Here is a 219,783-nt window from a genome sequence, read left to right as displayed (position 1 = left end):
GGACAAGTGGAGTTCAAATTCTTCCCAACAGACTAATTAGGCAAAATATTTAGAAATGCTGTAATTCCATTCATGCTTTTGCCATAACATTTAGGGAAACAACAATGCTTTTCATATACCAGGAGCCTCTGACAGCATCTACACTGGAAAAACAGTGCACACACGCTTATACCCAGGCCTTCACAGTTTTTATGACAGAAATACCTGCTGTGCCAATGCACAGGCACCTCAGCATCCAAAATTTGCTTATATGGGCACACCTGAGAAGCCTTTAATTGGATTCAGAAGGGCTTGTATCTGTTCCATAAAAGGGCAATATTGTTTACAGCAGTAGCAGAAAGATAACCAGACAGGTTTATTCGCTGCCAAAATGGGCAATGTATATTTACAAAGCTTTTCTAGTTCCTTTGTTGTGCATTCTTTCCACACACCATTACAGAAAGATCATGTTAACAGCAGTGGCTGCTGCGTGGTATCATATTGCCTTTTTATTTTTCCAAATAATTAAAAAAAAAAAAAAAAGGAAAGAAAAGAAAGGAAATCCTATAAATGTTAAACAAACTATTCTATTTTAATTAGGCTAATACAAAATTATTAAAAACCTACTCATCTGGAGGGGGGGGGAACGACAACACACACAATACAAATAGTCTCCTGCTTTTTCTTTTTTTTTCATTAGAGCGTGTCATGATGAAACCATCACTGCGTCATGATCAGCGTGCCTAAGAGTGCAGCCAGCCAGTTCCAAAAGGGTATAAAAGCTAATGCCCAAGAGTTTATAGAGTGACAGAGCCAATTCTAGTGCTGATTTATTGAAACTCAAATTGGAGCACTTAGATTTCATTTCTGCCAAATGATGTCGTTGGAATGCCTAGTTATTTTCTCATGCGAATAACTGAAATAAAAAAAAAACAGCAAGCCCTGGAACTCTTAAAATTAAAGGCCTTCTCTCTTTCTGTCAGGCTGCAACAAAACCAGCACATTTCCTGGTGCTTCTCTTTTGCCAGTGCTTTATAAACCATTAAGGTGTTGTTTGTTTGCTTTTTTTTAACATAAAACCTGAATGGATCTTCTGGGTCCAGGTACGTGATGCAGTGATCCAGGGAGGCCTGGGCTCCTCCCGTGCCCTACTCCACTCCCGTCCTCTGGTGTGTGCCTAGTCCCGTAAACACCTTAAACGAGAGCTGGCTTCGGGTTCTACTATTTGTGCTATCAAGTGGGAAGGCATTTTATTTTTCTGAAATGAAAGAGCCAATTTATGCCCTTTTATGGACCATTTGAGAACTCGCTGCAGTGGAAACTTTTCTGCAATAAAGGTCCCCTTGTTTATAAGCCCTTTGTGTTTCAAGTTGCAGTACCACTTGTTACACTTAGGGAGCATCCTGCAGGCTCTGGTAAGGAAATCAGACCACCTCATTCCTTCTCCTCAGGATTCAGTATAGGTTTTCCAACGCAGTCTTTAGCCTGCCATCAACTATGACAAAGCCAGTGAAAAATACTCTATCTAAAACTAGTTTGTTCCAGACGGGGCATGAGGCAGTCTTCATGAGACAGTCTTCCTCAATATGAATAAGTGCATATTTATGAAGTAAACAACACCAGGGTATTCAATACAGTAAAAAAAAATCTTATTTAAAATACAAAACTTTCTGTCACCCAAAGCTTGATCATGCTCAGTTGAGAACCACTTACCCCAGCCCTGTCCTGTTCATATGGTCCCCCATTTGTTCCCCAAAGCTCTGAGATAAACTAAAAAAGCTAGCATTAACAGGAGTAATTCTGCTTTGTGATAAAACCAGTTTCATCAGTATTGACGCTGCAGTAAAAAAGCAGTCTTTATGCATAAATTGGTCCTGCCAGAGGTATTCTTGTTGCTTTTTCAGTTTTGAAACAGTGGTTTTGTTCCAATTTACAAAAAGCTTCCTTCACTGCTGAGTGAAAGACCAACCTGACAACCAGGGAAAAAAGAAATTTAGCTAACAGGCTCTAGCAGGGTTATAATAAAACTGTAGAACATGTTTGTATCTCCATTTAAAAATGAATGAGGGGGGGAAAAGAGACAAAATATCTATGTCTGTCTGTCTGTCTGTCTATCTATCTATCTATCTACCTAATTTTTAAATCTCAAATACTAGTTAACACAGTAGTATATGGTAGGTGTTATTTTTGAAATGAGAACATAAAATTTCAGTCAGTAATATTCTTCTGACAGCATTATTTAACCACAAATGACAGATAATAATCAACTGGAGGAGCTGAGGGTCTCGTAATACCATTAAGCTATGAAGTTGTAGAAATGACAGCAAAATAATTACTGTTGTGCTTGTTGAGTCATAGGAGATGATAAGCTCCATGTTTCCATGGATATAGAGTTTCCGGGTTACGGTTTGGTCTTTTCCTATTTAAAGATCAATACTGTGCTAAGGAGAATGCAGGATTCAATTCAACATTTCTTTTGGTGTCTAAACATCAAGTGCCAGGCAGCCTGAGCATGCACATACAACCCAGGCTCAACGCAGACCCCCCATTCACGTGATGCAAGGTGACAGAAAAACCATCTTAGCTACCTGTCAGAAGAGCCCTCTCATGTTCACAAACATCTTGTCCCCAGTAGTAAACCTCCAGGACATCTTTATTCCACCTCCAGAACTATGGTATAGCAAGAGGTAGAGGTAGCTGGGACAGGGCCCCTTGGCCTTTGTGACTTCTAAGAAGATGTGTGGATTCGTGCGCCATCAGCTGTATGTCCAAGTGCCTCCGTGATCACCAATGAGTCAACCTTTTCCCTCTGGTGCATACTCCTGCCTTTTCTTTCCCCACATCCATATTCACTGTTGATGTTTCCCTCTGCCTTGATATCCTCGTGGTCATGCTAGTGACTGTATGACCACATGAGCACTAGTGTGACCATGAGTATATCAAGGCAGAGGGGAAAATCAACAGGGAATACGCATGGAGAGGAAGGTGGTTTCATGGACTGAGATCAGCACAAAACTCTGCACCAGGTGGTATCATGAGTGCTTTGGCTTACCCAACCAGCCAAAAAGATGGAGTTAACGAAGAGCCCAATGTTCACTTCTCCTCCATGCCTATCCCACACTGGCCTTGTAAAATGGAGAGGCTCATACCAGGCAAGCTAATACCAACCTATTGCTGGGGTATCAATTCTAGGCTTACAAAAATCGGCTGGCGTTTAGTCAACAAAGTTATTATTTATTAGTGTGTTTCACATTCAGAGCAAAGCTCTGCTATTCAGTGTAGAGGTGCCACCCCTACTAAGTCAACAGGGTGCGGGAGAGCAATGTCTGCACAAAACCAATCACACCTCAGAAATACATGTGTCCCAGACTGAGAAGCATCCAGGGCTGCAACCATGACACCAGCAAAGGCAAACAAGTCAGGCAAGAGATAATGATAAATCATAGTGGAAGATGAAAATGGTGAGAATTTATGGAGTAGGTGGGCAAAACACACTTTCAGACTGGCCACTTGATCTGCAGAAAATGGGAACAAAAGCTGTTTGACACTTAATGGTGCAATTAACATGTGGGGGCAGAAGGTAGCTGTAGCTTGCACATTCTTAACTGACCTAACTCCAGACTGTCGACAGTGCCATTGGTGGGGTATGGAAAGGCTGTCCGATGCCAGCATCTATGAGCATGAAGAAGGATTCGGGTGTTTCCCAACCACTCCTGGCAGCCTGTCTGGGCTGTCTGTGTCCCTTCCTGGTCGGTGCCCTCTGTGCAGTGCTGCCTTCCTTTCCCTGCTACATTCCAGGACAGAGGGAGTCGGGAAAAACAGAAGCTTTGAAGCAGTAAGTCAGCCAGCTGGACTGGAAGTCCTCACTAAAAGAGGCAGTTTAGATGAAGAGGAGCTGGCAGAGGAGGAATAACATTATCAGTAGCCATCACTTAATCAAGGACATGAGAGTGAAAGAGAGAAATGGCTTTAGCATTGTGGAAGGGGCTGAACTTCAGCTGTTTAATAGAAAAAGCTCAGAAATACCGTGCTTGGAAACTCTGCAGGTGGGGTGACTAGACAGAGGTATTGCCAGACTAATTTGCCTCCCACTCTTGACCAGAATACACAAGCCTCTAGGATAGCAATGGTTTCACTTCAAGCTGCAATGCTGTTTTTTTGAATCCCATTATCACCCATTCCTACATTTTTGAGCAATTCTCTGCTCAAGCTGAAGTTTCCCCGCTTTGTGTCAGAAAAGATTTCGTTGGATCCTTTCAGTCACGGCTGAATTTTGCAAGAACAAAAACTACATCTGCAAGATGTGCAGGACCTGAGACAGCCCTTCCCAGCTCCTCATCACACCAAGGAGCGCAGCCCTTCACAGTGGTCTTCAGCAAGGCTGAGCGCCTGCATTTTCCCCCTCCCCTCATCTCGGTAGGATGTGCGTGGTGCTCAGCCACTTTGGAAAAAAACAGGCTATTTCCACAGAAATTAAGTCATCTCTTGGCTAAATCCTATCATGTGCTGTTCAGCAGATGTAGGGGGCCTCTTTTTCCGGCCCATGTAGCTGATCAGGTTCTCCGCGCTCAAGAAAGCACTAGCACAGAGGACCAGCTCACCATGTGGGCAAGCTCATGCAAGAGCTTACCACGGCTTGTGGTTTTGGGGGGTGGCTAGTTTATTAGGCTTGCTAGCACGACAGCTGCCTTTGGAGGAAGGCCCGGGTGTGTTTTCGTTTCTAGAACGTACTGCCTCAACCATCCTAAGGAATCTTGGTTTGGCCAGGAGGAGCCCTGCGACTCAGGGCCTTTCAGCACCATTTTCTCCTCCCTAATTTGGGCAGGATTTAGCTCTGCAAGAGCAGCATGGCTGAACCGTAAGACCATTCTTCTTTTTAATTTTTTCTTCCTTTTTTTTTTTTTATTTTTAAATAAGGTATAATTACACACAGCACACAGACTCATGAATCAACCTGATTCTGTTGTGACAAGTTTAGCTCTGGGTGTGTGATCTGTCCTAAGAGATCGCACAGTTTTTCCTTCTTGTCCCTTTTAATAGCAAAGTATTCTTGCCTGCCCTCTCTTTCTGATTATTTAATCATCAGCTATTAAAATGACATGGAGAATAACACCTCTGTTTGCTCAAACTGTTCAGCCTGTCATTTGACATCTTTCTCTCACTATCACAAAACAGTTTCCCTGTTTACTTTCCACTCTGGCATGGACCTTCTGGTTCCTTCTTTGCTTCTTCCTTTCTGTGAATGTCTAAAACCAACTTGCCTACTGCTGTCCTGCTCTTGTGGGGAAAAGTGAAGGAAAAGAAGACAACTAAAAGCTGTATCAAAAGAATTTCTGTAAAAAAACAGGTGGCTGAACAACTGCTTATGTCTACAAATCATCTAACAAGGGGCAGGTAGACAATATGTTGACATTTGTGATCAGATCTTTCCAACCTGCTCTTTTTGTCCTATAAGTAGATGGCCACCATAAGGTCTTTGCAAAGGGGAGTCCTTCTGTTTGTGGCTGTGGTGGCCAGAGAAACAGGATTCTTAAAATGTAAGCAATAAAATGTACTAATTTATATCACCCTGAGAGATGTTACATGCAGGTCAATTATAATTATACTCTGGATCTAAGATTTACCTTCACTCATAGGACTTGACCTCTCCAGTACTGATGTACGCCGCACAATTCAGAAGGCTATAATTGTCTTATGACCTTGTACTTCTCTTTAAAAGATCAATAGAGTTCTCTTAAAAGATTTTATGACAGCAGAAATAAACACTGCAAGTTACCAGCTGTCTTCATCAGGCAGAATGAAAACCAATCCCATCATCACAAATACTAAAAGATCAGACAGCAAAGGAGTAGGACACTACTAGAAGAGAGAGTAATGGCATCTGAACAGCCCTGTCAGTGACCTTTACAGCTCCTTGAAGCAAAAACACCAGCCTGGAGGATATGTACCTTGAAGAAAAAAGGCCACATTCCTGAACTGAAGCAAAAGCAAGTAGGCTTCTTAAGCACTTTCCAAGGTGGAGCTGAAGTATGCCCTGCTGTCCCTGCTAGGCTGCAGCCTGTGCTAGTCTGCTACCTAGAAGCTGCAGAGGGTGGAAAATCACCAGGTCCAGAAGCTGTCCCACCATTGATTTATTTTGAGGCATTCATTATTGAGCTAATCTCCGCTCTACAGAGAGACTGTCAATAATGCCCTTGGAAACAGACCTCTGCCTGTGAAACAGGCACAACCTTGTCCCTTCCCCAGGTTGCTGGGAAGCAGACTTGGGACTGTCTCACCTCCAATCACTGCAGACAGTGCCCCATCTCACTGCCACCAAAAGGGGCAGGGGTCTTGCTCCTTCTCCTCCACTGCTTTCTTCCCTGCTCCAAACCATGCCTTAATGTTCACTTGAACCCTCAACAAACCAGTGCGACTCACTACACCATCAGAAAAATCTTTGCTGGGTTTGTGACTCACTACCGCCTCTTGATGAGGATGGGTGAGCAGCCCTGACCTGCAGACTGGGTGGTGGGAGCAGAGGAAAGGGAAGAGGCCAGCACAACTGCTGTGCCAGCCTGCTGGGAGTCAGCCAACTCAGCCCATCTTGATGAACAACACCCTCAGACTGTGGAACAGGCCTGCCATGCAACCCCTTCGTACAGCTGCACCTCTCACACCTCTCCAGCCTCTTGCTCCACCTTGCACCCTACTTTGCGATATCCTGACAATCCCACTGGCAGCTTCCAGTAAGAAACCCTCCACACAATGCCAGTACACAACCAGGCCCAAAAACCTATGTGGCCGTGCTCTCATGGGAGAGGGTGTGAAAAGCAGTTGGCGTACCATGGGTCAGTACTTGCAGCTGGGGGGCTTCCTCATCTGCAAAGCTGACAGCTGGCTCCCACTGCCTGGTCTGTGGCCTGTCTTTGTGCCTTGACGTACTTTGTTCTGGCCACCAATATAAATGACAAATTGCTGCAGTAAATCTTCATCATTGCCCTCCTGTTGCCTGTAGGTTGTTAATTGTACATGACTGAAGTTACAAATTGCTGCAATAAATTGACATCATCGAATTATCACCTTTGAATTGTTCATCAGATAACAGCATCCAAAGGATAGCCACAGTGACAGGAAGCAGGTTTTATGAGTCCTCTGTTTATGGCTACAGAGCAGGCAGCATCTCCTCCACCACACACACAGGCTTATCTGAACACAGGGCCACCCAAGCTACCCCACAAAGGACAACTAGAGGGAGGAGCAGCAGCAGTGCTGCGCAGCAGAGGGAAATAGCATAGCTATTTCTGCATAGCTATGGACTGCACCTTTCCTTGCACTGCATTGACTCGGTGCCACCTACAGATTTCATGGGATCCTCTCTTGTTTCACAAGACCTGCTCTCGTTTAATGACTGCACAGCTGCTGGACCAGTGAAGATGGCCAGGCCTCGCCTCTCCGTTCACCACTGCTATAGTCAGCGGTCCTCTGCTCTCCAGAGGAAGGAACCATCTCCTGCCCAGGGAAGCACTGCTGGGTTTCCCTGTTGCGTGGAACAGAATGGCTGCCCTCTGGCCAGGGCTGAGCTTTAAAAATAAGAGCTACACTACCACAAACTATCATGAGGCAAATAAACAAGTCATCCAGACATCAAAAATTGCCAAGGAGCTAGTCTCCTGCTGCTTCTCCAGCACTGAAATAAAGTCCTGCTACTCTGGATTTATACTAGTTATATTTGAAGCGAGTTTTAGCCTCAGGTTTCCAAATCCTTTTATTGAATTAAGGGCAGAATTCCTGTTTCCAGAGTTTCACATCAACATGACAACACTGGAGCAAACAAGAATAGTCTATTTAAAAGCAGGCAAACATTTTGCAGATGAAAGACAAACACTGTAGGTATTTATTAAGGCCCTAATCCAACCAAATCTCTAATCCACTTAGCAAAAGAAAAAAGATTCAAACAACCATTTTCAAGATTCTTAAGAATCTCCAAGGCATCTGAATTGCTTCATCTCTTTGCTCAAAGGTATCCCCTCAATTAAAACTTATTGGTTTTTCTGGAAACTGCTGTGATGAAGGCCCACAGGACCTTTCTGTGGTTTTACAGCATCACAGACTTTGAGACCTGCTTTGTGGGCCTCTCACTGCATTGCTTTTTTCTTTCCTTCTCAAACCTAGGCTGGTCTTGAAAACTCCCTAAGTGGTTCAACACTATATTTTGGAGTACTCCTGCCTCAATTTTTTCCCTCCATGGCTTTATCATACAAAAGACCTGGAAGTTGGTGGCTGAGAATACCTAGATAACTTCTGTCCCAACAGAGCAGTGTTTTTGAAGACTTCAGTCATCAGCACTGCAAAATATTTTCACATGCAGGATGCTCCCTGCATACAGGTAACATATCTGGAGATTCCTCTGCCTTTCCCTTTCTTCCTTGGGCTCTTTTTGCTACTGCTGTTAGCTGCCACTTCTCTTCTGGCACAAAATGGCAGCTAAGGTGGCTTAGGTATGTGTTCCCATCTGACACTTTATCATTCTTGGTCTAGCTTCCTCCAGGTGTCTTCAGTTCTGTCTTCTTCAGGCCAGGTCAGAGTGATTGTCATGACATCCAAGTTCTCTTTCCGTGACAAAACACAGCAAGTATATTCGTCTGGTGCCTATTCTGAGAGCCTAGAGAACAGTTCTTCTCAACATGTCTGGCATGGTAAAGGAACTTATATACAATTCAAATTTTTTTCATTCCAATGGTTTTCCTCCTTACAAATAAAGAAATTTAAGTTTTAGGAGAAGAGCTGTTTGAAGAGCTGCCTAAAATATGAAGTTTTCCGGAATTGCCTTGTTTCCAAGAAGAAAAAGAACATTTGCCTGGTTTTAGATTAGCAGAGGAATAAATACCGATGATTAAATATATCATGAGTCTGAATTTATTTTTATTTTTCTGATGATCAAATGCTGTGCAACTGGCTTTGTTGTGCAAGGTTTTTCCCATTAGTTATTTTTAGGGGTTTTAGATTGTATTTTCCCCTAACTGGTGACATAATGTCTTGTTAAGACAATTGACCCAGATAAGACTATGCCAACTTCATCAGAATTGGTCTTATGCATCTGGATTTTTGATATTTTGGTGGGTCACAGACCAATAGTCTCTGTGGCATGGAAAATATTTAATTTTTTTTTAGACTGCCAGCTTCAGCAAGACTCCTCCAAGTTGACACTAGTTAACAGTGACCTAATTCAAGCTTGATTGGACAAAGATGCCTGGCCCTAAGGGAGACAGTGCAAGGCAACCCACAAAATTCAAGGGTGAGACAGAAAAGCCTCGTCTTATGGGTCAGCAAGCAACCTGAGGGAATTTTGCTGCTTCAGAATATCAACAGCTATCATTTGGGGAAAAGCAAGTCATTGCATCAACATTTTTAAAGCTCCTTCAGTAGCTGACTAATCAATCATCTTCTTTCTCCAGACTAAAAAAAAGCTCTCCTGGTGGAAAGCAGTATGCCAGCAAAACAGTGCCACATCTGCTCTGCACTTCCAGCACCTAATACGCAAGCATGCAGGAGACTCTGAGAACCGAAGAGCTTGCACTGCCCTCCGTATTTTTAGCATCTTCTTTCTTACTGCTCCTTACTCTGGTTTACTCTGGTTTCCCAAGGGCACAAAGCTAAGTGATTACGTTGTTCACCCAACTATTAGTTCCCACAATAATATTGCAAACCAGTGGTCTGGTTCTGCTAAAACTGACTGAGAAGGGGAGATTTCAAAGAATTGAGATGTGAAGTTTCTATGCCTTCCTTTTAACCTGGCAAGGGAGACATGTGGGACCAGTGCCCCCATGAGTTGGGGCAGTCAGGACACCTACAGCTAGATGGTTGCTCAGCCAAACAGGAAGAGAATTTAGGAAACTGATGGTTGAGAGAGAGAGGGCACAAACCCACAGGAAGCAAAGGTTCTTCCTTGTGGAACAACTTCCTCACATCTTTTGTTTTAATCAGTTGTATGTGTGACATAATCTCTTTCTTTATTTTAAAGGTACAAAAGTAAAAATGTAGCAGTGTGCTTGTCCTGTGTACAACTGTAACACAGATTTTAAAAATAAAGTCTTCTTCAAAAAAAATGGGCACCCGAAATAACCCTTTGAACTAAGTATGAAACAACCAACAGGTTCAGATCATTAAGTGTTCAATACAATAACGTAGGTGAGATTTATAGCTGAACTGTGTATTCCACTTTCTAGAGTTGAGCTCAGGATTGCTTAGAGCTGGTATTCATTTGGTGACTTAATTCTTACTCAGTATTAAGATTGATTTGCTTTTTATTTAATAAAGTATTTTAATCCTGGATCGGTGTAGTTTTACTAATAATTGCTTCATACTGATCATGTGTCTCTTGGTTTTATTTTGCTTTTAAAAAGTGTTTTAATAGCATTTCTAAAATAAAAGCTGGCACTGAGTCACTTTTCTTTCAGATTATTTAACACGGGCCCAGAATATTACAGGGCCTGTTATGGAGACCAGGTTTCCGTCTGACTAGGTCTCTCTAGGGAGCTAAGGGGTTTATACTGTTGTTATATTTCGCTCCTACATTTAGAGTTGGCAATACATTTTGGGGGTCCTGGTCCCCTCCCTCCTGCCACTGACTCACTGAATGACTTGCATTGCTATCCAATCTCAGCCTGTCCCCACTCCCAGCCTTATTTCTCACCCCTAAACCCAGGTTGGTATCTAGTCATCCTTTTATTAGTGGGATTACATGATCATTCTTCAAGCAACGACTGCAGTTAGGGGGAACACAAAGCCACTTTGATCCTGACAAGCAACAGCCCCATTAACTTGATCACTGCAATTCAGTCCCAAAGTAATAGAAGTTGTTGAACTCTTTGGCTTAAAGTTTAGCTACAGAGCAAATCAGAGGAATTTTTATGTACTGAGCCTCTAGAATGCTGGCAAAGCCCTTTCCAAACTTTCCAAATCTATCTCGACGAGTGTGCTTTACAACTTGACTGGTACAAGGGTACGATACACTGTACCCTTTTACAAATTAATGGCAATGAAGTGTTTGAAATCTGAAGTATATTTGGACCTTGACAATGCAGAATCTGACTGTAGCTACTGAAGGAAATCTGGGCAGGGCTAGCGAGTCGTTATAGGTAAGTTGCATGTGTCCAATTACTCTAGCAACCGTAATGTTTACTCTAACAGAAGCAGTGTCTCCAGGTATAAAATCCAACCTACTTCTTTTCTGCAGTCAGGAATAACAATGCATGTAAACTAACTCCTTGGATATCAATTGTCCCAAGAGATAAGACTGTTGCTGACTGACCACTACAACTAAGATCATGATGCAGAGTATAACCCAAAACCCTCTCAGCAGAGAATGAAACATTCAAAATGAGAAAAATGAAACTGCATAAGCAACCTATTTGCAAGACCTTCAACCAGAGCAAGTCAGCGGTGCTCCACTAATATCTATAGCTCAGTTCCAGCATGGTGGTATGAGTACGTTTTGCAACAGGCAACCCTATTTATGGAACTGTGGTGATGAGTCTCTAGCTGATCCTGAAAAGATCACTGTCACTGCACCTTCCTGGTTAAGGATGACTGTGCCACAGTAGGCATCTGTGCTTTAAGCACCCTTTGTCACCATATGTCAGCCAAAATGCTGCTGCAGAGGTTGACGTGTCCTTTGCCTTAAGCTCTTTTCCTGCTCATGTGTGCACTATTACTGCTCTAAAGCCCTCTGCCCTGAACAGATACTTTGGCTTTAAATCATATAGGTTCAATTTCAGTTGCCTTCAACTTGACAGTCTTTTTCCAAGTGTTTTTTACGATGGCTTATGTTGACCACTGGAGCCCAAAATCACAGATTAAAAGCTAGTCCACTAAGGAAAAGCTGTTTCTGGGGATTCAGAACTCATTTTTTTTCTCAAAGGGAAGAAATAACAAGAAGACATTACTGACATGTAACAACAATACAATGCTATCTTCAGCTGGTGAAGGGGTATCACAGGAAAGGGGAAAACAATGTATTTGTTTCAAATTCCACTCATTGCACCACTGTTTCAGTACAGCTAAAGAAAAGAACACGAGAATTTTTCTAAATGCCTTGTTGGTATGTCATGAAAATAACTGAAGCTAAGTACTCAGGAATGTACTAGATTAAAGACACGGACTAATTAGAAAATTTGTGTCTCCTTGAAAAAGGCAAAAGCTCTAGAGCATCAGAAAGATCCTTCAAACTCAAAACCAAGAAGAAATGCTATGAAGGCTCAGCAGCAACTTTCCAACATTGTTTTCAAGGTTTTTCTTTCTATATTACAACTCTGTAGTGCACTATCATTCCCATACTGTTAACCTTCATGGTAATACATCTTTTACACAACCCTGGGAAGAGTTGTTTATAGAATATTAGAATCATTTAGTTTGCAAAAGACCTTCAAGATCATTGAGTCCAACCATTAACCTAGCACTGCCAAGTCCACCACTAAACCATGTCCCTAAGTGCCACATCTACATGTCTTTTAAATACCTCTAGGGATAGTGCCTCAGCCACTTCCCTGGCCAGCCTGTTCCAGTGCTTGACAACCTTTCGTTGGAGAAATTTTACCTAACATCCAATCTAAACCTCCCCTGGTGCAACTGGAGGCTGTTTCCTTTTGTCCTATCACTTGTTACTTGGGAAAAGAGACCAATACTCACCTCACTACCTGCCCCTTCTTCCAAAGGTCATAAACTCTCCTTTTTTTCCTGATTTCTAGCCAAAGCTCTCTGTTCAGCCAGGACAGTCTTCCTCCCCACTGGCTCATCTTTTTGCACATGGGGACGGCCTGCTCCTTTAAGATTTCCTTCTTGAAGAATGTCCAGCCTTCCTGGGCTCCTTTACCCTTCTGAACTGCCTGCCAAGGGACTCGTGAACCAGCCTCCTAAATAGTCTGCTCTCTGGAAGTCTAAGGTAGCAGTTCTGCTGACTCCCCTCCTTACCTCTCTGAAAATCAAAAACCCTATCATTTCGTGATCACTGTACCCAAGATGGCCTCCAATCATCACATCACCCACAAGTCCTTCTCTCTTCACAAATAACAGGTCCATCAGGGTGCCTTCCCTAGTTGACTCACTCACCAGCTGTGTCGGGAAGTTATCTTCCACACATTCCAGGAACCTCCTAGACTGTTTCCTCTCTACTGTAAATTTAGAGTCCCCCACAAGAACAAGTGCTAGCAACTGTGAGAATTCTCCCAGCTGCTTTCAAATATTTTGTCTCCCTTTCATCCTGGTTGGGTGGTCTATAACAGACTGCCTCCAGAGATATATGCCTTGTATCTTCCTGGTTGGCCATCCTCTTGATTCTCACCTATAAACACTCAACCCTATCATTACCATCATTAAGCTCTAGACAATCAAAACACTCCCTAACATATAAGGCTACCCCACCGCCTCTCCTTCCTTCCCTCTCACCTCTGAAGAGTTTATAGCCATCCATTGCTGCACTCCAGTTGTGTGAATCATCCCACCATGTTTGGCAACTACATCATAATTTTCCTGCTGTGCAATGGCTTCCAGCTCTTCCTGTTTGTTGCCCATGCTGCATGCATTGGTGTAGATGCACTTCAGCTGGGCTATTGATCCCACCACCTTTTTGAAGGGAGAAGCCCTAATTCCTATGTGACCATTCTCAGGCACTTTCATGGTTTTAACACACCAATAACCCTTGCAGCTTTGCTGCCACATGGATCTCCATCCCCTCCATCGAGACATCAGACCGAAGGACCTTGCTAGCAGAATGTGCTAATGGTAGCTGGTAATGCAGATAATTCTCAGGCACTAAGTGGGGTACTGTCACCACAAGAAGTGATTTTTGTTGTAGTATAACTGCATTACTATTAATGACTATACCTTTATTACAACAGTAACGAACCATAAAAACCCACACTTCTAACTGAGACAGTTATATTAGCAAAAAAATGTAGATGTAGGCCAGTCCTTAGCAATGATAATGTTGAAACACTGGCAACTTTATGAACAGATGAATGCTCTGTTGAAAAAACTGTGACTAAGAAGACTGAAGATTGAGAGTATGGCTCAGTGGGATCTGGCTAGCACTCCATAAAACAACATCACACTTCCCTTATAAAAACCCTGCCACTGAAATACCACCCAAACATTAGAGTGCTTGGGAATGAGCAATGAAGGAATCAAACTGCTTCCCTCCTGCTGAACATAATCCTTCATCACTCACTCCCACCTCATTATCTCAGTCACTCATGGCCATGCAAGAACTGCTCTATCTTAGACCACAGTTAAGTCTTCCAGTACCCTCTGGTTCTTGGGATGTTATATATTTGCTGTTCAATGCTGCTGCTCCTCCACTACCTGTCACATCTAGGACCTCCTCCTCAATTCCCCACTGTTATCTCCTCCGTGCTCTTTTTGCCTGAATGCTCTTCACGAATATCACCAGTACATCCATGCTTTCCCACCAGGGCATTCAAGCCCACACAAGCCCATGAGCTTCTCCTAACTATCACTCCTGTCTGTGGTAAAGGATTCTGGGGCACTCACACATGTAGCAAAAGTTCTGCTTTGGGAGATATGACACATTTGCTGAAACATTAATGAAATGCTTAGAAACATAAAAGCATCTGCCAAACATTGATTAAAAATTTAACGTAGTTGCTTATGAAAAACATAAATGCTTGTTTGAGGCAATGCTATACACTGTTGAGAAATGTCACCATTTTATTGACTGAGTTAATTTACCAAGTCTTTTTCAAGCAATGAGGTAAGGCACTACTTCTTGTTTTAAATTATGAAAATAGGAAAACCTATTTTCAATTTCATTCTAAAGCCTATTTCTTATGGTTTTATATTCTGATGATAGGGAAGATCTAATTAACCCTTTACATGATCTCCACTAGGCCCATTCCTGCATACCTGCTTATCTTAATGTGAGCAAATAAATTCCAAAGATGACACAGAAGCATTCACACGACTCAGGTTACTAAGTCCAGAAAGCTCCTGTTGTTTCCAGGACTGAAACCCCAGTGTGAAGATTACTGCATAGTAAATCCATTTGAATATATGCGTACTAGACTTTTAGCTAACATTTTGAAATTACTCAGAAATAAGCTATTCTTAGCATAAAAACTGACAGTATAAGATCAGGATAATCTACATTTATGTAGACTTTACAGCCCCGAGTCAGCCTGTGCTCAGCCCAAGACAAAGCTAAGGACCCCAGGATTTACACACACACATACACAGAGTTCTTCCAGATCTGTTGAATTTAATCCAATCTTTCCAAAGCTCTTGTCTGCTACTTTATACACTCCCCACTATGTTAAACAAAATCCTCTTCTCTGTATCATTCCACATAGGCCATTAGTCTTTGCAACTCCTTGTAAGGAGTATGCGATTAAAAGAATGCAGAGCTGATCAAAATTATCACTGTCTAAATGCCTCTCTCTTCCCCATGAGTTCTTGGCTGGTCGCTGCTTCCATCCCAATTCCCTGAGATCCTCCACTCCTGGGCCCAGCAGAGGAGATACAAGGGGAAGAACAAAGGTTCTTTGTTCTTTCGTGTCTCATAACCCAAGCCACTTTCGTGTCTCATAACCCATGCCAGCAGGCCTGCTTATGCTGTGCTGGCTTGCAGGCAGCCCCCTGGGGGCTCTGATGTCAGCCCAGAGTAACCACTTGCAACACATTCAGGTTCTTCCCCGCCAGCTCCCGTTGGCTCCGCTCCCATGCCAGGGGCTGCAGGAGGGGGTTGCAGCGAATCCCTCCAGCAGCCCAGGAGCCTTCCCTGCTGGTGCCCCCACCCTGAAGGCTGAGAGCAGCCAGGCTTCCTGCCCCTCCACTCACCGGCATGAGGCAGAGGGGCCAGCCCCTAGCAAAGGCTGAGGGTGCTGCGTGGCTGGGAAGCAGAAGGGACGGAACAAGGTAGCAAGCCTTGTTTTCCAGAGAAATTTTCCTCTAAATACTCATCCGAGGCAGTTAAAAATCCTGTTTCCATGATTTAAAACATCACTATCCCTTAACAGGACACACAGTATTGTAAAATGATTTCCAGGGCTAATAAATTGGAAGAATCACCGGAATGAGATAAGAGCAGCACTGTTAGTTTCACTGGTCCCCATATGTAAGCCACTCCGTTGCTCCAGCATCAATTCCAAGTATAGCTTGGACTAACGTAGAAGCCTTGTTCTCTCCAAGAACTTGAAACATCAAAAAATGTTGAAATACAGTTTCTTCTCCCTGCCCTTTTCCTACCTCTATTTGTTTACTTGGTAATGATTACTTCAGCCACTTGTGTTGCAAAAAGTCACCAATTCGGCCTTTACAAAAAATAAATCATTGTTTTGTTTGAAGTCATGCAATCCACCCTCCTGCTCTAGCCTGGTGCTTGGAGACTCATGTTCAGTTCCCTGTTCTGCCACAGACCGCCTGCTTTGACTTGTCCATTTTCACTGTGTGTGGCAACAGAAGGAAGCTAGTTGCATTTCCTCAGGGGAAAGAGAACATAAACCAAGAAAGTAAATCCAATAAAGAAACCAAGATGTTCCAATACCTCAGACAGATAGAATACATGTAAATGTAATGCAATCATTAATTTTCTAGTCACTGGATTAGCACTCTGAATAGGCAGTGATAACATTTGCTACAGCACCCCATTACCTGTATAATCTGTACTGGAACAGGAGGATTACAAAACCTGCAACCACGATTAGAAAGACTTCTAATTTCTGGAAGCTTTAAACGTCATTGATATCACAAATCTTGGTTAAGCCTTTCTGGTTTATGTGGTGATGGTGTCAGTGGGGAGAAGAAGAGGGAGACAAGAAGCCGGGGCAGGGGAAGTGGGGAGGAAGGGAGTGGTGAGGTAGTAAAGTGAGTGTAAGTCTCCTTTCAATGTTGGTACACAGCCCGATCAGAGTTCATTGGAATAAATGGAAAGACTCTCACTGATTTCAGTGGACTTTGGACACAACCCCAGAAGCTTCAAAATGTAAACAGACAGATATGGGTATGCGCCTGCCAGTGTAATTTCCCCTAAATAAAACCACTCCAGCATGAGAAGAGCCTCTCAAACACATGTTTGCAGGAGGCAAGCTTGGGGAAGAAGAGCTCACCAGCCTGCTGCCACGTGTCATTAACAAAGGATTGCTAGAGACGCTGGGCCACCCCACTCTGAACAGGGACATTGGCACTCAAGGATGCTGTGGCCAGTGCTCCCATATGCTGCCAGAGCTGTCACATACTCCCCAGAGGGGTCTGGCTCTCCAGGAGGCATGTACCGCCTTGGATGTGGCCATTAGTCTTAGCTCCTGCACAGTCTTCCCCCTGGCTGCTGCTGATGAGCAGTTCTTCCACTGAACATCAGCACAGCCTTGAGCCAAGCAGAGGGGAAGCTCAGTAGGTGGGCTGGCTTGGCTCCAAGTTATCATAAGATACCCAAAAAGGACTTACAACATGAGCTGTTTGATCAGAGGAGGCCAATGCAGATGGGCCACAGACAAGGAAAGAGTCGGTGGAAGTGGAATACCAGGATCAGGCTGAAGTTTCCAATTCCCTCCAAGCCATAAGAGCAGTCAGTAGTGCAGTTCCAAAGTGCAGGCTGCTGCTGGAGAGCATCGCAATGTGTCCTGCTGTTTTCTTTGAGCTAGTTCTAGCTTTCACAAGGCCAAGCAAGAGGCAAATCAGGGAACTGAAATTGCTGAGTATTAGCCCTGTGAAACAGCTGAGACAACTCCTGATCACACAAAATACTGGTGCCAGCATGGGGAAAGGCAGCATAAACTGGCCAGAGTCAGGGCCTAGAGCAGAAGATACATCCAGGGGTGGTGGCATTATGCTTTCAGATGCAAGGAGAGCACAAGTCAGGAGACTGATGTTGGGTAAAGGTTTCTATGACTGGCCTCACAGCACGTCCTCCAGATAGGGAAGAGAGACAGAGGTAAATTAGGAGTTTGATCCTGCTCCTGGTGAGACTAGCAGTTGTGGCACTGACTGCAAGAGCAGCAGGATGGGCTTCAGAAAGGATTGTCCAAGGACGCACACAAGGACGTAGGAGCTCTGGGCAGAAAAGCCAGGCACTGGGCTCCTAGTCGGTATAGCTTACCGAAGGACACGCCACTGCAGTCATCAGGATTGCACCCATTCATCCAGGGTCCAAATTGTCCTTCATAGAGAAAGTATGACTCTGAGAATTTAATTCCACACCTTGACTACAAAAGAGATTGTGAAATCAGTGTCAACACACCTCATGCTGTTTGTTGCTCCTCAGCCATTTTGCAACCATGCCTTGTGAAAAGTAAGTAGCAATGGAGACTACACAAACATTTTGAGAGGTCTGAGACTTTCTATGCAACTCTGGCTTCAACTGCACAATTTCTTTAGGAACTTTACACTTCTCTCATTCAGTCTATTAACTCTAACTATTATAATAATGAGTAGAATATTTGCAGCAGGAAAATAGTTTTGACCTGGCATTACAGACATAATGATTAATGTCCATATTTAGCTGTTCATAGTAAACATTTTTCTCCTACTTTCAGAACAGGAAAGCATTTCAACACATGCCAGGATTCATTGTAACATCATTAATCATGATGAATTACCCTAGTATTCATGTGGATGCAAAATATATTTCCTTGGGAATTTCCCTGTAGCTTAGCATTAATTTGTATTTACTCTATTACAAACTCCCATTCCCTTTCAATCCTTCTTTTTTGCACTTCCCCCAGGTTTTCTTGCATAGTCACATACTTTAACATTTCATTTATTTAATATTGCTTTAAGTTTGTATTATTTATTTGTTATTCTTTGCTGCTTTCACCCACTCAGCTATTCATTCATTCCTGTTAGAAATTAACAGGCTATGGCAAAAGTAATTTGTCCTCAGTGAGAGTCATAAATTCAGCACTGCACTTCACTAAGGATACATGACAATACAACACCATAGTCTCCTCTCCCTTTCCCAGCTTCCCTACTCAAGATTTTCAGTCCTCAGCCCTGCAAGTCTACGTTGCACTTCTGCATCTAAAGCTCTGTCTCCAGTGGATTCTTAAAGCATCCTGCCCTTCTTAAATTTAAGCACTACAAGTTACAAATCTTAACAAATTAGATCTTAAAGTGAGGGAATTCCACAGTCTGGGATGAAACAGTATCTCATCTTCACTGGGAATATTCACAACAACAAAGCAAGTCTCTCTTTCTTCAGTTTTAATAGGAAAATCAGTATAAAACCCCTTGGAATTCACAAAAGAGCATGAGCCCTACATAAGTTTATGCTTAAACAAGCTGTCCTGAGGGCAACTACTGAAGTAATCTGGCTGGAAAGACCAAAGAGCAGATTTGTTTGAATTAGTGCAAGGAAAAAAGAAAGAAAATTTCCACTGCCCCAGAAAAAGAGGACTGCAAATACATCCCAACAATTTGTCCTCCAATGATAGCTATAATGTTTAACATGAAAAAAATGTTTATTCATAGCAGGCTTAGATAATATACCTCAAAATATTTCCTTGGTACATAGATGTGCATTTTGAACATCTGATTAAGACATTCTTAGCCACGGGCACAGTATATTTTTCTTCATACGTCATCTTTTTTACGCAATTATGTTGCGTGTTGTACATATTTGATGCATGGAATATTTATGTGAGAAGATGCTAGGAGAAACATAGGCTCTGCCACAACAGATGAGGTAGCTTGTCCATCAAGCCCCAACACCCAGCCTGTAAGGAAAAAATTCCCTATTGGTACAATAGGAAAAAATTACCATTCAAGAGAGGTCAGAACCCGAATTCTGGATCTGAAAATACTCAGATTTTGAGAAACATAAGACCCACCTCCAAAGCACTCATCTGGAACCCTTCTCAAAAGGCTCCAAATTTTCGTTACAAGTCCCTCTACTGTACTCCCTTAAATATCAAGAAAGACTGAATACAGATTCAGGAAACTACCTTAAGATGAGCTTCTTGAAGCCCTTAATTAAATCATTGTATTATAAAAATTAAACACAGAGAAGGAAAACATCACAAGGGAAAATTCCACACATTATTGTACAGCCAGTGGTATGAATAAAGCCAGGTTGTCTGCCTTTTGTCGCTCTTTATCTCCTACCTAAACTATCTCTCTGCACCTTTCTCCATGAGATTCCTATCAAGGAAGAAACAGCATGCAATGCAGCTAGTCCAGGGCTGTGTGTGGGCTGTTCAGTCTGCAAAACGCTCACCGTCAGACTAGTGCCTGAATTCTGCCTGCCCACCCCTCAGTGGTGATGTTGAGTTGACCCTCTCTCCCTCTCCAGATTCTGATTTTCATGAAACCGGTAGGAATTTAATACCTTTGAAAACCCAGACCCTCTGGGGTTTTCACGTAGCTGAAACCAGCCAAGAGGGTCTGAAGCATTGGGGAGGGAAGAAGAGATTGACCGTAATTACATAAACGTCAGTTCCTCGGGAAGCTAAGTTACAGCTATTGAGGACCAGTGTCGCTTCTGACTCATACGGGTTTTGGCTTAACCAGAATGGGGTAAGGGGCCTTTACCCTCACCTTTTGTCTTCCTAGAACAGTCCTTTGTCTCCCTTGGCACATGACATTGACGTGTATCTTTACTGGCTGCCTTGTTAGGCAAGAGTTTCTCTCGCCTCGCATATACAAACTATATCATCTAATGGCATTAGATTGCTCCTTGCTATCAAATAGTAGATCTTCAGTTATCCATAAATCTTTGGTTACCACTTTTATTACACAAAACAGTGAGCAATTACTTAAATTTACCTTATGACTCATTACAGATTAATTCATTGAGTAACCCCTCCTCACTCATTATGAGATAAAAATTCACTCACATACAGCGTTTCATTTTAGCTATACCCATCTCCTACTTCACACATGCATTAATATTTATATATGTGAGAGAACCTGTGGCATTCATCTACACACAACTTGTGAAATATCAAGTTGTTGTGAGATACTGTTGCTTAGCTCTGGAATTCACCATTTGCTGGCAAGGATTATATCACTTACTGCGAGACACAGGAGCAAGGCTGGTAAATAAATCCTAATGGTTTCTCACAGTATCACAGAAGGGTTGAGGTTGGAAGGCAGCTCTGGACTGCATCTGGTCCAACATCCCTGCTCAAGCAGGGCCACCTACAGCAGGTTGCCCAGGACTGTGTCCAGACTTCTTTTGAGTATCTCCAAGGATGGAGATTCCACAACCTCCCTGGTCAACCTGTGCCAGTACTTGGTCACCCTCACACATCACAATCCTGATGTTCAGATGGCACCTTCTGTGTTTCACTTTGTTCCCATTGACTCTGGTCCTACGACTGGGCACCACTGAAGAGAGCTTGGCTGCATCCGCTTTGCACCCTCCCCTCAGGTTTTAATAGACATTGATGAGATCTCCCTGAGCCTTCTCTTCTCCAGGTGGACAGTTCCAGCTCTCCCAGCCCTTCGTCATAGGAGAGATGCTCCAGTCCCTTCATCATCTTTGTGGCCCTTCAATGGGCTCTCTCCAACACTTCAATGTCTCTCTTACCCTGTGGAGCCCAGAACTGGACACAGCACTCCGGGTGTGCCTTCACCAATGCAGAGCAGAAGGGAAGGATCACCTCCCTCCACCTGCTGGTAATGCTTTGCCTAATGCAGCCCAGGGTACCATTCATCCTCTTTGCTACAAGGGCACTTCACTGCCTTAAGTTCAACTTGGTGTCCACCAAGACATTGGACAAGATTGGACCTGATATTGTCTCCTGGTGTACACTACTAGTTGTTGACCTCCAACTAGACTATGTACCACTGATCACCACCCTCTGGGCCCAACCATTCAGCCAGTTTTCAATCCACCTCAGTCTTTGTCTACTCAGATAAGGGCTATGTGAAGCAAGTTTTCCCCTATTTTAGGCTGGCAAATGCTCTAAGACATAGCAAGGGAAGCAAGATACTGACACTAGCTTTCAGGCCTCTAAGGGAAGGTAAGTGGGGAGACTCCCATATCCACTGGAAGAAGACAGAAACAAATAGTCAGTGCTCTCACAGTTGGGTGGTGTTCAGGGTACTTTAGGCTGTCCAAAGTTAGAAAAAAGCTGACCAAGATGAGCTGGACAGTGCTGAGAAAAAGCACAAAGCTGCAGCAGAAGAATCATAGGAACCCACAAGTAAAAAACTCCCTCAGAATACTGAGGCAGGAAAAATAAATAGCATTTTATGCTTTATTTGGCAGGGGAGAGGGAGGGAGGGTTAGTAGGTCAGTGCTATCAAAGTGACATTAGGCCCTTAGAGAGTCTGACTAAAGTCAGGTATATCTAATATGTACTGCAGCTAACACACGACCCCGAGAAACTGCAATGTAACCATACCACAGGTATATTGCTGCTCTGGAGGAACATGTGTGTGTGGTACCAGGTGTGGGAGGCATTGACACAAACTCTATAAAGAGGTGAAAAAGAGGGAGCCTCTGTGCTGAAAAAGGGCAAGAGGACTTAAGCCAAGCTGTTAATGTTATCATGGAACATGGAGTGGAAACAAAGTGAAAGTATCCTACTCCCTTGACAATTTGTCAATTGAGTAAGGATGATTTGTGAGGTTTAAAATCGGTCTAATCTTCAAAGTCCACTGAGGACCTAGCAAGAAACACAGCTCAGATTGTAGGCTTCCTCTCTGGTCAAAACCAACAAGGCCAAGGCCCATCTCTGCTGTCATCAGGCAAGTGAAAGCCAAGATAAAGGCACATGCCATACCACTCTGCTAAACTTTGAGCTTCCACATCTCCAGATGAAGGGCATCACGAGGCCCCAGTCTGATATCACAATATTGACAGGAGGTGAACGTTCTCACAGCAACAGCCGCCAAAGGGCAAAGTCTTCCTCCTTGAAGATAACATCACCCAAAACAGGCCCGCTTTTTTTAAAATAGAGTAAGAAGCCACTGCATCTGGGTGGATCGCACAGTTGCTGCATGAGTCAGACCTTGAGATTTACTCAATTATCACTCCATTAAGACAAACTGTCAATGAAGTCAGTGGGAGTTTAACCTGAAAAGGGGAATGGGGAGTGGAACAAGGGAAACATTTACGTCCTGGCCATGTAGCTCTTATTTCAATCTTATTATATGGCTAAAAAGCACTTCAGGTGGTCTGTAAGGCTGAAATGTGCTCTTCTTAACAGCAGTCCATTTCTGTGAATGCAGAAGATTCTGCCAAATTCTGCACATGTTTTCATACATGTTTAATTTTACATGTGAGTATCCCAAAATAACCACGATCGAGTTTAAGAGATATATGATGATCTGGCCAAATGTCAGCATTTTATATTTGGGCCTATTTTGGCACTGCTTGTTTGGATCTAAAACACAGTTTAAATCTATGTCACCTTTAGTCTTTAATTTTTTAAGTAATCTTCTCTTGCAGTTGTAAAACAAGTATATCCTTTAAAAGGTCCAGTTTTGCTTGCACAACAGTGGAGGGCTTTACTTCGCTATGAGAGGAGAAACTGACCTTAATGCTCCACTTGATCAAAAGTGATTGTATTGTAAAGTAAGTTTTAAAGGTCAGATGAACTAAGGAGCTTCAAATAATTGCATAGGCAGTTCGCATAATAAATAGTCAATTCGCTATATGATTTCTCCTGTGCAGTTAAACTGATCAAACTGGCAGGATGCTTATAAGCTACACGTCTTCAATAACGGTGTCCAAAACAAGCAAACCCTGCATCGTTTGGTTTGTACTATTCTTGTTTAATCTGGAGCAATCTTGTTTAAAAATGAATTGATTGGTGCCCAGCAAGATTTTGTGATTAAAACCAAAACAAAACGTGTTAGGTCAACTTTCCTCCTGATGTCATTTTACTCATTTCAATAAAACAACATCAGAAATGCCTGTGATCTGTGCTACATACTTGCCAACTAACTCTGATCAATGTACTACTAAGATAATAAAAATAATAACAAAAAAGCAGAGTGTGAAACTGGGAGCTGGAAAGCCTCTTTCCAGCTCCCAGTGAAAGCAAAGACCTGCCATTTGCTTGGAACAGCCAGCATGAATAATAGGAATATGACTGCTAATTAAACCAACCAATTGTTTCCTCATTTTTGTAGTTTGATGATACAAATGGCCACTTTTATCTTTCGTCAACAAAACATTCCCTTATTTTCACTTGAAAAGCAGTGTGGGCTGGATTGTACTGCCTCTCGCCAATTTTACAGTGGTTAACAGTGAAATTTTCCTGTATTTACACTGGCAGAAATGTCAGTAAATCCCTACCTTTAAAGATACACGCTGACACTCATTCAATAGTGGACGTGTAAAAGCTAGTAAAAGCATACACCAGTACGGCAGCTATGCTGCCAGCCTCCTTGGAACTGCTTTTGTGCATCTCTGCCATCCCACCTAGTGTGAGGAAGAGGGGAGCAATGACTGGGACATTGCAGACCACTCCTGAGATCAAGCTCCCAGCTCTCCTGTGGACTTTGGGCAAGACCTTTATCTTAGTTCTCATCTTCTGTAAAACATCCCCTAAAAAGTGCTTTGAGAACTACAAAAGAAAGCCTTGATATAAGAAGAACTGTCTCAGGAAAGTATTAATCTGAATAATTTAAACAGCTACATTCTCAAACAGTCATAGCTGCTTTCGGGGAGGACAAGAACCAGATACACTTGAGTCAGCTGTGATTTGCTGACGTTGGAGGAGGAACTAAAAGTGATTCTCCTCTATCTGTTGGCATTTATGAAAGATGTTCTACCATATATAAGAAGGGGAGGAAATGAAAGAAAGTGAAGCACTCATGTCATGATTTAAGATTGACTAGGCTCAAATTGGATAGTTTATTTCAGTGTGATTCAAAGTGGCTCATCCATTTTGAAAAACCAAAGGTCTGTTGCATTGTCTTTCAAGAAACCAGGGAACAGCTCAGGTGCAAGGCATTTGCAGGGATTAGGGACCAGCTGGGAGGAGCTGATGACCTGAGAAACATTGGAAACCCATTAGACCTAGTTAGCCATTACTTACAGAAAATTCCCTACACAGAGGTTGCTATTGCTATTGCAGTATGAAATTAAGGAGAACAAAGAAATAAATAAGAAAGAAAGATAGGGGGTGAGTTTTGAGGTGATGGCACTTCAGTTGGTGTTTACTGAGCCACCCCTCTGAATCCTTTGAATGATTTCTCACTGTTCTCTCTCTGTTTCACACAAAAAATACATAGGCAGGAAAGTAACAGAGGTGCATTTTGAGGTATATGTACATATATGTAAATAAATAAATACACATATGTAAGTATAGATATGCGTATATATGTTTGTATATATACCTATATATGTGTGCTTATACATACTTCTAAGTATATATGCATACATGTAGGTATCTGAATTACCAATGGCATACATACTTATATACATAAATCTCTTCTGAGTAAACAGAAAACAGTATCAAACAACATCAAATTATGCCAAAATCCAAATTCTATAAACAGGCACTGCAAAGTCTGCTACCTTGGTTCACTCCAGCATTTTACACTTAAACCCAATTCTACCTAACCTATATTTTCAGGTTTCCCAGTTTTCACCCCTAGAAAATTTCCAGTGGAGCTGCAGATCCCTCTGTAGTGATTAGTTTCCCATGCCAGTGGGCTCTCTCTCTTTAAATACCTTTCAATAACTGCATAGGAACAGTCACAGACCAACAAGATGATCATAAACTGCAGGCTGACAGCTGCTGTGTGCATATATGGCCATGCAGTGGTGATTTTTTCACCTGTGTGTCACCCAGGCTTCTGAGAAGACCCATATAGTCTTTTCTTCTATTCTTTTTTCACATCCACTTCAGGCTCCCATTCTTCCATCTGGGAAATCTCACTACAACAAGACGATGCAGTGCTGTAACTGCTCTGGACTTAGTGTGGGCACATGGATCAACCCTGCAGACTGAGAGCAGGGTTCTGGACCTGTCACACATACTTTGCACTGTTAGTCTACACAGGCCCAGTGGCTGTCTCTATGAGAGCTGGGACATCTGCCTGGCAGCTGGAAGTTCAAGGTGGATGCTTACCTTCTTCCTTTTGAGACAGTGCAGTTTCTGGGTAGAAGAAGGTACTTCTGGATGTGTGACAATCATGCTCTCAGAAGAGATGTTTCACACGCAGAAACAGTGGCAGATTTTAACTGTTAGGTTCCTGTTGAAAATAAACAGATTCTCTTAAAATCCTGTTTAAATCTTAAAAAATCTGCCCTATATTTCGTTGTTTTGACCATTATGTTAGCAGACATTCTTTAGTCCTTTTTCTCTATATCATTTTACATCTAGTTAGCACTTGAACCATTCCAGTCGTTAACCACCAGCACCGTTCCAATATTTTCTACAATTCTGCAGCTGTAGAATTTGTTTATACAAAGTCTTTGAAGGATGAAAGAAAAAGGATAAGGAAACTCAGAGAATATTTTCTCCCTCTGAATAGTTAATTATAACTACAAATCTGAAATTTGCAAGCTTTCTTCTGTCCAGTCCAGCAAACACCAGTACCACAAAATATATGACAAGATTTGGATTCTGAAAAGATTTATTTCTAGACTTAACTTTCAGCAAATGATTACTTGCATCCTTAAATCCAGGGTTAGTTTTGTGTGGAAAGAGGTGTCAGAATGCCAGTACATATGGCCAGGGACATTTTAGCTGATTGAGAAATACATGCCTTTTTCTTTTTTTTTTTTTTTCCCTTGGAAACAGATATGTCCAATCTAGAACTTTCTGTTCCCAAATTAACCCCATTTAAATTTAAATACTGGAAAAATTTCTCCCAGAAATGCCATCTTTATCTCCCTTCTTTGCATCCAAAGTTATTCCGAACCTCTGGCCAGCCACTTTACATGTTCTATATCAATTTTCCTTTGCTGGCACCTTTCAACAAGTCAGAAAAGCCCAGAGACGGATAGCTGAGCTCAAGAGTATTTGCAGCATTTACTGCAATAGACACCCCCCTTCAACGAGATCCCACAAGGGAATGTTTAATCTGGCCAGTAACAACAGGCCAGTTAAACATCAGCTGGAAAGAGCACTTGACAATATCCTGTGGAGAAGCAGCGAAGCACTGACAGGGGCTTATGAGCAAATAGATTTTCTCAACCCTGTTTCCTGTGACTTGTCCGTCAGAACTGTTTAGTGCATTACACTATGTAACTCACCAATATTAATTTTTATTTTACGTTTATACTATCACAATAGTTTGAAAGGCATTTTAAAGATAAATAAGATTCCTCTGAGGAGGTCACTATTCATCAAATACAACCTGAAGCTATAGAAGAAGATGAAAACACCTGGGAGAAAGGACTGAATGGCTATGTGACAAATGACATGAATAGCTCTTGAAGATGAACAGAAATGCCTCTGACCTGCAGCTAGAATTTAACATGAATTTTAATAGACTGTCAAGGCTGCAAACAGGATCACAAAGGTCATGGAGGGGAAGGCAGTGTGACAAGAAGCCAGCAACAGCTATTAGGCTGTGTATGCAACAGGGAGCCTGGGCAAGGAGTTGGAAACTTCTGTCCTCCTGTCTGTCCTCCCTCTGTCCTCCTAACACTGACAAAGTGAATAGACTTACAAGAGAAGGACTGCTGTGTAAATTAAACCATGGGTTAATTCTTCAAGCCCTTCTCCAATTGTAGAGCAATCCAGTTCCAATGTTTCAAACTAAATTACCAGTGATCTTCACGGGGCATCTCAGCCCCATGACCCTCATGTGCCCATGAGATCAGAATCGAACTCTCTCTTCTTCTGAACTAAAAAGCTAAAAAAAAAAGCATTGACATTAACATATATGACAAGAATGTACAGTTTTCTGGAGTAAGGAGCACAATGACATGCTGGCTAAAGCATAGGTTGGCATCACTTTCATTGACACACTGTCAACAATGAGTTCACGTTACACCTGAGCACAAATGTTACTGTGCAGAACAACAGTGTAATATCAAAAGCTAGATCACATTACTCACACAGACTGAAACAACAGATTTATTGACAGAGAGTAAGCTGGCTGTGGTAGTGCTGTTATTACCCCTAATCAGTACAGTTACATTCATGAATCAGAGAGGTTTCTGTAACTGTTTTCAACAACTGAGTTTTTTCCATGAATTCTTAGTTCGTAGCAACAGCATAGTTCTATACTGTGAGATGCCAGCAGCATTAACATGATTTTAAGGAACAAACAAAATGCCCCCAACATCTATAAACTAGCAATCAGCAGCCTCCTGTGTATTGGAAAAATATCCAGGAGGGTGTTACTGTCACTGATCCAGGACAAGGGCAAAAAAATGCATGCTTAGATATTTCTGTAATGCATGTTCATCTTCCAAACCAGCTTTTAGGAGTCTTGTATTAAAAATGACTGAGTAAAAGAAGGAGTTATCCTATTTTTATTTTATTTTTCCCCTCATTTAAAAAAGGAAAAACATCTTGAAATGTCTACATCTACAAAAATCCTCATTTCTTTTTCTTCTCTGCTTAGGAGAAGTCTTCCTTCAAGCAAAAAATAAAACCAACAAACCAAAGAACTCATAATTTTTTGTTCATTTTTCAATTCACTGCAGTTTAAAATATAAACATGAATAAATGTTTAAATAAAAAGTAAATATAAATAAAACTAAACATTTAAAAATCATAAATTGCCTCTAGCAATACAACTTTGCATACAAAGCCTTTGTGCATATCTTTGTAAGCAAACGTGGGCTGGCTACTCTGCAACATCAAATCAAAAGTGCAAGGCAAAATGCAAGTAAAGCATTTAAAATAGGCATCTAAAGAATATGATCACAGCGCTGTTACATATATTATAGCTCAAACAGTAGTCAGAGGAACTGTAGTTTAAGGATCAATGGCCTGAATTTTGCAGAAATTATGATGAGATGATCATGATAGTCCAAATAGGTTTAACAAGCCTTTGAGTGCGTTCGAATTATTATATCCTTTTATTACAAGATCAGATCTAAGAACACCTACACCTACTACACCAACTGACAGTACTGGGCTGAAGAATAAGCTAACTTTTTCATCTTCACTATTTGGCTTGTGACTTCTGCATTATATTCTGCATGTATGCTTCCAGTCCTTCACTGGGAGGTTTCTTGAAGGCATTTCTAGACGCTGACAAAAAGGGGTCTGAAAATATTATTCAGCGTTCGCCACCTGCTTTGAGTCGATGAGGCAGGTATTCTATGAACAAGTAGCAGATGACTAACTAAAAGCTTGTCCTAAAGCAGACATGCAGAGGGGGCAAATGACCAGGCTAGTCTCCTTCTTTCATTTATCCATTCTCCGGAGTTTGTCTCAAACTTTAATACTGTTTTTTAAAGTATCAGAGAAAGTCAGGGAGACTGATACCCGCCACAGACACATCCCACATCCCATCGGATTGCACTTACTTTTTATTAAGTGCTAGTTTTCACTTTTTTCATAACTCTATTCATTTCAAGAGTTCTTCCAGGTGAAGTATGTGACATGTAACCTCTCTGACATACCATGTTTGTCCACATTCTATAGAAGAGCTCTTTTGCTTCTGAACATAACTACATGTCACTTATCCACACATACTAGAAGAAGGAAAGGGAAACATGCAAATAATTTTTGGAGGAGACCAGCACTGGATTCAGCTCTTCTGGGCTTATCTGTGAAAAGTTTGTTCTGTTAGAGTTGTTCTTCAGATTACGTTGACCTCGAGTCATTTGGAAAAAGACTCTGACACCTCTTGTAGCATGAAACAAAAAAACATTATTTCTTGCAAATAACTAGAAGAAGGCAGGGAAAGGATATGAAGCTGTGAAGACAAATTTAAGGAAGTAGAAGAGAAATATTGCCTTTTCTTTTAAAAAGTAATTGCAGTTTCCCAGTAACTATAGTAGAGTTTGTAGCAGCCTCCTCCCTTACTTTCTCACAGCAGATGCCTACAAAACGAGATTAATGGATCCTTTCTTCAAGCCAGGTGGTAATGAAATGATGATACAATATTTCCAGCTCTTAGCACAACCTCCAACTTGTAAAATGCTGAGGCACGCCCATAAAACACAGAGAAAAGTAGGTGGACTGCTTCTTAATAAGAAGATATTAATGATACCGAAAACTGAGTGGTATTTACCATGAAACTCACAGAGAGAAAAAGTCCTTCGGCTATTTTCTTTTCCAATTTCATTAGAGATTAGCTTGTTTCTTTTTTTACTCCTGCCCAACATAACACTATTCTGCCTTCTGCACAGACTTAGACGCTCGCATGTGTTGTATTTGGCACCATTTTGTGGTAAGGTGTAATTTATCTTTTAGATTTTGCTGCGATGACTCTCAGCCCTCAGGAAGGCTGAGATTGTCATTTGTACTAAGATTCTGCAGAGGTCTTGCAGCAGGTGTAAATAACATTTGCACTCATAGCAAAGTACCTTTTTCCTCTAAAGTCCTCGTGTTGGCAGGAACAAGGCATGGTACTCTGGCTGTCCTAGACACGCGCTGGGTCTGGCATTCCTCTTCCACCCTTCCACTCACAGACATTCTTCTGTCCTCCTGGAGTAATCCATGCCTCTTCTTGAATAACAAGGGGAAGTAATTCCTTGAGACATCAGTGAATGTGCACAGTTTGTTGGGGTTTTTTTGTTTGGTCTTCATTCACCAGAAGTAGAGCAGCTCTGTCCATGTTCAAGTGGTCAGTGCTGAGAGGCTTTGTGAAGTGGCAGAAAGATTTGCAAATGTATGGTGAAATTCTGCAAATTTTTCATACACCTTAAATTCCACTGTTACTGCTGTCAGTATTTGTTGAAGCTTTTTATGGGAGAAACAGCTTGCTGAAAATCTAGCATTAAAACTGGGCTTTAAATCATTAAAGCATTTAAATCATAAAGCATTAAAATCATTCCAATTAAAGTCCTTCAGGTTAAAAAAAAAAAAGACAAATTGTATTCTTTTTTATCTCATGCAACAAAAATGGCTGCAAAAGCAGGACAGGCTTGTAGATTACACTTGTGCCTGAAGCACAGGTACAAGAGGGATGATATTTTACTTGTCTGTAGCAGTAGTTTTCATTCCAAAGTGTATACACACATTGGACGTATACTACTCTCAGTGCAAATTCTGAACATCTTCTTCTAGGATTAAATTGGCCTTACATGCAAACAAAGATTGAGGAGCCTGATGGAGGAGCCGAGCCTTGGGCACTGACTTCACTTCAGTCTGCCGCAATTTGGTGACAAACATGAAATGGAAGTTCTCTCGCTGCCTTTGTTCTGCTGTTGGACAAATGCCATTAAACACCATGAGAACAGTTTCTGTATCAAACGGCAGTTGCTGTACTCCTCCAGGATCCGTAATACGAAGACATACCCCTCTGTTGTAGAAAAGTCTGATTCTTCTGGTGCCACCATACATCCCAAGATGTGCCTACAATAGGATGGGTTAAGCTAAAACTGAATTCCTGATCCCTTCAAAAATAATTGTCGTACAAACCACAGTTTTGCTGACTCCATCAGTGCTGCCATATCTGCAAGTGTAAACGAAGAGTAATGCAGCTGTTCATCTCACAAACCGTTGTGTATTTTGACAGTGTGGTTTTCCCCTCTTGCTTCCCTCTTTGCTTGGCTCAAACAATGAGTCTGTCCGCTGATGTGTAGAATTAAAACACAGTGTTCAGATGCCAGAAACTATCTGCTGCCTTTTATCAGCTCTTTTGCACCCCTCCCTTCTAGCCACCTGCTGACAGTAACAATATGTTCAAAAAAATTAACATTTTAGGTGCAGAGATTTCAGAACTATTCAAATCTTGCCCTGTATAGAACCTTTCCAGGGGTCTATTTTGCTCTTGGACAAGAGAGCTCCTAGTTCTGGGTCCACACACCTGAAGTGAGCTGCAGGTGCCATCTTCTCCATAGCTCTGGGGACCAGGCTCTCTGCTGTTTGCCTTCTGTAATAACACCTCAGCTTCTTATAGAATAGGATTGGTTTTCTCTTTTTGTGTGTGTGCGCATGCAAAAGCTGGTTATGCAATCATTTCGGGGAGGGGGCTTGGCAGGCAGACTCCACTGACATCACACTCATCAGTCTAAAAAACCACTACTGGTGTTTGTTCGATGTGTCTCATCTGACAATGCTGTGGTGTGGATGAGCCTCAGAATTATCCCAGAATGCCGAGTAAATGTCCCTCTTTTTGTGTACACAAACACACGGTCCTCACACCAGGATTTGCTTATGCTAGTCAAAGAAAAAAAGTGTAGGAGGGGTGTATGTTACATGTATTATTCTGTCTGTCACATCACCTTCGCTGCCTCATTATTTATTTATTTATGCTAAAGCCAACCTGTATTCCATCTCAGGCATGGCAAGTGTTTATATCTCGGGAATCACGCCCACATTTTACATACCTGGAGCTCAGCTCAACCTGGGGCTGCTTGTGATTCCCATTACAGTCGCCAGGAGCTGCACATGTCCACCTGGGAGGCAGCATCCCTCAACCTCCTTGGTGCCGCATCTGCTGGTGAGCAGAAAATGAATATTTTATAGCAGAGAAAAATAACTGGCAGCCGCCCTGCCACACCATAGTAGCCAGCGCGGTGCGTGATGTATAGCATGCTGCCTAGCAATGTTGCTAAGCAACGCAGCACCATCCAAGAAAATCCTGCATTAGCTTGTAGTGGCTGGTGGGGTGGGTTAGACGTGACACTTTGCACACAGAGCGATGCGGAGAGAGGTGTGCTTTGCTCAAGACTATTACGAGTGTCTCCGATCGCTGATACGTCTCCCCTATTATTCTCCCTGCTCTGCTGAACTGCATCACGATGCACCGTGCGCCGCAATAATTTTCAGCTAAAAAAATACCTCCCCCCCAACCCCCACGCTTCCTGTTTCTTAATGCTCTTCAAACCTGATTTAGAGAGTAGCGAGTAGTGGAATTTTACAGCTACATCCCATGATGCTCTCGCTCTCAATCCCATGGCCTGGCTCATACCTCAAACTAACCGTAAAGTCAGATCACAATGATGTGACTCACTATTATAACTAAAGATAGATCTTGTCAAAAGCAGTCATGAGCCCTGGATGCTAGAGATTGTTTATTCAGCGTTGTGTTTTGGGGTGGGTTCTTTTTCTCCCTCTCCTGACACCCTAACTTTTGGCATTCGGAGGTCTATCTATTCCATGTTAGTGAGCATGTGGGTGAGCAGGCAGGTATGGGCACACACTTTTGGTGATCTGGAGGAAACCCTAGACTGCACAGCAGTCTAGCTGTGGGTGTGAGTTCAGTCTCACACAGGTCCGAGGTCAGAGCTTCACAGTGGCACAGGCTGGGGACTCCCAAACACTGTGTGGGCATGGGGCAGGACAGCCACAGGAAGGAGGTAGAAATATTTTTAAGAGGGGTTTCTTCTAAGCCTAAAAATCTTTTTCTTTTTTTTTTTTTTTAATATTTACATACCAGCTGTTTCCAAGTGTGAGCATTTGTCTGGAGCATTTAATACCCACATAGAATAAAGCAGCGCTGCTGCAGGAGACAAAGAGAAGCACCCTAGACACCAACCAAGACAAGAGGGGCTCTCTCCCCAAGATCAGCAGCTCCTCCTAAGGCCACATAATGGCTCGGCATTGGACAGGAGCAGGTAAGTGGCAGAACAGTTGTTCGCCACCCTGACCTCCCCCTGTGGCATTGACCATGACCAGGCAACAGGGAATACAGGCTCTAGTGAAGCTCCATGGGCATAACATCTCTGCAGGGCAAACACACGTGGGAACTGGGAGATACTGTCTTGGAGGAAAGCAGCTCCTGCAGGTGCAAAGTGATCTGAATTCCCCCCCAGCCTCAGCCACCCAAGCACAAGGAAAGGAGGACTGAATTTTATTACTCTATAAACATAGACATGGAAACTGGCAGGTGAGGGAGCTGGAGATAGTTCTTTGTTTGGACATACTGGATCCATTTCAGCTCTGCATAATTCCACTAGTGTCAAAGGCATTACATCACGGACAAAACCATACCATTATTTTTAACCTGGCCATTTCCTTTTGTGCCCTTCATTCAGGAGACCCCTATGCAAGTGCATGATTTTAGTCATGTGAATATTCTCACTGGAGGCAGTGTGACTGCTCATGTACTTAAACGCATGCATATACACACGCAGGACTGGGGCCTAAAACAGCATTGGAGGGCAAGAAGAAAGAAAAGTAGTGTGGCAATAGAATCATAGAATGGTTTGGGTTGGAATAGGTTCAGGAATACCTGAACAACAATGTACCGTGAGGGTCTGTGAAAAGTGTCCCTCCACTTGGGCAGCAGTAATGTTTCTGGCTATATTTCCCCATTTAAGCTCGACAGTTTCTCTGAGACCAGCAGGATCTTTAGGAAAGCACTTTAACGTATGACTGCTGTAAAGGGAGGGGGTGGGGGTGGTGAGGAGAACAAAATACCCAAAATGCTCCTAAATATTAAAAAAAACAAAAACAAAACCCAGAAAAAGAACCCCAAAGAAGCCAGTTATGCAAATGTCCTTTGGGACTGCAATCTATGTCTGTGGCTTTCATAACCTTGCCCTAATTTTCTCTCCTGCGCTTGCAGGGAACACCCTAAGGTCTTTATGGAAGCCTCAACATACGTAGTTTTCTGCACTGCTTCTGGCTTCACATTTCTGCTGTTCCTCAAAAACCATGACTTCCAAACACCAAGAATTATGATCTCTAATCAGTGCCTTGTGTCAGCAATGCTCTACAGAAATCTTCTGAACAGCAACTCTCATATATTTATATCTTGGAGCAATGTAGAACACAGGAAAACATCAACCAAAGAAATTTGGTTGATGAATCCCCATTCAGTGTTACACCCAGACTATTTTAAAAATCCCTGTTTGCAAAAGCACTGCTTTCACAACTTTACAAAAACCTTTTTCAATGTCCAGCTGCAAAATTAAATGTAATGCCAAATCTTGTCCTATCAGGTTGAAGTCTTCAGCATGCGATTTGAACAAGGGTGACTCTCACAAATACCATACCACATGATAAGTGACTCAATGGAGCTCCTGAAATCAGCAAAGTTACTCTGGTTTGCAGCAGAGTAAATGAGACCAGGTTTGCCATAAAAATGAATCCATAAAGAAGATGCTCACATACGTTGTGAAACAGGCTAACAAGTGTCAGAAGACTTGCTGAATTAATTTGTCATTACTATGGGGCAAGAACTACTAGAAATAGCTATGTCTATGACTCCTAGAATAGTCTTCAATTTCTCATGCTCATCCAAATGAGGGAAAACACCATCTTTATTTTTTCAAGTGCCATGCCCACCAAACTTCCCCTTCCTTGCATGTGGACTGCTTAAATTCACTAAGAAAGCAACCAGCTCAGTTCTGTCCCAACTTTCTGTTTCACCTTTATGTATTTGCCATTCAAACAAGATAGGCAAATCCATGAAATTCATTTCACAGAACATTGAGCAAACGGAATGTGGAATAATGTTCTTCAGTTTCTGACATATGATCAAATGCAAGTTTGCTACAAGGAAACAGGAGACGTGCAACAGCCTTGAAATGGATAAAAACCTTGTCACAATAACCATAGGTAATGCATGCAGAAAGTTATAATATTAGTATTGGCTTCCCTCTTGTGGTAATGAGTAAGCTGTAGCCCTAATATGTAACCAGAATCTGCTGAGGCATCTGTCTAACACAAAATGCTACAATATGCTCATTGGGCAAGATGCTTGCATCAATGCAAAAGACAGGTTAATTTCAGTTTGAGGGAGATACAAAGATCTACATGTGGTGAGTGGATGGCAGGCTGGGGTCTCAGCTCTGCAGAAATACCTCTGACTTGAGTATTTCAGAGATCTACTGCGCTATGAACCGGGCAGGTACTGGCCCAAGTTTAAACTGAAGGAAGAGAGGTCTTCCACTTGAAAGGGCACTTTCAGTCCTGGATGAAAAGGTGGTTCATGTTCCAAATCTATTCAGTCAATGATCTCTGCTGATTCTGCCACGTCAGTGGACATTTCTGTGACAGACCTCAAGAACATGGACCAGCACCTCTAATTCACCATGTATGTTGCCATTATGACTCCAGAGGTGAGTCTATGTCAACATCTCATTTTCCACAGCAGTGCTGGAGCAGGCATGATGATCCTTCTCTTCTTTATTTTCTCCATAGCCACTTGCACATTACCACAGTCTGACTGACATTTGTGGATTTAAAGTATTTTTTTATGACAGCATGTGTGAGAAGGTATCATTGCTATTAATAAAGTGTGCTGCATCAACATAATTTAAAGCTGTTTATAAACGATGTTGGTCTCATTCTTGCTTTTTTACAGATGGGGGAACTGAGGCGCAGAATAATTAGAAGCCAATCAGCAGGCCCAAAGCGGAGATGAAAATAGATCCCAAATCTCCCTAGTCTCAGTGCAGTGTTCTAACCGCTCCTCTGCCATTGTGTGAAAGGATAACGCTCAGCTACTAGTACTACCTACACCAAAGCATGTCTATTATTCACATATTTTCCCAAACCAGTTCTTTTTACCCTTGATATTTCATGGGCAACCTCTAAAACAGTCAAATGTCCATGTGAGCCCACACCACTTTTTCTAGCATAAAGCCTTGCAGATCAGTGCTTATTTCACCAACCTATAAAAATCATGTCATAGCTTACCCCTAAATTATTTTTTCAAGCTTTCTAGGTTATCTAGAGTGTAGATTTTTTTTAAGTCTACACTTAAAAAGTGTAGATATTTTGCCAAGGAAACTACAAACACCTACTTATGTTTTTCTTCCCTTTTATAACAGATTACTATGGCACCATGGAAAATAAACTAGAACACCATGAGAACCCTAGAAGTATCACAATAATATCATAACAATTAATCATTTTATCATGTAAGAATGCTAGATTTAAACCTCCTTGGAGGGCAAGAAAATGTAGGCATAGGTGCTTAGTTTTGCAAATAGGAGAGTGTTCTGATGCCAAGGTCAGTGAGTTCAGTTGCCTAACTTGATTAATACTGCTCCTGCTCCTATTTTGAACCAGCCTAACCATTTTTTGTGGGTTTACAATCATTCTTCCCCATTTGGAGGGGGAGAAAATAAAAAAAAGAAACGAAACGTTTACCGTCCCTTGTCACTGAATGGAAAACCTTTTTCTTAACGGGAAAAGAGTCAGGTCTTCCCCAGGCAGCAAGATTTTAGTGGGTGGGTCACTGTGTGAAAAGGCTTAGTCCCCAGGGAGTCAACATGACAGAGCACTTGAACTTACCTGCCAGAGCGGAACTGCTTGTGGAGCAGAGGTATGGAAAACAACCAGGTGAATTAGATTCAGCAGGAGAACCAACTGTTCCTGTGGAAGATAAAGGGCAGTCCCTGGGAGACTGGGGAAAAAAAAAAAAAAAAACAAAACAAAACCAACCTTCCCTCAGCAGCTGCAGGAACAAAAACAGAGTAGCAGTGGGGAGGTGAGTTTGGTCATAACTTTTCTGTGTGACATTCTCTGAGCTCAACTTGAGAGCAGGAGAGGAAAACTGCTCCACTTCTTGTAAATAACATAAACTTGCTACAGAGGAACTTGTTTGCAGCTACACCCTGGCTCCTCTGGGACTCTCCCATGCCGAATCCCAGGCTCAGCCAAAGGGAAACAGCCGGGTGCAATTACTGACTAGCAGGTGCACAACAGCATTCAAAACAGGCCAAAAGCTCATGTTTTAGGTGAGTTGCAAGGTAAGGGAGAAAAGCATTCAGTGTTTTCAGCATTGCTTAAAAATTTTAGGTCACTAGTACAATTATCAGAGGGTTTTATGAGCAGTGGTTTTTGGTTTGATTTTTTTAAAGGAGCTGACCATAGTCTGGTAGTAAGTTTGGCATGTTTTATGGCACTGAGTTGGTATGCTCACATCACTGTGAGGACCCCAGATGGCTTGTTACAAACCTCATCTCCTTTTTACCTCTACATGCTGCAAATTATTTGTGCAATGGTCTAAGTCCTGCTGCAAGTTCTATGGCATCTCATGCAGCTGGGCCCTGATCAAAACACATCCCACCACTACCACACTTGAAGGATCATCACATTCTTTCTAGAGATATAAAAGTGCTGATTACACTGAACTCTGCAGCTGTTATGCCTGAGTGAAGTCCATGTATCTTCAATATAAGCACAAGAACGCATCTAAAAGTATCTAAACTCAAACCATTTTCAAAATTTCTCAATAAAAGGAAAATAAAATGTTTTGTATGATTTCAGTTGTAGTCTGTCTCAACAGGAGAAAAATATGACATTTAAAATATCACCACATTTATTAAGAATGAATAACATTACAATCCTTCAAGCACTGAAGTGGCAGACCCACAAGTGAATATTCTTCCAGGTGTTTCTCACGGAAGAACTTGTAAATGTTCAAGTGCTCACTAGGTGACCAAATTGAAACCAGAAACAGAGGTAAATGTCAAATAATTAGTGACTGGCAGTATGGGGAGTTTAATTGCTTTCTAGAAGAACAATAACTCCTAAAAACACCCATATAATGATGATGGAGGAATCCATTATTATAACAGGAATCCAAATACAAGAACAGGCTTTATTAGGATCTAAATTTTCCTTCCAGTATAAGGCATAAAGGTACAAACTGTTTATCACCTGTGGGATTTTACTTGCATAAAATTAACCTGTGAGAGGTGCTCTGATTTTAATTCTTGAAAGCGCTGCCAGGATTTGACCCAATCCCTGGTTCATTAAAGTATGCTCAGCATTCAGTGGTGTGACTGGCCTCAATAAGTCAGATTCCCACTGTATTAAAATGCTACAAGATCACAGAGTGTTTCAGAATTACACTAACAAAATTTTGGATATGAAACCCCACTTCAGATAAATCCATTCTCTGCACCATTCCAAAACTTCAGTGCCTGCACATTATCACAAATAAAAAATAGGTAAGTTTGATTTTTTGCTAAAGAAAAACATTTTTCTACATTTGATATATGCTTTTCTTAGTACTGTAGTTATTAAAACTATTGAGAAGAATGGTGTTCCGTCAGGCTTAAACCTATCATGGACTATACTTGTGCCTTTGAACGCCACCACAGCAAATACAGCCAGGGATAGAAGAGGGAACTAAATTCCGACATCCAGAATAAAGCCTGTTGGTGATAGTGTCTTATTTCTGGTGGGACGGTAAACTGTATTTCCTAAAGAGCTTTACTCTAATTCTCTGGTTTTGAGGTAGCTGAAGCGATCACTTCGCTTTCAATTTGTAGCAACAGCAACATCTAGTGTTTAAAGTCGTCCGTGTTTTTCACTAATGCCATGCTTTGTATTTCAATAGCTGCGCCCGTCTGAGCTACTCACGCCACGGAAAATAATTACTTAAACTTGGTAACAGCTCCACGAAGCAGGTTGTTTTATCTTCTCTTACGGAAAAGATAGAAGAATTAGGGAGAGAAAGAGTTTAACCATTCAAGAAAGTTCATTAGTGGGCAGGATCTGAGTTGCTCAAGGTCACACAGAGAGACTGACAAAGTCAAGCTGCTTATCCTGTGCTTTACCTGGAATATTGTGTCTTTGCCCCAGGAGACGTTTGGATCTAGTTTATCCGAGGGGAGGAAATAGCTCATTGCATTTCAGAGGTAGTTTCACTGTGTTGGACGGCTGCAGAAATGTCTGTGAGGAGATAGCACAGCTGACACTCTTTCCATTGAAAGTGTCACTAGTGGTGTCCCTCGGGGTGTGGTGTTAGGGCCAGTGTTGTTTAATATCTTCATTGATGATCTGGATGACAGGATCAAGTGCACCCTCAGTAAGATTGCAGACAACACCAAGTTGGGCGGGAGTGTTGATCTGCTGGAGGGTAGGAAGGCTCTGCAGGGGGATCTGGACAGGCTGGATTGATGGGCTGTGGCCAGTGGTGTGAGATTCAACAGGGCAAAGTGCCAGGTCCTGCATTTGGGCCACAACAACCCCATGAAATGCTCCAGGCTTGGGGAAGAGTGGCTGGAAAACTGCTCGGTGGAAAAGGACCTGGGGTTGCTGATTGACGGAGCTGAACATGAGCTGGCTTGTGCCCAGGTAGCCAAGAAGGCCAACAGCATCCTGCCTGTATCAGCAACAGTGTGGCCAGCAGGGGCCAGGGCAATGATCATCCCCCTGTGCTGGGCACTGGTGAGGCTACACCTCTAATCCTGTGTTCAGTTCTGGGCCCCTCACTACAAGAGAGACATTGAGGTGCTGGAGCGGGGCCAGAGAAGGGTAACAAAGCTGGTGAAGGGTCTGGAGAACAAGTCTCATGAGGATCAGCTGAGGGACCTGGGGGTGTTTAGTCTGGAGAAGAGAAGGCTCAAGGGGGGACCTTAACGCTCTCTACAACTACCTGAAAGGAGCTTGTAGCGAGGGGGGGTTGGTCTCTTCTCCCAAGTAACGAGTGATAGGACAAGACAGCCTCGAGCTGCACCAGGGGAGGTTTAGATTGGATGTTAGGAAAAATTTCTTCACAGAGAGGGTGCTCAGGCATTGGAACAGGCTGCCCAGGGAAGTGGTGGAACCAGCGTTCCTGGAAGCATTCACAAACTGTGTAGCTGAGGTGCTCAGTAACATGGTTTAGTGGTGGACTTGGCAGTGCTGGGGTAAAGGTTGGACTTGATGATCTTAAAGGTCTTTTCCAACCTAGATGATTCGATGATTCTGTAAAGAACTCGTGTGATGCTTGCTCTCTCGTCGTGCATCTGAACAGAGGGATGTGCATGGGTGTATGAGTTACAGAACCCTTACAGGAACATGAGAAAGGGCGGTGGGCCACCGCACCCTGCAAGGCCCTTAAGATCGCCTGGACCTCTCTTCCCATCCCATAGCCCCTCCACCTGCAAAGCCACAGTCACAGGCATGGCCAGCTGAGGGACTGGGTGTAACTGCATGTGCCTTGGTCACTCTAGTCGCCCCCACACCCCCCGCCTGAAGACAGCCACCTTCAGCACCAGGGTGTGAGAACAGGCAACGAGGGCAACGTTCTAACTGGAGCTGGGAGGGCGCCGGGGAGAGGGACAGCGGGCAGCGCGGGAGCGGGGCCGGCGCGACGAACCGCCCGCCCTCGGGAACTACAGCTCCCGGCAGGCACCGCGGTAGAAGAGGCCGGCGGGTAGAGCCGGGCTGGGGCGATGGCCGCCGCTGCCCATGCGCAGTGCCTCGCCGCGGGGCCGGGAGCAGCGGTGACCTCGAGCGGTGGCGGGGGAAGATGGCGGCGGCGGCGGGGTTCTCCCTGAAGGTGAAGTTGGGGGCCGGGCAGGGAAGGCGCGGCGCGCCTGTTCCCATACCCATTTCCCAGTCCGGTCCCTGAGGCGCGTATCGACGCCGTCCGTTTTGCGCCCCACAGGTGCGGCAGCTGAGCACGTCGGCGGCGAGGCCGGTCTCCAAGCTGGTGAAGGTGAGGGGAGCAGGAGGGTCGCCGGCGGCGCGGGGAGGGGCGGGCAGCAGCCGGGTCCCCAGCTCGGGGCCGGTCTCAGCTCCCGCCCGGTCTCTCGCCCGCAGCCCCCCATCCAGGTGTACGGGCTGGAAGGGCGCTATGCCACCGCGCTGTACTCCGCCGCCACCAAGCAGAAGAAGCTGGAGCAGGTGGAGAAGGAGCTGAGCCGAGTGTGGGTAAGGGATTCCACAGGCTGCGTTCGCCGAAGCTCGCACGGGGGGTGGGGGCAGAGGGGCTGCTGCTGCTTGCTAGGAGGGAGGTGGAGGCGGCTCTTGCACCTTGAGACTCCCCCTCGGAGCTGGCCAGGCGTGCGTGCTGCTTGCGCTGCACACCCACTGATAAGGAGCTTGGAAGAGATGCAGGAGGAGCATCAGCTCTAAAAGAAACATGCTGTAAATGAGCTACACCTGGAGCTGCCATTTCACTTCCCATCAGCTTCAGACCTCTTCATTCTTCCTCAAGGAGTGACCGTGTTGCTTGCTTTGGGTAGTCCAGTTGGGCCTTGTAATGCCTGGAAACTCCTGGCCTTCATTACATTGGTTGTGTATCTTATTAGAGCCTCTTGAAGGACCCCAAGCTATCCAGTGTTGTTATGAACCCTCACACCAAGAGTGCAGTTAAACAGAAAGCTGTGAACGATGCCTTAGCAAAAGAGAAGATGTCCCCTATTACTGTCAACCTGATGAGTGAGTAACCATTTGACTTCAAAAAAACATGTAAGGCTACTTGTTATTACGGTTAGCTAGGCAAAACCGCTTCTAGTGGCTGCTTTAAACCCTTCCGATGCATCTGCCTCTTCCAGATTTGCTGGCTGAAAACGGTCGCTTGCGTTACACACCAGACATTGTCTCTGCATTTGGGAAGATCATGAGTGCATACCGAGGAGAAGTGCTGTGCACAGTCACCACTGCACAGGTGAGTTAGGAACCTCTAGGTTGAGCTTCTGTGGTGATGGAGAGAGGTGTACTTAGCCGGGAGCACTCTGCAAGCCTGCAGCACTCTGCAGGCCTGCAGCAGGGCTGGAGCTCGCTGTCAAGTCCTCAGTCACTGCCCAGTGCTTTACATGGAATCCTGTTTCTTTTCAAGCCCATGATCTCAATTGCTAGAAGCAGGAAAATTAGACCTGTCTTGTACAACCTGAATGCTGTTGTGAGGCAGATCAGGATTTTCCATCAGGTCCTTACTTTGGCAGGTACAGATTCCTGACACTATCTGAAGATGTCAGCATCAGAAGTTTGCACAAAGAACACAATGTTAATGAAATTAAGGGGACACAAAGTGACTGCTGTGTTTCTGTGCTGTCCTGCAGTTTTTCCTGTTCAAGAAGGCTGCTTAATTTCCCTCCCTGGTGCAAATGTCTGTCTTTAGAAGAATCTGAAGAGAAAATTTGGGTTCTCGTTATATCACTTGGATATTTTCAAGTCCTTCATTTTCCTTGTCTTCTGTTCTTATTTTTCAGCCCTTGGATGATGCCAACCTTACTGAGCTGAAAAGTGCTCTGAATGGATTCTTGGCTAAGGGAGAGGTCTTGAAGCTGGAGACCAAGGTCTGAGTTTTTGATTTGTAAATAAATCTCAGCAAGTTCATGTTAAGCTGGGCTTCTGTCTCTCTGATCTTAAAATAATAATTTCACTGAATCCGGTTGCTGTATTACATAGATCTGTACTTTCCTGTAGACCTGATGATGCTTTAGTTACTAAAATCTGAACTTTGGAATACAGTGACTGCAAAGTTATTTAAGGCTCTTTTAAAAGCTTTTTTTTTTTTTTTTTTTTCTTACCAGTGTTAAAAATTGCATGCTGAGCTTAGAAAGTTTTGCTAAAAGACTTTCTGTTCAATGTTTCTCCTTTAGACTGACCCGGCCATCCTTGGTGGCATGATTGTCAACATTGGGGAGAAGTATGTGGACATGTCAACAAGGACAAAGATCCAGAAACTCACCAAAATCATGAGAGAGACTGCCTAGCTCACTGTCCTTGTCACTCACACTGAAACCTGTCACATGGAAACAATAAAATTATTTCTTCTTGAACAGACGTTGTGAAGTATTTTGATTCAGGAAGCACAGCACTGAGGGAGAGAGGTGAAGCTGCAGTGGGTTTCACTCAGTTCTCGCTGAACATTTCATGGCATAGCTTGAAAATGTAGCTCGCCCTGAATGCGGGTGGACAGCGCTCTGAAGGAAATGGAGAGCAGCACTGTAGGAGCTGGTAGGTGGGGTCACTGGTGCTGTGAGGTTCTGTCAGTCACCAGAGAAAACTTGCTCAGGATATTGTCAGGCCAGCAGAGCAACAGTCCTGCTGCACAAGCTCTTTTCGGTTGCATTATTGAAACGTGTTCACCAGCTACATTTAATTTTGTTGTTGTTTTAGAAAATTTTTAATGAAAAGAAACAGTCCTGCAGGGGAGGGACTGTTCGGCCCTGGGCTTTCGCTAGTGCTTCACGCTGGAAGTACATTTCCTTAGGAGGGCCAGCCTGGGGTTGCTGGCTACACATCCTGCCTGGAGGGGTAAAGGCTGCCCTCTGCTTCTGGGCTGGGAGTGGAAAGGCCCTGAGGCAGAAGGAAATGCTGGTTCTGGAGGCAGTGGGAGCGGCGGGGCGGGCTTGTGCTAGGTTGGGTGAGGGAATGCTGAAGCTCCATGGGTCAGTGATAAGGGTGGGGGGTGCTTGGGAACCCCAGGAGGCTGAAAGGCAGGGCAGAGGTGGCTCCAGCACCCCACTTTCCACTCCTGGTGCTGCTCCATAGCAGTGGTGGGGTGCATCAAGCTGTGCCTGAGGCAATGCAGCTTTCCAGAGCTCAGCACTGTGCAGCTGAGATGCTGGCCCTGGCCTGGATAAAGCAGCCCTAAACAGCTGGTGACCTTCCTGATCTGTCCCACCTCACCTACCACTGCAGCAGCTGTGATTTGCCAACCGGACTTTGGCTACGGCACTGTCCTGTTGTGCCAACACAGCCCCAAAACTGCTGTAAAAGAAAAAGTACATCCTCAAGGTGCAGGTGTGGCAGGTGCTGAACTAGACAAAGGCACCCACTGCTTAACAGGGTACCCAGGGTATTGTCCTCAGGGCAGCTGGCCAAATCCAGTAATTATTAACAAAAATTAGGGGGGAGATCAGTATGGGACTTCCTATGTTCTCAGCACCAGAGCCACAAGCATAAAAATTGCTGCTGGCATGCCCGGCCACAGAGCAGGGCCTCTGTAAAGTCCCGTTATCAGAAAGTAATGGCACCTGGCCTGTAAAGCAAGTGCCTTTAGTTGTTTTGGGGGGGTTTGGGGTAGCTAGCTTTTTAATTATTTTTTAGTAATTTACTTTTGCTATCTTACTACAGATTTGGCCAACTCTCACCTTTCAAATCTGAAGAAAAAATGCAAACAATGCAATACAGAGATGAAAAGTGGCACATGTGGGACAACATTAAATGCTGCAAGTTATTTCCCTGAAATAATAACTATTACTTCGCTTATACCTGTGTAGTCCTTTTGTCAATAATGCTCACCTGAAGATCTCCTTCATGTGTCTGACACATCACTCTTCTTCAGCTCTTCTCAAGAATGTAACAGTACACAGTTAAACTTAAAAAACCAGGATTTATTCTTGCATAATTTCACTCACACAACTACAGTCTCATCCGAGCCAAACAAATTGCACAGCCTAAAACCGTATTGGCAGTTTTCACCTTGGTGACTGCAGTCTCAGAAGCAGCACAATTCCTCAAGCAGGTGAACACATTTTAAGAGCTTTTGCTTAAGAGGACCTTTGTCTGAAAATAGATTTATTTAACCAGATGTGGCTGAGGAAATGTGACACTCACAGCAAGCAAAGTACAGTTGGAATTGTCTTACGAGAAACAGTGCTGCCTGATTCATAATTATTCATTACGCCTATTATGAATGCTTAGAAAACCAAAAGAAGACAACTTCACAGTATGAGTGTTTTACTGTAGAACAGTTAGATGTGACGTAGATGAACAATACAAATTAATTTCATTTTCTCTGGGGAAAAAGAAAAAAAAAGAAGTACCTTTTTCTCCTGTTTGGCCAGATCTTATTTTATAATGCCTTTGTAATTTTTAGGGTCACATGAATGCTACAGACCCCAGGCCTGGTCGCTCCAAAAGCAGCCCATCCCAGGGTGACTGTGGTGGCGCAAACCTAGGAGAGCCTGAAAGATGTGGGGAAGGAGGGAGTAAGAATAAGGGCAGCGAGTTGGCCAAGCACCCGGACCAGCGCTATGGTCCCACACCCAACCTTCCCTCTTCCTCCTGGCAAGAGCAGGTTACACCATGAGGCCATTCCTGTGGAGCAGCCACCACAGCTGGGAGGGATTTCCCTTCCAATCCATCACCCGATGGACACCCTCCCAGATTTTCGGGCGGGGCAGAGATCCTACTGCTCACCAAGCTCTTCTTAACTCTGTCCCTATTTTTTCCCATTGTCCCTTACTCCTCTGCATGCCAGCCCTCTCCTTCCACATGTGCTCCCTGTGGAGGGCAGGAGCTGCTGCCTGCAGGTCTGACACGGGGCTCAGAGAAAGCACCAGCTCACTTCACTTGCACAACACTTGAACATCCCAGAACCGACTGCTAAATCCAGGGTTAGTGACACTTTGCAGGTTTATAAGCAGCACAAGGAATTCATCTATGGTCACAGCAGAGCCTTTGACAACTATATCAAGCAACTAGGCTAGTTTAACATATTCTTGCTGCAGTTCTTTATTCTCTTAAATTAGGTCCTAAATATATCCTCCTATGTACAGAAAAATAATTTCCCAAGGACAGTCCTTATTTTAAAATATTTAAATGAACAAACAAAACTGGGTTCCTATAAACTCTTTTCTGTTAGATTTACTCAGTATTTTGACAACGACAACATAGCTGTGTTTTTTTAGTATATATACAAATAATCACATATATATATAAGCATGTACTTAACTATAGATACATCAATATGCATGTAGGACAAGAGTGTCGGGGCTAAAAAAACACCAGGATACATGTGGTATGTACGTACAGAGCACACCCCTCAAAGCTAAGGTGATATAACCTGATTCCCAGCTTTTCTGCTATTCCAGGGTTCTGACTGCTGGATTTGAATACGCTGAAGTACCACAGTGGCAAGCAGAGCAGTATGAAACATGATACTGCTGTTGCAGTAGAAGTCTGGACTTGTCACATCTTAGTTTTGAAAGTGTATTTAACAATATTACAAAAACTGCATTATCCACAATGTCGCCCCCCCCCCCCACTCACATGTAACAAAAAGTGATTTATTTCTTTTTAAAGGGTAAAAAAATCGTAAAATGAACATTTAAAAAGTCCCCTCATAAAAACTCATGTTGAGAAAATACACAATAATTAAGTGCATCTAGAAAAAGCTTCAGTAATTTACCAGTTATTTGGCTTAGTGTCAGCTCAGTGACATGCTGTGTCTTTCAAAGTGCCCAAGTCACCTCACTGGCTGCATGCAACCTCTCAGGGCTTTACAGTCTGGCTTTCTACCAGCACTGTACTTGTCAAGGTACTCGCTATTTTCAAGGCTGAGGACAGCCTTAGTGGCTTTTTATTTTACAGTGCTTCCAAGTGTGTCACAATCTGTAAGTATAAGAATTATGATTTGCCCAGTAAATACAGTTCTGGTGAGTTTAGTGGCTAAAACTTTCAGAAAGATAAGGAAGAAAACAGATCCAGCTGCGAAGACTATGAACTACTTTTGCATTTTACCTTGATCTTGATTTTTTGCTTGACGCTCTACTGCAATCTCCCAACCCTTACAGTGCTTGAACCAAGTTCATAATGTAGATTCTACATTATCCAAGCCTTCTGAATTCCTCCATGCATCCCCACCAAAGCATGTAGGCCACCGGCTGTCTTTATGTTGCCTTTGCACTAAATTGGGGCACGAATTAAAGTTAAGCATCTGCTGAAGTGCTTTGTCGAGCCAGGGGCTGTGCCAGAGATGGAAGCTGCCAGATGAGCTGTGAGGGAGAAGCCTGGAAAGGAGTCCCTAAAACAGCACTGTTTCACACAGCTGAGCTTTGGGGGTTGAGGTTAAAGAGAAGGAAAGAGCGATGCTTTCCAAAGGACTTAATTGATTACAGGACAGAAGCACCAGTTTACTCACAAGATGTACACAGCAGACAAACCCAGAGGGAATGCAGCAGAGCAGGGCAGTGAGATGAGGTGAGATGTGTCTTCCAGTCACCCACTGTGCTCGTTTGTGCAACACAGCTGGTGTTTGGCTTGGAGGGAGGCGACAGGCTCAGCAGGTGGGGAAAATAATGTCTGGGAGGGGACCTGGGTGATCTCAAACATGAGCCTCAACACTAATAGCAGTGAACCAGAGGCTATGGGTTTAGCTCACAGCTTGGCACGGTGGGGAAGGACAGCAGGGATGTTTACTCAGGTGGGAGGCTGGACCAAGGAAAAGGGGGGAGCTGAAGCTGCCCTGGACAAAATGGCTCCCAGCTGCACCTGAGGAAAATGAGCTCAGGTGGTTTTCCTGAGAGGCATCTCTGATGGGCTGCCTCCTGTCCACAGGGAGGAAAAGCTCTCAAGGTGGATCAACAAGACCAGGCTGATTCTTAGAGCAATCACAGCAGTGATGGAGAGGATACAAGTGAAAGGACAAATATCTGCCCTGCTGATGTATAATGGCACTGCTGGCAACTACCTCATATGACTGTATGCTGGGAGGACAAGTCCTTTGAGAGACAGAAAACTGGCACATTGACGGTGGCGCAGCTGATTCCCTGTATGGAAAGGGCATGGACCCATGTGCCTCCAGATGGTTCTTGAGAGCTGCCTGGGTGGCACCAGGAAAGCAAAGAGCCAGATAGCAATGTTAACAAGTGTATGAAGTCCTTGTGAAAGCATCTTGAAAAAACACAGTGCCAAAGCACTTCAGATCTGTATCTCAGAAGGGAATTCCTGGAAAGAGGCATACGAGGGTGTTACAAACACCGAAAAGCTCCACTTCTATAAAAGGGTGCATCCAAACTCCCCCATAAATACAGAGCTGCACTAAATCCAGTGTGGCTCTCCGAGGCTGAGGACAAACACAGGGTTTGTTATTAATCACTGTTGTTGTATTATGGATGTTTGGGGTCCTGGATGATTGAAGTTCTGCTGTGAGACTGTGGATCTCATCTTAAACTATCTATCCACACCTACCCATCCCCACCCCCCCCAAAAAAAAAAAAGAAGATTCTTTCCTTCCTCTTCAGCATCCTGTCCTGTCCGTAGCCACCACAACGCTGATATCCTGCCCATTCCCAGCTACCAGCATTTTTCACAAGTCATTAGAATAATTTCTAAAACTGGTGTTGTTCCCTTCCAGTTTCTGACCCATTAACTCAGTTCTATTACAAGACTTAAAACCAGGGAAGCACTAAGGAGAAACACTATTCTTCTCCTTGTTAAAATTAATGAACCTAAGGGAAAAATACAGGTTGGAAACCAAACTACCAGTGCAACTTTTCCATTGCATGTTTTCTCACAGCTGCAGGTTTTGCTCTTTCTTCTCTTAGGACTTTTTTCTCCTAGTTTATCCAAAGCAAGACCACTTGAATGCATTAAGAAGTCACAGTAGTATTTTTAGAAAGGCTTGAATGCCAGCCAAGGAGTTTGATGATGAAGAATTACTTCTAAGCAAAACATCTTCTCCAAAAAAGTAGAGCCTGCTAAAAGGTAGAAACAAAACCTCAGCCCCAGAACTCCACAATATACAAGCTCTGTATTGTAGTGGGGATGCTCATCTACATGAATCTGCACTTTTAATCCAAAATGCGATCCAAATATTATCTGGGCTTCAATTTTGTTGTTACGGTTATTTTGCATAACATTAGGAAAAGTTTACACACATCTTGATGGGGCTGGAGAAGGGACCTGTGAGCTGAGGTGTGCTAATTTAGGAAGATATTCAGAGATATCAACAACTAGCATCTGAAAAATAGCGTCTACATAAATATAGGTATTAAATACTGTCAGCACAGACTAGCAGAGTTTGGCCTGACTGCCAGCATGTGGCACTGATAAGAGGATGGCTCAACCTTCATACGTTGTGGTAATGCCAGTTGGCTTTCTAAAGATAGGAAGAGATACCTGACTTCCTAGGTATTGCTGTGTGCCTCTCCCTTCCTCAAACTCTTCAGAATACAGGTGGTATTTAAACAAGCCTATGGAGAGATTGCAGTTTGCTCTATGAAAACACTACGAGGAATACAGTGAACAAGTCTCTTTTCTCTTTCAGTAAAGAGCATGAAGTCCTTTGCAGCAGTAAGTCCTGGATGAGCAGGAGGTCTGTGCAGCTATGGTGTATAAAAAAGCAAAAAGCTGTAGCTCACGCAGCCATGAAGTTAATGCAAAGCAATGTGCAAGACTATAGCATTCCTGAACAGGGAAAACCAGGCTGGAGTCAATGGGTTTCTAAGAACCTTTGGCTAACACTAGTGAAAAGTAGTTCCATCTGGGAAGCCAGCAGTGCCAATATGCTACAGAGCTCTGAGTGCGAGCAACGAGAAAACAGGGACATCCCGATGCACAGTCGGCTGGCTCTAAGGGCATATATACATTCTGTCCTCGATGCACAGGGATTAGGACAAGTTTTCTTTTTAGGATTAGACCTATTATGAGGGATTCATTAAATATTGGTGAGCCAAACCCCAGCCTTTCTTCATCATCCTATCTGCGTAACTCCTACTGACATTAATGGGAGTTAAACATTGCTGTGCATCAAGGGTCAGTGGAAATCACAAGTGATGGTGCTTGGGAAGGTGCTCAGTTCTGTGACAATTCCTCAAAATGGTGCAACTGTACGTGCCCATGACAAGGGTCACAGTCAGAGGAGCCCCTGCAGCTAAGGGTTCCCCACTTTCAGCACCAGTTAAGTCTCAGTGGACGGTGCAGCTCCTTGAGGCTCCCTTTGAAAACATGGCGAGGATTTCTGCATTACATACACTGCCTTTTTTTGTCCTGTTAGGCCTATCTAGTTGTTACTGTAATTCATGCTGGTGAAATGAGACCATAAAAAAGTGATGCTACTTTTTAAATACTGAAATGAACAGTCACCATATTTACAGTTACGGAGTAAAATTAGGACAGCGATTAAAGGTTAGACAATGACATTTAATGTTACTCCATTAATAGATTTTTATCACTTTTTTTATCCTACCACAACAATGTGTATTTTCATATACATTATATTTAATAAAATGTATTGATATGGAATTAGGAAAGCATGGGTTTAGTACTATTTACATATTTTAATTGAAACCATTTTCTTAACAACATTGAAAAATAGAAACTTAAAGTTCTCTTAATCGTGTTTTCAGCCAGCTAGTGGTAAACAAATGCATGCCTAGGAAGTTACACTCCCTCTAAAATGTGGTCAGTCAAAAGTTTCCAACTAAAGTGTGTATCTCTGTTTTGTTTCAAAAAATACATAAGTATGTCTGTCATTTCTGATACAAAATTCTACACTATCTTCAATAAATAAATAATAAAGCGATTCTGAAAAGTATGAAATGTAAACTTTGTTGTCCCTCCAACATACATTTTTTTTTCCCATTGCTTGAAACATTACAGTGGTCTTTTAGGAAATTATAATACACAGACACTTCCCAGCACAGTTTACACTTATTGTCATACTGTATCTACCTATCCGTTATGAATATATCCTAATTTCCTAATGGAAATCAATAAGACTTGTAGTGCTAGAGAACACCGCCAATACAGGAAAGGTGGAAACCAGTACTGAAAGGACATGCAAGGAACACCAAAACCTAACAACAGGCTCCACGAGAACGTTCACATGCTAATGAAACAGGCTGACACCTCCCATTCAGAAAGAAAGTCCTTACAAAAATACCAGTGTATGCATGATAGTCATGAACAAAATGAATCCAAGCAGAACAAAGAGGAATTTTACTCTTAGGGGTCTACTCTCTCTCGAGTCCAGACTCAGCAAAGCACTTACGCATGTGCTTAAAGGAAACAAGACATAAGTGCACGCTTAAAGCTGGGTGCTTTGCCAAACAGGGAAAGTTTGCTGGTTGTGGGCCTATACATGTGTATTTGTAGAGTTAAATGGATATATGAGCCCTGGCATTCCCCCATATGACAAGGCTTTTACTTTGGGGTCACCCACTCTGCACCATCACAAGCACTCTGTTTCTGTTTGCATCCAGTATTGCTTCCACCAACCCTGGCTTCCCACAAACACTTTCGTGAGCTACAGAATGCTGCTGCCCTGAATTCAGTGACACCATGTCAAACACAGTTAGGCACGGTACAATTTAATAACTGGTCACCACTGATTGCTTTGCAGACTAGACTCTGTGGGGTAGAAATTAGCTTCCTGAGCTAGAGCTGTGATTTTTTTCCTTCCCCCACTGCAGGTGACAGATCATCCATCTGCAGTCACACAGTGAAGCAGCAGTAGGAAAGGAGCATCAAAGTGGTACAGCACAACATACAGCAGGGCTCTACAGTTAATCCTTTGCTTACTGTTCAAACATTTACAGTCCTATAGAAAACAGCAACTTCCAAAGGTACCGAGTGAGTAGACTCTTCTGGAGTGCAATTCACCTCTGTGCAGAAGACCTGTACATAATTTATTTTCAGGGGCAATGTGCATCATGAAGTGGTATGTTAATAGAATCTCCTCTGTTTATAGATATAGACTATTTATTTTCTAAGTCTTTTCAGTACCATCATGAAGATCTCCAAAGATCTTCTTACTGCGTAACCGCTCCTTCCACTCACATTACATTTACACACCACTTTGCTGAGCAATAGGCACAGAATTCCTTAAGGAGGAAAACCCTGCAGAAAGCCTCCAAAACATACCAACGTTGCCTTCTTCATATAAATTAAAGAGTAGGGTAACTGGAGCAAGCACAGCAACCTATGTGGTTTGCCAGCCTTTCAGACTGGAGCACAACGAACATCTAGGTTATTTCATAAACCCAGGAAACTAACATCAAGTTCCACATAGAGAAATTGAGGGAGGTCTCCTCACTAAACTGGGATTCATTTCTCAGTGAGAATTATCAAGGCACAAAGATGCTCCTGTTTGCTTTGATAACCCTCTTATGCGTGAAGGGCAAGCAGTAGTTTCATACCACACCAGCAAGGGTTTTGCGACAGCTTCTGCAGACACCTATTGCAGTGAACTCAGGCTGAAATAAAACATTGGTCCCTTTCCTCCTAAGGCTCATCAAATAATTGCAGGTCTAGTCGGACGACTATTTCTCCTGTTGGAACTTCATGTAGAAGGAGACACTTTGTAACTGGTCCCTTTGAACCCTGATCCTTCTTAATGTCTGCCACACGGATTTCTGTTCTGCCCAAAAAGTCTGAAATACAAAAAGACAGCATGCTCAGAAATGACACGACTGGTTTACGTTGCAATAAAATGCTAATTTGCAGAAAGAACTAAGATTCCATCTACATATAACAAGAGGAGAAAACAAGTATTCAGTCCAACTATATTTTTTGCAGTTGAAGGCAGCCAAAGGCCGCCAATGTGCAGCAAACTGGATTTTAGCTAGACTGTATTAGACAGCAGCCGCATTAAAAGCAAATGGTCTCATGATCAGAAAAATCCACTATGTAATTGACAGCTGCCTCAATTCAATAGCTTATTTATTTTATGATATGTTAGAAAAAAGGCCAAAGGCTGCTGCACATTCAAACTGAGTGTGAAGCCCTTTGGAGATGATGGAGGCAAGTGGCGCGTCACACTAGCAACAAGGTCAATGGGCCAACTGGCCCGGCCACGTGAATAACAGTCCTATCCAAATACCTCTTGAGAGATTATGAATCCAAATGCACTCTTCAATGCTCCATATGTTTATCCCAGGTTATGAAATACGAATGAGTTAGGAATCCTGGGTTAATTTCTGCCACTGTTATCGCATATTACAGTAACTTGAAGACATTTCTCTCCCTCCTGCATGAACCCAGCCTTCTGCAAACAGCATCCAGAGTTTTTTAAAGATATAGCAGAACTGCAAACCATACTTTAGTTGTTGTCAAGTTGCACAAGAAAAGAAACCCCCCAAAAAGTCCCCAGAGAAAGCTTGATTCTTTTTGTGCTGATACTAGCATGACTCCACTGAGGAGGGAGCAAGGGTGAGTAGGCTCTCAGTATGCAAAGGAGTTCAATACTGGGGTTGGAACTAGATGATCTTTAAAGGTCCCTTCCAACCCAAACCATTCTCTGGTTCTGTGATTTACCTCAGCAGGCATGCATCTCTTCAGAACGGGAGAATTGAAAAATGCCCTTGGAAGGACGGCAGCCCCCTACGTACCATCTGGGGAGAACTGGTCCCTTTCGAACACCGTAATGCAGAGCACATCCTGCTCGAGGTCTTTGATAAAGAACTGGCAGTTGGAGTTCCACTTGGGGTTGAGGGTGTCCTGTATCGTCTTGGTAATGTGGCACTGAGAGCCCATTGTCACCTCACAGTATGGGTTACTCTTTCCTGGGAAAATGGAAACAGACAGAAGAGAATAATCAGGTTTCTAGGTTTGTGATCTTCTCCCGAAATAACTTTTTACTCCTACAGCCAACGAGCAGGGGAAAGATTGTGGCCTCACTGCCACTATAATGAACAGGGACACAGTTCTGAAAGGTGCTGAGTGCCTTCCACTCTTCATTTCAGGACCTTGTGGCTTATGATCTCTTATGATATGGCTTATGTGGTGGAAACTAAGTTTATCTGAAGCGAATGCTTAATGTAGGACAACTGCATGACTTCTACTTCACTGCACAAAATCACTTGGGCATATTTTAAGTTCATTAAAACTGCTTCATTAAAATAAACCATGTTTTGGACAGAACCTCCTTCAAAGTTGTTCTGACATACAGAAATGTCATCTTCATAGAGCATATTATGAAAAACCCAAAGCACTTACCATGGGACCTACAAGGTTTTAGTTCAATGCCTTCAACAATATTCACCATCAACCTCCCAATGCCTGTTGCTCTTTGTGAGCGAACTGTGGTGAAACAGAAGACAAGAGAGAAATTATTTAGTGTATTTTCCTGCCTATGGACTTTTCCACAAAAGATGTGACCCCCTCAACCCATGCTGTACCTAAGTAGGCCTTTTCCCTCTTCTTCTTTTCAGTCTCTATGTAAAGTTCTGAAGCAGCTTTGATCTTCTGAACCCAGGCAGTCCTTCAGAAGGAAAGGGAAAAAAAAGTTGTAAACCACCATTTCCGTTTTTCATCCCTGGAGCACAGCAGACAAAATTAAAGCGGTCCCTCCTTCCCAACCAAGGCTTTGGCCCCATCATGGGCTCTATGACACTGAAGCTGTCTGCCTGATAGAGATCTTATTGGAATTTACAGCTCTTGCAGAAATTTAACCATCCCAAGCTAGCAGATCCCACCACACAAAGAAAGCTCAAGAGAATCACAAGCAGGAGGGACTTGGTTGGAAACAAAAGGTGTAGATAGCAGGTTTGGTTTCACCAAGCCTTTTTCTTTATTGTAATAAACTAATGTCTTGAAGCCAGTAATACAAGAAGTATCAAGCATAGCAAGCCTGTGCATCTCACTGAAGTTCCTCCAGCTAGGTAGGATGAATGCTGTGCAGAGTTTAGATGTTTCTGATTACTGCTGTGAGTGCTCTGACACAGAACAGATACAAGCTATGTTGCAGAGGTGGCCACTTTTCTCAATCCTTGAGGTTTCATACCAAAATCCTTCTGAGCCATGGGACACATCATGGAGGACGCAGATGATGAATGTTCTTGGTTCCCTACGGGCCTTTCTGGGAAATAACTTCATACTTAAGAGACTGAGTAGAAAGACTGACAGAGAAAAATCATGGAAGAAGGTGTACCAAGGGACCTCAAGGGTGTAGAAGAATTCCTGTGACATACAAGGGAGCTTGAGACCTGAGTCAAGGAAAAATGAGAGAATCTAGAAGCTGTGAATCCATTTCTGATCCCAAAATGAGAGCTGCTGCTCTGCAGGGCATTGCAGCTACTTACACTGGTCTGGATTTGGGTCTGACCACTCACCTGTATTCTGCACAGAGAGCTGTTCAAGAAAACAAAACACTTAAGGACAATTTTGTCTTTCAGCTCAGCCCTAAATGGTAAATGGCAGCTTCAGAAGTATACCAAAGATCACAAAGGTCTTTTAAGATTAAATGGGCAAATCAATCACTCATTGATGCTAATGTTCTTTTCCTGTTGCTGTTAGTTAAAAGCAAGTGAATAATGAAAACCTGGAGGTATCTCACCTAAACGCTGCATTCATTAGCAATTCTGGCATAAAAGAAAGTCAAAGGTGGATAAAAGAAAGCCAAAGGCTGTACGTATAAGTAAAAGCATTTGACAAGAGCGCCCATATTCATATAGCAGTTCTCAAGGGTTCTCTCTACAGTGAATGGAGAGGCAGGCACCTCCAGAGGGCGTTCAGTATGTGAAGATCTGGCTCTTTCCACTGATGATTTAGTGTAGGGTGCCTAAGCATCTCGCTCAAGTGTCTCCTGCTGGGTAGGATGAATGCGGTGCAGAGTTTAGATGTTTCTGACTACTGCTGCAAGTGTTCTGACATAGAACAGATGATTATTGCTATTGTCTGATTTCTGGAACAGATCCTAAGTTGAAAAGGCTGTGTCAATTTTCATCACCAAGGGTCTAACAATGATGCTTGTTCATTCTGTGTCGTAGAGGGACAGACAGTATACTACAGGACAAAAGATATCCATAAAAGTACCATCTTTTGCAAGAAAAGCTATGCGTATAAATAATAATGAATAACACTGTCAGGCAGGCAGGGAGCAAAGACGTTTTATACATTCTTACACCTCAGAATTTTTAGGGGCCATACATTTGCAAGATGGCATAACACAATGTCTATACCGTGGGGAAGGGATTTGCTGCACTTTTAGCTTTCATTTTTTAACAAAAGTTATCTTTCAAGACCTTACATTTGTGTAGAGAAACCTTTTCAGTCTAAATCAGTGTAGTCACTCTCCGTAAGCTTGCCACAGAAAAAAATCACCAGCTGAGGTTTTGAGGTTGCCATTCCTTTGACTGTTTCAGTCTGAACTGAACCAGATTAAAACTAACTGGGCTTAGTTCAGCAGGGTTTTGCTTCAAATTCTAATTCCGACCTGTTCCTCAATCTCACTGAACATACAGCCATACAAACACTTGCACTGGCACAAACGAACGTTAACAGAAGAAGATAAGATTGCATCTTTTGGCTTCCTTTTGCTATCACAAAATGCTGTGAAATATGGCCCATATATCAGCCCTCCTAGCCGTTTCACTGTTGGTCTCATTGGAATTCAGGAAGCATCATTATTTCTGCCTCCTTTTAATATATTGAGTATCTCTGTATTCTCAAGCAAAAGGAATTCTCCAGTCTTGTAAGATAAACTGTTTGGAGGCTGCTATGCATGTGTACACCATATACATTTGCACTAGACTTTTCAAATTCAGTACTAACATGGCCTATGCAGGTACTTACCTTTCATTAATGCTTTCAGCTCGGAGGGTATAGACTCTATCAATGTGGGAGATATGGAAGATGGGTTCATCTCCAGAAGGGTCTGTGGGTAATTTTACTAGTACCTCATTTAGAAAAATGGGCTGTAAAACATCAGGAAAAGCTAGAGTTCTACTGCACAATATCTGAACAGATGCATTAAACACAGCTATTTAGAACAGATTTATCTTGTGCCTGCAGTATCTTTCCCCTTCTGCCTCCCTCCCATCTTTCTTCAGTTATGTCATTTTAAAAAATTTTCTTATTTTTGAAGATATAGGTGCCTCCATTGTCTGGGAACACTTCTCCTGAAGTAAGCAAGCACCCTCATGAAGCATAGCAATCTCTCTTTTCCCAGAAAGACAACAAACACTACCCCCATTACTCCTTGGTACACATGACCTCTTATGAAGACAGGCTGAGGAAGTTGGGGCTGTTCAGCCTGGAGAAGAGAAGGCTGCGTGGTGACCTCATAGCAGCCTTCCAGTATCTGAAGGGGGTCTACAAGGATGCTGGGGAGGGACTCTTCCTTAGGGACTGTAGTGGTAGGACAAGGGGTAATGGGTTCAAACTTAAACAGAGGAAGTTTAGATTAGATATAAGGAAGAAGTTCTTTACAGTGAGGGTGGTGAAGCACTGGAATGGGTTGCCCAGGGAGGTTGTGGATGCTTCATTCCTGGCAGTGTTCAAGGCCAGGTTGGACAGAGCCTTGAGCCACATGGTTTAGGGCAAGGTGTCCCTGCCCATGGCAGGGGGGTTGGAACTAGATGATCTTAAGGTCCTTTCCAACCCTTACGATTCTATGATTCTATGATTCTATGATTCTATTGAAGAGGTTGTTTTAGCAAAACTTCAAAGTCGTTTATTCTTATCTCACTAAAGCAAACAACCAGCTTTCTCATCATCAGTCCCTGGAATCCCCAGCAAATGCCAAAGCTTTCATGCCTCTTTATATAAAAGTTATTGCCCGCACACCCAGTATGGGAGCTGCTGCCTGCTATCCACACTGTTAGCGTGTAACCATCTTAGCCGCCGTTTAAGAGTGGTACTTACAGTTTTGTACATTTTGTATTGCAGATTAGACTTGGGGCTGAAGACCTTGTCTGTGCCAGAAGAGCCAAGAGGTTTTATGATCTGAGTCAGGAGGAGGAAATCGTTGAACAGAAAGCCATATAGTTCCTTGTTACTCTTGGCTTTGTAGAGTTTCCCACTGTGCAGAAACTTGCGTGGTCCCAAGCAATTTGTAACAGAATTAAATACGAGTTGCTGCGAAAAGTAGAAGAAGAACAACAACGCACTGTATAAAGTAAAACAATCGAGGTTCCCCTGAAAGAGATCAAATATAATTTTGAGTCCTGACATTGGTTTCAGTTTGTGTCACAGGGATGACGAGCAATGTCTCTGCCTTGCGCATGATAAGCGGTGCAAGTCACAGAAAGATTACATGAAAATTAACTTTAAGGCAGCCCATCAGTTGCACAAGGGATGGCCTGGACAGTCAGAGAGAAGCCAAATGCATTTGTGCCTCCTTTCGAGTTTCTCTGCCACATGCATGCATCTCTGTGAGTGGAACCGAGCTGATGACCTGTCCTGGATTAGCAGTAGCTATGCAAATGGCCTCTCCAGATGCTGAGCTTTCTTAACAAGGCCTGGATTTCTGATTTGTGTTTGATTTTCACCCATTAAAACATACCAAAGGAATTCCAGATAGCCTGTCTCTGTGTAACCACAATACGTGGAGTTAGAGGACAGCTGCTGACCACTGGCTGGAAGTGGCAGTATTTAAGACTTACCTGGAGGTTATTTCCAGGTGAGCCAAGGTTTGCCCTTTCCTAAAGTGTCATTTTCAGGCTTATTTTCACTAGGTGACGGTACAGTTCTTTCCTGTACCAGTTCTTTTCCTTTCCATCCTAGCTGGATGGGCAGCTAGATCTGGATTTACAGATTAGAAACATCTCAGATAGAAACCCAGGGGAAGGCTGGATTGCTCCTTGCCACAGACTCAAGGCTGCTGCTACTGGCATAATGTGTCAGCAAGCAGTCAGCTGATGTTTCAGGTAGTATTTTAGTGTTCTAGGGCCAGACATGATGTACAGGAGTAGTTGCAGGCAGTAGTTGTAAGACAGCTGAATGTGTCTTCGACCCTTTTGACATTGTGATACGTATTCTTCCCCTTAAACAGATTTCATAAGCTGAAATGTAATTTTTTCAAGATAATAAGACAACCAGATCTTTTTTTTTATCTTCTAGAACTGAAAACAACTCAATGTATACTTTGAAAATCAAGTTGTGATCAGTCTGCCTCTATTACCTTCACCAATAATAGGGAGAACATCAAAATACCCTCCCATCCTTTTGCAGGACATATGGACATAATATTTTTATTGTAGTTTCATTAGAGAAACTTAGCATGTTACCTTAAAAAAATAATATGCAATGGGAGGCAGTGATTCTCTCTGTAAAGTCTTGAGAGAGACTTGTCCAGCATGCTTGAGTTTTCAAAACGTATACAAAGTTTTATCACAAAAAATAGTTCCTGTGATGAGTTTTAAAGCCCTCCAGAATGGTCACGATGAGATACAGTAGTACAATAACCACTGTGTTATTAAGAGCTATGAAGCCAGAAAGTTGTGGATGAAAACTGCAGCACTGAACCTGGTACTAGTCCAGAGCCAGGCAACAAAAGCAGCATTTATCACATAGAAGGCAATAACACGAGCAGCGAAAAGATCACGTGCAGGAGTGAAAGGGAGCAAAAGAAAGATGAAAACAAAGGACTGAAGATTATTTGACTTGATTAATTACACTGTTTGTCCCCTGATGCAGTGCCGTAAGTGAGCCATGGTTTCTTCCCGACTGGTGGAGAAGTGCACCCGCATGTGCATTACTCTAGATAGCACTTTGTTTACCTCTGACAGGCCTTCACACTGAACATGAGCCTGGATCCACTCCAGCCTATCTGAATTTTCCTTCTCCCGCACGCCTTCATTTACTTGAGAACATAATTCTTCTGCTTTCTCAAGAGCATGCTTCAAGTGACTGTGGTCAGGGTGGTTTTCCGGAGTGTTTTCTATTATCTACAGATAAATAAAATGCATTAGCTTTTTCTGGTATCTGCAGTTAAAATGTATTCATATTGCCAGCCCTATACTTCTGTTTTATTTCTTTATTTTCATCAGAGCCAGCCAGTATGTTCCAAACTTCTTTTCCTCCTTGGCAAACATGAAAAATAGGAGACAAACTCACAGTCTGTTTGTGAACAACTTAAATGAATGCCTGCCGGCAGAGCCTTTACATCAGCGCCCTGCTCACTCTTCTGACATAAGTACGCAAATGCCAGCCATACACAGAATTATATCCATGACTGTTTAAGGAAACTCTTAAATGCCAACATCCAATTTATAACTCTTCTCTGCAAAAGTCTTGGGCCAAGTTCAGTAGCATTATTCGAGATGGTGTTAGGCAACAAATGAAAGTTAGGAAAGGGTTGTAAGTTATCCAGCAATATAAGCTGTGCAGGAAGGTAACTTGCAATAATTTGGATTCAGGCTTGCACACTGAATATCATTTACCAGACTATGGGGAGGGAAAGACACTGTGGAAAAAGGCAAAGATGAGCATAAGATCAACCTGTTACTCCTGTTATCTAAATTTTTAAGTTTTCATTCAGCATTTAGTGCCTTCTGGTTCTTTGTGTGCAAGTTTCACCTCTTTCTAATGGAAGTATCAAGTAATTTCACTGAAACCAAATGAGTTACCTGATTTTCTCTGGTATGATCAAATATAAAAGGATAGCCCATGTTCCCTAGCACATCAGATGTCTAACAGTGACAAATCCTGACATAAATAGGGAAACTACCCTGTAATTACGCTATGAGCAAAGCAGCATCAAAAACATCATCTTTGCAGAAGAACGTACATTTTTAATTATTAGTGGGTATCTTGTTACCCGTTGCATAGGCTTTAGTAGAAAACTTGATAGTGGCATTCCTTTACAGCGAGGATCCATTGCTAACCTCTGAAACATTAGAGAGGTAAAATGTTGTTAGTCAGTTTGTTTAAAACCCTACAAAATGAGCTCCTCCAAGAAAGGAAAAGCTAAGGCAACAAATAAACACCATGCCTCAGCTAAATCTGTTCTTAGATCACAGTGGCAGTGCAGTAGAATGTCTTATATTTTTTACAACATTATTTTTCAGCTGTCTTGCCTGCGAAAGAAAAGACCTTCTTACTGTTTCAGCACTTTACAGCAAAACCATTATTAAACAAAGTATTCTATGGCTCTATAGTTGCCTGAAAAAAATGTATTCCTTCAACAAAAAAAATTTATTCCTTCAATGAGTGCTTAAGTCAGAAGACTCTTCATTCTAGCCCAATATGGAGCACTATTTGAGATTATGTTTTGCAAATTAATAAAATGATGAGCTAAATATACAGTGTGCAAAATTCATGGTGATTGCTTTGTCTCTTACTTTAACAAAGTCCTTGAACTCAGGGACTTCATCTGTCTTCTGCTGGATGAGCGCTGCCCCATTGAGCTGGCAGCTACAGAACCGAATGTAAGGCTGCATGTGTGGCAGCTGAGCTGTCAGTATGTCACCAATCATTTTCACTGGCATCTTCTCTCCAGACATCTTCTTACGCACACGCAAAGCCCTAAACATTAAAATGTCATGTGTGTTTTATAAGTAGACTTCTAAAGAATGATTCCTCATTTATGAAATAAATGGTTTGATTCTTATTCATTATGGATACACAGAACCCCCTGAATAATAAAATAGATCAGTCTCAAGGTTTATTGCACATTGTAAGAACACAATAATCAAGATTGCACTTTCAGCCAACATTTTTCCCACTTGTGGTAACCAAGCTGTCATTTAACTTAATGCAACACCAGATCAGATATAATATGAAAAGAAATGTAATTTCCTTTTGTAGTAGTTTAGAAAGAGAATAACAGATATGCTCATGAATGAGGGATAAAAACCTTACCGCTACTTTAAGCTCAAAACTACTTCTAGTTTTTAGCCTGGTTTCCTAAGGAAAGGAGATTTATTGTCATTGAGCTGCCTGCATTTGTCCTATCACTGCCACAATTTTTCAACTTGTGGGCCATTTTCAGATACATTTTACAAAAAAGGAGATATCTTAAAGCTATAAAACCCCATGGGTTCAATGAAAATTAGCAGCTCAGTAGGCAAAAAAGGAACTTTATTAATCCTCTTGCTTATGAAGATGCAGGTTTAACCCACTCAATCCTCACTCAGTTTCTCTGTCAATGACTAGATGAGCAACCTGTGTGCAAGTGCCTTTGAACAAGGAACAGCACTTAGTGCGTCTTGATAAAGCAGTAGGGATGGGCGAGAAGGATGTGAGTGAGTAGGAAGGAATCGAATCCATCAGCCGCCTCAGAGAATGAAGGGACAAGTAAGGGCACTTGCACAGCCTGGAGTTTCATGGTAGAGAGTTGGGGTTGCAGTAGCTGGAGACTTTGGAAGGAAGGGCACAGACTACAGGGGACACAAATCCTTAGGAAACCAGGCTTTGTTGGTGCCTCTCCTCACAAAACAGCCCATTCAGGTGCTATAAGCCTACAACAACTAAAGGAACACATCAGCTAACTCAGAATAAGGGATGCAAAGATTGTTGTGCCTTATTTTGCATTCATGGATGGCAGGACTGGAAATGGGTATGGGCTGTGACAGCAAAGAACTGCTGGATTTTTCTCAACAACAACAGTAAGTCATAGCAAATGTTGCTAATAATTTGCTTTTTCCAAGAAGAAAAAACATATGGCCCGTTTTGGTTACTACTTGTTTAAGTGGCAAATATTTTCATGTAGATAAAAGGAGAAGCAGGGGGAGAGGCCCATGATTTTGTTATTGCTAAGTATGGGGGAAAAATACTTACTTCAGTAGTTTTATATTGCACATAATCAGCTCCTTCCAATTAACAAAAATCATAGCAACTTCTTTTTCTGTTAGCAGCTCAGACTCCATTAGTGGTTTCTGGAAGATCTATAGATTCAGAAAATTAAAGCAATTTAGAAAGTATATGGTAAGTATAATCAAACTGACTATGACTGATGACTCATTTCATTAGCCTGAAGGTGAAAAAACTTCACATCAGGGTAGCACTTGGCACTCAGTGGAACAGACTTCCAACATGCACTGTGTCCTGGAGATGCATAAAGTTCCCTGGTAATAGGTTTGTTTGTGAATAAGGAATGGCTTTAAAAGAGAATACTCTGAATTTATGTTGATGGTGTTAATTATGACCTGGATAATCTGTTTAAAAGTTGGGAAATTTAGTCAAGAGGTCTCTGCAGAATATGTCAGGCAGGATTACAACTGAAAACACATTTTACTTTGGACTCCTTTATGGAAGTTCTGATTTATCTCATACTGTCTCAGGTTTGCATATCTTGACCTCTTTTTCAAAAAAGGGCTTCCCTTCTCTGTCCAAAGAATTGTCTAAGTAAGTCAGCTGCCTGTACTGATTCCCTTTTTTCCACATAAGAGATGCACCTTGTAACATTTAAAGAAAATCACAGTAAGTGATAACTTACTGAGTGCCACTGTGAATGTGGTTTAAGAACGTACACATGAGAAATAAACATTCAAAATCAGGAGCAAAAAGGATTTACCAGAATGATACTTTGAACATCACTGTTTTGGTGATGGTAACACAAGCGCTTAACATTACTTGCACCCACATCCATACACATCCACATACATCTATATAGATGTATAGAGAGATATAAAAATTTAATACAGATCATCCCTGGGAAGTCAAACACAGCAGTGATATGAAACAAGTTTGCACAGTGAAATTATTCATTTACTTTAACAAGACGAGTGATTAAAACCTGCTCCTAAAGCTGCTGTGCCGTCTTACCTCCGTGACCAACTGCAGATCATTTACATAGTTCTCTTCTGTGACAATGAGCTCATGGATGTATCCCTGCCTTTTTCTTTCAGTGGGTGTCAACATATCCAGAAGATGCAAGTCTGCACACCCTGGAAAACACAAAAATATCCTAGATCTTACTCACAGTTGTTTGCAAATTGATTCAGATCTGTAGCAGTTCAAGTAATGCTTAATGAACAGTAACTACTGCCTGTTCCGTTCACTTAATTGTTATTCATATGTAAGAGCACAATGCTAATAATGCTTCAGCTCTTAGTAACTCAAAACATAGTATTTAATACATTATTCTTATTCTTCTTATTAAGGCCATTTCTAAGTGCTAAATTTTCTCTGGCGACAAAGCTTAAAAGTCCCCCTTACCACTACCTGCCCATTTCCAACCTGACTCTGCAGTTCACTGTCCCATTTAGTTGTGTTGTTCAACTGGAACCACGCTGTAAAACAAATCCCCAAATGGATGGCAGTTAATTAAAAAAGGGGGCAAAGACTTCATCTGGTATTACTGCCAAAGAAGATTTAGAGATATCCTAAAAGGGAACAGAATTAGGAAAGACTGCTATAGTGACCCTAAAGGGCACTTTGGAATTATATATAAGCCCTTAGCTTATTGATACTCTAATTTCAAGGTTCACCTTTACCCTTCCAGTCAAAGTAAGCATCCTAATCAAGAAGGTACTGCAGAGCTTATCTACTTCTTCATGCTTCAATTAAAAATTGCTTCTAAATATTTGAAGGACTTTAGCAGGAACACATGAAGTTCAGTGGACATCATAGATTTCACTCATTTATAGGCCAAGCCAAAGGGATTGATTGTTGTTCTCCTTTATCTTTAAAAGCATGGGAAAAGTTTATAACCAAGAACTCATCTTCCATCAGTTTTGTCCTTTATTTTTTGGAAACCACCTGCCTTGTGTTTATTCTGTGTAGATGCTAGAGTTTTTCTATAAATTCTAAAATTCTCAAATGTTATTTTCTATTCTGAATTAGACAGAACATTAATTTTTTTTTTCTCTAAGCCAGTATTTTTCAGCTGACATTAATTAAATTCTTCTGAAACTGGCAAGCAGAATGTTTCCTTCCAGCTTTATTTTTAAAACTATTTTTATTACTTTTCTGCAATAAAATGCATTTCAAAAAGCAACAGTGATTTGAAACAGGTTGAAAACATTTTGCTTTAAAAATGCATTATTTACAACTATTCCTACATGATCAAAATTCTTCAGTTCAATTCTTTCCCCCACCCCTCAGCAAAGCATGGGCAAGTGAAAGCCAATGGTATCCTGGGCTGCATCAAAAGAAGCATGACCAGCAGGTCAAAAGGGGTGATCCTGGCCCTCTATGTGCTCTTGTGAGACCTCACTTGGAGTACTGTGTACAGTTCTGGTGTCCTCAGCATAAGAAGGACATGGAGCTGTTGGAGCAAGTCCAGAGGAGGGCCACGAGGATGCTAAGAGGGCTGGAGCACCTTCCATGCAAAGACAGGCTGAGAACGTTGGGGCTGTTCAGCCTGGAGAAGAGAAGGCTGTGTGGAGACCTCATAGCAGCCTTCCAGTATCTGAAAGGGGCCTATAAGGATGCTGGAGAGGGGCTCTTCACCAGGGACTGTAGTGATAGGACAAGGGGTAATGGGTTTAAACTTAAACAGGGGAGATTTAGGCTGGATATAAGGAAGAAGTTCTTTACGGTGAGGGTGGTGAGGCACTGGAACAGGTTGCCCAAGGAAGTTGTGAATGCTCCACCCCTGGCAGTGTTCAAGGCCAGGTTGGATGGGGCTTTGGTCTAGTGGAAGGTGTCCCTTCCCATGGCAGGGGGGTTAGAAGTAGATGATCTAATGTTCTTTCCAACCCTGACCATTCTGTGATTCTACGATTCTGTAAGTTTAGTATACTCCCCATTGAAACAAGCTTTTCTTATGGAAGAAGTTCTGACTGAAAAATATTCAAGGGGACCTTCACTTCAGGGGTTTAAAATAGTCAAGGCTTTTTTTTATATTGTTCACCAGCATCAACAATGACACCAATCTACTGAGATCTGACATGAATGTTTTTAGATCAGATGTTTGCATACGCTTTCACAAAGTGAACCACTACTGCTCCTGGAGCATCCTGCTCATCACACCCTGGAGAACTCCTTCAGTTCTTTGTATATAAAGTTAATATTCAGATAGTATTTACTGCATTTTTAGCTTCCTGAATGTAACTTAGGAGGTGGTTCACCACTATGCCACTAGCAAGATCCACATGCATTACCATTAAGTTTTTCATGAAATGCCTTCAACTGCTGATTCAACTAATCTGTGCTCCTGAAAAGGTAATCAGAGATTTGACTTAAAAATTTAAAAGGAAAAAAAAAGTCAATACAGATAGTCAAGGTAGTCCTTCTATGACTAAGAAGCTGAGAACAGGTCAGGTTGGAAGCCTAAGCATATTGACAGTGCTCCTTGGAGGTACAGTACTTTAGAAGATGCAATTGAAACTTGAAATAAAAAGTAGGTTTTCAGAATTGTCAGCTTTATGCCAAAATAATCAAAGCACTGGGCATATTTCCAAAGCCAAAAGTTTCATTTCTGTTTAATAAATGGCTGCTTCCAGAGCGTTTTCTTAGTTATCATGTAAATCAGAAGTCTAATAAGCAGAACTAGTTCTCCCCATGCACTGTCAGCTTCATTAAACTGAACAAAGTGTTTAATTATTTTTCTCCAGAGACCGGGGAAGTTTCTGTTCAGAGATGCTGATGACCTTGGTTTGAAGTGTGGTTTCCAACCATCAGCCTTTTAGAGGAAGCATTTAACATTTTGAATCATAATATAACTTAGCGGCTAGCTTGACAGCCAGCCAGCTGGGATGTAAATGGGCTACTCTGAACTTCAACAAATGGTCTACTTTTGAACACTAAATATTTGGGAAAATAGCCTGTTTCTATCTGAGCAGAACATGCAGGAGACACTTTTCTGATTAGGGATTTTCTTCATGAGGTGCACAAGTACAAGGATTTTTCTCATCTTTGTTTTAAAAACACCAAAGAAGAACTGGGTTCCTTTCCAAGTGCAGATGTCAGGCCTCTAGCTAGTTTTTCATGGATGCCAAAGTGCCATGCAAAGTACTTTTATGAATATCTAAATTCCACTTGCAGCTGTAATAATATCATTCATGAATACAAATCACTAAAAGAGACCCCTGCTAGGGTCTAGAAAGCACCCTTGATATCAGACATTTCGAGCGACAGATGGGAAAGCTCTGCTATGGTTAGGTGCAGGACCTTACCTCAGTGTAGAACTGGTTAATGTTTCTAATTCAAAGCACACAGATAGACCCTCATGCATACAGCCATTCAGGTACTTAAAATCATGCACTGCCATTTGTCTTTTCAGTTACTAAGTGCCCCATTCTTTCACATTTTCTCTCTGAGAAAGCAGAGCACTGAATCCCATCTGGAAGGTGCTGAATTTGAATCCTTAGCTACAAGCTAGCAAACTCAGAAAAGAAATGAAGAAATTACAATAGCTAACTTGGTATGTTCACAGTACTGTGAATACCCAGTTGTCTGCCCTTTGACTGAGTCACCAGTATGACGCTGAGCAGAGGCATTTGCACACTCACCAGACTGGCTACTCTGTCTGGATTTACAGAACTGACATACAAATGCTGTAACTAGAAATCTGTGCTTTGACCTCCTACCACCATAGGACCTGTAGGATTAAGGGATTCTAGAAATGAAAAAATAATTTTAAATATCATTCTAAGAGGAAACATGTTCCTTTTCCTTACAAAGTCAGCCCTAAATTATGGGTCTTATAAGCCAACCACTAAGCTTGAAAGTAATACACAAGAGCTGCTGCTTTTTCAGAAGGAAGGTTCTGCTGTGGAACTTTCTGATCTATGATACGGGCACAACTTCTAATTTAGTCTAATTTGGGGAGATTTTTTTTTAAACAATTTAACTGACAGATTTCCCTGTAAACCTTGTGCTGGCCCAGTGCATAATGACAAGATCACAGTGGACAGGAATCTGTTCTAGTATAGGGAACCAGAAGCAGTAAAATATTACGCCACAGTTATCCTCCAAATCCTTAAGCAGGAGGGAATAGCACACCATGATAGCATTCCTTCACTCTGGCAAATTAGAGCATTTCACCATTCAGTCTTATCAACTAGCTTAAGGCACAACCACCAATTTCCCATAAATATCTTTTGGGATGGACCCTCAACTGAGAGATCATCTCAAGCTTTTGCTGAGGACGGCAGAGTCTGGTGATCAAACAGATCTCTCCATCTGAAGCTTCTGTGATGCAAAATCCCACTTCACAGCTAATTTCAACAATTTCAGCATGATTAGAATTTCTCAAATGGACCAGTATGTCCATTTATTGTTAAAGCAGACATTACCTTCTGGATGGACGCAGGATCTAGAAACAAGAAACAAGTCTGGAAAGTCCCACTTGCAAAATATTAGGCATTACTTTGTTTTTGCCAAGATCAGTCACACCAGCACATGTGCCTCTTCCTCCTGTTCGCACCAGTCAGCTATTATCAGGTGGAGGGATTGCCACTGCCAATTCACACAGGCCAAGCAACAGACTCAAGGATCTTTAATAACAATTTCCATTTTCCTTTTTTTTAAATTCTGGAACATGCATGACTGCAGTCCTCAACGACACACACTTGTGATACACTACCACCATCTTCATTTTGCAATAGCAAAAGCTTTCTGCAGTGTTTTAGGCTAATATCTTATTTTCTATGAATAAAAATAGTATTTTAGTATTCAGTCAAGGGAATGAAGGGAAGGCAACAAGTGAGACAGTTGGGAAAAAACCTACTAAATCCTTTCAGAAAAAAACAGAACATGCCTACCACTCCCTTTCCAGAATCTGCTTGCGGAGAATAAAATCCTACATGTGAGGGCATGGATGCATTTAAAAATACAAATTGGCAGAGTTAACCGATTCCTGGTCTGGTTTATATCACATCAGTTAACTTTCAATCTCACTTTGGAATTATGACCCACACTTATCTTGAGCCCCTGACCACTTACTGTACAGTAACAGCAAATCAGTAAAGAGCATCAGCCACGGATCCAAGCAGAAGGAACTGCACAGTCCAATTTTACATTGTCTTCCACAAAAATAAAGATGCCGTACAAGCCCTTCACTTGGAATCAGAAATGTGGTAACTAAACATAGTATTCTAGAAGTTAAGACCTCTTAACAAACAACATTTTATACTTTTTTCACTTTCTCGGGCAGACCACAAGTCATCATCTTTCCTGACTTCAGGTCTTACCCTCACACCTCCCTGAAAAAAACTGAAGTGAAGAAATCAAACAAGATTGATTGTAACGCTCATCTGGATCTGGAATTACTCCAACAAATGAAACAACTCAACAGAGAAAACTGCACTTGGCAGAGATGAATGTGATGGAAAAGCCCCTGAATCCAGTTTCAGCCATCCAGGCTGGGGCATAGAAAACCTTCATCTGTGACACTGATTTGAGTCCAGTTCAGACTAGCATTCTGCTGGCACTGTCACCAGTTCACAGTTCTCCACTGGTAGGTGGTTCAGCTGAGCCAGCAACATTGGATCAGCACTCTGGGGGTGAAAGCTGCCATGTGGACAGACCAAACACAGAAGTCAGGAACTGAATGGCGTATAGGCACAGAGCTTCCTTCTTGCTGCTAGAGCCAGCTGCTGATGAGGGGTCAGACTCAAAAAGGTAGGCAGGGCACAACAAAATGAATGAGAAGCTTGTGCTAGAAAACGGAGCAAAATCCTGTGATCAAGCGCGGCCACAAGGCCACAAGGAATCCAACACCTTCTAAAAGCTCTGTGTCCACTTGCTGTAAGACAGCTACCATGGGTATAAACATCTTTCCCCCTTTAGACACTAATGACTATCTTTTCCATGAAATGCTTAATTAAAACTATTCCACAAGATAGAGCTTGTTCTAAAATTTGACTTCTTATTCTATGTTGCTCCACAGGATTCATAACAGTTGCAGAAGTAGAGTAACAGGTTTGATTCAAATTAGTTTCTGGCCCTATGCAGACATTGCAATCTGAATGTTTGTGCTGAGGAGGAGCACTACAGGGGTTCTTCTTGGGTTTTGGTTTATTTTTTTAAAGAAGTTACCAAATTAAGATGTATGGGAAGGGGAGGGGAACAAAATAGCTGTGAAACTTGCTGTAACAAGCTATAAAAACTTGTTGCATATATCAGAATTATGTTTACACGTACTATTAACATTACCAGGTTACGCCAGATAGTTAAGATAACCCTCACGATTTCTCCTCACACAGGCAATAACTCAAATTGAATCCTTATTCATGGTTAAGTACTCCTTTGCAAGCTATCAAACAACAAGTACAAAAGCCCATAAAGTCTACAAGCAGGAAATGAAGTCTTTGTGAAAATAATTCACGTTTTTAACTGCATCCAGGACAACCTTCTGAAAACATTCTTTCAGGATTTAGAACCAAAAGGTCACTGGAGTGCTCTCTATTTAGCTCAGCAGCAGCTTGTTATCCAGTTGTCTGTGTGCACGCACATAGCTTGCAATTCAGCTGATTAAATAATATTTGAGATGTGTTGTCCCTGGATTTACTGAAGTTGTCTAAAAAAAAAGAAGTTAAAAATAAGCCATTTCTTGTGATCAGAAGAGGACTGCATGTAAGGAGCTATTAGAACAAGAAGTTAAATAGTTGGAGTCAATAATCACAAGGAACTAAAAAGAACTGCTTTAAAACCAGAGAACAAAACCGGAACATGCAGTTATTTTGCTGCCTTATGGGAAGGTTATGGAATAGGCCATTTTCAAATGTGTTCAGTGAGCTCACAGGGACTGGAAGAGACACCACCGAAGCTCCAAAAGAATTGAGGTTTAAATAAATCTGGTTCTGAGTATAAAGCCAAGTGTTCTTGATAAACCCACTATGTCCAGACTTACAGTTGTCTTGGACAGATTTCAAGTATTGGAATTGATACTAACAAATTCCCTGAAAGAACATTCATGGGAATTCTTCCTCAGCAGCTGAATACAGAGGAAATTCTTTTCAAGGTAAACAGAAATACCGTGAACAAAAAACCCACCACAGCTTGGAGTGGTCTCTAAATCCAGTCACCTCTACATCCCTCAAGTGACAGCTCCTACGCAAAGGGAAAAGGTACTTGGCACATGAAAGTTAATGTAAAGAATGAGTTCAGTTGCCTAGGCAGCAGAGACTGCTCTTTTTCTGTTAACTTAAAATACAAATTAAATAAAAAAAGTAATCTGAATGGTTTCTTATTTTTGCCTATATAAGTCTTGTTTCAGCCTTGACTGGAATTCTTGTTGGCTTTACAGCCACAAATTTAAGGATCGAAGAAACAAGAGCGCGGGCACATTTCCCTCACAGGAGGCAAGTGTTCTTTTGGAAATAGGTTTGCTTGCAGCAGTCCGGATCTGCGGCTTTGGGAAGGGACTTGTGCCTTAAGAGGTTAAAGATCTTTTCAGATGAGCCAGGAAGGAAGGGAGAGGGTCGAAACTGGATTGAGACACAATCCTGGAAAACTCTTCTTTTTGACGGAAATAATCAATTTTCTTTATTAATTGCTTTCATACTCCCTTTCTCATAAATATATATAAACAAAAATCCAAACAGGTAGGAAAGAGCAAGTGCAATGTCTTGTTCCCTGCTACTCAAGGGAAATGACTAATTATGAGGAAGATTAAACACTACCATGCCAAGCTATAGTAGTACACTTAAGAACTTTAATAATTGAGTAAATAAACATTATAGGTATTTCAACAATGTATGTCAATAAAAGCCACAATGGTTTGAATCTGTTTGTCCAGGACATTTTAAATGTGTTTTGAAGTTTCTGTCAGTTCACTGTTCTCAACAATCGATTGATAAAGATGTTGCTATGTCGAGTAGCACACAGCGCTTTTCTGTCTGTGGAGTCCTGGCACAACATACACCTCTGTTTGTGTTTGTGTGAGTATGTGTCTACAGAGAGCTGTAGACTTCAGGCTGTTCTTTTCACTTCAGTGGAAGGCTGACCCCAGGAAGTTTTAGGGCACTGTGATTTTGAAAATCTTTTAGGAAACATCACTCAGCATTTTTAAGCAGCATGTTAGAAAACATGTAGCCTGCAGATCATCATAATAGCTTTATTTTTCTTCTCACTTGAAGCAATGGTGGAGAAAAAGCAGCATCTGAATCCCTATATCCAAAGTATTGCCAATATTTCAATAGCGAGAGAAAGTACGCTTCTGGCCCAAAGTCATAAAAAACATGTCCTTTAGGACAAACACTTTTAGTCAAGTTATAAATCTTTCAACACAACAGCTCGTTATGGGAAAATAGAGAGATCCTTTCATTAAAATAACATTTTAATGCACAAAATCCTGAAATAGTGGAGTAAAATCTGGGTACATCATCCTCAGGCACTGACGTTCTGTTCAATTTCTGTCATACCAGGCAGCATATTTTTCAGCAAGTGGCTATGATGAAGACGACTTTTTTTTTTTTTTTTTTTTTTTTTTAATGGCAGAGTGGTAAAGGAAAAAACTGTTCATGTTAAATACTATCCTAAAGAGAAAGAAAACCTGTGCAATTGTGCATGTTTTAAGACTAGAGCTTCTGGCATAAAACACAGAGCCTAAGTCAATGTAAACCCATGGTAAAACAACAAAGAATACTTAATTCATCTACTAGTATAGTGTCAAAAAAATCAGCTGATTTGTAACATGTAGAAACCAATGAGTAGAGAAAGAAAGGTGCAAAAGGTTGCAGATAATCATGATGAATCTGAGTAATTATATTGAAATAATATTCAAAGAAACAAGACAAGAGTCATTCTGAAATTGAACAGGTTGGCTTCAGACTATTCTGGTGGCAAATTCATTACATGCACTAATGCCACTTGGTGAATTCTGTGTGCACACAGCAACGAGACAATAAACACATTTTAGTCTATCTTTTATATGAAGAATTTAATTATCTATACATGTAACTAATTTTAAAGGCTGTATTACAGTTGTTAAAGCTGCAGGTTTTTATATATTTATATAATTTACATTCATATTGATGAAATACTGAAGTGCAATTGAATAAGGAGCTTCACTTTTTCTTTGCACCGCATGACGGGTCAGAAGGAGGGAGATGGGGAGGATTAGAAACGCTACAACGCTGCCAGCAGGAAATTTAAAAATAATGAAATACACAAACCAGAACATAACTAAATGGTAAAGTAATTAGTAAAACGGCTACATTGTGCTTGAGGCATTGGGAGGAGAGGGTTTCTGCACTGACAGCACCAGGCATTTCATCAAGAGTTTGTAACTAATGCTGGAAAGACAAACATGGCTTAGCTACAGCACATCTACTACATAAACTTGACTGTAAGCTCCATTTAATATTAATTTGTATAAATTCCACAGTCTAGTTTAAAAAATGTAAACATTGGAAATTAATTGCAGGGAGATATTTCTATACATTCTTTCTTGTCAGGAAAATTACTTGTTCAAAATGTGTTGTTCCATACTCAGAAGAAAGTAAAAATGAGAAATCAAACTTCATGTAACCAAGATGAAAATAAAGAAGTTAATTCTCAAATCCCACATGAATGTAGCATTCTATTGATTTCTGATAAGAAAATGCAAAAATTGGAACATCTGAGACAAACAGAAACCAGGGTTTTTTCTAATTGTACGCAGCTAAAAGTAATGTGCAAAATAAAATTAATGTAAGTGGGATAACAACATTATGCAAGGTTAATATCTCTTGCATTGGAAGGAAGTTAATTTCTTCTCTCCACAATGTATTACACACTCAACAAGGAACACCTGATACATACAGTACAATAACTACAAAAAAATACCTTATCTGTAATTGGGCACATTTAAAGTTCCTTAAACTGATTTAACTCCTTCTGTTCTTTTGTAATTAAAAAAAAAAGAAAAAAAAAAAGACATATTGACAACACTGGACAAGTGAACAATATAAAAGAAAGATACATAAAGTCTCAAATTTATGGACATTTGGAACAATTTTAATAGCACATGCAGCATTCCTTGATAGTGGGTCTTTTTGCACATACAAAATTGCAATGAAGAAATTTAATTTATATTTTTCCTTTAAAAGGCTAAAATATATATTTAAAAATAATTTTAAAACTATTGAAAGCACCTGTGCAAAGGTGGAAAAATTAGTTTGGTAACTGTGAAAGCCACAAAAGGACCCACTATCCTCTGATTTTTTTGTGTTTTTTGTTTCATTTTAATTTTGCGTCTATATCTGTAGGTAATTAACTCAAACATTGTGATTACATGCAACTAATGTAAAATGAGGTAAACTGCTCTGCAGTGTGTTCTTCTACTCAGAAGGCAGTAGATGATCATGCTGGAAGCCACATGATCAAGGCTGCATCTCCCATCATCCCTCTGGGCAGTGATATGGGATAGTGGGTCTCTTTGAGGACTTTCAAGCCTGAGTGGGGGATGGACAACATATGATTCCTAGAAAAAGGAGGAAAACAACACATAAGCAAAACAAAACAATGAGCAAATTCAAGCTAGGAAAATGAGTCAGGCATGTAACAGCATGGTGCAAAAATGATAAAGGGTAACATGCTACAAAGGGGATGGGAACTAAAAATAAAACAAACATAAAATAAGGTTTGCATTACAGAAGGTCTTCAAAGAGACTTTGACAAGTGCAGCAGTGGTGAAGCTTTGAGTTCTGCAAACCACAGCAGAATCACAGCAATGCTGCATGTTTCATCTTAAAAGTACTACACAAATCATCACAGCACGGCAGCAGAGAGGGTCACTTACATTGCTGGCTTGGGTCCATGTCTGTTGTCAGCTTCACATAGTTGGATGGAAAGAGACCCACTTGTCCATTCACCTCCCCTTTCCACCAGTCTGGGTCTTCCTTGTTAAGGACGTTTATAATCTGGCCTTTATTGAACGCTAGCTCATCGTCATTCTGTGCAGTGTAGTCATACATGCCAATTACTTGGCACACTGTAAGATAAAGGAAGAGGTCTATTGCACTGGTAATGTTTCAGCAAAACACAAGCTATGTATAAACCAACTGTGAACACTACAGGTGTCACACTGATCTGAACCAGTCCTGCCATGGTCCTGCTGCTCTCTTCTGTGCCCTTGTACTGGTCGTTAGCTGAGCCCTCAACAAATTGGCTCAAGTGATTTACAAAAAACAAAGTTTCCTAACAGCACTGCTCTCTCAATCAGCTTACTGAGGGGTCAGGACCACAGAATGGTTTGGGTTGGAAGGGACCTTAAAGATCATCAGGTTCCAACCCCCTGCCATAGGCAGGGACATCTTCCACTAGACCAGGTTGCTCAAAGAACCATCCAACCTGGCCTTGAACACTTCCAGGGATGGGGCACCCACAATTTCTCTGGGCAACCTGTTCCAGTGTCTCACCATCCTCACAGTAAAGAACTTCTTCTTAATGTCTAATCTAAATCTACCTCCTTTCAGTTTAAAGGCAAAGGATCACTCTAGGAAGGGCAGAGCAAACAGGACAGTGTAACCTGCCTGAAACGATACTCAAGATGCTTTTGTTTGGAAGTGCTCAACAGTAGGAGAAGATTGGAAAAACTTAAAAGTTTAGCAAGAAGTCAGACACTTCAAGGATGTTAGCTTTCTATTCACACTTCTCTTTTGCTTTTTTTATATTTATACATATATATATTTGCCCACAAAAGCACCAAATTTGTTGTACATTCATAAAAATTGTATTAGCATCCTCACCAACCTGTTCTGAAAAGCATCCTTTCCACCAGAACTGGTCAATGGACAGAAAAATCTGGGAAACATGTTAAGTTCCACTACCTGAAGCCTGAAAAAGGCACTTTCTTTTCTAATTAAGCACTGTACATGCTCATCGCAGCTCTATAATTCAAGAGAAAGGCAATGGTGCTATCCTTACAGTACCACTGAGGTGTTATGAATACAAAGGTCTGCGAAAAGATGAGAAAAATAAAAAGCATCCTAGGTGATTTAGGCTGCCCTTCTGGCACCACAGGGCTGCTTCCAGCAGCCTACTTTCTGTTTGCTTATTATGAAACTCATCAAATCTGACTAGTTCTCAGAATACAGCTGCTTCTGTTCAATTATAATAGCGCAGGTTTTGTAATTCTCTAAAACAAGAGGACTGTTTATTTAAATACTTCCTCTATATCGCTGATGTTTTCTCTGTGCCAAGTCACACGGCTTCCGGTATTTTGCCTTGAGACACAAGACTTCTAATTAGCCTTGCTGCCAGGTTCTCTCCATTATATTAACCCTAAAACTTACTTTTATTTTCATTCTTCATTTCATTCAGCCAGCAACTTAAATTTGCCAAATAGCTCCTCTCTTTTTTAATTAATATTATTCAACTGCTTTTAGTTAATACTTTGTACCTGTTCACAGAGATCATAATCAAATTAACTCCATCTTTAACAGGACTCTGCATATGTCTCAATGTTTAGCTTTGATACTTGCAAAAGGGGTGGGGAGAAAAACAAAACTGAAAATCAAGAGGCACTCTCTGTCATTTGTAACACCTGGCACATCAGCCAACTAAAGTGTCCATTTCCCTGGCATACTGGAGATAAACTAGCATTTCTAAAGGAATGTATATTATGGTATACTCCTGTATACTCCTCGTTTGTACTAACACAAGTTTGACTGTAAACACCATTGATGTTCACATTTCACTTTAAAGACCTGTGAATCTCTTTTACAGCATTCTTGTTACAGGTTTACAGGTTATTACTAATATTAAGAACAACAAAAAATTTAAGCTGGACCATACCTGAATACAAAAGTTACATTAACAGATTTGTAACCTGTTCTATAGTTAATTTCTTTGAAGAATTTTTTATTCAGATCATTCTCTTCTACTTCAAAGAATTTTATGAAATTTGGTACTGTCCAGTAATACCATCAGAATATCTAAATAATTCAGTGGGGCCCCAGGAATCATCTTAAAACTTGGGTAGGCCATTTAAGGGAATTCTTGAAGAGATAGGACTCCTCAATTGAACCTGAAGCAGTGACTTCATCTCGATCTTATTCACGCTTGGTCACAAAACTTAGAATTCACCTTAGTCCTATATAGGAAGCTCTTACAGTAGTCCCAGCAAGGAAGTTCTTCACTTACTTGAACTCCAAAGCCATTGCTAAGTACAGAAGCAAGCTATAGCCTGCCTTCTCTGAGCTGCATTGCTTTTCAGCCTGACAGTTTCCTTGTAGAAAGACTGTCTATTGATTAACACTACTCCTGCTGCAACAGCAGAGGGAATCCAGGTTATCATATAACACTCACAACCAGTACAGTCTATAATGTTGTCTTTCTTTAAACAAGCAGAACGGGTGATACTCATTCCCCACTATTCTGATACTGTGAAATTTCCTGTGCCTGACTAACTGCAAGTAGCAGTAAAACAGTTAATTTATCAACATCAGGAAAAACACATTCATGGCACAAGTTTAGAAAGGAACACATACAAAACAGTAGGAAATTAAGGAAACCTCAAAGTATAAAGCAAAAGCATCCATGCAACAGAATTTAAAAAAAGAGTTGTTAAAGTCATGCAGTCTGCATTACAGTATGGCAGATGGACAGCATATACATCAAAGCAAAATGACAAAAGAAACAGAGGTTTTTATACTAGTTTCTGATGGATCTGCTACCTTTAAAACCCAGACAGTAATGGTATACTCTCAGACCCTTCATAACATACCACCTTGGCGATTATTCAACCCTTGTAGATCGTTTTCTTCAGGCTTTCCATGTCTTTTGCTATAGTAAGCCTCCCCACTAACATAATTCCATTATAAAGATGCTTCTCAAGCATTAACATCTTAACCTCTTACATTAACCACAGAGTTAGTGAGGCCATCTATCATAATGGAAAGACGAGATTCTTCTTATCCTCCAAAATGAAAGGTCTATAACAAAGTTTGATAAAACTGAATGTCATTCAGATTTTGATGTTCTGTAAGCAATGAGAAAAGCGCTAAAAAGTTTATTCTGTAAAAGTTTATTCTGTAAAGGTTTTACTAGCATGTGTGAAAAACCCCAGACTGTCAAACCTGAAATAATTAAAAAATTAAAAAAAAATCCATCATATTGCCTTGTGAAAGTATGTGTCTCAATACTGAGTTACCATTTTGACTGCAGGACCCAAACTCATGAGTCTTTATAGAAGTCAGATCTTCCACATCTTTATGACCACCATCAAAGGAGCAAATTAGCACCATTTATAACATTTGCCTTCTCTGACATGGTACTTTCATTTATCGCAATGACACGTAAAACTAATACCTCAGTATTTGATTCTGGTTTCATAACTGCATAATAATTTTTCATACATATTTAAAGGAGAAAATTATGCTCGCTACCATTTTCCATTATGAAACATTTGTTTCATTTTAATGATAGACAGTCAAAACTCAGCCTTGGGAAGCAGCAAGCTTTTGCCTCCTGCAACTCCCAACTAAATCCAAACAGATGACAGACAACCACGTCAAGTCTTTTGGGTGGCTTATGGAAGAAAATACATCCAACCTACAGGTTGACTGACAAGAATTCTCTTTACTTAGTTTACTCACAAACCCAAAATTGTTCAAGACTGAAACAGTGACAAGGAATGAACTTTTTGTTCTCAGTCTTCTGCCTGCCTTTATACCTTGCAGTAGACTGACAGGACTGTTTGATATTGCCTGTGGTGGAGCTGTAACAAATACCTTTAAAAATATAATCGTTTATCCCTCTTAAGTCCTTTCATAAACCTTAAAATAGGTAGCTATACAGGACAAAAAGCTACATCTTCATTTGAGTGGTTTTTTTACACTTCACTTTAGGAAAAATAAAAGGTTCTGAAAGAGAAAGGCCTCACCTGCTAAGCCCACATATCATCCTGAACCTTTAAGAACTTCTTTACTACAATTAGTGCAAAGAAATAGGACTGATAATTTGAATGCTCTACTCTAAGACGTAATGTCACAGATGGCTTTTTAGCACTCAACAGTTTATACCTGAGGAACCACCACTATAAATACACAGACCAATCGTGTGTTTTTCTCACTTAAAAATAAAAAGAGTTTAACCAAAGTGACTAGTATAACAGATACTAAATATCCTTCTGACTACCCATAATTATTTTTAGAAGTCCTATTGTAAATGACACACATGACAAAAGCAAATTTGTTACTGCAACCATACTGCTTACCTGAAGGTAATGCTGTTGATTTAGGTAGGTCGGTTGGTGTAGTTTTACTGGTACCAGGGCTCAGAAGTTTAACATAATTAGCAGGGAACCATCCTATCTGCCGTTTTTTCCCTCGTGCCTAGTGAAAAAACAATTCTTTTAAGAGGATTAAGCATATCAATAGGTCCTTAGACAAGGTAATTCAGCCAATATTTTAGCTACTTGCACTCACAATCACTATTTTAGAATAAAAAAAATGTATTTTATACAGAAAAAGCCAGCTATTTTTGTGGCAATTGTTTTAATTATATGATACTTCTGTTCATTAAATAACCTTTCATACTATATAAATAAAAAATCATATCTAAACAGTAGTTATTTTCTACTAATTTGAGTGATTTTTCACTTAAGTGTTCCTGCTTTGTGTGCTTTAAAATGAATACTACAACCCTGATTCTTTTGAAAGATTTTTACCAATTCTGTTTAAACCAAAATTCTAGAATATTAGGCTAGCTATTGCATTCAGTGGCAGCAGTTAAATGCCTTTTTATTATTCAAAAAATTGCATTTAAACAGATACCTAGTTTGTCACAGTTTAAGTAGAGATTAAGAAATGAAATCACCTCTTTCCTTTAAAAAAAAACACTATCTAAACTTTTGAATAGTCTCTCCTGCCCAAACAACAGACAAGAGCATAAACACACATCTCATTAATCAAGCATTAGAAGAACATCAAAACATTATGGCAAGGAAAAAAAGGGAAAAGTTTGGATTCAAATACAAAATCCCAAAGCCAGATTCCAGTCAAACAAAACTTAAGCTTTGGTCACTACAAATACAGATGGATAGACACTGTCCAAATGATCCTAATTAACAGATGTTAAGGTTTTGGAAAATACACCAGATGTTCTCATGCCTATCTAATCAGAGAACATCAGTATGAACATGTGGTGCACACATGTATCAGTGTGTGTGTGGTCCATGTGTGCACTGAGAGAGCAGTAGGTTACCACACACCTGGCCTACAGCAGCGCTCTACACTGTGTAAGGCAGCTGCAATTTGTCACTGTCAGAGACAGGATGTTGGGACAGATGAACTGCAGGTCTGATCCAGTGTGGAAAAGCTTGTGTCAACAAAGCAGGATAGGAATTTGACAGAAACTGCATCCTGTTATTTCACCAACTGCACTGTTCATTGCAAATAAAATCAGAAGAAAAATCCTTACCGTAAGCAAGGTCATTCTAAAACTCTGAATCAAACCCCAGCTTTTAAATCTATTAAATCTGTGTTAAGAATTACTTTATTTGTTCTCTTTTTTGTGTTGTTAGAATAAGGTTGGAATTTTGGACATGTAGAATTTTGCCTTTAAAAATAAAATAGATAGTAATTTTAGTGAAAAAGTAATCTAACATATACTATTCTTTAACAACTTCCCTCTCTTTGTCTTTACTGAAAAAGAAAGCACTCGATCTGAAGTCTGTCTAGATCATTCATTTCAAGACATTCTGGATGATTGCATTAAACCTGGCAATGTAACGCTTAACACTTTTGCCTTATTTTACCTTCACTCTAACATGTAAGACAAGTATCACCAAAATTTACTTGAGGCTGAAAGTGACCTGTACATACACTTCTAAAAAAACCTGTCACTTTAAAATATTTTGTTATTTACTATGTTCTAACACAACACTAAAGCTCTCTCCTATCTGATGCTTGCAACAGACACCATTCTTTTCACTCTTCTACATTAAATGGAGCTGTAAATGGAGCTGTTGCTGAGATGAGGCCATTAGACTGGTATTCTATGCTGTCACATGCATTAAGCAACCTGAAAAAGTGGTGGCCATCTTACAAAACCACTGCTGTAAAATACTTCTTAACCTCTCAGCAAAAGGGATAGCCAAACTTCTGGCGGCAGCAATTTAGAAAGCTTCTTAGGAAGACATTCAGGACTGTGCACCCAGTATTTCTTTCACTTTAACAGTGCACACAGGTATCAGCTGATCCAAATGCACATGATATGCATGGGCACTATCGGAAGAGGACAAACAAGTAGAGCCTGACACTTAACCCAACCGTCCCATACGCTCCTGTTGCCTAGCCGGCTTTCCCCACCACCTGACAAGGCAGCTGCTTTTTTGCTCTGGACTACTGACACAAGACTGGCAGGATTCAAACGCAGCCAAAAATATGCTCTAAAATCCCCTTATTTCTAATTTCTGAAGGACCTTCAAGAAAACGTACAAGGGAGTGGACTACAGGCCGGGTCTGATTCGTGAGATGGGTGTCCTTGACTTACAATGAGGCACAATGGCTTCCTCCTGCTGCCCCCCAAAGTTATTTCAAGTTCAAGGAATTGGAATGTATGCATATTTTTGTAAAGGCATTTTATTTGCAAATGCTTACTTGCAGAACTTTTAAAAAATTATTTATCATTGATGCATTCATCATTTTGAACTACTAAAAAAATACCAAATTTTTTACATGGAAGTTTATTTCATAAAACAGTAACTAACTTGGAGCTCTCCTTCCCACCAGCCACCTGGGTTCTTCTTTCTGATAAGAATCAACTGGCCAGGAGCAAGAGTAAGCTGTTCTGGACCTGTTGCTGTGTAAGAGGCAATAACTTGGGCAATTTCTGTTGAAGCAGGAGGAAAAAGAAAAAAGTTAATTTGGAGAAACATGAACACATCTATATGACATTAACTCTGCTATTATCACTTGCACAGTATATCCATTTTGCATTTCTTTCAATTAAATTGTTATGTATGTATGTAGTTGAATGAAAATATATGGTAATTATACAACAGGTCAGAAGTTCACAGCACTACAGGAATAAAATGTACGTGCAGCTCTATAGGTAGGATATACAAAATATTTTAAATACAGAAGAAGAATAATGACCATCATTTAGAGTTATATGGCTCTTAAAATCAAGTGTCATAATACTCTTTTCAAATAAATACATTTTTGTAGCATCAGTTTGGACCAAGCTCCCTAAAAAGAGGAGATACATGTGTATGACAATATAATGGTGAAGTTGCAGTAACAGAGATGCAAACTAATGAAGGACTACAGAAGATCTTTCACCACCAGATTAGACAAAAACATGAAAGTTTTCAGAATGTAACAAACAGGATTTATTTTGAAGTCTTTATTCTGTGAACATTAATATAATACTGGTGCCTTATTTGATCACCTACCAGAACAAATCAGATGCAGAGTAACCATGAGCTCACAATTATCTCTCCATTAAATTAGACGAAGTAGACAATGCAGCTTACTCCATTTTAAAGTGGTTGAGGAAAGACAGGTGATAACTTAAGTCACCACAAAGTCTGGCAGTGTTCACCAATTTTTGAACCAATTTGAACTGACAGGACCTTATAAGTGGCTGTAGGCATTTTGATTCCTACTGATAGCTTTGAAGTAAGTTTTAGCATGTTATCAGAACATGTTTAGGGTGATGGAGAACATGTTTAATACTATGATAATTGGGAATGTTTCATAAACAAAAGACGGCAGATTTGAGAACTTTTTAGCTTTTGAGAAGCTAAACCTTTTAGACTGTCATATTTACATAGTTCCTCTCTAGTCATGAGTTAAAGGGAATCTGAGAGGAAGATTTTTGCCTTCACTTAGTTGTAAAGGGTCTCAGACATCCAAAGCAGCACAAAAGTAGTGTTGTTACTGCTGAAAATGCCACTTTAGGATACCAGTATACAGTCATTCATCACAGAAGTATTCTCCTTAACAGAATGATCTATGGGCTGGAATGGGGTTTTTTTAGTTGATTGGTTGGTTGGTGGTTGTCGTCTTTTTTTTTTGATTGTTTGGGGGTTTTTTTTTGGAGGGGGAGGAGGAGGAGGGAGGGAGAGAGAGAATTTGGGTTTTTTCATTTGGGGTTTTTTATGGGGGGAAAAAAAACCCCAAACAAAACCCCAAAACTTTCCTGGAAGGGTAAATTCTGACCCTATGTTTAAGACAAAGAAGGTTTTTATTTGGCAGCACATCACATAAAATTGGGGACCACCAAACAGCCAGTGTGGGCACTGGGTTTGATTGGTTATGGTTGTGGTCTAAGACTATCCTAGAAAACCCCACAGCAGAGCTAGTAGTTCAAGATCACAGAAATGTGTCTCAACTGCTTCAGCGCAAAGGCAGACAGCTTAACTTAAAAGCTCAGCAATTATCTGACCACAGATCAATACACTGCTTGAGATCTTAGTTTTTATTTTAAAATTTTGGTTAAAAAAAAAATCAAATCTGTATCAGTTATTTTCACTTATGGTTACTGTTTGTATATATTTTCAACCTAGTCTATCCTAAAGAACTGGCATTGGAAGACTAAGCAGAAAAAGGTCAAACCTTCCTTCAGTTTGTCCCTTTATAAAGCAGCAGAAAGCAGTGTGACAGCTAGTGTCAGGTGGACTAGCAGTCAACACAGCAACAGCAGCAAAAGGGGCTAAGGCTGAAGGCAGCAAGTACACAGAAGTGGTCTCCAGCTTTCTCATGGGCAGCTGTACTGACGAAGTAACAGTGCTGGGCACCGTCCTACTTGGCCAAACTTCCTGTGGCCAAGAGAAACAGCAAAGGCTCAGTAACAACATATCACCCACAGACTGGGAGAGGATGGGGGAGTCTGCTGGTAAGGCAGAGAAAGGGAGCTATCATTGAAAATGCAGTTGTAGGCAGAAAAAACCACAAAGCCAACTCCCTTGAAACAGAGGGAGGTTTTGTTTCAGGGAAGAAACAACAAAGTGATTTGAAGACTGCCAAGAAAACGATACGATAGTTTACTTAAAATTTAGATGACAAGGATGATTAAGAAAATTAAAAATGGTCAGAGAAGCCTTCAAGATGTAAATTGACAACATAAGGAGGAAGCAGAGAGATGACAAACAATTTGAGGTCACCACAAATGACGCATGCAGAATTAACTATGGCAGAACTTCCCTCATGATAGCTCGAAGAGGGCAGAGGGCAGGCACACAGAGGCGGAGTCAAACAGGTGATAAGAAGCTAGTAACTGAGAGTTAGAAAAAATACTTTAAACCTGTCCCTGGAACTTAGCATACAAAGCATGAAAGCAGGAGATAAAAGAAAGAATTTCTAAGTAAAATATAGTAGGTGATGATAGGAGAGTGGAAAGGTTTACACAGAGAAAAGCCAGCAGCAGCAGCAGTTTGTCCTGTACCAAGACAAAGCAAGCAAGCTATTTGGCAGGAAACATGGCTATACTGCTAGAAAGTCTGCAAGCTCCCTGTATTCACAGAATCACATTAATTTGTCCACCCTAGAGGCATTCAGGAGGCAAAATCAACACAAGCAAACAAATTAACTGTGGGAATTTGTCTATATACATATATATATGTTTGGGTTTTTTTTTTTAATCAGGCAAAAACCTCTCTCACTACCGTGGCAATAATAATATTCAGTATATCATACTGAAAGAACAAAAATCTTGTATTTTGCATCTTATAACAAATGAGATTTGTTATAATCTTATAATCTTATAATCTTATATGTTTTTATCCACAAAAAGGTGATTTACAAGGTTCCAGGTATCAGACATCCACTTTCACCAACCACCAGCACAAAGAATTTTTACTGTGGACTATGTGTTAAATAAGTTACAATACGAATTTAAAGTTTAACGTTCAGCCCTTGCGTGTTACAGAGAAGCAGAAAGTCAGAGAAAACAACTCAGCAAAAAAGTTGGGTTTTTTTAAAAACAAAACAACAAAAAAAAAAACCCAAAAGAGAAACAGCTTTTCTTCCAGGAAAGCCTTTTTAATTTTGATTTATCCAAGTATTGAATTACTGAGAAGAGATCCAACTCAATTACAGTCCAGTCTACTAAACAGGTACATTTAGAAAAAAAACCATAAATGCCTTCTCACAGAGGTGATTGTCCTCATACTGCTGCTTAAATTCACACAGAGCAGTTTCTTTTCCCTTGCCCTTCAAACAGAGTCTTACCAACTCCCACCCACTCATCCTGATGCTTCTAGAATAAACAGGAATATTTCAACTCATTCATCAGCATTTCATTGTACTTACAAGCTCATTTATAGTAAAAACATCCATGAATCTGCTTGCTGAAAAATAGGCAGGATTGTTCTGAACACAGCTTTTGCCAACATCCCCCCAGCCTCCACTGGTTCGAATCCAGAAGACTAGTGATTATAAGGCTGGTACTCTGGGCTGAAGTCTTGCTATTCACCATTCTCCCACACGGAAAAAGCAGCCATCTCTATCACTGTCTTCTCACTATTCCTACCAGGTATCACTTCCAGAGTTTCCAGATCTCTCTTCTTGTCTGCTTCTTTTGAGTTTTGTATCTATTAACATAACTATTTTTAATCATGTAAATGAAAGTTAGATAGGGCAGGAGTTGTTTACTTCCAAGCCCTTCTTTCCACAGATGGATCAGTAAGATTTGACAAGAGCTGCCCATTGCTCATATGTCAAAGTAAAAGCAGCCAAATGAATCTGGGGCTGCTCTCCCCTCCTCCTCTTACACAGTCAACCAGTTCAGGGAGACAAAGCAAAACCTCCTCCCCACAAAACAAAATATGCATATGTGTGTGTGAAAATAAGGCAAGACTTGGTAGATCACATCCTTGAAGCACCTCACTGCAACTGAGCAAGGCTCAGAGAAAAGGACAACATAGAAGCATGATGCACCCCCGCTCTAGTTTGATTCAGCTCACTGGACAAGTCGTCATTGCGGTACAAATGCAAATAAATACAATAAGGGAAAAAAAGAGGTGTCTTCTGGAAAGTTTACAGATGCCTGCCAGTGACACAGAATGCCTTTTTTTAACAATCTTTGGAAATACAATGGTGGTTTGGATTGACAGGCCTCACCACCCCAAGAGCCAGGGGACTTCTTTCTAGCCAAAAAGTAACCTCCAACATGATCATTTGCAGTATGACCAGGCTGGACAGGCAATAAGCTACATAGCATGGATTCAAGGTATGTGCTCTTGAAAATGAGAAGCAGGCACAAGAGTTCACAGTGTCTATGTGTACCATATTGTGTATTATTCTACACAAATGCTGTAAAACCACAGGATAAGAGCGCATGTTTTCACTTTCAGAGGCAAACTTGGGCTTTTTCTAAGCTTCCACTGTTCTGTATCACCAAGTTTACATTCATTTTTGAGCAAGCAGATTTTTATTCTCTAGCTACATGCTATCTAGTGATTGATAGAATTGATTGACAGGTTATGCAACAGTTTTCAGCAGCGCAGATTAATACAAAATGACCAAGAGCAAACATATTTTATTTTCATGGAAAAGATTTTGTTGCCATTGAACTTGAGTACTTAAGAACAAATATAAGGTGCTGTCACAATATATGACTTACCAGGTTTCTTCCCTAAACTTCCTGTTTTTCCAGCTGCTCCAGGAGCCTTGAAATAGAAAGTAAAACGTAAGTTTAGCACTCATATTTATGTCTCCAGTATATGAATATTATTTACAATGCTTCAGTTTAACACACTAAACAAGCATGTAAAAACTCTCACAGAAAGATTCTGTTCTTACAGAAACCCTTAATATTTTAGACGGCAACTTATATCTGGGAATAGATACCAAGCAGTGTATGGAAGGGGATGATCAACTATATAAATGTGTAGACTTCTTTCCTGAACTTTTCTTCCTTTCATGGACTGCAAGTACCAATGTAATTCCAAATTACATAGCATCTGAATTGTGAATCTGCATATCTACAGAATATGAATTCTGTCAAGTTCTGTTAAGATAACAATAGTAGTTTTCAACTCTACAAATAGTCGGATTGTAAATATGCTTAAAAAACTAACTGGATATACTTATTTCAATACTGTCCATATTACAGTTCTAAAAATTCTCATATGGCACATTAGCACTGTCATTGTCATCACTGCATCTTTAGGACAAGTCATCTGAACTTTGTAGGTGGTGTGGGCTTGCAGTAGTAAAAGCCCCACCACCATTTCTGTGCCCAAGTGAGAGCAAAAATAGCTATTTATCTGTAGCTATTTCCTTTGAACCTAGATGGGGTGACTTGAGGGATGAACATCATTATCATCAAACATCATTATCATCAAGGCCAAGAGATTTGCAAGAAAAGCCTTTGAACAGCCTTCCCTTGAGGCAACTGTTATTTGGGAAGAGTTCTATTTATTTATTTATTTATTTTAATGCATTCACAGGTCTACTTATATACATGCAATTTGAGTATTCAAAACAGCTCGAGGTCTCAACTCTGTCCCTTCCATGCTTCCCTTCCTCAGTCATTTTCAACCCTCAGCCACCACCCCTGTCTAGGACAGCTTTGCCCTGCCCCCTAAATAATTACTTCAGTTTCTTCCCAGACATTGTCAGTCTTACCTTCTGCAATAAAAAGGTTTGATATGGAAAACAGCAACATAACAAATCTAAACTGTACTTTGGCCAGGAATTCTGAATAACCATAACTACCCTCTTGCCTTCAAGCAAGGCTCACAACACTTCCACCTCCCCTGAACTTCCCCTTTAGGATCTCCCTTACAAACTGGGAGCCTACATCAAATGACCTGAAAGTTTTCACAGAATCCTAAATCCTATATGGAAAGGAACAGCTTTATCCTCAATATTCTCCATATTAACTTGATGTTTTGAAAACTTTGGGATTCTGGCAGAAACTAATGTAAGGAGTAACTAAAAAACTAGTTAAATAACGGAAAAAACAGGGCCATTTAAAAAACATATATTGTTTTTTTAATGCCGCCATAAATTATTAGATAGATCTTCAATCTGTCTTGAAGATTACACAGCTGCTCTGAGACATCCATATTTTGAACATCTTGCAGAAAAACTACTGCAGAAGCCTGATCTTTCAGACTGAACCGTATCACCTCACAATGCTGAATTAGTCAAGCCAACCCCATCTAATAAGAGCAGAAAACCCAGCAGAGTTGGGCATTACCTACCTCAGAAGCTGTAACTGGTATTGGAAGGTAAGAGTGGGGATGAAAAGAATCTATTTATTCATTTATTTATTTATAATTTGGCACCAAAGCACCTTACATACATCTAGCATACCACACTTTTTGACATCATGCAACTTAAATTTTGAGAAGGGTTGTGGAAATGCAATGGTTTAAGTTAAACAATATTTGGATACTGCTGCCTTGGTGCTGCTGTCTTGTCATTGTAAAAGACTGATTCTAGTTACTTTCTATGAAGCCAGCAGGTCTTCCTCTCTCCCCTACATTTGTTTCTTTCTCTTCAGTTCTCCACATTTCCCTACAATCCCTGTAACCTATATAACAAAAAAAAAAAAGTGAAATAGGAAAGCAGCATCATGGAGAGATCAGGTACAAAGTCTAAGTTTAGCTCTGGGGACAAAGAGAAGATGATCCAGACAAAATGACTGTATGGAACCAAAGGTGACAACTGGCACTGATATGGTAATATGAGGAATTAATTCTGCTTTGGAAAATGTTTCTGGCAGAGAAACACCCTCCCCCTCCTCAATAAAGAGCAAGTGTTTGGACCTTCAGAGAACACACTCCTTCAAAATATCACTTAGTCAACATCCATGTTGCCAAATTAGGAGCGTATGGACAGATGAAACAGGCTGTGACACTCTATCTTTACAGTTAACTGGTAAACACATAGAGATTATTTTAACAGAGAAGCTTCAAAATCACCCTTACCAACCGAGTCTGAATTCTATTTGAGGATTCTCTGAATCCTTGGTAAAAATATAGAAGAAATACATAGAGAATTCCTGCAGTACTTCAATAAATAAATAATTCGTAAATAATGCATTTAAGATGGACCCAACTCCTGGCCCACTCAGTAGATGGATAAGTATTTTCTATTCTTTCTTTTGAAAGAACCCAGTGGAGAGGACATAAGTCATTCTATTTCCCTTTTACACACCTGAGACTAACTGCATTTGATGATATTTTGTTACAAGTGATAAAGTCTCTTGGAACAGTAAAGCAGAACTTGCTTTGTTAATTTAATAAGACACAGAAGTACACTTGCCAATTGTGTTGTACAGTAAGACCTTCAGAATCCAGAATAAATACATTCAGACTGTTACTATTTTCAGGATATTTATACGAAGTTTTATAACTAAAAGGATCAAAATTTTTGTGTTTCCAAGTCCACCATATAAGCTTCATATCTTATGGTAGTTATCAGTCTCAAGAAAGGCAGGATAGAATAAAGACTTGTTACAGATCTCTAGCCATCTACCTTAATCTAATGAAAACTCTGAGAGCAGACCATGAACCAGTGTTGTCATTTATTTGAAGAACAAAGACTTTCATTCTGTTAAGAAGTTAAAACTTTAAGGAACAGGAAATAGTTTGATTTATCAACTTGAGGTGAATGGGTAGCCTGGGACTAGGTACAGAAGAACAGATCAAAAAAAATTTTCTTCTGATGTATAAACCATTGATATTTTGAGGATTACAACATTTCTACAAACTCTATGCTTACAGTTTAAAGATCAGCACTGCCTTACTTTTTATTTGGGCCTAAGTCAATAGTGCAGAACACATTAAATTAATTTACTCTTTTAGTAACATTTTCCACAATCAGCCAGCTGTCCAAGCACAGCGGCACATCTGAAAGTTAACAGACAGCCACTATTGTGAAATCCTTTGCAAAAACTGGCTCTGTGAACAAGCTGAATAGCAAAACACTGTACGTGTAATGGCAATTATCCATTTGGAACAAGAAATATGTCCTGCAGGGCATATGAATCACTTTATGAAAATAAGCATCCCGGATATCAAGATCTCATGAGCTCTGTGCTTTTTCCTCCCTCTTTCATCAAGATTTTATCTGAAGATGTAATTTTCACCAGCAAAAAGGGCAGTTGGAGCACTTTCTGATGAACAGCATGTAGCTGTTTCACCTCAGACAAGTTGACATCAGAGAAACATCAAATTGACCTCTCTAATAAAAATAGTTTTCAGTATTAAATATCTATTTCTGAGTTCTCTCAGAAAATGAAGATTTGCCACTGTGTGTGCCTGTCTCTTACAAAAAAGGACAAGCAACCAGTTCTTAAAGGCATACAAAAGGCAGCTCTGCACATCTCAATATAAATTCCCAGGTTTTGAGACTATACTCTGTTGGAAATATCTTAAGGGAAAACAAGCAGTTTCTTCACAGAAGTTCAAAGGAGTCTTAACTAACAAGAACGTAGGTGAGGTTAAGTAACTAATTAGCAACTATTACTATCTACCTACAAACCAGGACTCACAAGGGTTTAAGAAAGCTGACAAGTGCAAGTGCTGACAGTGCAAGTTCCCACTCATCAACTACAATACAAATTTATGGGTAATATAAAGAGACTTAGGGCTCAGTTTCATGATCGCAAGATATTCTACAGGCTAGGCAATTAGCTGCACACTTACTCCTAAACTGCCTTGGGATGAGCCACCATCTTTTTGATGTATGTCAGGGCTGAACTATAATCCACATCCTTGACTGCAAAAGGAGTGCTTTTCTTAACCAGGTAAATTCCTTGATACAGGCCCACAAGTGCCTCTGCTGCCACAACTGAAGGGATGTCACACCACTCAGAGGAGAATCAAGCCGCTACAGTTAAGGATAGAGAGTTCAGAACTTCTTTTCTGCAGTCTCACTGAGCAATGCTGTCAGGGTAAACCTATACCCTGCCTAACTCCACAACTTACAACTGTACAAAATTTACTCTGATTGTCAAAAACACAAGCTAGCCTGCTGTGATGGGATCCATAGTGCTACAGCTACAATGCTTCAACTAAATGAGCCAGTAAGTACTCCTGTTCTAGTCTGGGACTTGATCTAACTTTATCTGCTGGTCCACAGTCACTAGATCTGATGCAAACAAAAGGTAGGAATGAGCACAGGCATATCCAAACCCACATACTAAATGTAAGATATGATGTTTTGCTTCTAAAATGAAGTATGTAACATAAAAGCCAGCTAAGAATGCAGCTCAAGACCAGGTCAAGCTAATATAAGCCAATGCTGTGGCAATCTTGCATCCTTCACTACTCTCCTTCCATGCTAATTCTGCTACTGACATTTTTGTAACATATTAGAAGTATGTGTTACTTCTACTAGACTAGTTTTCTGCTCTGTATGGTGTCCTGAACTGGCTTATTAACAGGTCAGATGAAAGATAGTGGCAGCAAAAGTGTGGCAGGTAGGACTGTACCTGTGCTCACTTAGAATGGGTTGGATATGATCATTTTGTATCGCAAATAGTGAGGCCAGCAGGACTAGGGAAGTGATCATCCCACTGTACTAAGCAGTGGTGAGGCTGCACCTAGAATACTGTATTCAGTTCTGGGCCCCTCACTACAAGACAGACATTGAGGTGCTGGAGCCAGTCCAGAGAAGAGCAATGAAGCTGGTAAACGGTCTGGAGCACAAGTCTGATGAGGAACGGCTGAGGGAACTGGGGTTGTTTAGTCTGGAGAAAAGGAGGCTCACAGGAGACCTTGTTGCTCTCTACAACTACCTGTAAGGAAGTTGTAGTGAGGTGGGTGTCAGTCTCTTCTTCCAAGTAACAAGCAATAGGACAAAAGGAAATAGCCTCCAATTACGCCAGGGGAGGTTTAGATTATATATTAGGAAAAATTTCTCCACTGAAACAGTTGTCAAGCACTGGAACAGGCTTCCCAGAGAAGTGAATGAGTCACCATCCCTTGAGGTATTTAAAAGATGTGTAGATGAGGTGCTTAGAGACATGGTTTAGTGGTGGACTTGGCAGTGGTAGGTTTGCAGTTAGACTGGATTATCTTAAAGGTCTTTTCCAATCTGGATGATTCTACAATTCTGTTCTATGAAACTACAGTCTTAATGTGCCCAGAAAAGTGTACCTCACAACAGAAGGGAACAACTAATCAAAACTGGGACAGAACTTCTCCAGTATTAAAATGATTAGTTCTAGAGACTGAAGAAAGTTGTTACATGATGTAAAATATAGATGAGAAAAGTTTCTAAAACGTTTCTGAAAGAAATATCACAATCCTGTTTCTCCCAAGGACTGCAATACTAAATACTATTGCCTGAAAATTGGTTTTAATCCTCAGTTATTGAAATTTCTCTACTATCTAGAAATTTATTATATAAAGGCCTTTATATAATAAAGGTACATACTTCAGTGCAGGTGTTATTCTTTTCCACCTACAGAAATAATTTTAAGGAGTGACTTTGCTGAAACTTTATATTGCAAAGTCATTGAGTTGCATCACATACACACAGAATTCAAGACTTGTGGAAAAAGCCTTACCAACTAGATTTCTAAAAACCCAGTATTTTTTACTTATTTATTTATTTTTAAAACCACTAGTACTCTTACAGACATAAACAAGAACTCCTTTTTGTCAAGAGATTAGTATTGTATTCAACTATGACTCTAAGCTAATGCGTACTAGTAGTTGAGTTATCCTCTCAAACAGATGAGGAATATAAATGAGAAAACATCTTTCTTTAGAATGCCTAAAAAGAGAGGGGGAAAAAATGTGACACTGACATGTTCTGTCGGATTATTCCAGGATGAAAATCAGATGAAACGGAACCTCTATTATCCAGTCAAGAACTTTCAAATAAATATAGTAGTTAGCTTAGTTTTGTTGTAAAATTTGTTTCCGTTGATTGCAAGAAAATGACAAGAGGGGGAGGGAAATATAATAGACTGAAAAATTACTCTATCTTTTTTAAAAAATAACGGCAGTAAGATACAACTCAGTCTTTAAAAACTTGCCTCAGGAATAAAGTAGTCATAGGTATTCTGATTTGTCTCTACAAAATTGCCAAGTTAACTATTAACATATGCAAGATTAATTTTAATATATGATCCAAAGTTATTTATGACATTATGTTATAAAGTACAACTATTATTGTTTTCCCTTTCCAATCTCACATTCAGTAAAACTGCAAAATATTTGTACATCTCCCTTAGAGCAGAATAATAGATATAAGATCCACTGACTTGCAACTATCACTAAAACACCAAATAAAACATACCTCCCCAGCTCAAGTTTATAACATTTCAATACGTCTCTACCTCAGAATCTTTGAGTCTCACATAGTTAGATGGGAAAACTCCTGATTTATCACCCAGTGTTCCTGTCCACCAGTCGCCATCTTTCTTTGTCACAAGAATCATATCACCTTGTTGAAAAGTTAGGTCTCCTTGTTCAGAACTCTCATAAGTATACATAGCAATATACTCTGTAAGAGAGAAATAAATACAGAACATGGGAAAACACTTGATAAACTACTCAATTATCATTTGCAAAACCTAACTAATACAATGTAGTCTATCCACAGGCTAGATAGAAGATAAAGTTATTAATTACTATTCATAAAAATCTCAATATTTAATGCATACAATGATATCCATCAGAACTAAACATAATCTATCAAACTGCTTCTGGTTTGTTTGCAGTTTTGTTTTGGTTTTTCTTTTAACAATTTACTAGTATAATTAAAATGTACATAAATTATTAATTTATATCAGAAACTGCTCTGAAAACATGTTTCCCAATGGTCTCTGTTTTCTTCTGATAGCTAGACTGTTCAGTCTTGGGAATGGAAAGTCTCAGTATCCAAATATCTGTAGATACAGTCTTCATTTTACATATGCTGTTTGGCTCTCATATACAATGAAGTCTTTCATTGCTTGAAGCTTTGCATGAAGGGTACACATCTCATTGCATCTTACGCAACAGATGGCTGGGAAATGTTAAGACAAAGCCTGTATGTGTTCTGTTTTGTTAAAACACAGTCAACTACTTAGTATTCAAGTGCAAAAACACTAAAGCAGACTGATGTTGAGAAACGCAATGCATAATTCAATCACAGAACTACATGAAAAATTTTTACATAAATGATTACAAAGAAGAATTTTATACAATTCAGTAACATTTTCTATAAAACTTCATACATTCTTATTTAACTGAGCATTATCACATTTTATATGGGCACAAAACAGATTTCTGAAGATTATATCCCTCTGCTTCTAGGACCAGCTCTGGACCTAAGAGCAATTCACAGTATTTCAGTAAGACTTTCATGCATATGTAACAAAAGCATGCAAGTATCCACTGAAGCTGGCAATTGTTCTATTTGCTGGGACACTGAATCTGACCAAAAAGCTTAGCTCAGGGAAGTTCAGTGAGAATTCAAGCCACAATTACTATCCTTAATGAAGCAGTTTGTCTAACAACTGCACCTTAAGAACACGCACATGTTTGTAGGCACATACACACCAACACACACATTAAACATCATAATGTATGGTATACAATGGAAATTTTCTTAAATCCTTTAAATGTAATAGAAGCTGATAAATCCATGCTTTCCTATTTCTTAAAAATATAGCTTTTTTGAAATGCTTTATTAAAAAGTTGTGTTCCTTTTTAATACAAACATATGACTTGAGATATCCCATACTTTACAAAAAAGACTTTCATTTCTGTGATTGCTTTTCCTCAAATATAGTGAGCAAGACTAGTTGTATTTTGCAGTACTGATTATTTCATTTTTCTTGTTACATGGATCTTTACAATTACCTCCTTTAATTTCTGTACTGCTCATGCCAGTGGCAAATTAAATACATTGGTAAACAATGAGACTCTCACTTAAAACTGCCTGTAGAATTGTAGTTAAAAAAAAAATCAGGTGTGCTGTAGGGATTATATACAAATGTTCATTTGTAACCTATATTTAGATTCATTGACTTACTCTGACTGTGATTTAAATTAATCTAGCTGACTCCACAGCAAAATGGATTAAGAGTGCCCACAGAGTCTGTTAACACAGCTCATGTGGAGACACTAACCTCCAGCTGAAGGGTAGTAACAGGCAGGAATGTGAGTTTTAAAACTCTCCAGAGGCCTGACAATTATCTGTCTATGCCCTAGGCTCCATCTTTAAATATGAGGTGTAGCCTTGACTGTAAGCATCACAACATTCTATAACTGATTGTAATTTCTTTAATTAAGAGCTATAACGAAACATTGGAAATGAGCTTTCGGTGAAAATGAGACATTTATTAATAATTCCTGACATCATGAAGTACATGTACAGATGTGCTTATTTGGTGCTCTGAAAAAAAAAAACATTCCAGATTGTGAATTGTTACCACAATATTTGTACAAGAAACAGTACAAACTATGGAAGATATTTTAATAGCATGTGAAATTATATCTCTCTATACACAAGTTACATAAATTCTTACTATAATAATTTTAAATCATTCTAAAGGCAAATTGATTTGCACTTCAATTTTACCAGGCCTGATCTTAAAACATGAAGATTTGATTCTAAGCTTGTTTCTGGCAATAAGCAGACTTACTCTACTTAACTACATAGTAAAATACTATTAATCCCATTCAGTTTGAAATGCTTACCTTCACCTGACATGGTTGCTTTTGTTGCTGGTGATGCTACTCTTTTCAGACTAGCAGGACTTTCTGAGGAACCAGAATCCATGCTTTAGAAGAAAATAATGGTTATTTAAGAAATCAAATCTCTTCAGAAAAATTATTATTATATTTAAAAAATAAAAAATAATTAAAAAAAAATAAAAAAAAAGCAAGCATACGCGCCCATAAGTAATTCCCTAAAATTTAAAAGAAGAGACAGTAAATGCGCAAATTAAAAGTACAATGGCCAGGCATGGTTACATTTAGGTTACTGCCTTAAATACAGAAGTTTCTACACCTCCTCTTCTCCCCTAAGAAAACAAAAAAAAGAAAAAAAATCTAAAATTCTCATTTGTATTACCAATGTTAATGTTGCCTTCACATCACATAGAACCAAATTTTGATTGTTTCACCCTCCAAGAATGATGACAAGTGGTTAAGTTTTGAGGTATACCTTTTTATTTTGGGGAAAGATAAGCTATGACTACATAGCTGTAATTCATAAAATCCAATCCACTATTTTTTTTAGTTACAAGTCACATAGAATTAAGACCTTAGATGTTTTCTTGGTGATGCATGGCCCAAGAAGAACTGCAGTCAATTTTCTTATTCCTCCCACAAAAATTTCCAGGGTTGGGAGTCAAAAGTGTCCAGAAGAGAGTCACATAAAAAAGGCATTTTTACAGAGTAGATTCTAAACTTTAAGATTCAAGTGTGCAACTCTTCATATTTATCTATTACAGTATAGAACTACGGTAGAAGTAAATAAAATACCTCGTTGACTTCCTAATGGGGCCTGAAATAAGCTTCACATATGATTTAGGAAACCACCCCTTTTGTCCTTGAACCTCTCCGAACCACCACATATCTTGCTGTTCCAAAACTGTGATGATATCATTTTTGTTGAAATTAAGGTGGTTGTCTTTTTTTGCTCTCCAAGGATACAGAGCCTGTGCTTGAAGCCCCTCCACTTTTTCACCCTAATGCAATTAAAAAAACCAGAGAGAGGTCAGACGTGCACCACCTTTCACAAAGAAACCCGCTTAATGAATTACATTCTTACGCTACTTATATAGCAACAAAATACACACATTGTTCATCCACTGTATAAAGCAAAGTCAGTCAATTGAACTCACAAAGTAATACCTGAAACATTTATAGTCCTCCTACATTTCTATCTGTTAACACATAATCAGTACAATGCAAGATTATCAGAGGTTTTGCTTAACAAGTTAAATCAAGTTTTACAATTAAGGTATACATGTAATAAACCTTCATGAAGCTATTTTGGCAGGACTTAAAGTAATCTTTAAAGAAAATTATGCTTTGCGGCAAGTTATTCATTGTACATTCCAACTCTTGGCTCTAAGATACTAAGATATTTAGCATTTCTCAGAACACATTAGCTTACAAGAACAGTATGTTGTTAAGTTGAGGAAAAGAAAATGCCTTAACAGATGGATGGAATTCATCTGATGTGAAGCTTTGCCATTGCTATCCCACTTAACTACATAATCCACTTTGGAGTGAAGGTTATTTTCAGGTGACTGAGGAAAGCCCCAAGGAAGTGACCCAAAACTGGCATTCTGCCAAAACACTAAGGCTGGACCACCAGAGTCTAAAAAAGCTAGCACGGAGCAGCAGAACAAAAACTGCTTCACGTTAAATTTTCCATGGATGTTGCAAATGGATGTACGCTACCTGTTCATCACTCCAAACTGGCATAGCTTACCTATCTCAGGAGACTGTTATAATGCATGGTCAGTGTTCATAATTTGCTTTCCAAATGTTTGTGCTGGATCAGAACAGTTTCAATGAATATAGGTACTTACCTGACCCAAGACAGGAGAGGGAGATGATCCTGTAACAGTGGCAGGAGTGAAGGCTGACCGCTGCCGCATCTGCCCTGCACTGGGAACAGTCAAGGATGGCTGAGCTGCCCAGGCATCCCAGTTATCAGTCTCTGGTTTCTCACTAGTGTTTGTTGGCCAGCTGAAGAAAAGAAAATGACATAATTCCTAACATTTCCAACTGAATAAAAACACTCATGCAGGAAGACTGTGCAGGAAAAAAATTTCTACATTGCAGGTTAATTTCTTTTAACTGAATATTCCATAAGCATCACAACTCTTAGGTTGAAGTAGTGCAAACATATGCTAACAATTAAGTTTATCTTAAAAAGGCAATCTCTAAATACAGTTGCTTGTCCTTGCTACTTAAGGTCAGCTATTCCTGTAATTTACTTTCATTTCTTAGCTGTGCCCCAATACAACAGAAGTAGTGCAGTCTATATTATACACATTTGAAAGAGGTAACTTAAAAAAAAAAAAAAAAAAATTATTCTCTTCAAAATTGATTTGAAATCTTCACACTTGCATGCCACTGACCTCTTACATCCTTCTCTTGTACATCATTTTGCTGCTTCTCATTCAAATCCTTATCTTTTTAATTTTGCTTAAAATTATTTCCTACTGATTTCTTTCAACTCTTTAGAGTTCTATGCAACCTCTTATTATTTTTTATATCTTGTCCTTTAAAATGCCTACTAAGTCTCATAATCCACATCTCTACCTCCAGATACCCACTCAAATGAACAAAATCCCCTGAACTCTGGGAGTGTAAACAAAGCACCTGTCTTAAAGAATGTACCTATCTTAAACATGCAAGTTTCCCATGCATGTTGTTTGTGCTATTAGTTGGAGCAATCAATTGTTGTCCACCCAGACTGTAAGTGTCCAAAGGCCACAACCATCCCTAACCCTTATATTATGTCAAGGACAGTATTATTAGTATAAATGCTCTGGGATTCACTTTGTATTGAAACTGAGTATTAATTTTTATAAAAAGCGTGAAAGTATGCATTAGCCACCTAGGGTAGAAATAGCTTTGTCAAAAGTATGATTTATTGAAACAATAAAATCGAGTATGTGTCAGACATCTCCAGGAAGCTCAAGATTTAGTCTTACTCTCCCTCCTCAGAAAAATGACTGTTTGTAGTAAACGAGAAAAAATTTAAATAACTGAGAAAGCTACTGTGACCTAGTAGATGAAAATTTTGAAAAAGAACATATCATGTAGTGTAATATTGCACAAAGATATTTAGATATTTAATTTATAAATATGTGTTACATGATCAAAGGATAAGACAATTACTTACCCAACCCCATTTACATAGGGGTTGATAATACTGTACAGAGCATTAAGTTAACAAAACATCTAGGGAAGAGCGCATGTTCTACTTGCATCAGTCTTACTAATGTTGCGATAAGGAATAATAAGTCATCTTTTCATGTTAACTTTGTCATTATCTTATTTTGCATAATCCAAGTTGGAAACCTTCAATGAGGATTGGTGTCAACTAATTTTAACTAAATTTAAGAGAAGGAAGGTGAACACCTTGGAATTTCCACCATGTCACCATCCTCATTTGTGATGTACCTTTCTGCATTGCTCAGGCAAATAGGATGGAAGCATGGTTAAAGTTCCACAAGGCTGCAATCTTAACTATTTACTATGGATAAAATATTTTCCTTCAAACAAGCTATTTTTATTTTGCAATCTTGATACTCTGTGTTAACTGTTACCACAGTCAAATCAATTAAAAAGGACTCCAGCACATTTAAGGTGACAATCACTACCCAAACATACGTTGAACTGAAGTCTGCCCAGTTATTGGTACTTGTAGTACACTCTGTAGAAGCAGGAGTTCCTAGTGACATAGTGGTTTCATGCACAGAAACTTTAGGTGCAGCAGTTGCATCAACTGCTGGCTTTGCAGAAGCAGGAACTTCATTTTCAGGTATTTTCTCTGCATAGTTTGCAGGGAACCATCCAGTTTTCCCCTTCAGTTCTCCGCCAAGCCACCCTGGTTCTCCAGTCTGGCTTTCATCCACCTGTAGATGCATTAAGTTAGAAAGTTAAGAAACATCACATACAAATGGAATTTTTCCTCTAAGCAATCCATCTCATCCACAGCAATTACCTTTCTCTAGTTGCAGAGACATGACACCTTCATTACAAATATAGGTTCTACCAAGGTAAAGTTTTGTTGTTGTTATTTAATTTACCTTTGGAGAATTATGTTGACAGCTATTTCTTCTATGGTGTATTAATAGATAAGGGAACATTTTGCAATGCAATACTGCTTTGCAATTCTTTTTTTTTTTTTTTCTTTTTCTTTTTTTCCCCAAGCCAAAAATCGAAAGGATTTCCTGTGGATGAGGTAAAAATGAGTTTTATTTCAGTCCTGATGCATAAGCCAAGCACTGGCTTTTAAACAGTTGCCTGAAAGTCTGTCACAGTTTAGCAGACTTAGGAGAATTGAGTTCTAGAAAAAATCCCTGAAATACTGATATGTCTGGTTTAACTAACACAAAACATAGTTTTTAGCAAGTTTTCCTAGATTCTCTTTTGCAGAAAATACAACAAGAACTACAGCATATTAAAAACAACATCCATTGAACAATTCAAAACAAAGCCACAGATTTGCTAATGTATTTATACAAAACAATTCCATGGTTAAGTTTTCATGTGTAAATTTGCAGACCTTTGTTCTTTCCCCTCATTCTAGTATCTTTGCCAAGCCAGAAAGGACACAATGAAACAGGACTAGTTTTGCAGCTATATTTTAATTCATACTTATTGATTATTATATTCATGTTAAGCTACAATGTTGTAAACTTCACACTTTCCTGTTAACTTTCCTTAGACATTTCACGTATTTTTTCTCCATGCTCTACTGACTATTTATTTTCTTAGTCTGTGTCTTAGTCTGTTATTTCACCAAAAGTGATCAGTTTAAATTCTGTGAGCTGCAGCTAACCATATTCAGCAAGAATTGCAGAAGAAAAGTAATTCACCATTGCTATCCTACCCCTGCTGAATTGATAGGGTGGCTAAATATCTTCAAGGAAAGGTCAGTTGCAGAAACTTTTAGAAGAAAAAAGACAATAATTGTATTTGGTAATAATTTTGGTAAATTAAGTGTTCTAGCTATCTAACCTCTTCGATAGGTCAAAAGAATCTCAGTTTTCAAGGAAATCCGTACATGTGAATAGGGTTTGCACCTCTGACAGTAGGTAAATAATACCTACTTTGTACAGTAACCTGCTGTACTGCAGATTCCCCAGCAATAGTCAAGTCAGCTGTAAAACCAGGCCAGTAATGAAGTCAGATGACCAACCCTACACAATGGCTGGTTTTGGGCAAGAATCTCTCTCATCAGTTTAGGCAACTAGCAATTGGTATTTCAAAATACATGGGTTTCAAACAACAGAGTAATTCAAGAGTTGGCAGTGGCAGATAACACAGCAGTCAGAGATGCTTAAATTTGTATTTCTCAATCACCTGACACTATTTCTTAAAAATCCATTATCAGTGTGAGGGATCTGTTGATAACAGAATGCTTCATGAGCTGAGGAATAAGAAATAGTATATTTTTCAGTCAAAGCAGTTTTCAGTATATTACATTATATGAAAATAGCATATACTAGTGTCTCAAGCCAGATGCTTCTACAGTTGAAAACACACCTACAAATTTACTCTAATCATTTTAACAAAATATAACCCCATCAGCTGCTTATTTAGAGAAGAAAAAAAAATAGTGGCAAAAAAAAAAATTTTGTGGCAATGGTGCAAACTAGTCACTCTAAACCAGAGGTGGGACCACTCTTTTGCCTAGACATAACTGAAACTGAAGCAGAAAATCTTCTGCCCCTGATTGTGCCCAGACTACTCATTTGAGCTGCTGACAGATTGCTTTGCCTTTAGCCAGTTGTCTCTTTGCCTCCTATCGTAATTTGTATCCCACACCCCTCTTCTGGTGCAAAACAATCCATTATTTCTGCTTTTTGTTGGGTCCATCTTCTGTCTCAGTCCTTTTCAACTCAAAGCAAACCCAGAAATAAACGGGCTCCATGCTTGACCGGTTCAGTGTGGTTTTACTGCAGTGCAGAGCAAAATTTCCACTGCAGCACTGAATAGGATTGTTAAAGCAGCAGTATGAGTGATGAAAGGTCACAGCAGAGGGTGAATCTTGGGAGACAGGGAGAAATGGATTAACAGCACCTGATGACAAATTGAATAATGTAAACAGTAATAACAGTCACATAGTTTCTACTCTCATTCAATTGGTGGTAACTTTTTACAGGTAGTAACTAGAATCACTAACATACAATAAAATTAGGACTGAAAAGCAGAAAATCTGTTATGGTGGTGCTTGAAACTAACCTTTGAAACTGCTGTTTCAGGCAGAAATGCTTTGTACAAGCAGAGAAAAAAAAAAATCTACAACCAATTTAATGTCTCTTTAGAAGACAGTTTCAAGTTAAAATAATTCATAAAACAGCCTATTAGGATAGTCAAATTTATGCTTATTTGATCCAATTAAGTTTTCTATGCATACCCATAAAAAAGGCACTTTGAAGGACCATATAAAAACTCAGGTTTCTCAGTCATTCATATAAAGTATAACTTGCATCAGTTTCTGTAGTACAGTACAGGAACTTGGAATAAATACCTTTGCACCATTTTAGAATTCATTTGTTCTAATTTCCTAATATGTTTACACCCACTATCCCCAAGTCCCTATGACAAACTATCCCAATTTATTTGGGACAGCTTGGCCAGCTTGGACGGGGCTTGAGCAACCTGGTCTAGTGGAAGGTGTCCCTGCCCACGGCAGGGGGGTTAGAACTAGATGAGCTTCAAGGTCCCTTCCAACTCAAACCATACTGTCATTCTATGATTTTTAAAAATATTGTTTTACCCCCAAAATATAACTAGACTTTAAATGTACATCTGAATCGTGAAATATAATGTATGGTTTGATTTTTTATTTATTCAACCATACTTTGAGCCACAGCTTACAACCACTTAGTTTTAGCGGCTGAACACAAGTGACAGGAATAACAGCAACACAACTCTTAGTAGCAAAAGCAATAGGTCCTCTGTCAACAGAAGGGCTGCCTTTGCAGTGGCCTACTCCACTTTGACCTATCTTGTGTTTCACCAGAAGTACATGCACACTGTAAGAGAAGCCCTGTTTTATGGTAGATATTCACTCTAGCTACAAAGTCAAACTCTAATACTCTCACAGAAAGTATTTAATCAAAGATAAACTGAGTACCATCTTCTGTTTTGTTCAACTATCTAACCATTAAATGTCCATTTTAATTGTATTCCACTTTCACGCTTTTGATCTAGATATTTTGAGACTACTGGAACTCCTGTTATAATGCTGAATATAAGCTCTGCAGGCCAGAGAACATATGCTGGATCTAACACAACAAAGCTGTCTGCATGTCTAAACCAAAGAGCTTTCATTCTAACTCTCACAATCAATAACTAACACAACTGATGAGAAACTGTAATTTTGAATTTGGTTTAGACTTTCCATGAAAGCTTCTTTATGAACTTCCTGTTTAACTTACGTTCTTCTGCTACGAGAGCCACTATAATTCAGTAATTCAATAATTGACCTACATTTCCTCGAATTATGCTCAATTTATTTAAAGAAGGTATATTATATAAAACATTATCAGCAACAAAAGAGTCCATTCATTTCCTTCAAACTGGAGCCTAACAGGAGCAAATGCCAGCAGGACTTTGCAAGAGAGCTATCCAAAAGAAATTCCATACATTGTGTACATACATTCATACACATAGTAGAAACTTAAATTCTTGAACAGACAGAGCCCTGAAAGAGACATGGCTTTTTTGGCTCAGAATATTTGTTCCCAGAAAAAAGCTGGGTTAAGTTATAGTTAGGATTATAAATCAATCTAGTCTACAGTGAAAGAAATTTGAAGTACATAGAAAGGCAAGAAGCAGAGAAAGCAGAAATCCAAGTTAAGAGAAAATATAAGAATAATATAATTAAAAAGCAGAAGAGCTAAAAAAAAAAAAAAAAAAAAAAAAATAGAGCCCACACCCCACGCATTCTCTAAACAGTTACACAGGACACATCAGTACTATAGATAACTAATACGTGTACTGGAAAGTCAGGCAGAAGAAAGCCCTCCTCAAATTTGTAAATACTTTTCCTTTCAGAATAAACCTTCATCTCCCTCATTTCCACCAAGACAGCTCTCAAGATTCATACACAGTGTAAAAGTGCATTACAGTTGTAAAAACTATTTACAAGCTATACATCTATTAAAGCCATAAGTCATTCTGACATAATGAATTCTGCAGTCCTAGTTACATCCAGGATTTAGGCCTGGTTCCCATGTGTGCGGTCAATGGATTCGGGCTTCAGCTGGACTCTCTGCTCATGGCAGTAACAGTTTGAATGTTATCTTCTGTACAGCTATATGATTACAGGACATGATTGCACAAGCCTGCACATACAAAGCCATTTATAAGTATTACAACGGTGAATTGCTAAATTTGCTTATGTTAGAACACAGTTACCCTAAGCAATACTTATTTCATTGCACACAGTAAACTCCTAAATGTATATGTCAGCTTAACTACAGAGTTGCGTTTATGTCATAGGTTAGACACACTTTAACATGTAAGCTTGTAAATTATTATTTTCCAAAAAACGTAACCAACTGAAACCTTGCAGCACCACAGGACACGACAAACATTTAAGGACAGGGAAAAACCTAGGTGTCCAAATGCCCATTATCAAAAGTAAGTTCTGGCCCATTGCGCTTAAATTACTTTTGACAATGTGAGCTAGTTTGTTAATTTTACCCTAGGTGAATTCAAAAACAAGTAAACTACATGGCAACAAAAATCTGTATTTATGAAAATGAATAAATTGCATAGACTTCCTAATAGTCATATAGCACACTTACCCATTCCCTTTTAACCTCCATCAGGAAAGCAATGATTTAAAGCAAGGCAGAATTATAACACATTTCACAAAAGTGTCTTATATTAACTTTTCTAAGAGTAGCCCATTTAAGCAATAACTACAGAGCAGGAGATAAATCCCACAAGAATCAGTCATCAGGTTTAATTATTGTCAAAAGTAAGTTAAATAAAGAAAATTGAGAGTAGTTACCCTAGTTCTGTAGGATAAGCTAAAATGAGGTCCAAAAATAAGATACAAAAAGATGCAAATTACCACAAACTCTCTAAAACGTGTGAAATGCTCCTTAAACACCATGTATTTTTGGCAAAAATGTTATTTCCCTGCAAGTCTACTTAATATTAGTGATTGCTCTTCCTCAAGGAAAAAAACAAAATACTTACATGCCTAGGCTACAATCTGTTTCCCAAGAAAGCAAGACAACACAGCATTTTTTAATAGCCTAAGGAGACCCATGTACTTGCATCCTCTCTCATTTAACAGCTGTCTGACCAATACTATTTCTTGATGTAGAACAACAAACACCACATTGCATTGTTATTTAGAATGAATGGCATTGGGTCTCTTCCTGAGTCATTCAGTAGTGCTACCAATCCAGGATTTGCCTTTTATTTTCTAAAGCAGATTCTAACATCACAAACCCAACAATTATAATAAAAAGGCTGAGATGAAGGCTCGTCTCCCCAGAATACACACATTAAAAAAAATAGTTACCATTAAAACTTATGAGAGTCTACAAAGTGTATTTTTTCCCAAGTCCATTTCTTCTAAACTGTGCCAAAACGCAGTAGCTCCTAATATCTATTTTGTTGGGTAGACATTACAATGAAAATAATTACCCACAGTGAATAAGATATTTAATAGTTAAACTAGGAATTTTCATTATGCATAGACATAGGTATGTTAAGATCATACTAGTAATTTATTAATATTAACATACACATTCGGTAACTGCAGTCATTAACAACAGAACTGCTGGTCATATCCGTGTATCTCAACAGCTATGTATAAAAAGGAAAAGAAATTATTCTATATCAACACACCTGCAACCAAATTTTTAGGTTTTGAAGTTTTCATTTTTAGCAAAGTAATTTTATCTATTGTATATGCTCTTTAAAATAAATTTAAAGGCATCTCGTAAGAGTTAAGTAGATTAAAGAGTAAATTATCATACAATTCCAAGCTACAATAGATCATTATATCAAATACTGTCACCAAGAGTTGTATAAAAATTTCCACTATTGCTGAAGAAGAACCGCCACCATACAAAGACTATGTTAATGTTTATGTGACCATTACAGAAGTGTAGCCATCTCATAGTTTAGCATAACTGTTTCACACAGTATTACACTGGGCATCACATTCTCTTAATAAAGGCAATTTTTCAAATTAAAAATTTTACACTGATCTTGTCCTACTCTTATAAAAAGGTAGATTTCTTATTAGAAACACACTTTATCAAAGCCAGTTTTTGATTTCCACACATAATAGCCACCCTCAATAGAAAATAAAAGTAACTTTTTTTCCAAGGTACCTTGGAGGACAGGAAACCTCTCACTGAGATAACTTCTTTATAGGAACATTTTTAAACCCATTGACAGACACATACAGCTCAGCATGCTGAAACTGATACGATCTACTCATATATTATGTTCAAACTTTACACTTACAATGAACTGTAAGAAGCTATCCATTATTATAATAGGGTTACTTGTCGTATCACGTAATTTCAGTATTCACTGAAATATTTGTCTCAACTCTGTAAAAAATCTTGCCATATATGTAATTTCAGTCACACAAGAGCAAAGCTTAAGTAATTTTATCAAGTAATATCACAATCCCTTCTTACCATGACTATGTCGCCAGGCTGAATACTGATTTCATCGTGGCTTCTTGATTCAAAAGGATACAGTGCTCTATAATACACTATTTTTACATCCTCCTGAGCAGAAATGGTTAGAGGAGCTTTTTCTGAGCAAAGGAAAAAAATGCACAGATACAAAGGAAAAAAAAAAAAAAATCAAAACATATTATTTTTAAATATTTGAAAAATTAGGTGAAAGTGGAGACAAAAATTAACAAACTTTACTTTGTCTGCAGGAAGTACATTATCCCTCTTTTACACAAGGGGAAATAGGAAAATTAATTATTTAAAATAAAACTTCTACTATTTTCTCTGCTAAACATCAGGTAAAATATTGTTATAGTTTAACTTTTATGATATATACTACTATTTTCACAGAAAGAGTTGTGTACTTCTGATACAAAATATATGACTCCTCAATCTGAATCAGCCATGTTAAATCCGATCAGCCATGGGTTCAATTTGAACAATGATGTTCTTGCATTTATCAATGGTAACCCAAGTACTTTTAGAGCCTGCTCGTGTAGTGGCTTCATTTGCAGCCTGACTATGCTTCCAAGAAAGATGTTTCAAAATGTCCTCATACAGATTGCCTGAAAAGAGGTCGCTTACAGATAGTGTTTTTTAAAAAAAATAAATTACTTGCTGAAGATGCATCATTAGAAAAAGAAGAATACAGAAACCCTCCAAAGATATAAGCTAAATTGGTCTTGTATAACACACTTCCTATTTTGCCTATTTGGTCATAAAAGTGCCCTCTGCTACTCTGCACAAATAAAACCTAGCAAGAGGACATATTAGATTGACAATTTTAGATTTGGGCTAAAAGACAGAAGGTAATTTTCCCTTTATGCAATCTTTTTATCAAACATTTAAACAAAGATCACATTTCCAGTCAGTTCTTTTGTGTATGTATCAAAGCCACTTTAGGGGGAGCAATGATTCTCAATACAGGCAAAAGTCAGGTTAGAATGAAGAGAAAAAGCTCTTAGCTGAAAGTGATTGTGTGCATAGCAAAAAAATAAAAAAAAAGGTATTAAATCTTAGACTTCAGGTTATTTGTTCAGTAAACAACATGCATGGGGAAAGGGGAAGAGGAAAAAGGATAACTAAATTATATATTGCTACTACTCTCAAAATTCCAAGGCAAATATTCCACATCAAAATAAGAATTGTAAAGAAAAATACAGAAATAATTTTTGACATATTGTATCAAGATCTTACAACAGTTTTAGCGAAGATTCTCTCTTCAGCTGGCACCGTGAGTGAGTGTCATCAACTGTGCTTCACACTCTGCTAAAAACTATCCTTTTAGAAAGAATAGTGAAGCCTAAAAGAACAACCTTTTGGAGTCTAGAACTTAATCCATACATGATCTACCTTCATAAGACTAGCAATCCAATTCTGAACCATAATATTCTTCTGTATGAAATGGGAGGACAAAACAGAAAAGAATTGTTCAAGAAGCATGTGCAACAGCATTTCTTGAATTTTTTATTTTCTACCTGCATTTGACCAAGGAGCCTGGACAGCTGGCTTGATTGGCTCTTGATGTGGTTGGAAAAGCTTGCTCAGTTTCTCTTGCATTTCCTGTTTCCCCTTATCGTCACTTTCCTTCTTCTTGGTTATTTCTTCCCTTTTTTGTTTTTCATCTTCTTGAATTTTTTTTTGCCACTGAAGTTCTTCTTCCGGTTGCACTCGATCAAGCCGCTGTTTATCCCGTTCCTGGATTCGCCTGTTGGACAATTAAGGTGGGTTTTTTTTAAGCCAGTCAAACAAAATACCATAAAAGTTAGTTGTCCTTCGTGTGATCTATAGAATAAAGTGTACTCTTTATGGCTTTTGCATACCCTGTAAGAGCTGTTAATTTTATTTTGGTGAGTTATCAATCACTCTACATCATCTTCTTACACAATGACTCCTAGAGTGCAAAGGAGAAATATTCAGAAAGATTTGCTATGACTCCATATGCATTCATAGAGAAAAAGCTGTGACTCTCAGACAAGTGAGAGAACACAATTTCATGTAACCAACTACTAAGTGCAGATCTCTATTACCTTGAGTTGCTTTGTCTTTGCATTTAAAAAACTACCTTTAATGCAATTTTTTATTTTAATTTGCATATCAATTCTGTACCTTTACAATACAATTCCACAGAACTCTAAAAGAGGTACGGAGCATCCTGAGCATACAGAAATGATAAACTAGCTATGCTTTGGAGCTAAATGTAAGGTGGGAAAAAACATTCAAAGCTATTTTTTCTTGCCAGAGTTCTCAGGGATCCGTAAATGCTAAACTTTACCTTCTTTATTGAGGCTGCAATCTCTTCTATACTGACATGAAAATAAATATATCTACCTGTGTTTTTCTAATTGTATGAAACTTTACACAGGTATCTTAGAACACTCTTAGTCAGCTCACAATGTTCTGAAAATTATAAGCTTGATAACAATTTACTGTCTTACACGTTCAGTCCAGCCTCTTCAACTTAACAACATCCGAGTCTCAGCTTGAGGACTGAACAATATTTGTGTATTCTCTTTTCATCATTTTCCATGGGATTCATAAACCCTATGCAGTTGTTTTAAGTGATGAACTGTATGGAGAAAGGAGGAAGCGGGGGAAGAGGGGAATAGAAGGGAACAGAAACTTCCCTTGGCTGAAGAAACAAAACTCCTTGGCATCCAAGAACCCAAACATAAGCCCTTCAGTTCCATGCAGCTGTAAGGCTGCTTTTGAAAACCCCTTCCCAAGCAGTCTAATTCAAGCAACCTGACTATATCAGCATTGCAAGTTACCATTTTCAATTGCCTCACAATTCCTTTTATTTAATTTAGGCCTGTAGATATCAGCTACAGCTATCACCAGACATTTTCAAAATTAATCGTTAAAGTTTTCTCTGAAACTCAATAAGCAGCAAATTATACACTTCAATTTTCATCTGCTCAGCACTGACTTCAGCTCTAAAATGCAAAAGGAGTAGGAATATAAAATAAGTTGGTTCTGCTTATTTTCTCAAAGCTGCAAACATCCGCAGGTAAGACTCAAAATAGCGAAGTCAGGAAAAAAAAAACCAACCAAAAAAAAACAAACCCCAAAACAAACAAAAAACAAGCAAACAAACAAAACGCCAACAAACAATCAGTTATCAGAAAGTATGTCCATCCTGATCCTTCTGTTGAGAGGCAAGGAGTAAAAATATCTGCAAGCTTCACACAGCACTTGCAGAACTATTCAATTATACATTCCCAGCTGTGAAAGCTAACAAGTTCCTTCATCTCCAACAGAGGACAAAACAACAGACAAAAAGAATAAATATTCTCTGCTAGAAACAATTTGCACCAGTAAAGATAACTTCAAAGGGCTGTAGCATATGACCTATTTCACTTCCATACCTCCTTCCTATTCGCAGAATCAGTGACAAAGGCATGATAACAAGCTGGTCATTACAGACTTGGCCTGCTATATAGAATGTCATGAACCAAGAATAACATGAATTCCTGGCCAGAAACTGTGTGAGGGGAAAAAAAAAAAAAAAAAATTAGTTCCTTAAGGGGAAAAATCCACTTTCCAAATAGTAGGTTGGCACCAGAGGGCAAAAATCTCATCTCTATCAAAGTAAGTTTTGAGTTGACAAGAATAATTTCTGAAAGGTATCAAGGTACCTGTTGAAGTAACTGCTTAAGATGACAGCTAACTTACAAGCTCAAAAAAAAATCTTTGGTTCTTAATGAAATTGCCTATATTATTTCAATATGCCATATCAGTACACCGCAAGTAGAGCTTAAGACACCAGTATGAAGGAGATCACTTCTTCCTCTATGAAACACTGCCATGCTTTTCTGCCTTCGATGCAAAGTCATTTAATAAGTTAATAAATTCACTGTTCTGACAACCTCTTATTTTAATTGCTCAATTTGTCCTTCATATGTTCATTTGCAAAGTATTCAGAGCCAATTACTCAATAGCTTTGTTGCAACACTGAAGCTGCACCACACAGGCATACAGAGTTCAACTTTCTTTTGACTTGAGTGACATCTTCCCTAGTGAGTTTATTCAGATGGGCTTTAAATGGGAACTTGAGGTTTTCATTATGTTTCTAGTAGAGCGATTAAGTCTTCCCATACCTATAACCTAAGTTTGCTCTAACTGTTGGAGTGAGAAGAGCAGGCAAAAAAAAGGTATCTTGGGAGGATGGGGGATATGTGTGATTTTTTTTTAACTTCTGTAGCAGCCGCAGAATTTTTTTCTTTGATTGTTATGGAAGCTAATATCATGAGTTAAAGACAGGGAACGGAATAGGAAGAGTCATAGAAACTAAAGAAACACAAGCCTAGGTGTGAATGCCACAGCTTCGGGGTAGGAATGGAAAACCTGACATTCTGCTCTTTTCCTTACTTCAAGACTCCTCATGTGTGAATTATTGTGGAATACAACCTCTAATCTGGGATTTACATATACTTGCTTTCACTTTATTAATTTCCTTTTTTCTCCCACCAATTGCATTATACTACTCTTGCAGTTTTTATCCCAAACACTCGTTTTTGTTCTAACTGTATATTACTCCCACAGTCATACAAGTCTGCATGGAATTAGCCTTAAAATAATTAAGACTAATCAGCGATAAGAGGTCTTCACAAAGACCTCTACCATCCCCAAATATGTATGTCTGTATCTTTATTTGCTCAATTAATTATGTGCATAATGCAGTGCGTAACTACAAAAAACTGTTAAGACAGTTCTCAGTATAAAATGATTGTGGTTATCATTAAGCCAAAGGTTAAAGTGTGCATAATTATGATCTCAGATTATTCTTCCTTTCTTTGCTTTCACTAGAGCTATTAAAAGGCAGCGTACTGCCATAATTATTATGGGGCAATTTCCAGGTTATGAGTATTAACCATTTACCTTATTCATCTTGGTGTCTAGTGGAAATCAGTAAGACTGGCAGACTGCTTGTTATCACCAATTACAATTACTTAGAAGCTTGAATATTTGGGCAGCATGAAGTTCTGCATTATCAATAATGTCTGAATGCTCAGCTAGCATGAAAAGTCAGAGATTAAGTTTTCCATGACAGAATCTTTTCCTTTTAAAAATCTGGTTTTCAAATTTCCATTTTTTCTGGAAGGAAGCAGAGTATTTTATTCAATATTCTGAAACAGAATATTTCTTGTTTTCCTATACTTCCAGTATCTCAGCAGCCTTCTTGTTTTCAAGGAAAGTTCCATCGTGATTACCATATTTAGTGTAGTTATTTCTTCATGATGGAAAGCTGTATTTTTAGAAAGTTTGCTATTTCTGAAATAGATCTTTAAAATTTTTTAAAGGCATAGGTTTTATGTAAATTATTTAAGAATTATCTGAAGTAAATTGCTTTCTGTTTATAAGATTTCTGTTTGAAGATATGGTTTTCACTGAGACCTTGCTTTGGTTTTGCCTGAAATGTAAAAATTAACTTGATTCACCATGTAGTAACACAGGCTATCAATTCAGCTTAGATCACACTCCATCTAATGCTATAACCAATAATTTAAGACCTTTTGTTCCCAGGTCCTTGCTTTCATCTCTTGACCAACATCTGACTACATTAAGACTATAAAAACCCCACAATTGCTAAAAATTAAATCAAACAGCTATTGATAAATGATGTCAGAATCGAATTGGTTGCTAGCCTATATGCCATTCATTTTACACAAATATATTATAAATACATGTAGAAAACAAATTTCCCAAGTTTGTAGCAGAAAAACATTAGCTCTGTATTTTATGTCAGTAAAGTTAGACTGTTTAAGAACCTTTCTAGGTATAGAAGTTTAAGTAACGTTTAAGTAACACTGGTGAAACTTGTATGTATCACTGACAATCAGAGTCACAGACAGATGCAGAAGCTCGTCTCGACAGCACACTTCTTATTCAAGAATTAATCAAGAGATTCTCCAAGTTTTAAAAGGACTGAAATGAAACTTGGCCCAGGCCTTGGGTACTCTTAGCTTTTAGTGATATATTATTTGAGATCAGATTATGCTCCTTGGAATAGAGTTTATTTACTTGTTTGCAAAACGTTTTGCACTTTAACAGAGAAAGGGCTTAAATTCGAGCAGTTACCTTTGAGCTTCTTTTTGCTTTTCCAGTTCTGTTTTCCTTTCTTGTTCCTTCTGTTTCAGCCTCTCAGCTTCCAAGTTCTTTTGCTTTTGTAGTTGCTGTTTGTTATGTATTTCTCTCAGCTCCTAGAGAAAAAAGTAAAATATGTGTAAACACATACTATGTGAATCATAACTAATGGCTCCATATATTTAATTGTGAAGTAACAAAACTTGCGAATAATTGGGTATCTCTGTTCAAACTTATGAGTATTGCCAAATGCAATGGCAGACATTTAAGGTAGAGTCAAAGGACTATAAGCCACTTACTGTTTTCCTATATTATCCATATAACCTGAGATGTTAAAGGATTAATACACAAGAGAAGCTTTTTTAAATGAGACCCTAAAAAGTTAACAGAAGTTTGATGAAGGTTTATCTCAAAAATCACTTATGATTTAAGTTGTTTGCTGGTTTGTTGAATTCATTTACTAAATTCCATAAAAAATACCTGCCTTCTGAGCTGCTCATAATAGCAACTGTTTCAGTTGATTTTGATTTTCAAGGTTTTATTTTGAAATTAATGATGATTTACTGAAGAATCTTCATGATTGTTTTACACAATATATATACAATATATATTGTTTTATATATTTGCCAGGGGAGGTTTAGGTTGGATAGAGCCTTGAGTGAGTATAGCGTGAGGCATCCCTGTGTCTCTGGCGGGTTGGAACTAGATGATCTTAAGGTCCTTTCCAACCCTAACCATTCTATGATACTATGATATTAGGAAAAATTTCTTCACCAAAAGGGTGGTCATGTATTGGAACAGGCTTCCAAGGGAACACTATCCCTGGAAGTGTTCAAAAACCATGTAGACAAGGACCTTAGTGACATGGTTTAGTGGTGGACTTGGCAGTGCTGGGGTTATGGTTGGACTTCATGATCTTAAAGGTCTTTTCCAACCTAGCTGATTCTATGATTTTTCATCTAGGAGACTGCATTCCTTAAGCAATGTCTTTGGAATGAATCACGGCACAGAAAGTATATGTCCATATAAAAGTCAGTCTTCCTTTAGTTAACTGGAAAGGTGTTGTCTGAAACATTTAGAATACAAATAATAATAAAACCATCATATTTTCCTTAAGATTTGTTTTCTGCGTTAACACCTATTATGACAAATACAAGTTTTATTTGGAATCATTTTGCATTCCTAGAATTTTGTGTCTAAACTCCTCAGTAATACAAGGGGAAAAAAAGGACATTTTTACCTATGACAACTGAAATTTTTCATTGAAAACAGTTCATTTTAAAAAATTGGTATGTTTTAACGTAAATATAGTACAGACAAAAATATGCAGAAAAAGTCTGTAGTAGTAAATTCTTTCTAAATCTATATCTTAATAATGTCTACTTTTATTGAAATACATTATGACTTACATCATACAGGTTTGTTTAATTCTTGTATCCATAAAAAGTTTATCTTAATTCAGAGATTGAAATGGCTAACAGCCAAATGGCTAACAGCATTTGGATAGCTTTACAGAAATTTACAATCTAAAAATTAGCCAAATGAAGACTATGCTCATGCACTGACTGAAATATAGAAAGTTGTGTAAGAGAAAAAAATTAATAATAAATTAAAAAAAACCCAAACCTGAATATCAAAGTGATTCAAAGGGCCAAAATGAGGAAAGTTTCAGTAAGTTAATTTTACAACATTAACAGTAACTTCTTAGCAATAGTTTCACAAAAGTTGAAAGTTAATACCCATTTGTTTACAAACTGTACTTGCACTGTGCCTAAAAATTTTAGTCAGTGAAAGTAATACATGCATTAGTGCTGAATGACTGTACACTGTGCAACTTCAAATTTTAAGATGTCAGAAGAACCATGTCACAAAGAGCAGCACCACGTGATCTTTGCGAGCTATTAAAAACACTTCTGACATAGGGATAAAAGGCAAAAAAACCCAAAACTTAAGTTGAACCTCGTGTCCTGGCTCTCAGTCTCATTTCATTAATGATCCTCAACTTTAAATTCAACGAAAACTGAATTCAACATCATTAAAGAGATAATCAGTTCTAATACAACTTTTAATTAAAACTCTGCCAAGGCTTAAAACTCACTGAAACACAGAGATAATTTGGGAAATACCGTATTTTATGAGCATCATTATTTTCCATAGTTACATTAAAGCTTAGAAGATAGTTAGGATCTAGAATGGATATTACAGAATGTAAAATAAACTACTCTCGGAAAATCACCAGAATTACTCAGGCAGGATATTGCCTTTAGAAAAATTTTTAAACCCTGAATGCCCATGGTTATAAACATTCATGCATAGCATCATTTTGGACTAAGGAAAACGGCTACTAAGAAGGAAATACATTAGCAATATTGAACATAATGGGTTTTTAGTAGCTGGCCCATAATGAACGATGAGAAAATGAAAAGGATCAGGAGATTGCAGTGAATACACAGCTGGTCAACTGCATCTGGAGCTGGAGGTGGTCTCTGACCTGAGTATAAATTCCTGAAGTGCTAACTAGAGCAAACAGTCATTTCAATAACTGTGTTACTAATTCAGCTTCTTTAATGTTGTTACACTTTTAATATGTCAAGATACAAAACATTTGGCCCTTGTTTCAAATTAAATTCTCTGGGGAATCAGAGTCCCCATCTTCTCTGCACGATCACCTGAACCCTTATTTGTATCAAAAATATGTACAAGTGCAAAGGACAAATATACAACCATAAGATCATCAGCAGTGAAGTGATTCACAAGCATTCATGTGAAAGGGCATAGATTAGAAAATGGCACAGGTGAAAGCCTGGCCAACAGTATTACAAATTTTTGTAGACTGCAGAAATCGATAAAAGTCCCTACAAAACTCTTGAAGTTCAAAATACTACTTCAGAGAAGTATCAAATACCTTAACTAGTACTCATAATTTTTAACAAGCTGTTTCTGTTTTCTGGATAAAAAGACTGTTGTACAAAGCACAGGTTTCTGACTCCTATGTTTAGTTCAGCTTTAGCACAGGCTTCCATTTAGAAATCCTTTGTTGTTTCACTTGCTCTAGCTTTCCTTCACATTCATGTTCCCTCCTGTCACCTAACTTTGTATGCCAAGAAGCTCAAGATTCTGAGTCCTGGCTGATGAGAACTCTTCTTGCTATTGAACAGAAAGGTCTGGGATAGTCACACGTTTCTAATAAGGCAACACTGAAGATAACCTGTTGTGACTTGCAAAATTTTTAAGCTATTTAGACAACAGTTTGAGAAACTCCTTGCTTCAGACAGACATGAAGGCATGAGTACATGTACTAGGATCGTTAACTGATGCATCACAGCAGTTAGGTGCTGCTGCCAACTCTGGTCCAAATAATGAAATTATTTTGTTTGCTTATTTTGCCATTTTCCCCTATATGCTTAGCTAAGTTTGGATCTCAAGGGACATTTTAATAATTACTTAAGTTTTCCATAGGCACTTCCATTTTAAGATGTTATTGCCTCCCGGCTAAGCCAATGGGCTAGCTCAGTATATTGTAAAGAGATTTTTCTGTGACATACCTGTAACAGTTAAGAAAATCTAACCTATGTTATACTCCTAGCACTGGGTAGAATATTATTGGAGAGAAAAAAATGCAATATATATCCATCTTTGCGTTAGCAAGGAAGAAATAAAGATTTGATAGATGCTCAGATAGATGCAACAGATAGATGTTCTGTTGTTTTGCCAAGTACCAGTGGGAGGATGGCGAGAAATAATCAGCATCTCCCACAGTGCTATAGGACACCAGTTGAACAAAATTATAATAACACTTCAACGGGCAACAGAATGAAACATTTGCCAGCTGAATATTCAGCACAGTCCTACACTCATCTTTTACAGACACAAGCAACTTCAAAGCTGTACATTTACAAATCATATATTGTAACTCCAAAGACATAACAATGCTTTGCTTGTTTCTGGTGGGCAGGACAAAGCATGTCTTACCTTAAAAGCAGAGAGAAATTGTTACCTTTCCACTTAATTCACAAACAGACTAACAAGTATAATTTTGAGATGTTGCGATAGCCACATTTCGGTACCCACATAATATTGAATATGAATTAAAATGTGAGTTTCATACAACTGAGTAATACTCACTATATACAGACAAGTCATATTGCTATGAAACCTTAATGTTAGAAATGTAGTTTTTTAAGCTCAAATTTTGCCTTTTGACAAAAGACAATAGAATTTAGGATACTTCAGGGATTACAATACAAGATTTCTATCAAATCCTCTCCCCTTGAGACAAACCAGAGCATTTGATCCAAGAGGAAAGAACCCTACAGTTCTGTGCTCACTGAGGCTTTCCCACAGCAATACTCTTCTACCCCATTCCCCAGCTCCCAAAGAGCCTGCCTTCTCCTTGACAGAAACAGTTCCTTTGTTCATCCCATAGTATAGCTATGGGAGATTTGACAAAGGGAATATATTGCCATCTCTCTCATACCTGAAATCACAAATTACAGTACTGTGTAGGAATACTTAACATAAAAGTGTTTTCTTTTTAAAAATTCTGAACATCATGACCAAATAGGCAAATAACTTAAAATCTTGAAGTTTCAGATAATCAAGACAAAAACAACTAACTAGTACCTTGCCCAAGTTGCAATTCAAATCTAGGCTGTAAGGATTAGATAACAAATCAAATTATAAACTCTTCTCTTTGGTTATGTTTTAGTGCTAGCACCTCTTATGAAAATACTAACTTAGTTAAACACTGCACACTCATCTGTTTATGGTAAAGTGAAGCACATAACTGGAGGAAGTTCATCACTCAGATTGAGATAGCTGTGTACTGCCTGAGTATGGCATGGAGACCTTTAGAAAGGAGTCTAAGTAGTTGACACAGCCCAGGAGAACTGCCAGGCACTGCAGCATTGCATCTTCCATTGCCACTGACTGGAAGAAAGAAATGCTCAAATGTAAACAGGCATTCATATGCAAGACTTGTCCAGTGCACACTGACTAGACAGGGACTGACAACAACTGGAACATGACACAAAATGTAGAACATTTTTAAGAACTCGATTCTACTTGTTCACCACTTTTTCCAGGCACTGAGAATAGCTTCTCCGCAAGACTAATGCATTTCAGAAACACTAATTTATTAGTTATCTTCTCCTGTGCAATAACACTGATAAGCTTTAAATACTTGATTCTTCTACGCTATATGAAATTAATATTTGGTCTCTGAAGACAAAGACCATATTAAGAATTATTATTGCTTTATTTGACAGTGTGCAATGGCCAACCTTTGTAACATTTAAATGTAAATTCACACTGAATGTAGAAAGAATTTGCAAAGGTAAATTCTAGTAGGGCTATACATATACAAACAAGAAACTTAATATAAAGCCTTCTATTCCACAGGTTTATCTTATAACATAGAGAAAATAAACAAGTGCATAGCTACATTTTACAAATATATATATAAATTTTAATTCTTAGGTTTCTGGGCTAAGATTTTTAAAGAGTAATGGAAGTTAGACTCCTTCAACTGTAATTCAGGACACAAAAAAGTAGCCCAACTTTCAACCTTGCTACAAACTCAGTCACCTGCTCTATAACCAGATACAGCACAATCACAAGACTAGTATCTACTCTCATAAAATGCATCAAATATGATTTAAAAGGATAGCTGACCAGCCGCAGGCTAAGGTACCGATTTCTCTGTCAATCAAGTGCTAACAGTTTCCAAAAACCATGTGGTTCTACCTAAAGATAGTCAACAAAGATTCTTGAAACTACCTGTTTTGAAATATTAATAACATTTTGTACTCTAGAAAGTTTTTGAAAAGTAACCAAATTCTATGAACATTTCCAACTCTTGAGACGTTAACTTGAAACTAAAGTAACTGAAGTACTTGAGCTCCAAAGGACTAATCAGAAGAACTTTAAATCAGTTCTTTTGGAGGGATAAGAAAAGATCCAGTGGAAAAAAAGTATTTAATTTATCTCCCTAGTCACTCACATATGCTATTAAGACATGAAGCAAAGATGAGGTAATTCAACTCTTGTTTCAAGAATTCACTTACTAGAGAATATAAAAGCTACAATATGGAGGCAAATCCAGTACAATCCAATGTATAGGAGTATGGTATTAACAACTCGACCTATAACCTAAAATATATTGGAATATTAGGTAAACCTTATGGTCTCATTAATGAAAAGGAATGCTTGATACCAGTTACAGTCTTCATTTTATCTTGTACTATGACAGCATATTTCTGTATTCACTATCAAGCATAGCCTATTTCAAGAGAATGAATCAGAAACAGTTTTGCAAACTTTAAGGATACATTCACATAGGAGATAATGTAACCAATATTCATAGTCAGTAAGGAATAAATCTCAACAACGACAAAAGTTTATAATTTAATGTTGCTGTCAACTACCCTGTCTCTCAAGCATTTCATCAAACTAGTTTGGCATACACTAGTACTAAGGGAGCAGTAGCTTACATATTTACAATTTTGGTTGTTTTCTATTAAATTAAGCATTTTGACTAAGTAAAAACATGTATTACTTCCTCTCCCTGTAGGAAATAAGTGTGAAATGCTGTAAGGTGGTATATACCTAAAGATTATTTAGATACGCTTTTCTGAGGGGGAGTTCGCAAACAGTACCACATCATTCTGCTTCTCGCCCAGAAGCTAGCTGGATTATAAAAGACAAGGAAAGCACCAGTGCCTCTCCATCACCTGTCAGAGTACAAAAGCTGCATGTGACAGTGTCAGTTATGGTGCTCCATCCTAACAGCCATCCCAGCAATTGTGCATCTCCATTAGTACACTGAAGCACAAAGTAGGACTTTTTTAATGGTGATCTGCTCTATCAGTTTTAAACCCACAAGATAATTTAGAAGCAGCCTTGATTAAAGAAATTAGGTTTTAATTTAATTAATAAAAGTACATTTTAAAAATAAACAGGTAGAAGTATCTGAGATTTATGCAAGTTCCCAGACTACTCTGTTTTGAGCAATATTATTACTTAAGAGATAGGTGTGTTCTGCCAGATTTACAAACAGATTTTCCACTTCTCGAAACCCTAATAAAACCATAAGCCTCAGAGATGCTTTCACTAGCTTTGTCCATAAAGTCTCATATGCAAGGCATTCTGAGAACTCCCTCCAGAACAACAATAGCCATTAAATCACTGCTGCACACACAGCATTGTCTAAACAGTTTCTCTGGCATTGGGAGGACTACAACCACCCATGCTGAGTCCACGAAAAGGTATATATGCCTTTGTAGATATTTAAATCTAGTAATAAAATCATCCAGGCCCACCAAAATACATTTTGCATATCTAATGAAACTACAAAAGGGGGAAGATAAAACTCTCTGAATTAAGCTCCCACCTGCTCGGTTTCAATAGTACAATTGCCTCTCCTAAACTCACCTCTTCCAAGAAAGCAAAGCAAGCTGCAGCAAGGCAAAAATACCAACATACAGTATTGAAAAGTAGTCTTCCTATTAAAGCACTGCTTCTACATGTTACAAAATTAAGAACACAATATCCTCAAGCCAGAGAAAGCTTGCTGAAGTCTTCCCAAAGAACTGTCTACATCACTCATTTTCAGTATTTAAAATGATAACTCTAAATATTAAGATTTGAACACAGAAATCAATTTTCCCATTAAATTTTAAAATAGTTTACGACTCACTGTATTCTTGGATAGATGGCAGATATTCTGATAAATCACTGTCAATGTCTGTTTAATTTGCATCTTCTATTTTTAATTATCATTAGCTTGTTACTTGTTGAGTTCTTCACTATTTAAAATACTTCATTTTGTTTGGTCTTGGCGTGCGTTTTGCTACTGTCACAGCACTAAAATTATTCACCTCTCTGCCCATTTATAAACTGTTTAGGTCATTTATGATCAAACCAAATGCTGACACTAATCTTAGAATTAATATCCTTTGTTTATATTTATCCACAAAATGCTTCAAAAGGACTCCATTTAAAAGAACAATCACCCAAAAAGCATTACATGTTAACATGTGTCCAAAAAACATGTATAAAAAAAAAATTGAGGCGAACCATTGTGTTTTCTTTTAGAATAAATTGTGCACATTTTGATTGTCTGTGTCTCTTACAACTCTGCAGAGATTCTCTTCTTCCTACCTCCCTGCCTAAGATTGTGAGAGTCATCTCTGAATTGGCATTGAAACAGGCAGTGGTATGGTCCCCAGGAATAATTTTTCCTATAATTATTAACAACTTTAATGTTCAAACAAGCTATTTGTTGCTTAACTTCAAATACACCTTCCATTCTAAGGCATATGATGTAATCATGGTTGATGTAGTTTCAAAACGTCTGCAGAAGGGTTAGTGTACCTATCATAGCTTTTTCCTTCTAAATACTTGTAGAACAATTCCCTGCAGGAAATTAGGTACTTTTCTAGTCAGCTTTCAGCAGAAACCATCAGTTGAATTAGCAGATAGACTACTTTAACATTAGAATATTTTATGAAAAAAGAATGCTAGTCAAAGTTTGTAACCAAAGACTGATTTATAACTTCTCTTTGCAGAACAATTCCCCTAACTTTTGCAATTTCTGTCATTTTCTTGTGCAGAAATAAACAAAAATCACATAGTTTTAACAAAAGACTGATCAATAAAGCATGAAACCACAAACAACAGACAACTACATTCAGGAACAAGTATGAGCTTACAACAGCAGATAAAAATTCTGTGTGTCAGTAGAAAAACAAGTTTCTTGAATAAAGATTTCAATTTGAAGTACTGATTCCAGCAGATTTGCTGACCTACTGGAGTCTTGCACTTCTTTGACGCAAAACGGCAGAAACCAGCAATTTCATATTTGCAATCATGGATCTGGAATCAGAGCTCAAATTTATTCTTACATAGATTCTGCAGATAAAACTGATTCAAACTCTGAGTATGGATGCTAAGTAGTATTTTCTTAAAAACAATAAAACCACCCTCATACCCCAAAAAACTCTCAAAAAGATAATTTGAGAATGTTCACGAAACTGGCATTCTAAATTAATCATTCTAGTTCAGTCCATAATCAAGTTAGAAAATAATTAACTGAACATTTAGAAGAAATGGTTAAAAAGTCTAGGATTACCTTCAGTTGATTATTGAAAATATCAATTTCCTGAAGTTTAGATCTGGTTTCTTTTTCTACTTCATCTAGTTGGTCTCGAAGCTGTTGACGTGCTAGTTCCTTGGCTTCTAAGGCTCTTTTGATAGTAAGAAGAGAATCTCCTGGTTTTAAACATATTGTCAAATAGCATTTTCTTAGACAGAGAATTTTAGATCATAGAAAGCAACATTCTTCAACATGCATCTTGCAACACAGAAAAACCCAAAATTACAGACTAGATTGCAATGCAGCATTATGTCCTATACAAACTTAGACATGCATAAAAGTATACTTACTGTGCAAACTATTCTGTTGAACTTGCTTCAGCTGATCATTAAGCAATTGCTTTTCTGGAATCAACCTTCCAAGCATCTGCTGTGATTCCTGAATGGATTATAACAAGGAGAGAGAAAACAAGAGAAAGAGACAAAAAGGTGAGGGATGACTTTAGCCATATGACCTCTCATTTGCATTTCTTTCTGAAATGATTCTACTTTTCCCACACTAAATTATGTGTTATTGTTATTAACCAAACACTACCTGTGTGTTACTACCACTCAGGCATAGTTCTGTGCCAATACAAAAAATTGACTATATCAAATTTAAGCATATTACTTGAGAACTGATTCTCATTGAATATGTAACTGGGCTTGTAATTACTTGAAATTCTGGGAAAAAAAGACATGGATGGATTCCAGGAAATATTAACACCAGCACATACTGTTTAATTCTCATTTTAATAAATTAATATTAACTTTTACCAGGAATAGGAATACAAATATTTACAGTTTCTTTAAATAAGAGAAAATAAAGGCTTTCACTTCAAGGGAATATATTATGGCTCAAAGCTATGCAAAACATGTTCTGTTAGATGAGAACACTTGAGTCCTAGATTTCTTGATTAGCACTCTTGAAAGAGGATTATGATCTCTCTCAATTTCAACACACGGTCCTAATACTGTACACCAATACATTACAGGAGACCCTTTGAATGACAAATTCCTCCTTTGGTGGATATATATCATACATAATCCTTGCTCTTTCTGGAGGATGAAGTGCTACTTCCTACACGTTTCAGAAGCCTTGACCTCCAACTTCAAGTTATCAGAACACATCACAGAAGGTGAAACAGCTTATTTTATAAAAACTGCCTAAGTGTCAACATGCCATCTTTCAGACAAACCAAAGAATATATTTCAGCAGTTGTCTTGAATTGCAGGCTTTTGAGGAATCAACAATTTCTCATCTGACAACTTCAATTTGAAGGACTGCAAATGACATAATACAATCCTAGGAATAAATGTCACTTTATCACTTAATACCAGAGTAAGTCCCATGAGAAGTTTTTAGGTTTTGTACAAGAACACAAGGTTGACCATGCTGACTCCCTCATGGCAGTCTTTGACTGGGCCTCTGCAGTATACAGCTCAAATCTTATGATTACACAATGACTGCAGACTACTGTAATCTCTCTGTGTTCCAGAAAACAGATAGCGCAGCAGATTCAAGGACTTTATAAATTCAAAAAGTATCAAAATCAAGATAAAATATGCATTTGACTATTGGGAATTATGTGGGTCCCTCGCTGTTCAGCTGCACTGCCTACAGCATCAGCAGATCTTTTTCAGCCCTTCAAGGGTATCATGAAGGCCAGATACTCCTGTCATGGGACTACTACTACCTACCTAGAAGCAAATGAGAAACAGCAATATATAATGCAGCATTTTCCAAATCATCTGCCTGAGGGGACCTGCCTCCTTCCCAACAACCACTGTTATGATGTTCTTAAACCACATGCAAAACACAGTCCTTTGTGTTCACACTACCCCTTCCACCATGCCCTCCCACTCAAATATCTGCATGCCCCATGCCATGGTTCAGGATGAAATATTTAAACAGTATTATTAAATTAGTATAGCACACGGGTATCGTGGAAATTAAGTTTACAAGCTATATAATCCAAGAAATGTGGCATTTAGTAGACTAAAAGTATTGATGGATAAACCTGAAGAGAAAGAGGAAAGGAAATCATCTTTCAAAACACGGGGATATCAAAATTGTACTATTCCAATTCAAGAACCATTTAGATAAGCCAAACAGCAGAATGGATATCAAAATGAAACAGGATTTACAGAAAAATTATCATTCTTCAAGCACAAAATGTAACACAGGACAGTATTTCAGGGTGGAATGCAATCCTAACCTTAGCTGTTTATTTTTAAAGGCCAGATTATGTCTAAATTCCAGACTACTCTATCTTAACACACAGAATAGTTCGGAGAGTATTTAAGGATGAGAATATCAAGGAATCATGAGGGTCAAGTTTTGTTTCCTGAAATCACAGACAACCATGCAAATAAGCATCTATTCCAAGAGCATCCACAGCATTTATTTTCCACATCATTTAGTAGTACTGAAGAAATAGATGGAAGAAATTAATGGCATCACTAACACTGAAGCTTCATGCAACAAGAAATTTCCAAGAATTGAATAATGCCCCACATGGCAGTAGAAGGCAAACAAAGCAATCAAAAAACAGTTCCTGCAAATCTAACGAGGAAAAGTTCTCTTCAGATCCTACACCTTGAGCAAGAGGGCATACGAGAAACTGAGATATCACCATACATCTTAAGTGTCTGCCACATACCCTGCTTCCAAGTGCTTCAGAGGAAAGCCAAATTACTTGGGAGCCAAGGTGTTCATCAAGGAGGCAAATAATCCCTGCAGGTAACTAGCAGAAGCCCTGCAGACAGTATAAACATGATTCAAACACATACACTTCAGATGTTTGAAAGGTGGAATACTTCCAAACATCCCTGGAGATACCACTCTACCAGACTCCACAGATTCATTTAACTAGCACAAATTTTCATCACCCAAGATTGTTATACAATTTCTTTTACAAGTTTAATCAAACTCCATCCTGAAACTAATTAATAGGTTGAAGAATAATTACTCCTTTGAATTAACTCATCTTTCCATAGCAAGTGTCAGATGTATTGAACTAAAATATTTCCAAGTGAAGATGTATCATCCTACAAAGGTAACTAAAAATATTGACTTTTTAATCTATTGTTTAGAGGATCAAAATCTCCTTTTTAAAAAGTCACTTATTGTTTCAGTGTTTCTCCACAAATCAGGTAGTAAAATTTATACGATATTTTAGAAACTAATCTTTTTTTCAGGAAAAAGCTATCCACTCTTTTAGGTTCTCCCCAGGTAAAATCTGGCCTTTTCTACTAAGTAGTAACACTTCTTTCTGAGATCACAATAGTGATAAACCCTTCAAGCAACACGAACTAAAATATAGTGGTCAACATCAGCGATCAACTAAGAGAAGATAATACCACAAAGCCACAGCTATAGCTGTCAACCTTAAAAAAAAAAAAAAAAAAAACACCAAAAAAACCCCCAAAAACCAAACCCAAAACATCAAAACAAAACCCCCAAAAAAACAAAAATACCCACCAAACACCCAAACCAAACAACAAAATTTCAAAACCAAAAACCCAACGAAACAACCGCCAAGAAAGGCAAATGTGATTTTCATTACAGAAGAGCTCTCACAGTTGTCGTGAACAAAGTAATTTAGAGAATAGGCATTAACTAAGCTGCTGGGTACATACCATCTATTAGAGATTACAATGACCAGAGATGGTTAAAAATCACTACAAACATACTAGTGATTCCAAAACAAGAGTAAAATGTAGACAACTGTGCAAAATCCATTGTACTTCGTCAGATGTTTCAGTAAAATTTCAAAGTGGTGTCAAAACGCTGAAGCCAAGAAAAAAAAAAAGTAATCTCCTTTCAACCATTGTGATTGGGTAGCAAAAACCAAATGTTACGAAGGTGAAGAATCCCTCTGCCCTCCTTAATTTTTCCTTTCATGGTGATGTAGTTTGAACTGATGCATAAAAGCCATAGGTAAGGAAAAAGCACGTCTACTATCAGCCAAGGATATGATTAAAAATTCAAAAATTGTTAATGGGTCTACAGAGAACACTGTCTGTTGTTTATCTTGTACTTTTTAATAAGCTATTTTAGCACATCTAATGGTAGATAGATTTCTCATTAATCGTTTCCCAATAATGTTGACTTCACATTTTTTTCATTCCCTCTGCACTCTCCATTTATTATACCCAGCTGTGGAAGCTCATTCCAAGTTCTTCATAATAATGATATTCTCTCACTTCTTTTTTTTATGATATTTGTTATAATGGGACCCTAACTCAACTGTACCACATTGGTCTTTACTATAACATTAACAGCTTACAGCTTTTTACAGTAACATATCATTTTCTTCCCTCTTAATTTGTTACATTATGACAAAAGCAAAGAGATACTTTACCTTTTCTGACTACAGAGAGTAACTGAACAAAAATTACCAAGTTAACAGAAATGACATATGAAAGCAGGATATGAAATCCATTCAATTTGTTGAAATAGCATTTATGCTATTGATGTCTACGTAGCTGCTTAGCTTCTTCTGGAGCGAGTTACAGTACCTCAGACTATTTCTATGGAAAGCTTTTGGAATAGAAAGGTTAGAGGGAAATTCAGGTGGTTGTTGCCTTTACATGGAATTGGCTCGGCACATAATATCAATAGTCTTCAACTTATTCAAGTTGAGGGCTTTTCCACACATTTTATCAAGCATCAAGTTTTTTGTCTCTTTGAGCCAGTAGTGCTAAGTGTAACTTTATTTCCTAAACACTTGATTCAATGCTGTTTGCCTTCACATTTTCAGTTGCCAATACAGGAGTATTTCATTAAAGAGAGAAGAGTGATTTCGAGCCTAACTATGGCAGTTGTTTATGTCACAAGCATCTATTATTTGCTACTGTTTGCATCAAGTGGACACAAACACTGTGCAAGAATATGATTCCTAATTATACTCCTTGCAACAACCTGCTGCCAAAACAAAGAGGTATTGTGAAAGGTGTAATGGTGTATACAAATATACAAAATAGAAATGCAAGATGTTTTCAGGAAAAAAAAAAAAAAGAAAAGGAAAAAATGTCAAAAAAATTCTATACATAAAACAAAAAACTTGGAACTTTCAAGGTCTGGTCTTGTTCAAGTGAATGTACAATGAATGAATATTAATTATGCTTAGAAAGCTGAAATGGAACAGTTGGATTAGCTTTTAAGACACATTTTACTCCTAAGTTTGAGATTCTCTGTGTAGTGGTACAAAAACACTGAGAGCCCCTATTACTGGCCAGTAATTCATTTCAAGTGATACAAAATATTTAATAAAGAAAAAAATCCCTAAATCAAATACTACCACTCATCTAGGAACCTTTACAAATTGCAAAGAATATTCTTTCACTAAAAGCAGAGACTTATTCAATTCCATCTTTAATTTGACTTAGAATTTCAGATAGTGAAGTAGGAAAGACAAATGCCAGGGTTAGACCAAGAAATGACTGGTTTAACTGGTATCTTCAATTTTGAAAGTTCATTATTTTATAATTAAAAAAGACAAAGAATCATCAACAAGCCACCTCACTGAACTCAATTCTTTCTTTCAGCACACACATAGTAATCACTGCCAACAAAAATACATGTCGTAAAATTTCATTCTCATCCCCCAGACACACCTTCAAGTGTAGGAAGCAATTCCTGGACATGTCTGAAGAACATTCATATAAAAGAATGACAAATTATCTACAACAATTCCTTATGTACAAGAAAAAACACCACATAGATTGCGGCAAGTTTGCTCAGGATCTTGATGCAGTTGAGGAGGTCAAAACGCAAGGCTAAGAACAGAATTAGAGAATGTTTTCTCACCTGTAGCTGCTGTTGCAAATGGGTGATTTCTGCAATTCTCAGTTCTCTAGATTTATTTGTACTTTCAATTTCTTGTCTTTGGGTAGACAGCCGACATCTGATATCTCGAAGCTTTCCCTCCAACTGATTTTTCTTATCATTCTTGGGGGGAAAAAAAAGAAAAAAAAAAAAAGATAAGATAGATATCTCTTTTTACCAGAATGGTTTGTCATGCAAGTCAGGATTTAAAAAATACTTTTATTCCAGATTCAGAAGTTGAAATTATAGAAAATAAACATGGCAATATCACAGCCAATATGGTGCTTGTGTGTTTTATCTGCAACGTGATCACTTACTAGAGCTTCCAGCTCAAATTCTAAGGTCTTCTTCTTTGCCTTCAGAACAACTATATCCTCTTGTTCTTTGTTTCTTTGATTTAGTAGTTCTTGCCTACGATTACGCTCCCACTCCAGTTGCCGCTGCCTCTCAAGTTCCCGTTTTGCAGCCTGTAACCATTTGGAGAAAGAAAAAAAAAAAGAAAATCTATTCTGAGAAACTATTCTAATCACTCATATTCAGATTCTCCTGTGCAATCCAAACATTAATATAAACACACGGCTAAGCTCTGGACTAAAATATGTGCCTCTAAGAACAGAAATTGCTCAATTGTTTAAATGCTCACTTGAAAGCACTGGTGAAATGGGGCTTCGCTGTATAGCAGATAGGTGACCAAACAGAATATTACTCTATTTTATTCTGTTTCCCAAGATCCAGTTTTTTGATTTAACAAGTTGTTTCACATTAAGACTTGAAGAACTCTCCAGGATAGCATCAAATCTCTTTCCAGCCTCCAACACTAGACATTCTGAAGCTTTGCAAAGAATAGTCAAATATGACTGCACTGACTGCATCATTATTCGGCAATATGAGTAAATCATAGCTTTGTAAGTTAACCAGTATGTGTTTTCTTTAACATATTAACTATGCCATGAATCATGAATGCCACCAATGCCCTAAGTTTTTCTTCATTCATTCAAGCATCTCTTTAGGTCAAGAAATTAATTACTATTTTTAAGTAAGCCAGAGGTTAGGAGCACATTGTCCTAGATCCAAATATCTCATCCATTCATTTCACATGTTCAGATGTTGATGAAAAATAAACAGATATCTAACTCTTTCTTCATCTCCAAAATTCCAGAAATCGAAGTTCATTCTTTAAATGTTTGCTTACTAAAAATTATGGCAAAATATTTAGTATACACATTAGATTTTGTTCTAATCAAGCACAGCTGCCAGTAGGCAGCTTCCACCTTTTTATCCAGTAGGTTACCTCTCTTCTTTCTATTTCTTTCCTCCTTTCCTCTTCTCTCTGTCGTTCCAATTCCCGTTGTTTTTCCAACTGTTTCTCTAGCTCCAGTTGTCTTTTACGTTCTTGCTCCTGCCGCTCACGTTCTTTCCTTTCCTGCTCTGCCCGTTCCAGCTGTGCTAGACGTTCTTGTTCTTTGCGTTGCTGTTCCAGGAGAGCCTGCCTCCGTTTCTCAAGTTCTAGATTGCCACGTTCAAAGTTCTCCCGTTTTTTATCTTCAAATGTAACTTTAATGTGTGGAAACATAGGGCAAAGGAGAATTAAACTCTGCTACTGACTTAAAAAAAATAAAATCTATATATGCTGAATCAAAGTGAAACAACCTTCCAACAGTACTAGACACAGCTCTAAGCTACGGATAATACAGCTCTATAGGAAATTCTAGGTTTTATCATTAGCATTTATATTGTAGATCCCCTTAAATCCACATCGTTAGGAAACCAAGGTGTGAATTTCAATTCCTATTCCTCGGGCTTCTAGGTTTCTCCACAAAGCCCTACAAGTGGGTAGAATTTAGATAAATCATTCACTAGCTAATCCTCTGTGAGGACACAGGATCTGGAGTTCCTCTATACACTTGATAATAGTAGCAGTTTTGCTACTGTTTGCATTTGATAATAGTAGCAGCAACAAGAACCAACACTTCAATTACTATAAGGCAAAGAATTCAGCTGATTATATTACCAAAAAGCCATTATGCAAACAACCAGAATGTATTTAAATTTGATATTCTCATAAGATTACTCATTACTGTCAGGAAAAAAAATGGCTTGCTTATGTTCTTGAGCAGCTGAACTCAGGAAGACTGGATTCCTGCACATTCTCATGCTTGTCACTTACTGTCCTAAAGGAATGACCTCATTTCCCGCAGGGGTTCCCTAACATTCTGCAATATCAGGAATTGTCCTTTCCTTGCTCCACATTCCTAGGTCCCTCTCTTACAGTTCCTCCAAATTCTTCTTTCCACTTCACCTTCTGTTTCTTTCCATACTCTGTATGTCCCATTCCCATACCCCATATTCTGTATTCCAATTCCTGCATGCTCAACATGTACATTTTTGGCAGGCAAGAGACAGCACATATTTACCTCAAAGTATGCATGAACTAACTGTTTGACACATTGACTCAACATCTGCTGAACCAGTTGAACTGTTGTCTGTATTTAAGTTGGGCCCCCTTTCCTATTGCCAATCATCAGTTTTCATAAAACTCAAAAAAAATTTAACTTCGATGTCTGTCAAGTTTGTTTAAAATTAGTTTCTGGGTTCAAGGAATATTAAGATACAAACTGATAGAGAATGTGATTATAACTTCCACTGATTTAGGAAACTCAGCAGAAAGGAGAGGGGGAAAAAAAAAGAAAACCAAAAAAAAGAAAATTTCTGTCAAGAAAGTCAGTTAAAAGGAACAGGTGGAAGTGCAAAACACTTGCAAATAGCATGGACAATAAGATACCATATTCAAGGCTCAGCAACAGCAGATTCTAAGATGACCACCCAACAAGCTAGTACAGTTACTCAGCAAAATCAAGGTAGTTACCAGAGATAACAAAACAAAGCATATCCAAAGTACGAAAATAGAAGTGAACAACTTCTAGCCACTTAAATACATAGCTATTGGCTTGTGTTATTATGCTTAAGAGAAAGCTTCTAAAAGGTTATAAAAGCAAACAATTAAAATTCTTTCAAATATCTAAAAATAAGAAAAAAAACCCCACAACACCTAGCCAGATTTAGCAAAGCTAATGAAGCTAATGAAGAAGCAAGACAACACACACTATTATCTTTACAATGGGAAATTTGTACATCAAATACAGTAAAAGGCTTATACACTCTAGTTCCTCTGAAAGCAGAAATGGCTTTAAACCAAAAATAGAAGAAGAATAACAGGTTGCCAAACCCAGACAATTCTAATCTGTAGTTCAAATACAAAATTCATGAACTACTAGCTGTGCTGTGCAATCCATCCTTTAATCAACGTCAGTGCTGTAAGACTACAAGATGACAAGGGCAACATCAGTCTTTAAGAAATGACAGTATAATGATCCTGAAAGGTATAAACAAGTACCTGGGCAAAGTAGCAGAGGCTACAATAGACAGAGAGTTAGTATACATGGCTAAACATGATACCATGGAAGAACCACTGCAGGTAATAGACTCAATTGTATCAATAAGCCCCCTTTTTTTTTTCTCCTTTACTGCCTTTTTCCTCTTTTTTTTCTTTTTTTCTTTCCCAAAAGCAGAGCTGCTAAGGCTTGTATCAAAAACCATATTGTTACACAGACTTCAATGAAACAGGCCTCTGTATGCATACTGTGATCTTTAAAAGAGTACATAAGGAAAACTATACCCCACTTAAGTCAGAATGTGGAAGTAGTAAAAAGTTTTCATTGCAAAACTGTAAGAGGCAAAGTGCTGCCTCTGTTTAGAGTGCATGAAATTACCAACCCAAATGTTACTCATATCTCCATTGTCACTAACGCAAAGGATCATGCAATAGTAAGGAATTAGCTGGACTGAGCAATGTCGTGATTATGCCTCTGACATGTCACACACTGATCTCAAAAAAAACCCATTTCTTAATAAGCCTTTTTAACTCCACAGCATATAACCTGATGATAATATCTCTCTGATCAGAGCACGCAATGTATCTCTATTTTTGCTTGCTCACCTGGTAATTTCTTTTCCAGTTGCTGCTGTTCATCTTCTAATGCTGTTTCTTCTGGTAACCTTTGGTCTGCAGACACTGAACTTCCAGCAGATATGCCACTACCAGAGCGTACTCTTCTGTCAATAAAGTGATAATTCCAAGTTGCTTAAAAGAACCTATGCCTGCCAAATTTATTTATAATTTAATGTTGAAATAATAAATTAAATGCCATGATGAAATGTGTAATGATATTTTATGTTCTCTCAGCGTTGCCTAAAGGATTTTACTCAGCCATTGCCATTAAGATAACAGTACCCTCCAGAGTCTCAACAGCACAAACCAGTGACCCGAAAAACCCAGTTCAAAGCTCACAGAACCATGCAACTTCCAGATGTGTTCAAACCTGTCCCCAAGATCTTTTACTGGTGACCAGTCTGAAGCTGGGGAAATGTCAATCTCAACTACAACAAAAGTTACAAAGACAGAGGAACAGCTCAATATAGTCAAGCTAAAAACAAGATCCCACATGGAATAAACAACAAAGTTCTAATCTTCAGGAGGATACTTAAAGAACATGAAGCTACCATTGTATGCAAACATTTCATTGCTGTCACTGTCTTCCCACCCATTTCTCCACGAAAAAGTGAGATGGAGAAACGGAAGTAATGACTCATCACTACTATTCACATACATTACTGTGTCAAAAGACGTCTGATTTGCTATAGTGTAAATTCATATCATGTTTTGAATTCCAATACACACTATTTGCTCTAAAGAAATATAGGCTTGAACTATAACACTTCACATTTATATGGCCAGACTAAGTTTTGGAAGGTATGCTAGCATAAAACATTGACCAAAACTGTATTCTTACAAGGAATTCTTGCTACTTCCAGCATCCAGTCCTGGTACAAAACCAAAAAGCCAGACAAGCATTTCCCAAGAAGGCACTCTGTGCCATAGATGCAGTACAAAAAGGAGAGGGATTACTTTTCAATCTCTTGTACTTCATAGTCACAAGACAGCTTTCCCAAATGAAATAAAAATTTAGGAGTGAGATTCCAGAATTATAACGCATTACCTAAAAGAAGGTGGAATATACTCTGGAGGCAGTACAGGTGGCAGCGGCTGACCAGACATAGCTACATCAATTAAGTGCATAGCCAGAATAAACTCTTCAGCAGTAAGTTTTCCATCTTGATCAATATCGGAAAGATTCCTTTTTAAAGGGAAGGTACAAAGTAAGTAAATTCTTAAACGTTAAAAAGCGCTGTTAAAAAGCACAGTATTCAGTTTCAAATTAATTTAATTTTTCACTATTTTTTTTATACTACTTTGTTTCTTCAAGACAAATAAAAAGCAAAATCCAAATGCTTCACTATTTCCCACGTATCTCACATGTCTGCCTTGAAACTATCCTTACAGCCATGGCTTCTGCTTTGCTTGCTCTTTGAGTGCTGCCTGTACCAGATACTATATAAGTAACATTAATCAAGGGAGTTTTCTTGAACACCTTGTGAACATCCACTACACGGTATCATTTAGAAAAGAATCAGCTCAGGTGATTGGTAGAACTTCTTGGTTTGGTCTCCTTCTTCCCTGGAGGCTCCTATCTCACATTCCAGAGCACGCGTTTGCATTAAAATCAAAGCCATTAACATTCTAGTCCTGACAAGCACAAAAACGTTTTAGCATTATGCACTTACTAAAAATTATGAAGTAACATCTCTGGAAGGCCTAAAACCAGTGCTCCATTGACGCATAAAATGCTTTTACTCATGGTAAGGTGGTATTGGACAAAATTTAACAGCCTAAACATCAGCTTTGTTTCTCTACTGTCCTGCACTCTAATCATGCAGAAAAATGGCTGATGATACTGTGAAAATCACAGATAAGCAACTGATACATTCTTTTGATGTCTCAAGGTACAGGACTTTGTTACAGGATTTAAATTTGGAAGACAATCATAGGCTCATTTGACCCATGCTTGTGTTAATGAACTCCTCAGGCTGGGGCAAAAGAACAAGTCAATAGAATAAAAATCTAGCAGGCAAAGATATAATTGATCAGCTATCCAAACAGTCTGGATCCACATCTTTGTACCAGAAATATCAAAACAGCTGCTACAAGAGTAGCTGACAGGCTGTATACTGTGCTTCACTTTGCGTGTCTACGAGTCAGTGAACCCAATCCCAATACAGACTGACAAATCTTGCCCCAGCGAACAGCAACAGGGGTTCCACTACCAGAGAGCAAGCACCACAAAAGGGAGCTATTCACTGGACAGCAAAAGCCGTAGAATCAATTCCTTATCTCAGTAGACTTGACAGTTTTGAATGTCAAAAAAGAGTTATGTTTAGAACTCCTGCACTACACTGACATCATTCCCCTGCCCACACAGCCTGCTTAAACACTGGCAACAAGCACAGTATTTTTCGGTTAATCATCTGCTGGATGATTGGGTTGATATTTTTTTTCCTTATAGTAGCTTTGTTAGGAAAGTGAAGGAGAGAGTGCATTTTAAGATGTAACACAAACATCTGTGCTTAGCAAAGAAAGCAAGCGCAAATGAATTGCCACGTTAAAGAGATAACACAGTTGACACACTCAAGCAGAAGTCAGATGGGTTAGTGAGTTGACAATGGTTTTCAAGCAAAGACATATAAAGTATGGCAGTTGATTAGAAATAACATTCCATGTAACAGTAAGAACATACTAAACTTCAACAAACAAGAAGTTGAAAGGAAAACAAGCAGCTGAGACAAATCTTTTAAAATCCATTATTTTAAATGTAACTCCAGTCCCTTGGAAATAAGCCCTTAGAAACTCATCTAAAAGGCAGAGAAGTCCCCAAAACAGTAGGGTTCTGGATTAAGCTTCCTTTTGCACTACCTGCACAAATGTGTAAGTTTCACTGGTGCTGTATTACATATGGCCAGGGATGTGGAAGATATAGGAGGCTCAACATCTGGTCTGCCTAAAAACCCCATAACTGAAACCCAACTTACAAAACATCTATGTGTATAGTGTAAAAGATGCTATTTTTTAATTTTATTGAGTAATATCAGTGCAGGTTTTGTTTTATAAAGTGTCATTTAACCAAAAGCAGTACATAAAGTTATACATTAAAAGAGCAACATGTAACGATTTATCAGTGGAGGGAGACTGAAAAGCGAGAAAAAGCCCACAGTATACAGTATAGAGGTTCAAGTACTGTTTCCAGTTTGATGGAAATTGATAGATTTACCATATTGTAGCCAGCTGAGCCTGTGGTAAACTTGACTGCATAAGAATAGTTCTTGCTTGTGGACCTAACAAAGTGAAACAAGGATTAACAAACAAATAAGCAACTTTCTCCTTTTCTTGCATTACCAAGTAGCTAATGCACAAGCAGAGCTTAATTCTGAATAGGTAACACTGAAGAGATGTTATCAGCGTGAACTAGGCTCCCCTCCAAAGGAAAAAACTAAAAAAAGCCCCATAACCCTTCCCCTCTCAACAACAGATTAAAAAAAGAAAAACAGAAAAAAAGAAAAAAAAAAAAGCAAGCTATGAAAGTCGAAGAGATGCTCCCAGAAGTAGTAAAACTAAGCCAGTGTATCATTCCAGTTACTTTCTGAAACTCGACAGGCACCCTCACCAGTGGATGAACTGAAAGTGGAAATGGCTGTACAAGTTTTCACATAACCCACTGTTCCCTTTCCATGCATCGTTTCCCAGCGTCAACTTACTTTGCAGAAATTAAAGGAAAGAAAGTGATAAAATGATCCCAGCTAGAATGAATATTTGTTTCTAAACAAGATCATTAAGCAGTTGGGAGATTCAAAGAGGAAAATATTGATGGCAACAACAGAGAGAGATGACAGTCTTTTACCATGTGAACAGCATTCTAACTGCTATTATAATTGGCTTTTTACAGATCGAAGAAAGGAAACAACAGAAACTGCTTCAATACCTGTTAAGTGTCCACTCATCGTTTTATCATGGCTATTGAACAGCTGTCTGTACTTCAGTCTTGATGACTGAGGTACAGCCCACTCTGCCACAGGAGGCACACTAGAATTAGAAAAAGGATAAGAAGAAGGGGAAAGATAATTTTAAATCTAATCACATGAAGCTAACAGGTACAACATCATAACATGCTGCACAGAGATCAAGTTTTATGCTCAACATGGTTCTTTTCACAAATCTTCCCTTCTATTCCTGAAACCACAACAGGTTTGATTTCTTGTTTGAAAACATTTATCATAATTCAGTGTCTTAGAAGATGTTTTTTTGTAAAGTTGAATGACAGGCCTAAGAGTTTTGCTTTTTTCTTTACTAGCAGAGAATTAAGTAACCTAAACAGCCCACAGTGAAAAGCCTTTACATAAAGATACAATAGGAAATGCCTGTCCACAGTCAGCAGAAAGTAATACCTCATTTTATCCTGTCTTTAACTGGTTGTGTTAGCCAAATAATTTATAAACTGATTAAGGAAAACAAACATAAAATATACTGAAAATATTTAAAAAGTGTGAAAAAGCCATATTTGAAAGCAATCAATGTTCTCATAATGGAGCTCAACTGACAAACATAATATTCCCAATTCTAATTCATTCACATAATAGGTTGTGTTGAGTGCTGTTATTTGTAGCTATGATTTCCCATGTTTGAAGGCTGACAAGTCTCCATACTGAAAAACAATGAGCATAGTCTGTCTTTAGGCACATTCAAACTTTTTTCAACCTTAACAAAAAAGGACAAAGACACACACACACACACATACACAAAAGCAGCCAGATTAAATAAGCATTTGTAACAGCACCAAATTACGCTTTAAAAAAAAAGAACCAAACCCAGCAGATCTCTTTTCCTGGTTCCACTGAGCAGATAGCACAGAAAGATCTTTCAAAGTTGAGCTAAGAAGGATTATATGAACACTCTACTAATTGACCTCATATCCTATTCTCACATGACAACACCTGAAACAGCTAATACCTCTATTTCCATTTTCTATTTCCAAACTATTGTGCTTTAATAATCCTCCGTCATAGGAACAAAGCAAAAACAAGTTGCATCTTAAATAATGAAAACAAGAATTGAAACTTAAAAGAAAAAAGCTGACTATTTCCATTTTATCCATGTGAATTCCTCCCTAACAAGTTTTGCTAAATTTGGAGTTTCCACACATTAAGTCTGCTTTAGTCTTTACCTATATTTGTACCTTGATCTGTGAAGTAAGGTTACTACACATTAAGTAATGAAACTCTCCTTCACGTATACTCGAATGGTAGTTTTGGAGGAAAAATGGCTGGAGGACAAAACAGTTGATTCCTGTATGCCAAACACCATGCATGCCAAGAATTCACTACTGGCAACTTGGCAGACCAAATTATAAAAGCACCACAAATGAAATTTTGAATTTCACCCTTCTCAAAATTCAAAATAATTCTCAGTTATGAAAAAAAACCCAAACAAACAAAAAACTCCTTCGACTTTACATTGCAATTTAATGGGCTTAGCTTTTCTTCCTCCCTTTCCATAAACTCTATAAATCAATTACTTTGCTGTCTGTCTTCTCCAAAATAAAACTTGTAGACACACACCAGTGAATAATTCAGCATTAGCAGCAGTCTGAGAAGGAATTGCTGGCAGATGTTTCAGTTACTGAAGTAACAGCAGTGGAGCTGAGGAAGCTCCAGTCTCAGCCCAAACAGAGTTAGAGAACCACGCAATTTCACCTCAGAAAAGAAATCATCTCACCTGAGGCTCAGGCCTCTGTTGGCAACAAAAGTGACCAGCAAGATTCAGATATAGTTAACCCCAAAACTATAACAGCGCTCCTATGGAATATCTAGAAGCCATTTCATCTGAAGTTTCTTGAACTCCATTCATTATAAATACTAAGTGTTGTTATAGACAAAGCAAATAACTTCTTGTATCTCTGGAAATTATATCAGAGCATCACTACGTTCCTAATACTACTAGATTTCAAAGAGAAAACAAATTGTTTGTTTTGAAAGATTTTTAATCCTGTTTGCCAATAATCAGTAGTGTCACTTATCTAATACCAGGGCACAAGAAAAATAAAAATAATTAAATAACATCCCAAGCCATTTTCTCCTTGCAAAAAAATCTGTTGTATAGACCTGTAAGAAACTTGAATTTATAAACACTTTGGGAAATAACTCTCTTACCCTCTCTAAGGAAGTCTGATTTTGTTGGATACATTTCATTTTGCCTAACCATACCTTTTCTTAGGCCTTGAAATAATCTAAAAGCCTTTTAGGTGATTTTTCATGCAGAACTTGAAGAATACACAAGAAACATTCATGTGGAGTGCACTTAAAATATGAGAACTATTAAATATATTGCTTTTAAAAATCAACCTACAGTTGCTAATTTTAAAGAATATTGCTTGTTATGTTTTCACACTAACAGGAGGAGGGCCTATGCAGTATTACACAATGCAGATTATGTTTACAGAAGCACATGCTTTTCTAAAAATTAAGTTTCCAAGAGTTTGCAAATAGTGTCAACACATACTGTAATAGTTAATTATTGTATTTCGATGATTCATTACTCATGGAGCATTCCTTGTAAAACCACAGCATCCTGTGAAATCCTGAAGTAGTATCTCAGCAGGAATTGATTTCTGCAAGTAAATATTATTTCAGAAAACAACTTTGCGAAAGGGAAGTCATTCTTCTAACTCTGAGGAACCAGATACACGCACACACTCACTCCCTACCAACTCACCTAGCCACATCAAACGATTGTGCCTTCTGCAGTTTTGCATTTAGCTGTGATCCTGGACCAGATCTAGTAAAGGAAGAACTCTTTGGCAATGTGGCTGTAAATAACAGAATACATATATTTATTATATTACCATTTTAAACTGTAGAATTTCAATGTTGTTCATTTAGTTCCTAACATCAAACACAAGCATTATGGTTCTTTTGATGGTATCCCTTTTAAAAATACTAAGATGAACTAACAACGCCTAACAAAATAGGTGAAAACACACTTCCCTCAATGTTTTTACTTTCACAGTTTTATGCAAACACTATTGATATCAAATTAGATTGGGATTAATCTAATTAGATTGTGTTAGAAGTCATATGAAGTCCAGTATTTTAGAGTAATCCCAACGAATAGCAGTACTTCAGTGGTTATAAATAGATAGTAGAGTACCATTTTCCAGTTTGCTGTCAAGCTAGATTTATCACACCGCTCTTGTAACAGGGTTAATATTTTGCTCAATATGACTGACTGTTACAGTATGGTATGTCCATGTTTCTTCTTTTAACTTTTATACAAGTTTGCTACCAATTACGTTGGGCCAAACCAAAGTACAGTCCTTACCCAAAGTTACTCTTTAAAGTATGTCAGAATGGCTAATTCCATGTCTACTGTTCTCTGGATCCAAAGAAAATGGTAAAATAATTTGTTAACAGCAAGAGAGTAAACAAAGTCTCAGTATGTAGCATACCAGGATGAGCAAAAGCAGGCAGAGGCTGTATAACAGCAGGAGCTCCATTAGCCAAGGGAGGTACTGCTGCTGCAGGAACAGAAGATACTAATGGTGGAGACATTCCTACTACTGGAATAGATGCCATTGGCACTGGGGCAACAGATGTAAGAGATGGCATGCTGGCAATGCCCCCAATACCTAGGGGCAAGAAAAAGAGATATTTTTTCTAATCTAGAAACTCTTAATATGATACAACAATTTAACTGTAGCCTGCAACCCAGCAGTAAAAGCAGAATTAAAGAGCAAACTGAAATGGAAACTTCCACACAACCCTTGAAAGAACTCTTACAGTTCAGTGCACCATTAGCATGGCAGGGGAACATAAAACAATGCAGAGGAACAACATACCACTTTATAATGTATGCATATAAGATCACATTGGATGCAACACTGACCAAAAAAGTCTATTAGCATTTGCTGAAGAAAAGAATTGTTTGCCTTGAACTAAATGAAGAGCAGCACTGTAAACTTTCAGTGAGTAATGAACCCAAAGCCTACATTTAGCCACAGCTGAAAAGAAAAAGATTCAGGATAACTGCTTGCAGCCTATTGTCAAGATGAAACAGTGCAAAGCTAATAGGGTAAAGCACAGTAATGAGGTATTTAAGGTGTATGCACAGTTGCATGGATAACAGGGAGGTTAAGGAGTTCCAGTCATACCAATAGGAAGAATAAGGGTGTGTGCAAACAGCTGAGATCAAGTCTACAGTGACTGAAAATGAAAATCACACATTTTGCTGGTTTTCTTGTTTGACTTTATTATGCCTTTTCTCACTTAAGCCAGTATTTGCTCTCTTCAATTTCACTGATTCCTTACAGTCAGAAATAAAACTGTTTGTAAAACTTGTGGAAGCGACAACCAATCAAACAACACGGTTGCACACACTTTATCAAATGCACTGTTCTTTTTTCTTAAGGACAGCAGTTATTCTCAGGCCCCAATCAACTTGAGTCACAGCGACAAAACAGAAAGGTAAAGAACTGCTCCCTACAGAATACAGCAGAACATCAAGGTGTCAAACATGAAATTCAGCTTCATTTAGTTACTTTCCTCTCATCATCCCATTTTCCCTACTTTTTACCTTGAAATGATGGTGACTTTGGCAGTGCTTAACTATGAGAACTAAATCAGCAGCTGTTCTGCTAATCACAGTGCAGTGCTGTTTGTAAAATAACAGCAGAGAGATGCATTACTACCATGACTTGTAAAAAGTCAAAAAAACATAGCTAATCTTGCCAAAACTGGAGATCCCTTGATGATAGCAGTTTAAATAAAAACTCTATCACTTCAGAACGTACTAGCTCTCTTATCTGATGCATCTTTTTTCCCCAGAAACCCTTTTGTTTGGAACACGCAGAGAGCTGTGTAAGAAGACCTGAAGCAAACAGGACCTCAATTTATGCTATTCAGTATGGTTGGGTGATAAAAGCTCAATGAGATAGGTTTTTCTTGAGCATGCGCAGGCATGTGGCAGCATTTGGCTTTGAGTCCATATACTTTTAGAAACTGCACAACAACAATCAAATTCAACTTAAGTTGCTACAATACAAGCTAACAAGGAGGAAAACAAAGAGCTTACCAAATCCTGGTGCACTAGGCAGAGCAATAGGTGGCTGCTTCATGACAGGAGGCAATGCAGATGGGAGTTGATAACCTTGTAGTTTTAATTTTATAAGTTTCATAGCTATTGAAAACTCCAACTGATCCATCCTCCCATCATTGTTCATGTCAGCTAGAGCCCTACAAAATACATGATTTTCACACTTAGATTCTTACATTATGGACTTCAGGAACTGACCTAAGGCTATGCACACACAGGCATGTATGTTTCAGACTAATTAACTTCCATTAAAAATATTTATGGAAGGCTAAAAGTGATCATGAATCAGGACACTGTTTAAACTGAGAGCTTCTTGGCATGATTAATGAATATTGTTTAATTCACTTTTCAATTCTTAGAGGAATTACAGTGGAGCACGTAGAGAACAAGGATTAATGTAGTTCTACAAAAACTTTGCAAAATCACACAAATGAAACTACATGGTACTGCAAACAGCACCACAGAGAATCACATTATTTAATCTGCAAAGCGTAGCACTTTAGCTACACTTAAAATGTTCTTTAATTCTGTGCATTTTACTAAACAGTTGTTACATCTGCAAGTGTACAAATGTTTTCAGTTAAACAATAGTACTCAAGATAAAACATTGAGCCTAGACCTTGAATAGGCTTTCATGTAAAGCAGTCTGACTTAAAACAGTCTTCTTTTTGTTTCTTCATTTGATGGTTAAGAAAACCATGCTCAGCAGGGAATAGGGTTGGGCAGTTGGGGGGAGAGAAGCAGGAAGAAGAATGTTAGTTGCTGCAGTTGCAAACCAAAAAAACAGTAAATGCACATTAATAATGTAGTTATAAACTTAGTTTAAAACATTATGCTTATTTCTTTGCATTCATTTGGAGAATTAAGTGCACATTGCAGTATTAGAATAATACATATTTTAAAGTTCATGAGTACATTTACATGTCGTGGACATGACAACACAAAGGACCCTCGAAGTCTAAACTAGAGCTCTATGTCTGACCAAATCCCTGTCAAGGAAAGCTTTCAAGCAAGTATGTGAAAAGTTATCAAAAAAGTACTGCAATAAATTGACAGTTATTTATAATTGATACTTAAATAAGTAGACAGCCAGGTAAATGCAATGGCAAAGCATTCACAAAAATGAAATCCCTCCCACCTCAGCCAAAAAAACCCCCTAGGAAAACTCAACGAAGAGGCAGATCCCAGCAGGGGTTGCCACAGGCCAACCATACATCTTACGAGTTTCCCCTGGTTTAGATCACCAATAGCATTTCCCCCAAAATGGAGACATTCCAACCCTTCCCAGTACTTTTAAGACAGTATTTTCGGCAGTGCAAACTATCTTAATCCACCAATTTTGATGTCACAAGGCTAAATAATACTACTGACAAGCTGGCAGCAGTATCTAAAGAAGAAAGTCTGGTGAAGGAAACTGTAGACTCTGAGGCTTACAGTTAGAAAGAAAAGTACGCATTGCACCACTCCCTGAAAGATGATGAATTACTACATATATTTCATTGAAGAACAAATTTTGGATGTAAGAACTTCTAGATGTTATTCGCTAAAGCTTCCTATCACAGGGAAGTTTAACTTACACGAAAAATCTGTCTGCTCTTTTATAACTTTAAACCTTCCTCTAATACCACCAAGCCTTTGGGAGCCTAAATTTAGTCTAAACTGGGACTATCCTGAGACCCACACAGCACAATCTGATTCAGATTCAAATTTCAGTCATGATCACTTAGTATGCAGTTCATCTGACAATTAATCAATAAAAATGATCCTACTGTAGCAGCCAGACTTGATATATGGTAGTCTAACCAGCAGAAGGAAAAAGGAAGGCCAGCATGGCAAACCTGGACCAAGAGAAGTATCAATTTGGAATGCGCATCTCCTCTTCCTTGCAGGACACCACTGTTCTCAAGTCTCAGCTTCTGATTACTCTTCCATGAAGAGCAAGCAACACACTAGTGCTTCCTGATGCACTAAGTTAAAGCGGAAGATGCAATGCTTTTGTCTTCACGCAACTTGCAGAAACAAGTGGGAGAACCCCAATGAAAGTAGAAAAGCCTCCCTCCTATGAGTGTTAACAGCAGGAATAGACTGTAATAGCTGTTAATGATAAACGTATGTTATAAAATGAGAGTATAGTCACTTCTAGAAAATAGTTAGGAACACAAAGTAGGCTTCTCACATTTTGTTACTGAAGTTATCCATATTCCGTTAATTCTGAAGTACAATGGCTTTCTCTGGACATAAAAATACTCCAGAGTTCATTAGCTTCCATCTTATTCTTCTGTCCAGTGGGGTGTACATACCACAAGCCACTATATATAAACCTGCAAAAAGACTGCATGTATGCAGTATATAGTGCTTTTACTCTTATACAATGAAATGGGTCTAAACCTCAAAAAAACGTTTATTACCTTTCTAAAATTTTCTCTACAACCGAAATGTTTGTATCAACTCAAAATTCCTGTAAAAAGTCCAAAGTAATTTTTAAGGATTTCATAGCTTACTTATGACAATTAAGAATATCCGCTCTGTTTATTTTTCAACTATAGTATGGAAGTGTCCCACAACATGCTGTAGAATTTTTGTTGCCCAAAATTACTTCTTAGGCTTACAAGGAATAATATTACTCAGTACATTTTCATTTTCTTCTTCATACACCTTTTACTTTTTACAATCACAACAGTTCATGTAACATTTATTAGTCACCACCTATTAACAGCAATGTTAGAAGTCTCACTTAGGAGGAAAAAAAACATGCTGCAGGTCTTACAAACCCAAAACATTCAAGAGGCAAAAGGTATTTGGAATGTTAGAATGTCAGAAACTTAATGGCTAAATGCATATTCTGAAGTACTCTCATTTGTGGGGTTTGCACTAGAAAGTAAACTGACATACAGTGAATGAATACTGAGGGTAAGAAAGCCTCATTAGAAAATTAAGACTCTGAAGAACACTGAAATCCAGGAGCAGATTATTCGATTCATTTAACTGATGCTTACAAACACACAGCACACCTTTTTGAAGGCAATCAAAGAAAATTAGACAATATTTAACAAGGAAAATGCATGGTGTTTTTAATGGAAGTTCAGTTCAACACTTGCTTATCCATTCTTCTGTCAGATGCCCAGTGGAAATGGGTAGTGAAAAATGGGCTTGTATAGCTAGCAAGTTGAAGATGTGCACAGGAACAAAGCTAGAGAAATTGATCCTGATAAACCTATTCTAGCAGATCTTGGACTGCACTCCAAGAAGTCAGTGGTCTTCCCAAAGACAGCTTGTTCCTCAACATACAGAGAAGTCAGTGAGCTCCATAGTGACCAAGTGGCACCAAGAGCTCAAATAAATAGTCACAAAGTTCCCTACATCTTTGCTTTTAAGCAAAATAATTACACAAGTTGTATTTATAATAGTCTTATTTGTTCAACCTAAGAGGCTTCTACACCCGGAAATACTCTGACTTACAAAATTTAAGCCTTTCTATTACTAAAGCACAGGCCATGAAAATCCAGTAAGAGTAAATAGCGTAGTGTAGGCAACCTTGATTCTCCAGGCACTATTTACAGAGTGTACTGCTAGAATACAGTAAGTCTTTGCATTCTACATGAGAAAATATTGATTGTCCAGTAATAAGAAACTTTGATGTGCACCAGTCTCATTGCTTTAATTGAACTCCTATTCACATAATCATCAGTAGCTTTTAATTTTACATCTGCCCACCTGTTCAACTCATTTACATCAATGGCTTTGTTATTTAAATTAACAGCACAAATTCCAGTGAGAAAAATTCTGTACACAGTGCAGAATTTATACACGTTCTTACAGCATGCTAACAAAAATCAGCTTGTGTCTCACAAAATCTTTAGTGCAAGAATAAGACAAATTTTCATTTCTAATTACTGAACCTAGTATCATGCTGTTAGATTACAGTGCTATTTTTGAATAAACATCACCTTAAATGCAGTGAGTGGCTGACAGTACACACTACCTGCTCTGCTTCTAATGAAATTTGGAAGAATATAATGTCCTTAAATTTCTTTCATTTAAGGTGTGGCTGGAACCAGTGCAGAGCAGTAAGTGGATTAAACCTTGACTAAATATTTATGATATTTTATACAACAGGCCTGTGATTATAACAGGGGTTTTCTAATGAGAATAGCTGCAGTGGGCTTCATCACAATGCTAGGTTTCAGGTGTTGACAAAACTGTTCCCCTGAAGATCTCCTCCTCCTTTATCTCCTCCTCTCTGCAGAATGCATTCTGCATTTACGAGGCACAGAAACTATGCATGTACAGGGTTTTTTTTTCCATCAAATATGATTATGACCAGCCTACAAAACATTTACCTCCATGAAAATAGCACAGTGTTAAAACAAGGAAATCTCCCTGCAGTTCAAAAAAATATGGATTTATTTAGCTTTATATTCCCATATTAGATTATACAATCACATGTTGCATTATAAAATGCGGACATAATTAGTGAGGAAAAATTATGTCTTTAGCATCAGTCATTTAATCAATGCACGTGTAGTAAGACTTACAACTCGTATAACCTTACACCTCATGTAAGTGTGGGAGTACAACCTTTTACTCCCATACTTGGACAAAAATTTAAGAAGGTTTGAGAAGCATATGTCAGAAATAAGTAAGTCAACCAACAGCTTTAGTCTGTCCTGAAAAAATAAGTTAATTCTAAATGCATGAAAAACAGATGGCATTGATTATTTTAGTTCTCATTTAATTCCAGAGAAACAGGCTACATAGAAGTTGCTTTTTGAGGCCACCATTCATAACAGTTTTAGAAGAAAGCCAGATTATTGCCTACTTAAAAACAGTTATCTTCCAAGCCACTACAGTCTCAATTCAAAGCCTACTTAGAGTCTGCTTAATAGATTACCAGCTTGGCAGACTCCAAAGCTTGTAAAAGGTAGAACAGTAAATATGTTGTCATGACAGACCTTAATAATTCCAGTAATTTGCACCACTGAGGTCCTGAAGACTTCTTTTTTCTTAAATGAATGATGAATAGAAGGGACACAGGAATGATCAGTGCTAAAAATCATGGAGCTGCTATTTTTAAGGATCATGAATTCTGGGGAAGCTTTGATTAATAGCAAAAAGAAATTACAAGATATACTCCTTAAAGTGTCATCTTCTAAAACAATTACACCAACAGCAGAAAATTCTCAAGCAGCTGTTGAGGCAGGAGACATTTAACTGGTACTTCAGCTACCTTGCTAGCATTTCCTGAAGTTCCAGTGAAAATAACTTTTCATGATACAAAAAAGGCAATTCAATTTTAATTAAAATTAAAGACAGTGAAATAATCTCACTCATGAGATAATACATTTGGACACTCATAGAGATAGAGGGTTTGCTTTTACTGCGGAGAGGTCTGAAAGCAGGATGGCCAATCACTCATTAGGCCAATCCCCCCTGCAGTTCCTTTCCCAGTTGCGTTTTTCTATACAAGAACTTTCATAGCCAACAAAACAGATGAAACTTTTATTAACTTAAGCTTGTCTACATACAGCTGTAGGTAATCCTTCATGAAACAAATGCTAGGCTCTTATGTGGCAGGCAGATTAATACTAGCAACTGCATTCAAAATAACTAGACTCATTAAGAATAGGAAAACACTTCTAAAACACAACATACACACACTTCCATATTTCTAGGATCAGAAAATTAATTTGAAGAGTTTCACAAGTTGCTCTCAGATTAACAAGTTTCCTGCCTTAAAGACTGTTGTACCTCCCGTTCTCTCCCACTAGTAATCATATTCTATCTTTAAAAAAAATAAAAAAATAAAAAAATGCATCTAGTCAAGAAATCAAGAATTCAGATAGAAAAGAAGTTTTATGCAGCTCATCTCTCTCCGAGATATTGGGATCATTACTCCAGAACTTCCCCCTCTATTAAAATACTCATGGATCTATGTCAACATTAATAGAGATTTAGAGAGACAACATCAGAGTATTGCTATTAATCCACAAAGCAAGTGTGACCCTTGGAGATCTTACCCCTGGCAGCTAAGACAAACAATGATTCACATTTTTCAATGCAGTCTTGAGCATACTGTGACATCCTTTGCAGCCTGCAAAGGACTTCGTGCCACTAAACAGTCTAACTTCTATTGTTTCTGTGCGACAGCAGTAATCTGTGGTAGGTTACAAACATTCACTGATAGATCAAAAGAGTTAAATCGTCCAAGTTGTGGGAATAAAACAGCAGAGGTCCCTTTTTTTTTACTTTCTATTTTTTACTTTTTATGTTTAAGAGGTCTTACTACCACTATGCAACTGTTCTCCTACTTGGTTATTCTAATTACAACTGGGAATATACACAAGTGATCTAAATTTTTACTTAAATATTTTACTTCTCTTACTTCAAAGATGATTGAAAAAGGGAAAGCGACAGTGAGAAAGGCACATCTACATGCTTCTTTATTATTTATAAAGGCAGCATGAATAAGTTTGAGTTCAGCGTTACTTAAAAAAATGTGCAAGTTCAGATCTTGTCTCTATGACAACTACGGAACTAGTGGAATGATTCTCTCCCTCTCAAGAGGCTGAAAAACTGAATAATACAGAGAGGAAGAGATTTTTAGTCAGACTATTTACAATTGTTCAGTTTTGTTAACACCTATTTAAAGCTAATGCCTGTGCAACATTTTTGGAGAAAGAATGCCTTGTTTAAGACAAGGCTTTTTTCCTTGTTTAATTAAAAGGCAAGAGAAGTTCTGAAGCGACATTTGAACTTTCACTGCACCTAAGGCAAATAAGATAACCAGACCAGGTTTTATATTTGTAAGATAAAGATCATTTGAAAAGAAAATAAGCTATTTATTTAAAAGCCATGTAAAACCTGCCATGTAGACCCCATATTTCCAAAGCAATTGTTTTTCTTGCAAGAAAATAATTCTCTTCTCTCTCCAGTCAGAGCAACATTCTGCCTTTAAAAGTCTTTACTACAATAAAACGTTTTTATAAGTGCAATAAACTACTCTTTCAAACACTTAACAATAGAGGAAAAGTTAACAGATTTGGCAAAAGCTATCCATCCTTCTGCTGCTTCTTTCAAATCTAGAATTTGACCACTACTATTTCACTCTGTCTAGCACCAAAGTCTTAGTAGTAATATAATTAATATAAATTATGAATAATCTATGCAAGTTAGCATGTCCATGTCTGGCAGGGTCATATGATTTGGAGCAGAAACAATTACAATCCTGCATGAAGAAACTTGCAGATTGTACAAATGTACGTGATGTGTAATATATAGCAATGGAGATTCTGATCCGTCTAAACTCACCAAAGAATAGCAAAAATTTCAAGCTTTCAAGCTGTACCTCCAACTACAATGGAAATAGCCTATGCCAGTCTTAATTTTTGTAACAAATTTTGCAAGGTTTGTATAAGCTCTCCCAGTAGAAGATTTTTAATACTACTTACTGTGCTTAGCAACTGTATTAGTATGGTTTTAATAAAGTTGAAAGCATTTAGTAATTTGAAATAAGAGTTGCAAATCGCCAACTTCAAAAATGCCATTTGCAGAAGGATGCCTGCCTCCAATAACTGAGCTAGTAACTAAAAAACATAGCTGAAACATATACAAAACATTTTCTTGTAGACTTTTGGAAAGCACACTGAACTAAATTGGTGATTTTAAACACCAGGCTGTGAAATACAGTTACTGTCCTAGTCTGTAGCAGTAAACTTCATGCTATGACACAACTGCAATTCTCCCATCCCCTCCCATATACTCACCATATCTGTGCTAATACTGGTTGAGGTAACCCAGATTGAAAAAAAAAGTTTCTAGCTTGATCACCTATAAAATAAATAGGACATCATTTCAGAAAATGCTAAAAATACCTGCAAGAGGAAAGAGGAAATAATGAGTCAAAAATACCTAAACCAGAAGCAACAGTAGAACCATAAATACTTAATACTACACGTACATAACAGAGTATAAGATTTAAAGTTCTGTTGTCACTTGCAAACCTACCAGATTATTTCCAACAAGCACGTACTGTTTAAGCCTGCAACAGTCAGCACCACATGAAGTCAACTGGGTATAAACATCTAGGGAAATGGGAAGCTCATGGTTCACAGTCCCTAATCTATGTTTATGGTTCTCTTTGCAGGAATCCTATGCCTTGTGAGAACAAGGACATTTTTCATTCCAGGAAAGTATGTATCAATATAAACTCCATCTTAGATTTCTTTGGAAGTATAACGCCAGTCAGCTAGCACAAACTAAATAAAGCGGTCTTCACCTTGATGTGAACCTGATAAGCCACTATTAAAGCAAGCAATGGTGTATTTCCAAGTCATTTTCCAACTATCAATTAAAGGTAAGGATAGCAAAACAATTACAGAAGGATTAGGCATTTGGAAATAATGTGGTCTGTAAAGGAAAGTTATAAACAGAACAGAAATAGCACTAAATATCCAAGGAGGTCAATAAAACAAGTATTCTTTTGTACCATATCTGTCATGTAACATGAGCAGAAACAATCAAATTGGAAGCATGTTTGACTCTGATGAGGCTCTGCTAAGAATCTAATTCCAATTTCACACTCTGGGAATCTACTTGATGGATCAGACAGCAAGAAAGGAAAAACACTTCTATATCTTTCACTACAATTGAGCACCAGAGTTTAGATAGCTTGAAAGAAAAATAAATGCAACAAAACAAACTAACAAAAAGTAGGCATCCTATTGCTTTTAAAACCAAAACGAATTAGTGGTGTTCAATAAAAGTTTAGTAGTATCAGTATAATTCCTTTACTTGCAGCTTTGTTCCCCACAACTTCAACTGATTTTTGCAATTCAGATTTTTTAAAGAGGTCATTCATGCTGATTTCACTTGTTTAAACAATCAGTTTCTGAAACAGATTTCAGTAAAATTGATACACCCTTATTTAAAGAGTTCTTAATCTATTAGTGTGTTAGCATGGTGGGTTGACCCCAGGCAGAAACTAAGCACCCAGTCACTCACTCACACTTCCCTCCCCCCAGCAGGATGGGGAAGAGAACAGGGAGAGCAAAAGTAAGAAAATTCAGAAAACTAGTTGGTTGCAATAAAGACAGTTTCATAAGTGAAAGAGTAAAAAAAGCAAACCAAGACATGATGCAAAGGTAACCACTCACCACCTCTCTCAAGCTCAGCCTCTGAGCAATGGCTACCTTGGTAGACAACAGCCTCCCTGCTCAGTTTTTGCTGATCACGGTGGTATGGCATAACCCTTCAGTCAGTTGAGATCAGCTGTCCCTGCTCTGTCTCCTTTGCGATTCCTTGCCCAACCCCACCCTACTCATTGAATGCAGAGTGCGAAATTGTGGAAGCCTTGAGGCTTTGCAAGCACTGTTCAGCTATAGCCAAAACATCCAAAACACAGCACCATACAGGCTGCTGTGAGGGGAGTTAACTCCATCTCAGGCAGACTCAGCACAGTGAGCTAATTCACTTGAGCACATTAAAAGCACTATAAATATCACCAGGCATCAGGGTGATTCCACATCCTAAATTCTAACTCTACAGTTCTTAAGTATCAGCTGGTTCTAAACAATAGAACTGCTTTATAGAGCAGTTATAGAGTTATAAATAATTATAAATCATTTTAATTCTACTTACAGAAAAATCAACTGGCATAAACCAGGTATATAGCTGGTAAGTGTCACAAAAACACCAGAAAATATCAGAAAAGATGGGGTTGATGTGGCAGAGCATCAGAAAAATTGGATACACATTTTTCATTTAGGCAACATTTTCATTTATACAATTTTTCATTTTAACAGCAAGATCTGCCCAATTTTATAAATTCGTATGCCCAAATGTCTCCCAGGCAACTCTGTACGCATTTAGGCTCATTAGTTAAGATTTAATTAAATGAAATTAGAAGTAAATTCTATTTCATTACCAGTGATAAATCCAGATGTTGGTTTCAGACTGTGGAACTGTTGATCATGTTTAGCTCTCTCCTCCACAGTAATAGCCCAGATATCCAGGTTGCCTAGTTCAAAAGAAATGGAGAAATAAATTTTAGAAACATTATCTAAAAACTACACTATTTGTATTTATGAGTGTAATTATATCATACTGGACCTCTGAAAACAACATACACACAGAAGCCATTCATCCAAAGTCTATAGTTGAAAGCTCCATGAATCCGTAAATAGCCAGTTAGGACTTATGAACTTACCAGAACTATGTGTTACCAAATGAAGATGACTGCTGAGCACTGATTCATTTACCTGGCTCATTCAAAAATTTAAGTTACAACCAGGCTACTTAAAATGCAAACTTACAAATGGGCTATTAAAAGACAACATCAGCATACCAGAGGATATAATGCAGATAGTTTGTAACACTAGATATTTAGGGGGTGGGAGATCATTTGCCTCTCAGAGCATACACAGCTGAAATGCAACTTCTTTTAACTGAAAAGATACCTCAAATAATCAGTTGTGTACTATGTGATTTTGTACTATTGTAAGAGAAGAACTCTCCTTACTTGTCTAGGAAAAGTGTGATTCAACCAGATAGTAAATATTTCTCATGGTCATCAAAAGCACAGGAAAGCATGCTCCTCATTCTTCTGAGAATGAGAAATCTGAGTAAGAATATGTTACACAGACCAGATTCTTCACGCCACGCTCATAAATTGGAGGTGAATAATTAGCTTACATTAAGATGTACTACCTTTTTCCAGTGCCACGCTTCCACAATGCTTTCTCCATTTTTGCAACAGTTCCTCTCCTCTCTCTCCTCTTGCAGACTTTTTCACTTTTACCCTCCAGATTATTTGTACTCAGAGCAAACACATCTCAACTTCCACGGGAGACCTCCAGGCCTACAATGAACTCTCTAACGCTGCAGTTCAGGTTTCTCTCAACAGTTTCTAACAAGTACAAATCCTGGTTTCAACATCTGTACAAGTACATTGCACCAGTGTATCTTCCTGTAACTCCTACACTATAGGAATGTAGTGATATGAAAGCATCCAGCTAAAGGAATCACTGTTTTATTGAAGTAATATTAAAAGATAAAATGTAGACTTGCAGAAAAATACAGAGGAGATCCAGCATTCACTCTGTCTCAGCACTAAATTCTTAGAGATTAAATTTCAGGTATTAAGGTCCACAAACATTTACAGCAAGTATTTCAAACTGCTTGCAGAATATGAGTAAGATAATATAATAAGTAGTATAATTGCTTGCAGAACCAGACTCAGCAGTTATGAAGAACATGAGAATTCCCTGTCTTCTGAATTACTGCTATTCAAAATCTACTTTCATGTGGCAAAACGTACTTTGGAAAGAAAAGGAAATGGACAAGAAGAAAAATATTCCTTTAAATAGTAGATTTCACTAATGAAAGAAAAACTATATCCTTGGTAAAAAATTATTATCTCAGTTTCAGGTAACCTTTGCATTTCTAGAAGCAGAAAGGTTAATAATATCTAATTCAATGAAAGGATGTTTTAAGATTAGTCCAAAACTCCAACAATGTTAGTAATTAAGCTCACAGAAGCACTGTAAACATGGCTGTGTTCCCTGTGGGGATGGAACAGGACTCTTCTTTAGATATGAACATCCTAAACCACAATAGTTCAGGTAAGCAATTGTCTCCCCTATCTTCTCATGAACTCTTGACAGGAGGAAAGGAACAGTGTTGATTAAGACTTCATGACCAATATGCAGACTAGGCCAACTAGGAGCAGATGAACATTTCTCCCTGTATTGGAAACATGACTGCTCCTGCCTGAGATCCTAAGGCTGGATGTGGCAGCTTACACAACAAGGGAGAATTTCTTGAATATAAAGTGACGAGACAAAAAAACAACCAACCAAACCAACATGAAATTTGCAATGATTTACTGACTTGCCCTCTCTCAATTTGAGGTATGCATGACTCCAGTACCAAAAAAGCTGCCCGAAAAACAACCAACCCTCCGCCCCCAAACAACAAAAAACCCCAAACCCAGCTATTCCTATCCTTCTGCAAAGAAGGCAGTAAAATCCAGAACTAAAAACTCTTATGGCATGAGGTAACTAAAAATGTATTCTATTAACTATTTATCAACAAATTCTATTGATTTGTTCTCTGGTGTCCCTGTAACTGGAACAAATGCACAATTGTCAGTATTTACTCTTCCAGATGGAGATTTGGTTGGTATTGAAACAGTAGATCTCCTTCGGGATATCTACTGTGGGCTACGAACACCAAAAGAGCCAATGTTAAACCAAAGAAGCCTAGAAGCTTCTCTTCAGCCAAAAAAGTATGAATGGCATCTCTGGCATTGCTCTATTTCCATCTTTTGTTATTCGAGGAAACAATAAGACCTATGGGAGGGCATGAAGCAGGATCTTACCCAACACTAAGCCATCACTCATGGTTTCAGATCCTGGATGCCAATACAGAGGTTGTGGGGCTTTTTGATACATTTGGGTACAAAGAAGGCAGCCACCAAACCACAAGATTGACTCATAAGCAAGCTATTCTCGATGCAACAGCAAGCCTCTAACCATCTTTTCTTTTACGTGGCTTAGCAATCCTCTCATCTGCAAAAGGGAAGCAGTGGGCTCTCATATGAAATGGGCACTTTCTTCTTCCGGACAAATCAACATAAGGTCAGGCATAGCACATTTTTCCCAACAGTTATAAAAATCCGACCACGATTTTTTTTTCATTAGTCATCCTTAAAAGTAGCCATGTTCTAGAATATAAATGAGTCACCCCAATTTAAATATTGGGTGCTGTGCTCTTTCCATACACAAGCTAACTTGAAAGAATATTTAAAAAGAAAGGAAGTGAATTAAAACCAAAAAATATCACTACTGGTATTCACAAGCAGAGGGATACCAGATGCTGCGCATTTGGCGTGAGAGCTCTCCCAGGATGGAGACTGCATAAATCTTCTCTCCATCCTGTTTAGTGACTACAGGTAACAGAAAATGTTGCATTCTCTAAAGGATGATAAATTTCCCCATAAAAATCAGAATTTTCTTTACACCATTTGTTTCCTCTCACAACATTCTTGGACTTTTGCTGTCATTCTCCTAAGAGGAGGTATGATGCTACTTAGTAGGCTTGGTTCAAGTATGAATATCATAACAAACTTCCCTCACACCGCACCACAAATTAAAGCTACTCCAGAAACTACATTAGCCCCATGCTTATTTCAGCTTCGTCTTTGTAGAGCAGTCAGATGCACTACCAGGGCCCTTCCTGGATTTTTCAGAAGACTAAAGTTTGAGATGCTCTACCTTCCCCTGTTATAAATGGAGAGCTAAAAAAACCACAGCACCTTTGTTCTTATCTAAACATGGGTTATGGGACAATAAGGACATTTGAAGTGATAGTATCCATAGACATCCACAGTACTTTTTAGCAATTAAAAAGTTCAGGAATCCTCAAAGGAAAAGCATTTCCGTTTCTTAGTCACAACTAGTGCAGAATGAGGCTATGTCCTACTGCCAGTGGCTGAGTGGCCTGGATCTATCTGCCCTACAGTTAAAAACTGTAGGACTGAAATGGATCAATGCACAAAAAGGGATACAGCACAGCTTTTCTGTTTGACTCTTCTGAGATGTCTCTACAAAATTTTATGTGCGTTCTCTAACGGGTCTGCAAAAACATCACAAATCAGATAAACTATCATCTCAGAAAGATTCCCCAAACAGGAACACTTCCATAGAGAACATATTCAGAAAGAAGCAGATTTATGCAGAGTTTTTGTATATCAGAATAGTTCAGAATACACTGTAAACAACTTACCCCCAAAAGGTGTTGGAAACTGAGCCATGGTTCTGTAAGTTTTAGCTTGTTAAGAGACGCCTGAAAAACCAAAACAGATAATCAATTACAGTATCCTCCATTTTCAATATACTTTCTGTACCACCATGTAATTAATTAATACAGCAAAAATAAAGGCAACGAAGTAGGAGCATATAAATACTATTTGCAAGAACTGTCACAAGAGAACTGGTGGTGTTCTGTTACAAGAGAACTGGTAGTACTTTTTTTGTACCACCCTATGTATCCACGAATGTGTCTTCATACTAGCAAACAGCTATATTTCAGTTCTGTTCCCAGAATGTCCTCAAAAACAATCTTCATTTACAAATAATTAGTGGTATAATAAAGAACAGAGTTAAGTCAGCCACAACAGACAAGATCTCAGCGACACTGCTCAAGGCTATGTTATTTTACCGGGTGTTAGAGATCTGCTCCTACTTAAGAGCAAAATTGGCTCTATTTCCAACTGTTGAAAACATACAACATTGTCAGCGATCTGCTTTTTATTCCTGACAGAAAAATTCACGAAATGCACTGTCTTGCTTGGAGTTCCTTTGTTTTAAACAGAGTACACTAAAAACCAAAACTAGATTTCAAGACTGCTTTACCCCAAACTAGCCCACAAATTTAGTAAGTACCTCCCAATGAACAAAGTGCTAAAGGTGACATGGCAAGCAAAAATGCATTACTTGGTGGGAGATATTCTTAACACTGCTTGCTTTTCAAATGAAAGCAATCTACACAGTCTAGAAATTTAATCTTTAAAGAAAAAAGGAAAAACATTTTTCTTACTCCACACAAAGACTGACATGAACTGCCTGAGCCAAGAGGACAATAGCTAGCAACAGAGCCACAAAACAATACAAAAGCAGCCTCTTGTCCTACTAGATTCCACTCATGTTTTCCAGGCAACAGGAGAAAAGCAAAAGGAAACAGAATCAGAAGGAGAATAATTTAGACTGCTAGAACAGCAGCAGAAATTTATCAATATCACTAAGAAAAGGCATTAACTTGCATCAACAATTTCCTTTTGTCTGAATTTCTTGTTCGCTCCCCTCCCCAACCCCCTTTTCACACTTCCCACATACACTTCTGGCTTCCAACTTAGGAACCTACTATATATACACTCCACAGATGTCACTGCAGAAAAACCCGCAGCACTTTTGTAAGCCAGTCTCCCCATCAGTTGTAATTGAGGGAACTATGAAAAGTACTGATTTTTTTTCCTCATAATTTGGCAGAGCAACCAAGCGTGGTACATGACTCAGAAACCTTCTTCCAAATGCCAGGTAACACAGCCGATGCTAATTCCATGCACAGCAAGCATTATCTCAAAAGTTTAAAACCACATGCAAACTGATACAGTGTTTTCAGAATAAGCTATCTTAGTAGTTTGGCTCTTTCAAAAGCACTTCTCAAGTGCTAGATGATCAGCACTTTAATCTCAGCTTATGTTTTCTTACTGTACTGTTAAAGGCAATGCCTCTATTATGTTTCTATTTTTTATACCTGCAAGGAAACCCTAAGGAAAGAGAAAAAAGAAGAAAAAAAAGAATAAAAGGAGAGTTTCACTGGACTTCCACACATGTACCGTTGAATCTTACAGCACAGGCAGTTTTCACACTTGAGTGTTAAAAAGATAACAGGAGAGAGACTGGCAGAGCACAGATTCTCTTCTTACTTTGATTTCCCAGAATTTGAAGAAGGACAGGAAAAGCACTCAAGGCAGCCACAGGAGGACTTGAAAAGGAGAACTAGAAGATGGGTTGGGGAGGGGATAGGGGTGGGTGGTGTTTGGTTGGGGGGGGGGGTGTCAAGCTAAAAAAACTTAAATATTGCAAATACTGGAATAGAAGAGTGAATAAAAGGATTAAAAGTGTTCAGCCACTTAAAGGATGATACTCCTCCATAGATTACTACTACTCCAAAGAAATTGGTAGTTTATTCCTTCTTTACCTTGAACACATCAGAAAGAGTTGAGCGAGTAGGAATTCTCAAGACTAGCCCTGTGCTGGATGCCAAAGCAAGCATAAAACCACTCTAAAGAGCTTCTGGAGAGAAAGAAAGGAGCGGGGGGGGGGGGGGGGGGGGGAGACAGGGAGGATGTAGCAGAAAGCAGATTAAATAGTGATAGGTAAAATGTAGAAAAGGAGAAGAGGGCTATGTTTAAACTTGAAAGACTGAAAAAGAAAATTAAATAAACTGCAGACAGACACCCAACAGGAAGCAAACAGAGGGAAAGATCAACATACTCCAGGAAGAGAGTAATTAAGTTTGCTGTTTATTGCCAATATCACACCCAATTTCCACAAACCAGAGGTTTCATTTTACATGCCCGAGGTGACAGCAGAGGCTTTAACTCTGCAGGAATCAAACTTCGCAACTGTGAACAGTTGATTCCAACAGCTCAGGGTTTCTTATCTATGAAAATTAAGGTTAAAAGAGATCAGGAATTTCAAAGCATTCCAATATTGAGTTCATAGTTTTTTGTTTAAGTATCAAAGAGCTGGACAACCTGCCCTGTGAGGAAAGCCTGAAGGAGCTAGGTCTTTTCTCCCTGGAGGAGGCTCAAGGGGTACCTCATTAATGTGTTCCAGTACTTACAGAGTGGCTACAAACAGGACAGAGGCTCTCAAGACACGGGCAATGGCTACATTGGTAATGCAAATACAAGCACATTCAATTTGCAACGTTATTTTGAAATAGTAACAAGTTGTTCTAGATCTGCATTCCTTGTACCCTAATCTCTACTGGTTCCACAAGAGTGTTACTCCTCTGACTTCCTTGTTCCTGCTGACACCCCCAACGAGAGAACACATGGTGGGACAAAGCAAAAATTATGTAGGAACCAACTGACCAGAAAGCTCACAGAAAAACAGAATAGGCAAAACTGACCTTAGTGCCATTCCTTTCAGCAAAGCAATTTCTCTCTAACCACTGATACTCCTATTTGCAGGAATTTAGGTATCTCAGCAATCTTTTCAACTCTAACAAATTCATTTGACATTGACAAATGAGTTCAGAAATTATTCAAGCAGGAAGAAGGAGAGACAATAAGAGGAAGGCCAGGTTGGACAGAGCCTTGAGCCACATGGTTTAGGGCAAGGTGTCCCTGCCCATGGCAGGGGGGTTGGAACTAGATGATCTTAAGGTCCTTTCCAACCCTTACGATTCTATGATTCTATGAACCACAACTGCACTGTCAGTCAGTCATATGCACTGTTTCCTTAGAAAGCCAGCCCCAAACTCTTACCATAAGCAAAATTACACTAGTAATGAACTGTTTAGTACAGTCCACCAAATACTTTATTTTCCACAAGAATCAGAAGATGCAATGGATATTTTACACTACTTTTAGCAAGAACAATTAGGAACATTGACTTCACCTGTCCACAAAAAAAAGCTTATGCCATCACCACACTGAGATTTGACAAACAGATCCAACACTGAACACTTCCTTCTATCATACAGCACTTAATCTATGAACAACTTGAAGATATACATCCAACCTACACACAATACAAACCACTAAACACTACGATCATTCACAAGTTCTGTACTTCCCAACTCTCCAGAAAAGGCAGACACACCAGCTTTCAAATTCACAGTGTAGTACCCACAGCAACCATACTGCACACCCTTTCCCCACAAAGGCCTGTGCAGCACCATAACGTGTTAGTGCTCTCAGGTCAGTGAAAGCAGCGTGATGAACAAACGATGTTCTCGTCGATCAATAATTTGCAAATGTACATGAGACCCATTATAGACATCTGCTCTCTGTAATTCTCCTCTGCACAAGATTATTATACTATGTTGTTATGAGCAGGCAGAAAGGATGCTGGTTGCAAGCATTTTTCCAGTCTCACTTGACATCTACCGTGTTCGGGGCTTTTACCTATCTGTCACTTGTAAATTTAAGTACTCATGTCTTATCATCTAAGTTTTTACCTTGAAAAAATGGTCAGGTTGAAAAACACTGCAAGAACACCACTTATGCACAGAAGTCAGACATGTATGAAAATTCTTTCTGCTGCGTATTATATATGGCTCAAAACTTTATTATAGTTTCTATTTCAAGTTACCTGTGCTCTTCTAAGGATATGTTTACGAAGAAAACTGCAATAAAGCCATAGGAGGTATAAATTACGAGCAATTTAGCTATTGCAGTGCTATGTGTCTTTATATGGACAAGCTTCATATGAAAAAGCACCCTTTTTTTTTTTCTCCCTTAAAATGCAGCATAGCATTTCTATCCCTAAATAATCATTCATAAGATAATTTGGGCATACAATTCAAGAATTAATTCCTAAGGCAACTTATCAGTCACCTTCTTCCTCCTACAGGAAAAAAAAAGAAATTAAACCAGCCAGATAAAAACCCCACATCCTTCAGAAGAATTCCAAATTATGACAAAATCCCCAAAGCAGGATGTCATGTGAGAGTATCACAGACTAACAGCAGGTTTTGTTGGTTTCCCATGTTACGTGGGAAAGCCTTTAGTATTAATAAAAGGAGTCTGACAGTTTTAGCAAAGCCTGCTAATTTTAGATGTTGGAAAACAAAACCAGTTTGAGACATTAAGTTTGATTCTTGCTCTTTGAAGATCAGATCATTAATAGAGTTAACAGTTTCAGCCAAACATTTCAGAGTTTCTGCTCTTTAGAGGAATGGCTTCTAACTGTACAAACCTTCACAAATGGTAAGTTCTACTGTTTCTTGTATTTTTTGCCAAGTACCCAAATGAGATTAACAAAGCTAGTCACTGTCGCAAACGCTTTTCAATAACTGTGGCAATGATCAAACTGTGAAGGTCACTTCTGCATTCATGGTATCTATCTACTGCTATGGGGAAAGGATAACCTGACCACAAAGGAAGAAAAGTCACTATAAACCCACCAAGCAGGCAACAGGTGTAGTAGCGAGACACCCTTCCCCTTCCTCCAGTTGAAGTCAGAAGTCAGCTCAATAGTCTAACAAATAAAGAATTCCTTACTTCCTAAAACCAGGAACAATGGAGACATTTATCAACAACTGTGGTGGAAGCCCCAGACAAACAACAAAAATGGTGTTTCTATGTACAACAAGTTTGCAAGCACTTAAGGATACTGTTTATTTTCATGACATATCACTGTCACTTTATCTTGTTCAGTCACGTAAGCTTTAAGTGTTTCTGCAGGAAAGCCTTCCACAGCTACTTCCACAGGAACTACCAGATTTTTGTCTGCTCTTGCTGAAATACTATGTAAGGGACACACTGTCCAAAACACATTTTATTACTTCAAGACCTTAGAGTTAAAGTTCAAGAGGAAGGTTATTAAGAACATTCTTGGTGAAATCAGACCTATACTGCTCAAAATTCTCAGACAAGTTTAAGATCCAGACCACAGACTTTTTTGCCACCCAGATTAAAAGCTGGCTTGCTCTTTTCCACAATTTGTCTTTCCTTAAAACAGTACTGAGTTTTCCAGGCTATATTAACTCATACACTTCTGGGAGAAGGTATTTCTAATTTCTTTGACATCTAAATATTATTATTAATAATTATTAATTTAAGCTGAGCAAGGTGCTCAGAATTTGTCTTTAACAAACATACAAGATTATTTCTTCAGAGAGAATTCAGAGACTAATTCATTGAAAATTTAGTCCTTTTCTTCTTCCAATACATGAGAAGCAATTAGATAACTAGTTGTTGGCATGAATATTATCCTTCTGAAGCTAATGAGAATGACAATCTCCATTTCAAAGTTGGGAAAACTATGGCAGGAAAACATTCTTATTAATGGCAAAAGTAATGTAACCTGGTACAGAAACCTAATTCAGTGTGATCATGAACCACAAGAACATATTTTGCATATGGGTATTACAAGCAGCAGAGAAACCAAATTATAAGGTTGAAAATCAGAAGTTAAAGAACTGGAGATCTTCCAGTGTCATTACATTCTGAATCTTCATCCACATAAGAAATGTTGCTAATGACTATGTATTACCTGCAGTACCTGAACAGCTCCCAAGCATTATAGTTAAAATATTACAGGATAGTACAGGCTACATAACCAAAGCAAAAGTCCTTTCCTTACGGAGTTCCCAGTTTAATCAAATGGAATTAACATTAGGAGGAAAGCAAGCAAAGCCTGCAGTGATAAGATCATTTTGTTGTATTGTCTAGCTAGCACAATCTGAATGGCTGTTTCTAATCTTGTACATACATGGGCTGGTTTTAATCTTGACAGCATTTCACCCAGTAATTCCAGTACTGAGTGAACTGTAGCTGAATCACACTATCTTTTTAAAGAGATGACTGGCTTCCATTTTAAAAGTTTTCACATGATGGAAAATCCACTGCACCACTCAACTGTTTCTAAAACCATTAATAAGTATCTTGATTTATTTTCACTTTAATACTTGTTGACTTCATTCTGAACCACCAGACCTTGTAAAGTTATGAATTCTTATTTTTCAGAATGAACTTTTAGTAGTTTCTTAGCACTCACAACTTCCATTTTCTCTTTCTAGTTGTCTTTACTTACAGAGGTGTAGTAATAAACTGCTTGCTTTTTGTTTGTTTCGTTGTTTTTTGGAGGGGTTTTTTTGTTAAAAAGATTTAACACAATTGCAGTTGGCAAGTTCTGACTCCTCCCCCTAAAAAACAAGTTCTAAAACTAAACATCTGAAACAAGAATTAGGAGTTAGGAATACATGCCACACCTACAAGATAGCCTTAACAGTAGCCTGGCATTAACTTCCAGCATGATTCAGTAAGGAGGACAAGGAATGCATGATATCACTGCTAGATATAAAAGTGTTGTGTTCTCTTAGACCCTCAAAGCCTGTTTTGTTTCATAAACATGAACTTGAGCAGTGATCTCAACTGCCAATAAGTAATGGCTTAGAGTTATAGTGAATGCTAATAAAATGGGATAAAGCAGATTGGTTCTGCTATTTACATTACATAAAATGAAGTCAGTCATGCTTTATTTCAGAACTATTAATCTGGCTGTCTCCATGGCTCAAGGATCACTAAGCAATGGCACTTAGAAGATACACTCGGAACAAAGGAGAAAAGTGGCCAAAGCCTGCAGAGCAGCCTTAGCCAAAGGAAAGCAAATGGAGTGCTCTGTAATACCTAAGTGCTAGTTTTATGTTACTTGTATATTAGCATATTATTCTGAGAAGAGGCTGATAGTCATGTCACACCTTTAACTGAGCCACCCTTAACCTTTCAACTCTAGCTTTTCAGAGAGTAGAGAACAGTTGTTTTCAAAGCCCAATGTCGTGCTGGATCACTTCTATTTCATTTGGCATTTTTCCCTTATCAGATTTGTAATCTCTCCAGTCCACATAACAAGCACCTTTATTTCTTCCTTTAACGCCTCAGCAAGAAATAGCCACCTACATAATAATGATTATGTTTTTGGTTTGGTTTTTTGGTTGGTTGGTTAGTTGGTTTTTCCCCCTCCAGATTTTCCTTATTTCTACATCAACTATCACACCACAACAGCTTCCACTTTCCACTGGGCCACCTCCTGTAGTGACATGGACACTGCTGTATTACTTGCAAGTTGAGAAGGTCATGTAAATGTATCAGAGGTATATACCTGGTATATACCAGCTGGTGTATTTCTTCCCCCACTTTCCTACAGATTCCCACTACACAACTCTGCATAAACTCTCCCATGTTTCAACATGTTGGTCCGGCATTAGTCCAGTGTTCCTGCCTCCTCAAAGCATCATTTATCATTGCTGCTCACCTCAACTGCAGCTAAAGCCACCCTAATCACAAGGATTCTTTTTTCATACCCCTGCCTGAGCTCAGAAATGATAGGGGGATGGAGATTGTGGACCCGAGAACTATGTTTTCAGACACAGGACTGAAAAGCAAAGAATTACAGTCACAGTTTAGATCCCTGTTTCTGAGTAGGCCAACATAACTGTCTGTAACATTAGACAAATAAGAATCAAAGGACTCATAACACACCTTGATGTTCTTAGAGGAATGACAGCCAAAGGAATACATCAGAGCCATCAAGTCTTTCTTGGACAGCAGTGGTGGTCTTCTACCCCAAGATTTCATTACTTGTAGGCCTAACCTAAGCCCATGTAGCTATGCTGTACAAATCTGCATTATCTGAACTTATAGAATCATAGAATAGTCAGGGTTGGAAAGGACCTTAAGATCACCTAGTTCCAACCCCCCTGCCATAGGAATGGACACCTTACACTAGACCGTGCCACCCAAGACTCCGTCCAACCTGGCCTTGAACACCGCCAGGGATGGAGCATTTATCAATTCTTTGGGCAACCTGTCTCAGTGCCTCACAACCCTCACAATAAAGAACTTCTTCCTTATATTTATCCTGAACTTCCCCTGTTTAAGTTTAAACCCATTACCCCTTGTCCTCTCACTATAGTCCCTGATGAAGAGCCCCTCTTCAGCATCCTTGTAGTCCCCCTACAGATACTGATAGCTAATAATTTGAAAAGAGAACAACGAAAAAGTTAAAAAGATAATCAGATGTCCAGAGTTCTTTCACTTTACATTCTCCATTTCTGCCCCATAGTAACACTTATGTTGGGGGAAGCGTAAGAAGGAAGAAAAAGCCCAGAGTCAGCACAAGTATAAGTCGAGAGAGTTCAGGATCTGTGTGTCCGCTCCCTTTCTCCTCCTCCAAGGAAAAACTGTAAGATAAAAGGTCTAGTAGGGCAGAGATAGGATAAAGTCAGTGATGTAAGATAAGTTGCAGATGGCTCTGTCCTTTGGACTACTCCAGTGTAGGTCAATTTGTCCTCCATAAGCATCTACTCTTTGGAACTCTTACAGGAAAGGGATCACCAGTTACATAAATGCAGTGGTACAGCAAAAGCAGTTTGCTATAGCAGATTTGTCAAGCAGATTTTCAAAACAGTGCTTTAATAGAAGGAATTATTCTGCATCTACCAAGCCTTATCAGCACCTCAGTAGTTGTGTCAGACCACATCACTACTGACTGAAGTAGCCACCATCTCCCACCCATGTACCTTCTGTAATGAATTTCTTCAAAGCTCTGTTTTCCTAGCTCTTCTGCATGACATTAGGAGCACTTCCAGATCCAAGAACAGACATGTATTATGTCATTTAGGCAAGCATTCCTGTTATTCACCTTCCTTCTGGTCACATTTAACCTGTTGTTCAGGCACAGGTTGACAGCAGTCATTCTCTGTGGTGTACTCCTCTATTTTTTTCTTCTAATTAGTCATATTGTTTTCCTTGAGAATGTCAATTTAAGAACTTTGATCTCAGGGCAAAACTCTCCGAAAGAGACCTTGTAAAATATACAAGCATTCCTTGAACCTGTCCTGAACATGAGTAGAACCCCTAAGAGATGTTGAACCTCCCTGCACTTCACCAAAAGAAAAGAAGACCCCAAAGCAGTGAAGATGAGTGGCAGACTCACTCGTTGGTTTTGGTTTCAAAAAGAAAAAAAAATAATTGCAAAAAGAAATCATCTATCAGTGAATTGCCCAACACCACTGAGCAGCATGCTGTGACAGAGGCTTGTTCTTTGGGGCCAGAACAAACAGGCATTAAAACAAACCTGAAAATGAGGGTGCTTTCCTAACTTTTTTTGGAAATTACTTTTTTCTTCCATAACAGAGAAAGGGGTCACACAAACACTCTGCAAAAAGTTACAGTTCCAGTTGTGGTGTTTACACTAAGCAAGCACTTAACAAAATTTTCAAGATCGAATTATGAGGATTCTCATGTTGTTCTAAAAGCATCTTATTGACCTATAAAGCTACTGATGCACCACATACCAGGAAATTCTCTGCTCTGTGACACTAACACACAGGTACAGCCTTGATCCCACCACTGCAAGGTGACTGCATGCATTAGTGTACGATGCAGTGATCCAAGTACTGCATTCACCCTAATTATCTGACATTTTTTATTTCATCACAAGCAACACATATAATTTATGTAATAAAGAGTATACAGCTATAAAAATATATGTAGCACAAGCTTCATATGTGTGGGCATCTACACAGAGTGCCACATCACTTAGCATCAAACAATAAGGGTAAATCCTTTTTGTTACATAGAAGAGTTTAAACAGTTATGTGAAGTGCAGGTGCGCAGGTGCTGGCAGTGGGGAACTGCAGAGGCTCCTCTCTGAGGCTCCAACAGACCCACCGCAAAGCTGAGACCCTCTGCCAAGACAGTGGCACCTCAGGGAAAGTGTGTATAAGAAAGGGCAAAACACTGCCCAGCAGTGAGGGAAAACGTGAGAAACAGCCCTGCAAGCACCCACATGAGAGGAAGAGGGGCTCCAGGGACCCCCTGCAGCCCTTGGAGAGACCATGTTGAACCAGGCATTGCCCTGCAGCTCATGGAGAAGCCCCAACAGAGCAGATATCCACACTGCAGCCTGTGGAGGACCCCAGGCTGGAGCAGGTTTATCCTGAAGGACTGCAGTCTGTGGAGAGGACTCATGCTGAAGCAGGGGAGAAGCACGCAGGGGAAGAAGAGGCAGAAAGGAGCTATTATGGACTAACCGCAGCTCCCATTCCCCTCCTCCTGTGCTGCTTGGGGCATGACAGAGGCAGAGGAGTCAGAAATGAAGGAGTAAAGTTGAGCCTGGGATAAAGGAGGAGGTGAAGTTGTTGTTTCAATTTGTCTTTGTTTCTCACTAGCCAAACCTATTTTAACCGGTGATAAATTAATTTTTCCCAAGCCAAGCCTGTTTTGTCCATGACTATAATTGTTCTGTAATCTCCCTGTCTTTATCCCAAGCCCCGGGCTTTTTCACCCCATCTTGTCCCTCTGTTCTCTTGAGGAGGGCAGTGAGTGAGCAGCTGAGCAGGCATCTGGCAGCTACCCAAGGTCAACACATGACACTATACTAACTTACTTGAAAAAAAACAGTATTCCATCTGTAGATGATCCTGATCCTTTAGGAAATTTTAGAGACTACACAGGAAATGCCACAGAACTAGAAAAAGCATGAACAGACAAAACTATTCTGACTTAAGAGATTATTTTTATATAATGTGAATACATATAAGTACTGAAAGTATGCATGGACTGACTCATACAAGATTACCAAATTTTGGCTTCTACTCATTTAGCACACACTAAACTGTAAGAGGACTAGGCCAAAGTTCTCTAAAAACAGTTACGCGGTGAATAAATTATCAATACTACATTTTAGTCAAGGAAATTGTGACAAGTTATGTTTAAAAAGAGATTAAAGAAGAAGTCAGAGTCTCTTTTCTACTTCAAATAAGAAACATCTACAATAAGATGGCAGGATGCCATCTGGCTGGATGGAGTGGTGGTAAATTGTGTCACATCTAGGTGGTAACCTGTTGCTAGTGGTGTCCCTCAGGGCTCGGTGTTAGGGCCAGTGTTGTTTAATATCTTCACTGATGATCTGGACGAGGGGATCAAATGCACCCCCAGTAAGATTGCAGACAACACCAAGTTGGGCGGGAGTGTTGATCTGCTGGAGGGTAGGAAGGCTCTGCAGAGGGATCTGAACAGGCTGGATTGATGGGCTGTGGCCAGTGGTGTGAGGTTCAACAGGTCAAAGTGCCAGGTCCTGCATTTGGGCCACAACAACCCCATGCAATGCTCCAGCCTTGGGGAAGAGTGGCTGGAAAACTGCTTGGTGGAAAAGGACTTGGGGGTGCTGATTGACAGCTACTGAAAATGAGCCATCTTGTGCCCTGGCAGGCAAGAAGGCCAACAGCATCCTGGCCTGTATCAGAAATAGTGAGGCCAGCAGGAGTAGGAACTGGTCAATCCCCTCTACTCGGCACTGGTGAGGCCGCACTTCAAATCCTATGTTCAGTTCTGGGCCCCTCACTACGAGAGAGATACTGAGGTGCTGGAGCAGGTCAACGAAGTTGGTGAAGGGTCTGGAGAACAAGTCTGATGAGGAGCAGCTGAGGGAACTGGGGTTTAGTCTGGAGAAGAGAAGGCTCAGGGGGGACCTTATCGCTCTCTACAACTACCTGAAAGGAGGTTGTAGTGAGGTGGAGTTGGCCTCTTCTCCCAACTAACAAGTGATAGGACAAGAGGAAATGTATCAGGGGAAGTTTAGATTGGATATTAGGAAAAATTTCTTCACTGAGTGGTCAGGCATTGGAAGAGACTGCCCAGGGAAGTGGTGGAATCACTGTTCCTGGAAGTGTTCAAAAAACCATATAGATGAGATCCTTAGTGACATGGTTTAGTGGTGGTTTTGGCAGTCCTGGGGTAATGGTTGGACTTGATGATCTCAAAGGTCTTTTCCAACCTTGTTGATTTTATGATTCTAAGCAGTACCTGCTATACAGGATACAATTCAACAACCCTCTTCATTCTGCCTGAAATTGAACATCGCCTAAAGGTACCTTCACCGGAATATTTAGAATACTTTAGTAATAAAACAATACAAATAATAGTTCCCAGGTGAATATAGAGCACATACTTGAATCTAAAGCAGCTGACAGATTGCAAGGAGTTAGTTACTGAAGCTTCATTCCTTCTATGAAGCAGACCATTCAAGTTTCACTTATGCCAAGATCTGGAACTCTTTTCCCTGAGTAGGATTATCAATTCTCAGCTTTATGGAAAATGAAATACTTCTTTTAAAATCAATCCAATTAAAGCAATGGTATGCAGTTTGATAAAGGAAAAAACACCCTGGGGGAAGAAATATTCCAAAGACCTACCTGATGTTACCTAAGGATAGTAGTATACCATTTAACACAAATATGCTTCCAGCAGACAATGAAAAGACAAAGTACTTTAAATAGCAGCTGTATTGGGAAGAAATGCAAATGTCAGATGAACAGACAGTGAAACTTCCTGTGCTGTTTTTCACATAGTGATAAGGACAGACCCTTGGGCATTTGTAAAATTAAGGTATTTCCTTACACTAGAAAGGTTGCTTATCAGACAACAGACGATAAAGGATTCTCTTACATTGTCAAGAATGCAAAAGTTGCCCTAAACAAGGAATTAAATATGTTAAAGCTCAACTGCCAGAGGTAATGTCTATTTAAAATATACTAAAGGACACACAAGTGAACTGAAAGTAAAAAAGGGCTTAACTGCATAAGGCAGGGCATACCCCAAAGTAATGTTTTTCTGTGTCCTCCTTCCATCAGGATACTAATTCTCCTCCAAAATGCCTGTAAGCAATTTTCACAAAAGAGCAAAACCATTTCAGGTGTGTCCACAAGGCTAGGCAACTGATACATGCAACGGGATAAGGGTAAGCAAAATGTTCTGCAAGATGAAATCATAAATGGTAGATACATAATAATTTAAAAAATGTATTCCAACTTATAAATCCTATTTATATACTGAATTATCAATTGACTGCAAGTGTAGTTAAACGGCATTAAAAATTGTGCAAGGGCATGTGACAAGTTTCCTTTCCAGATAAAAAGTGTGTTTTCTATCAGTTCCACATAAATCAGTCTCTTGCATCTTAACAACAATAGGAAAAGTTTCAGTCCTTGGTTGGTGTAAAATATTCTTCAAATGTTATGATTCAAGGACAGGAATCATTCTGCTGAATATATTACCATGTTATTACCATGTTATTACCAGTGGTAATAACAAGTTCAGAGGCAGCAAAGAAATGATAAAAACAGACACACACACAAAAAAAAAAAAAAAATGAAGGCTTTCCAAACATTTCACTAGAGTTGAGGTACAAGTATTTATGCAACACAGACTCCTTCAAAGCACATCTACAGTGAGGGTAAGGTTTTTCTCACTACAAAGAGAGATAGGTAGAAGCAAGAGATTATTGGAAGAATAGACAGGTTTCAGCTTTCAACATAACAAACAGTGCTGCGCTGCAAACACTATTCCACAGCAGCACTTTCTAACTGCTCAGCAGTTGAGGGAGCAATGGGATCACTCAAGCGCAGTGTCACCAAGTTCCAGGCTACAAACACTCTGCATTTCTACCAAGGGCTGGCAATTATTTCAAGCCTATACAAGAAAGAAACAGGACACGCACACAAACCAACTGCAAGAAAAAGAAGATACAGAAGATGGGACTTTTTTTTTTTTTTTAAAGATGGATATATTAAGCAGTTAGAAAAGATGCTCATTCTCAGTATATAAATACTTGTAGCTGATAAGATGGATTCTCCTAAGAATGCAGGTTACATGGGGAGGGCACCATACGCACAGGCATTCTTCATGCTTGATCCAGAAGCAGCCTACTTTGTTATGGTCCTTCCGTAAACGACCAAAGAAGTCTGTATGGTTAATAATATTGAAAAGAGTAATTTCCATGTACTGAAATGCTTTAGTACCTCTTTCCAGGATAAAAATTCCTTTCCTTAAAGAGGATAAGAACATTAACATTATTGTTAGTGCTAATGGTTTATTTACTGTAAGTCACAAATCTGCAGCAGGGAGAAGTTTATTTACTGTAGCTTACAAATTTCTCCTCTGTGGGTACTTCAAAAGTCATCTTTTTTTCAGTACCTTGTAATCAGGAAAATTTCTAACAAACCACGTTCTGTTTGCAGGGCTGATTTCAGCTGGGGGGGGGGGGATCAAACTGCAATTGTATACTACAATGCTCTGATTTTCCCAACATAATACATCTATAAAATCTTTCAAGTTTGATTTAAGCAGAAAGTGAAGACAGCTATAAAAACAAGCCTACTGAACTCCTTAAAACCCCTCACATTTGCAAGTTTTTAACATGCTATTAATCAGCGCCCAGCTACATGCCTCAGTACAGTTCTGCTGGTATGTATAGTGTGATCCTTACTCACTGAAGTTGTGTGGTGCCACCAGATTGATTACTATGAAGAGACACCCTGAACTCTGCGTCCTCAAGAGACTTGTTTCCTCAGCAAAAACAGGGACAGAAAAAAGTGAAAAGATGAAACACTTATAGGTGGAGTAGTAAAGAAAAGTCACAGAGACGAGGGTGAACAAAGAATGAAGCAAGACAAACCTGATAAAAGCACAGGGAGGGCATGATGCTACAGCAGACTTCATGGTTCGTCCACCTCATAGTTCAAACACAACTAATCCCTTTCCTTCATCAAACTCCCACAGCTCTTATAGTTTTACTCATGTAAAATCTCACAAAGATTAAGCTTTCCAAGTTTCGCACTCCTGAGAAGGGATAATGACACAAAACAATGATATGAAGGCATAGCTTCATTTTAGGATCTGACTTGCCTAGAGATTAGTTTTTGAGTTGTTTGGGTTTTTGTTGGGTTTTTTTTTTTTTTTTTTTAAGAAGTCAGTAGGATTGTAAGACCCCTTCTTTTTTATCTTCCATCACAGCACAAGCCCTGGGCAAGGCTCTTGTAGGACACAAATGTTGAAGATGTGAAAGACTCCAGCCATCTGGTTAAATGAGTGAACTTCAAATTCCTACAGAAGTCATCAGCACTACATCTCACCCAGACAGTTTGCTCTTGGTATGTTGGTTCACCAAAAGTTAGTGTCCATCAAGACACAGCCACAATGTGCAGGGAATCAGACAGAGATGCCACCTCTAGTATCAACTTAAACAGTTACCAAGTGCAACCCTGAGAGCAAGAAATTTACATCTTCTTCACTAAAAATGAGAATTCTGTGCCTAAAAAATCTTTTCTATAAAAAGAGGAAATAACCACACTAAAAAAGAAATATGTAGTGTTTAAGTTACATCATTACAAAGCATATGAAGCTGTCTACCTTCTCTTAGTTTTTAAACTTGCCATCAGTAACAACATAAGAGAAATTACAGAACATTATTTCCCATGCTTTGGTAACAATCACAGCTGAAGCTCCTGAAAAGCTGATTAAACTTGTCCATCTTCAGCATATTCGACAGGATGAAAGACATACACTGATAGCAACAAACACACTGATATACACAGAAAAAAATACATCTAGTCCTTAAACTTAATCTCAAAACAGCTCCTTGCTTTCTACGCTGTTTTCAAGTTCAGGGTAAAGCATGCAGCCAAAGCTCAGAAAGATTCTGAAATAAAGAGCTCACACAAAATATACGTATACAGATATATAGTAAGATTGGAAAAAACCAAAATAAAAAAAACTCTAAAAATACAAAAAAAAAAAACCCAAACCAAACAAAAAAAAAAAAAACCAAAACCAAACCAAAACAAAAAAGCCAACAAAACACAAACAAAAAAAACCCAACCCAATGTTTGCCTGACATAACAGAAGGGATTCATATGCTGCCATAATGGAGATATTTTAGTGAATTTAGTTCTCCTGATACAAAGGACATTTCTCACTGGCAGCAGTTTTAATCTTTCTCAAATTTAAAAAAGTGAATTTAAGAAATTCTTCTGCCTTTTTGTAAGGTATTTTTGCACTCTGGTTGACCAGTTTTGATTTCATCTTAAAAGAAGACTTTACATACAGGATTCTCATTTTTTTCTAGCTGTTAAGGTGACTGTAATCTACAAATCTAATTTGACTAATCAGTTCTCATAAGTCACTTTGTTTCCAGCCCCGACTACAGTATCCATGGCAGACATACGTCATACTTAATTCAGTTATCACTTCTTGCAAATTGAAAACAGTACCCTAATAAGATTTCTTCTAAAAAAATCCTCAAATTAAGTAACAGTATTTTTTTCAAAATTCTCCACTTTTTGGTCAAACAGGCACTATTAATATAGCAATAAAATAATATTGCCAGAAACCAAAAATTGCTTGGACAAAGGGGAACCTCTTTCTATTGGAAGTACAAGAACCCACCTCACTTTGCTAACAGGATCACATCCGCAGGTCATGAATCAGTTTTACATGTGTGTGTATATATTTATACATGGGGGAGAAAGTAGCAGAGATATGTAGTTTATGATTACAAATTACATTTATTCTCCATTACAAGTATGTTAACATATCTTCATGCAAGAATGATGATATGAAAAGACTGTACAATTTATAGCCCAGAAGGAATACAAGTTTGCGCAATTTATAGCTCACACTTGCAGCAGTGGATTAAAACCTGACAGCTAAAATGATTAGAGTCTCCATTCATTCAACCTACTCCAGAAGCTACTACAACTTTTCAGGTGCTTTCACTCTTGAATCAGAATTACTTTCTTTCTCCATCTGGCTCGTTTAAAAATAGGAGCAAGTTTACCTTGAAAATTGAGTCTTATGACTCAACGAAAGATAGCTTGAGGGCCATTTTCTGCAGCAGAGAAATCATCAGAAGTGGCTTGGGGACAGCTGTGAAGGAAGCTTGAAAGAGCAGAGGCTAGCATAACTGGCAGTATACTCTGCAGTAATTTTTCAGCACACCCTGGCTGGCTTCAGTACAGCACAGCATACTCTAAGAGCTGGCAACTGACAACATCTTAAAAATAAACTTTGGATTCTAAAAATACATTCCTATTTATTTACCTTCTGAGTTAAGACTTGAAAATGAAAACTAGCATTATAATGAAGCATCCACTCCTTCACCAATCATTACAGCCAAGAAGTTAGTTTCTAAAATGGCAAGCAAGATTTTCTTGTAGTCACCTGTCTGCAGAAGTGTAGGCTTGAGATATTTTACATTAAAAAATAAGTTGTCAATATTTCAGCTATTCAAAAAACCCACATACTGAAGCACTTCCAATCAAACCTTCATCAGATAAAAAAACTTTTCTCAAAAACTCAACAGCGTAGTTTTCAACTCTCCTGAAAAACATATATGGCATTTACTGGCACTTGAAAGGCAAAAGACAAAATGAACTTATTGGAAAGAAGAGTCGGCTACTTGCAGGGGAAAGAATAAGGTAGTAACACTAACCACCATTTGACATCAGAACAATGAATACATGCCTAATCAAGACCAGCGGAGGCACTAAATATGCCAAGTATGATACACAATATTTTCTGTTAAATATGTTCAGTTCCAGAGTTGCGAGCAGTCATAGCAGGTCCTATGAAGCAGTAAATTATAGTAAGCGTAGGACACAGTGAGAGGGAGATCGTTAAATTTACTTCCTCTGAAAACCCAGTGACAATAACTGTTTTTCCTACAGCTACAGTACTATTTTCTGTCACTTTTAAAGCTTCCAGAGCAGCACTAGCATAAATCTCACACATAAGTCAAATCAACTTTACTTTCTCACATAAATGATCAATAAAGTACCCATAGGGATAAAATTACATAAATATGCCTCAGTTCTCATCTGCTTAAATACTGCTGTTGACAGTTTCAGAACCCAAGTACTCAAAGTACTCCTTCAAATGTACAGCTGTTTTAATGCAACTTTTCAGCAGGAAATCCCATGCTATGCAACAAAAAATTCCAGTTAAAAAAAAAAAAAGCTAGTTCATATGGTTAAAAGAGAAAAAAGCAGCAGCAAGTAATCCTCACTAAAGCCTGCCAGCAAGCATTGCCAAGAGATGCACTGACATTTCAGAATGAGTAGGCCATTTACTCACACACTTTTTCCTTTTATTTCTTAATTCTCCAACAAACGTGTCCATTCTCCAAAAACGTCCATGACAACTGTTTCACACTACAGGAGTTCTACTATATGGTACAAGTTCTTACTTTAAGACCTGCTGAAAAAGTTCATTAATTATTTTGAATACCAGTTCTTAAATGCTAAATACATGATGTCGATTGAGAGAGTAACACAAGTATCTGGGATATATATTTGTCTATGGCTCATTTAATCACTGCTCGTACAGCAGAGAATTGGAATGCTTGAAGAGTAAGGAGGAAAAAAAAAAAAAACCAACCCAAAACAACCCAGCAGCTCCAGTTCCTTCAAGATACTAACAAAAGAGAAAGAATTTTGAATTAGGCCCAGCAGAAAAATCAGCATCTTCCTACCCTGCAATCATTACTTTTGAAAAGTTCCTGTTGGTTCAACAGCCTAAAAATGAAGTCTTAATGGAGGCCTCAAGAAATCTGATTGCCAGCAGCCAGTACATTGCCAAAGCATGCAGTGTTAAAATCCCTAGAGAACTGAAGGTACCAACTGAAAGAATCAAGTTGAAATAGAGGCAAAGAAACTGGGTAACAGTGCAAACACTGAAGACAAGCAAGGAAATGTAATACCTCAGGACAATGTATGTGTACTATTTACTTTTCAGGAAATACTACTGTCTAACAACAGTGGAAGAGGGACATAAACTTTGTTGAAACACAGATTGGTATGTCAGAGCTAAAGCTAGAAACGACAGCTAGTGACTGACATAAGCCTACACAGAGTAGTAAGTTTCCTGGTTTACTCACTTGTATTAACTGTTCACTTATATTAACCTACCTCTTTCATGAGTCTTTCCAAGAAATTCATTTCATTACTGACAATTAAGAAAGTTATCAGACTGCTTCTAAACTAAAACATTTAGATTATTAAGACAGAATTAAACTTACATGCCTGAACACACAAGCAAGATGCAGGCATCAGTACAATACACATAGTTTATGCCAAACCCTTGAGATAAGGTCATTCTTAAAAAATTCTGAAGGGGTACAGATGAAGTGCATGAACCACCCTGACCACAGCCTATGCTTCAGATTGATTTATTTCTGAATAATAAAAAAAGCTTTGGTTACCTAGAAAAATCCTTAAGATTTGGTCTTCTAGATGACTGCATATAGCAATTGAACCCTGAAAAAGGTTCTCTCTGTGACAGGAGAATTCATCTGCTTTGGAAAACAGCAATTTCAGAGTATCAAGCTCCCAGAAACATACGTAAATCATTTATGAATTAAGCCCTATGAACAAAAAAAAAATTAAACAAAACCCCAAAGGCTGGGGGGGGCAGTGGGAGAATGATAGTTGTTCCAAGTGATATCTAACAGTTGCAAGAGAAATCTGATTTTGTTACTGGTTTTAGTGCAAAGTGTTGCAGACCTGTAACAGAAACTCAGTTAAACCTGATTTTTAAGTGCTTCTCTCTAGATTGGCATACCAACTGAACTCATACACAAAGATGCAAGGAAAAAAAAAAAAAAAAATGAGCCATAGCATGAAAATGCTACATCCTGGCCGAAAATATGAGTAACCAGATACACAACGCCAGAGGTCACAGCATCCACCAACAGCACTGCTCATGCAAGCCATTAAAAAACAGTAATAAAGAAGTTCTACAAAGAGGCATTAAGCCAGCACCGTCCCAAGAGAGAAAGCACTTAGCACATTTTTTCAGTTACCTTGCCAATAACCTCCCCACTGTATCCAACCCCCTAAACATTAAAATCTGGAAGAGATAGAATGATTCTATAGCAACCAGCTGCTGAGATATTTTTCAAACAGAACGAACTGAATACAATTGCCAAATACTTTCCCAACAAATTTAGCCTATTCCTGGTGGGAGCAAAAAAGTATGTGCACTGCTGTGATTCAAGAGATGGTGCAAATCTGAGGTCAATACAAAACTAGGGCAATTTAAAAGAAATCAGAAAACCAGGAATAGGTAAACAGATAGATACACAAACTAGATACAAACAGATAAGTACCCAAGTTGCCATTACTCTGCAAGAACAGACACATCACTGAAGAATCCTCTCCTCTGCAGCAGCACTTCCATGAGACTTTTTTCCACACTGGTTACTCTTCATCGTAACACCAACAGGTCAACTGCACTAATACTCCCATGTCCCCTGTAAGACTCTATTAGGAAATCTTCTGGAGATTTAAAACAGTCACATGAATACACCAAATCCAGAGTGGCAGCCTCACACATGTGATTTGAGTTCTCTACACACTCAAAACAAAGTGGTTGTCTCTGTGTTTAGATACACCTACTCCTGCTGTAAGTCTCCAGAGGTGCATATCCATAAAAACGGTTCAACCTCCCTACCGTATGCCTAAAAGCACATCAGCCAAAGCACTTTTCTCAGAAGAAAAAAAAAGAGTGAGAGACCATGAGAATTCCAGAGCTTGGTTTCCTTTAGCTCATATACAAGACAAAGGAAACCTCTACGTAACTTGAAATAATAACCAAGAAAAATGAAGCCTAATATTAGGTTTATATACATTATATTGGGTGTGTATCCTCAGAAGACATATTTTATAAGTCTACAAATCAAAAGAAAGGTGTAAGCCGCCTAACTAGGCAACCTCTGTCTGTTTCCTTTCATCGCAAAAAGGCTTTGTTTCTGTTTAAATCTTCACAGAATAAAGTGTTTCATGAGAGAGAAAGCCAAGCTAATACAAGATGAAATTACTGGTAGGCTACATTCATCTGGTTTCACAATATAGTAAAGGGATAACAAGTGAACTCAACGGGTAGATGTTAAATATACCTTAGTTGAGACAAGATCCCATTTTCCCTCTTTGGCTGATTTTGTTAACCTAGTGTTTTTCTATCTCTCTTCCCTAGCTGTGGAGCTCATTGTAAGTGTAGAAGCTACTTCAGAAAAGTACCTGAAAATTGCCAGATAAGCCGACCTCTTGTAATTCTCTGGTACAGAACTAGAAACTGATGCTGCCACCTTACAAACAATAATCACTGCAAACCAAGGCTGGAAATCTGTGTACTGCTGTATCTACACTATTTGTAGCCTTCTGCCCTTCTCTTGCCCTCTACATTTATTGTCTTTTTAAACCTCTCTAGCTACAAAGTATCCCAGGTGAAGAGCAATTGCATGCATAGTTCTCACGGAATGATTCATTTCTTAATTTTTTTTTTCTCTTTGAAGTTGAAAAAGGATAACAAAGCACAATAAACCTCTGGAAATGAAAGGAAATGGACAAAAGGAAATGAAATTTCACAAGAATCTATATATGCAGGCTTCCTAGGTTTCATTTCAGCACACAAAGTTTAGCTGAGTCAGCATTCTTGTTCATAATGCTTGCAGGGTTTTGAGGGTTCGTGTTTAAATAAGAGAACTAAATTTCTGACACTGTTTTGAATGCCCAAGCAGAATGCCTGATTTTGATATTTAAGATAATAATTTAAGAGATTCAGCATGATTATATTCCTTACATACACTCAGGAAAGCTATTTTAATGTAGTTGTTGCCCTGTCCCAACTAGTCTATACTTCGCTTTTCTAACAAACCCCAGGTGGTTTAATTCAGGATTGCACCTAGATAATCCAGCAAAAGCAGGAACTTGGCATTGTCATAACAAATTCCAGAAACTCTAGCAAGAAAGCAACTCCAGCAGGGAATCCCATTTTCCTTGGAGCTACGGTATAACATTTTCCTGCTTGAAGCACTATAGCAGAAAGAAAAATGCAAAATTATTTCTGAAGCTTCATGCAATTTCTGATTACAGAAACTTTATCATGTATCAAAACCATCAAAGGAAGAATTCTTCCTCTTACTCATACAAAAGTCCTTGAAACTCCAGGGAAAAAAAAAAAGCCAAACTCAAACTACCACACAACACACAATAGGCAGAAGGTTTATTATTCAGCTATCAATGGAGCCTACCAAGTACCCAGAAACAACTACCAGCTGAAAAGACTACAGTCTTTCAGTCTGCTGAAATTTCAGTTAACATGTCATCCCTGGATTACATTCAATTCCTCAAGCCAACAACTAATGAGAGCCAAGATGCCAAAAGGTCAAAGCTCCATTTCTCTTATCCCTGCCTCCGAGCAAGTGGTGAGGCCGGTAAGTAAGAAGAAAAACAATTCTACGTATTCCTACTGGTCTTAGTCCTATAGTTCTCTTCCTTTCTCAGTAAGGACTCTGAAATCTGTATCAAGACACAAGCAGGAGCAGAGTGAAACTAGCTTAGATCCTACCAGTTTGTCACCTGCCTATGAAATTCTCAATTCTAATATCAAAACAAAGCAACGGCATAAACAAATGGTGGTGCCTAAATACTAAGAGACACCATACCACATGAAGTTTAGTCTTTTCTGTACAAAGACTGCATACAAAGTAAGGGTTAGACTCCATAGGATCAGATGATGTTCACATCAAAAAGACTTGCCTATGGCTTTTTTGTTTGGATTGGTCTTGTTTATTTTAAAGAAAGGCCTTTTCAAATACTTTTCTGTTTTTCTCCCACAACACCAGTAGCTCTTCTTTGGGTGCATTAAGATGATCTGATGTTAAAGTGGCTAATCTCAGACACGCACAAAATACTATGCTGCTTTTGTTAATCCAATACTCCTTTATTTCTTTCTCATTCACACAGCATGTCAAACATGACCTCTTGGTTCTGGACAATAGGCTTAAAATAGAAATTTAGCTTTTAAATTCCATTTAACCTCCCATACAAATACTAACTAGTCCACAGTCTTCACCAGGATCTTCCCCATATCATCGCCTGAAAAGTCTTAGGTAACACGAAGAGATTAAAATAATACTTTGTCAGGTTTCCTAAGAGAAAGGAAGAACAGGAAGAGACACTTAAGTATCAAGGCCTTATATAAGTTTGTAGAACACATTGGGTAAGTTCATGCAGGACTGGGTTGTGGTTTGGGGGTTTGGTTGGTTTTTTTTAGAAAGCAGTTTTACTTAGGGATGTATCTGAGTTATTACAGAAGTACTCATGCTTTTGTTTGTTAAATTCAAAAATAATAGCAGATAAAACTCTGAGTTGAGTTAACCCAACTACCTAATAAGCTAATTTTTTAAAGTCATACAATAGCATTTGTTGCAGTTCAGAATAATGTTAAGAGTACTTGACTCAAAAGGATGCATTTTTTCCCCTTCCTCCCCCACCCCCCCCCCCCCAAAAAAAAACCAACCCACAAAGCAAAATGGTTTTCCTGCATCATCTACAGACAGCACAAGTTTGAGGCCATCCCCTCAGATTTAGATGTTGAGTTTAACTAGTAGCACCAAACATACGTTTGCAACACATTTAGGGAATAAATCCATTACTGCATTTGATATGCTAAAGTCAGCACTGCATTGGAGTCTTTCATGTTTCTGTTTCACAAGAGTGTATTCCAGTTAGTTACTGTGCAGAGCTGTGTGACCTACGGTTCATCTGTAACTTCTGATTGTGCAAAAAAACTGACTAATCAGAAAAGCATGAGACTGTTAAAGTGAAAATGCTGCACAACCCTCAACTCCATTCAGATTATTCTGATCAGAACTGGGGTAACAAAGCATGCTCTGAGCATGAATAACAACTTCAGCAGCTTCCTATCAACAAGCCTGGTTCAGAGACTGTGAAAGCATCCTAGTGGGAGGAACTAACTGTTTTAGTTCCACCTCAACTAAAGATCATTTCTTCAGAAGTCCAGTATCACCTTCTTTGTAGCATTAATGCTAGCTGAAGGGCAAACATGAATTTTCAACACCTGTTTGCCTCATGGCAAACAGGAATTTTCAACACCAAGACAACCTTACTGATACCAACTAAGCCACTGACTCCTGACCACAGCCAGAGCTTACCGGTAATGTCAACATCACCTCTAGTCAAGTGCTGCACCACACCAAAAATGAAATGCGTCTGCCTTCTTCCCCTGCCCATGTCATCATCGAGTTTGGCAACATTTCCTTGAAGCAATACCATTTTTCACCAGACACTTTGTACACAACAAACTCAATTTCTATCATATTTCTTAAAATCAGCATATTATGTTCAACAGTAGGTTGCTCTTTGTTCTTTTAAGAGAATATTATGCTGCTTACTATGGTTTTAAGTAGACTAAGTATGGAAGAGCAGAACATGCAGAAGCTTCTAAGCTGGATAATGGATGTTTTCAAACTTCGCCATTAAACACCTCCAAAATCCATGATGTTCTGCCATGAAGTTAAGTATAGATGACCTTATCATGTGAAAACATATTTTAACACTTTTACATTTTGAGCTTTTGCTCTGGGTTGAAGTTTTACAAACCAGAAGGAAAAAAAAAAAAAAAAAACATACAGACAACTATAAGGAAGAGCTGGAAAAGAACAGGGGAAAACCTTGTAACATGTCAGTTTTTTTAATTTAGTACTTGCCGAAATACCTACAGCAACTTAATTCCGTGCTACTCTATTCTAACAAAAAATAAAATCTTCCTTCTCCTTTTTGTTGTTTCTTACACTGGTTTGCAATTTGGGCACATACTGAAGAACAGAGCTATTAAAATGGAATGCTGCTTTGTGAGAAAATTTTAAATGTACTCGGGTAGCTCTACAAACTATTTCCAGTAATTTACTTTACACAGTCTTTACTTGTTGGGAATGGCTCTTACAAACAACAACAGAACAAGGAACATCAAATTATAAAGCTTAAGTGGGAAAGAACACCTGCCAGCCTTCAGATAATACCAAAATACACAGGACCATTAAAATGAAGAAATACAGATACAAGAAGGAAAAAAGGGGGGGGGGGGGGGCGGGGAAAAGAACAGATAAGAAGAATATTGAGTGCTGAAGGCAAGGAGCTAGGAAAGCAAACATCACAGTACCACAGGCAGTAGATGCACCAAAGGACCAGGTCAGAGAACTGTTATCTAAAAAAAATCCAATTACACTGGATGCCTACGCAAAAACAAACAAGCAAAAACAGAGAACAAAACCCAAACCTGAATATCTCAGGAGTCTATTTGCCAGAGGAAAACACAGAACCAAGTTTATGCAACTGGGACTCACATGTGATCCAATGAAAAAATGTCAGAATTTTTGTTCAAGAAATTAAACTATTGCACCATCCCCTTTGGTACGTGATCAGATTACTGGCATTTTATTACAAAACAGAACTCTAAAGTTGTCAGCTTTTTTTTTTTAAATGTAAAAAGTTGTCAGCTTTTTTTTTTCTCTGTAAGAAAGAATGAATCTTACTTCTCCAAAATACCCTGAAGGTTTATGGAAGCTATTAGAACTTTACACTGGGTAATTGAGCATCTGTCTAAACCTCCTCACCACAAACACAGGAATCCACCATAATCTGTACACAGCTAAAGGCCTCATACCTGCAGAGAACTCTTCACAGGTGCATCAATATGTTGCAACAGATCCTCTTCAGCTGCCAGCTTTGTAGGGGTACAAGTACATGTTCATACAGAAGAGCTTGCAGGATGAGGGCTTAACAATGTGAAGCTAATTTCTAAACACAGTGTAATATAACTGGAACCAGGATCTGTTCCACCTTTATCTACATTGCCTGCAAGACTGGCAGAAAATGTAACACTAAAGTTTTAACCAATCCTGCCATAACCTATTAAAAAACTTACTTGAAAAAAAAAAAAAATTAAATATTGCACCCCACAGTTTAAAGGGCAGCCCGTATTCTTGTGTATTCATGAATTTTAAATTGTACTGTAAACCTAGAGTACATTAAAAATTAACTTTTACAGTTACTAGTAAGAGAGGTTTTTTTAATAAAGAGATGGTGTTCCCAAAACACAAAAATTAGCTCGACTGTATCTTCAGTTTTCAAATCAGTCATATGAACACTTAATATACAAGCACTATTGTAACATAATATGAAGAACATATCAGTCATCACGGATAAGCATCTGAGTGTCCCTGAATAAGCTCACCTTCACCTTTGAAAGTTGAACATGCAGCTGACTTTACGCAGCTTCTTCAGCTAAATGGGCACCCATGACTGTTCTACTCTGTACTGACACGCAGTTGAATTAGTAGTCAATAATGAATTTCTCCTTTACAGTTCAACTATTAGGGCAACTAACAAAAAAGTATCTTTTGCAGGATAAGCACTGTTTAGAAAACAATTGATACGTTTTTTCTTTTCTCCCCCAAGATGGGTGGTTACCCTTTCTTAAGCATACAACTAGACAGAACTTTGGTATTTTTCTCGTAAACCATTTCTAGGTGCTCACACTGAGTGACTTAAAATTACAAGCAGAAATTAATAAAAGTTCTTGTTTCTCCAACAGAACTCTGACATGGGTATCTTTGGACGTTAGCAGGCCCGCAGAACCACAGCAAAAATGCAACAATTTGATTTGCGTGTCTGTTACATTTATTTACAAACCAATTACTTTGTAACATGTTGCAAAGCTCAATTGTTTGCTTAAAACAATTACTGTTTCATTTAAGAGTTTGCATACAGTCTTTACCTCAAAATCGTAATATGGTTCCACAGATATGTCTGATCACAAAGCAAGGACAAAGCTGAGAGAAGCTGCCTGCTGGTAAGCTATTATAGTGGCAGTCATCAAGCCTTAATAAAGTTATCAGTACAGAAACTCTGGCTGTCACATTTGAGAAACTAGAAATCTGTGTAACATGCTGCTTGCCACTCAGTGTCTTCAGTAAGCGCTCAAACATACAGCTTTAGTTTTAATCGAGAATTGTTTATTTTACTTCTTTATTTCTTAAAAATTCTATTCAAGATTATCTGCAGGCAGCTAATACAATGAATATGACTTAGATCTAACACACCGTTCAGTAAAAACACAACCAAATCATAACACCAGTCACAGAAATTGATTGCTTCTTTCGTTAAAAAGTAGGGGGCCAGAACAGGATAAAAACTGCAGTTAACTGTCAAGGATGTTGGGAAACCCAGACTACCTGCTCACAGCACATGTGATTCTAGCTGTAAGTTTCTACTATGAAGTATATATTCCATGAAAACTTTCATTTTCCATTGTTTTATTCTCAGTTCCCAAGTTTGGTAATTACTTTTGGAAAACGTCTTTAGGAAGCTTGGCTAAAGGTAAGAAGAGCAGCTAACTAGTAAACTGGTCTAAAGATACTACTTTAGATTTTTTTTCCGTGTGGTTTGAGTTTGAGATTTTCTAAATGCTGCAAATAAGTCCTCATATATAGCTCACAAATTATTTCACAGGTATATTTCATCGTTGTAATTATTTTTTACAATTATGTATGAAAGATTAAAAAGCAAGCTGCTAAGGAGTTTCATTGTGTGTCCTCCAGAGAAGTCCCAACCATTCCAAGGTGGCTCTCCATGAACCCTCTTTCAGAAGCCATAGATTTAAACCCAGGTGTTCTGGGTATTTTGGAAATACATTAATAACATGAATAACTATTATCTACAAATTGCGCATTTATACAGAGCAAGTAAAATTGCATCTTGAAATGATGCAAAGATAAACTACTGTGCAGTCATTTACAATGGATCAGTCATGCTCAGGTCTAGACCCTTGAGATATTTAGGTAGAGAATCCCATGGAAATTAGAAGGAGCTACCCATCAAAATACAAAGGAAAACCTGAACTCTTGAGTCAACAGGCCTTCAGTGAAATTATTTTAATAGTATTACCAGGGCTCGCTAATCTATATTAGTCCTAGCACATATATCCATAATACTAGCTAGAATGTACTGTCAAGCCCATGATTTTCAAGGACTGACATTACACAAGAATTTACTCTTATAAATCCATAGTATTTAGACTCCAACTATCAAAACTGTGGTCACCACAAATATCCTGTGGGTACACACAACCACAAGAAACAGAGCAGGAGAAGGGAGACTGAGAACTACTGTGAAAGAGAAATACACGGCAGGGATTTAGGTTTCAGGCAATTAATAATACGATTACTTCTAAATTCCAGACACAAATTTTACACATACAACACTTATGAAAAGTTGACTTCACAGAGAAAAGGAAAGGTGACCACTGAATGACACGAGCACTAACTAACCCAATTGCCTTAGCTACAGCACATGGAAATGGAAAACGTCCAACATATAAAAGTTTAATACATTTAATAAAAGAAAACCAAGCCAAGTACATATTATGTTATTTAATTTTTGTGCATTTTGACTGAAGGAAATGCTGTAAAAATGCACCTTTTGCATCAGAAATAAGAGGGAAAAAACCTTAAACCAAAACAAAAACACACTCTTCCTGGGGAAGACAAAAGATACCTCTCTTCACTCCTCCCCACACAAAATTAATTAATGTTCACTTATTTTCTATTCTGGTCAGGAAGCTGATCCTCTGACGCTCTGAACAAATTCCAGTTTCAGTTGTAGAAAAGCATTTAAGATCAGTAATTAGAAACTAATCTCTCCTATACAAATGATGCATGGTCTAGCAAGAACTTGACCAACTCTATCCCTTTCACACACACACAGAGCGCTATTTAGAGATTCAATCTAGGCAGATGGATTAACTAAACATCTACATGTACACTCCAAAAATACACAGGTTTTGTTTCGTTATATGAAAGATTGGCAAATACAGTTCTGAATACTGCAATCTGCAATTAAAATACCAAGACACACCTATAATAACAATGCCACCCAAAAATAATCAGTCAAATCTGCTATATCCTTTTTTAATTTTCAAAAGTGTAGTCCTAAGAGGGTAACTACTTTGGCCCCTTATCATACATACTAAGAAGGTAACTACTTTTCCCCATATCATACATAAATTTTAGCACTTCACAGTAAGGTTTTATGTGCACAAGTAATTTATCATGAGATCTCAGACTGGACCAAATTTCTAATTGTCTACCACGCCATCCAATTTCATGCTATGCAAGTAAAAACAAAAGCAACTTACTGTGTAGGGGGCATTTCAAGTTCAGCAGCTGTATTAAATACAATAGCAATGAACATTCAAAGCTTCTAGCAGACAACAGGAGCAGAAGCAATCTTTGGGTTACTTGCATAGTAAAAAAAAAAAAATAAAAAATGGAAAAATAAAATCTGATCTCTCTGGTTCCATGCAGGTAAACTACTGAGCCACCCCCACCTGAAAGGTGTACTACAAACAAATCTGTCTGCTTATGATTTATACTCCTCTATTAGTAAAGACAGCATAAGGAAATGTTCTTAGTTGATAACTCTCCATGATGAGCTTCTCCCCATTCCACAAGCCATTGCTTACATTTTCCTTAACTGTTTGATGTTGATTTTTACTTTACAAATGGAACTCTCATATTCCTGTTTTTGCTGATGTTATCCTGCTAAAAGCTAAAATTACAATTCATGATTATGGTACAAAGATAGACCAGAAGAGGCTATTCAACATCATAATTTGGAATTATTTAACTGCTAGATTCACAGTCTTTCCTGAATCCAAATTTATCCTAATTGCATGATTAGAGGTATTAAGGAAAGGGCATACATACTTTCCACCAAACAGCTAACAGCAGCAAGAGACAGAAGAGGCCCTGCAGGTCATTGGTTTATTTTGAGATACCAATTCTTATTTTACTGCAACTAAGTAGTTATTCCACTGGACCAGGATATAAAGGACAATTATCCAGAAAACACAGCAACTCTGAAAAGGATCTTATCTGGCACAAAAGACACTGGGATATTATAGAAGGAACACCAGAACTGAAAGAATTAAGCGTGGCTTGTGAAGCAGCAAGTGCAAAGAGCAGCCCGCTCAGCTCAAATGAAGTTTGAGCCTAATACACTGGAGAAACTGTTCAGAAACAGCTCATCTGTACGAAACATGACCCCTGTAAAGCTGCCAAAATCAGTGAGAGCATACAAGTGCTAATCACGCAAGCTAAAATGGCTCAAGCTGCTTTGACTTACATGCATGCCTAAACATAGATGACTGCATATCCTAGATTATGAGTTTGCAAAAAGAATGCAACTGTTTTACCTGTACTTCTATATGCAATCAGTACACCTCCTCATCAGCCAGGAGCAAGTGCACGCCCCCACTCCTGCACTTGGAGATCTGAATACAGCTGACATGCAAGACTCCTCCTTTCATACTTCACCCCCTCAAGAAGGGCTTGGAGATGCAGTGTGAGCATTTTAAAACAGAAAGAAAAATTCAGTAATCAACTCACTAGTATGTTAAAAAGTATACTGTATAAAAACATCACCAGGTCACGTTCATCAAGGGAAGTCACTGGTGACTAGAACAAAAAGGCAAAATAAAAAAAGAAAGGTTGTCTAAGGCAGTGCGGAATAACACTGCACAGTCTAACACTCTCCAGAGTCATCAATACCTAAAATACATAGTTTGGCTTTTTGATTTAAGAAAAAATGCATGCATTTGGAGGCTGACTTCAAATATTTTGTTAGAAATACATAGCTATTAACCTTAAATACACGTTGCCATACAAGATCTAAACAAGAAGCATACTTCAGAACTGGGAGGTGGGAAGAAGTAGAGGAAAACAGAGCATGTCTCGCTTCAGTGAGTACCACACTATCACACCTGGAATGCTAGTTATTTTACTAGCAAGATTTGCTAAATAATACTCTCTAATGATCTATGGAAGTGTTTCCCCTATTGTGACATCCACGCCCCACAGAAAGATAGAGCTCACAGAAAATATTGCTTTCTAAAACCAAAAACCACATTTCTTTCAAATTAAAGACGTAGCTGAATCAGAACAAAAGATGTCCACGGGAAATATTATCCACAAAGTTGTCTACTAATCCGAGGCAAACAGAAATGAAGGGACAAAAAACCGGCCATGTACCGGTTTCCTTTTTCTGATGCCCTGACAACACTCCTTCGTTCAATTGGTCGTGCGCCCTTTTCAAGCCGTAAGGGATGGCATTCCTCCTTCCCTTCGCACCAGGGCGGACCGTATGCGTAGAAGGGGCATAGAGCAAAGAGGACGGAGGCAGAAGGAATAATTGTTACTTAACGCGGTAAATGGAAACCCTCTGCCCGCAGCCGCACAACCCACCCTCTGCATTCCACATCCGAAATCCCCCGGAGGACGCGGGTGGCCGGGACACGGCTGCCTCCGGGGAGCGATGGCTGTCTTGTGACGGCGAGGGCTGTGCTCCCACCGAGCCAGCGCACGCGAACCGGGGCGCTCCCCCCGCCGCATCGCCCCGCTTTCCCCTACCCACAAAACCGTCGCTGAGAAACGGCACCCGCGAAACCCACCCGGGGAAGTACCGGTAAGGATAATAGTGAAAAAAAGGGCAGCCCGAGGAAGGCAAGCCGCGGCGCCCGCCCCAGCGCGCAGCAGCCGGCGGGCACACACAGCCCGTCGGGGCCGGGGCCGGACCCGCACGGGGGGCGCATCCCGCCTCACGGCTCTGCGCCCACCCCTGGGCCGCCCACGACCGCGGCTACCGCGGGAGGCGAGGAGAAGCGGGGCGCCTTGCTCCGTGCCGGGCACACGGCTCCTGTCAGCGGGCCCAGGCACCGGGGACACGCCCGCTCGCCGGTACCGTGTGGGGGCCACTGCCCACCCCGCCTTCCCTGCGGGTGACCGCCGGGCGCCGTTGGCCTGAGGTGAACCGTCGTGCCCTTCCCTCCTCCTCCTCCTCCTCTTCCTCTACCTCTCCATCCCCTCCCGCCGCCGCTGTGCAGTACCTCATATCTGCGCTGGCCGGGGGGGCCTACTCATACCCATGGCGATGGCGCGGGGATGGAGGAGCCGGAGCGGCGTCCGCCACCGCCTCCGCCAGACGCACCATCCCCTCCCGCTGCCTCCTCAGCCACCGTCTGGCGGGCGGCAGGGGAGGAGCCCTGGCTCGCGCTCACCCTCACCCTCACCCTCACAGCCGCCGTACTGACGCGCGGCCGCGGCCTCCTTCCCGCCCCCACCGCCAGACGGGCAAGCGGGCGCCGCCAATCAGAGGCCGGCAGCGCCGCGGGGACCCCGCCTTCCCCAGCCAATCCGGGCTCCGCCAGGCCCTCTGATCGTGCGCGGAGGGGGGGTTATGGAGGCGGAGAAGGGGCTCCCTCCGCGCCTCCAGCGAGACGCGCCCGCGAGGAAGGGCGATTCTTTTATTTAACGTAAGGGTAACGCAGGACGGTGCCTCCTCAACCCTCCCCGGCGGCAGCGGCCCCGCTTTCAGCCCCGCTCTGCGGAGGTCACGCAGGGCAGCCGCCGGACGCTGTAGCCCGCCGCGGGGAGGAGGAGGCGCCGCGCAGCCTGCTGGGCCGCGTAGTCTCGCTTGCGGCCGGGGCGGGAAAGGGTGCGTTTGCTCCCGCCTCTTGTAGCGAGTGACAGCCGCCCTAGCCAATCCCCTGCCCTGTTTTATGCCGAGTGGCGGCCGCCGCTTCCAGTCAGAAGCTCACGTAGGACCTCTCTGGATGGTGGGGCTGGGGGCGGTGCCTGTGCTCGCCGGAGGCCGCCGAGGAGGGAGCGCGGCGGAAGTAACGGTTTGTCATGGCAACGGCGGGCCGCGCAGTGCCCGCGCTGCCGTGCGGGTGCGGTGCCGCGGCTCCCGCGGGCTCTTTCCGCTGTGGGAGCCGAGCCGAGGGAGGCTGGGTGTCCCGAGGGGGGGTTGCTGTCGTCTCGATGGGCGCTCAGGGGCTGCTGCCGAGACAGAGGCGGGCGCTGCTGGGGCGTTGGCTCTCGCCCGGTCGCCGAGCTGCTCTCCGGTGTGGTAAAGCACCGGGATAACGGTGGCGGCGTGGCCGGCGGCACTAAGGGAATCGGGCGCAGCTCGGCGGTTGCCCCCGGGGAACGTGTGGGTGCCGGGCCCGCAGCGCGCCCGGAACCGGCCGAAGGGGCCCAGCATTGCGGAGCCCGGGGCCCCTGCGGAGCGGGCGGGGGCCGTGCCGAGCCCGGCTGCGGCTCTGCGATCCCTTCTGGAAGGCGAGGTGCCTGCGGGCCGTCTCCTCGACATTGCGCGGCCCCTGAAGTGTTAGTGCTGCCAGAAGCAATATAATGGCTGTATGGTCTCTGCTTTTATTTTTCCTGAAACTTGGAGACCTCTTCTTCTTACTTTGTTTTGCTTTTCTCTCCAAAAGGTTCTTGTTTGTTGAGGATAACACATGCCAACTTGGGAGACGAGACCTAAAACCCAAGTTGTGATTTTTAGTGAAGTTACATGTGAAGTTCCTCATATTCCTGGCTGGTTATATTGCCCTTTGCACTGCCTTTGTCTGAGCTAGTCAAATTGTGTGCCTTCAGCTGGGTGGCAAACAACGCATCTGCTGCATTGGACCACTAATTGTTAAATCCTGTGTATCATTCATTGCCTTTTGCTGTACATCCTCAGACCCTAAGATTTGTTGTATTACAGTCAACAATACTGATGTAACCTGTTGCACATAACACCATATATTTTGCTTTATCTGTGGATCTGGTTTAGATCTTACATATTGGAAGGACTAATAGGCCCTGTGTTGCTTGCAAACAATCAGTGTTCTGCTTATAAAGTAACACAAAGCTTTAGTTACTTGTTTGCTTTATAGATACCGAGTGTGTTACAGTTTGGTTGCTGTGTCTTTTTTCAGGTCACTATGAGGGCCTTGTATGGTCAGCAGAATTCACCTGGAGAGGAAATTACATTTGTCTTCCAGGAAAGAGTGAGTTCTGATCATAATAGCACTATTAATCATTCAGTGGAAGAAGAGAGTGTGGCTGAATGCCACAAGGGAATTGTAACAGCTAATTCTTCCATAGACTGAAAAAAGAACTGGTGTAATCTTTGCACATACAGGCAGGTAAATGAAAGTAGGGGAGGTGTATTTTGCCATCATCATGTAGCACTTGGCAAGGCCAGTGCTAGATTTCTTGCAGTTTTGGTGTCCATGTTTTAAGAACAAGTTTTGCAGCTGTAACAAATGAACATCACATAGGATGTCAGTGAGTGTATATTGATGCAGTGTGGGTGTCTGAACAGCAGAAAAACTCTTATGTGGTTTTGAGGATGTGAATCTGTGTTCTTTAATATAGGTACAAAATAAATTACTATAGATACCTATGTATACCTGTGTAATATAGATGCCTAAATATTCCTATGTATGTTACCTGTGTGATATAGATACCCAAATATACCTATGAGCCATAAATTAAAATGAAACAATATAGTACTGGTGAGAATCTTGCTTGAGTGGCTGTAAAGTCCTAATAGTGAAGCACATCTAATGAACCACCTGGAGAGAAGGACTCAATTAGATGGGTGATTTTGATATAACCAAGTTGCATATTCATGGGGCAGTATTGGATCTACTTAAACTGATTACAGAATTGTCCTTTTGCTGAAAAAGTTTGTTCATGTTTTAGCAGCACATTTTCATTCTCTTCCTTGTAATGGTTTTGAGAGTCGTGTAGCCGTAAAGTAAGATGGATCAGCTTACTTATCCAGGTGAAAACTAGTAACTTGTTACAAGTTCACATCATTATGGCTCCATGATTCCTAGCTCCAACACAAAGGAGGGGATGGGAATATGTACATGCTGGCAACAAGTGAGCCAGGCAGCCCTGGTACCGTCTTTGGTAAGCTAAAGCAGATCCTGGAACTGCATTCCTGTACATAGACTTTGGCTGCCTACTTGCCTATTTAAATCTCTTCAGAGAGGAATTGATTCTGCAAGTGTCTGTGTAATGACCAGCACTATGGAATCCTCATTGTAAATAGAAATAAATACTGACAAAAGCAAGGAACAGGAGAGCTAGTTGGCTGAGGAGACCTTAGCAGAACAGAAGGTGGATAACATAAAGTCAGTATCTTGCATAAAGAACTTCCATAGCAAACCTTCCTTACATGGGGCTTGGTTAATTCCTAAATTAACCAAGCACCATAAATTAAATAATGAGATATTTAAATTATGAAGGCAAGAGCCAGTTAACAGCACAAACATTATATCGTCTCTTTTTGTTCTTAAGACTTGTATTCTTTTATAAAGAAAAGCAGTTTTATTATGTGCATTTTAGCAGTACTTAGGTTCACTGAGCTATGCATACCAAAAGAATAGTTCTAAAAGACAATATAATCTTTTATTTATGTAAATTACATAAGTCCTTTCAATTCTAAGTTCTGCAAGGTTTTGGTTTGCGTTTTGGGCTTTGGGGCTTGAGGGGTGGGATTGTTGGTTTGGTTTTGCATTTGGTTTTGGTTTTTTTGTTTGGTTTGGTTTGGGTTTTTTTTACCAGAGATGCAGTATTTGTATAGTTCAACATTTTTTCTTTTGGCTTTTTTTCCGGCTTTTCTGTTTTGTGGAATGAAGAGTGAGAACCCATTTTGGTTTGTTTGAGCAGGACGTCAGACTGGCAAAATGCCTTGCAGTTTTAAAGGAACAGCATGTGTTTGACTCAGCTGGGGTGAGAAAAAGTTCAGCTCAGTATTCCTTGGACAGAGGTTACTGTTCATGTTGCTAAGCCTAGGAGAAAAGCAACAGCTGTTTCTTTGGAAGAGTTAAAAAAAAAAATCAAAGAAATCTTAAACACTTAAGAATGTATCTCAACTTCAGAAGCAGAAACAAAGCACTCTCGTGGCTTTCTGATAAGTGTTTAACTTAATTTAAACAGATGTCTGTGCTGCATACTACAGTATAACATGGAAATAACATGATTTTGCCTCCAGAACCTGAGGTAGCTCTCCGACAGCAGTATGGAGTCAGCAGTCCAGAACTCAACTTGGCTAAAGAAATACTTTAAAGTAGCAGTATTCAACTACTTAAAATTATTTCAGATATTAATCTTCAAACCAAAAGTTTAAATAGTAAGGCGAGGCTTCATTGGCAGATCACTTTTCTATGTGAGGTAGCTATTGTTTATGGGACTTAAAACCAATTCTTACCAGTGCAATTTCTTTGACATCATTTAGACTGCTTCAATATTTACCTCAGTAAGTTTGTCAGTACAATACGTCAGACATTCATACCAAAATTCTCTTAAAATTCTCCATCACTCTTGGAATATAGTCTTAATATTAAAGATCTGCTTCCTCATATTAAGGGGGTAGTAACATACTAAAATTGTTTCAGATAAGGGTGGGATATTAACTTGCAGGAGGGAAAAAAAAAAACAAACCCCAAACAAAAGAATAATGTCAGCATCTGTGGGGTTTAGCAAGGTCTAGTGGTCAGTTTGTAATAGTTCAAGGCCAGGTTGGACGGGGTTTGAGCACCCTGGTCTAGTGGAAGATGTCCCTGCCCATGGCAGGGGGTTGGAACTGGATGACCTTTAAGGTCCCTTCCGACCCAAATCATTCCATGATTCTATGTATTCTTGTTCGGACTACAAAACAATCTAAAACAAAGACTGTGGAAAAGTGCTTTCAAGAGCTTGAGAAGATCCTACTAGCACATTCATGTTGCATTGTATAATGTAACATCTGTAAATTTGTCCTAGGAAAACCTTCCTCCTACAAGAGACAATGATGTGAAAGTACAAGTTCGAGCCTGTGCACTGAGCTGGATAGATACAAAGGTATTTGCTTATTTTATTTTATTTTTTTAATAAAAGCTAGAGGTGTTTACGGTTTCCGTTGAAGACCTAAGCCAGGGCCCTGGCTGGTAATTGGCACAATTCCATATATGCCATCTGAGAATATGGCTTTATTGCTGAGAAGGAGGGCAGAGGATTGATGTGGTATTCTTGCATATTTCTCTAAATAAAAAGCACCTGTAATTAGGTTCCTAATTTATGGAGAAAGATCAGTTGTCATTTATGAGTTCTCTTACAGTAAATCCCTTTTATCATCCTCTGCGTACTGACTTTAAGTCACAGTTTGGCTTGCCTGTTAATAACTCTCTGGGTTTATTTTTTTATATGCTTCTAAATTTAAATACAGAAAATCAGTGCAAAGGTTTTAATATTGAATGAGGAATGTGTGTACTTTCTTCCCCCAGATAACATTTTGGTAATGGCCCAACTTCCTTACTGTGAATATCAGACACTGCAAGATGGTAATAAATATGCAAATTTCAAGCCTTATAAGAATGTTGTAACCATTATTTTCATTTAGCTTCTGTCAGAAATTAAACTAGAGAAGGAGCTTCTACCTGTTGGGCGAGAAATTTCTGGAGTAGTATTGGAAGGTGAGTTTGTATAATTGCCTTGTAAAGGTACGGAGCAAGAATTAAGGTCTGGTAATCCAGAACAAATAAATATTGTTTGTACTCCTGTAATAGTAGGAACTATTTGCTTTCTTCACAAGGCTTTCCCCAAGTCAGTAATGATCCTGAAAGTAAGGAAAAGAAGGAACTGAACTGTAATTCCTGAATATCAATTAAAAAAAAAAAAGTGCATGGGAGCTTTCTAGATAAAATATACAGAGATTTTAAGATATTCGCTGCACATGCTGTAACAATCTTTAATTTATTTGTAAAAAACATTTCTTGGAATAGTGAATACAAAGTAACGTTCAGGAATTTCGGCAGTGTTTCACTGGCATAGCCACCTTTGATGTGTAGTTTAAAGCCTGGATCTTTCAAAAACGTGTACGTGTGTGTGCTTGCATGTAACTGTTTGTGGATGGGGTGCCAGACTTTAGTGAATTAAACATTTGGGTTTGGTATGTGCATATTTAATAGGAAAAAAAAAATTTACTATCAGGGTATATTTTTAGGCTTGTGAGCTAGTGATAAACAGTGCCTTCAAATACATGTTCAATTTCATCTATAAACATTTCTCTTCACACCTTCCTTCCTCTTTTCATATATTCTTCGTGAGTTGGAAGAAAGGTGACCTTTTTTCAGCCAGATGATGAAGTGGTGGGTAAGTTAATGCTTTTTTGCCTTATCAACAAACACAGTAATCTTTTTATAACAAATGGCTGAGGTTATAATCATTGCTAAAGCTACAACTAGACATATAGTTTCAAAGATTCAACCAGTGTCACATGAATAAGCTCTTCTAAATGAGAATTCTATTCTAGAAGTATTCTCTTAGGGAAGTTTTTCAGTTATAAGACTGGAAGTTCAGGTCCCTGGCTAATGTAGTCTGTCATGGTCCTCCTTCAGTCACCAAATCTTTAAGAATACACACCTGGGTCCCATTAGCCATGTGGGGTGAGTGTTCTGAAGACAACCATCTGAATACATACACTATTATTTGTATTTATAACACCATCCTCATGCACTTAATATGTATCTTTTTTTTCTGTGGATAATACGAAGTCTAGACTTGTATTACCTGGCTTCTTAAGGATGATATAAAAATAGAATTTTAACTGCTAGTGATGAATCTTTTCTTCAAGGGTATTGAAGACTGTTCAGTTTCTTCTAAGTCATGTCAATTCCTGTTTGAATAAAGAAATCAAGAGTGGTCCTAACTTAAACAAACAAGGAGGCTCACCAGTTCTGCTGGATTTTCTGAGTTGCCGAAAGCAATGCACATACTCAGGACCACATTTAAAAAGAAGCTCTGATTCAAGCTGCTCATTTTCCAGACCCTTCATTTTTACTGCATGTTAAGAGTTCTAGAAAGTGGACTTGTTTCTCCTCTAACTTAACCACAGGGAGCCAATGCTTTTATGATCCTGCTATGACATTATTGTTAGAGAAGCCCATCAAAAAGGCAGGTGGTAATTGCTGTCATTTTGTCGTTTGTTGTTAAACAGACTTCCGGATAAAAGATCAGACTGAAAGCATTTGGGGCTTTCTTTTCCTGGTCAAAATTTGGCAGACCTTTCGCATCATTAGCTTAAATCTAATGGAATAAGATGTGTGATTGTTACTATTTATTCACTACAGAAGGTGTAATCCTTACAGTTGGAAATTAATATTCCATTTATGATGTACAGAAGAGACTTTGCTTTGTATAATGAAGTAGAACAGTTATGGCACGGCATTTTCTGATCTTGCATATGAATTAACTTTGAACTATGAATAGTATCATTATCGTGAACAGTATTGCTCATTTGGTTAAATATCTTACTGAGATATGCTGCATCTGTTGAATATTTTTAAATAGTATTTGTGTTTCAATCACCTTCTGTTGCAGCTGAAGGAATACAGTTTCAGTAAGTAATTAGGGGGAAAAAAAACCTTCTGAAAAATATGTCTGTGGACCTGAGAGGTCATAAGTGACATTCTTAAGTGGCTGTGGGAGGGTTGGGCTTTTTTGTGGTTTAGAACTTGGTTCCATTCTTGTTAGTTCAAATATAGAATAAGTAGTTTGAATCAGCTGAGCTGCTTCAGACTGAGTCTCACATTAAGAGAATAGCGTACCTACTTGGGTCATGAAAGAAGCAGATTCATTTTGTCTGAGACTTCCATTGTCTGCGTTTTTTATTCTTAAATACCGAATGCTGGCGAATGCAGGTACAGAAAAGTCAGAATTACACATGTGGAAATTGGAAGATGAAGAAAAGAGCATTAAGTACTTTTAGCCCTAAAAGAAAGAAAACCCGCTTCTTTAAATACTGAAATCTCATGACATTCACTTTCAAACAGCTGTTCAACCTCATGCATCCAATATAGACAAAAGACAGGAGTGAAATATTTCTGTTATGTAGGTCTTTCCTAATGAGCACACTTCCCAGGTACTATTGCTCTGAGTTTATATGTAGTTAATGAATGACCAGATCTAAAAGAAAATGACTATTGCAAAATGGTCTGGTTAGCAGTGTGTTTAATAATGTGAAACAGTCCCAAAATACCTAACTGTCAGACAAATATTTCTACTTGAATTTTACAAAAAAGCTTGTCCTTCTATCAAAGAGTATAGTCCTGCTATATACTCCTTACTGAGTTTAACAGTAATAATATGGTCATACGGTTCTTATTATCAATCTCTTCTTTTTTTGTGTAAGAATAGTTCTGTGCTTGCTGGAATTACTTAGTGTATTAAATCTATTCCTAAAATCAGACCAAGAATTGTTTCTCACTTTCAAAGTTTTTCTGATCCTTCTTTAATTTTCCAAGGCGATTTTTTTGTCTATATAATGTATTCTCTTATACATGATCATTTGTTTGGTTAAGAAAAAATACAGTAGTAAAACCTCAGAACAGCCAAAACTTTTGTTTTGAGATATATTTTTGACTTTCTTTCAAAATTACAGTCAGTTTTCTTTGTTGCTCTCAGAATCTTTTAGCAATCAATTAAGCCATTTTCCTCATTAAAATAAGTGTAGGCAAAAATATTCTGCGAGTTAAATTGGTCACAAATGCTTGAAGACATGAACCTAAATGTAAATGTACCTGCTTAGATTTACTGGTAGCTAGCCACTTGCTTATCATGTCTTCCATATGCCTGGTTCTTGAATACATAATCAATGCATGGAAGCCCTACACTATGCGGAGTATTTCTGGCAGGTAAGGTGAAAAATCTAATTTTGTATTTGTGCAAATGCTTGATGTGTGTAACATACATGTTGGAGCTTCTGTAAGCACTGTGAGGACAGTTCTTAAGATGCCCTGTGTTGTTCCCTTAGTATAAGGGTCATGTTTTTGTGAATGGTTTTAGAGACCCTGAAATCAATGTGAGTTGACAGCAATGCATAATGACTCCTTGGAGGCTGTCTTGAGTGTTAGGAGATAATGTGACTTGTTCCTGAACTTTTGTGTCTGTCAAGAAAAGGAATCTCTTCATGGATTATTCATTCTGTGTTTGGCTTTTTCTATAGTAAGATGTTAGAATCCAAACTGGTTTAGGTGCCAAGGCTACTTTAGTTTCCTATAAGGAAATTTTTCTTAACATTTGAAATACGATATTGTGTTAACCATCAAAATCTGAATGATACTTTAGGATAGAAGAAGTATTTCTTAAGACATTCTTTCATACATGTTTATATTTTGTATGCTAAATTAAAGGATTAGAGAATGACTTAAGTTATGAAAGTAAGACAGAATCAATAGTGATGTTGTAAGAAAGTATGTTCTATTCTGAGATTCTTGCCCTTGCAGTATTTCCTAATTGCACAATAGCTGGTGTAGATAGCTACTTTAGACTTTATATTATTTTTATTCTATAGATGAACCCTTGAGAGATCTGCAGATGTATACAAGCACTGTAGGGTAACCATTTTTAATGGGAATTGTGAAAGACTGGAAACAGCAGCCAAATTTAATGAGGATTTTATGCCAAAGCCCTTGCTTTTGTCTAAATGGAGTGTAAGAAGAGGGAAGAAAATACTGGTTTACCAAGGATAGAGGGTACATGTATTTCAGAAGACTGAATGAATGCCAGAACCTACTGTTCATGAATCTCCTTCTTTGGCCAGTGGAGGAAAAACCAGTTATGACCAGGATGGATTTCTTTATTTATTATTTTTTTCTTTCAATTCCTCTTTTCTGTTCCAACTTTTTAAAACTTACATGTTCTTGCTTGTTCTTCCTCTGCTTCTTTCTGTCCCTTTTTTGCTGCCTTTGCTAACAACATGTGTACAGGCACCAGGATGGAAGTATAGAGGTATCTGTAATGTGGCTTAGTCGGTGCCTGTCTGCAATACAAGAGCTTGGTTTTATTCTTTGTTAGCTATGGCCCAGAGTAGAAATAGGAGCACTCATCAGAGTGAGAGCAGTGCGAAGTGAGTTCAGACATGACCTGACAAAAATGAAGCATGCCAGTAGCAAAAAGCACTCAGTAGTGTCCCCATTCTTTCTCTTCCCAACCCCAAAATGCTGCTTGGAGCACCTTTGGAACCACCTTGTGCACTGCACCCACAGAGATGATAGGCTGTTACCTTGCCAAGTTTTCTTAACCTGTCATAAAACCTGATGGGAGGGCAACAGAACCAGAGACCAAGCGGGACTGGCAGTTTCATTAGGAGCTTGGTTGGGTTATAATGTGTGCTTATTTGAAATGTAAGGTCTATGTCTGATTATTTTCAGGAATTTTGCCCCTGGATTCTGAAGAGTCTGGTCTTTGTGAAGTTATTCTAGTTCATGAGCATTACTTGGGTACGTAGTTCATATATTTTGCTGATACTTATATTTACTGTATCTTTAGACTTCAGTTTAGCTTTTCTAATAGGGAGTTAATTAACTTGGAGCTATGGGCAAAGTTGTTCTGCATAGGAACATTCAGACATTGCGTCTACTCCACCTGTTCATAGAAACTTCTAGACTATGTACTCTCAAGGGATTTTTCTTTGCTGTGGAGATTTAATGGGTTAATGTTTTGCCTAAACCAAACCACACAGGCTAACTTTTTTCTTTTTTTAACCCCCTTGTAACTTCCCTTTTTGTTGCTCCATTGTCTTTCTGCTTTTTCTTTACTTCATCTGTCACAAAATTAAGTCAGGAGAAATTTGCTTTTTTCCTCACTTTGACTCAATCCAGGAATATCGATTGTGACTGGACTAACAGATGGATAAAATTAGCAGACTAGAAGGTGGAGAAAGGAATTTTCAGAGAATGAGGATCAGGGAAAACCTAGGATTGAAACATTCTTTTCAATTACTATGAGTTTCCAGTTTCCCCTTTCTGGGCATTGAAGAGTGCTTTAACATGTAGAATACTAAATTTGGGAATCTCTGTGCTTCTCCCAACAGTTTGTTGTGTTACTTTGAGCAAGCTAGTGTTTAGCTCAAATTAGTTTGTATTGGGTTTCTGTGCCTGTCCATGAATTCAATCTGCGTAGTTAAGCATGACTCCTTTAAATTTGTTTATACCAAAACAGAATCCCTACGTTTACTGCATATAATATGGTAAAATATCCTCTCCATGGTTTTTTAACCTATATATGAGAGGTAAAGAAGTATTATTTATGTTGGCTTGTTTGAAGATGAAATCTTCCTGACTAGCTATTGACAGCTTTTGCAAAATAAGTCATGGACTTTTGGAGATGGAAAAAAATAAGGCTTACTCTTGCTAATACTTAAAAGTACAAGTCAAGCAAAATGAAATCTAGAGGTCTGTGCTGCCTTATCGCTATTTACAGTAACTATAGGCAGAAAATATTTCTGACTTTATATTACCTTCAGTAATTTACTTCGTGCTAAGTAGTATGAACTGGCACACAAAGTGATGATGCTGGTGATGAACCCTAGCATTCTTTTCCAACACACAGATAAATGATCCCAGGTGATCACATTGCTTATGTTGTTTTATAGCTTCCCTGATTCAGGCTACACTGTCAATTCTTACACTTAGAGGGACAGACCAAACTTTTCCAGTATTTTCATTGTAGTGTGCCTCAAGAGGACTGAGTTTACTTAGTTCAGTTCTGTGCCAGACTTTCAGCTGGGCTATGATGATTTCTAGCTTAGCATTAAAGTCTCTGCTAAATCATGTAAATTGCTTAGATGGAAAAAGGTGTTTGAACTTGTGATTTCTATTTAACATAGTCATTACCATTACCTTCCTTCTAAGCATGTGGATAGAACAGGAAAATTCTTAAGCATCTTGTAGGTAGAGACAACATACAACAGAAATGAAAAATAATGTTATCGTGACCTTTATCTCTCTTAAAATATGGTATAACATCCATAAGCTGTTTATACCAATGGATTATGAAGTAGATTCTAATCTATAGAGAACGAGAATTAGGAATTTGTGGGTTGGAACTTGCATTGTGTGTTTTCTGTGTCAGTTAATTTTGTGAAAAAAAAAAGAGCTCCTCAGATCACTTCTGAGGAGGTTATGGTAGGAAGTACACGTCTCTCTTTTTTCTGTATAAGTACTGTGCTTGTGCTTGTACTTGAACTTGCTCACAAGAGTGCTGCAAAAGCAAACTGATTATTCATGGAATAACAATTGCCTTTTTCCACTTTGACTCCGTGTAGCTGACCTAACACTGCCATGACCCACAACATCGGAATATTGCCTTTGTGAAATAGATCATAATTACACCTGTAGATGATTTGACTTGCATGATTTTCTTTCATGTTTTAGAAACTAATGAAGTCTAAAAAATAGCTGAGTGAAATATCAGGGACTTGCTGCGCTTTTTTTCCCATCTGTTTTTTGTTTGTTTGTTTTTTCCCCAAACTTAGTTCGTAAACCAGAAAAAGTTTGTTGGGTTGAAGCAGCCGGGACTGTCCGTGATGGTGTCCGAGCATACACAGCTTTACATTACCTTTCCCAAGTTTCTCCTGGAAAAACCGTCCTTGTAATGGATGGAGCAAGTGTAGGTAACAACCGTGCAATAAGAACAATTTCAGAACAGAAAGATTACCTCTGCTGTAAATAACTGCCTTATTACCAGAACAATTGGATTTCTTACAACATACTAAACTTATCAAGCCTTGTATGTTACTCTTGGCAGCACCTTTCACTTAATGGATTAATAGGAAGGGCCCTCCCACGTAAGGTACTGAGCCAAGAATACAGTCCTTTACATGTTGTGTGGGTAGTGAAGAGAGGTAGTTCTTCCCTGGTGTTTTATATTGACATAGTTTTACCCTAGGCCCTCAGGTATAACTGGAGGAAAGTGCCTTAATTTTTTATTCCTTTCCCACAACTTTTTAACTTCTCTTAGATATAAATAATTTCATTTGCATTACTGCAATCTTTATTGCTAATGAAGATGCGGAGCTTGCCTCACCCAAGATTCATTAATGTAAGTGTGGCTGGGGCTTTTTCCTTGGTAGCACTTCTTTGTTCAACAAGCAAGCAAGCCCAAAGCTACAAGTTACAATTGCAGTTATGGTACTTGTGTTAGTTAAAGTAGAACCTGAGATACTCTGTTGACGATGAGAAGTAGATAGTTACTAAAAGTTTGTTTCCAGTCAATGAAAAGACTTTTTTTTTGCCTCATTTAGAACAGAAGCAGATCTATGAATATTCAAAATCTTGGTTTAGATGTGTTTTATTAAAAGAGTAAGTTCATTTTGGGATACTCTCCTGAAAGTTCTTTGCAGTATAATCTTTCTTAAATGGCATCAAATTGTTACTGTAAACAAATTCATCGACCTTTTTTGTTCTGCAGCCATTCGGTACAATAGCTATTCAGTTAGCACAACACAGAGGAGCTAAAGTAATCTCTACTGCATACAGTCTTGAAGATAAGCAGTACCTGGAGAGGCTTAGACCTCCTGTGGGTAAGTTATATTCTTCACCACTAAAATTTACACTAAAGAATGTCTCAAAAATATTTTTTTTTTTTTTTTTTTTTTTTTTTTAGTCTTAGGACTTACTTCAGTAGCTGAAAACTGAAACACAAAACTATAAATAGTCTAATTAAATAGTTTTAAAATTTATTCTGTACTCCATAGGTATTTTATTTCTGGTTTAGGTATATTTAATGGCATTTTTATTCTTCATTTATATTGTAATGACAGTCTCTTTGTATTTTCCTTAGTACTTGAGTGCTGGCTTTTGGCCTAACTACTCCAGAAGTCTTTTTATAAACTGGTTGCTTGTGAACAAGAAGAAAGCATTACGAAAGCACCAGTATCACAGTATGTAATCTAGGTACCTGAGCCAGAGTTCAGATGCGATCACATACTTGAGATACAGTATTCATCAGACTCGGGTTACTTCTAACAGTATTTTATCAAGCTGTGAGGCAGCTCTGTTTCAAGTACTGTCATAACAGTAGCCGTTAGGACAGGATAGTCAAAGTCTCTGCATTTTCCTATGTCCTAAATGAGCTTTGCATTAGACATTAGTACTTGCATTCATCTATGACTTTTTCCATTTCTTCTCTTTGATACTTAAGTTTGAAGGAGAAGGGTGGTGCCCCTGAAAGTAACAGTGCTATTTGGACCATAGGAAGCTACTAGCATCCTTCCTGAACAGACCTTTTCTTATTTCAATGCTGCAGAGTAGAGGACAGTAGAATATTTCTTTATTTGGGCAGTTTGAAAATAAAAGATGGCATTGCGAAGTCCAGTTTGATTGCAGTCCGTGAACTTTTCTGTAGAAGGTTAAAACCAGTGTCTGTTATTGCCTCCTCAAAATGCAAAGACTGTCACAGTATAATCAAGTTTATTTTTCAGGGTATGATTTTTGTTGCCATTCAAAGAAGCATATGGAAAGAGTAGCTGTGTCTCTTGTAAGAATGCTTTGTGGGGGAAAGCATTCTATAGTCAGTTATCACATCAACATACATTACAGTTGCAGCAATCAAATATATATGGGTTAAGGTGAGATCTGATTAAAAAGTTCATATCAAGGTTAGCTGTCCCTGACTCTGGCTCCTTTCTCCTTTGTTTTTTTGTGCTTAATATTGTCAGCAATCTTTGCTTTCCAAACAGAGAATTAGAGCCGTTTTCAAATCTCGTCTCTTCTTAGTGACTCACTAAAACAAGACATTGCTCATATGCAGGTGCACATAGTATTGTCCTTATGTTCTCCCTTGCTGGCTCAAGAATAGTAAGCTAACAGAGGGATGAAATAAGCCAGAGAGCTGCTCTTTAGACACAGAGAGAACAGAGTTCTTGTCAATTTTAATTCCTTTCTGGCTCCCAAGAACAGAACTGGCAGTGGAAGCACAGAGACAACACAGTGTGCAAGTGCATTCTGGGGCTGCACATTCACACACATCTGCAGTGTTGGGGAGTGATTCACTTCCAGCCTACCAAGTGTGTATTTAGCTCTTCCAGTAGTGGCTTTGGAGTGCTGATAATGCAGCAGGAAGTGGAGTGCTGTGCAGAGGTTATTACACAAGAGCAGGGAGAAAGACATTTTTGCTGTCTGACCTTAACAGTTTTCAACAGGGAACTGCAAAGTTTTGTGCTGGGGATGGCATAATTTCCTCTAAGACCTGGCAGACTTACTTCTCTACATTTTTATATTGCCTCTGAAAAGCTAGTTTTTCATTTTCTCATCTCAGAATTCTTTTTTACTGTAATAGCAGACATTACAGATATCAGAACATAATGCATTTTTGTGAATGCTGCTGATATGTAGAGGTTTGTTACACCAGCTGTTACAGGCTGAAAGAGTAAATACAAAAGACCTAAAACTTCTCTTTTTAATAATTTATGGGTGTATCTTGCTAATGATATGAGAACTTTATTAGTTAAGAAAGGACTTTGCAATTTTATTATCATAGTCCTGTCAGCACATATGAATATGACTTTGGGTTGCTTGGCATACTTACTTTTTACTGGCATTTTTAAGTTCTATGAATGTTCATACAAAATAAATGCTCTAAGTAACCCATGTGTAGCTAGCTCTGAGCTGGCTTCTAATGCCTGTGTGTGGAGGCTTTTTCAATTTTGTGCTTGTTTAGTGTTGGGTTCTTTGTTTAGCTTTTAGCAAGAGTCTATCAGTAGTCAATGAGCAGCAGTTTGAGTTATCAGTGTATAGCATAACCAGCTGCTTCATAAAATGGCTGAAACAACCATCTCCTGCAGTGAAAAGGCCATCGCTTTACATTGCTTATGTACGTGCTTGCTTTATAACAGTAGGAGTTTCGTTTAGCAGTTTTCCAAATGTTTGTGGAACATAAACATTAGGGGAAAAAAATTTTAATTGCATCTTTGCTTCAAATAAAGAGATGTAACCTGAGTACAGCATTAAAAGGAGACACAGTTTGAGTGTGAAAGCAAAAAGCCACTCACTGTTCTTGCATTTCAGGGTTTTTTGTTTTGGGTTTTGTTTTTTAAGAAATATGATTCCAGTGCCTGAAGTAGAAGTTCCTGTTAATGTTTAAGGATTTTATATTTAGGCCAACAGGGTGGGCTCTTCACATCTCTCCAGTAATCTCTGGAGTAAATATAATAATAGTATGAAGGAGGGGATTATAACCAGTTTTGAACTTTTAATGCCCATGTTTCAGACTAGGGACAGAATATTACATAAACTATGAGTTTCTGTTAAAAAACAGAAGAAAAAATAAATACATATATATATATACACACACGTCTATTTCTTCTGTTCCCTCAGTCACCTTTTTTTTTTTTGTGGTTTGATTATTTTTTTTTGTTTCCTTTGGTTAGGGTTGTTTGGTTTGGTTTGGTTTGGTTTTTCTTTTTTTTTTTTTTCTTTAAAACCACTATTGAGCTCTCAGTGGATACATTTCTGGTAAGAATTCCTCACTGATTCCACGGCTTGAGCCTGTTTAGTAAAAAAAATAGCAAATCTTATCTTTTGTGTGACAGATTTTAAACTCTGTAGGTGAAATTACTGTGTGAGCATGAGCTCTGGTAGCACGTTGTGGAAATACTGATATTTCTACTTTTCACCAACAGTGAAAGAGGAGAGAAACCGAAGCCTTTTTGCCAGTCAGAATAATGTTACTTTAAAAGTTGTGCAAGAAGAAACTGAACTAATTTAAAAACTCTTTGTAAGAAATGTTGCATAAATGACAAAGGATTACAGAGAATTATAATCTGTTGCTCAGCCTTTTCCATAGTGGAGAGAGATTATTACAGCCTTTTGCTAGGAAGGAAATTGAACAGGATTTCGATGAGTACAGTTTGAACTACTGTATTGATTCAAGTAACAAACCTGAAAATTTTTGCTAAACAGAAATCAGAAAATAGTCAAACTGATTAAACTGTTGCCTTTTGGTTTGATAGTCAGGCTTGGAGTCCGTAGATCAGAATTATTCTCAGAAAGTAAAGTTATTTGCTGAAACCTTTTACCATGTCAAATTGCCATGTTAAGAAAAACTTTTTAACTTCTTGACTGCGAAACTAGTAAGACAATGATATTGTGGGGTTTTATTTGCATACGGGCAATGTGACTATCGTTACTAAATTAATGTGATATCTTTATTAGATTATGACCGTGTCTGTTCTCTTTAGCCAGATAGTTTGACTTCAGTGAAAAAACTGAATGATTGACGTAAAAATTTGAATGCATCTTATCATTTGTTTGGAAGGGGAATTAAAAACAAAACCCAAAGCATTAACTGAGTATTTGTTAATATTCTTCTTAATGACCAGTTTCTCACAATTTTTCTTCTCTTCTTCCTTCTCACCCCTTGTGATTAAATTCAAGAAGGTATACGGCAGCCTTTAGTGGGTAAGTAAAGATTGCAAATTTGAGTTTAATTCATTGTGCCTTGGAAATGGGCTTCCAAATTTGACATTGTTTCAGTTATCATTTTGCTAAGATGTGTTTGACCTGTTTAGTTTCTAAATGTTTGTTTTTCCTCATAATTTTAAACCAAACCTAAAAACCTTAGCTGCTACTTCTCTGCCCTAGTTATTCCTGATTCCGTGGTTTATCTTTATAACCACCTATAAATATAGTATCACAGATATATGAGAAGAAAACGTATTAGTGACTTTCAGTTCAGAAATATTTCAGGAAGAGATGTAAATACTTCCATCTAAATATTTATGACCCAGAGAGCTATTTAGAGGTTAAAAACATCATGCGGAAAGTAATATATTAATGAGCTTATCCGTGCTGGGAGATAAGTAGTGAAGTCACTGAGCATTATTTTAAAGAAAAGATGGCTATAAGAATAAAAGACTTGCTGGAATCATAAGAAAGGTCAAGTCATTGCCTCACAAGTGACAGAATTTCTTACGTTTTTACATGTTTGCTTCTGACTTGCACTGGGAGACAGGGCTCCATGCCAGAGAGAATAGGTTTTTGTTTCCCTCTGTGATGTGGAAGCAAGAGAAGAGCTCTGTGAGGGGCTGGCAGGACGTGGTGGGGGTTATGGAGAGTAAGGGAAGAAAACAATGATTAGAAAACTCTTCCAAAGCATTACTGCTATGGTTATTTGATAGATAATTTGAAAGTTGGGACATGTGAAATAAGGTCCTTCCTTATCTTTTGGCCACTCTCTCACTTCAATAACATGGCTAGTCACTCTAGAACTTGCTATTTTTGAAGGTGCTTTTGGGAAAGAATAGAAAATAATGAACTTACAGAAGGATTTCTAATTCTCATAATGGCACACTTTATTTTTTTTGGCTTAAACAGATTTGCAAGTTTGATTTCTGCATTAAGCTAGTAGCTATTTAGGTTTTTTGACTTGGCTGCAAACTTGCTTGTAATACTTTCAGAAACTAGAAACTTTCTGTTCTGCTCTGAATCTAAACTCTGCATTTTTATTGTAGTTAACCAAACGTGCTGCTCTTTCTAGCTCGTGTGATAGATGTGTCAAATGGCAAGATTGATGTGGCAGAGAGCTGCTTGGAAGAGACAGGTGGCCTTGGAGTGGATATTGTTCTAGATGCCGGAGGTATGCAACTGATGAAAAACTAGTCTTCAGAGCACTATTAAGTGGTGGTGGTGGTAGTAGCAGCAGAATTTCCAGGTAATATAGGTGGAGGCTGCATCACCTCAAACAATTACATTTAGTTGCTTGTTCCCATGCAATTTTATGTACATATCTTTATTCAATAGGTTTCCTTAAGCAAGATCTCCTTAAGATCTCCTCATATCACCCTCTAGAGGAAGTATCTAATACTGTCAGTCATCTGCTAAATTCATCTGAATTTTTCCTCTATTTAAAACTGAAAAGGAAAAAATGTGTTTAAAGAGAAGAGCTGTGACATCATTGCTCATGCTACCTTATTTTAATACAAATACTACGCCATAGTTGCCAGTACTGTCAACCTGTATTCTAAGGCAGCCATAATAGTTGAAAACTCTGGTTACTATATTTAGCTGAAATAATTGAAGAACTTCTTAGAGTTCCACTTAAATGTGTTAAAAAAGATACATATTAATTTCCTAAATCTTCTACTTTCTCAGATATTCTCGTGATTAACAGCATAATCTAATTGTAGTGCTGTTCCAGACAGGTGTCTTTCATTGGGTGTATTCATATGCATATATTTCATCTCTTTTGCATCTGAAGACATAGGACTGTAAAGAATCCCAAGATAATGTGGTTTTAAGTACAGGAAGAGATGGCTGTTTCATTCTGAACCGAATTTTTTCTGAGCTAAAATGAATTTGTTCTTTCTCTCCCTCCCCAGTGAAATTATACAGTGCTGAAGATGAATCAACTTCAAAATCACAGTTGCTGCCTCATAAGCATGATATCATAACTCTTCTTGGTGTTGGGGGACACTGGATAACAACAGAAAAAAATCTTCAGGTAAAGATACTGTATCAGTAAGTTAGTTTGTACCACAGTACATGTATGGATGTGTCTGTGAGCTTCGGTCATGGCCAACTGGTTTCCCACTGGTAACACCATCACTTTTCACTGAAGAAAATTTTCACATCCAGAGAATGGGAAGTAGACAGCATTAATAACACTTGTTATTTTCCTTTGGGACAGTTTTGGGACTGTCGTCTCTGAGATGATGGTAAGCCTTGTTAATGGCTTAGTTGTACTGACAAATTTTAAAGGACCTATTTTGTTTAGCCAAGGGTATTAAACTGCTTGACAAGACAGAAAAGTATCATTTAAAGCTGTAAATATCACAAGCTTGCTAAGTTTTAAGTATGAGCAAAGGGTGGTTTGTGGGCTTTTTTTAACCATCTATATAAAATAACTATCCTCTGTTTTTGTATAGGAAAATGTAACTAAATAACATTGTTATTCAATTTATTGAAGCTGGATCCTCCGGATAGCCATTCCTTATTTCTTAAAGGAGCCACTGTCTCCTTTCTGAATGATGAGATATGGAACTTGTCCAATGTACAGCAAGGGAAGTATCTCTATATCCTTTTCATGGTCCTTTTGAATACTGACTGCTGATACAAGTGGATGGAAATACAACTGAGAAACCAGCTAACAGATTTTCTTCTACTCAGTCACATAACCACAGGCATAAAGGTCAGCACAGTTAAGCTTACAGTGTAACTGGAATGTAACATTCCCTCATGTTTTAAGCTAGCCTCTGCATTCCTTCTAAATATGCGTCTCCACACGCTTCATTAAAAGCAGTGCTGAAATAGACAACATGTATTCTGGAGAAAATGCAGTATTTTGGTTCAAGATTGAACCTGTTACCAGAAGATTTGATTCTGTAAGTTTTTATATTATGCATATGATATTTTTGATTTTTATTTTTTTGTTCTTTTGGGCAGTAAATGCATCATCCATAAATCTGAATGCAATCAGTTTAACTGTAAAAGTTAAAATATTTTGTCTTCATAACCTTTTCCTTATTTGCAGTGTTATGTACATAAAATTCATTGAGCAAAGATGTGGGTGTGGGCAGAGGAATGCCTCCTTCATTTGCATTATGCGTCACCTGCATTTGGTCTTAAGCAGCTGGACTCTGAGCTGTCTACTAGCGTGACAGTTTTCAGTGGATCACTTCAAGTGCTGGAAGCTTTGTCTGCTTATGGCTTTAAGGACCCTCCCTGTTCTTCACTGCACTGCAGACTGAGATCTGCTGAATCACTTTTGCAGTTTAGCAGAACGGCAGAGGCAGGTGAGGATTAAGTCATTATATTTGTGAAACAACTAACTACTGCAAGGAGGCCCTCCCCTCCTCCACTAAACTGCAAAATAGCTTAGGCAAGGTCAGGCATACTAAGGAAATGTTTATGGGATGCAGGTTATCAAGAATCAATTTATAGTTTGGTATTTTTGTTGAATGCTTACTGAGTAGTTATCCACATAAAAAGTAAGCTGACTAAACAGTAATATTTCTTCTGTCGTCTCCTGGGGTATCTTTAATAACAACTGCACGTTTTATCACAACAGGCTTTAAAGTGGAAAGGAAAAGTCTGGTTTAGGATTGGGGGTTTTTCTGGATCTGTGTGTCTTGTGAAATTCTTGAGTATATGGCATTAATAACATCTGAAGAAATCACAAGGTGATTGCTTTTTTAAATGACTTGAGCTTCAAATATTAACCAGATTGCTCTAAAAATGAAGGAAGGAACATTAATTTTTGAGTTTCATATAAAGACTAAATAGAGCCTCATCTGTTGCATTGCCATGAATGGTAGTCACTAACTCAAAGATCCCTTACAGATGCACAGTGCTGCTCCATGAATTTACAGACTCTGCTGTGTTCCAAACTTCCTTTTGATTTTCACCTCAGATGTCTGTATGATGAGTAGGGATAGTTAATTGGTACCAAAGTCTGTCCTCTTCATTCTGCACAAAAACCACAATTGCCGTTCTGATTGACGGATGTTGAACTAGTGTGGGCTGCATTTGTCAGTCTTAGCAGTTCTGCTTTGTTTTTTGAAATTTTATTTTCTGTATTTCATTTCTGCACACTATTTCAGGAAAGGAGGTTTCTGATACATAAGCAACTGCATAAATGTGATCTAAAGATTGGCATTAAGGTTAACTATCATTTTTGCCTGGATCCTGCTGGTTTTGTATCAATACTGGGCTCTTGCCAGCACACATGATTATGGAAAGATTTATTTGTAGATATGTTGTTACCTTGACAGTCCTCTTAGATACCCATCTTAGAAGATATAATGAAGAAATTATCAAGTAGCATTTTCAGGTGAGATGTAATTTGATTTTTTTATTACTTTTTTTTCTTTTAATTAAATTCAGCATTAGAAGTAGAAAACTCTTGCCAGCACCATACTGCAAATTTATAAGGGCATACTCAGGAAAAGATGCCTCACATAGTTTACATGGAGCAGTTTATGGTCTATTTCTGTTTGTAATATAGCAAGCTAATGCTCAGGGAGGTTGGTTAAATCCCATGATTATGCTGTATGTCAAAATTTAACAAAGGCTGCATATTCTTTTCTTGGTGGTGGAAGAGCACGTATCTAGCTGCTCAGCAACATGTCTGATGGAGAAATGGTTTTGGCTGTAAAGGATGATGGGTCTAATACTCCTCTGAGAAGAGTGACAGCTTCACTATGTATGAAGACTTCCATAATAAAGTAAGAATGGAAGATCCTTTACCTCAATGCAGGATAACTGTATTGCTTTTGAGCAAAAGCCTCACCACCACCACCACCTTTTTTTTACCCCCTAAGAAGGGTATCTTTTCATCAACTTCTTTTTCCTGTTTGCTTTTGGGCTCTTCTCTTCTTTAGTGAACCCAGGCAAAGCTATAAAACTTTTATTTTGTTTAAGGAGTAAAGTTTACATAGTAAAAGTAAAGTCTATAGCAGTAGTCCTGCAATATTTCTGTTGATCTGAGCATGCTCACCAGGCACTTCTGACATGTTGTTCCATTTTAGGCCTCAGCTGGATGAACCGATCCCATTGTATGAAGCCAAAGTTTCTATGGAAATAGTTCAGAAGAATCAAGCAAGAAAAAGACAAGTCATCCAGTTCTGACACACAATTTCCTGATTTCTAAGCCTGTGGAAGATAAAGAAACGTAATGTATTTGAGAAGTAACTTTGTGTACACTTTCAAATAATTCTGTAACTGGAATTTAGATCTTTTGTCTTGTGAAACTCCTGTGACTTTAAAGTTTGGGTTTTGTTTGGTTTTTTTTTTTTATCAACTTGAGCAGAATGTTTCCATCAGCAACTTCTAAAGAGGCTGTCTTGACATACAAATCTTGTCTGCCCTGCCCCAATTACAAATGTCAGTAATATCTACAGGCAAACTCAGTTGCTGTTGTTTTTCAAACATAAGAAATGAAAGGGAAAAAATAAATCTGGTGTGTTTTATTAGTCCTCCCTTCTCCAGCCTCTACTAATAGTCACCTTTATATTTACCTTTTGCTTTTGACTGCATTGAGACTGAGTGCTCTCTGTGGTACACTTAGTCTTTAAGCCACATTTAAAATTGTTGTTTAATTGAAAGACGGGCGAAACCATCAGAATTGGCAAAGGATGCTAGAGAGGAAGGATATGGTACTGACAGTAAGAGTTCTCCCCACAGATGATTTTCTTCGTTTTAGCAACCAGGGAGTAAACCCAGTAAATCTAGAGTCCGTAAGCTGAAACTTATTGTGTCATTCAGATGTTTGAGGCACTTTATGAGTCCAGTTAGTGTGATCTTATCTTTGATATCTTTCCAGTAAGACCTTCCTATGCTGTACACTTTAACTTCCCCTCTTTTCACTTCATTCCTGTGCCTACCATTCCAATGCCTCAGATCTGTTTATCCAACATTCTCCATTACCAAGAACCATCTGTAAATCAGCAGCAGGGAAGGAACTGCTGGTTTTCTTTCTTCAAAGCATGTGGCTTCCTACTTGCTCTTATTTGAGAGCAAAACTTTTTTCTGTTCAGCTGTGCTGTTCATTTTTGCTGTTTGCATAGCTCAAACAATGGACACTAGCACTTTAAACCAGTGTAAGAAGTTGGAACATTTGAGTGAAAATAGATTATCTAGAATCATGATTAATCTATCTTCTATCATTCACTGGAATTGTAGTAGATTCTTGATAAATGATGCAAGGGAAGCATGTAAAAGCATGAACAAATCTTATTTTACTACTAATGTGATGTAATGCAGCCTTGAAAATAAGTGCTGCTTTTATGCATGTGTACACACACATGTCTAAAGTATGTGAATCCCAAATGTTAGTTTGACATTCTGAAGTTTTGTACCCAACTACTTGTTTTTTCCTGATGTCGTTCATTTTTGCTTTTATGTTTGCAAAATAAAGTAGATCAGAAGCAGCAAAAACAAGAGTTAAAAATAAGGTTTAATAAAACAGGATAAAACTGCAGAAGAAATATTTTATTGGATCTGTTGTCAGTAGATATGTTCCTCCTAACTACATACATAAATGCCTTTTGAATTCTCCATATGGTAGACTAAGGCTAACTGTTTCTGAAATGGTCTTAGTGTTTCAGATGGATCAGGTTATGAAGCAAATGTCTCATTGTACTTTGGGTGTTAAGCTGCCGATGGGTGCATTTACCTTAGCTAGCTGAGGTATGTCAGCATTTTCTAATGCTCTTTAATAACGCTAGCTCTAGATTTGTGTTTGCTTGAACAAGAAGGTTCATGAGGCTTCCTAAGAAATTGCTTCCTCTTTCACACATCCCTTGACAGAAGCAAGCAGAAAGTTGTTTTGAGGGTGAGAACAAGGCTCCCCAACTCGGGATAAAGGCTGTCAGGTTCCTTTGTAGCTTTGACAAGAAAATGGCATGTGCTTCATGGCTGACAGCCCCATGACGCTGCCCATGGTCTCCTATGGTGCTGGTAATGGTGAGAGGCATGCCAGGAGCCATACTGGCTCAGGCTTTTGCCCAGGTTATGCCAAGGATGCTTCTGCTCTGGCGAGCCCAGGCCCCACACAGCCAGATGGTGGTGGATGAGACACAAATTGCTGTTAAGGGCAACCACATGTCTTCAAAACTAGCTTTGCGTCTGGAGTAGTTTAATAATTGAGCATTATTTTATTTAATGGCCTTCAGAGCTTTAGTTTGGAAAGAAAAGATCATCTGCCTAGCATGGGCTGAAAGGTACCTATCTCCTCACCACCAAAAAAAAGGCAGTAACTTTCTCCAATATAGTCTGAAGTAAAATACTCCAGCATGGGCCCTCACCAGTACCATGAATCGCCATCAGAACTAGTTTTCTGCACACTGCGTGTGCAGTTACGTTTCACACACTGGAAGCGGTGTTCTAGCATCTCCAAGCGTGATTTTTGTCCTGGTGCAGCTATGTGGCAATTTCCTCAATCCCTGACTGGAGAGGAACTCAGGCTCGGTCCAGAATGGATTCGGGAATCCGTTTACGTTTTTCAGCAGTAACGCTTTTGTCACTCCCCAGCCGAAGCGGGGAGGGGAGGGGGGGAGCACGGGGAGGCCACGGCCACGGCACCCGCGGCTGCCGCTCCCCCAGCCCCGCGGGCACCGCTGCGCGCCCCCAGCGGTCGGAAAACATGGCGGCGGCCGCCGCGTTACCTCAGCGCCGCCCAGGGGCGGAGCTCGCCTCTTTGCGCGCCAAGTTGGGGCAGCGGCTCCCGCCCGGCTGCTCCGCTCCCGTCAGCTCCGCGCCGCCCGGCCATGGCAGCCCACACGGTGCCCGGCTACTCGCCCGGCTTCAAGAAGCCGCCGGCCGTGCTGCGGCTGAAGCGCAAACGGCTGCGGAGGAGCGAGCCCCCGGCCGCCGCCGCCCCCACCCCGCCTTGCGGCGCGGCCCCGCGGGGCTCTTCCGCGCCCATCCGCCGCAACCCCTTCTCCAGCCTGGACAACGCGCCCCGGTGGGCCGGCACCCCGCAGCCGCTGGAGCGGGCCCGGCGGCCACCGGCAGACGGGTCCCCCTCGGCAGCGCCCTTCTGGCAGGTAGGGCCGGGCCCGCGGGGACCGGGGGATTCTCTGTGGGGCCGGGGAGGCGCGGGGAGAAACGGGAAAGGCCCCGCGAGCAGGGAAGGAGCCTCCGCACTGGCGCCGGCAGCCATCGCCCGCAGCTGGGCCTGGAGCCCGCTCCCCTGGGGAAAGGCAACCCCGAGCCTGAGGCTTCCCTGGCTCTGTGCGCAGACCAAACCGGGCCATTGCACTGCAGTGGGTGAGCGCCTTTCGAAGGGTGGATGTTTGCAGCGTGATGCTTAGCATCACTCCGGGAATTTCACTGCGAGGAGAGGGGCGGTTTTTAAAACTACGAACCTAGTTCTTACTTTGTGCTGCATCTTACACTCCTTTTTTGTTCAGCTTTTAGAGCCTGTTTGTGAAGATAAGCCCACCAGGAGAGCGGAGCCCTCTGAAAGAACTGACATCCTCTCCCTAACCGATGTATGCAACAGCACGTACTGTTTCTGAAATGGTTTTTAGCTGTTCTCAGTTCACAAAAAAAGCTGAAATTGCTTAATTTAATATTTGATGGTCCATCTCTGTATAAAGTGATGTCTTAAATTGCCTTGATATTTGCTGTTCTGGTAACAATCTTAAAAGCCAGCCTTCTGCCTGACATCGCTACTGTTGTAGTTCTAGTTGGCAGAGGTTGTTGTCTTCCAATTTTATTACCATGTTCGCTATAATTCTGTTCCTTAGTTCTATATGTTGTTGAGATTAAGGATGTTCTTCAAGGTGAGGTATCATCTCCTGCGGTCTTTTATTCAGCTACAGAAAGGGAACAAACAACCTCACTCAGCGCACAGGAAAGAGAGAATACTTGAAAACCAGTCTTTGAAGGAGAGTTTTAAGCAGGCAATGTCTAACGTTGTTACAGTATAGCTTCAGAAACTGAAGTTCAGACTAACTTAGCAGAACGGAAAAATGACCTCTCAAAGAGAACAAACTGTCCTAGAGCTCCCCAGTGGGGTTTTTTGCATCCTCTAGGGAAAGTGTCTGACACTACAGTCACCAAGAGAGTATTAATATTAATTATTAATTAAATTAATAACTGGTTTGGTGTGGAAATTCTTGTCGTTTTATACTTCAGGCTGTTTTCTTTTTTTCTTTTTTCAGTCCTTCATCCTTGTATCTGTTCCTAGTTCGTAACTTTTGGAAATACTCCTGTGACTGAAAACCTACTTTTGCATTTTTTTAAGCAATAAAATGCTGTATTTGTATTAGAATATGTTACTGAATAAAATAATCAGTTGAGTGTAAACCGTGACTTCAGTTATCCCGTGAACAGTGAAACTCTGTGTAACTTGGAAAACCTGTCTGCAAAAGCTTTTTTTTTTAAGTATATCTCTTAAATTAATGTGAGTACTTCCTTAGGAACAAAAGGAGTCAGGCATTTGAAAGCTGTGGCTGTCCCATCCCTGGCAGTGTTCAAGGCCAGATTGGACGGCGCTTTGAGCACCCTGGTCTAGTGGAAGGTGTCCCTGCCCATGGCAGGGGGTTGGAACCAGATGATCTTTAATGTCCCTTCCAACCCAAACTAGTCTGTGATTTTTGCTGTGCACTGAATTGGACAAAAACAGGAGACGACAGGTTTAACTTGTCTTTTTATAGGCTACGAAACTCAAGATGTTCCATGTAATAACGGTAGTCCAGTATCTGGTCTGCTTGCCAGGAAAGGTATATTAACTCAACATGGGAGGAGACCTAACCATGCTAAAATATAAATAGGTAGCTAAATAGGTTGGTTTGTTGTTTGTTGGTGGTCGTTTGGGTTTAGTTTTTTATTTGTTTGTTTGTTTTCTGAGGGTTAACTGATGCTATTTCTGTTTTGTAAGGACCTTCATTCACCTGCTGCTGTACCCGAAGTCCCCTCCTCACCAAAACATGAATTTCCTGCAGACTGGAGTATTAAAACACGACTTCTATTTATGTCTTCCCAACCTTTTACCTGGGCAGAACATTTAAAAGCACAAGAGGAAGCTCAAGGATTTGCACAGCATTGTAGAGCTATAGAAACAAACTTGCCACAGAGCTTACAGGTAATACTTCTGGGGGTAGATTGAAGCTCCAGCTTTAGAAAGGAAAGGGTACCCTTGCACCTTCCTTTAAATGTGCTGGCAATGAAGGCTTGATTCTGGTTTATTTTCTTCTCACATTAAGAATAAGGCCTATTTACTAACCTAATTCCATCTGTGGTTTGTACCTATAGCAGCAAGCAGCGGTAAGTGAGTGGTCTTAAATGACCACTTAGAGATTAAGTTAAATCTTAAACCATGGAGCAGTTGCCAGTTGCTGTCCATCTTTCTTCAGTCTGGCTTATTCACAAGCCTGGGATTTTTCTGTTTTAATATCTAATGTAGTAGTTCTTTAATCCTTCACTTGCAACGCTGCCTGAAGTGAAGCATTACTGTCCTCATCAAATACTTTTTGACACCTAGGAGCCAAAGCTGTCGACAGAACTGCGTTGTGCCTTTCAGCAAAGCCTCGTTTACTGGCTTCACCCTTCGCTGCCGTGGCTGCAGCTGTTCCCTCGCATTGGAGCAGATAGGAAGATAGTTGGAAAGGCCAGTCCTTGGTCGCAGGATGAAGACTTGCAACAAGTGCTAATGAGTGACTGGTAAGTGGAACCAAACACTGTATTTAGCAAGATTAAGATAATGAGATTTTAATTAGTATACAAGTTCTTTCCATTTTTATTAGAAAGCTTTTTAATTTATTTTTTTCTTCTAGAATGCGTGTTATTTTGAGGATCAGGTTAAAGAAACATAAGACTAAAGCTACCTGCTTGTGTTAAGTGCTCCTCTCCAATCCTAGGTGTTGATCTAGGTAGTATTCCATAAATCCAGGTTGCCTCTGAGGCTTGCTGTAAACCCACGTGCTAGAAAACACATGTGCTGGAACAGCATTAGTGCTTGCAAACAGGCTGTGTTTCAGACGAGCACAGCTTCCCAGATGCTGAGCACATTTGAAGATCTGGCCAATCATTCAGTGTGCTCTCAAACCTGTGCGAAGTACACCCACTAACACCTGGCCAGACCTGTGCAAGGTACACCCACTAACACCCAGCCAAATCCAGCTGGGTGTACCAACAGCGAAGGATTACCTACAGTCACAGAAACCTTTTCTTCTGATGTGCAGGTCTGTCAGCTTTACCTCTCTGTACAATCTGCTCAAAGCCAAACTGTGTCCCTACTTCTACGTATGTACCTACCAGTTTACTGTCCTGTTCCGTGCAGCTGGGCTGGCAGGAAGCGATGTCATCACAGCTGTAATTTCTCCCACAACTAGAGGTTTGAGGGAGGCCATGAGGAATGAAGGTAAGGTGAAGCCAGTCCAACTAGGATTTGAATAACTGGTAAAGTGCATTAGCTGCATCACAGAACCATTCATTGCTTGCTCTTCTCCTCTGTTCAAGGCATAGAGTTTTCTTTACCTTTGGTAGAAGAAAGTAAAATGAGGAAACTGAAAAACTCTGAAGTGAATTTGGAAACAGAAGGTGCCAACAGCCTCGAAGCGAGCAACAGCATGGAAGATGGAGAGTATGTATTACATACGTTAGGTCTTCTACAATGCTAGAATTCAAGGCTATCTACAGAATCCTCAATGATTCATTTGGAAACCTTCGTAGAAAGTGTTGCCATCCTAACACTGATTCTGTGTTTCCCAGAGAACCAGCTCCAAGCGATGATGATGATGAAAGTTTCTCTTGGCTTGAAGAGATGGGAGTCCAAGACAAGGTTAAGAAACCAGATGCTATTTCTATTAAACTGTATCCTTTCTGTGCACGTCACTGTGTATGGCACTGGAAAACCATGCAGATGTTATCCTTTTGTGGTATAGATTGGAGTTTTGTAAAAGCTTTTGAGAGCTTATTTCCAAACACCAATCCTCACATTACTGCATAGCAAGAGACTCTGCATGTCTTTTTTGTTTCTTTATGACAAGTATTTCTAGATGCTTTTGAAGGAAAAGAAAGAAAGAAAGAGGGTGTGAAAGAAAGAGGGTGTCTGTTCGCGTAGGCTTAGTTTGCACTTGGAAGTAGTATGGCATAGCAGGGACAAAGCTGTAGACCAGGACAGCTCTTACTGAGGTGTTTCAGAGGGACCAATGGACTACATCTTCCCCTGGTTCCGTTTGCACTTGGGGAGCACTTGAGGTTTAATAATGAAATCAAAGGCCTGGTTTAAGATGCTGTTTAATATTTGAAGAACAAATCTGGATCAGTGTAAAGCTTGGTGGGTTTTTTGGTTTTGTTTGTTTAACTGACTTGACTGGTCAGAGGAGTGTCTTCTGGAGTTGCGCTGCTCCAGTTCTTCATTGGGTGCATTGATGCTTTTCAATTCCTCATGGTTTTCCTTTGACTTCAGTCAATGCAGTCGTAAGGAGAATCATGAGGTGCAGATGGATCACAAACCCGAATCCCTCGCATTAGTGAAAGGAACAAACACATTCACCTTGCTGAACTTCCTGATAAACTGTAAGAGCCTGGTGGCTGTGGCAGGCCCACAGGCAGGGCTTCCACCGACTTTGCTGTCCCCTGTTGCTTTCCGAGGTGGAACGATGCAAACACTCAAAGTAAGTCGCACAGCTGTCTCTATTTTCTCATAAGGCAAGTTGTTTCTTCACCCAGTGGATTAGACACTGACTTTGTATAGTTTCCCTCAGGTACTGCAGAGTAATTTTTGTTGCTACAACTCAAGTTGTAGCATTTTGGCTGCAATACAGACTTTGTCCACATCAATCTGTGCTGCTTAACTGAAATACTCGAGTTTCTGTTCTTCACACCCTGATAAGTAAGGGGTTAAACAGACTTCCCAGATACTAAAATGGTTCTCAAAATATGCTCCTGAGACCTTATGGGGTCTCCAACTATCAGAGATACTGCTTGGAAGAAGGGTGCCTCTAAACCACGGCTTACCATCTGTTGCTAAGGAGGTAGTGGGTACTAAAGGAGGTGCTATTAATACAGGTAGTGCAGTCTTCACCCACCAGAGAGCAGTTCACGCTGTTCTTCAGCAGTTAACTTAATGCTGTATAGCATTCCTGCATAGCACAGTCAGTATGGTTTAGGAGTTGGTAGAAAGACAGTAAAAGCATCATGCTCATGTATTGAACAGTAAGTTGACAATATTGAGAAGTATTTTGAACTTTTAATGGGTCTGTAGCATTGCAGTATTGAAGTAAATGAAAATTAGGGCTCGATTTGGTGTGTCAAGAACTAATTGTAGGTGGTTTTGTCCTCAGGCTCGAAGTATAAATGCCAAAGCCAGGGTTCACTTGGCGTATGAGGACATATTCAGCCTGGAGATCGTGGGCCCCGTCATGCCTCATTCTCTGCATGCACTGACCATGCTGCTCAAGGCTGCCCAGAGGGGAGCATTCTCTGGTGTATTTTATACACATGAGCCAACTGCTGTGTTTAACACTGATCTTGACAACGCAGCCCCTGCCTTGAATGAGGTAAGGAAACTAGCACAGACAATCTTTCCTGTTAGGAATAGTATCTTTATTGCAAACCATAGGACACCGAGTGACATAAAACTTTCCCTTAACACGTGGGTTTACACCCAACTACTTGTGATCACCACCTGGCAGTCCTCAGGGCTTGTCTCTCCCCTAGAAATGGAATAATCCAGGAAATTAGCTTTTCTGGAGTTCCTCAGAGGTACACAAATGAACGTTAAGAACTGCATGTACTTCAAACAGAAATACCTATGCCATGTCTCTGCTCTTCATGTAAATTCCCACAGAAAACAGTACACAAAGATCTTCCTATGTGTGGACTGCATCCCAAGACTTTGGATCAACTGAGTCAGCGTCCAACATTGAGAAAATCTTCCATCCGATTTCTGGAAATGAAGGATTATGCTTATACCTGGAAGTCCTAGGTATGCTAGTTCCATTTAATGGGAGAGAATGCTCTCAAGCGTGCAGTTGCTGTACTTTGTTCGGGTGTATCTACACAGGCAGCACCCGTGTGGTACCAGTAGGGATACAATCTAGTTGCACAACACAGACAACTATCGCACATTACCCATCATAAAACACTTCAAAGGACTTCTACAGGAAATGAACCAAAAGGCCTTGGACATCTCCTTTTGTATTTTAGAAAGCCTTTTTTAAATAAAACTGGATAAAACATAATTACCTGTTTTATTGGTCTGACTTGTGTCCAGAAGGTCTGTATTCCTCATGTACATGCAGATGGGCTGCAACTGCTCTGTGTAACCATTTTGGACATGTGGAATTCTTGGCACAATTTTTCCCCGCCCTCTCCTTCCAGGACTGCTCACAGCACCTTGCCAGGAGCTCAACAGCTACACCTTGGCATGTTTTACCTCTTGCTTTAGAGTCTGGTCTCAACTCCACAAAGACAGATGAAAGCCACATGGACACAGCAGAGTGTTCTGGCTGCAGAAGGATCAGAATAAAAGGTTTCGATTCCTCAGAACTGCTGAGCATAGCTAGCTGGTATTCCCATACCCACACTCACATGAAAGCAAACCAGGCTTTTAAAGAGCCACTTGTACAAACAAGTTAGAGGAGTAAATAGTTGTGCCACGTGTGAGAGAGACAAGGGGCTGCTGATCTATGTTCGTAGCAATAGTAGCGTATGAGCAGGTTGAACGCAGCCTGCTTCACTTCAAGTGAGAGCGGTTATTTCTGAGGCGTGTATGTCACTTTCTACACAGCTATTAGGTGATCACATTTCAGCAGCAGAAAACACTCGATCTGAAGAGCAGTATGTATAACACCATCATACTTGTGCACTCCAAGATTTCTAATTCAACCAGTACCTTGCACAGAAAACAAAGCGGTGCTCAGGCCGTGTGGTCAGCTACCCTTATCTATCTTCACTATGGTGCTGTTGTGCTCACCACCTCAGGATCGACTGGGGATTCTAGAACAGTAACAGGAGGCTTCAGCCAGGTCTTACTTGAGGAAACAACCTGTGAACTTGAAAATGTGGGCACACAAAGAAGTTGCAGCTGATGGAAGCGTGATGAAAGCTTCCTGTGCCTTCCAGTTACTTCGTATCAACGCAACTGGAAGTATCCTACCCCAGGAGTACAGCGTGTATACAGTTACACTGGAATACTGTATGTTTACATTAGGTACTTCACAGCCTAGTGATACTCTGGACAAGACAACAGCTAGAAAGCCTAGATAAAGGGCAAGTCCCTCTCTTACAATGGAAAAAGGGACCTTAGAATATTAAGTACTTCGATAATGTCAAATACTCCAGTTTTGGTGGAGCTCAGGATAATAGAATCCAACTTTAATTAAACTTTACATTTCTCCCTAACCCAGGAGTCAATTACTGAACTTTTCCCCACAGATTAGTATCAGACACCAGGAGTGAAAATCCAGTGCTAATGGCATTGTGGTAATTCTGGAAGGCTGGTGCCTTCACTACATTTCCAGTAACTTTTTAAGAGCATAACAGCTCATTCGGCACCTTTTTCACCTGGCTTGCCTGCCTCCATCAGCCACAGCCACTACCCTGGGCTTCACAGGCTGCTGTGAACTGTCACCCAGCACTACAGGTGGTCAGTAGAGGTTCTCACAGCAACTGTGTTCCAGTGGGTCCTGGCGCACTGAACAGGACACAGCTTCCCTGTTATTCCAGGGGTGAGGTCCTCTGAAAGCTGCTCCTGCCCTTGGAGCCCACCACCCAGTTATGAAATGGGCAGCATCTTCCCAGTCTGTGCTTGAGGAACAGGCCTGTGTAAGGAGTATGTGTTAGCACATGGAACAAGTTACCGAAAACAATGGGGAAAAAAAGTTCTGCAGTTGCCTCTATGGGAAGGCAATTGTAATCGAGCCAATGCCCATTTTGGTATGTGGAATAGAGCCTGGCCGTTGCTAGTCACTATTTGTTTCAGTTTGTATTTTCACATCTAGCATGCATTTGCAAAACATTTTTGAATTGCAATTGCATTCTGGCAGTCTAAAACCGTCCAACTTCAACGATCTACAACCGAATTCTGTATCGCGCGCTGTAGTGCCTCCTGGTACTGTGAACTGTTGGCCTTCACTCAGAGCTTTGCCTGCCCTTCCAGCAGCACGCACCCATGGCTCCCGGTCCTGGGACACAGCGCTGCTCTCAGTGCATACTTGGCACGAGGGAATCTTCCCTAGAAAAGCTCTGGCATTAGGCTGCCCCACCTACAGGTATGTTCAGGAAGTCCCACCTACCACTATCCCAGGCACTTGTAGGCAGCAAGATTGATTTATTTAACCTGTCTAAATGAGTGAAATTTCATTAAACCTGTCATTCATTTGGGAAACGCAATTCCAACTTTTTCAAG

The 219,783-nt window shown here is 39.3% G+C and overlaps 4 protein-coding genes across 19 annotated transcripts; 3 read left to right on the top strand and 1 right to left on the bottom strand.

The window, feature by feature from the left end:
• Positions 1-41,050: 41,050 nt before the first annotated feature.
• On the top strand, positions 41,051-43,414 carry ATP5PO (ATP synthase peripheral stalk subunit OSCP). Its single transcript, XM_030471705.1, has 7 exons — positions 41,051-41,184; positions 41,293-41,343; positions 41,448-41,558; positions 41,939-42,068; positions 42,185-42,297; positions 42,842-42,928; positions 43,235-43,414. The coding sequence occupies exons 1-7, from the start codon at positions 41,155-41,157 to the stop codon at positions 43,346-43,348; spliced, it is 636 nt and encodes a 211-aa protein (XP_030327565.1). The 5' UTR covers positions 41,051-41,154; the 3' UTR covers positions 43,349-43,414.
• A 1,539-nt stretch (positions 43,415-44,953) lies between these two features.
• ITSN1 (intersectin 1) lies at positions 44,954-186,454 on the bottom strand. 6 transcript variants are annotated; one of them, XM_030471446.1, is made up of 40 exons: positions 186,207-186,454; positions 154,106-154,165; positions 150,246-150,338; positions 148,087-148,150; positions 140,303-140,463; positions 138,681-138,860; positions 137,948-138,041; positions 135,162-135,262; positions 134,454-134,517; positions 132,288-132,425; positions 131,228-131,343; positions 128,522-128,784; positions 127,548-127,697; positions 127,213-127,353; positions 121,710-121,797; positions 121,396-121,535; positions 112,260-112,381; positions 107,657-107,886; positions 106,137-106,258; positions 104,271-104,285; positions 99,115-99,359; positions 97,299-97,458; positions 96,241-96,446; positions 95,452-95,534; positions 93,102-93,268; positions 86,418-86,463; positions 81,559-81,680; positions 79,063-79,180; positions 74,644-74,835; positions 63,795-63,916; positions 62,808-62,914; positions 61,370-61,553; positions 60,817-60,915; positions 59,807-59,974; positions 57,951-58,163; positions 56,880-57,001; positions 54,485-54,567; positions 54,303-54,386; positions 53,696-53,869; positions 44,954-52,738 (listed from the first exon to the last, which is right to left on the bottom strand). In XM_030471446.1, exons 2-40 carry the CDS (start codon positions 154,131-154,133, stop codon positions 52,590-52,592), a joined length of 5,154 nt encoding a protein of 1,717 aa, XP_030327306.1. In that variant the 5' UTR covers positions 154,134-154,165; positions 186,207-186,454; the 3' UTR covers positions 44,954-52,589. The 6 variants fall into 6 exon arrangements, with proteins under 6 accessions (XP_030327306.1, XP_030327322.1, XP_030327312.1 ...); XM_030471462.1 differs by lacking the exon at positions 60,817-60,915; XM_030471452.1 differs by lacking the exon at positions 104,271-104,285 and having other exon boundaries at positions 186,207-186,453.
• A 92-nt stretch (positions 186,455-186,546) lies between these two features.
• CRYZL1 (crystallin zeta like 1) lies at positions 186,547-208,894 on the top strand. 9 transcript variants are annotated; one of them, XR_003989369.1, is made up of 15 exons: positions 186,904-187,001; positions 188,085-188,156; positions 190,927-191,004; positions 191,543-191,615; positions 192,250-192,294; positions 196,353-196,421; positions 198,458-198,591; positions 199,393-199,504; positions 203,358-203,381; positions 204,460-204,558; positions 205,301-205,422; positions 205,888-205,993; positions 207,705-207,750; positions 208,019-208,144; positions 208,448-208,894. XR_003989369.1 is itself a non-coding variant. In XM_030471635.1 (14 exons), the coding sequence occupies exons 2-14, from the start codon at positions 188,091-188,093 to the stop codon at positions 208,545-208,547; spliced, it is 1,074 nt and encodes a 357-aa protein (XP_030327495.1). In that variant the 5' UTR covers positions 186,547-186,632; positions 188,085-188,090; the 3' UTR covers positions 208,548-208,894. The 9 variants fall into 9 exon arrangements, 7 of the variants coding, with proteins under 7 accessions (XP_030327495.1, XP_030327452.1, XP_030327476.1 ...); XR_003989371.1 differs by having other exon boundaries at positions 207,701-207,750; positions 208,448-208,539; XM_030471635.1 differs by lacking the exons at positions 186,904-187,001; positions 208,019-208,144 and adding an exon at positions 186,547-186,632.
• Positions 208,895-211,057: 2,163 nt separating this feature from the next.
• On the top strand, positions 211,058-218,421 carry DONSON (DNA replication fork stabilization factor DONSON). Of its 3 annotated transcripts, XM_030471572.1 has the most exons (11): positions 211,058-211,465; positions 211,832-211,912; positions 213,307-213,510; positions 213,910-214,088; positions 214,610-214,788; positions 214,887-215,010; positions 215,139-215,240; positions 215,848-216,046; positions 216,716-216,931; positions 217,222-217,359; positions 217,676-218,421. In XM_030471572.1, exons 1-10 carry the CDS (start codon positions 211,187-211,189, stop codon positions 217,357-217,359), a joined length of 1,701 nt encoding a protein of 566 aa, XP_030327432.1. In that variant the 5' UTR covers positions 211,058-211,186; the 3' UTR covers positions 217,676-218,421. The 3 variants fall into 3 exon arrangements, with proteins under 3 accessions (XP_030327432.1, XP_030327425.1, XP_030327414.1); XM_030471565.1 differs by lacking the exon at positions 217,676-218,421 and having other exon boundaries at positions 217,222-217,615; XM_030471554.1 differs by lacking the exon at positions 217,676-218,421 and having other exon boundaries at positions 216,716-217,615.
• Positions 218,422-219,783: the final 1,362 nt, after the last annotated feature.

This window comes from Strigops habroptila, chromosome 2 (genome assembly GCF_004027225.2).
Source record: "Strigops habroptila isolate Jane chromosome 2, bStrHab1.2.pri, whole genome shotgun sequence".
NCBI lineage: Eukaryota > Metazoa > Chordata > Aves > Psittaciformes > Psittacidae > Strigops > Strigops habroptila.
The sequence above is the reverse complement of the archived record's forward strand: the minus strand, read 5'-3'. Positions and strand labels throughout refer to the sequence as shown.

Coding starts and splice junctions, on each gene's coding strand:
- ATP5PO (XM_030471705.1), top strand. CDS start 41,155: ATGGCGGCGGCGGCGGGGTTCTCCCTGAAG. Junction 41,185..41,292: donor CGGCGGGGTTCTCCCTGAAG/GTGAAGTTGGGG, acceptor TGCGCCCCACAG/GTGCGGCAGCTGAGCACGTC. Junction 42,298..42,841: donor GCACAGTCACCACTGCACAG/GTGAGTTAGGAA, acceptor CTTATTTTTCAG/CCCTTGGATGATGCCAACCT.
- ITSN1 (XM_030471446.1), bottom strand. CDS start 154,133: ATGGCTCAGTTTCCAACACCTTTTGGGG. Junction 150,339..154,105: donor GTTTCCAACACCTTTTGGGG/GTAAGTTGTTTA, acceptor CTTTTGAACTAG/GCAACCTGGATATCTGGGCT. Junction 140,464..148,086: donor CCAGTATTAGCACAGATATG/GTGAGTATATGG, acceptor TGTATTTTGTAG/GGCTCTAGCTGACATGAACA.
- CRYZL1 (XM_030471586.1), top strand. CDS start 186,933: ATGGTGGGGCTGGGGGCGGTGCCTGTGCTCGCCGGAGGCCGCCGAGGA. Junction 187,002..188,084: donor GGAGCGCGGCGGAAGTAACG/GTTTGTCATGGC, acceptor GTCTTTTTTCAG/GTCACTATGAGGGCCTTGTA. Junction 205,423..205,887: donor CAACAGAAAAAAATCTTCAG/GTAAAGATACTG, acceptor AATTTATTGAAG/CTGGATCCTCCGGATAGCCA.
- DONSON (XM_030471554.1), top strand. CDS start 211,187: ATGGCAGCCCACACGGTGCCCGGCTACTCGCCCGGCTTCAAGAAGCCG. Junction 211,913..213,306: donor ACATCCTCTCCCTAACCGAT/GTATGCAACAGC, acceptor CTGTTTTGTAAG/GACCTTCATTCACCTGCTGC. Junction 216,047..216,715: donor GAACGATGCAAACACTCAAA/GTAAGTCGCACA, acceptor TTTTGTCCTCAG/GCTCGAAGTATAAATGCCAA.